This window comes from Aedes albopictus, chromosome 3, assembly GCF_035046485.1.
Source record: "Aedes albopictus strain Foshan chromosome 3, AalbF5, whole genome shotgun sequence".
In the NCBI taxonomy this organism is placed as follows: Eukaryota; Metazoa; Arthropoda; class Insecta; order Diptera; family Culicidae; genus Aedes; species Aedes albopictus.
This window is the reverse complement of record NC_085138.1, coordinates 320,362,999-320,651,356: the sequence shown is the minus strand read 5'-3', so window position 1 is coordinate 320,651,356 and position 288,358 is coordinate 320,362,999. Positions and strand designations below refer to the sequence as shown.

At 39.8% G+C, this 288,358-nt stretch overlaps 4 protein-coding genes and 2 non-coding genes across 9 annotated transcripts in view; 3 read left to right on the top strand and 3 right to left on the bottom strand.

Moving 5' to 3' along the window:
- The first annotated feature begins 59,425 nt into the window (after positions 1-59,425).
- LOC115262720 (protein stum) lies at positions 59,426-263,615 on the top strand. Its single transcript, XM_062842740.1, has 10 exons — positions 59,426-60,329; positions 114,055-114,633; positions 158,001-158,468; positions 158,527-161,157; positions 237,081-237,429; positions 262,084-262,322; positions 262,390-262,504; positions 262,566-262,664; positions 262,725-262,947; positions 263,014-263,615. Exons 2-10 carry the CDS (start codon positions 114,155-114,157, stop codon positions 263,157-263,159), a joined length of 4,749 nt encoding a protein of 1,582 aa, XP_062698724.1. The 5' UTR covers positions 59,426-60,329; positions 114,055-114,154; the 3' UTR covers positions 263,160-263,615.
- Positions 86,510-91,599, top strand: LOC109413625 (uncharacterized). 4 transcript variants are annotated; one of them, XM_019687333.3, is made up of 2 exons: positions 86,510-86,732; positions 86,835-91,599. In XM_019687333.3, exon 2 carries the CDS (start codon positions 86,846-86,848, stop codon positions 91,370-91,372), a length of 4,527 nt encoding a protein of 1,508 aa, XP_019542878.3. In that variant the 5' UTR covers positions 86,510-86,732; positions 86,835-86,845; the 3' UTR covers positions 91,373-91,599. The 4 variants fall into 4 exon arrangements, with proteins under 4 accessions (XP_019542878.3, XP_062698723.1, XP_062698722.1 ...); XM_062842739.1 differs by having other exon boundaries at positions 86,813-91,599; XM_062842738.1 differs by having other exon boundaries at positions 86,808-91,599.
- LOC109401298 (protein hook-like) lies at positions 224,472-225,837 on the bottom strand. Its single transcript, XM_019673796.3, has 3 exons — positions 225,503-225,837; positions 224,817-225,443; positions 224,472-224,748 (listed from the first exon to the last, which is right to left on the bottom strand). Exons 1-3 carry the CDS (start codon positions 225,707-225,709, stop codon positions 224,530-224,532), a joined length of 1,053 nt encoding a protein of 350 aa, XP_019529341.3. The 5' UTR covers positions 225,710-225,837; the 3' UTR covers positions 224,472-224,529.
- Positions 253,666-253,829, bottom strand: LOC115262844 (U1 spliceosomal RNA). The gene has a single exon (XR_003895480.1). It is a non-coding gene; the product is annotated as a U1 spliceosomal RNA (small nuclear RNA).
- Positions 254,638-254,801, top strand: LOC115262836 (U1 spliceosomal RNA). Its single transcript, XR_003895472.2, has one exon. It is a non-coding gene; the product is annotated as a U1 spliceosomal RNA (small nuclear RNA).
- Positions 263,616-279,000: 15,385 nt separating the features above from the next.
- LOC115262739 (integral membrane protein GPR180) overlaps positions 279,001-288,358 on the bottom strand; it is a 12,190-nt gene continuing 2,832 nt past the window's right edge. The window contains exons 3-8 of the mRNA XM_062842741.1: positions 282,395-282,821; positions 282,188-282,331; positions 282,052-282,122; positions 281,804-281,988; positions 281,634-281,738; positions 279,001-281,154 (exon numbers count right to left, since the gene is read on the bottom strand). Of these exons, the coding sequence (XP_062698725.1) occupies positions 280,883-281,154; positions 281,634-281,738; positions 281,804-281,988; positions 282,052-282,122; positions 282,188-282,331; positions 282,395-282,821 (1,204 nt within the window). The 3' untranslated portion in view covers positions 279,001-280,882. The remainder of the gene's footprint in view (positions 281,155-281,633; positions 281,739-281,803; positions 281,989-282,051; positions 282,123-282,187; positions 282,332-282,394; positions 282,822-288,358) is intronic.

The window sequence follows — 288,358 nt, the reverse complement described above, 5'->3', positions numbered from 1 at the left end:
GCAGTTCTCAGAAGTGTTCGATTTTGCTCCGTGAAAAAAGTGCTGGGCACCTTTAGAAATTCAAATTTTTGTTATGAAATACAGCATTACATACAATGTTACTTCGCCCCGTTTGCATGTGATGCCACCTCTGCCTCAGTGAAACCTGGTGTGTATCAGCGGAGAATTCGCAACGTTTGGAGGTCTTCATGCGTCAACATATGTCTATGGTAAACAATTCGAACATGTTGGATTATCCACGCTGAGCTCCATAAGTGACATTAGCAAGAGCCGGTAGCGACAGAAAGTAGAAGCAAATGTGGAGTTGCAACAAACAAAATTCGTTGCAGTTAAGCGTCCAACTTCTGGCTTGAGCATTTTTATGGTGCTCAAAAAATTGAAGGAGTGGCACGGTTGCTCGTCGAAGTAATAATTGTAACTTTAGGAAAATGAAGCTAATGTTTTTTGCTCATTCCCATTCCTATTTTTTTTTTAGAAATGCTACAATAGAAATCAACTTTTTTTTAAATTATAACAACACAACAATGAATCTTGAACGCCACTTTCGACCTCATTCCAGAGGAAAAAAGAATAATCCTTTTATGGAACCCCATGAAATTGAATTTCAAATTGATTACTTTTAGCACCGGTTGATTAGGTAAGCCTGCTGACACAGTTTTGCAAAGTAATCGCACATGCCGAAGTTTCCACTATTCTCCCTCTACCGTTGCCGTCGTCGTATTGTTATGTTTTGATTGCTCCCAGCCAGCCCAGGACAAGGAAAAATTCTAACCCTTACCACGCCGCTTCTCAGCCTTCTGGTAATAACACTTTTGTCGTCGTCGTCGTCGTCATCCGTCGCCGGCGTAGGCCAATAGAGATTCAATAAATAAAACTTGTGAATCTATTAACACACTTAGCTTCGCTCGGCTTCTCTGCTGTGTGGAAATATGGCGCTTATTGCCAACCTGGTCTCTCTAGTCTAATGCAAAAACTAGAATGCTGTAATTTAGTTTTCACCGTTCGACACGCCAACAGCCAGCGTGCCAGACATGTGCCCTGCCTGCCTGCTCTGGCTGGGTGGGGGTGGGCTCTCTGGAGTTGTTTGGTCGGAAGCGTGAATATACAGTAGTAACGGCGCAACACACGACTCAAAGAACCTCGAATGAGGTCTCGCATCGGGAGTGTGACTGACCGAAAAATTTCATTCTACGCTTCGTTTCCAGTGCAAAAAAAAAAACTCAGGAAAGGGGATTTTGTTAGGTGACCGCTTTGGAACGTCTTAGTGTGCGGAACGTTGAGTTCAGAAGAAGTGTAATATGGGCTATTCGCCTTAGTTACAATCACTAGCTGCAAGGATACAAATATAATATCCTCGATATATGTACGTGGACCAAATACAACGATTTTTAACGCTTTTCTCTAAAGCTCTTCTCAAGTAGCAATTCAAATTGTATCCGAGAATTAACCAATTTAATAGTGCCGTAAAAACTTTTGCTAAAAAAGATCGAGATCGAAATTTTGTTTTTTTTTTAAGTGTACGAGAGGAACATTGGAGTTAGTCATGTAAAAGTACAAGAAATCACAGAAGGTTTTAAAATATTGATGCTTCCAAAAGCCCACAACCTGACGTTTATGCGGATGATAGTTGTACATATTTAGAAATTCTAAACCTAGCATATAGCATGAATACTTGCTCAAATCATGGATGGGTTTGCATAGATGAGTTTGCGTCATTGCAGATGTCGCTAATACCTTAAATAACATAGACCCACTCATCTCTACACACTTGCCAAGCCTTTGTAAGCATTTTTATGGAGTCCTACTATCATCAACTTAGAAAGAGTATAAAAATGAATCAGCTTCCAATAGATGACAGGATGGTAACTACTTACTAGTTTTAGTCCTGAGGACCACCCATGGTGGTGCAGAGGGCCGAATTGGATCTCTATCCTGGGCATTTGCTAACCATCGCCTTGACCTGCGGCCAGGTCAAATTTCTGTGGACTTGCTTGATTTCGAGCCTGTGGGACTACCTCTGCTGCGATGTCCTGCTGGGTTCCAATCTAACGCTTGTTTGCAGATTTCGTTTCCGCCCCTTGCGTAGAGTGTGGTCGACCCACCTCCACTTTTGCTCCCGAATTTCTGCCGCTATCGGCTTTTGATGACATCGACGATGGCGTTCCACGTTGGAGATCCAACTGCACGAATTATATACCGCAGGCATCTATTGATGAAGACCTGCAGCCATTGAGTGTTCTCTACTGATACATACCAAGTTTCATTGGCGTACAGTCGCACAGATTTCACGTTCGAGTTGAAAATTCGGATTTTTGTGCGTTGCCTTCCATACATTTCTTAAACTCGCAAAAGAGGCCCTCGCCATCTTGATCACTGCACCTATATCCATCTTGGTGTCACCATCGACCGCCATTTGGCTGCCAAGATATTGGAAACTTTCAACATTCTCCACTGATTGCCCAGCGACTGTGAAGGTGGAAGGGTTGACCGTGTTTACATCCCACGATTTGGTCTTGTTGACGTTGATGGCGAGACCTGCCGCCGTGGAATGGTTTTCGGCAAGATTATCGAGCTAACTGTGCATATCGGAGCGCCACAGGATGGTAAGAATAGCGAACATTGCAAAGATGTATGATAAATTACAATTCAGTGTATAATTCAGTAATCGGAAAGATCTCACCAAGCTTGTTACCGGATAATACTCGGCAACGTTGGTTCTGAATTGTACATAGAATAAAATAAATTAAATTTTGGTAGGGAAGGATAGTTTTTCTTAATTCAGTTTTTTTTTTTAATAGGATGACTCCATACACAAAAACACCAACAAGCACAAGGCTTTTGTATTATAAAATTATAATTAAAACTACTAACAGATAGGTGTTCAAAACACTATCTACATCTATTATTGAAATTATTGTACAAAACTTACTAAGTTTACTACCTAATCATCATCATTCGCAACTCATCGGTATGTCGATATATGGACGACTTTTGTCTTTTGGTTTTGTCTAAAAGTTTGCGGAACAAAGTATGCGTCGCACACGCATATCGAAGGCGTGAGAGAGCTGCGAAGGCAACTCTCCACGAGGTCATGTTTAATCTGCCGCAACTTTAGCAATTATCAATGTATTTGGCTGAAAATCAAAATTCCAAATTGATAGAAATTATGTATTTTGAGTTCTGATAACTTATATGAAAACCCAATTTAATCCACCTATGGTGAACAGAACCCTTCTTACACTTATTATGTATAGTTATTTATGTAATAAGTGGCAAAAAGTTTATTTTTTCAGCACGAGTCGTACATTTATCCGACGAGGCTTGCCGAGTTGGATAAATACGAAGAGTGCTGAAAAAATCGAGTTTTGCAACGAGTTCCATACAAAATTTTATGCAATGATTTTTTCATTAAACTACTCATTTGAGTTGCATAATGATCATAATGCAACTCAAATGAGTTGCATTATAAACATTATGTAACTATTTTTTATTTTGCAACTTATTTCAGTTGCATAATGAACCAGTTCAGAAAAATCGGTTGTATAAAATATAAATTATGTTACTGAATTGCATAAAAGATATTGTTGTATTATTTGCATTTAATATATTTATTTTGTGTGATTGACCAAAAGTTCTAGAAAATATTGTGGATTTGGCATCTAGTGGATTGGTTTCCAAAATAGCATCATGGATTATAGACTAATGCCAGACACCTTCTAGAATCTTGTAGAGTAGAGTGGGGCAAAAGTTCGAGTGGGGCAAGAGTTTCTTTTGAAATTTTTGAGCTCAATTCAAATTATTTCTTTCGGGTGTCGAGGTTGTTCGAACCCTTTTTGAGGAAGAGTCTTTCACTCCAAAAATTATGAAAATTGATCAATATTTCGAGAAGTTATGACAAAATGTTGGTTTTTGATCAAAAAATTGTAACATGCGATGGCCCTTCCAACGCATGGAATGAAATTTTAATGAAATCGAATTCGATATTTTATTTTGGGGCGTAACTCGGTATATTTTGAAGATGCTCTAGCATGTATAACTTTTTGCAAAAAAGATTTGGAAATCGTATTTTACACATAGTGGGGCAAAAGTTCGAATTGTGGGGCAAAAGTTCGAGTCATGTGGCAACTTTAGGTATAAACCTTAAATCCTGCAAAATGTACATATTATCTCTAAGAGTGATGGAATTAGTGAGAAAATTCGATTAGAGATGAAAAAAAATTGTTTTATCTGAATTTGACGGAAAACTACTAATTTTTGGTGTAGTAAATTTAACCCTGATTTGGGTAAAATCCAAATCGAATTTTAAAGTGTATTCCAGTTCTAACATCAAATATTAAGTGTTTTCAGGTATTCCTATCACCAAAGTGTCAAAATAGTGTGCTACGGTTAGCGAAATTCGACAAACACTAGATTCGAACTTTTGCCCCAGTGGTGGGGCAAGAGTTCGAATAAAACACACACATACAAAAAGTGTTGTAACTCAAAATTGAAAAGACATTTGGCGTAACTTTGTTCAGCAAAATTTTAGCTCATGGATGGTAGAATAACCACACGGTATTTATTTATTTTTATCTGCTTCGATTTTTTGAAATAGGTTGAATTTTCAACTAAGGTCGAACTTTTGCCCCACCTTACTCTATGGAATGTTTAAAAAATAGCTGACATATTCTGGAATATTGTAGCTTTTGTTCCCTGTTAAAGATCTTGAATCGATTAACAAATAGATAAGAAAATCATCGAGATACACTTTATATAATATCTCTTAATCAGTTGAATAAATTAGCTCCGAAGTACTTGGTATTCATGGTTATGGTGTAAAAAGGACGAAAATGATATATCTACTATGCTAACCAGTTTTGGCATTAGCTAGTTATTTTGGCTGTCCGGTTCTTGCATTTTTTCCCACAATACATATATAAATATAAAGCTTTCATTTAACATGTTGTTAGTTTTCATAGAATTCCTGTTTATTTGTAATTTGTTATTTATAATTTTATTGAAAACAATAACCTGCTAGTATACATTTTATATGAGGTCAACATTATTTATTGAAAAATAAATTCCCACAGACTGGTCAAAAGCTCATGCAAGATAACAAGTGAATATAATAATAAAAAACCTGAATTAATCCACCTATGGTGAACAGAACCCTTCTTACACTTATTAAAATTATTGTTGTATGTATGGCCTATGGTTATGAATGTATGCTTCTGATTTTTGGTCATTCTAAAAAATATTGTAGATTTAGCAACAAGTTGATTGCTTTCCATTATGGAATCATCGACCATGGGCTCAACTACCAGAAATGCCAGCCAGAATATCCTAGAATCTTGTGTGGAATGTTTAAACAATAGCTTACATATTCTGGAATATTGTATCTCTTGTTAACTGCCAATCTAGTAATACATGGGTAAGCAAATCATCGAGATACACTTTGTCAAATATTCTTTATCAGTTGACTAAATAAGATCCAAAGTACTTGGTACCCATGGTTATGGCACAGAGAAACAGACGTCACACTCCGCTCGTTTCCCATCGATCACCTTTTGAACGGTTGATTCAAATTTTCGGCAATAGGTCGATTGATCACTCGCTGTTCTGGCGTCGTTTCTGCTTCTGTTTGACGTTTGCTCACTACTGCCACCTAGTGATTGCCCGGCCAAGCACAGTATGTTTAGCATTGGGCGGTTATGTTTTAATGGCGATGTTTTTCAATAAAACTTGTTCTAAGAGTTACGTCTGTTTCTATATGGTTATAGATCGAAACCAAGCGTCATTTATATAACCTCGGTAACTAAATGTCCAATCAAAATAAAATTCAATACAATTGTACGAGGATGTTGTAGCTTTCATTTGATGCTAAGAGAACCCGAATCGGTTGACAGATGGCTGAGAAATTTATTATGATACATTTTATCAAAAATCTCTCAATAGCGTAAATTTTATTACTCCTAAGTACTCCTCGAAAAATATCTCGGAAACAAAATGTCCAAACGGAATGAAAATCAATAGCATACTACTAGGATGCTGCACCTTTCATTTGCTAATGAGAGAACTCAAATCGATTGACACACGGCTGTTCAATTTATTATGAAGTATTTTTCAAAGACCTCTTAAAAAGTTAAGTTGTATTACTCCAACGTACTCCTCGAAAGATATCTCGGTTACAAAATGTCCAATCGGAATGAAATTCAAAAGCGTTCTTCTAGGATGCAGTAGCTTTCGTTGGGGCCTTAATAACCCAAATTGGTTGATAGACGGCTGAGAAATTTATGGTGATACACTTTGTCAAAAATCTTTAAAATAATTAAGTTGTACTACTCCCTAGCACTCCGTGATAAATTACACTCACCTCGTGGAGAGTCACTTTCACAGCTCTGTCACGACTTAGGTATGGGTTTGTGACCCCTACTCTATTCGACAAACTTTTAGACAAAACCACAAGCCAAAAGTCGTCCATACATCGTTTCTTGATTGCACGCTTCTGAGCTGAGAAAACAGCAAGTGAGTGTAACTCTTCGCAAGTGAGTGTTCCCATCCCTGATCGGGGGGTAGTGCGAGCCTGGGAGATCGTCCATTAGGCAGTTGCTACGGGACTTTTGAAGAGTGCACAACGACCGTCGCAGTGATCCCCACGCGGATCTCACAGTGATTACCAAACCAACCCCCCCCCCTTAGAAAAAAATACGAGAGAAATCCCAAGTTCAAGGTGACAACGGTAGTCGTATACCATCCGGGCAGTTTTCTGGGCCCGTTCCGCGAGTGAAAATTTTCCTGCTGCGTTGAATCACCACAGACGGCCAGCCAACGCTTGGGAACGATCCCATCCTATCCGGGACGAAAGATCCGGTTTTCACCGGCCACGTGATGACCCTTGAAACGGACCGTGATCAACCCCAACCGATCCGCAAAGGCTTTTCCGCCTGATCGTATCAGCGAACCTTCTCGGTGCAGCGACCGAGGATAGCCGAGCGACAAACTCCCAGGAATCACCCGTCGACCAAGCCCATGTAGGAGGTTCGCATGTTACTTTGGAGAAGGCTTTCTTATCAAGGCAAGTCGGTATCCTGATTATGGTAGGTACTCAATAGAGCCTACCAATCAGGACCGAAAGACTGTCATAGAGAGTTCTCAGTCAAGAATTGAGTTTCGTTTATTTAATGCCACTTCTTTTATAGGTTTTTACAACAAGTATGTTCTAGCTACGAGTAAGCGAGACGTCTGGAGAGGATTTTAGTAAATGTGCAAGTCTGTAATTTATTGAACCCTATTGGCGTCTTGTGCAATTTGAAATCCTTCGCATATGGGTGCGCTCGGGCACCACCCGCGGGGTGAACATTTGAAATAGCAACTACGCGATGTGTGGCATTTGTCACCAACAGCTACCACCGGCTGTGGAGTGTACGACCGAACGTTATTGAGGCCTAGACCCAGCGGGGCCCGGTAGGTACGCCTCCGTTCGTTGAGGATCTGACTGTTAGCACCAGAAGCCTATTACCGGTGACGAACGACCGTCCCCAGAAGTGCGACGACAACCCGCAAGAAGACCAGGCGACAACCATTGGCGTAACTAGGATTTTTTCCTGGAGGGGGCCCAGGGGGGGCCTGACTTGAGATGAATTTTAAGCGGGATGGGCGCCCGATAAGTGAATATGCAAATCAGTATTGTAGTTTTGAGTAATCAAAATGACTGTTTCAGATTTGTTTATAGTTTTAACTATGCTAACTAACTAACTCAACTGTAAACTATATGAGTACGAACAATTCCTCCAAGATTTTTTTTCATAGCTTAATTCAGTGATTACATCTTGGTTTCTTCCAGAAATTCAATCAAGAATTCATCTAGGGATTCCACTAGACATTTTTTCGGGGATTTGTCCTGGGATATCTATAGAGGTTCCTCCAGTAATTGTTCCAGTGCTTTTTTCGAAGTTTCCTTCAGGAATTTCTCCAGAGATCCTTTTAGGTATTTCTGCAGGTATTAAGAGATTTATACAGGGATATCTCCATATATGCCTTCCAAAATTCCACTAGAGATTGCTCCAATAATTACATCTGGAATGATTCGAAGTATTTCTGCAGGAATGTATTCCAGAAATTCTTTTAGAAAATTTTACTAAGAAATTCTTAAAAAAACACTCCAAAAATTGCTTGTAAAATTTGTACAAAAAACCTTTAGGGATCCTAGTTTTTTTATGTGTATTAACGAGATTTTTAGCCCTAGGCTAGTTCATCTCGGGGCCCACGCTTTATTTCCCTTCCGAAGGAAGAAGTCACATTTTGCGAGTTTGTCGGGAGTGGGATTCGATCCCTCGGCGTGATAGTCAAGTGTTCTAACCATTCCACCAGGTCCGCTCCACTAGGGATCCTAGTATTCCTTCAACAATTACTGCAGACATTGATTTCTTCATTTTTTTTATCCAGGAATATTCCTAAAAAAAATCTTCTAGGTATTCGCTAAGAAAGCTCTCCTGAGATTCCATAAAGAGTTTCTAATGGGGCTTGTTTCCGGGATTCCTCATCGGGTTTCTTCAGAAATTACTTCAAGAGTTCCTCCAGGGATTCACCGGAAATTTCTTCTGTTGTTCTTACAAAAACGAATTCCGTGATTATTTTAAACATTTCTAGAAGAACTCTTATTGGGATTTCATCAGAAACTCCCGCAGGAATTAATCCAGGATTTCAGGATTTCCTCAGGAATTTCAGCGGATTCTTCAGTATTTCCCCTGAGAATTCTTCAGAAAATCCTCCTGGAATTCCCTCAGAAATCGAACTTTGTATTTCATTAGGAATGAATCTTGAGATTCCTCCAGGAACTCCTTCGGAAATTCCTCCCGGATTTGTTTCAAGAATTATTCCAGGTATACCTCCTGGCATGCCTCTAGGATTTCATTCAGGCATTTCTCCAGAGACTTCTGCAAGAGTTCTACCAAGAATTTCTCAAGGTATTACCCCAGGTATTTCCTCAGGAATTACTCGAGAAATTTATTCATGTTTGGATCCAGGAATTCTTCCATGAATTCCTCCGAAAATTCTTCCAGGAATTTCTTCTCTAAGGTTTCCTTTACACATTCCTCCAGGATTTATTTCATGGATCCCTCCAGGAATACCACCGATGATTCCTGCAGTAATTCCTCCAGAAAATCCTCCTGGAACTCCACCAGAAATTCCTTTCTGAATTCCTCTAAAAATTTCTCCTTGAATTCCTTCAGAAATTTCTCCATGGATTCCTTCCAGAATTCCTCTAGAGATTCTTCCATGAATAGTTCCACGGATTTTCCTCAAGATTTCCTATAGGGATTTGTCCAGGAATTCCTCCTGAGGTTCTCCCAGAAATTGTTTCAGGGATTCCTCCAGTTTTTTTTGCAAGAATTCCCCCAGGAATTCTTCCAAGTAATTCTCTAGAAATTCCTCTAAGGATGCCTCCACGAATTCCTCAAGAGGTTACTTAAGTAGTACCCCAAGGATCCCTTCAGTAAGTCCTCCAGGAATTGATCCAGGAACTCCCATAGGAATCCCTTTAGAAATTACTACCGCAATTCCTTCAGGAATTCTTCCTGGAATTCCTCCAAAAATTCCTCTGGTAATTCCTCAAGAAATTTCTCTTAGGTTTTCTTCAGAAATTTCTCTTGGAGTTTCTTCAGAAATTTCTCTTGGAATTTCTTTAGAAATTCCTCCATTAACTGCTTCCAGAACTTCTCTCGAGATTCCTCCAGGAATTTATTCAAGAATTCTTCCAGAGATAGTTCCAAGGAATTTCCACAAAAATTGCTTTACAGATTAATCCAGGAATTCTTCCTGGGATTCCGCAAGGAATTTATCCAGAACTTCCTGCAGGAATTTGTCCAGAACTTTCCAGGCATTCCTCCTGAGGTTTCTCCAGAAATTGCTTCAGGGATTCCTCCAGGGATTTCTCAAAGAATTTTCCCAGGGATTCTTCCAAGAATTTCTCTAGAAATTTCTCTAAGGATTCCTCTAGGAATTTTTCGAGAGGTTTCTTTAGAAATTTCTCCAGGGAGTTTCTCCATGGACTCATCTCAGGATTTCTCCAGCAATTCATCTAGAGATTGCTTCGGGAGTTCTTCCAAAAACTCTAAACTCCACTAGATTGCCCCCAGAATTCTTTTGAAAACTCCACCAGGTACTCATCTAGAAATGTATCCAGAGATTACTCCAGGCATTAGTCCAGGAATTTCTCCAGGAATTTTTCAAGGCAATTCCCCAGGGTATCCTCCAGGGATTTCTTAAGGAATTTCTCGAGAGATTCCTCCAGGAATTGATACAGGCATTTCTCCAGGAATTTATCCAGGGGTTACTCCAAGCATTCCTCCAGAAGTTCCTCCAGAGATTTCTATACGGATTCCTCCAGGCATTAATCCAGGATTCCTTCAGAAATTATCTAGAATTTATCTAGAAAATCCTCCAGGGATTCATTTAGAAATAACCCCAAGAATTCCTCTAGGAGTTTATCCAAGAAATATTTCAATAGTTCTTCCTGGGATTCCTGAATGATTTCCTCCTGAGATATCTCTAGGAATTCCTTCAAATATTTTTTCAGGAATCCTCAAGGGATTCTTTTAAAAATTTCCCCATAAATTCTTTCTGGAATTTATTCAAGAATTATTCCAGGTATTCCTCCTGGGATTCTTCCAGAATTTCATCCAGGCATTTTTCCAGGGACTCCTCTAGGAGTTCTACCACGAATTTCACCAAAAATTACCCCAGGTATTTCTTCAGGAATTTTCATTTATTTAGTTAACATCAAATTCATGATAATACTGAATCAACAATTTGCCGCCATAATACTCGATTTGCAGCTGCAGCTCTCCAACGTCGGTCACGCCCAACACTCGCCAGATCACGCTCCACCTGGTCCGCCCATCGTGCTCTCTGCGCTCCACGCCTTCTTGTACCAACCGGATGGTTAGCAAACACCAACTTTGCAAGGTTGTTGTCCGGCATTCTTGCAACATGCCCTGCCCACCGTATCCTTCCGGCTTTGGCTACCTTCGGGATGCTGGATTCGCCATAAAGTGCAGCGAGCTCGTGGTTCATCCTTCTCCGCCACACACCGTTCTCCTGCACGCCGCCGAAGATCGTCCTTAGCACCACCTCGAAAGTATCCCCGTCTATCGTAACATTGCTGCCAAGGCTTGTCCTGTCTCGCTCAGTCCCACCTACCAGCATGTACTTTGTCTTAGCCGCATTCACCACCAGTCCGACCTTTGCTGCTTCACGTTTCAGGCGGGTGTACTGTTCTGCCACCGTTCCAAATGTCCTAGCAATAATATCCATGTCATCCGCAAAACATACAAATTGGCTGGATTTCGTGAAGATCGTACCCCGGCTGTTGAGCCCGGCTCGTCGCATAACACCTTCCAGGGCGATGTTGAATAGTAGGCAGGAAAGTCCATCACCTTGTCGTAGTCCCCGTCGAGATTCAAATGAACTGGATAGTTCACCCGAAATCCTTACGCTGTTCTGCACACCGTCCATCGTTGCTCTTATCAGTCTAGTCAGCTTCCCGGGAAAGCTGTTCTTGTCCATAATTTTCCATAGCTCTGTGCGGTCGATACTGTCGTATGCCGCTTTGAAGTCGATGAACAGGTGATGCGTTGGGACCTGGTATTCACGGCATTTCTGGAGGATTTGCCGTACGGTGAAGATCTGGTCCGTTGTCGACCGGCCGTCGATGAAACCGGCTTGGTAACTTCCCACGAACTCATTTACTTTAGGTGAAAGACGACGGGAGATGATCTGGGATAGCACTTTGTAGGCGGCATTCAAAATGATTATCGCTCGAAAGTTCTCAGGAATACTTTCGGTAATTTATTCAGGAATGGATCCAGGAATTCCTCCAGGATTTTCTTCGGAAATTCGTACAGCAATTCCTTCAGGAATTGTTCCGGGAATTCCTCCAGAAATCCTTCCAGGGTTTCCCCCAAGAATTAATCCAGGAATTTAGTCTCCGAGGTTTCCTCTACACATTCCTCCAGGAATTATTTCATGGATTTCTCCAGAAATTCCTCCGATAATTTCTCCAGTAATTCTTCCAGAAATTCCTTCTGAAATTGCTCCTGTAAGTCCTCCAGAAATTCCTCTGGAAATTTCTCCTGGAACTGCATTAGAAATTCCTCTCAGAATTCCTCTAGGAATTTCTCTAGGAATTTCTTTGGGAATTTCTCTATGAATATATTCAGAAATTTCTCCATAGATTCCTTCCAGAATTCCTCTAGAGATTCTTCCAGGAATTCATTGAACGATTCCTCAAAGAATTGATTAAAGGATTCCTCCTGGAATTAATCCATGAATAGTTCCATGGAATTTCCCCAAGATTTCCTATAAAGATTTGTCCAGAAGTTCCTCCTGAAATTCCACCTGAAACTTGTCCGGAAGTTCCTCCAGGAATCCCTCCTAAGGTTCCTCCAGAGTTTCAGAGATTTCTCCAGGGTTCTTTCCAAGAATATCTCCAGGGATTCTTTCAAGAATTTTTGTAGAAATTTCTCTAAGAAATTTTGCGGGAATTCCTTATGAGGTTTCTTCAGAAATACTCCAGGAATTCCTTCAGAAAGTCCTTCAGTAATTCATATAGGAATTCCTTCAGGAATTCCTCTGGGAATTCCTCAGAAATTACTACCGCAGTGTCTCCAGGGGCTCCTCAAGAAATTCCACCAAGATTTACCGTAGGTATTTCTTCAGAAATTCCTACAGGAATTTCTTCAGAAATTGATCCAGGAATCCCTCCAGGAATTCCTTCGGAAATTCCTACAGCATTCCTCCAGGAATTTCTGCAGGAAATCCTTTAGAGATTGCTTCCGATATTCTTTCAGGAGATTCTTCAGGAAATTCTATAGGAATTTTTCCAAGGGATTCCTCCGGAAATTCTTTCAGGTTTCCTCTAGGAATAAATCCATGAATTTCAACTCCAGGGATTCCTCTAGAAATCCGTCCAGGAGTTATTTCACGGGTTCTTCTAGAAATTCCACCAGGAATTCCTCCAAGAATATACCAGAAATTCCTGCAGGGATTCCTCTAGCTCTAAGGATTCTTCCGTGAGATTCCTCCAAGAATTCCTCCTGGAATTCCTCCAGAAATTCCTCTGGGAATTCTTCTAAAAGTTTATCTTGGAATTTCATCAGAAATTTCTCTAATGCTCCAGGCATTACTCCAGGAACTTCTCCAGGGATGCCTCCTTCAGAAATGTATCCATTAATTTTGGAGCCAATGGCTGAAAGTCTCTTTAAAAAAGACAAATCAATCAATCAATCCATAAACTTTTCCAGGGAATCCGCCAGGAATTTGTCCAAAAAATTTTCTAGGATTTCCTCCAGAAATCCATCTTGGAATTGCTGAGAAAATTTGCTTATGATTTCACAAAAAAAATGTGCCTATGATGCTTCGTTCTATGATTTTTCAAAGTAGGTGGTGTCTGTGGAAAATGTTTGATTTTCACTGGAGTTTTCCGGAAAATTAGGCAACCCTGATTTTTTTCAATTTAGTTTTTCAAATATATATGATCCCTACCTTATTTCATTAACCTTCAGAAACTTCATACCAATTTGTACGATAATAAAAAAAATCCCCTAATGCTCCAGGCATTAGTCCAGGAACTTTTCCAGAGATTCCGCATGGAATTTTTCCAGAAGGTTCTCCCGGATATCCTCCAGAAATACATCTAGGAACTCCTCCTGTGATTTCTTGAAGAATTCTTCTAAGGATTCCTCCAGAAATGCATCCAGAAATTCCTCCAAGGATTCATCTAAAAAAATTTCTAGTAATTTCTACAGGGATTTCTGATGCGGATTCTTCAGATTTTTTTTTGCTGAAATTCCTAGCATAATTGCTTTCCGGATTCCTCCAGGAATTCATCCAGGTATTCCTCCAGGTATATTTTCACAAATTACTCCAGGGATTCCTGCAGGTATTGCTTCGAGAATTCTTGTAATGATTTCTTCCGAAATTTCTCTCGGGATTTTTTTTTAATTATTCAGCGGTTAGTTAAAAAATTACAGTATTCCGTTCGTAATGTTTTTCAGGAATTCACCCCAGGGCTTTTTCAGGATTACTTGTAGATTTTTTGAATAATTTGAAGGATTTCAAGAGGAATTCCTCCAGCGATTTGTATTTAAATTCTTTTAGATAATTTTAGAGGGACATAGAAGCCAAAAAATCTCCAAGAAGTCATCCAGGAATTCTTTCACAATTATCTCATGAATACTAAGTCTTTTACAAGTCCAATCATGAATACCTTCAAACTTACGATTACATCTTGCAGCACCAGCTTTTAAATATATTAAAACTTCCTCAATGACCATTTGAATTTGTGCGTTGTTTGATAGACGCAAAAATACCCCTGGCCCACGAAATAAAAGAAATTAATAGTGTCCGACTAGAAATCACCTCCAGCATGGTTTTAATGATACACTCGCGTTTACGCTTCAGCTACGTATATCTATTCTCACTAGGAATTCACAAACTTTTGCTGGAATTCCATTGCAAATTCAACCAGAGTTTTTTTTTCCCACATGATACTTGATTTCCATAAAGAAGCACTTAACCATATTTTGCAGTAATGCTGCTAGAAAATTCAAAGATTCTTAAAGATACCCATCCAGGAATTCCTGGAAATTATCATTTAGATTTAATTTCTCAGCAATTTAAAAAAAGAAGATGTACAAAGTATTGCTTGTCTCCAATAACTGTCAATTTAAACACATATTATGCCAAATAAATTTCTATTACTGTACGTGCAGTTGAAACCCGGAATTTTCGACTAGCGAAGTTAGATTTTTCTCCAAATCCGTGCGTCGGACCTAACTTCGGAAGTGGTGCGCTGTATAGCAAACCTGGTCCGCTATACAGCGCACCACTTCCGAAGTTAGGTCCGACGCACGGATTTGGAGAAAAATCCAACTTCGCTAGTCGAAAACTCCGATTTTCAACTAAATTGAGAATATAGATCTATGTTTGTCACCACGACAGTGGTTTTCAGATTTTTTCTAATTTCCATATATAAAGTCATGAAAAATTTCTGGGGGGGGCCTGGCGGATTCTGGAGGGGGCCTGGCCCCCCTGGCCCCCCCTCTAGTTACGCCAATGGCGACAACGTATGGATGCGGCCAGGGACTCTCATTTATTTCATGCTGAGCCTTAGCTGTTTAGTTGGTCCACTGTCTGTTGTTGTCCGATATTGTCCGATGTTGTCCACTTTGAGTGTAATGAGTCATTCCCAAAGTTAGCACAGAGCCTCACTGAGCAAGCCAGCACTTACACTCAGTAGCAAAAAAAAAGCCGAGCTGAATTTTTCTCCCAAAATCCATCATGTTCAATCTGCTGTAACTTTGGTAATTATCAATATTTTTGGCTAAATTTTACCACGTCATCATCAATATATTGATAATGTATGGTCAAAATTTCAAATTACCAGAAATTAAGTATTTTGAGTTATGATAAATTATACATATGGCAAAAGCCATTTTTGGACATACTTTTATTAAAAATCCGTATTTCAGTGAAAAATTTAGGTAGCTTCATGATAATTTCACTGTAGCGTCATGAAATAATAGGAAATGTTGTGGTCAAAATTTGAAATGTTTTCATGCAGTGGTTTGAGCCACAGCAATCCTCAAAGTTGAAGTACCATACAATATGGATTGTTCATCAAAACTTAGATATATAAACATTAATGGAACGAAGGCTTTTTTTTTGAACCGGTGTTTCAGCACGGTCAATATGGAGTGAAAACACCCACATTGATACTTCAACTTAGACGATTTCTGTAGCCCAAACCACTGGATAAAAATCTTTCATGAAGCTACTTAAATTTTTCACTAAAATACGGATTTTTGAAAAAAAGTATGTCCAAAAATGGCTTTTTACCATTCTTACACCCATAATAGGGGTATAAATACCGCTAGAATCGAAAAACAGACTTTCGATCCAAGGACCGCAGGGCCGAGTCTCATATACCAACCAACTCAGCTCGACGAACTGAGCAAATGTGTGTATGTGTGTGTGCGTATGTTACAAAAAAAAGTCACGCGCGTTTCTCACCCGTCTGACATCCGATTTGGATTCTCTTAGCTCCAAATGATAGCTACAACATCCTAGTAGAACCCTATTGAATTTTATTACGATCGGACATTTGAACCGAGATATCTTTCGAAGAGTACTTGGAAGAAATGCAGGTTAGCTTTTTGACAGATTTTTGACCAAGTGTATCATAATAAATATCTCAGCCGTCTGTCAACCGATTTCGGTTCTCCTGGCACCAAATAAAAGCTACAACATTCTTGTAGAACTCTATACAATTTTATTAGGCCTTCTAAAAGGCCTTGAAATTTTATTTCGATTCGACATTTGATTACTGAGATATCTTTCGAAGAGTATTTCAATAAATTCCTTTTTACCCTTCTTACACCCATAAGTAGGGTATAAATACCGCTTGAAAAACCGACTTTCGATCCGAGGCCCGCAGGGCCGAGTCACATATACCAATCAACTCAGCTCGACGAATTGAGCAAATGTCTGTATGTGCGTGTGTGTGTGTGTATGTGTGTGTGTATGTATGTTACAAAAAATGTCACTCACGGTTCTCAGCCGTCTGTTGACCGATTTGAATTCTCTTGGAAGCAAATGAAAGCTACTACATCCTAGTAGAACGCTATTGAATTTTATTTTGATTGGACGTTCGGTTACCGAGATATCTTTCAAAGAGTGCTATGGAGTAGTACAGCTTAATTATTTTAGAGATTTTTGACAAAGTGTATCACCATAAATTTCTCAGCCGTCTATCAACCAATTTGGGTTATTAAGGCCCCAACGAAAGCTACTGCATCCTAGAAGAACGCTTTTGAATTTCATTCCGATTGGACATTTTGTAACCGAGATATCTTTCGAGGAGTACGTTGGAGTAATACAACTTAACTTTTTAAGAGGTCTTTGAAAAATACTTCATAATAAATTGAACAGCCGTGTGTCAATCGATTTGAGTTCTCTCATTAGCAAATGAAAGGTGCAGCATCCTAGTAGTATGCTATTGAATTTCATTCCGTTTGGACATTTTGTTTCCGAGATGTTTTTCGAGGAGTACTTAGGAGTAATAAAATTTACGCTATTGAGAGATTTTTGATAAAATGTATCATAATAAATTTCTCAGCCATCTGTCAACCGATTCGGGTTCTCTTAGCATCAAATGAAAGCTACAACATCCTCGTACAATTGTATTGAATTTTATTTTGATTGGACATTTAGTTACCGAGGTTATATAAATGACGCTTGGTTTCGATCTATAACCATATAGAAACAGACGTAACTCTTAGAACAAGTTTTATTGAAAAACATCGCCATTAAAACATAACCGCCCAATGCTAAACATACTGTGCTTGGCCGGGCAATCACTAGGTGGCAGTAGTGAGCAAACGTCAAACAGAAGCAGAAACGACGCCAGAACAGCGAGTGATCAATCGACCTACTGCCGAAAATTTGAATCAACCGTTCAAAAGGTGATCGATGGGAAACGAGCGGAGTGTGACGTCTGTTTCTCTGTGCCTTAACCATGGGTACCAAGTACTTTGGATCTTATTTAGTCAACTGATAAAGAATATTTGACAAAGTGTATCTCGATGATTTGCTTACCCATGTATTAATAGATTGGCAGTTAACAAGAGATACAATATTCCAGAATATGTAAGCTATTGTTTAAACATTCCACACAAGATTCTAGGATATTATGGCTGGCATTTCTGGTAGTTGAGCCCATGGTCGATGATTCCATTATGGAAAGCAATCAACTTGTTGCTAAATCTACAATATTTTTTTAGAATGACCAAAAATCAGAAGCATACATTCATAACCATAGGCCATACATACAACAATAATTTTAATAAGTGTAAGAAGGGTTCTGTTCACCATAGGTGGATTAATTCAGGTTTTTTATTATTATATTCACTTGTTATCTTGCATGAGCTTCTGACCAGTCTGTGGGAATTTATTTTTCAATAAATAATGTTGACCTCATATAAAGTGTATACTAGCAGGTTATTGTTTTCAATAAAATTATAAATAACAAATTACAAATAAACAGGAATTCTATCAAAACTAACAACATGTTAAATGAAAGCTTTGAATTTGTATATGTTTTGTGGGAAAAATGCAAGAACCGGACAGCCAAAATAACTAGCTAATGCCAAAACTGATTAGCATAGTAGATATATCATTTTCGTCCTTTTTACACCATAACCATGAATACCAAGTACTTCGGAGCTAATTTATTCAACTGATTAAGAGATATTAGACAAAGTGTATCTCGATGATTTTCTTATCCATTTGTTAATCGATTCAAGATCTTTAACAGGGAACAAAAGCTACAATATTCCAGAATATGTCAGCTATTTTTTAAACATTCCATACAAGATTCTAGAAGGTGTCTGGCATTAGTCTATAATCCATGATGCTATTTTGGAAACCAATCCACTAGATGCCAAATCCACAATATTTTCTAGAACTTTTGGTCAATCACACAAAATAAATATGTTAAATGCAAATAATACAACAATATCTTTTATGCAATTCAGTAACATAATTTATATTTTATACAACCGATTTTTCCGAACTGGTTCATTATGCAACTGAAATAAGTTGCAAAATAAAAAATAGTTACATAATGTTTATAATGCAACTCATTTGAGTTGCATTATGAACATTATGCAACTCAAATGAGTAGTTTAATGAAAAAATCATTGCATAAAATTTTGTATGGAACTCGTTGCAAAACTCGATTTTTTCAGCACTCTTCGTATTTATCCAACTCGGCAAGCCTCGTCGGATAAATATACGACTCGTGCTGAAAAATCATCTTTTTGCCACTTGTTACATAAATAACTATACATAATAAGTGTAAGAAGGGTTCTGTTCACCATAGGTGGATTAAATTGGGTTTTCATATAAGTTATCAGAACTCAAAATACATAATTTCTATCAATTTGGAATTTTAATTTTAGCCAAATACATTGATAATTGCTAAAGTTGCAGCAGATTAAACATGACGGATTTTGGGAAAGAAAATAGGCTCGGCGAACACTTTCAATGTTTACCCTCCGCGCCAAAAAAAAGATACTTTCATACAAGCAGCGTACACGCTCATTGATTACTTTCGGCGGCATGGGTCTGACTCGACCTATTACTCCCCTCAGCTTATAATTTCTCACCATCTTTAAATTGTACTTTTCCGGTACATATATTACTTTGGCAAATGCCCGGAGTAAAATGCAATAGCATGGTTAGAATTACAGGGGATAGACAAAATGATAGGGACAGGCAAAATTTTCACTTTTCAAAAAATGTTCAACTAGCTGTAACTTTTCGAAAAGTGCATCCAATATTCTCACATTTTTACTGTAAGTTCGTCAACTAGTTGTGTATTCGTGGTCCTTGGAAAAGATCGGGCAATTCTCCACAAAGTTAAAGATTGTTGAAAAAGGTATAATCATACGATAGCCAAATTTGAACTGTTGTATCTCCGGATTCAATGAATCGAATGCAATGAAATTTTGACAATTTAAGACTTATATAATGAACTCTGAAAAACGTTTGACTTAACTTGAAATTTTTAACAAGAGGAAAAGCTATAGCGATTTCATTCATTTCATTATTTTTTGGTAAATTGGTCAATTTTGAATATGTATCCCATTACTTTTTCAATTTATTGGCGGCTATGTTGTTACTTTCCTTCAAAACACATTTATTTATAAGTCAATTAGAGGGAAATTAAATGAACTATAATTTGCATCTTGAATTTTGAAACGATGTTGAAATTTTGGAAAACATGGTGTTATATTAGAAAAATAATCTCATCGTTATTGTTTTCTTCCTTGTTAAGTTACGTCAGATGTTTTTCGTAGCTCATTATATAAGTCATAGATGGTCAAAATTTCATTGCATTCGGTTCATTGAATCCGGAGATATAACAGCTCAAAGTTGGCTATCAGATAATTATACCTTTTTACTAGAATGTTATAACTTCGTGAAGAAAATCCCGATCTTTTCCAAATTTGTACCACTCATACACCACTACTTGTTTATCTTTCAGTGAAAATTTGAGAATATTTGATGCAATTTTCGAAAAGTTACAGCTAGTTGAACATTCCTTGAAATGTGAAAATTTTGCCTGTCCCGATCATTTTGTGTATCCCCTTTTTGTCTTTTGTCTATCCATCAGGTTAAAACTATTCAGTTTTTGTAGTCCACAAATGGTCCTTTTAAGTACATAATTTTAAGAACCGTGGTTGCGGTTCTACATTCTAATACAATATAACGTTCATCAACTGTGTCACTGTGCCAAAAAACGAAATCAAAAATTCATTGCTAATTACTTTAGCAGTCGACCTCATTACCACCGTGTACCTACCGCAGAAATTGAAGCTTTACAGTTGAACTAGATTTTATTCTCGCGTGTGCGTCGCATGTCACTAAGCGAACGATTTTACTAACAACCCACCTTCTTCGTCTAACCATTGGCACCTTTTGACCGGCAACGAATCAGTCTTGGAAAAAATAACACGTACTTTTTTTTCAACATACATCAACCTCTTGTAAGGAGAAGGATGTAGGTCAGAGATTGATAAAAGAAAGTTTGAAACCCAAACACTGCCTGCCTTGGGTGGTGATTCGAACGGGTGGATCTGAGAGAAGGTTGGTAGAAATGAAGCGCCCCGCCAAAGCAGAGCCAAACAAACGATTTTCTAGCATGACGCGTACAATTTTCACGTTATTATGCTTTTGCTTTCATTCAGGCATTTCCACCTACTTTTGTTCAACATTACTCATTCGTCACTTGAAGATTGGCATTTCTTTGTTCGTAACGGCAGATAAATGAGTGTAGCAATACATGCGGATGTGGGCAACAGTTAAACAGCAGATTGAGTTCACCAATATAATTCATAGAGTACCATCAGATCTTACAAATAGACAAGGGTTACTTCTCTTGGGATTTGTTGAAACCGTTCCCTTCAGTAATTCCTTCAGAGAATATTTCAAGAATTCTTTCAGAAATCACAAGGATTTATTTTCTTGGTGTTTCTCCAAGAATAACTCAAGAAATTCTTCTTTAATGGTTAACCCTGATGCAACCCCACAGGCGACAAGTTGGATTGCGGGAACTTTCGCGTGATCACACTACTGAGCGCTGCCTACAAGGTACTCTCTCAAATTTTATGCCGCCGTCCATCACCGATTGCAAGAGAGTTCGTGGGGCAATATCAGACTGGATACATGGGGGAACGCGCTACAACGGACCAGATGTTCGCCATCCGCCAGCTGTTGCAGAAATGCCGCGAATACAACGTGCCCACACATCACTTGTTCATCGATTTCAAATCGGCGAATGATACAATCGATCGAGAACAGCTATGGCAGATTATCCACGAATACGGATTCCTGGATAAACTGATACGATTGATCAGGGTGACGATGGATCGAGTGATGTGCGTAGTTCGAGTATCAGGGAAACTCTCGAGTCCCTTCGAATCTCGCAGAGGGTTACGGCAAGGTGATGGTCTTTCGTGCTTGCTGTTCAACATTGCTTTAGAGGGTGTAATTAGAAGAGCGGGGATAAACACGAGTGGAAAAATTTTCACGATGTCCGTTCAGTTGATTGGGTTCGCTGATGATATTGATATTATAGCTCATAAATTTGAGACGATGGTGGAAACGTACAGCCGACTAAAGAGTGAAAGCAGACAAATCGGATTAGTCCTTAAGGCGAAACTGGAAGCATTTTCTCATTTTTTTGGTTTTTGATTTTTCATTAAATAACGAAGCAATATTTTCAAAATCGGTTTTCGTGCACATGTAGAGTGTGGATCAAGGTATCCCTGATTTTTTTTGGTGGTGAAAATGTTTTCCGTTTTTGCAGAAACCATTTTTTTGTGAAATTTTGTTCAAAAACGGTTTCTGCCAAAACGAAAAACATTTTCACCACCAAAAAAATTAGGAGATACCTTGATCCATACTCTACACGTGCACGAAACCGATTTTGAAAATATTGCTTCGTTATTCAATAAAAAATCAAAAACCAATAAATGAGGAAATGGATCTAGTTTCGCCTTAATGTGTCGAAAACAAAGTACATGATGGCAAAGGGACTATAGGGAGGAATCACCGCGCCGACCACCCCGAATTTATATCGACGGTGATCGAGGCGGTTGAAGAATTCGTGTACTTGGGCTCACTGGTGACCGCCGACAACGACACCAGCAGAGAAATTCAGAGGCGTATTGTGGCAGGAAATCGTGCTTACTTTGGATTCCGCAGAACTCTACGATCGAATAAAGTTCGCCGTAACACGAAGTTAACTATCTACAAAACGCTGCTTAGACCGGTCGTTCTCTATGGGCACGAAACATGGACCCTACGTGCAGAGGACCAACGCACCCTTGGAGTTTTCGAACGGAAGGTGTTGCGTACCATCTACGGCGGAGTGCAGATGGAAGATGGGACTTGGAGAAGGCGAATGAACCACGAGCTACATCAGCTGCTGAGAGAACTAACCATCGCGCATACCGCGAAAATCGGGAGGCTACGGTGTGCGGGTCACGTCATCAGGATGTCGGATAGCAACCCGACTAAAGTGGTTCTCGAGAGTCATCCGACCGGTACAAGAAGACGTGGTGCGCAGCGAGCTAGGTGGGTCGACCAAGTGGAGGACGATCTGCGGACCCTACGCAAAGTGCGGAACTGGAGACAAACAGCCATGGACCGAGTGGAATGGAGGCAGCTACTATGTACAGCAGAGGCCACCCCGGCCTTAGCCTGACCGGTAAGGTAAGTAAAACTTATTAAAAAAATATGTTCTGTAAACACACAATGGTCGGCGTTAAGTCAGAGAGGACCATGTGTCATTTACCTAATTTCTAGAAAAACGAGTTTAAAGTTTGCAACTCTATAAGTTTTGAGTTTTTCAACAAATGTTCTTGAAATTTTGCCATAAATCCTAAAAACTACTCATCAAAGCATCGCTCTGTATTGATCACGAAAAAACGTAAAAAAAAACTTAAAACCGAGAAATTGCTAAGTAATTGATTGTACTTAGTCCACTCTGACTGAACGATTTTTGGAAAATCTACAACCAACTACCGTTCACACTCAAGTTTGTACATATTTGATGAAAAGATAATGCACAAGTAGGACAACAGTTAATAGGATTAATGAATAATGTAAGCAGGAAGTTTGAAATTTGATATTTCTGTTATTACACTGTAGATTACCATTTTCAATTTTTATGTTCAATCAGAGTGGACCAAGTACAACAGTTCCATATCACAAGAAAGGGTAGGCAATCAATGAGCTATTTAAGAATTATTAACTTGAACATTTAATAGCTAACAACTGTTGAATGTATTTTCATAGTTCGGTACGTTTTTGAAATATTGTAGTTACGCAGTTCATAATAATTTATTCCGAAGGCTGGCGTTTTTTGAAAATTCGTTCAGACAGTGTGAACCAAGTACACAATTCTAAAATAACCGGTAAAATCAATTTCTTCGTGAAACGGGTATTGGTACATTTCAATATGATGCCCAACAGCTACTCAACAAACATATTTTGATTTGGAAAAGATTACGAAGAAAAAGGTAATTTCAACTATTTTTCTTAGAGACACATGGTCCACTCTGTCTGCACGAGAATTGCCACAATTTGCTTCAACACGATGATCTGTAAAATATGATATTGACCATATTAAAATGGATTTTCACGTGCTTTCTTGATCAATAATCATCAGAAAATGCGTTAGGGAGTCATACGATTTGGAAACGTATTATATTTTGATGATAAACTGTTTTGATTATTGGATTTTAACCAATAATTATTTTTTTTATTCTCTTGACATCAAGCATTTGGTCCACTCTGACTGCACACTATTATCGATTTTCGCAGTTCAACCAAAAATAAATTGTGCTATAACTCTCGTTAACTGTATCATTGAGCAAATCGGGTGAATGTTCCAAGTAGCTAAAGTAATTCTTTACAAAATGCCTTAAAATCTAATTTTCATCAATTTTGTTACTTGGTCCCCTCTGACTTAACGCCGACCAAATATAAGCTATATTTGTTGTTTTAAAAATATGGCACAGGATTTTTGTTGAAAATGTTTAAATTATATCATTAAATGTTGTTAGAAAATTATATACACTTATATGTACTTAGGTTTTATGCTGGTTAAACATCAAAATGGGATAGAAAAAAAGTCAAAATAAACTGTTTGTGTAGAAATAAAGACGTATACATGCCTCTGAAGTGTATCTGTATAATACTTCTTCTTCTCCTTTATGGCTCTACGTCCCCACCGGGACTTGGCCTGCCTCGCTTTAACTTAGTGTTCTTTGAGCACTTCCACAGTTATTAATTGAAGGACTTCCTTTGCCTGCTATTGCATGAATTTGTATATTGTGAGGCAAGTACAATGATTTTCCCGACAGGAACGAAAATTGAACCCGCCGTCTCCGGATTGGCGATCCATTATTTATTTATTTATTTATTTGTAAGGTAATTCATCTGACAATAAATATTAGTCTTAATGAATCTTAAATACTATTTCTAAAACTATTCACATTCATTCCGAAGTCAAAATTAGGATATGCTTCATTAAAAACATTCATCATTGAGCGAATGGGCTCATTCACATCATAGTTATAAAAACGACGAGGAAGACGAAAGAAGTCGCTAGAACGAAGCGTATAGGCGGGCACATTTATATCCAACGACGCTAGAAGGTATAGAGCATCCATTTTACCGGCCAGGATTTTGAATACAAATACTGCCTTGGCAGTTTTCCTTCGATGCTCTAATGTCTCGATGTTTATCAGCCGACATCTTGCTTCATACGGTGGCAGATTAAAGGGATCATTCCAATGAAGATTGCGTAGGGCAAACCTTACGAACTTACGTTGAACAGCTTCCATACGGTCAATCATTGTGGCATGAAATGGGTCCCACACCACCGAAGAGGTTTCCAGTATGGGTCGTACTAGTGAAACGTACAAAGCCTTCAATGTATACGGGTCACGGAACTCTTTTGTGATTTTAGACACAAATCCTAGCTGGCGGCGAGCTCTCCGGAGAATTTCCTCATAGTGCATTTTGTACGTAATTTCGCTGTCTAGTATAACTCCGAGGTCACGTACAGATTCAACACGCAGGAGTGGTTCGTCATCCACGGCATATTCGTGCACAATTGGACTTTTTTTTGCGTTGGAAACTTATGACGGAGCACTTGGGGACACTGAGCGTCATGTTGTTCGCCCGGCATCAAACGACAAGCCGATCAAGCAGGTTTTGTAAACGAACACAGTCAGATAGTTCCTCAATTATCATGAAAATTTTCATATCGTCAGCGTACAAAATGCAGAAATTTTCACCGATTTCAAGGACGACGTCATTGAAAAAGAGAGAGAACAAAAGAGGGCCCAAATTGCTTCCTTGAGGGACACCAGAGCTGTTCGTAAACCATTCAGAGATAGATGAACCAATCTTCACCGTAAGTTTCCTGTTGCATAGATACGATCTAAGCCAATCAACGAGCTGAGCAGAAACCCCTAGCTTTTCCAGTTTAGCCAGAAGGATCGAATGACTGACGCGGTCGAAAGCAGCTTTCAAATCGGTGTACACGGCATCCAGTTGCTTACCACGCGCGATAGTGCATACACAGAGCGATGAAAATTCAACCAGGTTAGTCGTTACGCTGCGTCCAGGATAGAACCCATGTTGCTTTGGACTGATGTAGTTTTTTTACGCGAGACAGCAGGTAGGTGGATACTACAATTTCAAACAACTTCGAGCACGCGCACAAAGACGTAATCCCTCGATAATTCCTGATGTTGCTTTTCGTTCCCTTCTTATGGACTGGAAACATATATGAGGCCTTCCACAGAGTAGGAAAGCGACATTGTTGCATTGACAGATTGTACAAATGGCTCAGGGGGACTAACAGACTAGCGAAGCAAAGGACACAGGCAGGAATCCCATCAGGTCCAGCTTGGTATGACATCTTCAGCTTTGACAGCACTTTAGTCAAATCTTCAGCTGTAACCGTAGAAGTACCGGCATCAATAACATCAGCAGGAACGTACGAAAGTGCATCAGGAATATTACGATCGTTTTGCGATTCGTCGAAAACTGATTCGAAGGACTCTGCCATCAATGTGCATTTTTCTGCTGTGGTATTCGCCTTGCGTTCGTCTAGGTGCATAACAGAAGGCAGCCCAGAGTCCTTCCTCTTCGAGTTCACGAAACACCAAAACTGTTTAGGGTTGCGTTTCAGGTCACGTTCAGTTTTTCTTGCAAAACGCCGATAAAGCCGGTTGTTCAACTGCTTATAACGCTGGCTGTAGTATTTATATGATGCTTTGCTGAACGATGTTTTATTTCTACGATGTGCTCGACGTGCGGCGTTTCTTTCTCGTTTAGAAATGCGAAGCTCCCGACATGACCACGGTGGTTTCACTGGAGGACGTTGTAGTGGCACACAATCCGTGAAAACATGATGCAGGATCTGCTTAAACTTGTCTACGCTGTCATCAACGTCAGAGTAACGGCAAACCACAGACCAGTCGATTTCCATCAGCCGCTGGTTCAATATATCATAGTTGGCTTTTTTGAAATTGAATGCCGAGAGGTCGCATATGTCGTCCACATCAAAGGAATCAGTACAGCTGTGCACCGTCAGGATGTGCGGAGGATGAGCAGGATCAGCAGCAATCAGTGGATCAACAGCTTCATCAAGATCGCATTCTCCTACAAGCGGCTCACTAACGAGGACAAGATCGAGAGTGTTTCCAGCGTGGTTCTTTACATCATTAATCTGTTCGAGTCCATTCGAATTCATGCCATCCAGAAACGTAGTACAGGACCGAGATAGGCAAGCATTCGAGCAATCAACTGCACAAGCCGAACGGTTAGACCGTACCCACCGCAGACCGGGCAAGTTATAATCCCCAAAAATCACAATTTTATCGCCAGCTTCTATGCCTAAAGAAATCTCCTCCACGCAGGCAAAATGTCTGTTAACAACAGTATGGATGCTTGACAAGTCGGGAGGTAAATAAATTCCACCGACAATAAGCGAATGACTCAACTTAACAGTAAGGCTGTGACCATAGTGGGTAAGGTGAGATGTGATCGGATGCGATAAGTTATGAGATGAGAAGAGGGATGTTTGATAGGCCATAGTGCATGAGGTTTTCAATGAGGGTGCGCATGTTGTTTTCACATCCTTTTTCGCCTATTTCGTGCGCATCAACGACTCGCGTGATTTGATCGATGAAGTCGCTTGTATGTTGAAGCGCTTCTTTGGATGTGGGTAGTGAAATGATCGTTTCATCTACATATAAGAGGGGAAGATAAAATGCACCCGCTTTTTGTTTTGCGCGGGTCGTTTTTTTTTTGCTATAACTTAGTCAGTTTTGATCCTGTTGCAATAGCGAAAACCGACCAGTTCAAAAAAATCTGGTGTAACTGTACCAGATTGAGATTATTGAATTAATTATTTGAGAAAAGAATGTATAACATGTAATCATATCCGCGTGAGCGATGTCTTTATGTATGCACATATTTTTACTTTCCAAACTGGACTATCTGAGTGTTGATTTCAATTTGAATCAATATGAGACGGTTTCGGCATTAAATCATTACTTGATTGTGCTGACCTCGGCAAAAAGAAACAAAAATTCGGCAAGTATGTATTATTTAAGGCTGAAGGATTCGTCATTGATAAAATCGTCGTCATCAGAAATTCGAAAGCAGTTTTCTCACTCAAAACTTGAATGATTGCATTGAAAATGTATTCACTGTACTCCATTCTGCACCCGCAATACAGTGAATACATTTTCATTGCGAAAATTTCATCTTTGAACGAGAAAACTGCTTTCGAATTTTCAATGATGACGATTTTGTCAATGACGAATCCTTCAACCTTAAGGGTATAGGTTTTTTTATTACAAAATTTTCGGCGATATCTACGAGAAAAGATGTCTCTAATAAGTACATAATATTCATCATAAGGACTGTATCGTTAATTATGAGTACATCTTTGAGGCCCTGTATTAAAAAGACTAAGTCTTATTTTACAACTGCTGTGTGTTTATGTGTTGCTAGCGTTGTAAACAAAAGATAACCTTCATTTAAAGTTAAAGTTTTTCCTCAAGTGGAGCAACGCGAGTGTTTACGGATGAGAAGCGAAAATCGATTGTGATCAGGTACTGCTATGAAAAATGATTATCGCTAAGAAAATTAGCAAAAGTTGGAGGTGTTAGCGTTTTTTCTGTCCAAAATGCGATTCGGTATGCATAACACACTGATAAACTCACCCGGACGCGACAGAAAACCAGGTGCGTCCAAGTCAAATTTGGACAGCAAAATTTGCAAAATCTTCAAAAGAAAAAAGGGGGTATTCATCATAGGTTGCGTAAAAAAGTGTGGAACGACTATTGGTATGGTTCAGCGCGCCAAGGAGCGTAATTCTCTGAAGACTTACCCAAAACCGAAATGTCCAAAAACAGTCAAATTCTGGCGGATTATGTGAAAACTTGGGCTCGGAAACTGTACGACGATGTTTTGAGCAAAAATTACATATGCATAATCATGGATGATGAAACGTATGTCATATTGGACAACAAGGCACTTTCAGGGGCACAGTTTTTCACTGTGAAGCGTGGCACTGATGTTCCGAATTCGGAGAAATCGAAGAAAAACTGGGCCAACCCAAGCAAAACCATCGACGAAACGGTTGTCCAAAACCTTATGTTGACGGCGTAGGTCTCTGACCCACTTGAGCTCAACGAGTGAGAAGAGAATCTCATTTCCGCACCGCGACTTACGCGTGACCGGTCAATAGAGTTTGGATATGTTGTTGATGTTTACATCGGGGTATTGTATTCATTCAATACAAAAGGTTCGACGCAATCCAATGTCGAATTAGAAGTCAATTAATAAGTCATTTACGAGTATTTAATTAGATTTAGTGTTTAGAGAGTGCCGCTAATTTGCAATACCGTAAGTTATAATAATAGAAAAATCTTTGATGGTGGAATTGTCATCAAAACCTTTCTATCTAGGTTGCCGTAGACGATTGTCGGAAAGTGAGAGTAGCTCGAGGTTTGGTTTGGTTGAAACAGGGTGGACCAGGTGTAGCAAACTAAACTAATAGAGATTGATAAAAGGAAATAATTGAGAAATCATAATACGTTTTCTAGAGTCAGAGCTAGTGCAGAGTTAATTGATCAAATATTGTCGTGCGAGTTAGGAAAAACTATTTCTTGTGAGTGAATTGTATAATAATTGAATTACCAACTGTTTACTGAAGTCAAAATTATATTTCTAGTTTGAGCTGCACGTAAAATGTCTGCTACAAAAAAAATAGTTATTTTCTATTCCGAACCTTATGCAGAACACCAAGAAAAAGGTGCGAGAGCTGGCAAGATCCACGAAAAATTAAATATAATACGATACCATGGGCTTTTCTGATGGTCAATAAACAATGTAATTGAATTTAATTTACAAAACAAATAAAACATTTTCAGATACAGCAATTTTCAGACGTACTCATAATCAACGATACAGTCCTTATATTAGGTAAAAGAGTATCAATCGAAATTGATGTCACACTATTTTCGTTAAGGGATCTAGTTTTGCCTGACAAAGACAAAAGCAGAACTTTTCAATCAGAATCCTTTTAGCAATCAAGTTGAATACCATGAAACCTTAAACATTCTAACTTGCACATGAATAACATGCACTGGACAAACGACCATATCAAACATTGATCACTTGATTCAAATCCCGAAAAGAGAAAATAAAATGTTTTCTTTTTATATAATAACAAAATTATGCTGTAAAAAACTTACACGATTTTTATATGCAATGAAATATGTTATTTTACATAGTGATCGATGGACAATATGATAAATTTTTATTACGTCCGGTCCATCAAAATGCATGTCATGTGAAAAGGCATTGAGTTATGTTTAAAAACAACAACATATTAACGCATTTTATATTACCTACTAGCATTCCCAACACATTAAATCCGCACTGCTTTACATACACAACGAGCGAAATCATAAAATCCATACCCGACAAGCATTCTCTTGCGTTCTCTTGCGATCACATGCGTCGAAGCAGCTCCATCGCATCTCCGCACTCATCGCAACTCATCTACTATGTGCGGTTCATGCGTTCTGCATATAGTTTCCACAGAGTGTGCTTCGACGCTTATCCGATCTCTTATCTCTTTGCATCGCACCTCAGCCACTATGTGCTCAACGTAACCCAAACGTGCTCAAATGTACGATCGCTGACAGACACAGATGTTGAAGAGAGATGGTTAAGTACAGCGATCAACACACCTCCAGAACGCTTTTTCTGACTATTTAAAGGGTTACGATCGCACCGATAAACCGTGTACTTTTCGTCAAACAGCATCCGAGATTCGATGATGTCGTCAAGCCATGTTTCCGTCAGTATCACGATATCATACGACGATCCGTTTACGGCGCTGTAGAAGTCATCCAATTTTGTGCGTAATCCACGTACGTTTTGATAGTACATCGTAACGTCTTGAAGATTGAACAAGCCATGTCTGCGAACGGTTGAAGATTCAGGGATTGTATAGTTCATACCGGAATTAAACTTGCCTGCATTCGGGGTTTGGAAGACCCCTCCTCCGACCTCATGCACAGGACCGGGATGACTGCTGGTCGCTGGCGGGAATGGCTAGACTGTGACAAGGGGAATTGGGGCTTCCAAATGACTTGCAGGTGTGCATCCCAGTGACTGTTGAGTTACGGCAAGTGCTTCAGACGTTACTGGTTGATTTGAAATAGTTTGTCCAAAGCATGATGAAAGTCTGCAAGCGTTTAAGGGTTCAGGGAGCGTATTGTTCATATCGAAATAATACTTGCCTGCACTCGGGGTTTGGAAGACCCCTCCTCCATCCTCGTACACAGGACCGGGATGGCTGCTGGTCGCTGGCGGGAATGGCTCGACTGTGACAGGGGGATTTGGGGCTTCCATGTAACTTGCAGGCGTGCATCCCAGTAATGACATCGTTGCATAATGAGGCTTATAGACGTCCATGCTGGTAATTGAACAACAATCAGCGTACGAAGAAACTCTATTTTTTGAATACTTGCCTGAGCAAGCAAGCTGGAAGCCCCCACACCAATTCCGAACACAGGAACGGAACGACTTGGATGGCCGGAACAAACAGTAGAGGAAACAGGAGAACACTGGCGGAGCTCGACTGTGTCGGAGGGCTTGGGGTCTTCCATCATGCTTAGTGATGTGCGTTCCGTTATCGGCAAACTTCTTATTGTGGTGGTGATGCTACGCTGGAGGCTGAAAGGTGGACCATCGGTGTCCGAGTAGCGGAAGGGGTCCCATCGTCGATCCTTGGAATTTTTACAGGTCCCCAAAAATCCCGTTCAGATGACAGGTTTTCGAATTCTCGAAAATAGATTCCTTTCGGCCAGACAGATGGATCAAGTGCAGCATTTTTCAGCTTCATATCCACTCCAACTTTGAACGAGATGAATGCCATTTGCTGTAAGTCCGCTCCCTTTCGCACAAGTTTCCTTACTACAATGGAATCTTGAGTTTGTAGGCAATGCTTCACCAACTCCAAAATATCGTCTTCAGTCACGTGACGAGCGATTCTGGACAAATAAAGCCAGAACCTTTCGGGAGGCTTAGCAACCGTTTCCACAGTGCGACTGTCTTTCTCGATTGATTTAGTGCCTACAATAAGCTTCGCGTCAGGACGAGATGTTGGCGTGTCTTTGGCAGTAGTGCGAGTCCGCTTAATACTAGACCAAGCAGATCGAGTCATCACAGGCGTTTCAGTCCGTTGCATTTTACCAGCGATTGATTCGGTTAATTGTTTGGTCTTGTGGAGATCATTTTTCAGTTCAGCTAACGATTCCTCAATAGCCTCAGAGACACCGGTCACAATCTCATTGCAGGTTATAGTGACATTGTTTTTCAATGATTCCAGCTTGATAATGCAGTTGTCGCAAAACCATAATGCATTTTCTTGCTCGTTCATAAAGTCCATGTTTGACCGCTTAAGACCAACGCACTTGATATGCGTAGCTTGATCGCAAAAATAGCACTGCAAGTACTCTAACGATTTGATCGGTTTAGAGCACTGATAGCAATCGGTATCCATTTCCAATACGAATCGGTCGATAACGAACGATGAAATGTAGCTACTCGTTGATAGATTGCGCTGATCACGAAAAACAAATCGATGACGTCAGGTACGATGAAAAACAAAGCAACTTCAATCAGCACTTGATCACAGGTTATCGATGAACGAAACAAATCAATCTCAATTTATTACAACTACGTAGCACAACATCCACATGTAGGCAGTCGAATCGAACGGCGGAGTAACGGCGAAACGATATATTCACACCGACGGAGTTTGCATGCGAAGTTGAACGAATAAAAACACAATAAATGGGAAGCTATACAAAGCACGACGTGATACAACGAGAGGTTCTCAACTCAACTAGGCTAACTGGAGATCCAATAAGAATAAGAGTATTAAAGCTTTTAACAAAACAATTTTCAATAAACTTTCAGTATGCAATCTAAGAATTACTCCGTTACCACGCAACGCAACGCATATAATTCCAGCTTGGCACCCGGACGTCGATCAGCCGACCCTAACATAAAGAACAGATGCCGCTTCTATTATTGAATGCTGTGCAAACTGATTTGTATTGAAAAAAAAAAAAAAAAATATATCACTCAAACAAATTGCCCGTTTTATGAAATGAACCGTTCTTACTGCTTACCATGCGTCTCCATTTGAACACCACCACAGAATTGGTAACGCTCCACACTTCGCACTTGAAAGTAATCGAAAGAAACGCGGGATAGAAAACGTAACCAAAACAATTGCTTCATTTGCGTGCGAGTGAATAGGTAAGAGTGAGAGTGCCACACGCCAAAGGCGAGAAAGCACTTCTCACCTAATTCGCTTGATTGGTAGCAAATGCCTTCTTCCATACTTTAACCGGTCGTCGTTGGTTGGTTACCAATTGTATAAGCAAAGCATCCTTCTATTGGAGTGTATTAGTTTCGCCGGGAAAATGTGGAAGCGTGGTATGGTTGAGCTGAGAGGTGTTAACGATTGACTGGTAGACTGATTCGCAAAACACGCTTTCTAAAGGGGTGTTGGATGGCGTCAGGTCGGGACCAAGAGGTTTGCGTGGTACCGCTGTAACAAAACAACCCCACATACATTCATTGGGCGGCAAACGGTGTTCAGGTTAGAAGGTGTTCTCCATAGCCGGCATTGCCTGGAATGACGCTAAAGTTACATTTTTATTCTGTGCTTTAGACGTCGCTCGCGAACGAATGTCTGAAGTCATTTTGGAATGATGGAATGGGGAACGTTGTGTACAACGGTCCTTAGCAAGTTGCTTGACTTCGCTTGATGGGGTACTTGGGAGCTCCATCAATCTCCACCTGCTCGTCTACCTATAAGGCGAATGGTTTGCAAAGAAAGTGTGCCCCTTCTATACGAACCGAGCCGAACCGAATCGCAGAGCTAGCCAGCCATTCAGCTACCTCGCCACGTGTGTTTCAGGTGTTGCCAACCACCCTTTTGTGCCCATTCCGTTCAAGAACTGGATTCGCGTGTTACACACACCCTCGGTAGTGGACGTCTCGGTCCAGTCTTTTCTCCATTGCGATACACACAAGTCCTGTTTGGGCAGGTGTGTGTATGTATGGGTTGTGTATCCTTCTAAGGGGTTACCTGATGACGCCACGCTTTTCCTCGCGCGAGGTGCCTGCGACCAAGAAAATCGTTATAATCGTCGATTAGTACTTGTTTTGAACTCGGACCGCGAGGATTATTCGCCTTGGAAGACTCGGATCTCCGGAGAGCGTCGTCGTTGCCGTAGAAAGTGTTCTGTTTGCGTTGTTGGGTTGGTGGTTTGGGTTTTTCCAGTGGGTCCTCCGAGGTGAATTACTGCCGGGACATTACAACCGTGTGGAGCTCGTTTTGAAAATTAAAATTGACACATTTGTTGCCAGTTGGGAAAAGTGACGGAACGACGGATTGGGGCACAGTCAATCAACCACCGCCTACGAACCGGAAGTCAGCTGAAACTTACATAATTGAATAAGTGCTGCTGCTGCTGCTGTAGCTACTATACCGGGCCAGCAGCAGTGCCGTGCTGGGTAGTGCCTCGATGGTCTCGCACAGACCACAACTTTGTGGATATTGAAGTGGTGGTCCAGTGAAATGCACTTTTGCATGCAGACAGGAGGCGTCATCGCCGCTGTGCATTTCTCGTTTTACCAGAAGAGAACGCGAAATCCTTTTGTGGTGCCGTGCCGTGCCTAGCCGTACATCATAAATCTTACTATTGACAGTGCGCAGTGAGTTTCTGCTTGGTGTGTGGAGGAAGAAAGTGTGAAGTGTGGAGGAATTTGATGAACTGGTGCTGCAGATGAGTCTGAAATCAATAAGGGTTCGCGTGGGCTTGCTCCCTAATTAGGCTAATGGATTGATTTCGCGAAGCAATCAAGTGAGTGATGGCGTTGTGAATTCTAAGGCAATTTGTGAGAAAATTGATTGCTCAATGCATAAAGGATCAGCCACCCGAATACACCGAAGAAAGGTGTGTTAGAAAACGTAAGATAGGTGTGAAGTACACTTCCAGGGTGCAAACATTGGTTTGCGTAAAGAACAGATACTCAAAATGAACAGAGGGTTGCGGTACGTTGAAAGGTGAAGGTAAATATTTTTAGGAAAAAGTAATATCGTAATTATGCTGCAAATTGGTGTAAGCAATTAGAGTGCTAACTTGAACGATGTGGACAACTTTTTCGCATACTTATACTTTTAGACCCAGTGTGCGGATTTTCAAAATCAAAATGCTTAAATTTAGTTTATTTTGAAAGAATATTTTGGAGATATAGCTGCAAATGTACTGTACACCTGTTGTTTTTCACTCGATTCCGCATTTTGTTTCTATGATATATTTCAAGGAAATTTCACTAATCTCTCTGTTTAGTTTGTGGTTGATATATGGAAATGATTTATTTTTTTACAGTTGTAACATAGTTCTCCAGGTTATCCAAAACGTTCAGAAGTTTTGAACTTAATCTACTGAATACATGTAGTTTTTTTGAATTTTTGAATCACTTGAACTTCATACATTACATTCAAAGATTGATGGTAGTCACGACCAAGTGATGTTCTAAGCAACATCTAGAGCGTTTGGAGTTTGGAGACCTTTTTCTACAATCTATATGTATAAAAATGAATTTAAAGTTCTTTTGAGACAACAGAACTTACAAACGGGTGAACCGATTAGCATGACTGTTGTACGGTTCGATTCGTATTCATGGTTTTTATAGGCTATTGGTGTAATCGGCATCGAAGACACCATTGGTTACGTAGACGTATTTATCAACTTGTTGATTGTTACCAACTAAGAAAAATTTGTTCATTCCAATTCCAACTCTCCTCAAGAACAGTTATTAAATCGTTACTTCCTTCAACTTCGACCACTGTGTTTTTACTGCGTATCAAGAGGTTATGGGCGACTCACGGAAGGAAGCGGTTCACGGAATAATCCCGTTTTCCGGAACCGGATACGAAAATTGGGAGTCCCGTGTGGAGAGGTATTTGAAGTCCGTCGAGCTATTGGATGCGGTTACCAAGGACCCACCAGCTACTGCGGAGGACCAAGCCAAGTTTCAGAAGATGGACAACAAGGCGGCGAACGTGATTATATCCTTCATCCATGATGATCTTCTGGATCTGATCCGCGAGAAGACTACTGCGAAGCAAATCTGGACCGTTTTGGAGAATGTGTACGCTAAGAAGTCGGTGTCCTCGCAAACGTTTGTCCGGAAGCAGCTCGCAAGACTGAAGATGACGGAAGGTGCATCTATCAAGGACCATTTGAAGGTATTCGACGAGTTGGTGAGACAATTGAAGTCAGCCGGCGCGAAGCTAGAAGAAGCCGACATGGTCTCTCAACTATTTGTGACGCTGCCCGAATCCTACGATCCACTCGTGACGGCGTTGGAGAATCTTGGAGAAAAGGACCTTACCCTGGAAGTTGTACGTGAGCGATTGCTGGCCGAAGAGTTAAAGAAGTCTGACAGGATGGTTGATACGACGAAGGAGAAGCCTGCAGCCTTCGCTGGATTCAAGCAAAAGCCACGTAAGTTCATGGGAAAGTGCAGAAGGTGCCAGAAGAAGGGTCATATGGCAAAGGATTGCAAGGAGAAGCCAACGTAGTTGCTGAATCCGAAGGCGTTGCGTTCATGGTTGGTCGCCAGCAATCTGTGGATGCCAGACGTGACAAGGTGACATTCAAGCTGGATTCCGGGGCAAGCCATCATCTCGTAAATGACAAGGCGGTGTTCAAGTCACTGGAGAAGCTGGAGTAACCTGTCGTTATCGGTGTGGCAAAAGACGACCAGTCGATGATTGCGAGACACAGAGGGACGATTTGCGGAATCAACCGTCAAGGTGTAAGCACAGACAAACAGACGTAACACTTTGAACATTTTTCGATTCAAATCATAGTCACGGAAACATGTTCGCCCAATGCTAAAAGGACTATGTTTGGCCGACCACCAACCAGATGGCGGTAGTGAGCAAACGTCAAACTCGAACAAAAACTATGCAAGCGCCACGGTTGTGCAGTTGGCCAACTATCAAATTTTGAAGAAGATCGTTAAATCGATGTACGATGGAAATTATCAGAGTGTTACGTCTGTTTGTCTGTGGTGTAAGTATGACCATCTACGACGTGCTGTTCATCCCGGAGTTACGAGCAAACTTGCTGTCGGTGAAGCGTATGACCAAAGCGGGCGTAACGGTGAGCTTTGGACCAACAGTTGGAGAAATGAAGTTAAAGAATTCGGTGATTCCGTTGTGTCCGCTGAGAGGTGATTTCTATGAACTGGACGTGTTCTTCTCCAACTGTGGAATGGCCAATCTGTGCACTGATCAAGACGTCAACCTTTGGCATCGTCGCTTGGGCCATATTGGTGGCAGCAATTTGGAAGCACTAGTGAAGTTCGATATGGTAACAGGTATTTCAAGACTGAGTGGTAATTTAGATTTTTGCAATGCATGCGTGTTTGGGAAGCAGTGCCGTGAACCATTCAACGGCACCCGACCATGTACCACTCGTCCTTTGGAGAGAATACATTCTGATGTTTGCGGTCCGATCACCCCTGCTGCATGGAATGGTTCACGGTACTTCGTCTCGTTTGTCGATGATTTTACCCATTTTGCAGCCGTTTATCTTATCAAAAAGAATTCCGAAGTTTTTGACAAGTTTCGCTGCTATGAGGCGATGGCGACTGCTGCGATGGGCAATCCTATATCGAAGTTAACAGTTGATCAAGGCCGCAAGTACTGCTCCAACGATCAAAGACGATATTACGAAGAAAAGGTTATCCAAATCGAACCTACGGCAGCCTACACTCTTCAGCAAAACGGGGTGGCTGAGAGATTTAATCGGACGATCATCGAGAAGGTCAGTTAATAGAAGTCCGACACGTACTATTGCTGATCGCAAGACTCCTGCTGAACTTTGGATGAAGCTAAAACCAGATTTGGCCAAACTTCGGGTGTTCGGATGCAAGGCTTTCGCGTGGATACCATCGCAACAGAGGAAGAAGCTGGACCCGAAGAGCAGAGCGGCGGTCATGGTTGGATATGCACCAAACGGCTACCGCCTGTGGGACGTGGAAACCAAACAGCCGTTCATATCCCGGGACGTCAAGTTTCATGAAGGATCATTTCCGTTCGCTGAGAAGAAACAACCCGATTCTCCATTGATTGTTGTACCGTATGACCTTGAACTGGAAGTTGATGATGAAACCCAAATCGAACCGCTGAATGCACAACAGGCCGAGCAAGAGGGGGAAAACGTAGATCAAGCTGTCGGACCTGATGCGATGCTTCTGACTGATGACGAATCTGATGATGATGCTGAACCGCAGTCTTCAATACCGGCAGCGCTCCCTTCGCAACAAGAACATGGTTCAAACCTTGACATGGCAACCACGAGGCATAGCGAACGGGAGCGCAGGCTCCCCGGTAAGTTTAAAGATTTCTTGACTGGAAGGATTTTTTCTGCCGTTCAATATCCACCTACAGATGTTGATGGAACCCCAGATGATGTCGACGCAATTCCCGTGTGCTCAACCGATGTACCACAAACATACCGAGGCATATTTGGCCGTCCCGATGAAGAACATTGGCTTGCAGCTGTGAACGATGAACTCAACTCGCTGAAGCAAAACGATGTTTGGCACCTATTTATTTATTTATTTATTTATTTGGCATTCAAATGCATGTAACTTAAGATAATCATCTTTTTTAATGTTACAATGTGGTTCTTCATCTGGAATTCACGTATTTACTTAAAACTATAATTTGTTCGCTTTTGCTAATCATACCCAATTGCCGCAGATTCTGCAGAAGATCCTTCTTGAATTGTGATGTAGAATTAAGTTCTTTCAAATAAGTTGGTAAACTGTTCCAGCTTACAACACCCCTAACAAAAAAACGATTGGCTATAGTAACAAGAACTATGCTGCGGAACTCTGAAGCTTTTCGTCCGTGTTCCTCGTAGTGGCATGAGCTTTTCCAAGAGATAAGCAAGCGAAGAAGATTTGATTATTCTAAACAGAGTCACGCACGATCTGTATTTGTAAAAATTTACGAAGGAGCAACCTATTAAGTTTTTTTTTGTAAATGTGATACGTGAGCATACCGTGAAAGATTATACACATAACGGACACAAGCATTAAAAGCAACCCTGAGCCTATCGACTGATCCGGCCATTGCATTAGAGTAGACAAAATCACCATATATAAAATGAGGTAAAATCAAAGATTTAAAAAGTTTTAACTTAGTTCCCGAGTCATAATGCTAACTAAACTCAATCTTTTCAAAGACCCATAAACTTTGGAGCATTGGTTATTTATATGGGCATCCCACTCTAAATAATTTTTGAAAAGAAGTCCTAAATTTTTAGCATTATCAACAAATTCCACTACTTCACCATCTATTGAAATTAGAGGTGGTTGGGGAGGAACTTTGCGCTTAGAAATAAGCATCGCCTTTGTTTTTTTCTGAATTGATGGGAAGTAAATTTTCTTTAGACCATTTTATGACATTGCGCAGATCATGGTTTATCAAATTACCAATAGTAAACATATCACTGCTACCATCAGTACAAATATAAATTTGGACATCATCAGCAAAAAGATGTACCGAACAAAACTGTAGAACACTTGGCCAATCGTTTATAAAAAGGGAAAAAAGTACTGGTCCCAGGACCGATCTCTGTGGAACTCCAGAAATGGTTGATGTGAAATCAGACAGCTCATCGTTACAGGACACAGCACCTAGAAGAGTGTCCGGAAGGGATCAAACCAATCAAATCGAAATGGGTGTTTCGCATAAAGGAGGACGAAGACGGGAATCCGATCCGCTATAAGGCGCGTTTCGTGGCCAAGGGATTTCAACAGAAACCTGGACTGTACTATGGCGAGACGTACGCACCGGTGGCAAGAATGGCTACAATTCGGACTGTCCTGGCTGTAGCTGTTCAGCGTAAGATGCACATCCAGTAACTAGACGTCAAGACAGCGTTTCTATACGGTGATCTGGACAAAACGGTTTACCTGGCAGTTCCGGAAGGCGTTAAGGCAGCATCCAATCTTGTGTGTAAGCTGCGAAAATCGTTGTATGGATTGAAGCAAAGTCCCCGATGCTGGAACATTAAGCTGAACGCAACGCTTCTACAAAATGGATTTTCACGTTCAAAACATGATTATTGCCTCTATGTCAAGATCAACAGACACGGAAATGTCTACATCATTATTTACGTTGACGATGTCCTAATTTTTGGAGACCAAATGAGCGCAGTATTGGAAACGAAAAAGATGCTATCTCAGAAATTCCAAATGACGGATTGCGGAGATGTTAGCTGCTTCCTGGGTATGAAGATCCAATATAACAGGGAAGAAGGAAGACTGTGCCTGTCACGCGAAGCTGGCATCAATCGTATTTTGACCAAGTTCGGTTTGCAAGACTGTAATCCTGTTAAAACGCCTATGGAGAAAGGCTGCCAGCTACCAACTGCTGATGGAGTTCCAACAAACCAACCATATAGGGTGCTCCTTGGCAGCATCATGTATACCATGTTATGTGTTCGCCCCGACATCAGCTATTCCGTTGGATACCTTGGTAGATATCAGCAGAACCCTAGAAACTGTCATTGGCAAGCCCTGAAGAGAACAGCTCGTTACCTGAAAGGGTCGCAGAACTTGAAGCTACAATACACAAGAAAGAAAGACTCTCCCACCCTGCTAGGATATGCTGATGCAGATTGGGCCTCGGATGCAGTTGATAGGAAATCGGTGAGTGGCTTCATTTTTCAAGTCTTTGGAAACACAATATCATGGGCCAGTAGGAAGCAACAAACTGTAGCGTTATCATCCAGTGAAGCGGAATACGGCGCGTTGAGCCTGGCTGTCTCGGAAGGTATCTGGTTTAAAGGAATCCTTACAGACCTGGAAGTGATGTCACCACACGAATCGTTCACCATCTATGAAGACAACCACGGATGTATCTCAATGGCCAAAAATGCTGAATGCAAGCGAGCAAAACACATCGACGTCAAGCACCATTTCTTGCGGGACCATGTGATCAAAGGTACGGTGAAGATTGAACCAATCCCATCGAGTAGGCAGGTAGCTGATGTTTTCACAAAAGCACTCGACACTACTCATTTTCAAGAACTTCGGAAACTCCTTGGATTGACCGATTAAGAGGGGGTATTGGTGTAATCGGCATCGAAGACACCATTGGTTACGTAGACGTACTTAGCAACTTGTTGATTGTTACCAACTAAGGAAAATTTGTTCATTCCATTTCCAACTCTCCTCAAGAACAGTTATTAAATCGTTACTTCCTTCAACTTCGACCACTGTGTTTTTATTGCGTATCAAGATAGGCAGTATTTATAGGCAGTAAAAAATCATCGAAAGAAAATCAACTTAAAAGAAAAGCAATTGTAAAAATACTGAAATTGTTATGAGCGGAGAAGAAATTTAAAACGATTGCTATAAACCAATCTAGGTGCGGTGCAAAAATGATCCCACAACAGTTGTCAAACAATCACAAACAAAATGGCAGTACAAAGTCTCCACGACAGCTAATAATATATAAAATCACAGATAACAGACGTTTATGCTAACATATTAAATGTGTGTAAGGGGTGATACACAAATTATGTCACGCAAAAATCAACCATTTTAACCCCCCCTCCCCCCACCCCCGTATGTCACACTTTTTGTATGAGACCTTACAATATTTTGTATGGGTCGTCACGTTATGCAAACCCCCCCTCCCCCCTAAATGCATGACGTAATTTGTGCATTTCCAGGCCCGGATTCAAGGGGGGGCAAAGGGGGCAAGTGCCACGGGCCCCCCGATTAGGAGGAGGGGGGGGGGAGCAGCAATCTCGAAGCACTATCACCCTCATTCTTGTTTACGGACGTATCCGCTTTCGAACGTTTTTGGTTCGTTCGAATCCACAGCCCACTTGATTTTGCTGGCGTAAACGGGAATGCGAACGATTTACGTTCGAAATTGGATTCGATCGAAAACAAGAATGAGGATGTATATATGTTGTTACCAAAAAACCACAAAAAATGCACTTCAAAACCGATTATATTTTATACTGGATTCCCTCAAAATCTAGATTAGTTAACAATCTGAAATCGATATCCAAAATTGTCTAGTTTTGGAACACTGGAACTACTTTCAGATTAAATTTGAGTTTTATGTGGGATTTCTTTTTCTTAAATATAAGCTGCAATTCCAGAATAATAAAACTAGTTTTTCATTTTATTTAACGAAGCAAATAAATTTTGCTCTTTCGATTAAGCTATAACAATACATATTTTTTGCCGGGGCCCGTGGCGTAGTTGGTCACACGTTCGCTTCATATGCGGATGGTTATGGGTTTGATTCCCAGCCCCGGCACTTGCAGTTTTTCGTCAGTTGCTCTTCACCGACAGTGGCTGACACTGACCCTCTTCTGAGTCCCATGGCTCAAACGGACCCGGATACCTGGACATCGGCGAATTGCTACTCATAATGGACCCTCAATCGGACTGGAAAGGAACAACGGCCACCTATCATCCTTGTGCTCATTATTCTACCATGTAGAGTAGAAAAGTGAAAGCAGCAGAAAGGCCACCAGTTCGATAAAGTATAATAGAATACATCTAGGCTCTGTACAATACTGTAGGTACAGCTGTCAATTGAAATCGCTCACGTAGTGCCCTAGTGGACAAAAGAGCTGTAAATTAGGTTAAGTGATTAAGAATAAAAAAATACATATTTTATTTGCAAAACAATCCGATTATTCAAAATTGGAATGTATTTTCCAGAATGGCTATTTTGAGGAATCGGTTTTTATACATGATTGCTGCAAATTCATCTCAAGAGAGGTATTACGGAATTCGACAATTCGGTAAAACGAGGTGTTTTTTTTTTTTATTTTGGTACATACGAGTTTTTCTAAAATCCCTTAAAAGTTCTTATTGATAAATATTATTGGGATTCTTATGGGGATAACCCGAGCAGAAGCAACAGCATAATAAAATGTGTTATTTTGGAAAAATAACTGAGTAGCGGAAAGAGTTATTTGCATGTTATTTCCATAACATATCCTGTTATAAACTTGTCTGTCATAAGCGGCAAAATAACAAATATTATAACAAAAAAAATGTTCCTGGAAGACCTGTTTAATAACATGTTTTGTTAGTTCCAATATCAACTTAATAACAGCGAATTTTGAAAATATTTCAATAACAAATTTTGATATGAATACGTTATTGATAACAATCTGAAAACAAAATTTGTTTTTTTTTTTCTGTTGCGGATAGGAACTCTTCCAAAGTCCCATATGCATGCAATGGGATACGCAACAATAGGATCTATGGTTAAATATTTCATTCATAATTGGGACGCTATTGTTGTCGCAAGCGATTTCTTATCGAAAACAGAGACAAACAATAGTTCTCTTTTATTTTCCAAACAACTTACGATGAAAAACTACCGTCGTTTTGAAACCCTTTATTAGGTGGTTCATTGTTTATAAGATTAATTTACATAATTACCTCATTGATCGACACATTTATCCTAGTTAATCTAAGTGGGCTCGATGCAGTGAAATCAATAATCAATAAAATGTCTAAAAATAATCAATGGAGTTCTTGATGACTTTTTTTGACATTTTTGTCGAAAATGTGTTGTTCGTCGTTGAATTCCACCAGTTGATCCAAAATGTTTCATAAAATTTCTAACACTCTATTACAGTCTCTATTTTCGTATTCATACCTAACTGAAACTGAAAAAAAACATACTTTCAAAGTGCTTATAAAACAAAAGGCTGATAAGTTGGCACTGTAACGTAATGTCAGTAAGAAGAGGAACTGATGACAAAATAATATTTTCTCTTACAGTTCCTCACGGAATGCTGTGAACAACGAAAATCTCGAATGGTGTTGTTTTGATTGCAAAGCTAGTTATGTTGTAATATATTACAGCATTTTTTCAAATAAATGTTTGTAACTTTTCTTCTTTATTTAAATAATCTGTTGGAATTTTTAGGAATTGCGCAATATTCGGCCAGAATATTTCCAACAACTCTACTGCACTATAAAAATCAATATATGAAAAAAAAGTAATATTTGAATGAACCAAACAATTGTGTGACACAGTTCATATATCTTCAAAATGGGGGCCCACTTTAATGGGTTTGCCCCGGGCCTCCCAAAGCGTAAATCCGGCACTGTAGCATGGCCCCTAAACCCTTTCAACGGTCATTTCAATGAGGAAACCTAACTTGCAACCATTTAGAGATGGCGCAACGATCGCATTCATAGCGCTTGAGTGCAAATGACGAGCGCAAGCTGTCCCTGTCAGATTGCAATTTGTTGTATAGATGGAAGCAGTGACCATGGTATACGGTTTTTACACACGTTTTGAGTCACATTTTGTTCTATGATAAACATCTGTTATCTGTGATGAAACTAATGTATGCATGCTTATCAGAACTAATTGAATTACACTGTTCGACAAAAAAAAAACTTTTGCCGTGATCAGAGACCCCATTCATTCATTTATTTAGTTAACATCAAATTCATGATAATACTGAATCAACAATTTGCGCCATAATACTCGATTTGCAGCTGCAGCTCTCCAACGTCGGTCACGCCCAACACTCGCCAGATCACGCTCCACCTGGTCCGCCCATCGTGCTCTCTGCGCTCCACGCCTTCTTGTACCAACCGGATGGTTAGCAAACACCAACTTTGCAGGGTTGTTGTCCGGCATTCTTGCAACATGCCCTGCCCACCGTGTCCTTCCGGCTTTGGCTACCTTCTGGATGCTGGGTTCGCCATAAAGTGCAGCGAGCTCGTGGTTCATCCTTCTCCGCCACACACCGTTCTCCTGCACGCCGCCAAAGATCGTTCTTAGCACCCGTCGCTCGAAAACTCCGAGTGCTTGCATGTCCTCCTCGAGCATCGTCCACGTCTCATGCCCGTAGAGAACCACCGGTCTTATTAACGTCTTGTACATGGTACATTTGGTGCGGGGGTGAATCTTTTTTGACCGCAGTTTCTTCTGGAGCCCATAATAGGCACGACTTCCACTGATGATGCGCCTTCGTATTTCACGGCTCACGTTATTGTCAGCCGGTAGCAAGGAACCGAGGTAGACGAATTCTTCTACCACCTCGAAAGTATCCCCGTCTATCGTAACATTGCTGCCAAGGCTTGTCCTGTCTCGCTCAGTCCCACCTACCAGCATGTACTTTGTCTTAGCCACATTCACCACCAGTCCGACCTTTGCTGCTTCACGTTTCAGGCGGGTGTACTGTTCTGCCACCATTCCAAATGTCCTAGCAATAATATCCATGTCATCCGCAAAACATACAAATTGGCTGGATTTCGTGAAGATCGTACCCCGGCTGTTGAGCCCGGCTCGTCGCATAACACCTTCCAGAGCGATGTTGAATAGTAGGCAGGAAAGTCCATCACCTTGTCGTAGTCCCCGTCGAGATTCAAATGAACTGGATAGTTCACCCGAAATCCTTACGCTGTTCTGCACACCGTCCATCGTTGCTCTTATCAGTCTAGTCAGCTTCCCGGGAAAGCTGTTCTCGTCCATAATTTTCCATAGCTCTGTGCGGTCGATACTGTCGTATGCCGCTTTGAAGTCGATGAACAGGTGATGCGTTGGGACCTGGTATTCACGGCATTTCTGGAGGATTTGCCGTACGGTGAAGATCTGGTCTGTTGTCGACCGGCCGTCGATGAAACCGGCTTGGTAACTTCCCACGAACTCATTTACTTTAGGTGAAAGACGACGGAAGATGATCTGGGATAGCACTTTGTAGGCGGCATTCAAAATGGTGATCGCTCGAAAGTTCTCATACATTAACTTGTCGCCTTTCTTGTGGATGGGGCAGATTATCCCTTCCTTCCACTCCTCCGGTAGCTGTTCGGTTTCCCAGATCTTGACTACTAACTGGTGCAGACACCCGAGCAAAGGCGGATAACAAATTGATATCACTTTGATAATAAACTGTGTTATCGGTGTTATCATTTTGTTATTTTTGTTATCATCTTTTTCAATTGATGATAACCAGATGATAACAAATTTAGTTATCGATAATTTTGGTCTATCGCGATAACACAAAAATACTAAATGATAACAAAATATGTTATCTGTTTCCATACGCGTATTTCAAAGCTTTCCCAAAACTGAGAGTCTGATGAACCTCGAATCTAAAAATAGATTCCGCTTGCCACCTTCAATGCGACTGCAGTTAGAAAGCGTAGCCTTTTATTACTCTCACTCTCAATGAGTCTCGTTGGTATAGGGGCTATCGGCTGCGACCGACAATCACTCGATCAGGGTTCGAGACCCGCCTGGGCGCAATAGTTGGAAACATTGGTTGTAAATTATAAGAAACTTTTTTCAATAGGTGATGCTGTCGGTAAAGTAGATTTTTACTATTTTGGTCGATAAAATAGCACTGAATGATAACTAATTGATAACAAAACTAGTTATCAATCAGCTGTATTTTTTCATGTTGATAACTAAATTTAATGTTGCACTAAATATTGTATAACACAATTAGTTATCAACTTGAACTCAACGATAACTTAACTTCTTATCATTTTGGTATTCGAAAAGTAAATATGAGTTATCATTTTTGTTATGTTGGCTCTTAATTCAACCTAAATGATAACAAACTCAATTATCAAACGAATGATAACCAGGTAACAGAACTTGTTATCATTTTGTTATCCGCCTTTGCTCGGGCAGGTGGCCAACTTTTCCGGGCCCATCTTGATGAGTTCTGCTGCGATACCGTCCTTACCAGCCGCTTTGTTGTTTTTGAGCTGGTGGATGGCCTCCTTAACTTCCCTCAGCGTGGGAGTTGGTTCGTTCCCGTCCTCTGCTGCACCAACATAGTCATTTCCTCCGCTGCCTTGGTCCTCCGTGCCTACATTCTCTTCGCCATTCAGGTGCTCGTCGAAGTGCTGCTTCCACCTTTCGATCACCTCACGTTTGTCCGTCAGGAGGCTCCCGTCCTTATCCCTGCAGATTTCGGCTTGCGGCACGTAGCCTTTGCGGGATGCGTTGAGCTTCTGGTAGAACTTGCGTGTTTCCTGTGAACGGCACAGCAGTTCCATTTCCTCGCACTCCGCTTCTTCCAGGCGGCGCTTTTTCTCCCGGAAGAGACGGGTCTGCTGCTTCCGCTTCTGTCTGTATCGCTCCACATTCTGTCGGGTTCCATGCTGCAGCATTACCGCCCGCGCTGCATCCTTCTCCTCCAGAACCGCTCTGCACTCCTCGTCGAACCAATCGTTTCGTCGACTCCGTTCTACGTACCCGATAGTGCTCTCAGCTGCGTTGTTGATGGCTGCTTTGATTGTACTCCAGCAGTCCGGCAACGCTGCCTCGAGATTCTGCGCGTATGCGGTGGCGACATTCGGTTGCTTCAGTCTAGATCGTACCGGGGCGGCCGCCGGTAATGTACGTTGTTAATAACGGAGAGTTTTGGGCGCAGTTTAACCATCACCAGGTAGTGATCGGAGTCGATATTAGCGCCACGATAGGTCCTGACGTCGATAATATCGGAGAAGTGCCGTCCATCAATCAGAACGTGGTCGATTTGCGATTCCGTTTGTTGTGGTGATCTCCAGGTGTAACGATACGGGAGGCTGTGCTGGAAGAAGGTGCTACGAATGGCCATGTTCTTGGAGGCGGCGAAATCGATGAGGCGTAGGCCATTTTCGTTCGTCAGCTGGTGGGCGCTGAACTTTCCAATCGTCGGTCTGAATTCCTCCTCCTGGCCTACCTGAGCGTTTAGATCCCCTATGATGATCTTGACGTCGTGGTTTGGGTAGCGGTCGTACTCGCGTTCGAGCTGCGCGTAAAATGCGTCTTTGTCATCATCAGTGCTTCCGGAGTGAGGGCTGTGCACGTTTATTATGCTAATGTTGAAGAATCGGCCCTTGATCCTCAACCTGCACATTCTTTCGTCGATCGGCCACCAACCGATCACGCGCCTCTGCATGTCGCCCATCACTATAAAAGCTGTTCCCAGCTCACGTATGTTGCCGCAACTCTGGTAGATGGTATGATTACCTCTAAACGTTCGCACCATAGATCCTGTCCAACACACCTCCTGCAGCTTGTTGATTTTCCGGTGCTAGTCTTTTTTACGGCTGGCTCGCAGGGCCTGACACCAACCCACTAACCCAGGGATCTGGGCTTACCTTCCCGGAAGCTACGGGTTCTGCATTGGCATTTCCTCCAACTACAGTGCTAAATAGCTAGGCTCGAGCGCCAGTCTTCGCCGGGGGTGGTGTTTTTAATGGGCGCCCAGGAGATAATATTTTACCTGAGCTTCCACCCCCCAGAGACCCCATTAGTAGGGCATAAAAGTGCATGGAAAATCCGTTTCATTGATACATATCCGCGAAGGCTTTGCTCTGACTTATATAGTGAAAATCCTTTAAGTTTTTCTCAATCTATTCCCATAAAGCACGCCCATATTCATATCCATTTAAAAAAGCTTCTATTCATTAAAGCCGTGCAGCGTCAGTCTTTCGTATAGGTACTTCGAACGCCTCGAAGTAATGGATAGATTTCCTTCAGTCGGAGGAAACGTTTCTTTACAAGTTCTTCACTAGGTCACTAGATGTGACCTCCGTTTTCTAGTGTTAATGTAATTTTCTGTCTTTGAAGTCTCTGACTGAAGTAGATGAAAATTGTATTTTAAACATCTGCTTTAACTAAGTATGATTCTGGAAAGCTATACGAGAAATTTTAGGATTAGTTTACAAAGGATTCACAGGAAGAAAGTTAGATCCATTCATTGAGGTCAGCAATGAGTGTTTTAAAACAAAGCTTTTCCAAATTAACTTAATTTTCTAATTACAGTTTTCAAAAACTTTTTGTCGCTTAGGAAAATGAACAAAGTTCCTTTTTTTGTCTAGTTCATTTATTTATGGCTCAATCGCGTGTAACGCTTTACGGAGCCGAAATTCTTTCTTTGTATTCAGTTACATACAATTTTCTGACTTTCTTAGGTAATCAAGGTTAGTACTGGGAGGAGGCCAGGGTACTCGTGGCTGCTCGAGGTTAGCTGGTCACAAAATTTCAAGGAAAGGCATGGTGGGGATAAGGTTTCAGGGTTCTCTGTAGCACATCCGGGAGGTATATTGGCCATTGGTTTCGCCTCTGGTGTTGGCATGGGCTTGTCACGGGGTTTCGTCTGCCGGATGGCCAGGAACATATAACATAAAAAAGACAAACACAAAGAAAAAAAAACTGAAGCGAAAAAAAAACTCATAAATGGACCGCATATAGATTAGATCGCGGGTTCTCAACACATCTCTTACTGGAACAAAGGGTTGTCTACCTCGGGCCTCAAGGGCCGCTCTGGAGGCTGAAAAGTTCCTTATAACATTTGATATCAAATGTTACTTTCATAATCATTTTTAAATACCAATTAACTGAGAATTTGAATGCGACGGATTAGGATCACAATTTAGACAAAATACACTACGTCCACTTAATTCAAGGAAGAATTTTGATTTAAGCGAATTTCGAGTCGTGCCCAAATTTAGATATCCATATATCGCATATGGATGAGAATGCTTTTCAGTGATTTGGTGTGTACCTAAGTAACCGTTCCAGTCTGCTTGACCTGGTGGATATCAAGCAGTTCCATGTTCTTCAAAATTTAAATACACTCTTAAAAAAATGGAATTTACACGTAACGTAAACCATCAACGTACGTAAACATTTCATGACAGAATGACAAATTTGACTGAATTTTACATCCATCATGTAAGTTCGAGTTGTTTTCACAATCTGTCAACAAACCTATCTGACCAGATAGGTAGAAACAGTTTTACATTTATCATTTGTCTCACAACTCGGTGATACAGCCGAGAGGTGTAGTACGTGCCTCTCAATCAGCGGACCAGAGTTTGAAACCAGTTCATTAATTTACTTACATATGTTTTATCTCTCGCTTCGGCTCTAGCGATTGCTAGCTCGACTTTATTTATGATAGAAAACGTTAATTTGTGTTAAACGCTCCTTTTATGTGCATCCAAGAGAACTTAAATTTATATGATTTTTTCAAAGAGTGTACGTTGCGGAAAATATATTCAAATTCCAACGACCTCTTCATTGAAACAAATTTGGACTTAAGTAAATAAATTATATTATTTAGCCTTAGTGTCTCTGGATAGATAGTATTCAACACTATCAAACAACAAATATGCCGCTGGAACTAATAAAGCAATTTTACAATCGTAGAGGACATTATTGAGCTTGAAATTAAGATTAGAAATATTTTACTACATGACAAGTTCAATTAATTTCCTAAAAATGTCTTCAATGGCAATGCCCCAACATACACATTCTTTATTGCGAAACTAACTGAATGTAATGAAAACAACAGTTTTCATTTTTGGATTGCATTTTTTTAGGGTTGCATTGTTTTGAACAGTCCGTGCAGTTAAACCATATTTTCTGCGCAATGCCAGCTTCAATTCATTGTATTAAAATATGTTTGTTTTATTCAATAGAGATATCAATTTTAGCATCTTGGTATGACTAGGAGGTTCTTCGAAACTTATAGTGAATATAGACAACCCACGAAAACGCTGGATACGGTTTTTGCACTGATCGCAAAATATAAATGCATAGGATTTTTTTTAAACTTTTACACAAGCTTCCCACGTTAGTAATTTGGAGAATCGATCTGATTTTCTTCTCGAAATTTTACATTCAATTATTTAGACCATAAGTGTAGCATTTCGAAGTCAAATCAAGGTAAAATAGATATTTTGTTATGCATAGATAAGAATACGGGCTTGCTTTTTGTAATTGAATTAAGAGAAAACCTAAAGGATTTGTATTATATAAGTCATAGTTGATTCTTTCCAGATATGTATCAATGAAATGGAATGTCGTAATAGGCTGAAATTTTGACTAGTTATTTATGAAAGATGCTTCTTAGATCTGTGAAAATTTCAGCGGTGCCCAAAATTGTATTTCAAAGTTATTGTTCATCAAAAGTGTTTATGATGATTTCTAAAGCTCGTTTCGCACCTTCAAAAATGAATAAAATTCAAACTCATCTCAAAAAGTTTCGAAGGGTTCCCCAACAGATTCGAAAATGGAATTTTAATACATTTTCCATGCGCTTACTAATGGGGTTTCTGATCACGGCAAAAGTTTTTTTTTTTGTCGAACAGTGTTAGATCTAAAGGGTGGTACGGTCAAATTTTGGTCATACATTTTTTTTATAACTTTAGACTGCGTACACCAAAATAGCTGATTTTTGAACCAGTAATGGTACATTGTATGTAGCTTGTACCATAAAATTTTCATCGAAATCGGTTTAGTATTTGCGGAGATATTGTTGAATCCGGAGATCTGCAATTTTAAAGTTTTGTACAAAGAGCATTCAAAAATAAGAACAAATTTTACTGTTTTATTCATATAGCCAGAAAAAGTTAACCGATTTCAATGATTTTTTTTCTGTTTGTAAAGTATGCATGTCAAAATGTTGTGTAAAAATTTCATTCAATTTTATCTAGCCGTTACAAAGTTACATTTTATTAAGTGGCACCCGGTCAGTATTTTTCATATTAAAACTGCTACAATTTTGAAAGTATACATACAAAATGGCTCAAAATTGAACTAAGAACATATTTTTATAATAGTATTATGCTGTAAAATTTTCATTAGAATCGGAGCAGTAGGGAAGTGTAACCATCTCGGCAGGGGTCCTATTTTGGGCACTTTTCTGCTAAAACTCAGCCAATTCTGAACCAATTGACACAATTTTTGGGACGCGATGAAATACGTATAGTATCTAGCCGTGTACAAAATTTCAAGTCAATTGGTTTGGAATTGACTGAGTTATAGCGAAGAGTGCCCAAAATACCGGCCGCTGCCCAAGTGGTTCGCTACCCTGTTGGTAGTTCTATAATCAAAATTGTTCTTTACTGTCCAAAATGTGTACAACATTTAAAAAAGTTGGTTTTATCTATATCCCTTTCGTGACAAACCAGCACAATTGTGCTGTTGAGCGGTAACAGGTTAGCATATTTTTACATCTGTTTAGACTTTGTTTTAAGGACAAACGCCTTTTAATCCCGCTTCAACAGTGCATAAAAACTTCAGTCGCACGAATCTCAAGAAGCAAGCTCCAAACAATAGTGCATTTCATTATTCTGTTCTTGCTCACAGCTTAAAATAAGAAGCTCAGGTGTGCAGGTTTTGTTTACGAAAAGATTTGTGCGATCAAAATCGTGAGTAGGTGCCAAATTCAGCCATTGTGGCGGCCATTTTGAGATTCTAACAAGTTTGTCCTTAAGTGATGTAAACTGTTTCCATAATTCAGCCATTACTTATACTTGTATGTGTGAAAACAAGCTTTTGTTTCGTTGTCTGGGGGATTTACCACAAAAAGGTAAACACAAAGTGGAAAAAAAACCCGTAAAACATGAAATTTTTTTATCTGTCGCACATTTTCTATTTTCTTTTTATCTAGGCAGTCAAAGCTAGAAATCGAAAGATAAAGAGTAGTTCTTTCAAATGAGGAAAAGAAATTGTTGCTTTGTTGGGAAATCTAAGAGTTCTGGAGAGCCAAAGTTGAGCCATTTGTATGGAGATTTCACTTTTTTGCGCTCCGTTTTGGTGTACGCAGTCTAAAGTTATGAAAAAAAAAATGGTGTGACCAAATTTTTACCGCACCACCCTTTATATGTAAATCAGAGTATGAAAGGCTAACTGAACTCCATATCAATGACATTTCTTTAGGACATCCAAATAAATGAGGGCCTTTGTTTCTACACACTCGTAACAACCCAAGTAACCACAAGCATTTAATCATTGCACGCATTAGACTAAATATCAACGTTTGTAATGCGAAATGCAGTTCATAATTCCACACTTGTCATGCAATAATTCTCTAGATTGGCATTATCAATGTAATGATGCATTACATTTTTCTTTTAATTAGGATGCATTAAAAGGTGATGTACGATAATCCAATAATTCAACACTCTCTCTCTTCTTGGCGTAACGTCCTCATTGGGACAAAGCCTGCTTCTCAGCTTCCGTGTTCTATGAGCACTTCCACAGATATTAACTGAGAGCTTCCTCTGCCAATGACCATTTGCATGCGTATATCGTGTGGCAGGCACGAAGATACTCTATGCCCAAGGAAGTCAAGGAAATTTCCTTTACGAAAAGATCCTGGACCGACCGGGAATCGAACCCGTCACCCTCAGCATGGTCATGCTGAATACCCGTGCGTTTACCGCCTCGGCTATATGGGCCCCACAATAATTCAACACTGCAAAAACTTAATGAATGCAATGTATGAACTAGCAAAGATTGCTTTAACATAGCATAGCATAGCATAGCATAGCATAGCCGACCGTACACATCCTGGGGTGGCTGTCGATAGAGACGTTTATGCGCCAGAAAAGCTGCCTGGGACTTGACAAACCTTTCATTTAACGAACTCTCGACACCTGGCCAGGTCCTTACGATCAGCGGGGATGGGGAGGAAATGTTGATTAGATATCTACTCAGAATATGTCCAAGAACTTGGCCCACTTCATAGATATCTGGAGTTGGAAATTGGATAGGGTTTATTGGGGTGCTTTCCTTGGCGAAAAAGCGTATGAGAAATTGACATGGTTTAATCATTTACCTGGTTATCGCTGAAAAAGAAAACATAAGCATTAAGCAAGTCACACAGATTTCGTAGGTAGTACAGCCCTAGACCACAGCTATGAGGATTGTCGGATACCAAAACACAAAGATTGGAGACTTATCTCTGACTTCTCGACAAGACTGATGCAATCCTCCAACGTTCAGATACACCATCATTAAACTGATTCGAATTAGTTATCAGCCCAGTACATCCATTGCACGAACCCGAAGCGGGCGCAAAATGTAAATGGTCGATAATGATGTATTAAAAAATGGTCAGATCTCACCCATTTGCTGGAATTGGCATCACTGTCACGGATGGAACATAGAATACATCAGCACTTCAACTTTCCAGAGCCATCAAGACACTCCTAGTCGCACCGACACCCACAATCTATCTTTTTTGAAAGTTTCCCTCCTCGCACATACCATCATTCCCTACCGGTTCCGGACTTCCGTTAACGTTATCATCCGATTACACGACGACCTTTGCGAAATAAACACGCTACCCAAGCCAACAAGACCGACACAATTAGTTATAGAACTCAAAAAAAGAAATTCTCCAAACAAAAATTTTCACTATCCGTCGAATTGAATAAAAGTTTTCTTTAGCAAACTTTGCTGAAAGTTCAGCAAAAAATTTGCTGGACTCTTCAGCTCGGCAAAATTCAGCAAAATATTGCTGAAAGCGTTTAGTGTGTAGGAAGCGTAAACATTGTTGCAGAGATTTTATATTGTCGCGGGTTATGAATCCAGTTTAAAATTTGAAGTATTTTTTCTGATATCTCATCCATGGTTTTGAGTTGGCGTTTTCGGTGGAGTTGTTCATACGGATGTTAACCTCACATTAAAATGCGGTCTACGCATACCAAAATGACGGAATCCCATGAGATTCTCGAACAGAATCTCTGGGGATTCCAGGACAAAATCCCATGGGATCCTTCGGGAATCTACGACAGAAGAATCCCAGCGGATTCTCGGACAGAATCCCAGGAGATTCTCCGACATGAGACCAGGGAGTTCTTGGACAGAATCCCAAGCTTGTCGCACAGAATTACAAGGAATTAACCGACAGAATCAAAGCGGTTTTTCGGACAGAATCCCAAGGTATTCTCGAACAGAATCCCAGCGGATACTCGAAAATAACGACAAAGAATTCTCGGACACAACCCCAGGGAATCCCAGGGACAGAATCCAAATGGAATCCTAGGAGATTATCGTACAGAATTACAAGAGATTCTTGGACAGAATTCCAGGGGATTCTTGGACAGAATCCTAAGAGATTCTAGGACAGAATCCCAAAAATACTCAGACAAAATCCTAGGGGATTGAAAGACAGAATCCCAGGAAATTATGGAAAGAATTCCTGAAGATTTTTGGATAGACACTCAGGAGATTCTCGGACAGAATTCCTGAAGATTTTCGAACAGAATCCCAAAGGATTCTCGGACAGTATCCCAGGGGATTCTCGGGAAAAATCCCAGGGGATTCTTGGAAAAAATCACAAGGGATTCTCGGACAGAATCCTAGGGGATTGATGGACAGACTTCCAGGAAATCATGGACAGAATCCTTGAAAATTCTTGAAAAGACTCCCAGGAGATTCTCCGACAGAATCACAGGAGCTTCTTTAACAGAATCTAAGGAAGTTCTGTGACCGAATCTAAGCAGGTACTCTTACAGAATCCCTGGGGGGTGGTTTTGGACAGCATCCCAGAGGATTCTTAAACAGAATCCCAAGGGATTCTCGGACAGAATCCTAGAGGATTGATGGACAGAATTTCAGGTAATCAAGAACAGAATCCCTGAAGATTCTTGGAAAGATTCCCAGCAGATTCTCGGACAGAACCCCAGGAGATTCTTAGCATTAGCATTAGCATTAAGCGAGTCGCACAAATTCGTAGGTGGTACAGTCCTAGACCGCTGTTATGAGGGTTGCCTCCTTCCCGTCCGAACCAAAGCACAAAGATTTGGGACTAATCTCTGACTCTTAGACAAGACTGACGCAATCCTCCAATGGTCGAGCACTGTCCTGGCCACGTCCTTGCGACTGCTGAGGAATGGGAAAGGATGGTGAGTTTTGAACACCTATGAAAAATGTAGACAACTCTACGATCTCTCAGGCCTAGGTGTCACGGGAATTTGGGTGTTGTTAGTGGAAGGGTAAACTCCAAAGGATACGCTTGGTTAACGTTCAGGCACACCATTGTTAGACTGCTTCGAATCAGTTGTCTGGCCAATTCATCCTCGTCATCTTGTTGGCATTTGGTTGAATTACTAGATTCTTCGGTTGATAATCTGAAATATAAAATAATATTAACATCGTACGTCAAATAAGCTACATATTAGTGATACGCTCGCCACAGTTACATATTACAGTTACATACAAAGATTGCTTTAACAATACAATTATAAAAGCTTGACTCTAATGGTAAACAAATGAAATCAAAAAGAGTGAACAACTTTACGGTCAACTCTACGGTCTTCAACACTTCTGGTTCGACTCGCAAATCCCGACCAACTTTATCCTCGTTTGAAGCACCGATCGACGACTTTCTTCAGCAAAACCTTTTTAGAGATTACTCTTTTTTGTTGACTGATATCACATGCCAATATGATGGAATCCACAATTAGCATTAGCAGTGTCCGAAGGGTGTTTTATTTTTTTTATATTGATTAAATATCTGCTAAAATGCATTATGTTTTTTATCAGCGATTTATCGGAATGTAATTACAGGGATTCTATTACATATGGCATAGCCGTTTTGTTCTCTACTACAATAATTGAAACAGAAGAGCAGTTTCTTTTTAGTTAGTGAAATAACGGTTCAAGTCTCCAGTGCGTATGGAACACATCTAACGGTCTTCAACACTTCTGGTTCGACTCCCAACCTGGCAACAAAAAAATAATAATTAAAACATTCATGTGTGGGGTCATTAGTATCGTCGATAAAGAAACAGTACTATAAATAGATTTTTGTTTTGGTTTTCCGTGTTGCACGTATTAAGCATGTGCAAATGCAAATGTACAACATTGAAATGCCGAATTGCATTGAAAAGATCGTACTCTGTTCTATTGATGGTGAAAAAATTGTGAGTAAGGCTCCCTGGGGCAAGTGGGGCCTAAAAAGTGCTAGTTTGATTTTGTCATGCCAAAAAATCTAATCATAAATCATTTTATAATTCCAATGGTTTTAGAAGACATTGTTGGTATGTTTCTATTTTTTTTTTACATTCCATGAATTATGCATATAATGAAAAGTGCAGCAGGACTTCATTTACTCCGTTTTACGGGGCAAGTGGGACCTATTCGGAATGTTTGTACAAATGGCTTAATATAGCTGCTGTTTGTAAGGTAGCATAAATTATAAATATCATATTCGAATAACTATGTTCAGAGATTTGTGTTGGAAAAGTTTGCGGTATCGTGCATACATTACGTAACACATATAATAACGAATTTCAGAGAAAAATGTTGATTTAACTCTAGCTGGTCGTGCAAAACCAAATGATTTTTTTTATACAAAATCGCCATAAAGTTAAATGAATAAAGATTTCAAAACTTGCTTTTCATATTACATTAGTTGATGGATCTCACTAAAAGATTTTTCAAGATTTACAGATGTTATGTTTTCCCTTACATAATTTTACGATCATTAAATAAAGGGTTTTCTTAGTTGTGATATTTGAAAAGGTGGTTTTCCTATTTTTTCATACTGTATGACCAATTTATTAACACTCACAGAAACTCATTTTGCAGTGAAAAAAGAAAAAAAATAATAGAATTTACTTAAACGAAAATGTGGAAAATAGATGGTTTCGAAAAAATATGTTTTTCCCAAGACTTTACCATTTTAAACAATTACTTCATCATCAATATAGATAAGTATAATTCAACGATTGATTAACACCGATTTTTCTTCACTTCTGGGTAAATTTCTACTTAGGCTGAAGAAAGCGAGATCAAACTATGAAATTGTGTTTGTTCACTCTCATAGGTGTCACTTTCCCCAGATGATGAAATGATGAAATGCACTCCGGTAAGTGAGAGCAATTAACTAAAGATAATAAATGAAAACAAATTACAGCTTCTTCGCTTACAATAATTTGCAAGCACTCCAAATATTATCCTGAAACTGGAAAAGTTTGACTTTATTTGTTATTCTATGTTTAAACGACGAATGTACGTTAATCTCACTTAGTGAATTGAAAATAACATATGAACAACAATAACAGATATGGTCTCTTTATGGTGGCAACAATAATTAGTTTTGTATTCAAAGTATCTGTTGGTGTGGTACCTATGTTTTCTCCGAAGCAAGTTTGTCTTAAAAATAGATAATAATAAAAATAATAGCTGTAGGTCTCACTTGCCCGGAGTACCTTACCTTTTTTGTTTGAAGCTTTTTATTGAATTTTGAAAATACGGTTTTTATATAGAAAATCAGTTGTAACTCTTAAAATCGATGAGATACAAACTTGGCTTCTTCGACAATATTAAGAGTTTTTGGATGCTCTGAAAGTGCTCAGGACAAAGTACATATAATCCCTTTTTTTGAGATTGTATTGCGAATATTACAAGGGGCTGTTCATAAACCACGTAGACTTTTTGGGGGGAGGGGGGTGTTTCTAGCCAAAGTCTACGCTCCATACAAATTTTAAATTTTTTGTATGGACAAAAGTCTACGAGGGGGAGGGGGGAGGGGTCTGAGATGGCCAAATTTTGGTCTACGTGGTTTATGAACAGCCCCAATAGGCCGAATAATAATGGAAGCTTGAGTTAAGCAAAGTTTATGATCTGATTGAAGCAATAAATATGGTTGAAACAACCATAATATGCTTAAATCAACAATATTTATGCTTGATGATTTGACAGCTCAATTGATCTCATGGTAGATTGAAGCATGTTTATGTTTATCATGACCCTCAACATGAAGGTTGAACTATCTATATTGGATGGTTGGTTTAAGCATGTACAGAAATTTGTTTATACCTAATTGTTATTTTTATTTCTGAAAATTATAATATTGATAATATTTCAGTGCAATGCGTACTTATTGGAAATATTGATGTTTGAAGGTGAAATCAAGATTTACAAACTGGCACTGTTTTACGGCACCGGGAAGTTCAGGTAGGTCGCTCCCATTTGCTTATTTCAAAAAACGAACTAGTTAATTCATGCCGTTTTTTGATATCTTCAAACTCTCCGTGATTGCGTTGCAATCAGTGTTTAGGCTCCTGACTGCACTACCTGTACCGCCTGTACTGCAATATTAAAAGACCTTTTTTTTTTTTTAATAAGTTTTACCTCTATCAATCACGTATTTCGTACTTGCATATGCTCTGATTTATATCAACTTACGACAAAGCTGAACTTGTTGATGGCTCTAGGAATCGATTACGGAATAGATGTGGCGCAGCGGGACTTGTAATTCCGATCGAATAAACAACTCTTGGGTATGCCTCCGAGTTTGGTTCAAGTAATGACATATATGCTTGGTTTAAGAATTTGAATGTTGGTGTTCAATGAAGTTGATTCAAATGAAAATATGCTTGGTTCAAACATCAAATCAGCGTAAAACAACCATTTGTGCTAATTTTTCCAAGAATATCTTTGAAGCTTGGGAAAAATATAGACAAAGTTATAACAATCCGATAACATTTCTGTCCATATGTCTCAAATACAAATATTCCCATTTTTCCATAGTAGAGGACTCAATTTGCAATAACTATGCCGAAGACAGTATTCCGTTTCATTGGATTAGAGAATTTATATAGTTGTTTGTTTGTTGGGGTCACAAATGACCCCTCCAGCTCCAAAGGGTAAATTCTTCGACGCCGAGGGAATAGTCAGTTAAATTAGCTTAGAAACAAAGTAGAAATTTGTCAATTTCTACAAGAGTCGCTATAAAACGCTGGTTTGTCCGTGACACAAAATATTTAAATTTTAGAAAATCTAAAGTTTTTAAATATTGTGAAACTTGAATTTCAGCTGTTACCCAAAAACTATTCTTTATGCATTTTTGGAGTTCGATTCGGAAATTAGCACGTGATTTATGCATGAACAATTTTGGTCGTTATTAGAAGTTCATGACTGTCGTTTTATTTTGTAAACTAGTGTAATTAGACAGTCGTTATTTCATACGATCCGGGTCGCCTAGTAATATTAAAGTTATCCCATTTAACATCATTTTTTTTTTTTTACTAAAAGCTGTATCCTTATTGCAATGTAGGGTAATGAATAGTTTTGAATTTTATGGTAGAGTTAGAGCAGCAGGTGATCCGGTGGCTGATCCTACTACATATTTACATATATTTTACCCCGCATCAGTTTCCTCCACTAAGTTAAAAGCAAAATTCCAACCATTCTCACAGGTGCAGTTCCGAAAAAAACAACTGAATTACTAGTGAAACCAAGAGCCCATCCTTTCCCGAAGCATGCCGAAAGTGAATGCAACACGCCATCCTTGAGCAAGGTGCAGTGCTTGGTGGCGGTAGGCAGTGTCAGATCGCGCAACGAACCGGTGATAGTGCATTACATTAGATAGAAAATAAAATATTCTCCAACATTTCTCCACAAAACCTCACATTTAATCGGTGGTCGTCGGTGAGCTTGCGCCAAGGGGTGCCTCCGGACGGAACGGAAGTTATCAATCAATCCCGGACACTACTGGGCGCCACACTCCTCTGATGGTAGGAAGGAGTGCCACCACACGGGCGAGAAGCGAGACCTTGTTGGTGCCGGGACGCGAGAGAAGAGTTTAAAACGTAAATTAGTGCAACCGAAGTGCGCTCGCGAGTGATAACTTTTGTGCTGGTTTGTGGTTTGGGGGCATCGTGTGAGTGTGGGACGGAGCCTGTCTTTCCAAGGAATTCGTTTACCGTGTCTGGTGGTCGACGATGGATACCTAAAATAGACTTGCGAGGTAAGATAGATAGTTGTTATTTAAGCTAATACAGGTATTCTTCGATATAACGTACAAAAAAATTTTCTCCTTGTACGTTATATCGAAGTGTACGTTATATCGAAGCAGAGAAAAATTAAATATTTCTTATGCTAATGTTGATGTATTCGACGTGAAATTAACCCCAATTAATGATTTCAGTGAAATTCACAAAATCAATAATGATAAACATGAGTTTTCATGAAAAACTCATTTCGTTTTTTGTGCTTCGATATAACGTACATTTTGCTTCGATATAACGTACACTAAATTTTTCCCCAAATTGTGCTAATTTTAGCTAAAAAGGCTAATGCTGCAACAAAAATTGATTTGAGTGATTTCGTAGTTTGTCCGAAAGTTATTCCAGGGAAAAATAAAAAAATTCAATGTTGTACGTTATATCGAAGCAAAATGTACGTTATATCGAATTCGCTATATCGAGGGTACGCTATATCGAGGGTACGTTATATCGAAGAATACCTGTACCATAATAAACCTTTGAGGGGAAGACGCTCCATTAAGGGTGGGGTCTGTCAAGAATTATTTGTTGCTCCTTGAGCAGGGCATTTACTTTCAGGATTAATTGGGATTCGTTGCATCGGTTTATCGTGATGAACTATATAATTCTAGAATTGCGTGATATGCAATAAGTCGTTATTAATTTTGTTCTTATGCCTAGAAGACGGAAGTGTACCTAATGAAGAAGCAATGTAATATGTCCCCCTTCAAAAATACAGTTTATCTACGCGGTATCTATTTGCGTGCATTGAACTTTGGAGACCTTTTGGGCGAATGAATTTGTTTTGCATGAGATAAGACCTTATATGATCTACATATAGTAATGCGGGGTAAAAGTTCGCAATGGGTTTTTCTCTGCGCACGAGTCAAGAAACCAAGCAAACCTGAATGGATTCGACTCATTATCTGGTCAAATATTTGCCTATACAAATTGGAACGATTTCTGTTCTGGTTTGTGTTTCTATCTGTTTTCATGTAATTTTTGGACAATTGGGATTAATTTGTAGTGACATGTACAAGAAGAACCCCATAATGTCTTATTTAATGTCGGAGAATCGCTATGCCATAGTAATTCGAGAGGTGCACCTGAAAGAACAACTATCAGGTATCAGTAGGTCGGCTCTAGAGGCACGTTCTCCTCCATTCGGGAAATTTGTGCCATCGCCATGAACACGAGCCTATTCATCATTTACCTGACGGAGAAGGGAAGGAAAAAGGATAGGACATGGGAAAGGACAGGTAAGGGAATAGGATCGTCATACTCGCAAAAGCGTACTGTTGGCGTTGGCACCGGGGCGCAATCTTCCAATTGGCAGCACGATCGTGGTGTGGTGTTCCTCTTGCGGTGGGACTAGACCAAATACTTACTGAATCCAGCAGCACTCTTGTCCACAGCTATCGCGATGATGAATCGACGATGATCAGGATGACGAAACCCACAATCGTTTCACGGTACCGTTGCGAAGGGATACGGTATTACATTCCGTGCGTACCAACCAACAGACTAGACGGAACGCGTTACTTTCGAACACCGATACTACTCACTCAGGGTAGGAGGTTCAAGAAGGAGAATAGTTAAAATCGAACGTCCAAATCGTGTGTGATAGGATTTAGGCCTTTCTAGACTCATGCCAACGTTACTCGCATTCGGAACCTTGGCTTACCAGAGTGAGAAAAAGTTTGACCGATCCAATGATTTAGGCTTCCACGATTCTAAGTATCAACACTTTTGAAGGATTGAATTATCCAATCAAGTGATCAGAATAATTTAAGCTTCGCAAGTGCAAGTTCAGGATCAAAGGAATTTGAGTACCGTAATACGGGGTATCATTGATCAGCGGGGTAACATTGATCGGCTTGACCGACCTCATGAAATGTTCAAACAAGCATTTTATATTGAATCTGTTTCTACTATCGAATGGTATATCGTAATCTGCTATTATTTGGCTATTAAATGACATGTAATTCATGAAAATTGAATTACATAAACATTGAAATAAATGTATTTTTCCAAAACTTTGTTTCATAACACCATGAGATACATTGTCAAACATTCATGCTTGGCATGAATACTAGATACAATATGAGGTTCGAAATCACTGTATTACTTCAAAACTATATCCTGGAGTTGGATTAAATAAATGAAACTTCTATGAAAGTGCTCTTTTTCTATAAAATATACGATTTTTTAAAAGAAAGCATTAAATTTCTTAAGCAATTGCCTACCTTTAGGCGTTATTCGCAGTTTTGAGGATTTTAATCTTTAATTAACTTGAAAAGTACAAAACTTGTAAGAATTTGGACAACATATTCGAAATCAGCGTCCCCGAATTTAGTAAGTAAGGGTATTTTCAACACAAACGAACATTGATCACTGACATGATCAATGATACCCCAAATCAACAAAATAAAAAATTATATTAAAAAGCTTATTTAAACATGTTTTCAAGTTTCACAATACTTTTTCGAGTAGCTTAACACATACTTAGGGGGCCAGTACTTGTTTGAAAAATATAAAACATGCAACGTTTGCTTTAACAAGAGAATTATTCAAGAAAGATCGAAAATTCTGATCAATGTTACCCCGGATTACGGTAGCAAAATACTTATCCGGGAGGTATCCAGTGTGGAGTCCAAAAACAAAACTGACTGTCGTCTTTATTGATCTTCCTCTTTTATAGCCGCAGGGTCTACCAAAAATTTATTCCCGGCCGATGCACCACATGATCTTTCCTGAAAGGATGATGTAATAGCGGCTCTCGTTACGATCTACACATTTACACTTTCAGTACGTGTTTTAACATGAATATATGAGCGGCCAGATTTCTAGAATGATCTTTCGCGGGTACATGGTTTTTCGTGTTTTCACAGGAGAAATATTTTCTTCTCCGAAGAGAGAATTTTCCTGAATTTGAGCAATCTCTCTAGCTACATGATTTGATTGTATTTGTACAGAATTAGATCTACCATTCATATTTTGCACGATCCCGATGCTCAGTTGGCCTAATTTTCAAGATCAAGTTCAATGATGGATTTTGATTACATTTAGAATGCTGCCGATCTGCTAGGCTATTGGTATGGTTTCCATCGGGTGTCGTTTCAGATTGTTTATTTTATCATACTGCTCAAAGTCAGTCGAGTCCCTCAGCCGCATAGCTTTTGCTTCGTTATGCTGATAAACATTGCCGCTCTGCTCTACGTTTATAATCGCGGGCCCTATTATATTGTGGTAGGTCATGATTGTTCGAATTTGATTGGGGTTTTATGATGCGGCTCGCTTGGTTAGTTGTAGGAAATGGTTGGAAAGGAATTCGTTCCGAATTGTGTGGATTGAAATGTACTTCACGCTTCGCGTTCGTAACACGTACCACAATGGGTTCACATAGCGTCCTGAAAAGGACACTGTAATAACGCATAAGCGTGCCACAATTGGTTCGAACAGCGCCCTGAGAAGGGCACTGTGATAATGCATAAAGCGTAAAGAGAGCCTATAGCTCTTTACCACAGCGGGTCAAGAACAACAGAACGTCCTGAAGATTCAGGTTTCTGAAGTCAGTTTCACTTAATAAGTGTTTCCCGAGTACTTTTGTGGCTTTTCGGGCCCGTATGAAGTTGATCACCAATATTAGCTTCTTTTCCCGATCAGCCTAGATAGCTGTTTGGTATCGGTAGCGGTTAGTTCAACTGGCTAAGAATAGCACTACGGACCGCCTGTTCCAGTGGTAGGAATCCACTAATCAGGTGACCCCTGATTCATGGTGTTATGCGGCTTTACGCTTACCGTGCCTAGGAATGAATGGTTAGGTGGGTCTTATAAAAACCTAATCGCAAACGGAGCCTGTGGAGTACCAGGGCACCCTCCACAGTATTTGCCCTTACTGTGCTAACCGGAGCAATAGCGCGGTGGACCTTGTGTTTCTCCGAGACAATCAGCTGCCCTTCTTCAATCTCATACTTGAGGCTGAATAAGAGCGGAATTATGAAGATGTTATTAATTTGTTTAAATTTTCACCTATATGGTTTCGCATTATGCGTTTTACACAGTGTATTCTGCGCATCCTCGCCTTTGGCGCACTCAAATCGATACCGATCTGGCTTTATTGTTGCTGTTCTTTTTTGTGCTGTGATTGCTAAGAGTTTAACCCGCAAACACGCGGGACGATCTACTTTTGGCAGAAATGCAATATCTTCTTTGTTTTAAAACATTTTACCCCGGATTTTTTTTATAGTCAAGGGGAATAGTTGTGCTAAGAAATGCATGGTACCTCCCCCCTTTGCACCCTCCCCCTTTTGCGGGGAGGCGAAAATACGTGGCTTTTTTTTGTATTTTTCATAAATTCTACATGTTGCTGCTGAAATTTTATCGTTTTGCTAATCATCAATAGTTTTTACTGATCCTAGATATGCAATGTATTACTACCCATCATAGTCTGTTGAAGTTTTGATCCCAGAGCTATTCTAAGGCCTCCAAAGTACTCCGAAGTTTGTGACACAAATCTAACATTCTCAACCAAATTTTATACACAATGAAAGATTACAGAACATTGTCTACGGTACTCAAAAAGCCTCAAAGCACCCCTAGAAAATTCATGGGGTATGAATTGGGTGATCTAGGTCATCCAAACTACTCTGGAATTCATTTTCTTAAGATCTTGAACATCTACCATCGTTTGTGTTCACTCTGTCCAAGAAATTTAGTCACGTTGATGTCCATTGCACCTCACAATACTATGAGCAACTTGATATTGTGGTAGTTGGACATTCCGTGAAATACAAATGGCCTCCAATACACTTTGAAGTTTGGCTTACGATATCTACATACTGTCTCATGCTTTAGTTGTGAAAAATTTTCGTGGAATGTAGTCTGTAGTGCTGATGGAACCTCAGTGCACATCTATAATGCTTTTGGTACATTCATGGGGTATTCCCGGCTTTCCAAACTATTCTGGAATTAGGAACTTCAAGGTCTACAGGCTCTACTCTTGTTTTTCTTCACTCTATCGACATAATTCTTTCACGATTGTGTCTGTTGCACCTCATTATAATACGAGTATCTGTATTTGTTGGTGTTTGGGTGTCAAACTGGCATACAAATGAATCCAATGTGTTTTGAAGTATGGGTCGCAATATCTGTAAATCTTAGGATATTTTTATTGTAGTGAATGCTCGCGGAATATAATCTACGCTACTGTTAGAACCTCGGAGTGCAATTCTGATAACTTAGCAACAATCACTTGGTGATCTAGGTCATCCAAACTATTCTGGAATTCAGACCTTCAAGCTTTACACTCTTGCATCTCTTTACTTTATTCTTCCACGATTACCTCTGTTGTATCTCGTAATGTTTTGAGTATTTCTTTGTGTTGCTTGTGCGTCCACTGACATACAAATGATCTTCATGGTATTTGGAAGTGTCGGAAATTACCCAAGTATTCCTCTAGGCGTTCCTCGGAAATTCCTCCAGGAGTCCCTCAGAAATTCATCGTGATGTTCTCCGAGAACATCTGCGAGTTCCTAGGGAATACCTCAGGACTTCCCGTTAAATTTTTCAAGAGTTTCCCAGCAGTTTCTCTTAAGTTTTTTCAGGAGCTATGCTGGAATTCCTTCAGGAGTTCCTTAGGAATTACTTCAAGAACTTTCGGAGTTCCTCAGGAATCCCTCCAGAAATTTCCCGAGGATTCCACGGGAGTCCTCCAAAGATTTCTCCAGGCATTCCCTTGAAACTCTTCAAGGAAATTTTCTCAGGAGTTCATCCAAAAATTTCTCCTGCGATTCCTCCAGCGATTTCTCTACAAATTCTTCCAGGGACTCCTTAAGGGATGCCTTAAGGGTTTCCTTCAGGGTTTCCTTCAGGAATATCCCCAGGAATTCCTTCGCGAATTCCTCCATGGACTCATCAAGGAATTCAGTCAGGTATTCCTCCAGGAATTCCTCCAGAGCTCCTTCAGGAATTCATCAAAGATTTCCTCCAACAACTAATCCAGGGATTTCTTCAGGATTCGAGGGATTCTTCCAGAAGTTCTTCCAGGGATTCCTCCAGAGTTTTCTCCAGGAATTCTTCCAGGGAAATTCCTCCAGAGAATTTTTTCGGGTAATCTTCCCGGGTAATTTATCCAGAAGTTCCTCCAGGAATTTCTTCATATATAACTGCTAATTTATGTATGAATTCATCAAGGAATTCCTTCAGAAATTCTTCCACGGTGTCCTCCAGAAATTCCTCCAGGAGTTCCTCCAGGAATACCTCCAGGAATTCCACCAGCAATTGCAACAGGGGTTCTTCCCGGAATTCCTCACCGGGATTCCTCCTTAAATTATTTCAGGGATTCCATCAGTCATTCCTCCAGGGATTCCTCCAGGAATTCTTCCTGGATATACTCCAGGATATATTCCAGAAATTCCTTCAGCAAATATTCCAGGAGTTCTTTCAGGAATTACTCCAGGAATGACAACGAATTCCTTCTGGAATTACTACAGACCGGAAATCGTCTAGGAATTGTTCCGGGAAACACCCCAGGAATTCCTTCAAGAAATACTTTAGGAATTCCTCCAGGAATAACTGCATGAATTTCAACAGGAATTGCTGTAAGAATTACTACAGGAATTTCTCCAGAAATTCCTTCAATTACAGTTCTTACAGGAAATACCTCACGTGAATTCGGAATCACTCGCATGAATTACTCCATGAATTCTTACAGGAAATAATTCATGAAATCCTCCAGAAATTCCTCCAGAAAATTAAAATTGAAAAAAAAATTCTAAATTCCATCGCAGTTCAAGGAAATCCTTAAGAAATTCCTCTTAGAATTTCCCTGGGAAATTCTTTAAAAATTCCTTCACAAATTACTACATGAATTCTTGGAGAAAGTACTCCAGGAATTCTTCCAGGGTATTCTCCAGAAATTTCTTCAAGAAATTCTTGAAGAAATTCTTGGAAGTATTCTTGTAGGAATTGTTGGAGGAATTCCTGGAGAAATTTCTAGAGAGATTCTTGGAGGATTACCTGAAGGAATTCTTGGAGAAATTCCCGGGGATATTCCAGTACGCATTTCTGGAGGAGTTTCTGAAAGTATTTATTGAAAAACCCTGGAGGTTTTCCTAGAAAAAATTATAAAGGAACTCCTGGTCAAATTCCAGGACGGATTCTTGGAGGAATTTTGATATAAATATTGGAGCAGGTCTTGGAGAAATTCTTATTATTATTTTTATTGTTGGACTTCTTGAAAGAATTTCTGAAAAAAAAAAATCCTTGAAGGAATTCTCGGTGGAATCCCTGGAGTTGTCCCGCGAGTATTTTCTTGAGGAATTTCTGGAGGTATCCTAAACAATCTAGAAGGTATTTATAAAGAAATTTCTGGAGCATTTTTGAATGAATTTGTAAAGGAATTTCTTGACAAATCCCTGGAGGAATTTCTAGCGAAATTCCTGAGGGATTATTGGCAGATATCTTAGAGGGTTCTCTGGTAAAATTCTTGGGGAAGGTACAGTAGAAATTTTTGGAATTCCTGGAGGGATTCTTGGAAGAATTCTAGACAGATGCCTTGGAGGAATTTCTGGATGAATTCTGAAGAAATTTCCGGAGTAATTTCTGGGAGAATTGCTGGAGGAAACTCTGGAGGAACCAGTGGAGAAATTTCTGGAAGAATCCCTTGAATCCTGAAGAAATTTCTGGGTTAGCTGCTGGAGGAAATCTTGGAAGAACTTCTGAGAGAGCTCTGGAGGAATTCCTGGAGGAATACCTGAATGAATTCCTGGATGAATCCATGGAGGAATCAATGCAGGAATTTCTGGGGTTATTCCTGAAGGCATCCCTAGAAGAACTTCTAGAGAAACCGCTGTTGAATCCCTGGAGAAATTCTTAGGAAAATTCTTGGAGAAATCCCTTGAAAATTTCCTGGAGGTATTCCAGGAGAAATTTCTGGAGAAACTCTTGGGAAAACTTCCTTGATCAGTTTTTAGGGGATGCATGAAGAAATCCCGTGGAACCCTCTGGGAATTTCTGAAGGAATTCCCGAGGAACTCCTGCAGCATGTCTTCGAAAAGTTTTTGAAGTAATTCCTAAGGAACTCCTGAAGGAATTCCAGCTTAGCTCCTGAATAAATTTTCGAGAAACTGCTGGGAAACTCCTGAAAAATTTCACGGAAAGTCTCGAGACATTCCCTAGGAACTCGTAAAGCTGTTCTCGGAGAATATCACGATGAATTTCTGGGGGACTCCTGGAGGAATTTCCGAGGAACGCCTAGAGGAATTCTTGGGTAATTTCCGACACTTCCAAATACCATAAAGAACATTTGTATGTCAGTGGATGAACAAGTAACACAAATTCTCAACAAATTATGAGATACAACAGAGGTAATCGTGAAAGAAGTACATCGATAAAATAAAGATTTACAAGAGTAGAGCTTGTAGAGCTTGAAAGTCTTAATTTCAGAATAGTATGGATGACCTAGATCATCAAGTGAATGTTGCTTAGTTATCAGAATTGCACTCCGAGGTTCTAACAGTAGCGTAGATTATATTCCGCAAGCATTCGCTACAATAGAAATATCCTAAGATTACTTGTATTGCGACCCATACTTCAAAATACATTGGATCCATTTGTATGCCAGTGGACACCCAAATACCAACAAATACAGATACTCGTAATATAATGAGGTGCAACAGACACAATCGTGAGAGAATTATGACGATAGAGTGAAGAAAAACAAGAGTAGAGCCTGTAGACCTTGAAGTTCCTAATTCCAGAATAGTTTGAAAGCCTGGAATATCCCATGAATGTACCAAAAGCATTATAGATGTGCACTGAGGTTCCATCAGCACTATAGACTACATTCCATGAAAATTTTTCACAACTAAAGCATAAGACAGTATGTAGATATCGTAAGCCAAACTTCAAAGTGTATTGGAGGCCATTTGTATTTCACGGAATGTCCAACTACCACAATATCAAGTTGTTCATAGCATTGTGAGGTGTAATGAACATCAACGTGACTAAATTTCTTGGACAGAGTGAACACAAACGATGGTAGATGTTCAAGATCTTAAGAAAATGAATTCCAGAGTAGTTTGGATGACCTAGATCACCCAATTCATACCCCATGAATTTTCTAGGGGTGCTTTGAGGCTTTTTGAGTACCGTAGACAATGTTCTGTAATCTTTCATTGTGTATAAAATTTGGTTGAGAATGTTAGATTTGTGTCACAAACTTCGGAGTACTTTGGAGGCCTTAGAATAGCTCTGGGATCAAAACTTCAACAGACTATGATGGGTAGTAATACATTGCATATCTAGGATCAGTAAAAACTATTGATGATTAGCAAAACGATAAAATTTCAGCAGCAACATGTAGAATTTATGAAAAATACAAAAAAAAAACACGTATTTTCGCCTCCCCGCAAAAGGGGGGAGGGTGCAAAGGGGGGAGGTACCATGCATTTCTTAGCACAACTATTCCCCTTGACTATAAAAAAAATCCGGGGTAAAATGTTTTAAAACAAAGAAGATATTGCATTTCTGCCAAAAGTAGATCGTCCCGGGTGTTTTCGGGTTAATCTTGCATAGTTTGGGTAGTGGCTACGGTTAGGATAGTTCATATCAATCTTCAGCACAAAAGAACAGCAACGATCAATCTTTGTAGACTTATGCAAAATGGTACAGCCCAAGTGGCGTTAGTCCAAGAACCTTACTTTCGTAAGGGGAATTTCTATCTAGGAAATATTGTGAACCCGGTGTTTGCTACTTTCAGTAAACATGAAATGGCAAAGTCGCGTGTTATGCCTCGAGCCTGTGTGCTTGTCAACAACGCAGTAGTTTCTACACTCATTTCTGAACTAACCACCAGAGATGTATGTGCTATCACAACTGATGTACCTGTTGGAAACCTCAACAGGAAATACGTCTATTGTTCGGTTTATTTACCGCATGATGAACCATCCCCTACGGATGCTTCCCAACAAATCATCGCATACTGTACTTCAAAAGGCCTTACGCTAATTGTTGGCAGTGATGCTAATGCTCACCATATCATCTGGGGCAGCTTAGACATTAACTTAAGAGGCTCCAGTTTGATGGAGTACTTAAGTAGTACAGATCTTGCATTACTTCACATAGACAACCGCCCAACCTTCATGGTATCTGCTAGAGAGGAAGTGTTAGACATAACGCTTTGCTCTAGTAGAATTAGTCACGAGCTGACCAATTGGCATGTGTCATATAAAGAATCTTTATCTGACCATCGCTACATCTTTTTTGAACATGTGGATGTTACGCAACGTTTCAGGAACCCCCGGTCAACCAACTGGGATCTTTTTACTGATTTGGTTGCGGCCAAATTTCATGGATACTCACCATCCATTAACACTCCAAGTGATTTAGATGATGTCGTTGATACTACAACGGCCTTCATCATGGAAGCTTTTGATGAAGCTTGCCCTCTGCGGTCTATGAAGACCACAAGAGGAACTTCTTGGTGTGACTCTGATTTGGTGAAGCTCAGAAAACAATGTAGAAAGAGTTGGAACAGACGACGTTCGGCTGGTTCGGAGGCTTTCAGGTCGGCTCGCAAGGCCTACAGGAAAGCTCTCCGGTCTGCTGAACGATCCGGCTGGAAAAACCTTTGTACAAATGTTTCCAGCTTGAGTGAAGTCAGTCGGTTAAACAAAATCCTTGCGAAATCTAAGGATTTCCGGGTGAACGAACTTCGTTTGCCAAATGGCGATCTGACTTCCTCTGATGAGGAAGTTCTGGAATGCTTATTCAGCACACACTTCCCTGGATGTGTGGATATTACATCTTCGGATGATCCTGATGTCTTTTCTTGTAGTTATGATTCTTTAGCTTCGGCTCGGAGTATCGTAACTATAGAATCGATTGAGTGGGCTCTCAATAGCTTTGCTCCTTTTAAATCTCCTGGGGCAGATGGGATTTATCCTATTTTGCTTCAGAAGGGATTTGATTATTTCAAACTTGTTTTGAAAAAACTACTTGTTTGCAGTTTTGCTACAGGGTATATTCCCAAATCCTGGAGGGATATTACTGTATAGTTTATTCCGAAAGTGGGTCGTGCGTCGTATGAAGAAGCAAAGAGTTTCAGACCTATCAGTTTGACCTCTTTTCTTCTGAAATGCTTAGAACGCATTGTGGATCATCACATCCGTGATGTTCATCTGGCCAACGTGCCTCTTCATGTGAACCAACATGCCTACCAATCTGGTAAGTCCACTGTGACTCTTTTACACAAGGTTGTTTACGATATCGAGAAAGCATTCGCTCAAAAGCAGTCTTGTTTGGATCATTTCTTAGATATCGAGGGTGCCTTTGACAATGTGCCTTTCGATGCCATATTGGAAGCCGCACGGAGTCATGGTATATCTCCAATGATTTCCAGTTGGATTCATCAAATGCTCAAAAATCGATATCTTTTCTCGACATTGCGTCTAGCAGGGATTAGGAAGTTGAGCGTTTGTGGATGCTCCCAAAGGGGAGTATTATCACCACTTTTGTGGAATCTCGTAGCAGATACGCTATTGAGGCAACTCAATAACAGCGGTTTTCCTACTGTATCACCACCCTTTTCGACCTGATGCAAGGCGCCCTTCAGATAGTTGAGGGTTGGTATATGGCCTTTCGGCAAATCCGAGTAAAACATTCTTTTCACGGAAAAGCGAAACCGTAATGGCGGTCTACCTTTGCGTCTCTTGGATTCTGAAATAGATGTGACTAAACAGGTAAACTGCCGTAATTCTGCAAAGTGACGTAAGCGCCATGAAAAATGTCGATATTTTTTGGTATATTATATATAATATCTGGTGTAAAAATAACACTGTGGTATGCCTGCTGTATTAGAATGCAAGATCAAGTCGTAATCTATCATCTATGGAAAGAAACTTAGAGGATGAGCAAGAGTTTAATGCATAATGACCAAAAAATGGCCCAAAACTCTCAATGTCGCTTACGTCACTTTGCAGAATTACGGCAGTAAAGTACGTTGGAGTTATTCTTGGTTCCACGCTTTCCTGGACACCTCATATTGAGTTCAGAATCAAGAAAGCTTGTAAGGCCTTCGGGCAATGCCGGCGAACCTTGGGTACAACTTGGGGTCTTAAACCCCACACATTTACACAACTGTTGTTCGGCCAGTATTGGCCTATGGATGTCTTGTGTGGTGGCAAAAGGCTGAAATGAGAACGATCCAATCAAAGTTAGGCCATCTCCAAAGGATTGTTTAATGGCAATGTCTGGAGCGTTCTCTTCAACTCCCACGGCAGCGCTCGAAGTTTTCTTTGACGTTGCTCCACTACACATGTATCTCAAACAAGAGGCACTCTCTTGCACTTACCGTCTACGGGTACTCGGTCTTCTAGAGGAAACTCCTGTGAACCGCACATCAACACACACCTCGTTGTTTTCACTTTTGGTGAATTGGGACAAAATTGTCCTAGCTCCAAGTGATCTTACAATTGGTTGTAATTTCCCATATAGGACATTTTCCACGAAATTCCCAAATTGGGCGGATTGTGTTGTGCCGAGCGTTGAGCGTGACCGATGTTGTAGAGCTGCTGCTGCAAATCGAGATTTTTTTTAACGTTCACGGAGGCCGGGATTTTTTTTATTCTCCAACCACTTAACCTAATTTATAGCTCTTTTGCCCACTAGGGCACTGCGTGAGCGATTTCAATTGGCAGCTGCTCTTACACACATTGTACAGCGCCTAAATGTATTCTTTTCTAATTCTACTATAAAGGACTAGTTGCCTTTGCGCTTCTGTCACTTTTCTACCCTGTCCATGGTAGAAAGATGAGCACGAGGATGGTGATATGTGGCTGTTACATACATGCATACATTTATTTGTTCAACATCGCATTTAAGATAAGACATAATCATACGCCACAATACTCGGTTTGTGGCTTCCACTCTTCATCCTCGGTCGCGCCCAATGCTCGCCAGGTCACGCTCTTCCTGGTCCGCCCATCGTGCTCTCTGCACACCACGCCTTCTTCTGTCAACCGGATCAGTTGCAAACACCAGCTTTGCAGGGTTGTTGTCCGGCATTCTTGCAACATGCCCTGCCCACCGTATCCGTCCATCTTTGGCCACTTTCAGGATGTTGGGTTCACCGTAAAGTGCAGCGAGCTCGTGGTTCATCCTTCTCCGCCACACTCCGTTCTTCTGCACACCACCGAAGATCGTCCTTAGCACGCGTCGCTCGAAAACTCCGAGTGCTTGCAGGTCCTCCTCGAGCATGGTCCATGTCTCATGCCCGTAGAGGACCACCAGTCTTATTAGCGTTTTGTACATAGTGCATTTGGTACGTGGGTGAATCTTTTTCGACCGCAGTTTCTTCTGGGTATCCAAATCTTCGCTGATATCCAAATTTCCGGGTCCGTTAGAGCATAAGCTCAGAAGAGGGTCAGGTATCAGCTGCTCGGGAAAGAGCAACTGACGAAAAATTGCAAATGCCGGGGCCAGGATCGAACCCATGACCATCCACTTATGAAGTGAACGTGTAGCCACATGCCACGGGCCCCTTCAAATCGAGTATTATGGGGACAAATTGTTGTTTTAGGACTTTTAATTTTATATTGAACTCAATAAATGAGAAAAATGGGGCCTTTACTCGTTATTCCTGATTACTGGTCAATAAATTTGCAACCTCGCATTTACCGATTAACGCAATGGATTTCCAACGGTAAACAAAATCATAAGTAGATTTTGTCGCAAATTTTGATTTCCCACTAACCCGGTCGGGGACTACTTTCATCGCCTCGCTCGACCCCAGTCGCGGACGGACCGGACACCCATCAGAAGGCAATGTGTGCCATACCTGGATTTTGGGTTAACGAACCTGGTTCACCTTTCTGGTGGTGGTAGTGGTCGGTATTGATCGTTCATGCTGTGGACGACGACGATGTGGAAAACTCGCCACTAGCAGCGCGAGCAAGTCCCATAAAAAGTGACCTCGTTTCAGGCTTTCGCCTCAGTCAGGCCACATCTATAAGTCCTACCTACTTGCATGTATAGAGACTGACCACTCCGCGCCATGGTGGCGTTCTAGGTTTGCCGTTTTTGCGTCAGAACGGAAAGCTGGGGAAATTAGAGGAAAGCGTGGGAGCGCTGAGTGGAAACTTCGCGATACCGTCAACCTGGGGTACGTTGATCACTGTGTAGTATGCCATGTTCCCAAAAATTGTGCGTTTTTGATGTTTTTGATGTGTGATGTAGAAGTGTCATAGTGAAAGAATTTTTGAAAAATATTGGACCGCGCCTTCACAGTTCATGACCGAAGTTTGTATGGAGAACTTGGGGTGTTCAACTGATATGCGCATTAGAACGCACTGTGCATATATTTAGGCGTTAGACAATAACGAAACTAACCCAAATACCGAAAACGCCTAAAAATATGCACGGCACGTTCTAATGTTCCCATGTTCTCCATACAAACTTCGGTCATGAACTGTGAAGGCCCGGTCCAATATTTTTCAAAAATTCTTTCACTATGACACTTCTAGGGTCCCAAACTCCTGTTCTTTTTTTTTCTCATCCCTTAACACCAAATGTTGTAAAATTTTGTCGAGCACTGTTATTGACGTTCAGTCAAGTTTTTTGGTTGCTGTTCAAATTCACTACATAATATTACTCTATTTTACGGTATGTACTTTAAACGACATTGTGTATGGTGTGTGATATGTAGTTGAAAGAAGTTGTGATAAGAATGTTTACTGTTTTTTTACTTCCGATAAAATTTATGACAACATGTAATTTTTCATTGTTTTTTTTTTAATATTTGTTTGTACCATTTTCTTCTTCCACTTTCTTTTTTTGTCTTGTCTTGCCTAAAAGGTTCCACTGTTGGTAACAACCGTGCAACCGTGTCGTAGTGGCACCTAGAATCAGCTGGAAAATTTCCTTGACTCCTTCCAAGGGTGTTTGTGTTATGACCAGGCACACATCCTTGGACGGTCCACCAGTCGCGTGGGTTTCCTTCAACTTTTTGTTTTGTATCAGGGTGTGCTGTTGGAACAGCACCGATTCGAACTGTTTATTACCGGCTCAAACGGCACGTGCGATTTATTATTTTTGTTGACCGTAATAAGAAGTATGCCTCACAGTAGTGTGGGAGAGCTGCATCATTCCAAATTTGTTGAACTTCGGTATTGCGAAAATCGCATGGCCATCGATCTAGGGTATAGGACACCGCACTGTTTTGAATTTGTATGGGATTTTGACGTTTCTTGGCCTTGTTGTTTACAAGATTTCAGTAAGAGTGAAAGAGATGGAGAGGATTCCATGCAGTGCCCTATAGGACACCCAGAACATACACTCCCGATCAAAATTTTGGGGTCACCCCCTCGAAAACAAGTCATTTTTTTAGGCCCATATCTCCGCCAATTTGCGACCGATTTCAAAACCCTAGGTTTCATTCAGAAAGTCAAAGAAACTTAAATCGTGATTGAGGTGATACTTTTTAAAAATATTTGTACATAAACTTTACCCAAAGTCGCAAAATTTTCTAAAAAATAAATATACTTTTACGGCAGTGTCACTGGCAATACGGATAAAAAATTACCATTCATTGCATGGTAAATATTATTAACATATGACTTGTTTTATTGTTCACAATAAAACACATAGTAGATATATTGTTACTTTTTACAATAGAAATCAAGCCCATATAGTTCGTACAATAAATGAACATAAGCTTTATTAGTGACTAATTGATTCGATTGTTTTTCAATAGTTCTATAATAATTTAAAGTTACTATCAGTAAAAATTAATTTAAGTTGTTTTTATATAGTTGCAAAAGTGCCTGCAAAGTTCTCATGGACTTTTTATTAAAAAAGAGTTTATTTCTCAATTATACTTAAAACAATTCGTTACAAATAAATAACAATAAATATTATTGCTTGGATCATGTTTGTTTAATCAAATAAAAAATCAATTGAAATATTTTTTATAGTTTTCGTTTTAAATTTGAGTACAGTAGATGTTTCGGTTATTGAATGTTATTCGCTAAAACTTCAACGACTGACAGACGTCAAGCCGTGTTGGCAGAGGAAGCCCTCAATGAATAACTGAGGAAGTACTTATAGAAAAGTAGCTGAAAAGCAGGTTTTAGCCAAGTGAGGATGTTACGACAAGAAAAAGATGAACAATGATTTTTCTGATGTTTTCCAATAAATTAAAGGAATCTAGTAAATAGTAAACTACCATTGATAACAATACAAATATCGACACTGATTTTTCATTTGGGCCTAACTGACATTTTCGAGTTCTCTTCATCGATCCTCTCTTTGTGTTATCACAGAAAGTGTATTGAGTTTTCCAAAGATGTTTTGGTTGAAATGCGAAGAAGACGACTACATGTTGCTATAGGAACAAAAAGAATAATGATTTTGTTTGTTTAGATCAAGTTATTAGCGAAAGAGAGAGTCGACGAAGAGAAATCGATCAAATCAGTTAGGCCCTTATGAAAAATCATTGTCGATATAATTAGTTTAATGGGGTCAATTGAACCGATCTTAAAATAAACATGCAATAATATTTGTTGTTATGTAAACAGATTTCGCCTTTGAAAACCCAAAGAATTCCTATTTCTCGGTAACATTTTTCTCCAGCATTTACAGATACTAATGGCCACATGAATTGTGAACGATTTATGGTATGGATCATACGACCTGAGGTCTGACTTGTGATATTTGGCAGTTATTTGAAAAGATTGAAGATAGATCTTATCAACAGCTGCCAAGCAATACATACCAGACAGACATCAGAGTGTTTGATTCTTATCATAAAATGTGCATATCATTCTGGCGGCCGTTAGTGCTCGTAAATGCTGGATATAAATGTTAGCGGGAAATATAAATTCTATGGATTTTCAAAAGCGAAAACTGCTTACAAATAACAACAAATACTATTGTATTTTTATTGTAACAACGATTCATTTGACGCCATTCAATTAATTGCATTCGTATTGTAGGAACAATGAAAAAACATTAAGATATATTGTTTTCTTTTGAAAATTGCCCTAAAAATGTCTCATAAAAACACAATACATTCTATTGTTTTTCGCGAAAAAAGTGTATGAAAATTTTCTCAAAATTTTATGGTTAAGATATATAACGACCATCATTTTTTATTGTAAAAGTGTCATTTACCATTCGCCGAATATTATAGAACAATAGGGGGAAGGTGAGTGTGCCGTGTAAATTACAATACGTTTAATGGTGAATATTTTTCGAAAAAAATGGTGTTGTAACAATAAGATTTATTGTATTTTTATGATACTTTTTATCAGGGTAATGAGCACACTTTATTCGATACTGAAGTGGTTTATATTAAACACGATCCATGAGACTTCGTATCTATCTCGCTTACGGAGTAGTTTTGCTTTCGCTACCTCGGATATTGAGAGAGTGAGTTCTAGGTACATCTTCATTAAGGATGAAGATTGTCGTAGGGTGGGCCTGGTAACGTAATTGATTATAATAAATTGGACTGTTTTACACAGACATTTGCTCAGTTCGTCGAGCTGAGTTTATTGGTACATGAGACTCGGCCCTCCGGGCCTCGGATCGAAAGTCGGTTTTTCGAGCGATATTTATACCCTCTTATGGGTGTAAGAAGGGTAAAAAGTTATTAAAATAAATTAACGCTTGATGTCATCGATCAAAAGTTCGGGGTCTGCCTCTGTACAAGACCCTATCATGTATCAGTAGCAGGCTTGACAGAAACTCCCTCGCGAGAAAATGAGGAAGCGATTTCGGCGATTTTCTGAGGAGTGAAAATAAAACTCAGAAATCACAACGCAAATCCTCAACAGCACCGAGCGCGAGTTTGCCGCGCAGCGAGGAGTTTGCCCAACATTCATAATTGCTTGTTGTGTTTCTCACGTCCACTCACACTCAAAAAGCTCTCGCGAGTTCCACTCCCATACAAAGAAAGACTCTCGAGGCGAAAATCACACTCAAAAACCTGAAATAATCATCGGCTCTTTTTTTGTTCCCCTCTTCCTCGCTCAGTTTTTATTGCCTCTCTGTTTGGGGTTCGTTCGCTCCCTCACGACGAGGCAAAAGCAAAACACCGCTCTAGAGCATTTTGCAAAACTCTTTTGATTTCGAGGAGGATTATCAAGCCTGATCAGTAGGTCCACTACCTACTACGTGACACTTTTTTTTTTGTTTTTATTTATGTGTATTTTAACTTAGAGCTAATTCTACACTTCCTACGTGACACTATATTAACCTTCCTTTTGCATTAGATTTTAGAAATTTTATTTCGATTGGACATTTGGTTAGAGTAAGGTGGGGCAAAAGTTCGACCTTAGTTGAAAATTCAACTTTTTTCAAGAAATCGAAGCAGATAAAAATAAATGAATACCGTGCGGTGATTCTACCATCCGTGAGCTAAAAATTTGCTGAACAAAGTTACGCCATATGTCTTTGCAATTTTGAGTTACATCACTTTTTGTATGTGTGTGTCTAATTCGAACTCTTGCCCCACCACTGGGGCAAAAGTTCGTATCTAGTGTTTGTGGAATTCCACTAACCGTAGCACACTATTTCGACCCTTTGGTAATCTGAATACCAAAAACCAATTAATATTTGATGTTGGAACTGAAATACACTTTGAAGTTCGATCTGGATTTTATCCAAATCAGGGTTTAATTTACTACACCAAAAATTAGTAGTTTTCCGCCAAATTCAGATGAATCAACTTTTTTTTTCAACTTTGATCGAAATTTCTCACTAATTCCATCATTTTTAGAGATAATATATACATTTTGCAGAATTTTAGGTTTTTACCTAAAGTTCCCACATGACTCGAACTCTTGCCCCACAATTCGAACTTTTGCCCCACTATGTGTAAAATATGATATCCAAATCTTTTTTGCAAAAAGTTATACATGTTAAAGCATCTTCAAAATATACCTAGTTACGCCCCAAAATAAAATATCGAATTCGATTTCATTACAACTCCATTCCATGCGTTGGAAGGACCATCGCATATTGCAATTTTTTGATCAAAAACCAACATTTTGTCATAACTTTTCGAAATATTGATCAATTTTCATAATTTTTGGAGTGAAAGACTCTTTTTCAAAAAGGCTTCGAACAACCTTGACACCCGGAAGAAATAATTTGAATTGAGCTCAAAAACTTCAAAAGAAACTCTTGCCCCACTCGAACTTTTGCCCCACTTTACTCTACAGAGATATCTTTCCAAGAGTACTTGGGATTTATACAACTAAACTTTTTGAGATTTTTGACCAAGTGCATGATAATAAATATCTTAGCCGTCTGTCATCCGATTTCGGTTCTCCTGGCACCAAATGAAAGCTACAACATCCTAGTAGAACCCTATACAATTTTACTAGGATTGCACATTTGATTACCGAGATATCTTTCAAAGAGTACTTGGGAGTAATACTGGTTATCTTTTTGAGAGATTTTTGACCAAGTGTATCATAATAAATATCTCAACCGTCTGTCAACCTATTTGGGTTCTCTTAGCATCAAATGAAAGCTACAATATCCTTGTAAAAGGCCCTGAAATTTTATTTCGATTGGGCATGTGGTTACTGAGATATCTTTCGAAGAGTATTTCAATAAATTCCTTTTTACCCTTCTTACACCCAAAAGAAGGGTATAAATAACGCTCTAAAAACCGACTTTCGATCCGAGGCCCGCAGGGCCGAGTTGCATATACCAATCATCTCAGCTCGACGAACTGAGCAAATGTCTGTGTTTGTGTATGTATGTGTATGTGTGTGTTTGTGTGTATGTGTATGTGTGTGTGCGTATGTGTGTGCGTATGTGTGTGTGCGTATGTTACAAAAAAAGTCACGCACGTTTCTCAGACGTCTGACATCCGATTTGAATTCTCTTTGTTGCAAATGAAAGCTACAACATCCTAGTAGAACCCTATTGAATTTTATTACGATCCGACATTTGGTTACCAAGATATCTTTCGAAGAATACTTTGAAGTAATATAGGTTAGCTTTTTGAGAGATTTTTGACTTATTCATAAATATCTCAGCCATATTGATAAATATCTCAGCCGACTGTCAACCGATTTGGGTTCTCTTAGCACCAAATAAAAGCTACAACATCCTAGTAGAATGCTCTGAAATTTTATTTTGATTGGACATTTGATTATTGAGATATCTTTCGAAGAGTACTTAGGAGTTATACAATTAAACTTTTTGAGATTTTTAACAATATGTATCATATTAAATATCTCAGTCGTCTGTCAACCGATTTGGGTTCTCTTGGAACCAAATGAAAGCCACAACATCCTAGTAAGTTGCCCAGAAATTTTATTTCGATTGGACATTTGGTTACCGTGATATCTTTCAAAGAGTACTTAGGATTTATACAACTAAACTTTTTGAGATTTTTCCCCAAGTGTATCATAATAAATATCTCAGCCGTCTGTCAACCGATTTGGGTTCTTCTGGCACCAAATGAAAGCTACAAAATCTTAGTAGAACCCTATACAATTTTATTAGGATTGGACATTTGGTTACCGAGATATCTTTCAAAGAGTACTTGAGAGTAATACAGGCTAACTTTTTGAGAGATTTTTGACAAAGTGTATCATAATAAATATCTCAGCCATCTGTCAACCGATTTGGGTTCTCTTAGCACCAAATGAAAGCTACAATATCCTTGTAAAAGGTTCTGAAATTTTATTTCGATTGGACATTTGGTTACTGAGATATCTTTCGAAGAGTATTTCAATAAATTCCTTTTTTTATTGTTATATTCGCTTGTTATCCTGCATGAGATTTTGACCAGTCTAAGGTAAATTATTTTTCAATAAATAATGCTGATCTCATATAAAGTGTATCGGAGGCGAGTGACTTTTTGTTAAAATCTCTTTAATAAATAAATAATAATAATAATATATAGTGTATACTAGCAGGTTATTATTTTCAATAAAATTATAAATAACAAATTACAAATAAACAGGAATTCTTTGAAAACTAACAATATGTTAAATGAAAGAATTTATATATTGTGGGTAAGTGCAAGAACCGGACAGCCAAAATAACTTGCTAATGCCAAAACTGATTTACATAGTAGATATATCATTTTTGTCCTTTGTGCACCAAAACCATGAATACCAAGTAGGTACTTCGGAGCTAATTTATTCGACTGATTAAGAGATATTAGACAAAGTGTATCTCGCTGATTTTTTTATCCATTTGTTAATCGATTCAAGATCTTTTGGCAGTTAACAAAAGATACAATATTCCAGAATATGTAAGCTATTTTTTAAAACTTTCCATACAAGATTCTAGGAGGTGTCTGGCATTTCTGGTAGTTTAGTCCATGGTCTGATGCTATTTTGGAAACCAAACCACTAGATGCCAAATCCACAATATTTTGTAGAACTTTTGGTCAATCACGCAAAATAAATTTGTTAAATACGAATAATACAACAATATTTTTTATAAGTGTAAGAAGGGTTCTGTTCACCATAGGTGGATTAAATCGGGTTTTTATTATTATACTCGCTTGTTATTTTGCATGAGCTTTTGACCAGTCTAAGGGTTGTGGTTTGTTGCGGTAATCGTATTTTTTTATATGGGCTTATTTTTTGTACATTCGGGGATGAACCATTATTCTTTTTTTCTCGTTTCAGAGAGCGAGTAATGGCGCGTAAGCCTAGGCTTCAAAGCCAGGACACATGGATAAATGCCTGTGCCCAAGAGAAAAGACCCCAAGAAGTAACGGAGTGTGCGTTACCCTTCTTAGCTACACCACTCCCAACGATTTTAACCCTCTAATGCCCAAATTTTTGATTTAGATCTACACACCTCATCTCCAAATTTGATCTCGGTAAAAATGAATTACGAACTCAATCGGTAAAGGTTATTTTTACTGAAATGTCGTTAAAATTTGACAGTTCATTAAAAATAGGGTATCGCGCCACTTAGGCGGTGGCTTCTATATTCGTCTGTTTTCCACTATAACTCAGTCAATTTCAAATCAATTGATTTGAAATGTTGTACACGGGTAGATACTATACCTATCGCACCGCATTCCAAAATTTGAGTTAATTGGTTCAAATTGGACTGAGTTATAGCGGATAACAGACGAAAATAGAAGCCACCGCCCAAGTGGCGCGATTCCCTAACTTGTCAAAAATAACGAAATTCAGTAATTTACGTTCATGACCAAATCTCGGTAAACTTTTTTGCCACAGCAATCGGCAATCTAATCATTTTGCTGAATTTCGGTAAAGCGCATCTGTCAAAAATGAAAACGAAACGCGTTGCCGGGTGCCATCTTCGAAAAAGAGGTTGTTGAAGCGGATCACTGGCATCGATTGAATGATTTTCTCGTAAGTAAACCAATTGAATTCATTAACTTTATCAACAAAGAGATGTCTTTCTTAATTTTCTTTTCAGTTTGTTATTTTGGTGATGGAGCGCTGCAGGAGGAGTGCCGGATCCTCGCCTCCAAGGTGCCTTTTTGTTTGCTGCCGGACTTCACCAGCAGAAGCAAAAATGGTCCGTAGGTATTAAACAAACCGCTCGTAAATCCACTGGAGGAAAGGCTCCCCGTAAGCAGCTGGCCACACATGCCCACAAAAGTGCTCCCTCGACCGGCGGAGTGAAGAAGCTGCATCCTCGGCTGCATCGTTACCGGCCGGGAACGGTACCTCTGCGAGAAATCCGTCGTTATCAAAAGCCCACCGAGTTGCTGCTTACTCCGCAAGTTGCCGCTTCAGCGTAGGAGCGTGAAATTGCGCATGTTTTCATGACTGATATGTGTTTTCAAAGGGCCCATATAGCCGAGGCGGTAAACGCACGGGTATTCAGCATGACCATGCTGAGGGTGACGGGTTCGATTCCCGGTCGGTCCAGGATCTTTTCGTAAAGGAAATTTCCTTGACTTCCTTGGGCATAGAGTATCTTCGTGCCTGCCACACGATATACACATGCAAAATGGTCATTGGCAGAGGAAGCTCTCAGTTAATAACTGTGGAAGTGCTCATAGAACACTAAGCTGAGAAGCAGGCTTTGTCCCAGTGAGGACGTTACGCCAAGAAGAGAGAGAGAGATGTGTTTTCAAAGAGCCGCCGTTACTGCCCTGCAGGAAGCCTGATCGGATTGTTCGGGGACACCTTCTGCGATCCACGCCGAGCGCGTCACCATCATGTCAACGGACATCCAGCTGTCCCGGCGCATCCGTGGAGGAGGAGCAGGAAGTGACCCCGGGAGAAATGTAAAATTATGTTTTTAGCTACAGTTATAAAACCCAAATTGTCCTACTCAGGACCAGCGTGAATAATAGTTATTCATGTAACGAGTTGCAAAAAGTTGATTTTTTCAGAACGAGTCGTACATTTATTCAACGAGGCTTGCCGAGTTGGATAAATCAGGCCAAACATGTCTAAAGGTCCAATCTGCAGAAGAGAGGCTCTCTTTGGTTTCCCTCTCTTTCGTTAATATCTCAACTGTTTATTTGTATTTTGATTATCTCCTTGCATTGAGCGATGGTCAGAACAATCGTCTTTTGATTTGTACGTCAAAAATAGTTGAAAAGTGTACCATTACATTGCAATAATTGGAAGAGAAAGTGAACGAAGAGAGCCTCTCAAATGCAGATAGGACCTATTGAAATGTTTGGCCTGAAATACGAAGAGTGCTGAAAAAATCGAGTTTTGCAACGAGTTCCATACAAAATTTTATGCAATGATTTTTTCATAATGCAACTCATTTGAGTTGCATAATGTTCATAATGCAACTCAAATGAGTTGCATTATGAACATTATACAACTATTTTTCATTATGCAACTCATTTCAGTTGCATAATGAACCGGTACGAAAAAGTAGGCCATTATGATACCAAAATGAGTAGCATAAAATAAAAATTATGATACTGAATTGCATAAAATTGTTAACCTAATCATAATTTTCGTTTTATTTTACTTCTTATCAATAAGCATTAAAGAAAACAAACAATTACTGTATTGCCGAACCACTCGTCAAAGTTTGACAATTGATTTTTGTAAAGTTTGCAGACTAGTCGGCCATTTGAACTTTTACCGAGATTTTTACCGAGCTCTCAGCTGTTGTATTCTCGGCGATTTATTTTGCCGGTCTCGGCAAATTAAATTAAGTGTGCATATATCATTTTTCGTCATCTAAAATCGATTTACACATGTTCTGGAAGATAGTTCTTTTTAATTCTCAATTTCGTGAATTTCGGTTTTAGATTTTTTTTATTTCTTTTGAATATCCCCACAGTTTTATATTTTTCCTGGAAGCCTATTTGGGGTACGGATTGTTTAAGATGAAAACATTTTGAGATTTTATGATAAATGTTAAAATATTTTTATTTTTTTTCATAGAAAATTTTATTTTCCGTGTAATTTTAAGGAAAATAATTTTAGAGTGTATTCGATTCCCTTAAACTATAAAACTACACGGTAAAAACTCTGCACGCTCGATGTAAGGGAAATATCCTTTAACTATTCAAAGTCCTAATCAACATGATCAAAAATGCTTTTCCTTTGATATCGCAATGCTGTCAGTGTTGATTTGAGGACCAAAACAAACCCACCGGAGAAATAAACTGAAAATCCCTTCGATTTGCACTACTGTAAAAAGCAATACGATCCAACGTGAAAAGCTGTTGGTTTGGTAATGACTGTTTTGGGCATGAAAGTAAATATAGATGACAGGTGGTAGAAAGTGCTTCGCTTCGATTCACACCTCTCCAACAGATGTGAAGTAGTGTAGTGGTAAAATAGTTGATCGTGACTCTGAAGGTCCTGGTATCGAACCTGGCTGCGGCTGAACACTTTTTTTTAATTCTAGTTTTGAAATCAAAACATTGTCAACAACGAATTGATGTGAAGTTCCATTAAAATTGAAGAGGCTTTGGATGTTCTTTTTCGAATGATATTTAATTGATAACAAACTGATTAAACAGTAGTGCGAATTCAAGTGCCAATCAGTTCATATCACAGTGCAGATTTTTTACCGTGTAGGATAGAATGATTTGGGAAAAATTAAAAATATGTTATTTGTAGCGATTCAATACAAAATAAACAATGACTTCTAGAAGGTGACTAAAACATCAATTTTTCAATGATTAAAAAAATGTAAATACGCTTTAAAATACACCAAAAACTATTTTGAGATATACAAAACAGTTCTAAATTCACCCAAAATATAAAAATTTTGATTTTCCACGAAACAAAATTTTTGTTCAATTGGATAACCTGATTGCTCTATATTTTTGAATTATCTTCAAACCGATATTATTTATCTACCTTCTAAACATTGCCATTTTTTAACAACACAGATCGAAAAAAGAGTGTAAAATTCTGTGACATATGTATGATGCACATAATTGGAGCGTGGGATATCACAGAAGTTTACATGACATATCATGTAAAATTCACGAAATATCATGTAAACTTCCATTATATGTCATGTAACTCAGCATGACTCTAAGTTTTTACATGACACATAACATAAATTTACATGATATATCGTGTAAACCATCATAACATTAAGTTTACATTACTAAAATTAAGTTTACATGACGTGTAAATGTCATTATTTTTATCTGTGAATATGTAGTATCTATTTATTGGGTGACTTACTTTTTACATTGAAAATCCTTTATTTAGTACTGCATGTTGCTTACCAAATAGTTACGCGCGCAACGTATGCATGACGAAAAACTTAGAAATACTTTGAATCCGTAGAATATCCTAAATTTTTGTTCATAAAAGGCCTTTTATGTTACCGAAAATTAATGATGATGAGCTCCTATTTTTGTTGAAATGGAAAATAAAGTTGTTTTTCTTCCAACTATTGTCGTAATTGGTACTATAGCCATAATTGGTACACCTACCCTATACCGGTATACATCTAACGTACCGGAACAATCTTCAACGTAGATACAAACTTTCATTATAACGAATACAATTGCTATTCTATTCTCAATACCTACCAACGTTTGCCGCGCAGCTTGTTTGCAATTCAGTGCAGTACTAAGACTACAGAGTCACCACAAATGCATGCGCGCGAAGCACGTTGCTGCTGATGATTTGCACAAGTATTTGCGCGCGAATATCTCTACCCACTGTGCGTGGGGCGCAACCAGCGCGAAAAATCTCGCAGAGCGCAGTCGATCGTTGTGAGCGGAGCGAACTGGACGGATAACTTATCGTATAGGTACCTCTCCCCAGTCGTTAACGAAGTAGGGAATCCCCGATTTAAGAATTTTCGGTCGACTTGTTTTTATTTTCGGTTGTTTTGTGCTTGCGTTTCGTAGAAACAAAATAAAGCGGCATATCTGAGAGTGTGACTAACGTGCAATTTTAATTCAAACGTAATCGGTAAGAATGGCTGTGAAATCGGTGCACCTCAATCAGTGATGTCATCGAGCGATAATGCAAGTGCGCACTAGCTAGTTCAGGCGTGTTTATTCTTGTTTCCAGAGACGGAGACGATGGACGAAGTCGGGGCGTACAAGAAGTCCGGGAATCTGGGAGGAACACGCCGTGGGGATGCCTATCAAGTGCATGTTCTGATGATGCTGGGCGAGAGAGCGGTCTCCAACCAACAGCGATATGCGGACTTCAAACTGGCAACGGAAATGGAAGCCGCTGGAAAGTTCGACGATGCTGTACTGGTGTGGAAGAGTCCGGACGGTTCGAGAAGTTGGTTGTTTTTACAAGTGAAGCATAAAAAGCAGGACGCCGTGTTGACCGAGATGGATCTATTCCCGGATACGGATGATGTTAGAGCTAAGGGTGACTTCTCACTGCACAAGTACTTGATATCATTTTGGGAGAATATCCATTGCAGCGAGTTTGATGGCGGAAAGCAGTTTGTGGTGTTTACAAACTGTGGTGTGGCGGATAGTGTTCAGGACTGGCTTACGGATGGTGCGGATGAAGTAGAACCAATTTTAAAGTCTAAAACGAGTGGTGAGCGATTTCTAAAAGTGCAAGCCAAGGAAGAACACTATGAACAGATGCTGAACTATGCAAACAAGGATTTTCTCCTTTTATATGAGACATTGAGATCAACTATCATCGATGGGAAAAATGACTTTGGCTTGGATATTGTGTGCAAGTATCGCGCGGCCTTGAACAGTAAAATTTTAATCGTTGATGGTAAAAAAGTGAAGTTTGCTCCACGCTTCATTAAAAGGAACAAACTGGATCTGGTAGAACGAATTCTGCGAAACAAGCTTTTCCCAGAAGATGCTACTTTAGAACAGCTAACTTCTTACGGTGTATCCAATGAGCACCTACTGAAAATCCTCACATCGAAGTCGAAATGCTGCAACGCCTTACCACCAATGATTGTCCGTTCGGAAGTGCAGGATTTCTTTGACTCGACCATTTTCGCTGTCAAGCAACCACATAATGATACCATGAAGACGGTAATTCTCAATGAACTGCGATTACATCAAACTTCACCAACACAAAGATGTGGAGGGGGTGATTATTACGCCTTACTGGCCTACAGTTCGCTGCAGTACAAAATCCATTCCCGTCTCGATTCTCCAACTGGGATGTCTTTGTGTAGAGAGGATCTAGAGGGTGAACTGCAGAATGTACAGCGATCCATATCAAGTTCAAGGCTTTCCCTCCAAACGAATATTTTTCGCGGCGAGATGCTCAATTTGCGGATGGAACTCACGAGCCCAGAAATTTGCATTCCTAAATATCCAGCGGCGCTTGTCTCCAGCACTTGCGATGGCCTCTTAACTTGTCTGAAAATGTTTCAGATCTTACCGGAAGCCTCTTTGCGTTACTTTTTGCTCAAAGATCTTCAGCACCATTCGATTGTGGACGAACTCTGCGATGCCCTCAAAGAACCGAGTGCCAACTTCCATCTGCTGCTCAAAGATGACTGTCCAAAGTTTGAGTATGCCTCGGATATTCTCAACGCTCTTCCTTCTACTGGTTCGATCAAACTTCTTCTGATCACTGATTGCAAACAGTCTGCTGAGCGATTTTTCACCGACCGGGACTTCAATCTCTACGTAGATGACGATACTACATTCGGCCAGTTGACGGAGTCCAGCCAGAACATATTGAAGCGCAAAACGGTACTTTTTCAAGGAATTGAAGTGAACGTCGGAGAGCTAGCGGACGATGCAGTAGTTGCTGATGTGTTCAAGAACGAAACTCTCGAAAAATTGATCAAGGATAAATCTGTATCGATTGGACCGAACCTTCCGGATGTGGGTGTAAAATACTATATTTCGAGAACTATTACCAGTTCGGAATCTGAAGAGAGCGACACTTCCGGTTCAAATTCGAACGAAACCGTTGACGAAGACTCCAACGAGACGACTTGCTACAACGAGCATCAATTTCTTGAAGACCTCCCGGAAGTGCTTGGTGAACGTAAAGTGTTTGTCCTATCTTCAACTCCCGGAATGGGTAAAACAACGCTCTGGAAAAAGTTGGCTCTGATGGCAAAGTCTCGCTTCAGAACCAAGTGGGTTTTCTATCTAAAGTTGCAAGACTCCCCGTTGAGTACGGTAACTAGTGGAAAGATCAACGCCATCGATTTTCTCGCCAACCACTTCGAACTACCGCAATTAGACAGATTATTGCTGGAAGATTGTCTATCGGTAACAAAAATGGATTCCGTCTATATATTTGTCGACGGATTTGATGAGCTTCCACACAATGCCATGGGACCGGCGATCAAGCTTATAAGATATCTTCAACAAACCGTACAGATCTTCGTAAACACCCGCACTCGACTGCAGCTGGAATTGGAGGGGGCTTTCGACGTTAAGGCATTCTTCTTGAATCCCATCAGCAAGTCCGAGCAGACGGATCTCTTCAAGAACATTTGTGGTTTTGTCAACGGAGCGCGAGTAAAGACTCTACCATTGGTCAAGTTTGTTAACCGACTGATGGACAGAGTCCACAGCAAACCAATGCAGATTGCCAGCAACTTCGTCGGTGTCCCTCTGATGGTCAACATGTTGGCTGAAGTCTACAAACCAGATGTTGAGCGATATGGCGAAACCAAAGACCCCAGAATTTTAAATGAAATTGAAGTCGATGCTCTGGATATCATGGAGCTGTTTGAGAAGTTCATCTACAGCTCTTTCCGGCGACAAAACATCGAAAAGCAGAAACTCGAGGCAGACAATCGTCACACAGATCTTATGTTGAACCAGAACAACTATTTCTACGCGGGTTTTATAAAGCTTCACAACTTCCTGGGCCTTATGAGCCTAGTAACGAGTGAAAAAATGCACTTAGTAATCCGTGACAAACTTGAACTTCAGATCCTTCAACAACAGATTCCTCTTCTGGATTCTCCGATAGTAAGTAAAGTTCCAAACTTTATCCACGGATCGATTGCCGAGTTCTTCGCTGCGAAATGCTTGTTCAAATATTTGAGTCGAATGAGCGATGGCCATATAAAAGCAATTTTCGTGAAAAACGCCGATAAAAGAGTTGCCTCTAAGAAGCGTTACATAAAGGACACGTTCGACATCTACTTTCGAATGCTACGAGACTATCCTACAGTTCGTAAATTTTTCTTCCTTACAGCTCGTCAACAAAGCTTTAACCTCAAAAGGCTAGAACTGCTGCTCTGGTGTATGCGTCCCTACCCTCTGCTATGGGCTTGTGAGGAAAATTTTGAAGAACTCGCCATACACCTGATTGAGGAAGACCCCAATGTTGTACGCTCTACTAATCATAAATACAAGGAGACTGCTCTGCACTTTGCAGCGGCACAAGGCCACGTTCGGCTTTGTACCCTACTTATCGAAAATAAAGTAAACGTCGATGCCCAAAATATCCACAACCAAACGGCCCTGCACAAAGCTGCTTACAATGGATGTGATGAAGTGGTAGCTCTTTTGCTGACTAAAAAAGCAAACGTTTCTTCACTCGACAATCTACAACAGACTCCCCTCTTTAGGGCAGCCCTGGCAGGACACAGCAGTACCGTGCAACTACTCATGAAAAAATACACAAATTTGAACGAAATGAACAAACGAGGTTGGACAGCCCTTCACATTGCAGCCATTAATAACCATATCGACGTGGTTCGGGTGTTGCTGTCCAAAAAAGTCAAAGTTAAGTTAGGAAGAGCTAAGAAATTGACTGGATTCCTTCAAATGTTGCTGTCACGAGGACATCTTGACATGGTGAAGCTCTTGGTGATTTACGAAGTGGAAAGCCTCAAGCGCAACACCGACGTAAACCAAACTCTGTTTTGGGCCATACGACGCAACCATCTCGAGATCGTCCAGACAATTCACAGAGCAGGAGCACCAATCATCGTAATAGACGACCGATCCGAACTCTTCACCTACGAGTTAGCACTGAACGCAAAATCTTTCAAAATTGCCGAATTCATCCTATCTATTCAATCAACTGTAGTGCCGATATTTGCTCTACATATGGCCGCCGAAGCCGGGAGTATTGGATGTGTGTCAATTCTTCTCAACAGATTCGAAGCAGAAGTGAATGCTACAAATCAGAAGGGAGAGTCGCCTCTTCAATTGGCGCTGAAGAATGGCCACGCAGCTGTAGTACGAATGTTGCTGGAAAAATCTGCTAAAATCAGCAAATACATGCTGCTGTACGCCATTTGTGACAACAAAGAAGGTTCATTCGAATGCACCAAGGAACTTCTACTTCATGGAGCGGATCCAATGGTAATATATGTACCTACCGGGCGATCGGCCCTTCACCACGCGGTCATTGTCGATCACTACGAGTGCACAAAGCTACTCCTGCAAAAGGGGGCTTCCTGTGCCATCAAGGACAAACACGGTCGAACGCCGCTCCACTATATGGCACTGCATCGCTGCAGATATGCGTTGAAAGCCTTCCTGGAGGTGACGAATGGTTTTAGAGATTTGGAAAATGTTAGGGAACTGATTCATGTAAAGGATGACATCCTGGGGGAATCTGTTATCGATTCCGCGAGAGCTTGCTTTGTACCATTGTACATGGCATTGAAAGCTGTTGAGTGTTGAGCCTATTGAAGGCATTTTTGTTGGCGAGTACCTAATTGACCTAGCTAAATGAAACATCTCTTTCTTCAAACTTGTTCAGGATGATAGTATTACACAAAACATTGAATAAAATAACTATATATAATTAATATGTTTACATGTTTATAAAACCATTATATATCCAAACTGTTTCAACCACAAAAGAATGATATCTATATAAATAAAAATGAAAAAGTGTTTGTATGTCACATTTTGCCGTGAGAGCGGGTCTTTGGGTTTACGAAATTCCTTCACTGTATCCCCCTTCACTGAGCGAAAAATTCACTTAAAATCCATTGGAAATCTTAAGTAGATTTTTTCCATCTAACTAAACTTTTGAAACTTAAATGATTGGATAGTAAAAAATTTCCACTGGAGAATTCTAATAAAATTTAAGTGAAATTTTTCATTACCGAATTATATGAGATTTAAGTGAACTTTATGAATGTATTAGATTTTGAAAAATTCAATTCTAATCGGAAAGCATTCCAAAAATTTGGTTGTTCTCCGTAACCTTGCGAAAATGGAAACTTAAGGGAAAACAGAACATATTGCCATCATCACATTCATGCATGGTTCGTCAGTGATGGGTGAAAACTACACGCCTCTATTTTGCATACTTTCGACTGCAGTAAAATCCACTTAAAAACCATATACAATTTATAATACGATACAGTACGAAATTTCCAATAACTTTTCTTTGCAGTTTCACTATGTTTTCAAGCGGGTTTCACTTAGTTCATGTAAACTCACCGAAAAAAGCATTTTCGAACGGTTACTTGACTTTTTCCAGTGAAATTGAAATGTATTTTCCTCTCAGTGTTGATTTCCCTTACAGCAATTCGAGCATAATTTTTCAAATCGACGTATCTAACTTTTTCACTAATCTGAGTAAATTCATGGTCAATGTTGACGACCATTTCACTAAAATAGTTTTTTTTTATAAAAAGACTTTTTATAAGTATTTTCGTGCTTAACATCACCAGGGATATAGCACGCACTAGGTAAGAAACAAAACCTACTCATTCCATATCATTTTCACAACTAATATTGACAAAAATTCACATACACCGGGTTGGTTAGAGATACGTCATGCCAGATACGTCGCTTTTGTATGGTGCCAGTTTGGTGTATCTGCTACTTTGGATTTTGGCTAGATACGTCGTTTTCTCATATATCAAAACGGTGTATCTATCAGTAAAGTTGTAAACATCAAAATAGTTAGATACGTCGTTTAGAAAAATATGCTTAGTTAAACAAATTAAGCAATAAATCATCAAACATTGATGTGTATTCTTCAATTTACTTTTTGAATCATACATGCAGCTGAAAACCCGGATTTGTTTACATTTGCGAGTTACGTCGGATTGAAAAGTTATGCTTGAATTCAGTAACAAATTTTGTTGTTGTTTTGTGTAGCATTGATTATACGTCGTTTTCAAAATTTGTTACTGAATTGCTCTCTCATCCTCTTGTTTTTATGTGCGTGTTTCCACACGGAGAAAACAAAGTACCCAAATATGAGTTTATTTCACCCAACCTCGGGGTTGCGTGCGGGAACCCATATTTGAGTTCGTGGAAGCGATGTTGAAGTGGGTTTTTTATATTTGATCCCGTGCGGCAAAGTACCTACCGGCTAAGTTTTTTTCACCCAGCTGCTAGTTCAAAATACTTAAATTTGAGTTCAATGCTGTTTACTCAATTTTGGCTTCCCGCACCGAACTGTCAAAGTTGGGTTGGTTTGCTCTTCGCTCTCTGACAACAACAAAGAGAGTGGATGAGAGAGGAGACAAGAAAGAATCCAAAAGTGAGTTTAAAAAAACTCAAATTTATGTACTTGAGTTTCTCCGTGGCAGGTAAGAAGCCGGCTTTACTTCGCATGTGACAGTATCAAGCTCATTAGGGGCTGTCCATAAACCACGTGGTCATTTTTTTGGGACTTTCCAATCACCAACCAACCCCCCCCGCGTGGTCATTGATCCATACAAAAATTTTTATTAGTCCATACAAAATGGTCATTGGCCGAACCCCCCCATGACCACGTGGTTTATGGACAGCCCCTTAGCGGAGCCAGCTTTTTTTCGTACTCACTCTCCTAAACATACACGAGAAAGAGCAGGATCGAAGAGGAGGCAAATTGCCTCCCCTTCCATCTTTATCTTTCTCATGTATACAGTGGTAGACAGACATTCGTTTAGCCGAGGCATATATTTTCTATTTTTTTCGCAACTGTAATAGTTTTATGTTCTTTTTATATTTTTTGGAGGATCTTCTAGGTAATTTGCATTAATCAATGGGATAAAACAATATATTATTTATTATATGGCCGTAAAATACAAGAAAAATAGAAAATTTGCCTAGACATTCGTTTAGCCGAATTGTGCTTTTTTAAAATTCCATAAGAAAAACTATCATATTTCGATTCACTTCCAAAACAATCATTTTGTATGGTGGCCTGCATTATAGTTTGACTTGTAAATCATGAGTTTGATCGTTTTCAGAAGTGTTGCCATATTAATTTTACATGCATCTCTTATAAGTCTATATATGTAAATGAAAATGGAATGGTGTTTATATGTCACGAATAGGCTCGGGAACGAGTCGACAGATCGACATGATTCTTTCGAGTCGAGTCAAGCACAAGACACTGACGACGACCTTACAGTTGAGGTCGAAATACGTATCTGTCAAAGGATGCAAATTCTTAGTGGAATTCAAAGGAACAGTACTTAACCCGATTTTCTTTTTACTTATGATTCTTTCGCTGTTGCATTCCGACCGAAAAGGCAAGAAAAACAGGAAAATAAGAAATTCCATTTTGAGGGGCATTTCTTCATGGAACCGGATGTCAAAAAACAGAGTAGGCAGGCAGTACGACGTTAGCCAGGACTGCTAGTAAGTTATAATATTGAAAATGTTTTCAAATTGAGATTTGTTTTAGTTATTCGGAAGTGTTTTTAAAGATTCCAATAAAAGTATTACGACGAGTGCAGGTTGAAAATCTACGAAAAACAAAGCTTTTAACAGAAAAAATTGCCTCACATTTTGAGTAATGGCACCCAAAGTATTCAAATTTCTAGCATGAACTACTTGTTCTTTTCAAATGAATCATGTTAAAAATGCATGTGGTTCAAATCTTAGACTCATTTATAATATACTTCTTCAGATTGAATGAAATTAGCCTGTTAAAACACCAAGTGACTACACTTTCTTTCAGCTTTATAGAACAGCTCAAGCTAAAATATATTTCCGTAATTAGAAGAATTCAAACAATCTTGCAAGGTACTTACAATTTGGTGTAGGCTTAGTATTCTTAGGATTAATTTGAATAATGTAGATCGCACTGTATTTACTGGACGCTGTAATTGTAGAAGCTTTTTTAGTTAAAATACGGCCAAGGGTAATCCCAGTCTAACTCACAAGCTTGATATAATGCCCTTTCCAACAATTATGCGGCCCGAATATTCTAGAACTTAGCTTCCATACACTGCCTATAGGAACAATTCAAGGTTATTAAATCACCGATATTTATCTTTACTATTTAACGTTTCACCTTTAGCATAACATAATCCACAACGGCGTATGAAATAGAATTCAGTAGGAATAACAAATTGTAACTATAACTAAGGCTTTAGAATAATAAATTTAGGTTTAATCTGGCTCAAATAAACACTCGTAGATCACCACGTTGGAGTAGATTTCGATTACAGTTTTGTTGTCATCTCATTATCATCGTAGCATCGTTCTGTCACCGATATCCCCTTATCACGTAAGTTAGTGTGAGTGACCTTATCAGAGCCGGACTCAGTCAGCTGTACAGTGAGGCCAGGCGACGCAGCAACATAGCCAATGTTTTGACCAGGTCATGATTTTTGTATGAACATTTTCTTTAAAATAAGCAGGGTTCAAAAATTCCGACTCCTCTTGCAGTTCTTTCGCTTGGCAATCTTCTAATTCATTTAGTAATGCTAGTATTATACAGTTATACTTCAGAGGCATTAGTATACGTCTTTATTTCTACACAGAACTATTTATTTTAGCTTTTATCAATCCCATTTTGATGTTTAACCAACCGAAAACCTATATACTTTATTTTCCCACGACATTTTATGCAATAATTTAAACATTTTCAACAATAGTTCTGTGCCACATTTTAAAAACAACAAATCTAGCTTGCATTAGAGTGTTAAGGTACAGAAAGCATTTTCCTTAAATAAATTAATTTATCATCGTTTCTCCTTATTGGGACATTTTTTAGTAATATTTCTTCGAATTTCACAAATTAATGAATTATTAAGGTCAATTATCTTGCTAACACGTCATTAACTAAATACATTGGGGTATATCCTTGAAATACACTCACGAAATTACAAAAATTCTATTGAAAACCAATTTTTCATTCACCTCGGCTAAACGAATGTCTAGGCAAAAATGACATCTGAAGGGTTTTACCCTCGTTTTTGTTTGAGTGTGTGAGTGTGATGTATCACCTTCTCATAGGGTACTGCATGAAATTCTCTCCTTCTCTTTCACTCTTACAGAAATTTTGTAAACAACAAGGCCAAGAAACGTCAAAATCCCATACAAAATCAAAACAATGCAGTGCCCTATAAAACAGTACTAGATATAGAGATAAGTGACATTTCAACACACGAACACTAGCGCAAATTTTTCCTCACACAAAAGTGCACGCCGATTGAAAGGCTATTCAGATTGCATATGCAAATATTACCCAATCGAATTGGGTAAAATGGGTAAATAATGATAAAACTAACGCCCGGGGCAAGAGTGCAAATATTTTCCTCGCAGTTTCACAACTACATCTACAAAAAAGGCACGCATACATTTGAACGTGATTACCTCTATACTATAACTGCCATAAAAAAGTTTTATCATAAAATCTTTGGTATGAGTTTCCTGACACTTTTTTTGAAAGTTTTTGGGCCTCGGCTAAACGAATGTCTATCACTGTATTTAGGAGAGTGAGTTAGAAAAAAGAAAATGCTGGCTCCGCCAATGATCAAGCTCATAAAAGTGTACACTGTTTACCGAATTGAAGAATCACAAAATGCACTTTAAGTTAAAATACACATAAAAAAATGAAAAAAAAATGCACTAGAGTGGCCTACTCTCCTATAATATGAAGATTTACTGGAACATATTCTCTACATCGGCCACTAACATGATTTGCCTTAGGCGGCTCCGAAACATGATTGATCATAAGTCGCCCTGCACAATTGGTCCAAACAGTAGAGCGTCGTTTAGCAAAACTCCAGATGACGTCTTGAACGACGTATCGAATAGGGTAAACATTTACATCGTCACACGTGCCAATTCCCGCTACATCAGACGGAAAATAGTTAATCATTACAGGTATTCCAACTTACCTTTGTCAATGCCTCTTTAGATGAAAGCAAAAAGATGTAGATTATCGATAACCAGTTCCTATAACACTGGAAATCGAAAAATTACACTAAATTTCTCTTTATAATTTCACTCCACTTACGAGTTGACATTTTTTCTCATTTTGTATATAACGAAGGAAAACACATCAAAGCTGCAGCTAGCCGAAATTTTCTTCATCACCGTTCAACTTTCACTTCGTCAGATTCACTTATCGAACTGACATTTTAAGTCACACAACACAAAAGCACTATGGCAATGCAAAGCTGAATTTTATTGTGGCAGAATGCAGCAACTTCGGTCGAGTCATGAGTTTTGACCATCCTACGTGCCGTAATCTGGGGGCAAGTTGATCACTTTTCCTCTAATCTTTTGAATAAAACCAGGTGCAATGCATATGATTTTTAAAACATGCACTGAGTGGGCCTATCAAGTTATTCCTACAAGAAACTGCAACATTTTGTAAAAAAAAAAAGGTTCAAATGGCCAAATCGGAAAACTTCCAATCCGGGGTGAAGTTGATCATTTATCAACCAATGACATGGCATTCTAAGGGTCTGTTCCAATTGAAGAATTAAAATAAATTTTCAGTTAAACTTGACAGTTCGATAATTATTTCCTTAGGAAAACTGTCAAGTGTAAGTGTCGAACTGTCAAATTTAAGTAAAAATCAGTTTAAATTCGCCAATTGGAACAGACCCTAAAATTGGAAAATTTGTCACCGCTCCGCAGCAATGAGCACTGGTCCCCCGACCCATCTGCTCGACCCGTAGGAAAGAAACTGGTTCGAGAAAGCGGAACCAAAACGCTGACTTAAGGCGAAACTGGAAGCATTTCCTCACTTTTTGGTTTTTGATTATTTATTAAATAACGAAGCAATGTTTTCAAAATCGGTTTCCGTGCACATGTAGAGTATGGATCAAGGTATCTTCTGATTTTTTTTTTGTAGTGGAAAATGTTTTTCGTTTTTGCAGAAACCATTTTTGAATAAAATTTCACAAAAAGATGGTTTCTGCAAAAATGGAAAACATTTTCCGCCTCAAAAAAATTCAGAAGATACCTTATCCATACTCTACATGTGCACGAAAACCAATTTTTAAATTATTGCTTCGCTATTTAATAAAAAATCAAAAACCAAAAAAAAGAGAAAATGCTTCCATTTTCGCCTTAAGCGAGCCATTCCGAGCATAATAAAAGTTCTAATTTCACAAACTAAATGGAGTGGTCAGGTGGAGAGTACTTACATTTATTGCTGCTACTTATCCTCCCATTCTCTTACACTAGGGTTGTTATGTTGGGAGTGGTGTCTGTGTTCAGGTGTATCCCACGGCGCTTTTTTTCGGCGTCTTTTTTTTCCTTCTAAACCATAGGGGGAAAAATCTGCTCAATAAACACCCTAACAGGAAGGTTAGGGTAGTGTGGGGTTAAGGCCGTCTTCTATAACAGTAGTAAAAGCCAGGACTACTCCAAGAGGATTGACATATCCTTTTCTAACTGGAAAATCCGCATTTATCCGTTCCTAACCGTCGCTAACCGCTGCTAACTGAGCAGCAGTTAGACGCGGTTAACAACGGTTAGCAACAGATAAATGCGGATTTTACCGGTCAGCAAAGTAAATGTCATTCCCCCTGGACTACTGTCATCTCGACCCACTAAAACACATTCCTATGATCGCCAAACCCTTCGTCTCTCCGGAACCACCAAGAAGTCATTGCTTCAGAGAGCGGCTAGTGCACATCGCACCCTCATGGTTAGCTGCGTAGCCTGCAGCAACGAACATCGATGGCTCTCTTTGGTGAGTCCATCACGGTAGCATGCTGGCGCTTAGCCAGTTTCCCGAGTGGTCCTCCCCACTCCCTTTGTCCTCGGAAGGCGGGCAGGGTCAACCCCGCCCGCGCCCAACTGCTTTGCAGAGATCAAGAACTGATGCCCACGTGCAACCCGATCTGACCTGCTGAAGGGAAGGGTATCACTACCCTTCAGGCCCTATCAGCTGCACCAGAAGGTTGCTAACAGCAGGGTCTCCACCTGCCCCGACCCTTGCCAGGGACCACTTTCCAACCGCGGGCTCGGATCCAACCCAGTAGACCGACGCCAGGGGCAGCAGGGACGGAAGTCCTGGGGCCTGACGCACCCCCCCCCCCCCTCCCCGCATGCGAGTGAGCCGCGTAGTCGCCGGCTAAGAATAGGACTACTAACCCCAATTCAAGGTGTCAAGCGACCCGTGCTGAGGAATGAGTGATGGAAAAGGGGTCAAAAAGATGCTCGATGTTTAACGGAGACTGTGGGTAAATGAGCAAAAATTCAAAAATTCAAAATTTAGGTGGAAGTTGTGGTGAGATCAACCCCTTCGCAAGAAGCGGGTTGATGAGATCTCCGACAAGGAGAAGTGAGGAGATAGGCGCTGGGAGTTGGGTACACAGCTCAAGCGTGGGTGCTCCAGTCCACTTCCCGGCAAGCCAGCCAGTAGATGTTATGGACGGAGCGTGGTTGTTCCCGAGCAGAGGGGAATGTCAAATTAATAACTACGAAATCACAAAACCTGTTTTTATATCTTGTTTTGTTATTATTGAATTATCAAGGCATTACGTTTCCATAACATGTTCTGTTGGACAATCTTATTTTGTTATGACCAAGCAATTGGTATGCAGCCCTTAAATAACATTTCAATATTACATTCTGTTGTGGAACAAGTTTGGTTATTATTGTATTATTGAGAGTGCACAAATACTTTATGGTATTGCTATCTAAACTAAAACAAATTTTGAAACAAAACCTACGTCATTCTTCAACGTTATTTACAGCATTTGAGGGAAAGCAACTGCATATTCACTCATCAATTTGTCTTCCTCTTCCATTTATCATTACATCCAAACTGAGACAAAGTGCATACCCCATATCACTAACTAGTATTCCCTGGGAAAAAGTTTGCATAATGCACCAGAAAAACTGTTTAACGATTTTTTGAAAAGTGCGCAAAGTTAGGCCCTAGGTGCGCAAAGTATGGTACGCTTACGGTATCACATTTGATAAGAGGTGTGGTATATTACGTGACATGGAGGTGCTGTAATGTGTACAAAACAAAGTCCCTGCTGGGCGGCGCGAGGTTTTGCTAAATTTCTGAAATTGACTGAGTTGTAGCTGAAAAGTACCCAAAATACCAGCCACTGCCCAAGTGGCGCAGTACCCTGCATACATTTAAACGAGAACATAGCAGACGATATTGAAGGTTTTTAAGGTTTTCAAAGGGACGTTCCAGATTCCGCCTTTGACATGTGAATTTCAATGATAAAAATGTCAAACTTATGGAGTAAACTTGTTTGAACGAAGCTAATACAGACAGCTGAATCCAAACTTGTAAATGGTTTTGAATGGGATTTTTCAGAAATATTTTGTATTTCACATGTTTTCCCTGTCGTTCCAGAGGATGAAGTCGTATCTACCTATTTGAAAGATAGGTACATGAATAGTTGAAAATACACCTATTAGGGAAGAGAGAAACTGAAGTTCGCATTCTCACATGTTGGTCTAAATATATAGAATTCTCAGCCATCACGAAGTCATATATGATGTAGAATAGGATGCTAAAGTGGAGGCCATACCCGACTAGATGAACATAACAAGAATATATCATAATTATATCTTAATGTGATATAACTAACAAATTATGTTATAATTTTGTTATGACATGGACTGTTTCAAACTTTTTCAAACTAAATTATAACAAAATATATTATAATCTTTTGTAACTCTGTTATAACTTTGTTATTTTTGCAACTGAACAAAATAATCAGTTGCAAAAATAACATAATTATATCAGAATATGAAATAATTTTAATTTTTAGCTATATTACAAAAAATGAGAAATTTGATTATGTATATTTTTTTTTTTTTTTCATTGCTTGTAGAGCAAAAGGTCGATGGATAGCAGGTAAAAGATCAGAAAATGCTTATAAGGAAACAGCTTTATTCTATGTAATTGAAAAATTAAAAAAAAAAACATTCAATTGCTGTTGAGGGGCTGCAGTTTTGCTTGTTTTTCATTGCGTAGAATGCCGGAAGCGTATCCGGCTACCCTCAAAACTGAAAAGTACTCATATTTTTTCAACTTTGAACCGATTTAAGTGAACTTCGACTCGTTTGAATAAGAAATCTTTTTTTTTATTGATTGGTTAAGCGAATAGAACGATTGGGTTACGCGGTATTCCCAAAAGTCCAAATTTTCTGGAACATATCCTTATGCTATTGAGGGGCCCAGATGCAAAGAGATGTAAGTGACCGTTTTGTCGAGTTTGAGCTGAACATATCAAAAAATCTTCAGATTTCAAGCTCACAGGAACTTTATAAAGATTATTTTTATGATGATTAGAAAAAATACAGTAAATCAGAGAAAATTGGGTTGATATTGAAACTTCATACATTTTGAATGGGATGAAAAACTGGCGAAAAACTTCAAAGCTCATTTACTCGAAAGTGGGTTTTAACTTACACCCCTTTGCTTCTAAGCTCCTCTATTCTAATATCGGCGTTGTTGGAGTTAGCGTATTGAAAAGATCTCTCGTGAAACATGCTTCGTAATTACACTGTTGAAAACGCTTTGACATTCACGTGCAGCACAACAGAACATGTGCTCGATGAACAAATTGAGATTTGAATTATGGAAATGCTACGGTCAACCTTGGCTTGGTCAGCCAAAGCAAAATCAAGAAATTGACATTTATGCTTCGTAATGATTACTTTGAAGTCAATACTTTGGCCCTAGGCTGGGCATATATGCTATTGGTGATTTGATGGTGCATGAAGAAGAAGAAGAACGATGGTGTTTTGAAAAATCCTATCCCTACCACACAGGAGAAGATTTTAAAATGCCTCTATAAAATCTAAAACAAAATCTAATTAAAAACGGTTTGATGTACGGTGTAAGACCTTGGACGGACTACATATTAAACGTATAAATTTAAATTTATCATTTTTTTTTCTTGGTAAGGTACTTAATTTGTACCAATCACCAATTGGGTTTTTAAATTAAGAATAATATATTGATTTTTTGGTTTTATTCGAAAGAGCACCTTTTTTTAAGCCAGTATGATTTTTTCAGATTTTTTAAACTTTATTTTGATACCTGAATTCAATTACAAAAAGATTTTTTGAAATCACCTTTTGACAGCTGGGCAACTGCTTGACAGCTCCGTCCAGTACGAAATGCGACGAGGGGTGATTCGACAAATCGCTCCCATACAAACTTTAAATCGATTTTTAAATAGGTTCCCGAGCACCAAAGTTCATGAAAATTTGGATTTCGGCTCAGTTTGGCATGTAGATTGTGAATATGGAATTATCTCAACACCACGAGAGAAGCCAATTGCAGCTGGTCTATGGAAAATTCCACGTGTATGGCAATTCGGGTTTTTTTCTTAACTCACGATGACCAGATCGGTTCAGTCGGATTTGATCTTGATGGAAAAAATAAATCTGGATCAAATGAGATCAATATTGTCAAAATCGGAGAAAATTTATCGCAGATATAATAATTACATAGTTTACCTTCTTTATTTTATTGTCTGCTGTTTCATATTATGAAGTAAAAAATAAAGGCATTGCGACTTCTAGAAATTTCATCAGACTCTTCCGTATTTTTTATTTTATTCATTGCTATAATTTGAGTTTTGGGTAAATATAGCATCATAGCTATTGATATGTTTATCTTTGTATTAATTTCCTTCTTTCAATATCCCAGTCCCGTTACGGTGCCAAAATCCTTTCACTTTTCTACGATTCCCAATTCTTATAGGTTAAGTAAAATTTTAGCTTCAAAAAGCGATACATCTGCAAATGAGTTTTTTTTATCTCAAAATTGAGTAAACTTAGTTGAATTTATATGTCATTTTAACAGTACTGCTATTCTAACCTCTAATTATATCGCCAAAAAGTACCGTACAGACCATGTATTACGAAGTAATGAATATTAGTGAGAGTGGAGATAGCAAATATGGTACCTACTTAATAATTCTAATCAATAAAAATGTCAACTATACAGACAATTCTGCTCAATTGTTGATTGCATTTGTCTATTATAACTTTTTTTCTTTCGATCTATTATTATTCGATCATATATTGTTTGACATTATGTCATAAATATCTTTTTTCATTAATAAAAATAATCTAAAACAGAATAAAACTAAACAGCATCTGCAGAAGTAATCATATCGGCATATGATATAATTACCTTTTACCTTCGCTCACGTAGGTAAGTGTATAATCGCCGTTATCACAACGCGAACAAAACAAAAAATAAAAAGAATCATCCCCGTCTGGAAAGAATCTTTGTCGCCGCCAAAATGCACCCCATGACGAAGCTCAATCATAAATAGTCGTCTAGCAACTTTTTCGTCGTTCTCTTTGTTCCGAAACCGCCGACGACGGGCCATGCGAACGCCACCACTGTTATTAGTGTTACAGTGCACATGTCTGCGCACCGCGATAGCGCTGTTGGTAAGAGAGAGAGGTTCATTGTTTGATCTTGCATTCAAATCTCTGTCTATTTTTTTGTCCTGCGACTGGCAAACATGAAATGGGGGAATGGGGAAACTGGCAATACGTAGAACCAGTAAAGCTTCTATCGTCCCTCACTGCAAGTGCTGTGATAGCCTCATTGGTAAAGGCGACTGAAAATTTATGATAGCAGGATTGGAGGTTCAAATCCCGTCCATGTTTGTAAGTTTTATAATGAATTCGATTTTTTTGTGATCTATTATTTTCTAAAAATAGAATAACACACTTAAAATAATTACCCAAAAATGAGTAAACAAAGTTAGTTTTTACCCTAATTTTGCTTTCGGAATGTTATCAATAACTCTTTAATATCAAAATTTGTTATTGAAATATTTCCCAAATCCACTGTTATTAAGTTGTTATTGCCACTAACAAAACATGTTATTAAATTGATTTTTCAGGAACAAATTTTTGTTATGTGACTTGTTATTTTGCCGCTTATGACAGACAAGTTTATAACTCAATATGTTATGTTAATAACATGAAAATTACTAATTCCATTATGCAGTTATTTTGCCAAAATAACGCATTTTGTTATGCTGTTGTTATTCTCTTCTGCTCGGGTTGAGGGCCGTCAACCAAGAATCCAATGGACGGTCCGCAATAGAGGTGGCTGAGCAGCAGCTTGGCAAAATCATCGACTTTGCGTCCACTAAGTCGAACATAAGCAAGGACCTGAAAACGGCCTTGCTTCGACTTAGGGTGTCGATCGACGATGCCAAGCAGGAGCACGCGGCACTCGCGTTGCTGACTACTAAAGCAGCGGAGCCTGCAATTGAGAAAGTGCCGAAGTTTACCCAAACGGAGGCCTTCTCCTTCATAGGAAGTCCAAACAAGGTGCACGCAGAACTCGATGTACACAGCGCAACGAGTAACTTTCACGCAGCGACCGAAAAGACAAAAGAATTTTCACGCAGATTTGTGTAACACCGGATCAACACAAAAAATGTGCTGATCCGGTGTTACACAAATCTGCGTGAAAATTCTTTTGTCTTTTTGCTCGCTGCGTGAAAGTTACTCGTGCGCTGTGTTGTTTCATTTAAGGGTGTGGAAGCGACTGCTCGCGACAAGCGGAGCAAGCAATCGCAGAAGCGGGCGAGGCAGCCGTCAGGCGAGGAGCTGTCTGGCAGTGCCCGCAAGGCCAGGCGAATTATTACCCCGAAAGTCGGTAATAAGGCCGGAAGGTCGGACCCCAGCCATTGTTCCCGGAAAGCTGGGAAGGGTGGGCCTGAAAAGGCTGGTCCGTCCCCGAACGATGGGAACAAGGGGTTGCGACCGCTGGTGGGCTTTCAACAGCCACAGAGCAGGGCGATCCAAGGGGAAGACCCCCCTTGGACAAAGGTAGAGCCAGGGTTGGTAAACTCTGAGGAGAATTCAAAGAGTAGTGCATTTTTTCCACACAGCACCCACAGCTTGCTTGATCTGATTCGCTGTACCAATCATCGCTCTCACTTCATAATGCTCTTTTGTGAAATCTCACCCGCGAGAAAGTGTAGCACATTCTCTTTCACTTTTCCAGTAAAGAGCAAACAAGCAACAGTACGCATGAACAAAAAAAAAACAGCTTTCGGAAGTACTATATTACTGTGGTATACACTCTACTTTAAAATCGGTAGCCCTGGTTAGAACCCTTGTCAAACCCATAGTGACGGATAAAAGGGCCCTAAGCATCGATTCCATTCCGATCTGATCGAGGCTCATCCGAGTCACTCGAAATCACGGACTCACGGCATGGCATGGACCAGAACTTGGTTATGATTGTAATAAATTCGATGTCTTGGGGTCGACAAGGTCTTAGAACGGTACCAGCTCAGTGTATAGTGAAAGCTGTGTATCCCTTCCTAGTTTTCGGGCAGCTCCAGTTCATCACAGATTTGCATGAATGTATGCAAATAATTGAGATTGGAGTAATTTGGGGAACCCAAACCCGAGCTTAGGGAGCACGACTTTAATGAATTATTCCATTCAAACAGATCAAACAGGGCCTTGGCGAGTTCGTTCCAGGGCACGGTGGCACGGTATACACGAGTGTACGAGTGACGGAATTCTTCTAAACACGGTTGCTGCTCAACTGGGCCTAGCGCCTGGCCCCAACGCCAGCGCGGCCTGATGAAAACTTCTTCTTTGATAAAGCCCAGTAGAATCTCCGTACAGCACTGCTGGATATGATGTCCACAAGATCCCATAAAAATTAACATGCTAGAAATTCGTTCAAAGTGGGATTGAATTGTCAGTTACATTGACAGTTTGCTGTAGCAAATCAGATTTTCATCGCAAGTCTCGTATGCGAGCTTGTGTGGATGCCATGGCAACATGAATTCGTTCACACTTCCCACACAACCGAGTAAGAAGTTGTAGTGGGGATAAATAAACTACTCTTTTCGTGGGAAAATCTCGGTGCACTATGCTCTTTTTTACGGTTTCACTTTTTGGTAAAGAGATATTTTTCTCTTTGAAATCAAAGAGCGTCAAGGCATACTTATCTATGCCGCACTGAAATTTGCACTTTTCAAGGGTAAGAGCGAGAATTGACCAACCCTGCGGTAGAGCGGAAGAGGAAGAAGAAGGCGAATCCGCAGGTAGTAGTGCAGGACGCCAAGCCAAGGCGTAGGAGGGCGGTGTCAGGCGCGAGAAAGGCGACGCTATCGTCATCAAGACGGAACAGTCCAAGTACTCGGACGCCTTGAAGACGATGCGAAGCGACGCCAAGCTTGAGGGTCTTGGAGCCGACGTACGCAGTATTAGACGTACTCGTACGAGTGAGATGATCCTGGAGCTGAAGCGCCAGAAGGAGCACAAGGGCGCCGCCTATAAGAGGCTGGCAGAAGAGGTCCTTGGTGAGGGTGTGCAGGTGAGGGCTCTGACACATGAGGCGACTCTGAAGGTCAAGGACAATGACGAGATCACCGAAGTGGAAAAGCTCGTCACGGAATGTGCAGGTGGCCGCCGCAGCCGTTAAGCTACGGAGAGGGCCAGCAGGGACACAGATAGCTTTGGTTCAGCTACCTGTGGCGGATGTTAAGAAGTCCGTTAAAGTAGGGAGTATAAAGGTGGGCTGGTGTGTATGTCACCTGACATTCCACGAGCCACCAGAGGTTTGCTTCAGGTGTCTGGAACCAGGACACAAGTCGTGGGACTGTAAAGGCCCCGACAGGCGCAAACTGTGCAGGCGATGCGGCGCTGAAGGTCATAAGGGCCAAAGCTGCACGAGTCCGCCCATCTGCATGATCTGTACCGGGAAATCCTCGAACAACAGACATCCGATGGGTGGTCCAAGGTGCCCGGCCTTCAAGAAAGCCGCAGTAAACAACAAATCACAGTGCAGGTAACGCAGCTGAACCTGAACCACTGTGATGCGGCTCAGCAACTGCTTTGTCAGGCGGTTTCTGAGTGGGAGACGGATATCGCCATCATTTCGGACCCATACCGAGTACCCGCCGGCAACGGCAACTGGGTCTCGGATGGGACCAGGAAAATGGCGGCGATATGGACGACGGGTAAATACCCCGTTCAGGAGTTGGTGTCTACTACCTATGAGGGCTTCGTGGTCGCCAAAGTAAACGGGGTCTTCTTCTGTAGCTGTTATGCGCCTCCACGGTGGCCGATCGAGCGATTCACGCAAATGCTGGACCGCTTAACGACCGTGCTAACAGGGCGAAGGCCGGTGGTAATAGCGGGTGACTTTAATGCCTGGGCTGTGGAATGGGGAAGCCGTTTCACGAACCAGCGGGGTCAGATCCTGCTAGAAACACTGACCATCTTAGATGTCGACTTGGCTAACGTCGGTACCAAGAGTACCTATAGTCGAAACGGAGCGGAGTCAATTATTGACGTGACCTTCTGTAGTCCTGGCCTAACAAGTAGTTCGAACTGGAGAGTAGATGATGGCTACACTCACAGCGACCACCTGGCGGTTCGCTACAGTATCGACTACAACAACAGCAGACAGCGGATAGAAGAAGAGGCGGCTAGGCCAAGGCCGAGCCCTCGCAGGTGGAATACATCATACTTCGACGAAGAGGTATTTAGGGAGGCGCTCCGCCGTGAGCGAAACTTAATCGGTTTAGACGGTCCGGACGGAGTTCCAAACCTGGCCTTAAAAGTAGCTATTGCAGAGGCTCCCGAGATGTTCAGGTCTGCTATGCAGAAATGCCTGGACGAGGGAGTTTTCCCAGAAGCTTGGAAGAGGCAGAGCCTGGTACTATTGCCAAAGGCGGGGAAACCACCCGAATACCCGTCGGCATATAGACCAATATGCTTGATTGACACGGCGGGGAAGGTGCTCGAAAAGATCAATAGAATGTTGAGGTTCACTGAGGGCGTAAATGGTCTTTCGAGCAACCAGTATGGCTTCCGGAAGGGGAGGTCCACCGTAGACGCTATCTTGTCGGTTACAAAAACCACCGAGAAAGCACTCGAGCCTAAGGGTTTGCTTCTGCGCGGTAGTGACTCTGGATGTAAGGAATGCATTTAATAGCGCCAGCTGGTCTGCTATTGCCGATGCGCTCTTGCGTCTGGGGATACCGGAGTACTTGTACAAGATTCTCGGAAGCTACTTTCAGAATCGCGTACTAGTCTACGACACAGAGGCGGGTCGGAAGTGCTTTCACATAACCTCAGGAGTTCCGCAAGGTTCCATCCTGGGTCCGGTGTTATGGAATGTCATGTACGACGAGGTGTTGTCGACGACATTACGCTCGAAGTCTACGGTGAAACGATCAAGGAGGTAAAGTTGACTACCAACCACTCGATCAAGATTGTGGGGGCGTGGATGCGGTCCAGGAAACTGGAGCTGGCTCACCACAAGACAGAGGTGACGTTTGTTAACAACCTGAAGTCGGAGCAGCAGACGGAGATCAGTGTAGGAGAGTGCACTATCATGTCAAAGCGCTCCGTCAAACACTTGGGCGTGATGATCGATGACCTTCGGTAGCCACATCGATTATGCCTGTAAAAGAGCCTCCACAGCTATTGCGGCACTGTCCCGGATGATGTCCAATAGCATTGCGGTAAGCGCCAGTAAGCGCAAGCTTCTGGATAGTGTTGCTACGTCCATACTTAGGTATGGCGGCCCGGCGTGGGGCACCGCGCTAAGTACTGAATGCTACCGACGGAAGCTGGAAAGTACTTACAGGCTTATGTGTCTGAGGGTTGTGAGCGCGTACCGTACCGTGTCATACAACGCTCTCTTCGTCATTACTGGTATGGTGCCTATCAGCATTCTTATCAGTGAGGACATGGAGTGCTTCGAAATGCGCGGCACAAGAGGCATACACATGACTGTCAGGATGGCCTCTATGGTCAAATGGTAGCGCGCGTGGGACAGTTCCACCAAAGGAAGGTGGACCCATAGGTTGATACCGAGGGTAGATAGTTGAATTAATAGGCGCCATGGGGAAGTTACATTCCACCTGACACAGGTCCTTACAGGTCATGGTTGCTTCCGACAGTATCTACACCGTTTCGAGCATGCGGATTCTCCCGAATGCCCAGTGTGCAATGGTTTAGAGGAAACGGCGGAACACGTTTTGTTCGTGTGCCCGCGTTTTCGCAAAATGCGTAACCGCATGCTTGCCACATGCGGGGAGGACACAACTCCGGACAACTTGGTCCAGACGCTGTTTAGGGATGAGTTTGGCCGGAACGCCGTTTCAACGGCTATTACCCACATCGTCTGGGAGCTACAGAGGAGGTGGCGCGTGGACTTGGAGAATGGCTAGTCCAGATGCAGTACAAGAGGTGGTCCAGGGGTTCGGAGTCGGCGCTCGCAACCCTCAGGCACATAAGCCTGTAAGTACTTTCCAGCTTCCGTCGGTAGCATTTAGTACTTAGCGCACACCGGGCCGCCATACCTAAGTATGGACGTAGCAACACGGTTACTGGCGTACACCGCAGAACTATTGGACATCATCCGGGACAGTGCCGCAATAGCTGTGGAGGCTCTTTTACAGGCATAATCGACGTGGCTACCGAAGGTAGCCTAAGTGTTTGACGGAGCGCTTTGACACGATAGTGCACTCACCTACACTGATCTCTGCCTGCTGCTCCGATTTCCGGTTTTTAACAACCATTACCTCAGTCTTGTGGTGAGTCAGCTCCTGCTCCAGTTTCCTGGACCGCATCCACGCCTCCACAACCTTGATCGAGTGGTCGGTAGTCAACTTCACCTCCTCGATCGTTTCACCGTAGGCTTCGAGCGTAATGTCGTTGGCAAATCTGACAATCTCCACTCCCACTGGGTACTCTAACCTCAACACCTCGTCGTACATGACATTCCACAACACCGGACCCAGGATGGAACTATGCGGAACTCCTGGGGTTATGTGAAAGCACTTCCGATCCATTTCTTTGGCGTAAACTAGTACTTGATTCTGAAAGTAACTTACGAGATCCTTGTGCAGGTACCCCGGTATCCCCAGCCGCAAGAGCGCATTGGCAATAGCAGACCAGCTGGCGCTATTAAACGCATTCCTTACATCCAGAGTCACTACCGCACAGAAACGAATCCTCTTTCTCTTAGGCTCGAGTGCTTTCTCGGCGGTTTTTGTAGCCGACAAGATAGCGTCTACGGTGTGTAGTGAATACGAGGCGAATAGTAATGAGTAAAATCGAATCACCTTAACGTAGTTTACGTTGTGTGTGTATTGATGACATGTACTGAAATGAACTTAAGGGAAAAAAAGAAGCGAACGGATCGATATAAATTTTCCTTGAATTATATGACGAGTGTTACGACGTAGAATTAGAATTTTGATTTTGTTAATAATAATAGATAGTAGATTTCGAATACGACACGGTGGACCTCCCCTTCCGGAAGCCATACTGGTTACTCGAAAGGCCATTTTCGCCCTCGGTGAACCTTAACATCCCAAGTAACACACTTGTACAAAAGAGTCACGGCGGCGCAGGTTTTTGTTACGCAGAAGTCATTATGACTTAATTCTAACAAATAAATACTAACTTGCTAGAAGTAAGTCACAGTGACTTCTGCGCAACAAATACCTGCGCCGCCGTGACTCTTCCGTAACAAGAGTGTTACTTGGGATTCTATTGAGGATGATCTTTTCGAGCACCTTCCCCGCCGTGTCTATCAAGCATATTGATCTATCCTTTTGGTAAAACACTATTTTTCAGACAGCTTATATTTCAACTGTCTTATCTCAGAAACCAGTGAACCGAATTGAATGAAATTTTGAACGTTTATCAACAATACATTAATGCTTCACAAGTTATAAAAACAAATGTACTTTTTGAACGTTTAAAAAAGTTATCATGGATGAACACTTTTTGGATCTTTCTCGAAAAAATGTATTTTTTTACATAAATGTCATTAAATTTTAGTTTCAATATCCAAAGATTTTCTACTTTTGTTCTCAAGATATCTCTAGTTGTATTAAAGCCTATTTGGGTTGAAGGAAGAACACATTTAGTAATTTTTGTGTGATATTGTAAATTTCACTTATTTTCCTCTATATGGGTGAAAATGTCAAACCGGTATAACTTTATTCGTCGTGAGAAAATATAACATTTTATAATGTTGAATCAAGTATAAATATATTGTTGATAAACGGTAAAAATTTCATTCAATTCGGTTTACTGGTTCCGGAGATATGACAGTTCAAAAATTGGTAGTCTAAAAAATAATGTTTTACGAGAATAGTTCTAGCTTCACGAAAGATTAACCAATCGAGCCCAAATTTGTACAAATGATGCACATACCGCATGTTGAACTTTTTTGTGAGAGAAAAAGAGAGGCCTATCCTAAACATTTTGGCCATTTGTAAGGGTGAGCAGATCTTGCCTGTTTCACAGTTGGAAGATGCCTCTGATGAGATTATTGATAAAATGATCTTATCATATCATGCTAGCTGCTCAATCCGACGAGGTCATCCAACAGGGATGTCCTTTGTTGGAATGGGAAGCTGACAGAATTGAGGAGAAGATCTAAACGGTTGTTCAATAGAGCAAAACTTACATCTGACTGGGTTCAGTATAAACAAGCCCTAACAGAATATAACAGAGAATTGAGGCTAGCCAAACGGAAGGACTGGAGACGGTATGTGAAGCCATCAATAACGCTCCTACAGCTACAAGGCTTTATAAAGTCGAAAGACAATTGAAATGGTCTTGGAAGTCTAAAAGATGGCGGATTTACTGTTGATTCTTCTGAAACTTTGAAAATTATGATGAGAACTCACTTCCCAAGGTCGATTCCTTGTTCGGATGGAGAACAGGGCTCAGATAAGGCAAGACATGCATGATGGACCAATTCCTATCAAATCTTCACACCGTCGAGGGTCAAAAAAGCTAATAAATCAAGGTTTTGAGGTGATAGGATACGCAGATGATGGCCGTGTAAAATACGATACTACGATTTCAAATCGGCTTCAACATTCGCTGAATGTTACTCTCAAATGGTGTAGGAAAGAGGAATTAAGCGTAAACCCTTGTAAAACTGTTATCGTGCCTTTTACCAGAAGGAAGAAATTACATCTTACCTCCCAAACTACCAAGGGTCCAAAAAAAGTCGGAAGTCCAAATTTGACAAGGCATTTCTCGGCCGTTTTTCAACCGATTTCAAAACTTTTTTTGCGATGGAACCGGACAGGCTTCAAGATCATCGTCCATTTAAAAAAATATAAAATAGATGCGTCTACCCAAAGTTATTAAGCAAAAGGCACTTCCTAGTTTTTTTGAGAGCGCATTTTTTGCGCACATTGATCAATAAAACAAAATTGACATATGGTTTTTTCGACTCTAAATCATGCATACAGCTGGAGTGAACATGTTTATGCAAAATTAGTGATTTTTCAGTACACTGATATTTTACCTTACTCAAAAAACTGCTAAAATACCCTATTTTTCATATAAAATAAGCAATAAATCAAAATTCAAAGCGATGACATATAGTTTTTTTTAACTTAAATTGTTCGTAGGATTGTACTCGACATTTTTGATGAACAATGAAAATGTTCTAATTACACTCTTATTTTGTTTTACCCGGAAAACTTCGAAAATTCCATACTTTATACACAAAGTAGTCAACAAAACAAAATTTAAAACGATAACTTGTAGTTTTTTAGCCTTGAAATGTTCGTAGCAGTTTGGGGAACATACTTGAAGAATAATAGTGATGTTTCCATTACACTCAAATTTTGATTCACTCAAAAATCAACGAAAGTACCACATTTTTTACGCAAAGTGGTTAACAAAAATAATGGCTTACAATACAAAATAGTTTTTTGCTTTTAAATTATTCGCAAAAGCGTACTGGACGTTCTTGATGAGTAACAGTGACGTTTTCATGACACACTTAATTTATTTTACTCGAAAAGCTACAAAAATATCATAATTTTCATACAAAACAGTCAATAAAACAAATTTTAAAGCCATAACATGTAGTTGTATGGCCTTAAATTTTCCGTTACAATGTATTGGACCTGTTTTTGATAAAATGTTGATGTTCACATTACACTAATATTTTTTTTTATAAAAAAAAATGTACGAAAATACCACAAAAAAGCGAATAAGCCAAAGTTTAAAGCAATGATAGGTAGTTATTCAACTTTGAATTTATCGTAGTAGTTTAGTGGATTCATTTGAACAACTCTAGTGATGTTTTTATTACACACATATTTACTCATAATACTAGGAAAATACCACATTTTTCACGCAAAGTATTCAACAAATAAAAATATAAGACAATGCATTCTGGTTTTGTTTTGCCTTGAAATTTTTGTGAAATGATGAACAATAGTGTGGCTTAAAATACCACATGTCAAAAACTTCGAAGGGCCCCCTTCTTTTTTCGTTCTATATGACGCCACGATGCTCTGGTCAAATTTTTAGCCCAATCCGTTAACACTTGGGCGGTGCCAAACTCATTTGAAGTTTGTATGGAAATTTATATGGAAAAACATCGTTTTTTTTATTTTTTTTTCTCGTGAGGGGCATTATTTTTTCTTAAATCACATAACCGATTATAAAGAACTATAGCCTAACATTTGCCGCAAAACTTTGTCGAAGACCGCAAAGTCATCCGAAGCTTCTGAGAAAAGATATTATCTGTAGACCATCTGGTGGTGCTTAACATTTTACATGTAAATGAATAAAAATAGCAATAAAATCTCATCGAACGGACATGTTTTGTCTAGGCTATAGCTTTTTTAACATTATTTGGTTATGCTACACATAGTGAGCTCTCTTTATTTGATTTGTTAAACAAAATGAGAAATGTTGAACACTGTAGTCGAAATTACATGAAATTACAAGAATCATGCATTGCATACTTTTAGGCGTTTATCGGGTTATATTTCTGCCCCAATTTGAAAGTCCTTTTTCTATTCTCTTTGAGTGGTTATCATCTCTCTCACTTGTTTATATCTATACGGATCAGAATATAATGATAGCGTAGAATTTGTGCTGAAATAGAACTTGAGAAAATTATTAGATATTGAGGACCTACAATGAACATTTTTTTTTGGTGCTACACCATAGACTTCCATTTTTATCGTCAAATCATGTTTATTTTATTGGAACTCGACCGTTGATAACAAATTTATTTGAAGATTTAAATTGTGAAACACCTTGGGCGTTAACGGGTTAAACTTAAATTGAAAAGCCTAACATGTTTAGTACTCGTCGACTCGTCGTTACTTGTCATATATTTTTTAACAACGATATTTTTCTCTAACCATTACAATTTACAGATGGCTGACGACGTCAGGGATTAACAGTGCAGCAGACTAGCCCCCCCTCGGCAACGGGCGCCAACCGCCGCCGGTAGTACTTGTGCCTCAGCGCCATGCCATGGGTATGAACATGTTCAGCCGGAATGATGAGCGCTCAAACGCAACAGCCTCAGCTGGACCGTCGTCGTCGCGATCGCGGTTCGACTACTACTACAACACCACGTCATCACCGTCATCATCGGTGGAAAATCAAGCTTACTCCGACAACCAGACCAGCCTGTTTGGCGATCCGGTCCTACCGGCCTCTCGCCATGCGGATCTGCTCGAGGGAGGCGATCTGTACCAGAACCTCAAGAACAACATCGAGCTGTACCACTCGAAGTTGTACAACGAGCAGGAGAAACAACGGCAGGCCGAGCGCGACCGGATGTTCAATCAGTTCACCACTCAGCGGGGGTCGTCTTCGGCCACGACCAGCAGCAGTGGAGCGAAGGCCTCGCTCAGCAATATCAACGTGACCAACCATGGGGAGGATCCGGTGCGAAGGTTTCAACGAACACGGTCCGCCAACTTGGGACTGGATGCGATTGGAAACAGGTGAGCAATTGAACAAGTTCTTGCAGAATTTAAGAACACTCCCGATCAAAAGTTTGGAGTCACCCCCGCAAAAACATCTTATTTTTTCAAGCCCATGTCTAGCTCAATTTAAAAAAAACCTGGTTCTGATTCAAAAAAGTTAACCTAAAGTTGTAACATTTTCTAATGCAAACCTTAGGGAAGAGGGTGGAGCGGACCTGGTGTGATGGTTAGAACACTTGACTATCACGCCGAGGACCTGGGATGGAATCCCACTCCCGACAAACTCGCAAAATGTGAGTTCATCCTTCGGAAGGGAAGTAAAGCGTGGGTCCCGAGATGAACTAGCCAAGGGCTAAAAATCTCGTTAATACAGATAAAAAAAAACCTTAGGGGAGATCGGGTAACCAACCCCGGTGGGAACTTTGGTCGTAGGCTGACAGGGAAGGTGAGGGTGTTTTGCTTCGGCAAAGCTTAGCGTCTGTTCTCCAGGAGGAGCGGCTCACAACAGCATCTGATCCCCATGTTAGTAGTGGCTGATCAATGTCGGTGTGTCAGGGAAGGATTCAAAGCTCAACTGTGCACAATGGTCCTCCAGAAAATCGGGGGTCGGTGTCAGGCCCTAAGAGCCAGCCGTAAAAAGAAACATTGTAACGGAAAATCAGTAACAGGAATAATACGAACCGAGACCAATGGCAACGACCCCAGCGAACAAAAAGGACTTGCGATTGGAAACTCGGTACGTGGAACTGCCGATCTCTCAACTTCATTGGGAGCACCCACATACTCGCCGATCTACTGAAGGACCGCGGGGTCGGCATCGTAGCGCTGCAGCAGGTGTGTTGGACAGGATCCATGGTGCGAACATTTAGAGGTAATCAAACTATCTACCAGAGCTGCGGCAACACACGCGAGCTGGGAACAGCTTTCATCGTGATGGGTGATATGCAGAGGCGCGTGATCGGTTGATGGGTGATCGACGAAAGAATGTGCACGTTGAAGAGCAAGGGCCGGGGACGGACGTGAGGTGATCGAAAGGTGGAAGCAGCACTTCGATCAGCACCTGAATGGCGTGGAAAACGTAGGCACGGAAACCACGACAACGGAGGAAACGACGACGCCAGTGCAGCGGAGGAGGGAAATGAACCAACTCCCACGCTGAGGGAAGTTAAGGATGCCATTCACCAGCTCAAAACCAACAAAGCAGCTGGTAAGAATGCTATCGCAGCTTAACTCATCAAGATGGGCCCAGAAAAGTTGGCCACCTGTCTGCATCGACTGATAGTCAAGATCTGGGAAACCGAACAGCTACCGGAGGAGTGGAAGGAATTGGTAATCTGCCCCATTCACATGAAAGGCAACCATTTGGAATGTGAGAACTTTAGAGCGATCACTATTTTGAATGGTGCCTACAAAGTGCTATCCCAGATCATTTTCCGTCGTCTGTCACCTAAAACGAATGAGTTCGAGGGAAATTATCAAGCCGGCTTCATCGACGACCGGTCGACAATGGACCAGATCAGAAATGCCGTGAATACCAGGTCCCAACGCATCACCTGTTCATCGACTTCAAAGCGGCATACGACAGTATCGACCACGCAGAGCTCAGGAGAATCATGGACGAAAACGGCTTTCCTGGGAAGCTGACTAGGCTGATTAAAGCAACGATGGACGGTGTGCAAAACTGCGTAAGGGATTCGGGGGAACTATCCAGTTCATTCGAAATTCGACGGTGACTACGACAAGGCGATTGACTTTCCTGTCTACAATCAACATCGCCCTGGAAGGTGTTATGCGACGAGCCGGGCTCAACAGCCGGGGTACGTTCTTCATGAAATCCCTCCAATTTGTGTGCTTTGCGGGCGACATGGACATTATCGCCAGAACATTTGGAACGGTGGCAGAGCTGTTCACCCACCTGAAACGCGAAGCAGCACAGGTCGAACTGGTGCACTACGGGGAAAGTGGTGGCCAAAAATCGAAAAATTGACTTGCTTTGAATGACGTGTCTTATATACCATTTGAGAGCCAGATAGTTCAAACCAAGATTCCCAAAATTTCAGCCCTCTGTGATGGAAACTCATTGCGCCACAGATATCAGACTTAGAAAAATAGTGAAAATTGTAGAAAAAATGCATTTTAAACAAATGCAGTTTTCTCAGTGAAAAAACGGTTTAATTATGGATTTGAATCCACCGATGGAAATGTTATTGTCTGAAATTTAAAATGGGTGTGTTGTTGGGGTTACACGGTTAATTGAAATTAGTAAAAAATGAGTAATTATTGACAAAAACAACATTTATTGCCTAAGTTGGTCTATATCTAACAAGCAGGGTCGAGCAGTCTCAAGAGACCGCCTCCACAGTTTAGTATGGGGTCTATAGTATCTGCGGAACGCGAATCCAGCTGCGGATAGCTGCGGATGAGCGTCATTTTGGCCCAAGCCCGAAAAATTGATTTTTTTTGTTTTTTTTTAACTATGATTATTGATTATGCGAGCACATACAAAAAAAAATTGTACAAATTAAACATTGCTTCAAAGGTGGTACTATTAATTGTAAAATTAAGTCTTAAAAATGTTACACACTCAATTACTTTTATGTTAAAAATGGGTAAAAACTGACCGAAAATTATCGTTCCATATATAAACTGTATCAACCCATCTGGACTGAAATACTTCTTTTGTTGACGAAAATTTTGTTTATATTTTCAAAACACATTTAGCAACAGGGAAAGAAACACCACATCTTATATATTAATTTTACTAAAAACTACCTACTTGTACTTAAAAGACGAGGATAATATTTTCAATTCATAAGTTCGTTTTCAATATCAACGCTAGCAACGTGAATATAGCACAGTAGTTAATTCAACACAAACAAATCTGAAAATATTTTTTTTGTGATAATATGGAGCATAGGAGCATCGTCTTCTTCTTCTTCTTCTTAATTCTGTTTGCTCTTGGATTACCAAAGAGCGAAAAATGGCGCAGCGAACTAGCGCTATATTGCCAACGAGTTTTCGTTTATACTCCAATGGAGTTTACTTTCTGGCGAGCACGCCGCGAAACACGACCAAACGTGTCGGTCGCTGCAGTCGTACTGAGGAGCATCGTCATGGGCGAAACTCTGGATTTTTGTCAGGGGGTGCACTACAAACAAATATTCATTTGTTATTATTATTATTATTATTATTATTTATTTTTAACTAAAAATTTGGAAGAGGGAAAACCCCCTTTGAGTGATTTCCAAAATATTCATTTGTTCATTCATTCTTCATTCATCGCCTCATATTTCACAGCAATGCGTCAAAATTCTAGGGGGTGCCTGGCACTCCGGCACCCCCAGTAGTTTCGCCTATGAGCATCGTGTTACCACAGACAAACAGACATATCACTTGGGACAAAATGCGATAAAAATCATTATCACGAAAATATGATCGTCCAATGCTAATTGCGTTAAAAAGGGAAACGATGGAAACTGCGTAGAGTGAGACGTCTGTTTATCTGTGGTGTTACTTTAAATCTAAAAAAATCTCAAACAGTTAGTGCAACAAAAGTGTTTGACTATATCAAGGCAAAATATAATTTTGTTCTTGCTAAAGAAGAACGACTACAGTAGACGTTCGCTCAGTGCAAAAGCTTTAACTGCAATGCTTTTTAACTGCAAGTCCGCTAAGTGCAACAATTTTGCAGTTATCGCACCGCTATCCGTCATAATGAAATGTCAACAGCGATGCGATGTTTTTCTCATGCAGTTTTGCTGCAATGTGATGTTTTTCAAATGCATCTCTCTCTCTCTCTCTTCTTGGCGTAACGTCCTCATTAGGACAAAGCCTGCATCTCAGCTTAGTGTTCTATGAGCACTTCCACAGTTATTAACTGAGAGCTTCCTCTGCCAATGACCATTTTGCATGCGTATATCGTGTGGCAGGCACGAAGATACTCTATGCCCAAGGAAGTCAAGGAAATTTCCTTTACGAAAAGATCCTGGACCGACCGGGAATCGAACCCGTCACCCTCAGCATGGTCATGCTGAATACCCGTGCGTTTACCGCCTCGGCTATATGGGCTATATGCATATTGACTGCATTCTGCAGTAACTGACAATTCTATGACATCTGCCAGTTTTGCAGTTATCGAATTTCATTCGTTAAGTGAAACGCAAACATGTTGCAGTTATCGAACGTCTACTGTACCTCAAAAGTTGAAGTACGTAGCACAATATTTTTACAATGCATAACAAAAGGCTCACGCAAAAAAAGCTTTGAAAAATAAAATAACGATTGGTGCGACGCTTATTCGGAACTTGGAAACGATGTTATGTTTGGTGCACGGTGTGTTTATAGAGCAACTTTAAAACAAAAAAATAAGTAAGTCTGAAATTTTGCCAAATAATACGTTGGGCCATTTCCTTCAATTCCTTCAATCAACATTCATCGGGGGGTCTAGAACAAAATTTTTTTTGAAGGTTTTTCATGCAAAAACTGTTAAAAGCGCATATTGTAAATTATTGCATCTCCTACAAATAGTCACAACTTTTTTGTCTTTGAAGATAGAACCATAAAATTTTCAGGCGTTTCGAAGTAGTATGCTTAGATGACTGTGTAAAAATTTCAATCAAATATGTTGAATGGTTTTCAAATAATAGCCAAACTATCGAACGCATTCTAAAATACTAAGCTTAGTAGCAAAAGTCCAACAAAATATCTATATTTTTTATATAATAATACATGAAAAAAAAATAATTCTAAGCACCTTGAGTCATTATGATGGCGGTACTGTGAAAATTTGTTTTTCAAATGATGGACAGATACATAGTCAAATACATTAAAGGAAAACACACACACAGCCATTATGTAGCTTTTCACTAAAGTATTAATTATTTATTTCAAGAACGTGGTTTTGCGTATACATGTTCACAAGTATAAGTATGCCTCTATTACGAATCCTATAATAAACAAAATTATCATAATGGCTGAGCATGTCGGCCTTCACTAAAAAAATATTTGAATGTTATTTGATAAGCCAAGAAAAGCACTCGAGGATTGGGAAACATCTCTGTTTCGAGGAAAAAGTACAGAAAGAGAATTATTTTGGAATTAATGTTTACAAGCTCAAAATTAAATAGTATTTCACCTTAATCAAAGAATAAAAACAAGTTAACTCTGTTAAAGACCTCATAGTAACATTGAAGTTGTGGGTATGAGTCTACATTAAACCACTGTCTTGAATGACACAATATACGAGAACTGAATTCAAAATAGAATTCAGGTAGACAATATTCGATCTAGGGCAATTTTACGGTACTTAACATAGTTTCCGGATTATTTCACGATATTTGACGTAGCTGTTGGACCTAAACTTAAGTTTGTCTTTGAATTTAATAGCAATATGATGCTTATTGCTTATGCCACCATTTATTAACAAATAACTGATCATAAGTAATAGTTGAAAGAAAGGAGTACTTATTGAAAATGTTTCTACATTAAGCATGAAAATTAGGCTGTTCAGCATAAAGCCTAGGAAAAACAATTTGATAACAATGATTTAAATAGTCTTATCAAAATGCATATGATGTCTCAAAAATATGTTCTGTGTAATTTGAAACCTCCAAGCATGAGCAAGAGTGATTAATCATTGTTAGGGCGTCGTTTACTAGTAGAATATTTTCAACATAAAACTATATCTCGAAAAAATAACAAACAGTTTTTTTTGTAATCTAAATTATTGTGCCACGCTCCCCTAAAGCCTTTCGCTTGCAATTTGATACTTAGATAAGACCTTAATCATTAAAAAAAATGAAAAAAAATAAACATGTTTAAAACCACGTTCTTGAAATAAATAATTAATACTTTATTGAAAAGCTACATAATGGCTGTGTGTATTTGTTTTCCTTTCATGTATTTGACTATGTATCTGTTCATCATTTAAAAAAACAAGTTTCTACAGTACCGCTATAATAATGACTCAAGGTGCTTAGAATTAAATATTGCTCATGTATTACTATACAAAAAATATTTAAATTTGGTTGGACTTTTGCTACTAAGCTTAGTATTTTAGAATGCGTTTGATAGTTTTGCTATTATTTGAAAACCATTCAACATATTTCAATGAAATTTTCACACAGTCATCTACGCATATTACTTCGAAACGCCTGTAAATTGTATGGTTCTATCTTCAAAAACAAAAAAGTTGTGCTTCCACCTCCACCTCTCCTGTTTTATCTTATGCATGGCAATCTTATTCTAGTTTTGATTTGCATTTGAATTGCCTCAAAAATAAAAAAGAAACGTTTAAATTGTTCAGGAATAAGTAGTTCCTAACTGGGTTAAATACTAGTTACAGCTTCCAGATGTGATGAAAATACATAAATTTGACTAATGTTATGCAAATCTTACTAGAATACTTCCAAAAAATGCGGAAAAACCAAAAAAATATTTTTGGTCACCACTTTGTATGGAGCCGCCCCATAGTGTGGTGGTGAATGCCTCAAAAACAAAGTACATGCTGATAGTCGGAACCGAACACGACCGGATCCGTATGGGTAGTAATGTTACGATAGACGGGGATACCTTCGAGGTGGTGGAGGAATCCATCTTCCTCGAATCCTTACTGACAGCTGACAACAACGTGAGTCGTGAACTTCGAAGGCGCATCATCAATGGAAGTCGGGCCTACTACGGGTTCCTGAAGAAGCTTCGGTCTAAAAAGTGCACCGTGTACAAAACGCTAACGCTGGTCCTCTACGGACACGAGACATAGACCATGCTCGAGGAGGACCTGCAAGTTTTTAAACGTCGCGTGCTAAAGACGATCTTCGGCGGTGTACAGGAGAACGGTGTGCGGCGGCGAACGATGAACAACCGGCTCGCTGTGCTCTACGGCGAACCCACCACCCCCACAAGTTGGCCAAAGCCACAAGGATACGTTGGGCAGGGCATGTTGCAAGAATGTCAGATAACAATCCTGCAAAGTTGGTGTTTGTTACTGATCCGCCTTTTTGATCCGGTTGGCCCTTCTTGTGCCACTAAGCTCTTACACCGTGTTAACAGCAAACCAGCAGTTGTATAAGGATGTTAGTCTAAAGTTGTATTATTGAACAAATTAAGTTAGAATTATATTAGGTGCAATAACAGATTAGGTGAAATCGTTTAACAATCCCACAATTTTATCCAATTTCATTTGGAAGCATGAGCAACTTCAACTTTGCGTTAACAATTATGTAACTTCAAATTGACATTCTTAAACAACTTCAAATGTACTTGTTGCGACTCCATTCCCAAGAAACAATTTTATTGCTGATTGGTTTTCTTTTATTTTTTTATTCTTAATCACTTAACCTAATTTACAGCTCTATTGTCCACTGGGGCACTACGTGAGCAATTTCAATTGACAGCAGCACTTTTGTACAGCGCCTAGATTCTATTCTACTTTATCGAGCTGGTTGCCTTTCTGCTGCTTTCACTTTTTCTACTTTATACCTAGTAGAATGATGAGCACAAGGATGATGATGGCTGGCCGTTGTTCCTTTCCAGTCCGATTGGGGGTCCATTATGAGTAGCAGTTCGCCGATGTCCAGGTATCCGGGTCCGTTTGAGCCATGGGGCTCAGAAGAGGGTCAGTGTCAGTTGCTCTCGGGGGAAAAGCAACTGACGAAAAATTGCAAGTGCCGGGGCTGGGAATCAAACCCATGACCATCCGCATATGAAGCGAACGTGTGACCAACTACGCCACGGGCCCCGGCTCTTTGATTTTTATTAGGGTTTTATTACAGCAATAATTAATACTCACAGTTTTATGACTGCTTTTATGAAAACCATTGATAAAATGTTTTATAGTATACTTGAAGATATCCATAAAGACAGATTTTAAGAGTAAACAAAACTCTCCGATTTGTAAACCTTTTGGCAATCATTATTACCACAATAAAACTGTTAAAACTCTCAACAGATGGCGATCCGTTCGATTAGTAACGACATCTGTTGGTGGAAAAGCAGAACTACGACATTTCTAGGTTTATTGCGGTCATCATAAAAGTAAACTTGCTTTCGTTTTATTTTCGCTGATTATGGTTGTCGCCATATTGAAGAATTAGCTAACGTGAATGGAAAATAGTTCATTTTTGCTCAAATTAGCAATGAATTGATAGTTTGCCACCATTTCCATAACATGCTCATGCTCACATAAATAAACTCTCTCTGCTGAGTTTTCTTGTGATTCGAGATAGTTTTGCTAAATAAACAATTTGATTTATTTCATTCCAAGATGATAATATTCACTATTTTTGAAGCGCATTAATTTTATGATTCTGCCACCCCAATATTCACGGTAAAATTGAATGCGCATAAGCCTTCCAACACAATAACAACTAAAATATTACTTTGAAATGACCGCTTCTACTTACGAATGATGTATCGTCCTGAACTTTGCGTGCCATCGTAGAAGCTTCTCTGCATCTTGAGCTGTCATAATTTTTGTTGAAAAAAAAACAACAACAATTGAGAATGGGAAATTTTTCTACTAGGTTTTAAAACGGTTTTATTGCTACTCTTAATGCGGCTTGCAAAACCTCTCCGACAGTGGTCCACTTAGCCGGAAGATGCTCTTAAAGAGGTTATCAAGAGGTTTTGATGTATAAATCAGTTTTATTGTGAGTTTTATAAAATTGGTAATGAAGATCTCTTGTAGAGCCAAACAAAACTTAAAATGTTACTTGGGTTGTAATCTTAAATGCGAGATTATATATGGGGTCATATTTGTAAAAATGAAATTATACGGTAAGGCGATCTAGTGGATAATGAACATTAAGTGTTTTAGGAAATATTTCGCTAGGCGCATCGTTTAACTCAAATAAATAGAGATGCAGACAAGTTTTGTTACATTCACTTACCTGAATGTCCCACTTGCAGCTCCAAGGCAGCTCTATGCAAATACCAGCCCAGCCGTATCGCGGATCAACAGCTGCGCTATTCATGGAGCTGTTTCCCTCGTTTCCTGAACGACTTCTTCATTCAGCTTCTGCACAGCTTGACACCAACATAATTGATGAAATTCACGCAGAAATTAAACATCAATTTCACATTTTGCTTTCACTTTCATCACTACTCGGATCAAGACTCGGACACGACATGTTGTTATTTTATTGTTTGTTAAAACGAAATCATATAAAGGCTCAAACCAAGTTATATTTAAAATTAAATTATACGCCGAATGAATTCACTTAGAATTGTATGTATCAAAACAATATTATGCATTACAATCCTTTTTGAACGAATAAATGTCCATTAATAAGTTACAACAGAGTAACGTCAACCAATTTGTTGGCTGGGTTTGAGTGCACAATTTTATCACCCAATACTGATACTTGTAGCCATTCAGACCAGCCTTCTAATTATTTATAATTGCTTAAATTCCACGTCCTACAACAGTCAGTGATTGACACAGTGGTAGGGTATCTGATTAATGAGCTGCAGGTATGAAAATCGAGGCTTGAAAACTTTTTTTTTTAATTTGAACATGTGAAAATGAAATTGTATATATTGCCAAGCAAAGTTATAAAAAGAAATTATATTACATGCCAAATGAATTCGTCTGAAGTTGTATAACACAAAGTGGTATTCTCAAAATGTACGTATATGGCCTCCAAATTTGTGCGAATAGAGCATACTTGGTGCATCTTATATAATGTGTTTTGAACGGATAAGAGTTCACTTAGCACAGTTGTAGCAGAGTTATGTGAATCAATTTGTTGGCTGGGATATTGAAGATATGGGAAATGGAACTTCCTGCTAGTTAGTTGAATTTGTCCTTTATACTAGAAACGACTGAAGTGCGCGAATTACAGAGGAATAATACTTCTCAATTTCTTCTCGTACCAAACTTTGTACAGAATTCTCACATTTTAGGGGCCCCAACAAAAAACTTTTTGCTTGCTAAACATTAACAAAAACAAAGAAAAGCTTATTTACTCATGGCATTTGTACCTCCGAGGGGCCTCCACATCCGCCCTGGCCCCGAGCCCCCACAAACCTTAATCCGGGCCTGCTTATCAGGTATCAGTAGGTCGGCTCCAGAGGCACTCCTCCATTAGGGAAATTTGTGCCATCGCCATAAACACGAGCCTATTCATCATTTACCTGAGGGATGGGTTCACATGGCGTTCTGAAAAGGACACTGTAATAATAGGTAATAGGTTTCTGAAGTTAGTTTCACTTAATAAGTGTTTTCCGAGTACTCCGAAACGCAGTTGCGCAAAAACTGGACAGATACATATTAAATGATACGAAGTTTCATAATCGGATTCACAGCTATCACAGGCAAATGAATCAGCTTGCTGAATATTCGCCATGTGATAGCTGAGTCGGCAGTGGTCAGTCAATGCTTTGACCAGCATGCTGCAATTCTGCTTTGACAGATTTGTTAGATACTTTGCAACCCCTAGGGCTCAGTACAATACAATTTGGTTTGACGCCATGACTCCAAATTACTGAAGGCTCGACCTTCGAGAAGGGAGCCATCAGTGTAACATACGATGCCGTCTGAAACACTTCTCTACAGATATCCAGACTTCCACTATTCCCGGGAAGGAAATTTCATGGAAAATGTCCTGTATGGAAAATTACAAGCAATTGTAAGATCACTTTGAGCAAGGACAACGTTGTCCCAATTCACCAAAATTGGGAAACAACGAGATGTGTGTGGAACAAGGGTTAACAGGAGTTTCCTCTAGTAAACCGAGTACCCGTAGGCGGTAAGTGCAAGAAAGTGCTTCTTGTTTGAAATGAATGTGTAGTGGAGCAACGTCAAAGAGAACCTCGAGCGCTGCCGTGGTAGTTGAAGAGAACGCTCCAGACATCGCCATTAAGCACATCCTTTGAAGATGGCCTAATTTTGATTGGACCGTTCTCACTTCACCCTTTTGCCATTACACAAGACATCCATAGGCCAATATTGGACGAACAACAGTTGTGTAAATCCATTTGATATACATGGGTTTTAACCCCCAAGTTGTACCTAAGGTTCGTCGGCATTGCCCGAGGGCCATACAAGCTTTCTTGATTCTGAACTCAACATGAGGTGTCCAGAAAAGCTTGGAATCAAGAGTGACTCCAACGTACTTTACCTGTTTGTGTTCAGCCACTTTGATTTCAGAATCATAGAGACGTAAAGTTCGAACACCATTACGGTTTCGCTTTTCCGTGAACAGAACAATAGATGTTTTACTCGGATTAACCGAAAGGCCATATTGGCGACACCAACCCTCAACTACCTGAAGAGCGTTTTGCATCAGGTCGAAAAGGGTGCTGATGCACATACCGACTACCAATGTTAGGTAGTCGTCTGCAAAACCATAAGTAGGAAAACCGCTATTATTGAGTTGCCTCAATAGCGTATCTGCTACGAGATTCCACAAAAGTGGTGATAAGACTCCCCCTTGGGGCATCCACAAACACTCAATTTCCTAATCACCGCTTGAGACAATGTCGAGAAGAGATGTCGGTTTTTGAGCATTTGGTGAATCCAATTGGAAATCATTGGAGATATACCATGACTCCGAGCGGCTTCCAATATGGCATCGAAAGGCACGTTGTCAAAGGCACCCTCGATATCTAAGAAAACACCCAAGCAGCATTGCTTTGGAGCGAATGCCGTCTCGACATCGTAAACAACCTTGTGTAAAAGAGTCACAGTGGACTTTCCAGATTGGTAAGCATGTTGGTTCACATGAAGAGGCATATTAGCCAGATGAACATCACGGACGTGATGATCGACAATGCGTTCTAAGCATTTCAGAAGAAAAGTGGTCAAACTGATAGGTCTGAAACTCTTTGCTTCTTCATACGACGCACGACCCACTTTCGGAATAAACTTTATAGTAATATCCCGCCAGGATTTGGGGATATACCCAGTAGCAAAACTGCAAAGAAGTAGTTGTTTCTAAACATGTTTGAAATGATCAAATCCCTTCTGAAGCAAAATAGGATAAATCCCATCTGCCCACGAGATTTGAAGGAGCAAAGCTGTTAAGTGTCCATTCAATCGATTCTAAAGCTATAGATTTTTTTATGCACGTTACAGCACGTTGTTTTTTTTTGTGAGAGATAAAAAATTGCCAATCCCAAACATTTTGGCCACCTCCTGTACACCTGAAGAAGCCAATTCAAGCTGTTTGCGTGAACGAAATGACTGAAAATAGCCAAACAGTTTATATAAAGGGCACCCAAAAAGACAAAAAACCCATCGATGCAAAAATATTCTAGCCACCACCAGTTTTACCCTAAATTGTTTGACATTTTCCGAAAGGCCATCCTAGCGAAACGTATGTGTGGGCAGCCAGTTTTTCCGGCTTCTTCAGAGTGGCTAAAAGTAGCCCATTTTTCTCGTTTCCACTTAACCGTTTCGCTGATTACCCCCGGCATTCCTATAATCTAACAATAGCACCATCTGGCCTCGGAGAAAAAGTTTAACCCCAACCTAGGCAACATCAACGACAACTATTAAGTGGGCAAGTTAGGAATCGAGGCGAAATCAGCCGTTTACCCCCATGTTTGTCATTGGTTTTGCTATTGAGCGGTGTCCTCGTCGATGTCCGTGCCTCAAGCCAAAGATTCACAACCCAGAATTAACCAACCAAATCGAAACGAGGCTAACGTAATAATCACTAGCGAATGGTACCACGTCACACTATAGATAGTAGAGTAAACATAGATCCGCGGACATCGCCGACTAAAATGTTTCAAGCGTGTAAGTAGTAATTTTCAAAAGTGCGACGATTGAATATGACGTCATGCGTTCCATTGATGTTGTCCAAATCGTGACGTCATGCTCGTTTGGATACAGATTTTGACAGTTCGTTTGGATACAACGGATTCATCTTAGCGGATCTATGTTTACTCTACTATCTATACGTCACACTACTGACCACCGGATGATACAGTCATCGTCACCGTCATCGCCGTCATCATCATCAGTAGTAGTATCGTCATTTGCGTGGTCCGGTTCTCCCTGAACTTCGTCTCGAGCCAAGGAAACTTGCCGAGGGGCGTTGAGCGCGGTGTCCTCGAATCAGGCCAAACAACGGTCCTCACATAGGTAGCAAGGAGGTGCTCAATGTGTTGTTGGCCTAGTAGCAAAGCGAAGGAACTTGTTGCAGTGCATCGAACAATTGTTCGTACGGGAGAAAGTAGTTTTTCTTGTGCGCTGTGGGTCAGCTACTCGTACAATTTGTGGGAAATCCCGCAACCGTTTCCTTTGTTGCGCTAATATTTCGTAAATACAGGTGACTCTCCAACCACATACATACATACATGCATTTATTTGTTCAACATCACATTCAAGACAAAACATAATGAACAATAGTACGCCACAATACTCGGTTTGTGGCTGCCGCTCTCCATCCTCGGTCGCGCCCAATGTTCGCCAGGTCACGCTCCACCTGGTCCGCCCATCGTGCTCTCTGCGCTCCATGCCTTCTTGTGCCAACCAGATCAGTTGCAAACACCAGCTCTGCAGGGTTGTTGTCCGGCAATCTTACAACATGCCCTGCCCACCGTATCCTTCCGGCTTTGGCCACCTGATGGATGCTGGGTTCGCCGTAAAGTGCAGCGAGCTCGTGGTTCATCCTTCTCCGCCGCACACCTGCACACCGCGGAGATCGTCCTTAGCACGCGTCGCTCGAAAACTCCGAGTGCTTGCAGGTCCTCCTCGAGCATGGTCCATGTCTCGTGTCCGTAGAGGACCACCGGTCTTATTTGCGTTTTGTACATGGTACATTTGGTGCGTGGGTGAATCTTTTTTGACCGCAGTTTCTTCTGGAGCCCGTAGTAGGCCTGACTCCCGCTGATGATGCGCCTCCGAATTTCACGGCTCACGTAGTTGTCAGCCGTCAGTAAGGATCCGAGGTAGACGAATTCCAACACCATCTCGAAAGTATCACCGTATATCGTAACACTACTACCCAGACGAATCCGGTCGTGTTCGGTTCAGCCTACCAGTATGTACTTTGTTTTTGAGGCATTCACCACCAGTCCGACCTTTGCTACTTCGCGTTTCAGGCAGGTGTACAGCTCTGCCACCGTTCCAAATGTTCTGGCAATAATGTCCATGTCGTCCGCAAAGCACACAAATTGACCGGATTTCGTGAAGATCGTTCCCCGGCTGTTGAGCCCGGCTCGTCGCATCACACTTTCCAGAGCGACGTTGAAGAGTAGACATGAGAGTCCATCACCTTGTCTCAGTCTCCCGCGAGATTCGAATGAACTGGATAGTTCACCCGAAACCCTTACGCAGTTTTGCACACCGTCCATCGTTGCTTTAATCAGTCTAGTCAGCTTCCCAGGAAAGCCGTTTTCGTCCATGATTCTCCATAGCTCTGCGCGGTCGATACTGTCGTATGCCGCTTTGAAGTCAATGAACAGGTGATGCGTTGTGACCTGGTATTCACGGCATTTCTGGAGGATTTGCCGTACGGTAAAGATCTGGTCCGTTGTCGACCGGCCGTCGATGAAGCCGGCTTGATAACTTCCCACGAACTCGTTCGTTTTAGGTGGCAGACGACGGAAGATAGCACTTTGTAGGCAGCATTCAAAATAGTACTCGCGTTCAAACTGCGCGTAAAATGCGTCCTTGTCATCATCAGTGCTTCCGCAGTGTGGGCTGTGCACGTTTATTATGCTGATGTTGAAGAATCGGCCCTTGATCCTCAACCTGCACATTCTTTCGCCGATCGGCCACCAATCGGTCACGCACCTCTGCATGTCGCCCATCACTATAAAAGCTGTTCCCAGCTCGCGTGTGTTGCCGCAGCACTGGTAGATGGTATGATTACCTCGAAACGTTCGCACCATGGATCCTGTCCAACACATCTCCTGCAGCGCTACGATGCCGAACCCGCGGTCCTTTAGTAGATCGGCGAGTATGCGGGTGCTCCCAATGAAGTTGAGAGATCGGCAGTTCCACGTACCGAGTTTCCAATCGAAAGTCCTTTTTGTTCGCTGGGGTCGTTGCCGTTGGTCTTGGTTCGTATTATTCTGTTACTGATTTTCCGTTACAATGGTTTTTTACGGCTGGCTCGTAGGGCCTGACACCAACCCCCTACTTTCCGGAGGACCATAGTGCACAGTTGAGCTTAGAGTCCTTCTCTGGCACTCGGACGTAGATCAGCCGCCCCTAACATGGGGATCAGACGCTGTTGTTAGCCGCTCCTTCTGGAGAACAGACGCTCAGGTTTGTGAAATGTGAAAAACGGGTGCAAACAACCACTGATTGTTGTTTTTAGCTGTTCTATTTTCGTCAAACAAAACACCGAACATGGCATTCAAAATTAAGCGTACAGGCTGCTTTATCCGAATAATATCGTGGTGTGATAGATCGTTACTCGCGTGAGTGAGGGAAAAATTTGATGCCTGAATGGCAGGCAAAAAAACCGTTCAATTGATAACTGTTTAAGTTCTCAAAAAAACACTAAGTTTAAGTGGGTAGGCCAAGTTCCAGTGGGACATAGAACCACAAAGAATAAGAATAAGAAGTGCTAATTCTTCACTCTTTCCGGAATAAGTCTTCGATGTAATTCTCGATGGAATTCGTATAGAAGTTCCTGGAGGGCATCTTAGAGATTTTCTAAAGAAATCTTGGGAAAAGCCTTGTGATACATGGAGTAATGTCTGAAGCAATCTGAAGTTCCTATAGAAATCCTAGAAGAAAGTCCGAGAAGATTCAATGAAGGAATGCCTGCGGAAATCCTTACAAGGGAAGGTTACGATGGTGCCCCCCGGGGATTTCAACTGGACTATTTTTGTTGCATTCTACATGTGGAAATATGACTAAATCCAAAGCGTTTCTGGTGATGGGCCAGTTTTGTAGTCAGAAGGGGCCCTCAAAGGGGCAAATTTGGTCAAATATAACATTATTGAAAACACTTAAGACACATTCCACCGTAACGGGACACCACGAGGAACTAACTTCCGTGAACAAATGACGTCTGAAATCGAATATAATGATCATAACCATATGGTTTAACAGGTTTTATAACAAGCTTATTAGATGTACTGGGGTTTTGGTTCCAATTTACTTTATATAACATGTTACATTTCGTAACGGGACACCATCGCAGAAATCTTCTTTTTAAAATTTTCAAACTGAAATGCGTATATCAGCTCTGTTATGAGGTTTTAAATAATAGAGTCTTCTAGACATTTCTTCTTTGGATTGATGTGATCAAGATTGTCAAAGTGAGTTTTACTGAGAAATTTATAGTTTTGGAAAAATTCTTGGTTTAGTTTTGGGAGCGCAGCGTTACGCTCGCGTGAAAACAGTGTTTTGCAAATGGTGTCCCGTTACGGCCAAAGACATCTAGTTGTAAATCAAATGCATTGCTAGATAGAATGTTGGTTTCTTCGGCAATGTTTTTCAGACAGATGGTAGCTGTCCGGTAGGACACGAATAACCCTTCAAACCCGCTCTGGCCCTATGGTGGCCATCGGAATGGGCTCTGGGGAACCTGTTTCGAGGTTCATTTACCTTACACGTACCCGACAACTCATTTTCAAAATGCTGGTATTTCGTCAATTTTGATCCGATTTTTTTTAAGCCGCCCTCAATTGATCATAAATTGGTTCTAGTTTATTATATTAAAGTGGCCATGCAATATCCGGAACCATTCCGGCGATATTTCGGATTGGGGATCAGGGTGGTTGCTAAAATTGCTAAAAGTGATTATTTCGTGTGTTGTTGTGTTTGAACCATCGTTTTTCAGCGAAATTTTTGTTGTGAACAATGAAACACACTGCTATAACCAGATTTGTATAAGTTGGCCCATCCGGATCCTCGTAGCAGGTTCCGCGGGGCCTCATTGGAGACACTTCTGGTTTTCGACCTAAACATGCCGTGCGACATATCAATCTTCATGATTTCGAATGACTGAGCCAGAAACGATAGACTGAAGTATGTATTAACTAATATGGCCACCCCGGAACATATAGCACAGATTCCACGGGGGTGTCAGTGGGAACATTTCTGGTTTGCAACCAGAACATGCCGAGCGACGTATCAATCATCATGATTCGAAAGAATGGGATACACTAAAATACAATAACACACACGAAATAATTACTTTAAGCGATTTGACAAAACAGATCCCGAGCAGAAGAGAATAACAACAGCATAACAAAATGCGTTATTTTGGCAAAATAACTGCATAATATAATTAGTAATTCTTATGTTATTTACATAACATATTGAGTTATAAACTTGTCTGTCATAAGCGGCAAAATAACAAGTCACATAACAAAAAATTGTTCCGTGAAAACCAATTCAATAACATGTTTTGTTAGTGTCAATAACAACTTAATAACAGCGAATTTGGAAAATATTTCAATAACAAATTTTGATATTAAAGAGTTATTGATAACATTCCTAAAGCGAAATTAGTTATGATATAAAACAATCGCATATGCTGTTGAATAGGATGCTAAAGTGGAGGTGATATGCGTACACTTTACCCGTAGTTATATGGAAGCATGTACGCATATGGCCTCCATTTTAGCATCATATTCTCTATCATTTATGACTTCGTGTTGGCTGAGAATGCTATACATATTTAGCCCAACATGTGAGAAGGACGAAACAATCATTGGGAATTCTTCCCTCATAGGCGTATTTTCAACTATTCATTTAATCTTATACCACAAATAGGTAGATCCGACTTCATCCTCTGGAACGACAGGGAAAATATAAAATATTTCTGAAAAATCCCATTCAAAACCACCTACAATTTTGGATTCAGCTGTCTGTATTAGCTTCGTTCAAACAAGTTTACTCAATAAGTTTGACATTTTTATCATTGAAATTCTCATGTCAAAGGCGGAATCTGGAACGTCCCTTTCAAACCCCACCTTCAATATCGTCTGCTATGTTCTTGTTTTGATGTATGTAGGGTGCTGCGCTACTTGGGCAGTGGCTGATATTTTGGGAACTTTTCAGCTACAACTCAGTCAATTTCAAACCTCGCGGCGCCCAGCAGGGACTTCGTTTTGTACACATTACAGCACCTCCATGTCACGTAATATACCACACCTCTTATCAAATGTGTTGCCGTAAGCATAACTCGGGAAATACTGTAAATAACGTTGTTGAATGACGTAGGATTTATTTCAAAACTTGTTTTAGTTTTGATAGCAATAGCATAAAGTATTCGTACACTCTCAATAATACAATAATAATCAAACTTGTTCCACAACAAAATGTAATATTGAAATGTTATTTAATGGCTGTATACCAATAGCTTGGTCATAACAAAATAAGATTGTCCAACAAAACATGTTATGGAAACGTAATGCCTTGATAATATAATAATAACAAAACGAGATATAAAAACAGGTTTTGTAATTTCGTAGTTATTAATTTGATATTCCCCTCTGCTCGGGATCCCTTCCCCACCCTCTGACCCAAGTACAATCCGGAATATCTCGGGAATGCTTCCGGATTCTACATTGCCACTTGAGTGTAATCAATAAGCACCAATTTATGATCGATCGAGGACGACTTCAAAAAAAAATCGAATGAAAATTGACGAAATGCCAGCATTTTGAAAATGAGTTATCGGGGGTCGGGTACGTGAAGTTTAATTGTATCTCCAAAACTATGGTTGTGCGTCGTATCTATCTTCGCAGTTTTTCCACATTCTACATGACCCGAAAAATATTCAATAATATCTATAGTACATTCTTCCAACACAGTCTTTTCAAGCGTATGACCACAGACAAACAGACGTAACACTTTGAACATTTTTGGATTGAAATCATAGTCCCGGAAACATGTTCGCCCAATGCTAAAAGGACTGAGTTTGGCCAACCATCAACTAGGTGGCGGTAGTGGGCAAACGTCAAACTCGAACAAAAACGATGCGAGCGCCACGGGTGGCCAGTTGGCCAACTATCAAATTTTTAAATATACCGTTAAATCGGTGTACGATGGTAAATGTCAGAGTGTTACGTCTGTTTGTCTGTGGTATGACCATATGTCGCATGTTGCTTTAATCCTTTTTCTTTTATACTATGTCATTGTGGCGTGAGCACTAAATTGGTTTCCGAAAAAAACTTAATTGACTTCCGCTTTTTTTTTTGGAAGGGATGGGATTATGGGGACTTTCCATTGATATTTAGATAACGGCAACCAGTAACGATACAAACGAATTTCGAGAAAAAAGGTAGACAATCAAAATCACAAGAGGGAGGTCGCTAGACTTTCAATCAATGGTTACTAATTTGTGTAGTCACAAAAAGTAATGCAACGCCATTTTCGTGATATATTTTATATTTTTTTTATTTTCAATAAGAACATAAGCTTCGAAATATATTTGTCGTCATAAAAGTAAATTATACGGTGATTAATGGGGTAAAGAAGGAATGCCAACCTTCACATCGGGATCTTCAAGTATTGAACGCTGTGTGATTCTACAACCCTTTTGTGACGAACCAGCACAATTGTGCTGTTGAGCGGTAACAGGTTTGCATATTTTTTTTCATATGTTAAGACTTTGTTTTAAGTTATGTAGACTGTTTCCATAATTTAACCATTACTTCTGCTTGTATGTGTGTGAACAAACTTTTATTTACGTTGCCCGTGGGATTTACCACAACGAGATAATCAAATAGTGGCCAAACCATAAAATATGAAAAAATTTTATCAATCGTATATTTTTTTATTTCTGTTTTATCTAGGCAGTAGACATCGAAATAAAGAGTAGTTCTTTCAAATTAGGGAAAATAATTGTTGGGTTGTTCGAAAATCTTAGAATTCTGGAGAGCCAAAGTTGAGCCATTTCTATGGAGATTTCACTTTTTTGCGCTCCGTCACGAAAGGGACAAACCTTTTTATACATCGTGGTGGTAATTCATAGAACATGCTGAAAAGGTTATAGCATTTACAGAGTATTCTGTCACCGCAAAACTTAATAAAATATCACTTGTTATACTGATCCACCAGAATACCTGCCCTTGGTTTACGTAGTTTTCGTAGAGCTGAGAAGTGGGCTGTGTTCCAGTAGGGGCGTTACACCAAGAAGGATGATGAAAATATATACACCCAATAATATCATTTCATCATGGTTACAGATTTTTGGTTAAATATTTGATCAAACTAAACTTATTTATCCACTTATGAAGGTCTTTAAAATTGCCGTAACGGGACACCATGTCTACGTACCCATTGTAACACCTAAGATAACGCGTCGATCAAGGTAACCCATATGTTGGAAGAAAGGTCTCCACGAGTACTAAGAGAATCCTGAAAATCATTTTTCTAAAGTTCGTAATAAATTCGTTATTACAACAAATGTGCTATTTTCGTAACGGGACACCATTAAATTGCGGCTATTGCAAAAAGTGCTTCAAACATATCAAAACCTATTTTTTATGAAAAGTTTTCTTGGGGTGTATTAAATATACATTATTATGCTACATTAACGAAAAATAGGTATAATGTTTTCGAACTTTAACATGCAAGCAGGCGTATTTGAAAATTATCAATGAAAAATTTCATTTTTCTTACATAAAATGCTATTACTTCACCTAGCTATTTAAATACGTTACCAGTCAAATTTTAAGTAAAACAAATGGTTTTCCTAAGATTGAATCTACCCTTTTTCATATGCTGGAAAGCTTGGGGCACAACAATCACTTTGAAATTTCACACCCTTGGCGTAGAAGTACGTGGAATGTGTCTTAAATGTCACCAAAATGCAAATTTTAAAAGGTATTGTAGTAGGTACAGGCAGAATATGCATGAATAATTTACCATAGGCGTTGCCAGGATAAGAACCAGTTAATGTTATTTTAATTAAAGTTAATTGTCATGTGTATCATCATTCTCACCCTGGTAAATTAAATTTGTTACGAAATCCTTGGATGTTCTGCCTGTTTCTACTATAATACCTTTTGAAATTTGCATTTTGATGACGTTTGCGCTTTTACAAAAATGTTATATTTGGTCAAATATGCCCCTTCGACGGCCCCTCCTGAATATACCACCGGCTTACCACCCTAGGCTTAGGATTTAATTATATTTCCACATGTAGAATGCAACAAAAATAGTCCAGTTGAAATCCCCGGGGGACACTATCATCGTAACCTTCTCTTGTAAGGATCTCCGCAGGCATTCCTTCATTGAATCTTTTCGAAATTTCTCCTAGGATTTCTATAGGAACTTCAGATTCCTTAAGATTTTACTCCATGTATCACAAGGCTTTTCACAAGAGTTTCTCTAGAGATTTCTTTGGGAATTCTCTAAGATGCCCTTCAGGAACTTCTACGCGAATTCCATCGAGAATTACATCGAAGACTTATTCCGAATAGGGTGAAGAATTAGACGAGGGACACCATCGTTACCTTCCCTTGTTAGAAAAGTTCCTGAAAATATACTTGTAGAAGTCACCCGAGCAACAGAAGGAGTTTCTAAGGTAATTTTTGAAGGAATACCTGGAAGAAAACATGGGAAAATGTCTGAAGGAAACCTTGAAAGAGCCCTTGAAGGAATCATTGGAGATCTTTAGCAAACGTTGGATGAACGTATTTTTAAAGAATCCACGAGGATATTCCTGTTAGAATCATTGAAGGAACTCCTGAGCAGGGATGGGAACACTCACTAGCAAAGAGTTACACTCACTTGCTATTTTCTCAGCTCAGAAGCGTGCAATCAAAAAACTATGTATGGACGACTTTTGCTTTGTGGTTTTGTCTAAAACTTTGCCGAATATAATAGGGGTCGCACACGAATCCCAAAGTCGTGACAGAGCTGTGGAAGCGACTCTCCACGAGGTGAGTGTAATTTACATTCACCTCGTGGAGAGTTGCCTTCGCAGCTCCCTCACGATTTCGGTATGCGTGTGCGACCCCTACTCTATTCAGCAAACTTTTAGACAAAATCACCAGGCAAAAGTCGTTTATACATCGTTTTTTGATTGCACGCTTCTGAGCTGAGAAAACTGCAAGTGAGTGTAACTCTTTGTAAGTGAGTGTTCCCATCCTTGCTCCTGAGGAAAACATTGGGATAAATTCTGTAGATATCCTCCAAGAAATCCGTTCCTAAAGAAATCCTTCGAGGTATTACAAAATACTTAGAGGAATTCTCTGAGGAATCCTGATATAAATTTCTGATGGAATTCATGCATTTTTGCATTCTTGTTAGAATTCTAGGAGGAATTCCAGAATGTATTGGACAACTTTTGCTACTTCGGAAACTTTTTGTAGTTTTTTTCATTCTTCAATCACTTAACCTAATTTACAGCTCTTTTGTCCACTAGGGCACTACGCGAGCGATTCCAATTGGAAGCTGTACTTACACTTTGTATAACGCCTAAATGTATTCTATTCATATTCTACTATATCGAACTGGTTGCCGTTGCGCTGCTTTCACTTTCTACCCTATCATGGTAAAATGATGAGCACGAGGATGTTGATGTGCGGCTGTTGGTTGTTCCTTTTTCCAGTCCGATTGGGGGTCCATTATGGGTTGCCGTTCGCCGATGTCCAAGTAGGTATCCGGTTTCATTTGAGCCATGGGCTCAAAAGAGGGTCAGTGTCAGCTGCTCTTAGGGGGAAAGAGCAACTGACGAAAGTATAGGGGCTGGGATCGAACCCATGACAATCTGCTTATGAAGCAAACGTGTGACCGCCTGTGCCACGGGCCCCGGCACTTTTTGTAGTTATCCTTGGCAAAAATCTTAAAGGAATCTTTGGAGGCACATCCAGATTTTTTTAAATCCTGTGGTAATTCATTGAGAAATTTCTGAGCAAACCGTTGGAGTTTCTGGTGGAATTCCTGGAGATAATTATTATAAATAGTTATAAATTCACCAGAAGGAACCCATGAAGAGGAATTCTCGAAAGATTTGTTGGAAGAACTTGAATAGAGCGTCTTACAGTAAACCTCTGGAGGAATTCTGAGTGGCGGAAATTTTTATTGATTCCCTTAAAGGAATCTGTTGACGAATTCGTCGAAATAAATTTTGAACATATCCTAAAGGAATCAATAGAGAAATTCTTCGAAGAAATTCTGGAGGAACCTCTGAGTCATTTCGCGGAGGAATTTATGAAGGCATTCTGAAAAAAAAAAATCGTGACACACATCTTCGAGGAATTCCTGAAGGGTTCCTTGGAAGATTACCATTGGAAATTCCTGGAAGAATCACTGAAGAAACTGCCAAATAAATCTTTGAAGCTATAGGAATCGTCCAAGGCTTTCCTGGAGGAGTTATCATTGTACAAATCCCCTTACAACGTTGGAGAAAAACCCAAATAAAATACGTGGAAAAACATAAAACACTTACATGATAGGCTGTAAGTCATAGCTATGAGTCTACGCCGAATGAAGCATCCGCCTCTATTAATCTCGGTCATGGACCAATCACTTCCAGTCGCCCTGCACGTTTAGTGTCCTTAAGTCTTTTTCAACTGCAAAAAGCAAACGTGTTCACGGTCTTCCACGAAGCCGACGGTGCATTCCTGGTTCACTACTGAATATGGTTTGAGCTTGTGGTTTCTCCGGCATACGAGCTACGTGCTCAGCCCACCGCAGCCTGTCGTGTTTTATTCGCTTCTTTATATCCATATCTTTATATACTTGGTATAACTCGTAGCTAATGCGACGCCGCCAGATGCCGCTCTCCAGTATACCGCCCAGTATTGTTCGCAGAGTACATTTTTTAAATGTGATTTTCATATTGATTATGGAAAATCTCTGTACGGACAACAATTCGATACACTGTACGTACCTGCTACACGTACAACAGTTGTATAATTCCGCGGTTAGGATTAATGCTAGGCTGCTGTCTCCGGGTGGTGGCGGCACACCACACCGACGACCGGTAGGTACTGCAGGGGTGGGCGCTCTGATCCGAGCCGGTACATTATGGCCCATTTGCTCATTTGCATAAACCGAATGAAAATTGTGCCGTGTGGTTGCGTGAAAATCAGACCACCACCAGCCGAGCTTGAGCGGAGTTGTAGAACGGAGCAAAAAAACCGAAAGAAAAATGTTGCCTACTTTTGATGCTTTAATCACCACCGTTGTCGACCCCCTTTTCTTCCATTTGGTCAGTATAGTTGCGGTCAGAAGAATAGAGAACTAGGTATACGCTACTGGTTGGCTATACTGGCTGATGACGGGAAAGATCAACAGCGCCCCGCCGGAATGCCGTGAGACTGAGACCGATAGAAGGGTAGGCATTTCTGGCTGGGTTGGGCTGGACAAAGAAAACAGGAAGGCGCCTGAGAGATTTGCCTGTTTTTCCGATAGTGGCTGGTAGATTTAGATTTTCTGCTAACGAAAGTCGGTCAGTGTGGAAAAAGGGTTTGCCCGCGTAGCATAATCGATATTTTGGATATTTAAATAATTGACCAGATGTTCGGCGATATGTTTTTTTTTTCAATCTGTGTTATCGAAGTGTACGTACAATTAAGTCTCCTGTATGGAACTGCCACTCACTTTAAGCCTATCGGAGTTTCCAGCTGTAATAATGCAAGTTTATTAGGGACTTGATTCCTTAATTACTCAATTCCTCCAGCAATTCCTGCAGACATTCGTCCAGGAATTCCTCCAGGATTTTTTCCAGGAAATCACCCAGAAATTTCTCATTCAGAGATTTCTCCAGAAATTCCTCCGGGTATTCATCTAGACATCCCTCTAAAAATTCCTCCAGGCGTTCCTTCAGGAATTTCTTCAAGCATTCCTCCAAGAATCCCTTGAGAGATTCCTCCAGACATTGCTTTAAAGATTTCTCCGGGCATTCCTCCTGAAGTTCCTCCAAGAATTCTTTCAAGAATTCCTGTAGGCTTTTCTTCAGGAATTCCTTCAGTATTACATCCAGGCATTTCGCCAGCAATTCTTCTAGGCATTCTTCCAAAAATTCTTCCAGCAATTCCTCCTGGAATTTCTCCAGGAAATCCTCCAGAAATAACATCGTTATTTGTTCAACGTCTTTCTCAGGGATTTCTCCAGGAATTCCTCTAGAGATTTCACCAGAAGTGCATGCAGGAATTTCTCCAGGCATTCCTCTAGGGATTCCTTCCATGATTTCATTTGAGATTCCTCTAGGAATTCCTCCAGTCAATCTTCCAGGCATTCTTTAAAAAAAATCCTCCAGGCATTTCTCCAGAGTTTCCTCCAGGATATGCTTCAGAAATTCTTCCAGGAATTCTCTCATGACTTCCTTCAGAAATGCAAATTCCTTCAATAATTCCTCTAGGTATTCCCCCAGGGATTCCTTCAGCACTACTTCCAGACATTCTGCCTAGAATTCCTCTAGGCATTCTTACAAGAATTGTTCCAGAAATTCCTCCATGATTTTCTGCAAGGATTCCTCCGATCATTCCTTCAGGAAATCCTCCAGGCATTCCTTCAGGAATTTCTGCAGGTGTCCCTTCAAAGTTTCTTCCAGGAAATTTTTCGTAGATTCCTCCAGGAATAACCTTAGAAATTCCTTCAGAAATATATCCAACAATTCCTCCAGGGATTCCTCCAGAGATTCCACTAGAGATTACTTTGAGGTCTCTTCCAGGAATTCTTCCAGGAACTCCTCCAGGGATTTCTCCAGGGACTCCTTCAGAAACTCCTTCAAAGATTCCTCCAGGAATTTGTCCAGAAATTCCTCTAGGAATTCCTTTGTGAATGCCTCAATGTATTTCTTCAGAAGTTTCTCCAGGGATTCCTCTCAGAATTCCTTTGGGATTCCTCCAGGAATTCTGTCAGGGATTGCTCCAGGAATACATCCGGTCTGTAAATTCTCCAAAGATTCTTTCAGGAATTCATCCCGGTATTCATCAAGAAATTTCTCCAGAGATTCTGCCAGTAATTTGTTCAGAAATTTCTCCAGTAATTCCTCAAAAGATTCCTTCATACATTCCTTCAGTAATTTCCCCATAGATTCCTCCAGAAATTTCCCCAGGGATTCTTCCAGAAATTCCTTTGGGAACTCCGCCATGCATTCCTCCATGCCTCCAGGAATTCATCAAGGGATTCATCCAAAAATTCCTCCATGTATTTCTTCAGGAATTCCTCTAGCGATTTCTTCTTTTCAGAAGTTTATGAAGGAGTTTCTTCTGAAATATCGGAAATACTTTCACTATCTTTTGCAAGGATGCCTCCAAGAACTACTCCCCGATTTCTAGAGGAATTCCTCCAGCGGTTTGTATTGGAATTTAAGAGGGATACACATACTTTCCATAATAATAAATCCTTTGGGTGTTCATAGACGGATTTGTTCAGAAATGCTTTCATGAATTCCTCCAAGAATATCCAGAATATCAAGAATATGCAGCGTCTGCAAAGAAATTCCTACAGAAATTCTTCCTGCGATTCTCTTAAAAATAAATCCTGAGGTTTTTTTATCTCCAAGAAATCCTTCAAGAAGTAATCCATGAATTTCTTCAGAAACACCTCCAGATGTTCTTCTAGAACTTGTTCCAGGGATGTTTTGAGGTGTTCCTGCAGGGATTCTTCCAAAAATTTGTCAAGGGATTTCTTCAGAAGTTCCCCCGACAATGCTTCCAACGAATGTTTTAGAACTAATTCTAGGATTCCTTCGGAAATTTGTGTAGGGATTTGTCCAGAAATTTCTCCATAAATTTCCTCAAAAATATTCCAGTGATTCTTTCGGAAAACCCCGAGCAGTTTCTACAGGAGTTTATTCAGGGATTCCGTCAGGATTTCATACACCGATTCCTCCAGGGGCTTTCAGACATTTCTCCAGGGGATCCTCCAGGAATTCATCCTGGGAAGACCCTTTTGGAAAACTTCCAGTGATTCTCCCAAAATTTATCCAGGGAATGCACCAGGAATTCCTTCTTAAATTCCTCCATTTGTTTTTTAATACATTCAAGCGATTCGTCCAAGAATTCCGTCAGGTGAATTCCTAGAGCTTTTCCAGGGATTCCCTTTAGGAACTTTACAGAGATATCTCGTGGGCTGTAGGTACCCAAATTTGACGGTATTGGTTGGATGACAACTAAGAAGTGAATGAAGTGGCAGTTTTCTGCAGGACATTTTTGTTCTTTATTTTTACAATAGAGCATTCCGGCCTAAAACACGAAAAATAAATGCCATTTTTTGAGATGAGATTTTGTTCATGCGCTGGATTTCGAATCATTTACTTTTGCATCAACACATTCCCATTTTACCTCACCTAACTTGTAAAAAAAGCGTAAGAATTTTTTTCCTCATCGCTAACACTCTAGAACTTTGTAATGCCACCTTTTCACTTGAATCACTAGTTTAAAAACACTTCACTATTTCTTTACTTTTGCAAAAGAAAAATCGACACTGAAGAAGTCCTATCTGTCCGAAGATGAGCAAAGTGGTGGAACTAAAGGAACTTGATCGTCCTTTTCTAGTTTTTCTTTAAAAGTTTCATTATTTAGTTTTTCTATTGCGAAAGTGAAGTGATAGTGAATAGTAAAAGTGTTGTTCAAGCATTTTTTCTCTACAAAAAATATAACTCGAAAACGGATTGTTGGATTGAAATGATGCCTTCGAAGATGTTTGAGGATATTTGATGGACTCTTAGAACAAAAAATACACTGTAAGAGTAAGTTCATCGTGGATTTATGATAAATGTCATATAATTTCAAAAACGTTACTCTTCGATTTGATTGTTATTATTTTTCTGTAGAAAGCTTTCAATCTCATTTTTTTTTTTCAAGTAGCCCAGGATTGGACAATTTCTCAAAAAAATCAAAAAATTAAATAAAGGAAGATAAATGTATGGGACCTTGTGAAATGCTATTCAAGATTTTTTCACTGTTTACTTGTTAAAAACATTTAACAAGGTAATTTTTTTTTGAATTCCTTGTTAAGTATTTGGGCATAGTTTTTTTTTTCATTAGAAGCTAAACGTAGAAAAAAAAATTCGAAAAAAAATTACAGAAACTGCTTGCTATTGCTTGTTTTAAAAATCGATGAAAAATAATATTCGAGAAGAAAAAATAGTTAGAAGCATTTGACCATCCTGGGCTACTAGCAGAGCGTTAGCTTTCGATAAAAAAAAATAAAAAAATCGAATGGTAAGATTTTTGAAAAACTGGAAAAATAAGGCATCTTATATAGATTCGCAATGAATAATACTCTCAGTGTACTTTTTTCTAAAGAGTCCTTCAAATATCCTCAAACATCTTCGAAGACATCATTTCAATCCAACAAATCGTTTTTGAGTGATAATCTTTTGCAGAAGAAAACTAGGTTTTTTTCATACGCCCTCTTTCTAAAGTTAGCTGAAGAATATTACAAAACAACATTTCAGTTAGAAGCTCATACATGAGCATCGCGTCTACACGATTCGTGCGTTGAGCTTGAAATGCTCAAATGCTTTCATTATGTCTTGTCCCGACTTCAGTATACTGAGGAAGAGATGGGATAGAATGTAAAATTGCCTGAAGAGAAAAATCATAAAAAAAATATTAGGTTCCCTGTTCAATGTTCATGTTAATATTTATCCTTATTTTCGAGATTTTCAGCCCTAGGGTGGTTCAAGATACTAAACCGTTGAACCATGCCCAAAGTCGAACCCAGTCTACCTCATCATAGTTTGATGATTTTTTTACGTGTTCACCGACTCGCCTTGAACCCTTATTGTAGATAGGGGTTTAAGATATTACAAAGGAAATTGAGGAATTTCACCCTGAATGGCGGTATTTAAGTAATTATTCTGCCACTAGATGATTTACCCATTTAAATACAAACATGCTAAACACACTATTTTCTCGCTAATCTTAATATCAAACTTCCTCTGACCTCATCACCAGCGATGGCACGCCACGCCGCTGGTTACCCTAATCGCAGCTCATAATTTTCAGCATAACAATATTTCACTCAACATGTGTTTCCATCCGGTTGTTCCCCATTGAGGTCTCATTTTTGGTCTCCTCGTGTTCTGTTCGGTCAACCAACCATCATCGATTGGAGACGTCCAGTCAGTGACACGCGACTTGGTCATATACAGACCTAAAACAATGCGCCAATTTTGTCCTCATTTTTTTATGTAGCTGGTATATATTCTTCTAATCCACCTACTATTTCACCATTAATCACGCCTAATTCGTAACAGCTAGACACAATTTTAGATTGTTTTAATTATACTCATTAGCATAAATAGCGTATTTGGATGTAATTACTTTTCGATTTAAGAACGTAAAGTTTTATGGGGGAGGGGGGGTTTGAGAAATCTTACGCGCCATACAAAAATATTTGGGCTCCCATATAAAAAATAAGGGGAGAGGGGGGGGGGGGGGGGGGGGGGGGGGGGTTGGCGTTGTCGAACAATCGTGAAATTTCCCTTACGTTAAAAATGGACAGCCCCTAATAAGATTGCTATCAACATGTCTATCAATGATTTCAGCACGAATCGTATATGTATCCAACAAGGCTTGCCGAGTTGTATAAATACGACAAAATGGAAATTGGATCTAACAAATTACAGCAGCAGCATTAGCTTAATGCTTTTCTGTACCAATCAGAGAAATTAAAAACAAAATGGGATGCATGGGATGATGTTATGACATTTCACATAAAAAAGGAGGTAGTTCAACAATATGATTGATTGTACTAAGAAATGAACTTTTTTAGAACGAATAAAAGCACGATATTCATCAATTTGCCATTTCAATTTTGTTGACAAAGTTTTTCGAAGGTACGAGAAAGGCACCATCACCACTAGGTGGATTAATTTTGGTTTTTCAATAAATGCCCGTTTATTCTCTGTAGCTCTATCATAGTCAAATTCGAATGTGATCGTATCGTATCGTGTTTTTACAAATTGGAATCAATTTGGTAAATAAGAACAGAAACCTCAATACACCGATTAAAAGTATGCAGTGCTCTTGTAATTCAAAATACCTAGTTTAAAGTGTTTTGTTCAGGCCCCTGACACGGCATATATCAATGCATTGTTTTTTTTTCAAATATAAGAAAACAACAAAATCAACAAGAACTTACTACTCACTCAAAGTGCAAATTTTCGGTAATACCAATCCGTGTGGTCAATTATGAATTTCAAATAACTCAACGTACATATGTACAGATGGGTAAATTATTGGTTATCGGGTTGGGAAAAAAATCCACAGCTCAGGTGAGATTTGAACCCACGACCCTTATTCGCTAGACAAGTGCTTTACCAACTAAGCTACCGAGCCAATTAATGACCCGGCAACTTAGTTGTCATAAGATAATTCAAATCTCATCGATCTATATCATCTTTCCCTAAACCGCAAATATAACCATCTCTGTTGTACATATGTACTTGGAGCGAAAGCGATTTGTTCATTGTTTGAAACTGTTTGCCTATCGTACAGGCACCGCTTTCCCAACCACTTGTAGCGAAAGAACAATTGCTACCTGGAAGGCGATCAAACGCGTCGTTCGCATTCTGTATGATACGACGGATAACTACGTAGAGGTAGATGCTCGAAAATGACTCACTCAAAGTGCAAATTTTCGGTAATACCAATCCGTGTGGTCAATTATGAATTTCAAATAACTCAACGTACATATGTACAGTTTAGGGGAAGATGATATAGATCGATGAGATTTGAATTACCTTCTGACAACTAAGTTGCCGGGTCATTAATTGGCTCGGTAGCTTAGTTGGTAAATCACTTGTCTAGCGAATAAGGGTCTTGAGTTCAAATCTCACCTGAGCTGTGGATTTTTTCCCAATTTAACCAATAATTTACCCATCTATACATACGTATGTACGTTGAGTTATTTGAAATTCATAAGAACTTACTATCTGTTGCATATCCGAATGTTTACAATGACCGGCACAAAAAAAAATCCATCATATAGTGATTACAGTAACTAATATATTCTATTCTAGTGCTTGCACAGCCAGTGTTATCAAAATTTTTTTCTGATATTTTCTAGTCAGCATTGATATTTGTAGCATATCAGTGATGTGACACAAATATCAAAATGGCCAGGCCCACTGTGCAGACTAACGGATTTGAAGATAATTCAAAAAAGTAAGGCAATCAAGTTATCCACTTATGAATAAAATGATTGACATGACTTTTTTGAATTTTATGAAGGAAGAAACGGGAACAACCGTACCAACCGTTTTAGGGGAATGTCAAAATTCATTGAAATCATAAAATCGTTGGAAGTGGCGCAGCTAAGAGGGTTTTTTTTTCGTGTTGGGGACATAATGCCACTGCGACCACTAATTTGATCTATTGTGGCGTCAAGCTAAGAGGGTTTATGCACACTCCGTTATATTTGACGCTCTTTCTCCTGGGATGGGGCACAGGTGTTTTTCCTTATGTGCTGGCTTTAAAGTCTACTCGACGCCTATCACAGTGGTCCACAAACCAGATTTACGAGGAAAGATGCATTCAACGTCTTCAAATGAGTTTTCAGACAAATGTGGTCTTCTACAAAGTTGTCCCTAATAATAAGGCCCTCTTTAAAATGTGCATGAAAATTTGGGTGATCCATATTTTCAAAGAAATTGGTAACCAAACTTTTTTTATTTGCAAGAATAACTGTATACATTCTTCGGGAAAATTTTAGATCTATCAATTTTGAGCAACTTTGCTGAAGACACTTTTTATGTAGCTTTAAAATTGACCGATCTAGAGGTATTTTTCTGAATAAGCTTAGGGTGGTTCAAGAAAAACCGGTTTTCTGACGTTAAATTTTTCAGTTTCGATTTTTCATCAAAGTCGCCCAAGGAACACTTGTAGAGTATTCGTGCGATGAGATGGTCGTTATCTCTTTTGGTTCAAAAGTTACAGGCGTTTTTCTTAAAAAAATCATAGTTTTTTTTAAAAAGGGTTTATGATGGGTTGGGGCAAACATAAAAAATATCTTTTGCCTGCATTCAAAAGAAGAAATGCTGTAATGAAACAAATCAAAAAATTAGAGGGGTGTTATTTTTGTAACTTAAGTGAAAAATACTTGAAAAGTGCCAATTTTTTCTAGAAAACCATAAATATCTTTTGAACGGAATGACGTAGCAACATTCTCAGCGCACGTAAATGCGCGTTTTTTGAAGCTCTAAAAGTGATTCTTAGGCGACTTTGGCGAGAAATTTGAAACAAAAAAGATAAAGCAATAAAACGATTTGTTCTAGCGTCACCCTATGAAAACTATGGGAAAATGCTCCAAATTTAGTCAAAACAGTTTAAACGCTTTATCTTTTTTGTTTCAAATTGCTCATCAAAGTTGTCTAAGAACCATTTTTAGAGCTTTTAAAAACGCACATTTTCGTGCGCTGAGAATGTTGCTACGTCATTCCGTTCAAAAGATATTGACGATTTTCATAACACCGTTTAAAAAACACCGTTTTAAAAAACTATGATTTTTTAAGAAAAATGCCTGTAACTTTTGATCCAAAAGAGATAACGACCATCTCAGCGCACGAAACGACGTATCTTCAAATGCTCTACAAGTGTTTCTTGGGCGACTTTGATGAAAAATCGAAACTGAAAAATTTAACGCCAGTAAACCGGTTTTTCTTGAACCACCCTAAGCTTATTCAGAAAAATACCTCTAGATCGATCAATTTTAAAGCTACATAAAAAGTGTCTTCAGCAAACTTGCTCGAAATTGATAAATCTACAACTGTTCCGAAGAATGTATATAGCAATTCTTGCAAATAAAAAAAGTTTGGTTCCCAATTTCTTTGAAAATATGGACCACCCTAATTTTCATGTGTATTGAAAATAGGGCCTTATTATTAGGAACAACTTTGTAGAAGACCATATTAATCTAGAAAATCATTTGAAAGGCGCTGAATGCATCTTTCATCGTAAACCTGTTTCGTGGACCATTGTGGAATGTGAAAGAAGATGCAAAGTGGAAATCAGGAACCCTGTGGGCCGTAACCAGTGCTGAAAATTTCATTTCGTCATATCTAAATTCAACCACCTACAGCTCATTTTAGAGTTGAACCTGAGAATATGGTATATGAAAAATTTGTGCGGCTAGACCAGTTCTGCAAGAAAGTCACAGAAAAACCGCTATTTTTCGAATATTCAAGGTAAATGTCACGGACTACCTTTGAAAAATGCCAAATGATATTCACCGTGAATATTTTTTTGGCATTTTTTACAAGGTAGACCGTGACATTTACCTTCATAATTCGTAAAATAGCAAGTTTTCCGTGACTTTCTTGCAGAACTGGTTTAGCCGCACAAATTTTTCGTATACCATATTCTCAGGTTCAGCTTCTAAAATAAGCTGTAGGTGGTTGAATTTAGATATGTCGAAATGAATTTTTCAGCACTGGCCGTAACTATTCAGTTGGGAGTCGCCAAATTTTGCTCCATTGCTCCATTGGTGGTTATGACCCTCGGAACGCACAATCCGCACATCTTTGTTTCCACTTCTTCACACTTCCGGTTTTCGGAAATGGAACCAAATTTGGCATGTAGATGATTAAAAAGTAAGATATTTTTAATGTTAATCACAAAGCAATGGAATAAACCATACATCATTCCAGAGGCGCGACCTTTGCAATTATGTGCGAAGGACAAATACATGGAATCACAGCAAGTCTATCATTCTTAGGAACTTTTCTGAATCGGCTCTTGAGCTACCAAATTTAACAGATAAAATCCTTTTTTTATGCATTTCATTATTTATGTACCTTTTTTTATGCTCTGATCTGAGGGCCGTTAAGGTGGGCTTTACAAAGCTTTAAGGGCATTCAGGGCGTTACAGAGAGTCTTAGGGCCATTTTAGAGGGTCTCAGGGGTGTACCTGGGGGTCTTAGAAGCGTTTCTAAGGGTCTCAGGGGGTATCTGGAGGTCTCACGAGCGATCTTAGGGGTCTCATGGCCGTTAAAGGGGGGCCAAAAGTATTTCAGGGGGTACATGGAGGTCTCAAGAGCGTTTCAGGGGTAATCTGGTTGTCTTAGTGGCACTTTAAGGAGCCTCATGGGGTTTCAGAGATCCTCATGGGTTTTCTTAGGTTCTAGGTGTTCTCTGTGGCGCTTCAGGGGGTCCACAGGAGCGTCCCAGGAGGTCTTATAGGCGTTTATGGAAGCTTCAGGATGTACCTGGAGTTCTCAGGGTTTCTTGGGATCGCAAGGAGTACCATGAGATCTCAGGAGCGCATCAGGGTGTCCCAGGAAGTATCATAGGGTTTCTGAGACATTTGAAGAGGTCCCAGGTAGTTTCACGGGTGATTTCAGAGATCTCAGAGCCATTGCCGGAACTCTCAGGGGTATTTCCGGGGGTCCCAGGGAGTTTCAGAGGGGTTTCCGGGGGTCGCAGGGGCGTTCCAGGACGTCTCTTTAGGACGCTTTTAGTACGATCCTGAAACTCCTCCGAAACGCGCTGAAAGGTTCTTGATATGCTCCTGGAATCGTATCAAACGTTCATGAAACGTTCATGAAATCCTCTTAATCCCTTTAAAATACCCCTGAACGTCCTTAAAAAGCTCCTGAGACCCCTGAGACACCTGGAACCCTATGAAACACCTTGAAACGACTTCAAAATGCTCCTGAGATCATGCATTGAAACGCCCCTCAAATCTCCATAATCCCATTGAAATGCCCATGAAACCCTCATCCGCTTTTAAAAGTCTCACCATTAAATGATTCTTGAAACCTCAGTGAACCCTGAAATGCCTTGAAACGCCCCTAAAATCTCCATAGTCCCATTGAAACGTCCCGAAATCCTCCTCCGCTTTAAAAAGGCTTCAGAAACCCCCTGAAACTACCCATAAAATCTCTTGAAGCACCCCTGAAATGCTATTTAACGCTCCTGAAACCTATCGATACGCCCTTAATACGTTCCTGAAACCCTTCGAAACTCTATGAAATGCCTTGAAACGCTCCTGAAACCACATGTAACACTCTCTCTTTAAAGGCTTCTGAGACTCCACTGAATAGCCTCCATCACCCATTGAAAGTTCCTAAAATATTCTCAATATCATAGCCTCTGCCCAGCCAGCAATTTGGTTGCTATATCGAAAATACAACTGAAATAGTCACACATATATAGCACCAAAGAAATCGTATTCAATGTATGAAACAGGCATATACATACTAAAGTGGAGGCCATATCGAAACATATATACGATTACTGCGATTCCATCCAACATAATTTACGATTTCTCTAAAAATTTCTACGATTTCGCCGATTTTATCCGACTAAATATACGATTATGCATGATCTTATTACGATTGAGAGTACCAATATACGACACACGATTTTCAAATAAAAAAAAACAATTGGTGTTCAATGGGAATCGAACTTAGGTCCTTTGATTGAGAACTGCGCGCTATCTCTATTGGCTATATTGCCAAGTTGAAAATAGAGAGTTCAAATTGAATGGCATGAAACGAATAAAAATTAGCATGATACGGTGCGAGACTTGTGGTGGGAGCGTTGCTGTTGTGCTTCTTCTTCTTCTTCTTTTGTTGGGTTCGAGGGACTTTAACCCGAAGGTCATTCGTCCCTTCTTTGCTGTTGTGCATCGAGTGGCACCAAAAGTGGTGCCGTCCAAGAGGCTCGGAATTCACATCGTTATTGGAATCTATACATTACTTATTGTAAGTCATCTGTTAGTAAGAAAACCTATATATTTGGTTGAAATATTATTGCTACCATGGTTGGAATGTGTCAACAACAACAAAAATACAAATTTGTGATGAATACCATTTTTTTTCTTTTTCTCCATCATTCAAATATGTAAACAAAACCATTTACGATTTCCGAGATTAAGATTCGACTATTAAAAGTGCAGTAACAATCATATGCGACTGTAAAAATGAATATACGATTTCTACGATTTCATTCACTTCGTATACGACGCAAGTGTGACGCAAACGATCAATATACAACATTGTTATAGTTGTATACGATTTCACCGATTTTCATCATACCTTTAGATAGCAAGCTCGATTTAGCAGATTTATATGCAATGTAAAGCGACGATTTCCATGATTCGAAGAAATCATATATACGATGCTAGCGAACTTGCAGCTTGACACTAAGAATATATGTTTTTTTCACGATTCTATCCGATTCTGTGCGATCCTACCGATAGCATCTCGCACCTTTTATGATCGGAGACGACTATATGAAACAAAATCGCAATTGAAATTTAATTTGGCATGAAATGCGATTTTACGCAATCATTGTCAACAAATATACATATTATTATACAATTCTGATTCATTATATGAAAGTATACGATTTTTTCCACACAATGATTTACGATATGTGGTTTGCTGGGTGGTCCATAGGGCACGGCACTGTATTGATTTTGTTTGGAATTCGAAGCTTCTTAGCCTGGTTGTTTTCAAAATTTCTGTAAGAATGAAAGAGAAGGAGAGAATGTCATGCAGTGCCCTATTGGAACGCCAACGAAATTTGTCAGAAAGCCCTTGATATGCTCCTGAAATCTCCTGAAATAGCTCCCTGGAGTCCATTGGAACCTCCTTAATTGGGCTATCTGGGATCTTCCTGGAAACATTTTCAGCCATGCATATCTCAAATGTTCAGGAACAAGACTTGTTCTCGCGAACTAAGTTTCCTTCTTAATTCCCTGCTGACATAATGCATGCAAAAAATTCCCTCTCTTCTCCTTTTTCATATATGCCCCAGTCAATGGCATACTAAAAGGTTTTTTGTACTTATAAATCTTAAATTCTTTAATTTCTGTAACATTTTATGTCGCCAGAATTGTATTCATGAAAAAAATGTTAAATCGATTTGCGAATAACGAAATTGGAGCTCATATATACATTCACACACTAATACCTATATGTATCAATTGAACACCCCTAGTTCTCCTACAAACTTCGATCATAAACTGTGAAGCCACATTCCATTATTTTTCAAAAATTCCTTCACTACTCTACTTGGACCCCAAACTAAATTTTGATGACCAGTGTAATAAATTTCAGATTCGTTCGTTCTGTTATTGAGTATGGCTGTTTCTTGGAAGCACTGATAAAACACATTTGTTTTAAATTAACAAATTCTATTCATACCGTGTTCCAACTGGTCCATAACCATTGGCGTAACTAGAGGGGGGGCCAGGGGGGCCCTGGACTAATGCCTGGAGCATGAGGGGATTTTTTTTATTATCGTACAAATTGGTACGAAGGTTCTGAAGCTTAATGAAATTAAGGACTGTTCAATTTATAAAACGGACAACTTGCTTGTGCGATATCTTTTTTATTTTTCAATAAAATCATTATCAGTTTTTTGCATAACTTTCTACAGCTATTCTCAAATGTAGGAAAAATATAACATTGAGTAAAATCTTCTTTATTGTGTACCTGAAGCGGTTTTTGTAAAACATCAATAAAAACCCATTTCTCAATATTCGACATAACTTTCCACATACTTAACATGCATATTTTCATGAAGTTTTCAATGTATTGGAATCTTATACTATTCTACTAAAGGTAAAGCTCAATAGTTGGTCAGTAATAATGCGCGAAGTAGTCTCCAGCTTGATATAGTGGGTTGACTTATTTGCATAGAAATTATTAAAAAAAAATATTCATTTAAGTCCTGTGCTGCAATAGCATCACGGATTCGGCTATAAATTTGTCCAGAGTAGTAGAATATTGCTCTCTGAATGATACAGAAGAAAATTTACTAATAATTGCATTTTTCATCAAACATTTAATCCATAAAGATGGTCATATAAAAAAAATCTTACTTTTTGCTCCATTGATGCAGATTTTCGACTCTAGCGAATCTTGTTATTATTATTTTTTCAACAAAGTTGGTCCTATGTTATTGTACACCTCATTTATTAATAATCGGATGCAATGTTTTTATTTCCAACATCATTGTTATGCAAATTTTTGCATTAGGTTGCATTGTTATTTGGAAGAACCTTCAAAGAACGAAACAGTTTTGATTACTGTGTCTGTAATAGCGCAAGTAACTAAACCAGCAATGTTATAAAGAAGCAGTTTTCTGCATTTAAAACCACATTATTCCCACTTTCCACTGGATGCATAAAAAATTGATTATTCAATATTGTCATGCCCTTTTTGCTTTACAATTGAATTTTATTCAAAAAATCGAATCTTACTTGAGACTTTAATATCTCAACACTTGTTTTTCAGATTGAGTTTAAATTTTGCCAGAATGTTTGTTACTCATGCTGCTGCAGCATGGCACATACTTTTCTGGTATTAAAAACGATATATCATATGTGAACAGTAATTTTATACATATTTTATATTTTCAGCAATCGAAAAATTCACCTCATTTAACACCTGGTCGATTTTCTATAAAATAAAACTATTTTTATTCGATTTAAAAATGATTACTATAATGAAAGATGATGTACTGAACAACGAAGCAAGGGTGGTTAAATTTGAACAACGCGTCTTCTTTTTATAGCCTTGTAAAGTTGTCCGTTTCATAAATTGAACAGTCCTTAGGTAGGGATCATATATATTTGAAAAACTAAATTGAAAAAAAATCAGGGTCGCCTAATTTTCCGGCAAACTCCAGTGAAAAACAAACATTTTCCACAGACACCACCTACTTTGAAAAATCATAACTCAAGAACGAAGCATCATAGACACATTTTTTTTGTGAAATCATAAGCAAATTTTCACAGAAATTCCAAGATGGATTTCTGGAGGAAATCCTAGAACATTTTCTGGACAAATTCCTGGCGGATTCCCTGGAAAAGTTAATGGATAAATTTATGAAGGAGGCATCCCTGGAGAAGTTCGTGGAGTAATGCCTGGAGCATTAGAGAAATTTCTGATGAAATTCCAAGATAAATTTTTAGAAGAATTCCCAGAGGAATTTCTGGAGGAGTTCCAGGAGAAATTCTTGTAGGAATCTCACGGAAAAATCCTTAGACGAATCCCTGCAGGAATTTCTGGTATGTTCTTGGAGGAATTCCTGGTGGAATTTCTAGAAGAACCCGTGAAATAACTCCTGGACGAATTTCTAGAGGAATCCCTGGAGTTGAATTTCATGGATTAATTCCTAGAGGAAACCTGCAAGAATTTCCAGAGGAATCCCTTGGAAAAATTTCTTTAGAATTTCCTGAAGAATCTCCTGAAAGAATATCGGAAGCAATATCTGAAGAATTTCCTGCAGAATTTCCTGGAGGAACGCTGTAGTATTTTCCGAAGAAATTCCTGGAGGAATTCCTGGATCAATTTCTGAAGAAATTCCTGTAGGAATTTCTGAAGAAATATCTGCGGTAAATCTTGGTGGAATTTCTTGAGGAGCCCCTGGAGACATTGCGGTAGTAATTTCTCAGGAATTCCAAGAAGAATTCCTATATGAATTCCTGAAGGACTTTCTGAAGGAATTCCTGGGGTATGTCTGAAGAAACCTCATAAGGAATTCCCGCAAAAATTCTTAGAGAAATTTCTACAGAAATTCTTAAACGAATCCCTGGAGATATTCTTGGAAAGAACCCTGGAGAAATCCCTGAAACAAATTTCTGGAGTAACCTTGGGATTCCTGGAGGAACTTCCGGACAAGTTCCTGGTGGAATCTCAGGAGGAATTTCTGGACAAATCTCTATAGGAAATCTTGAGGAAATTCCATGGAACTATTCATGGATGAATTCCAGGCGGAATCTCTTAATCAATTCTTTGAGGAATCCTTCAACGAATTCCTGGAAGAATCTCTAGAGGAATTCTGGAAGGAATCCATGGAGAAATTTCTGAATATATACCTAGAGAAATTCCTAAAGAAATTCCTAGAGAAATTCCTAGAGGAATTATGAGAAGAATTTCTAATGGAGTTCCAGGAGAAATTTCCAGAGGAATTTCTGGAGGACTTACAGGAGCAACTTCAGAAGGAATTTCTGGAAGAATTACTGGAGAAATCGTCGGTGGAATTTTTGGAGGAATCCATGAAATAATTCCTGGAGGAATGTGTAGAGGAAACCGTGGAGAAGAAATTCCTGGATGAATTCTTGGGGGAAACCCTGGAAGAATTTCTGGAGGAATTCCTGGAACGATTCCTGAAGTAATTGCTGTACGAATTTCCGAAGAAATTCCTGGAGGAATTCCTGAAGAAATACCTGGGGTAATTTTTGGTGAAATTCGTGGTAGAACTCCTGGAGGAGTCGCTGGAGTAATGCCTGGATGAAATCCTGGAAGAATGCCAGGAGGAATACCTGAATTAATTCTTGAATAAATTCCAGAAAGAATTTCTGGGGAAATTTTGAAAAGAATAACTTGAGGATTTCTTGGAGGATTCCTGAAAAAATATTTGAAGGAATTCCTAGAGACGTGGTCACCGGTGTAATCACCGGCAAAATCGATTGCAGCTGTCTTCTTAGCAACTTCCACTTCCACGCTCCAGCCCGCCGCCTTCGTAATTCAAGATAGCTGTGGATTCCCATTCATCGTTCGGATTACGGATATCACAGCCCGTTTGAATCGTGTTGCAGGTTGTTTAATGATGTGTGTGACTCGTTTGATTTTAATAGAAGTAAATTAGTGTTTAAAAATAGAATTAAGTCTAGCTAATCATTCTGTGCGGCATTCAGCCGAAGATGTTGTCAAATGAATAAATAAAAATAAATAGATATCTCAGGAGGAAATCATTCAGGAATCCCAGAAAGAATTATTGGAATATTTCTTGGATAAACTCCGGGAGGAATTCTTGGGGTAATTTCTAAATGAATCCCTGGAGGATTTTCTAGACAAGTTCTTGGAGAAATTGCGGTAGTAATTTCTGAAGGAATCCTGGATTAATGCCTGGAGGAATCCCTATAGAAATCTCTGGAGGAACTTCTGGAGGAATGCCTGGAGGAACCCCTGGATAAATTCCTGGAGACATGCCTGTATCAATTCCTGGAGGAATCTCTCGAGAAATTCCCTAAGAAATCCCTGGAGGAAACCCTGAGGAATTTCCTTGAAAAATCCCTGGAGAAATTCCTGGACTAGATGAGTTCCTGGTGGAGTTTTCAGAAGAATTCTGGGAGCAATCTAGTGGAGTTTGGAGTTTTTAGAAGAACTCCCGAAGCAATCTCTAGATGAATTGTTGGAGAAATCCCGGGATGAGTCCATGGAGAAACTTCCAAGAGAAATTTCTAAAGAAAACTATTGAAAAATTCCTAGAGGAATCCTTAGAGAAATTTCTAGAGAAATTCTTGGAAGAATCCCTGGGAAAATTCTTGGAAAAATCCCTGGAGGAATCCCTGAAGCAATTTCTGGAGAAACCGCAGGAGGAATACCTGGAAAGTTCTCTGGACAAATTCCTGCAGAAATTTCTGGACAAATGCCTTGCGGAATCCCAGGAAGAAATCTGTAAAGGAATTTTTGGGGAAATTCCTTGGAACTATCCCTAGAAGAATTCTTGAATGAACTCCTGGAGGAATCTCGAGAAAAATTTTGGTAGCAATTAATGGAGGAATTTTATAAGAAATTCCAAAAGAAATTTCTGAACAAATTCCAAGAGAAATTAATGAAGAAACTCCAAGAGAAATTTCTGAAAAAATTCCAAGAGAAATTTCTAGAGGAATTCCCAGAGGAATTTTTGGAGGAATTCCAGGAGGAATTCCTGAAGGAATTGCGGTAGTAATTGCTGAACGAATTCCTATGGGAGTTCCTGGATAAATTCCTGGAGGACTTTCTGAAGGGATTCTTGGGGTAATTCTTAAGTAACCTCTTGAGGAATTCCTGGAGGCATCCTTAGAGGAATTTCTAGAGAATTACTTGGAAGAATCCCTGGGGGAATTCTTGCAAAAAAACCTGGAGGAATCCCTGAAACAATTTCTGGGAGAACCTCAGGAGGAACTCCTGGACAAATCTCTATTGGAAATCTTGGGGAAATTCCGTGGAACTATTCATGGAAGAACTCCAGGAGGAATCCCTAAATGAATATCTTGAGAATCCCTGAATGAATTCCTGGAAGAATCTCTAGAGGAATTCTGGAAGGAATCCATGGAGAAATTTCTGAAGGAATTCCTGGAGAAATTTTTAGAGGAATTCAGAAAGGAATTACTGCAGGAATCATCGGTGGAATTCCTGGAGGGATCCATGATATAAATCCTGGAGGAATGTGCAGAGGAAACCCTAGAGAAGAAATTCCTGTTTTAATTCTTGGGAGAAACCCTGGAAGAATTTTCGGAGGAATTCATGGAAGAATTCCTGGATCCAAACTTGAATAAATTCCTGGAGTAATTCCTGAGGAAATACCTGGGGTAATACCTGGAGAAATTCCTGGTAGAACTCTTGCAGAAGTCTCTGGAGAAAGGCTGAATGAAATCCTGCATGCCAGAAGGAATACCTAGTATAATTCTTGAAAAAAATCCTGGAGGAATTTCCGAAGGAGTTCCTGGAGGAATCTCAAGATTCATTCCTGATGAAATACAAAGTTCGATATCTGAGGGAATTCCAGGAGGATTTTCTGAAGAATTCTCAGGGGAAATACTGAAGAAACCGCTGAAATTCCTGAGGAAACCCTGAAATCCTGGATTAATTCCTGCGGGAGTTTCTGAAGGAATCCCCTTTATGAGTTCTTCTAGAAATGTTTAAAATAATCTCGGAATTCGTTTTTGTAAGAATAACAGAAGAAATTTCCGGTGAATCCCTGAAGGACCTCTTGAAGCAATTTCTGAAGAAACCCGATGAGGAATCCCGGAAGCAAGCCCCATGAGGAACTCTTAATGGAATCTCAGGAGAGCTTTCTTAGCGAATACCTGGAAGAATTTTTGTAGGAATATTCCTGGATAAAAAATGAAGAAATCAATGTCTACAGTAATTGTTGAAGGAAAACTAGGACCCCTAACAAATCCCGTACAAATTTTTCAAACAATTCTTGGAATATTTTTTAATAATCGCTAAGTAAAACTTTCTAAGATAATTTCAGGAATACTTTTCTGTAGAAATACTTCAAATCATTCCAAATGTAATTATTGATGCAATCTCTAGTGGAATTCTGAAAGGCATATATGGAGAAATTCCTGTAGAAATCTCTGAATACTTGCAGAAATACCTTAAAGGATCTCTGGTGAAATTCCTGAAGGAAACCTCGAAAAAAGCTCTGGAACAATTACTGGAGGAACCACTAAAGATATCCCAGGAAAAATCCTCGAAAAAATGTCTAGTGGAATCCCTAGATGAATTCTTGATTGAATTTCTGGAAGAAGCCATGATGGAATCACTGAAGCAAGCAATGGAAAAAAAAATCTTGGAAGAATTGTTCGTACTCATATAGTTTACGAAACTATGAACAAATCTAAAACAGTCATTTTGATTACTCAAAACTACAATACTGATTTACATATTCACATATCGGGCGCCCATCCCGCTTAAAATTCATCTCAAGTCAGGCCCCCCCTGGGCCCCCTCCAGGAAAAAATCCTAGTTACGCCAATGTCCATAAATAACGATAATCAAATCAGAATTAACTCGATTTCTCTATTATTTCCATTTTAGACCCACTCTTCAGGACATGGACCTTCTGAAGCACAACGATTGGATCAACTTTTCCGAGTATGAGTACAACGACAGCCTGATCCCGAAGACTTCGCAAGCGGTGGTCGATGTTCAACAGTTCGCCAACAACAACTTGAACCGCACGATCGAGAATGGTGTCTTCCAGAACCCACGGGCAGCAGCCCTGAAGGCCCGCCGTAACTCTATGAGTGACAATCTGTACGCCGCCCCATCCACCATCAGCGGGTACGAAGTAGTGGACAAGTTGAAACCATCCACGTTTACCATTCTGGGTCACGGCGGTGCGGACCCTCGGCTATACGATGGTTCCTCAATGTACCTGGGAGGGTCGGACATTGCCAACTCAGCGGACGCCATGAGCGAGTTTGAACGGATGGTCCGGTATCACAAGCTCGACGCAACCAAGCCTATTCTCACGGATAAAATCACAACCGGGTCCAATTTTAGGTTTGTATTGAAAACATAGTTCCATATTGATCTTACTTAATGAAACTTCTCTTTGTAGAGTTCCCGACGCACGCCAACACAAGAAGCCTGCATTTACAATCATCAACGAAAGCCTGCCCAAGTCGAACTCATTCGACACCTCAACGGGACCGTTCCTGCCCTACTCAGCCAAACAACAGCTGCCCACGACGCGTATTCTGTCCGCCAGCTCTGTTGGACACAGTGCCTTCCTCAATAGCCGCGGTCATCACTTGAGCATGGCAGCCGAAGATCCGTTTTTAGCGTACCAGCGTCGGTTCAGCAATGCTTCACAGGTTTCGCCTGCGCGATCGACAGGGAAACGGCGAAAATCCGTATCGAAGAAAAGCGCCGGAACCGGCAAAAAATCCAAAAGTAAAGCAGCCACCGTTAACGTTCCGAATCCCAACCGAAAGCAACGGGGAGTGCTCGGGATATTCAACCGAGGAACTCCGTCACCTACCAAACAACCAAACCATGCCAAAAGTGCCAAACTAGAAATTACCGGAGCATCCGATGACGGACAAACGTCAACCACGCCGACTGAAACGACCGACGTGACCGAAATTCCCGAACATCAGCTACGACATTTGAAGATGTTCTCCTATAAACCTTTTGCCCTAAGGCCGACACTGTCTCCCGTGGCCGATAAGAGTTCGATGGAAAACTCGCAAATCGACCTGAAGGACACTTCACCAGCCAAAGAGAAGGGTGGGTACCTCCGAACGCCCGTGTTCAACATCCGCGGGCTATTGTCCCCAGGAAGATTCAAGGGCAAGGGCGAATCGCCTACCAAAGAAAAGGGAGGCCTGGCGTCCGTTGGCGCAGCCATGAACGCAGCCATGGCTGCTGCAGCCGTAGGAGACATGAAACGTGCGGATAGCAAAGAACGACAGGAACCACCGAAGCGAAGGGGATTCAATCTAGCCCGAGCCATCATAGACTACGGCAAAAAGTCCGACCAGGAAGAGGAGAAAAAAGCTAAACCGGAACCTGCCCAAACAAAACCGGAAGTCAAACGAGACGGTCGTCGGAAAGATTCCGAAGGAAATCGAGTGAAAGACAAGAAGGATAGTCCAAAAAAGTCGACTCCGAAGAAGAAAGGCAAGGCGAAACCAACGGCGAAAAAGGGTGGCGCGAAAGACGACTATGATGACTATTACTACGAAGAAGATGAGAAACCTAAACGAGGAATGTTGCGAGGAGCGTTGAATCTTGCTTCGAGTTTGAGAGGGGGCAGTAAGAAAGGTACGACGAAGGAACCACCAGGGAAGGCCACTCGAGTAGCCAGTGCAAAACGAGGTGGGCAGAGAAGTGCAACGATGGGCGCAGGAAGTAGGGTAGCCGCCGGAGTCAAAAGTGGGAAAGCCAGCGAAAGGACGAGTCAGCGACCGGGAGAAAAGAGTGCAAAGGTGGTGCCGAAAGGTGGTGCGACTCCAAAGTCGGCGTCTGGGCCGAAAGGCAAAACACTGAGACGAAGCAGTTCGACTAGCGCGTTGAATGTAGATAGCGTTAAGAAATTGAATCGACTGTATGAGAAGAATGCAAAAGCGGGCGATCGTAATGGGAAGATGCTGAAGGGAGACAAAAAGTCCCGACAATCAACCGACAGTCTGCTGAAAAAGGCTGATAGTAGAGGAGAATTGAAACAAAAGACTGGAAACAAATCAGCAACAGAGAAGGAAATCGTCAAACGGGACTCGGAAAAGTCCTTAAAGAAAAGTGATAGCAACAAGTCAATATTGAAGTTGGGCAAAAAGAGTGATTCGAAGGGATCTCTCCATGGAAAACGATCCGATTCGAAGACCAGTCTTCATCAGACTGAAGCAATGGCATCGATGGCTGCAAGTTTGCCAGCGGCAGCCATGGATCATGCGTCGAACCACAAATCAGACGCAGAATCTTTGAAAGCTGCCTTAAGCACTTTAAATGACGCACCCGCTGATAGCGGAATGAGATCTGCCAAGGTTACGCCCACACCCAGCAAGAAGCTGCAAAGCAAGGGCTCCTTGCTTAGTTTACTAAGTTTAAGAAGCACAAGCCGTAAACCACACGACGTCGAAGCTGGAGTGGCAGATTCCGGTGGAAAAGATTCCCGCCCCGGTACGGCCCAAACTGGGGTGGGACGACTGAAATCGGCATCCGTGAGAAACATGTCTGCGAAACCAGGAACTCCTACCGGAGCCGACGGAGAGTTCGGGTCTCAAGGCAGCATCCGAGAGAAGCCGGGCAGTACCAAGCCTCAGCGGAGGGGTATGCTGAGCAAGAACAACAGCACCATCTCGATGAAAAGCGTCGTCCATGCGCGGTCGTTCATCAACATTCGGCCATCGTCGAAAACCGACGACATGAAGAAGATCGATTCGATGCCGCAGATGAGCAAGGTGCAGGAAGGTTCCCAAGAGCACGACGATGGCGACGAAGGGTTGACCATGGCAATGAGGGGTGGAGGTGGAACCATGACGACGACATCGGCAACGCATACGATGACAGTGGCTGGAGTGGGAGAGGGGGAGAAAGTTTCCAATGAGTACAACGAACAGCGCGCCAAAACGCATTCACCAGAAACGGGAGGAATGCAGGGTGGCGGTTCGAAGATGATGGGAAATGAATCAAGTGCCAACACCGACTCGATAATGATGCAGCGACATCAGGGCGAGGAGGATAACAGGTGAGTCACTTTGGATTGATTGTTGCTACAACCGCAAATATGTGACAGCTCGTCGCTTTCGGTAGAGTTGATGTCTTCTTGCGGGAAGGCGGGGCTTATCACTTACTGGCGAGAGCATCGACTGATAAAGGGATGCGATGGCATGAGTGTGATGATTTAGGGACTTCTACACTAGGTAGATCGGTAAGCGTAAGGGCTCCCCCAAACAGATAGCGATTTTTCAGGTGATCGCACATTGAAGCCGAGCAGCGCATTTTCAAAAGTAGAGTATTGGTTCCCTTATTAACCTTCCAGGACGCGCGCCATCAAGCAACCGAAACTGCACCGCGCTCGCGCTGTATGCGAAAAGCGAGGTTTTTTGGTAGTGTTGTACTTTTTACAACAGCGCGCGCGGAAGGGTTAAGGTTAAGGCTCAAGCATCTGTTATCATTTTTCGGAAAATAAAAAGCAGTTATCTCGCTGTAAATCAAAACATCGATCATGAAAATATATTCACTGCATTCTATTCCTCATGTGGAGTACAGTGAATATATTTTCACAGCAAAGAATTTTGTTTTGAACGAAAAAACTGATTTCAAACATTTGATGATGACGATGATTTCAATGACGAATTGTTTAACGTTAAGCATGTGGCTCCCATTTCTATCCTACGAAAAACAAAGGGAAGGTTTATTTATTACCTCCATCGTTTTTCGGGATTTCTAGACCCCCCTCCCCCTCTGTCACGCTATATCCCTATACCTTATACACGTACTGTCACACTTTCCTAGAACCCCCCCCCCTCTCCCAAATGTTGAACGTAATTTTTGAACGTTCCCAAAGGATTGAAGCTTGTTTGTTTTGTTTCCTAATTTTGCATATTTGTTCAAAATAAACATGCATGAAAACTAAAAGAAGAGCGATTCCAAGCGACAGCATCAAAATTAAGGAAATTTTTTAATTCATAATTTTCTATTGAAGTGAAACTTTGCACAGTTTTTCAGCTCCATCTAAATCGCCATTTTTCGATATCAAATTTTTATTTTGAATCACGACTAACTTTTTAAAAGGGTTTATGCGAAAATGGTTCAAAAATATTCAAAAATCTGCACAACCAAAATGGTTCGTTCGATTGCTATGAATTTTTCAGCAAAGTTAGATAACTAAATGGTGATTCCTAAGAAAATATACACTGTAAAAAAACATCTTTTTTAACTTTAAAAAATATCATTTTTGTCACAAAAACTCAAATATCTCAAAACCCTATCTTTTTACCAACGTAATTTTTTTAGGGAAGACGGTCCATTGTATTAGCAATCTACCATACAAATTTGGTGATGGTAAACTAATAAACAAAAAAGTTATAACATTTCAAACATTTCACAATTTTCACATTTGGTAAATATTTTTTTCTGTGTAAATTATTTCGGTCCGAAATCGCAGTTTGATGCTGATTTTATCGTTCAGCAAAGTTAGATAACTAAATGGTGATTCCTAAGAAAATATACACTGTGAAAAAAAAATCTTTTTTTAACATTAAAAAATATCATTTTTGTCACAAAAACTCAAATATCTCAAAACCCTATCTTTTTACCAACGTAATTTTTTAGGGAAAACGGCCCATTGTATTAGCAATCTACCATAAAAATTTGGTGATGATAAACTAATAAACAAAAAAGTTATGACAATTCAAACATTTCACAATTTTCACATTTCGTAATAACTTTTTTTAGTGTAAATTATTTCGGCCGGAAATCGCAGTTTGATGCTGATTTTATTGTTAATGGCATTGCGTGAGTAAAACAAGCTGTTTTTATTATGTATTATGTATATTATATGTACAGTAATGTTCCGATTTTATCACGCCCTCCACGCATTGGTCGTTTATTCATTAATTTGCTGTTACATTTGAGGACAAGTGTTTTCCCTCTTCTTCAAGATGAATGTTGAAAGCGTGTTTTGCAACGTTAAAAATATTGAAATGGGTATGGATGTTGAAGTATATTTCAAAGCATTTTTGAAAAGGGGCGTGATTAAATTGTTTAAATAGATGTCGCTCATGGTACGGTGGCATGACTCTCTGCACTTAGCACTTCTGGCAATTTCTCAGTTGTCGTTTTCGAAATTTTCAAACTTCCTACGCCCTGCTTTACCGATGGCTCGTTTGTCAAAGTCTAGACGGCAGGACGTGCAAATGCGTAAATTTGTATTCAATTTGGGCATAACCAGTCTCTTTTAGTTTATCTATGGTGCTTTCGGTGAGATTTCGTAACTCTTTTGAACATTTTTTTTTTCATCAAACGGTCTACAAGAGAGCGTTGAGTTGAAGACCTTTGAGAAAGCGACTGATCATGTTGTTCGTTAGATTATAATAAACAAAATCACTTATTAGTTTTAACTGACTAGTTTGGTGTTGTTTGCTTGCCTGAAGAAAAAATTTAATATAAAATTTTTAATATCCATAGCGGTAGTATTTTTTTGCTTTTTCGTGAGCATTGGTATGGTATGTATACACACAAACAAACGTAACACTGACGAAATTTTCATTGACCACGCCTTTAACGATCATTTTGAATCTTGGTTGTGGCTTCCATAACCAGAAGAGTGCCCATCGTTTTTCTTTGCGTTTGACGTTTCACACTAGCGCCTTCTGATGACGATATTGCACAACGCAGTGTTTCGTGAAACATTTCCACCAGGTGATGGTAGTGTGAACTGGGCGATGGATTTTCACGAAAATTGTTCTAGGCGTTTCGTCTGTTTGTCTGTGGTATGTACCTCTCATGTATTTGTTGTTGTTGAAGTTACTCGCATTCTTCCGATCATAAAGTCTGTTCTCTAAGAGGTATTTTTTTTTTGCAGATCAACTAGACGTATACGCGTATATATTAAACTTTTATTATGCAGCTTTCGTCTTAAAAATAAGTTTAATTCCATTTTTCTTATGATCAACAGCTTTTCAACACTATCAAGGGATTTTTTCACCAGTCACGTACAACAAAAAGTATGACACTCTCAATATTTTTGATCATAACACTGGATCGCGTCTAAGGGAGCATCCATTAAGTACGTCACGCTAAAATTGAGAATTTTCAACCCCCCCTCTCCCTTTCGTACGGGTTTTTCCTATACTTAATACATTGCTTGTCACACTTTCACAAACCCCCTCCCCCCTAGGACCGTGACGTACTTAATGGATGGCCCCTAAGTTTCAAATATAAACTAGTAATTATGAATAATCAAACAAAAATATCATGAAAACAACTTGTTTAGTTCAGGTGGTAGCCTTTACAATAAAATCAGCATCAAAAAATATTTTTTTTTTTGCTAGGTTTCTAGCTGCACTCTGAATAGAGTTGAAACCTCTACACTAGACCCGAAGATAGAAAAGAGTACGTAATCTTTCAGAAGCAGTTTGCCAGCCGTACGCGGAAAATGATATCCATTAAGACACTGTTGCCTACTGACTCAGAAAGTTACGGTAGAAGGTTGGAAAGTTTTCAATTGGTCAGTCAGTCAGGATTTGCCTATGTAGTGTTATGGTCACACGGTTTGTGTTTGTCTTCTTGTTTGATTTTGAGGTATGGTTCAATATGTTTTTTTTTCTCGTGAAGTCAGTTGTCGTATGTTTGTTTTTTCCATCGAATCAATCGAGCCCTGTATGTTAAAATATAGTCGATCCTGTGTCAAATTATTTTCTTAATTTCGCTAATCGTTTTCTACTTCTCTGTGTTCCTCTCTTGTGTCCTTAAATTGTGATCAGTTCAAAACCCACAGAAACATGTAACTGAACTTCTGATATTTTTCTGTTGGTGTCATAATACCATCTAAGAGTTGAACAAAAATACGCCAAGTTGGTCAGTTAATTGCAATAAAATTTCAAAATAATAAAGATTGCATGTCAACTATTATGTATTCATCCCCCTACAAATACTATGAAAACTATTTAAATTCGTTCAATTGTCCTACATAAACCATGTCATTTTCTCAAGCGTAGCCTAGAAATGTCAACCTAGTCATACACAAGTAACGTTGTTCAGTAAATAAAAAGCAGTCAGTTTTTGTCCAAAATGTCACGTCGAACGCATTGACGTCAACAATGCGTTTAAGTGTTCGCATGTTAGCTTCGAATCTATCAGCACAATTAAGTGCTGCAAATCTCCTTCCCACTATTAATTCTTCGGTCGATTTTAATTGCTTTATTTAAAGAAAATATGACCAACTAACATTGTAAAAATCCGAAAAAAGCGACTCTGACATTAATTAATTACTAATCCAAATCAACCGAGAAACGTGGGAAATAGAGCCCAAACAACATTTTGAAGTCAGTTGGCTGTAAAAGGTTCCAAAACCTGTCACAAATCCTATAATACTTTTATTAGGATTTGTAACGATCTTCAAAACCTTCTTATATCCAACCGACTTGGAACTATTGCTTGGGAATAGACTCTACTGAGCCCCGGCGGTTCCTCCGTGTTTATCGAGCATGTCTGATGCATATGATCAGCCATACTCCATCTGCAGCAGCCGGTTCGTGATGAACCGTTGGAGGCGCATTGAAGTGTTAAAAAAAGGTGATATGTTTCACTAAAGAACACTACATTACAATAACCAAAATGAAACTCCTTCACTTTAATACCGTCAACCCCTGCGAACTTGGCCAGGGAATAAAATCAGCATCAAAATATAACTCTCGAAATAATTTACACAGAAAAAAATTTTTTTTTTGTTACTAAATGTAAAAATTGTGAAATGTTTGAAATGTCATAACTTTTTTGTTTATCAGTTTACCATCACCAAAATTTTATGGTAGATAGCTGATATAATGGGTCATTTTCCCTAAAAAATTGACGTTGGTAAAAAGATAGGGTTTTGAGATATTTGAGTTTTTGTGACAAAGATCATATTTTTTTAAAGTAAAAAAAGAAATTTTTTACAGTGTATATTTTCTAAGGAATCATCATTTAGTTATCTAACTTTGCTGAAAAATTTATAACAATCGAACAATCCGTTTTTGCTGTACAGCTTTTAGAATATTTTTGAACTATTTTCGCATGCACCCTTTTGAAAAGTTAGTCGTGATTGAAAATGAAGGTTTGATATCGAAAAATGGCGATTTAGATGAAATTGAAAAACTGTGCAAAGTTTCAGATATTTTTGAAATGGTCGCTCAGGATCGACTGACATGACTCCGTGGAATTCCTCAGAACAGAATCAATCGGTGCCGTAATCGCTTGTTTTCGAATAGGATGAATATTGGAGCGTGAGATTATTGCCCGAATAAAAAATACAGTAGAAAAACCGAATGTTGTATTGTAACAGTACTATTTAGAACCATGTTGTTACAATAAACACCACTGTAAAAATAAAAAATACAAAAACAATAAGATGTAATGTAGACACCATACAGTGAATTGTAAATAAGATTATTACAATATACTATACGGGTTGTTAAGTATCGTAACAATATAAAAAAATATTTTTCTCCATATATATTTTTTTACAAAACCATACATTTTATTGTAAATGAATTGTTAGAAATACTGATACGTGGGCTTCAATATACCGTACATTGTATGGTACACGTATGGTTTCAAACAATAAAATGTACCATAAATATATTGTTTTTAATTGAATTTCACTACTGGTTATAAATTTAATCATGGTTTTGGAATGGTTCTCTTTTGTTATGTTGTATTGTTTTACATTAGATAAACCATATAATGTTATATTATCTCGTCATGTTCCTTCGTTAATGGCAGTTCTAGCCAAACTAACCTAAACTCGTCTAAGTCTGAGTAGCCTCTGATTGCATTAACAGTTGAAGCTTAAGCTCCCATGTCCCACCAGCCAGATAACTGGGTTTTGCAAACTAAGCATTATTTGTGGCAACACTTTGAGCGGCATGATGGAACTATGCCTAGCGCGCTAAGTGTTATTAGACCACTAATGTAGTTGCATGAAGTGGGTGACGAGGTACATAAGTATCATTACAGCGTGCTTAACCGTTATTGCAATATTGAGGCTCCAGTTTGACTGAACTATGAAATATGTACGTAACAAATCATGAGAAAACTGTCAAGTTCAATTCAATTATAAGTTAGGTTAAAAAGCGAAGACGAACTTATATCAGAAGTCGTTTCAGTGTCCAGTCCAGTCCTTATGTTAGAAATGGCTCTACGTCAAAGATAAATCGCATTTAATTCGGTTGTGGTACAAGGCAAGTTCACATGAGAGAAGATGAAAAAGAATAGTGTTGAACTCATCCACTGATTTACGGTAATCTGGCCTGCGTCTTTCCGGGTTGACCTACATTCTTATTCCTCTCATCGCACTCTACATACCTAGCCCGCCATATCTCTTGGATATGCAGTCCTTAGGACACCTGGTTTACCACTATTTAAACATTTTATTGACTTTAAATAGATGTTTCAACTTATTCACTTTTTTTCTTTCATTTCCTTTGCAACAAAAATGTCACGAACATGAACAAAACAAAGCACGGAAAAAATCATAAACTGAATAAATAATTAAAAATGCACGGAAAAAGATTGGACCTGATTACGAGTGTCACTCCACGGTAAAAACAAAAAAATGACACCGGTAATAAGGACGGTGAAAGTGATTCCCCTATGATTAACCCACAACTTTTTCACCGTGGATTCGCAATGTGCAACCGTGATCGATTTTCACCGTGAAGTGACACTCATAATAAGGGCCTGTTTCGGAATAATGAATGGTTCAAACGTAAGAAAAACAGTATAATATATTGTTACATAAAGATCGAATGTAAATGTATAGTAGCTACCAATGTGTACTGTACAGCTTTTAGCGAACCATTCCATTACAATACACTATATTGTAGCTGGTACACTGTATGGTACAGGAATGGTTTTAACCAAATACCCTATGATTAGTTTTTATCCGGGTGTTGGCACTCATACCTTACATATTGGTAACATCAATCAACGTTTCGCGTTGAAATTTCAATCGTTTGATTACTCAGTGGTGGTAATTAATCGATTTAATTTTCATCGTGATTGGACGATTTTCCTATTTGTTCTGTCCATAGCTTGCACTTTAAAGCTTCGGCTTCTATGAACCATCGCCTGAAAAACCGCTGTCGCTGACACAATTCGCGTTGGTTTGGGAGAGCCTCAAAGCATATCAGTTTATTTGAAATCCATTCGGTGTAGGATTCTTCCGAAAATAAATTCCAATTAGGGGCCGACCACAAATTACGTCACGCTCTTAGGGGGGTGGGGGAGTATGTTGCAGAACGTGACGACTCATACAAAAAAATATGAGGTCCAATACAAAAAGTGTGACATAGGGGGGAGGGGGGTTGGTTTTGAAAAAGGTCGATTTTTGTGTGACATAATTTGTGTATCACCCCTTGCTTATGGTCTAGATGTGAACATTGATATACTATGTGAACATCTACGTAAAATTCGGACATTTTTGTGAAGATATTTGTGGTATCCGGCTATTTGGCCTAATGTCGTTCGGTCGAATGCCATTTGACCGAATACCATCTGGCCGAATGGATCATTTGACTGAATGCCGTTTGGCCGAATTGAAATCAATAGAATTTAGAAAAACTTTTTGACATGGTAGTTGTCAATATGATCATCAGAAATTTTTCCTATTTTTAATCATAGGATTTTCTTTCTACCATTCCGAGATTAGTGGACGCTGAAACTGCCATTATTTTATCAGAGATTTATCCTTCTTTGAAACATAGGCTGTTCTTTCGAGTTACACTAATGTGGGGAACAGTGGCATTATTACTCGAGTTCATAATTCATTTTCGGCCAAATAGCGTTCGGCCAAACGGCATTCAACCAAATAACATTCGGCCAAATGACCCGGAAGCGATACATATAAGAGATCGTCTGATTTATGTAGGATGTACTTGAAGACGCTTCTGACGAAATACCTAGAAATGTTGTATATGAAGTTTTTTCAGCGTGTTTTGCGTAATTTGGGATTGCTATAGAGGAAGAGTAAGGTCGGGTCAAAATTAATAAATACCATGTGGTGGTTCTACCATCCATGAGCTTAATCATTACTGAACAAAGCTACACCAAATGTCTTTTCAATTTTGAGCTACAATATGTTTTGTAAGTGTGCGTCTAATTCAAACATTTGTCCCACAATGGGACAAAAGTGCGAATCTAGTGTTTGTCAAATTTCGCTAACCATGTAACAGTATCATGAATTAATTGAAATAGAAGTTGTACATATCACCAAAGATAAATAAATTGTACTATTGAATTACCGGAATCGGTATTTGAGTTTGAGTATCTGAGTAGCGTAGAATTGACTAAGTTCCCTTGCCGCAAACCACAAACTAAATGAGTTCCTGAGAGATCTCTGGCGCCTAATTAGAAACCGTTAGCCAAGCGACCATCCCAGGTAACATTTTTCAGTCAAATAGACTAGAAGAGCGTCTTAGAACCATCATTAAACCCAAATAAAAGATATGTGATGATCTACGGGCATCGACCTGTCCGAGCTCTATTCAGCTATGGTTGACCCGACCTGCCTTTGAATGTCTTCGAGTGGACAATGAATTGGAGGATCGGATCCACTTTGGGGAAAGGGGATGCTTTTTCCCGACGATTCTTGGTGTGCGTGAAGGAATTTTATAGTTTCTCGCGAAATTAACTTCGTTAATTTCACGTAATATCCGTAGGCGAATATTTTTAGAACTCGCGCTTCATCTGAGGACCTAAAGTCTTTGTTCGATCACTTCGTTGAGGTCCAAGGAAGAGTCGAGAATAGATCTAGCAGTAATTTGAATCGTGCTATGTTCAAGAAGGTGAACTAATTAAAGTGTGGAAGTACTTAAGAATTTGCTAATTTAGAAAACTAAAGTTTTTGACACTTCAGTAATAGGAATACCTGAAACCAATAACATTTGATACAGGAACTTAAAAGTTTGACCTAAAATTTACCCAAATCAAGGTTAAATTTACCCTCAAATGATAACGCTGTTGTATTTGTACAACACGTCGAAAAAATCTAACTTTTGTACTCAACGTGGTGCTGGCGGTAATGGTCAACTGTGCGAGTGCTGGAAGGTTAACTACGCCAAAAATTAAAAGTTTTTCGCCAAATTTAGAGAAATCGACAGCTTTATACAATTTCAATCAAATGATGGCAATAGTTTCTTCATTTTTAGAGATGATATGTACATTTTGCAGAATTTTAGGTTTTCATTCAAAGTTACGACATGATTCGAACACTTGCCCCAGAATTCGCTTTTTTACCCCACTATATGTAAAATATGATTTCTCAATCTTATTTTCCAAAATTTTTTTTGCACAGACTCCTAGCCTCGTAGCCGTGCGGTTAGGGTCACCAAGCTTATAATCGCACCATGCTATGGGGTGAGGGTTCGATTCCCGCTGCGGGCGTTGAAACTTTTCATGAGAATAGTTTCTTCCCTGTTTCCACTGGTGCATGCTCCGTTGTCCGTTGTCTAATGTTAAGTTCAAAACAGTCTGTGCAGCCGAAAGCTGAAGACGTTGTCCGTGTCTTTTTCTTTTTAACATTTCACTGCCATTGAAAGAACCACGTATTTAACCACACAGAACAGGTTTGTAGAAAGTATGAAATTTTCCAAAAGGTTACAACAAATAATCTGTTTTAAACGGTCGTCCATAAAAATGACCCTTATTTAAAAAAAAACAATTGTTCGAAAAGTTTTCTCAAAATAACGTTTGCTACATCTTTGCTGAAGACATAAACACACCACCACTTCTAGGTGGATGAATCATATTAGCGATACTTTCGAAAGAAAAGTTGTAGCATATCAAAAAACATTTTCAAAAAAAAATCACTATTATTATTATTATTATTATGGCTTTGAAAACTTTGTGGAATCTAGAGAAAATCAAATACAGGGAGTGGCCAAAATGTTTGGGATAGGCAACTTTTTTTTCTCTCACAAAAAAAGTTCAACAAGCTGTAGCTTTTCACAGAGTGCATAAAAAGTTCTCAAATTTTGACTGTTTGTCAACCTATTATATGTGTATCATTGGTACAAATTTGAGCTCGATTGGTTAATCTTCACCGTAGCTACAAAGGTACTCGTAGAACACTATTTTTAGACAAGCTTTTTTGAAACTGTCATATCTCCGAAACCAATGAACCGAATCGAATGAAATTTTTAACGTTTATCAACAATATATAAATGCTTCAAAAGTCTTCAACAAATTTGCACTTTTTCAACGTTGGAAAAAGTTATAATAAATTGACACTTTTGGAATCTTTTTCGAAAAAATGTTAAATTTTTATATCAATTTCATTACATTTTAGTTGTGACATCAAAAGATTTTCTACTTCGGGTTTCAAGATATCTTTAATAAGATATATTAGAGCTCATTTGAAATTAAGAAAGAATAAATTTAGTATTTTTTGTGTGGTGTTGTAAATTTGACTCATTTTCCTTTTTGTTTTCGATGCGTTCCCGGTCCATTTTCCCAATTACTTTTTCGTACGAACACGTCGGAGTATATCGATTTGTGTTTGTTTGTAGGTATAAAGTCTCCCCTATCGACGGTAGTACTACGGCGGAATGCGCTCCCAGACTTCTGTTTGGACACAATACCTATTAGCATGTTTCTTCGTTTAGGATTATGCTTTAGATTTAAGCTATGTTTCCACTTACCCCTTTTTAAGCCCTCAGTTGCATTATTGAAGTAGGCAGATATCAATTTTAGACGAAACTTTAGACCTAAGCATTACCCTAGTAAGGGGCTGTTCATAAACCACGTAGAATTTTTCGGGGGAGGGGGGGGGGGTTGGTGGTCTGGCCAAAGTGTACGCTCCATACAAATTTTCAAATTTTTGTATGAACAAAAGTCTACGAGGGGGGAGGGGGGGGGGGTCTGAGATGGCCAAATTTTGGTCTACGTGGTTTATGAACAGCCCCTAATTTAAGTACAAAACCAACGTTATTGAATGTTTGTACACTAGATTAACGTTCAATCTTACCAATTCAGTTAATAATACTGATTTAGAATAGTATTTAGGTAAACTAGATTTAAAATATAGCTTTTAAGGTAATTCAGTTTGCTGTTGACTTCTAGCTTCCTGTATCCGCAATAATCGGGACACAGAAGTACGGCAGTAACTCTGTACTGAATAAATAAAAATTGGCCAAAAGGTAACTGAGAACTCTATGACGTATGTTAATTATTTGTGCAAAATTTCATAAAAATCGATGCATTACTTTTAACTGTGGATGAGAAACAAACAGACGTGGTTTTTAAGATTTTGTACAATTACACAGCGTAACAAAAATTAACTTTTTGTCTGTTTCAAGAGCAAACTTATGTGTCTTCGAAGGATTTTGGGCCGCTGAATCCGAATCCGGGCTCAGATTTGCTCTAACACGTCACAATTTTTAGCTATATTTCAATTTATAGGGCAAAATATGCGATTTTGGGCTTTTTTTTACTGCATACCATTAAGCAAGGGAATATTTTTTTTAAGCAACCAAAAGGTTAATCGGTCAATTAACATCTAAATTAACAATCCATGCAAAACATTTCGTTTTACCAAATCTAATTTGATAGTTTTAAGCGATTTATGTTAGGTATAATATTTCCCATACAAGTCATCCTCCAAAAGTTGCATGCAAGTTTTCATACTAACATAAAATGCTTAAATCTACCAAATTTGATTAGGTAAAACGACATATTTTGCACGAGTCGTTAATTTAGATGTTAATTGACCAATTAACCTTTTGATTGCTTAAAAAAATATTTCCAAGCTTAATGGCTTGCAGTCAAAAAAGCCCAACATCGCATGTTTTGCCCAACAAATTGAGGTATAGCCTTGGGTATAGCTCAACATTGTGACGTGTTGGAGCAAATCTGAGCCCGGATTTGGAATCAGCGGCCCAAAATCCTTCGGAGACACATAAGTTTGCTCTTGAGACAAAAAAAATGTTGCGCTGTGTTATCACAAATTTTCAAAAGTTCTGTGAGGATTATTATGGAACTGCGTGAACAGATATGATACTTATAGAGACACTTTCTTGCAAAATTTCATCAACTTTTATCAATTGGATTGAAAGTTACTGGGGTTGATAGGGGATAGTGTTAGTGAAAATGTTTCATGTTTTTTATGTGCGATGTTTGCCTATTCATAACTTTTGAATGTCTCTACCTATTTTCATGAAATTTTCACAGAAGGTAGTTGATTATGTGTATATTAATTCTACAAAATTTGATGATTATTGGTGTAGTACTTTCAGCAATACAATCGAAACAATTAGGGGTTCTCACCAATTGTTGTCTGAAGGGCTAAAATCACGGTCAGCCCCAATATATGATTCGACTATTTTGAAATTTTGCCTATGCAAGTAAAGTAGATTGAGAGGTTTGTGTTCAACATTTCAGCCATTTCCTTTATCAAATTCAAAAGTTACAGCGCTGACAAGCTAAACCAGGGGCTGTACAAAATTTAATTGCTCGCGTTCTACTGTTTCATTGCTACAACAAAAGGTACTTTACCGATTCACATGAAATTTTGCAGGCGAAATGAACGCATATTAAGATATTATCAGGCAAAATTTGAGCAGTTTTAATTTATCTATTGTAGAGTTACAGCCGTATTTCTGTGTCCTGATTATTGCGGATACAGACTTTAATTCACTTATGTTCCAATCTGTCATCTCATAGCATATAAGTGTGAACTTCTATTTCGGGACAATCCCCCGCACGGCGACGGGTGTGATTGATAATGATCAACCTCATAGACTGGCGGCAAACTTCGACGAGGTACTTTCCGACGGGGCGTTATTAACAACTTCTTCTAGTTTGCCAATTTCTTGATTTTGCTTTGGCTGACCAAGCCATTCATTTCATAATTCAAATCTCAATTTGTTCATCGAGTACATGTTCTGTTGTGCACATGAATGTCAAAGTATTTTCAGCAGTGTATTTTTCTAGTTTATTTTACTAAAAAATATTATTTGGTAGGGCCAAAATCACTGTACATCCACTGTAAATCTGCAACCTTTCTGAAACACCTTCTAAAGGTCATGAAACACCCTGAAAATTATATGTAAGCTATCGGACTTCCAAGCCCGTGCCCAAAACAAAATTGCTTTAATTCGATCAATTTTAAATCTACATTCAATCTTTTTCAGCAAACTTGCTCAAACTTAAAAGATCAACAACTTTTCGGAGTAATACATATAGTTATTCCTGAAAAAAGTAGTCAGTTTCTCCAACAATAGGGCACTGCATGAAATTCTCCCCTTCTCTTTCACTCTTACAGAAATTTTGTAAACAACAAGGCCAAGAAATGTCAAAATCCCATACAAAATCAAAACAATGCAGTGCCCTATATATATCATCCATATTATTGAACACCATGAAAATTTACACATTTGAAAGAGGGACAAGGCAGTAGAAGACCATATTTGTCCATATAGTCCATATGGATGAGCAGAATTTATCTTTCAATGTAAATTTGGATCCTGGACAATTGTGCAGTACTATTTAGTTCTCCATTAGTTTTCCTACCTCCCTCTTAGTAACATTTTCAAATATAATGCTCACAATTATGTAAAAGATTATTTCTGATTTACATAAATTGGACACAGCAACGTAATCGCAGTAGGTAGCCCAAATTACCTTCCGCATCAAACAGGATTCCGGTATGTGGTCCTATAAACTTGACCGTGATTGGGCACCTCGCATTATCTTGACGAGAAAATTGCAGCGCAGTTCAGCAATAGCTGAAGCCGAGGAGATTAACTTTTACTGACTTCCGTTTCGTTTGCGGTCGGTCATGCTTTCGTGGCCATGACTTGAGCATAGTTGAGCTTTTCGCTATAGGTATTCTTCTTCTAAAGCAAAGTGATGTCCTGCAATTTATCATATTTTTTGCTTCCACTTGAGCTGTAAGAGGGAAAACATATTATACAACTCTACCTACACGTGACTTGCACTCAAAATTGTGCCGTGACGAGCGTCAATTAACTGTAACATAACAAAATAATTAAAATCAATATTTGGAGTGAAATTTCCCACATGTTCTGACTGCTGCATGGCTTTCCTGTAGGCGATCTATTGGCCCCTGGTAGAAACTTAAGCTTCGTCAGCTTTTTTGTCCAATCCACAGCGTTCTCGTATCGATCGTTTTCTCGCTCCCCATCCATATAATATAACATATCCTTTCTTTCTGTCGAGAAACAGAAATGACCAACAAATTTTATGCAGCAATCAGGACACCCCAGGAGGACTTTAAAAACCGTCGAAGCTTTCGCTGACTTGCATGTGGTAAAAAGCGAAACCCCACATTTGCTGCAACATATTGTTTATGCTCATTCGTACTTCCGCCGGGCGGGTGGGCAGGTAGCGAGTCTAGGGGCGACACCCTCCCTCTGTAAGGTACACCGAGGCCAATTCTGTGCATTGTGATATTGAGAGGTTTGCCAAAAACATTTGAAATCAATTTTCTTGACTGTCAATGTTCAGAGCTTATTTTTCACTAGAAAACTTGAACTTATTGATGAAATATAATTCTAACATGGTGGTTAAAGAAAAAAGGAACGAAAATGGTCGAAACCAAGCAACAAAGAAGAACTTAAAAGCAAAAACTACATAGAGCAGAAAAAAAGGGAAGAATATAGAAAAACCAAAAGAGGCTTTCCACGAAGCAGCACGAAAAAAATCCATTTTTTTTAATTTTGCATTTTTGATTTGCATAAAATTTTGCACAGCTGTTGTAATCAATATAAATAACTATTTTTTCATAATAAAACTTTTTATTGAGTCTCGACTAACTTTCAAATAGGGCCAATGAAAAAATGGAACACATGCAAATGAAAAAACATATCTCTGAAACTGCTTGTTTGATCGGAAAACTGTCTTCGGCAAAGTTGTAGATTAATAAATGGTGGCTCTCAGAAAAATACACATTGAAAAATTTATTTAGTTTTTCTTCTAAAAAAACTGAATTTGGTTACTAAAAATTAAATATCTCAAAAAGTTATTTTTTTTACCTTCGTGATATTTTGTGAGAATAAAGTTCATTCTGTTAGCTACCATCTGTAGAAATTTCATAATGGTAAAAAAATGTACAAAAAAGTTATGGCACTTTGAGCATTTTCGGTTGTGTGTTTTTTAGAGTGTATGACGAATTCACGCAAACTCGCCGTAGGGGTTTGGCAAAACTGTCTCAGAATCCGATGGAATTTCTTAGCTTTAAAGACGTATTTTAAAACAAGATTGCATACGTTGTTTTTTTTTATTTACCTAGACTAATATTTGAAAAAGTCTAAAGTATTTGACCGTTTTTTACTCAATATAACTTAAAAATGACATTACCTACAAAAAAGTTATGTATGGGTGACTTTTAGATAATCATGTGAACTTTCATAACACTGAAAAATGTCAATACGCTTTAAAAGTAAAAAAAAAATGCAAATAAGAAAAATTATTTCAATTTGCAAAACATGACATTTTTGTAATTATTGAAAATTTTGCCATATATCGCAAGATGCGCACTATGAAGAAAAGCATTTATGAGGTACCGTGATTTCGGGTGAAACTGATCAGTGGGGTGAAATTGATCGACGTGAGGGTCATGTTCATTTGTTAAAAATATTGCTTTAAACTTAAAACAATTTGTAGAAAATAACCATCATCCGGCTAAAGGATTATTGAATGATGAGTTACATGTTTTACAGTCAATTAGTCACATATTTCTGTATTAAATTCAATATTTTCCGTAATTACGTGTTTGGCGAACCTCAAATACCCTTTCAAACTTTTGTTACCGTGGCTGTATCGCACATGTAATGAATATTCGAATGGATGCTTTTAGCTGCCAAGTATTTGCTAAACACGATTTCATAATCAAAAATTTTATAAATATTCAAATTTATACATAAAATTGCACTTTTCGGAAGTAATCACTTTTTCAGTATGAAAAGTGCATACTTTAAGGCGTTTTCATGAAATTTATTAAATTTAAAACTAGAATAATTAAAAATTGAGAAAACTCGTTAAACTTTTGCGCAGCATTTCGCATTCTGGGGTTGTTAATTCAGGTGGAAAACATATTTTTGGCACATGCAAAGGTATTTCATTAACTGATCAATTTCATCCCGAAAGCAAAATTATTGATTTTTTATTTTAAATGATATTTACCTATTGCAATAAAATGATTTGTAGTAAAAGTTTCAATCTCGTTGACTGATGAGAATCGTGGTCGTACTTGTTTATTGCTTTGAGTTTGACTTTCTTTGGGTGATCGACTGTACGTTGGATGATATCTTTAATTGGCAATTCAGTCTAGTTTGGTCAATCAAAAAGAACTATATGTTTTCTTAACCCGAAGTTTCGGTCCTTATTGGACCTTTTTCAAGGATTCTGTAATGTTTGAGTTTGACCATATCGCTGCATTCGAAATCACGGTAGCATTAGTAGAACATTTTTGACAGCTCCTCCCCTCTTAAAGTATATTCTCCTATACCTAATAGAAGGCTCCTAGCAATATCATAAACTTCCCCTAAAATGCTACGTCTTTAATGGACGGTTCCTAACAACAAATACTTCATGTCATCATTTTGCGTGTTTCTCTTCGGTAGAAAACAAAAGATTTTATCCAGGGCGTTTTTTACAGATATTAAATTAAACATAGCTCTATATGTTTAAATCACAAGTCTATCTAATGCACTATTAAGTTGAAATTCGACTTCTGGTTGATGTTCTGAATTTCTGTGTAACAAATCTGGTGTTCTGGTTCAAAAGAGAATCCTAAATTATATTCTTTGTATTGGATAGATTTATAATTGAAACATGTAAAGCTATGTTCAATATCAATATGTGAAAATCCACGTATAAAAATACCCAAAAATTGGTTTGACTCAAAAAAAAAACATTTTGTGTTGGGTTAGATTTAGATAATAGCAATTTAATTACTTTGATCCATTTTGAATTCTATTCTTATTGGTTGGTGTGGGGTTTGGTTCTCCGAAATAGGATTAATTTAATTTCGCAAATGGGCATGTATTCCAAATTGACTTCAATTTATTTTTTTACTTTTTTTAGCGTGATCGTTTTTTCAATATTTCAATTTTTTACTTGAAAGTTTACACAAATTCCTTAAAGTCACACATACCACACTTTTTTGCAGGTCATGTTATTTTTAAGTTATTGGTATAAATAAAATAGTCAAAAACTTAAGCCCTTTTCAAATATTAGTGTAGATAAATTAAAAAAAAACAACAAAGTATGCAACGTTGCTTTAAAGTACATAGTCTTCATACCTACACAATTCCATTGAAATCTGAAAGGGTGCTGCCAACCCCAAAATCTAGTTTGCGGGAAATTCGTCATGCACTCTAAAAAAACACGCAACCAAAAATGTTCAAAGTGCCGTAACTTTTTGTACATTTTTTTACCACTATAAAAATTTTACAGATGATAGCTAACAGAATGAACTTTATTCTCACAAAAAAACACGAAGGTAAAAAAATAACTTTTTGAGATATTTAATTTTTAGTAACAAAATTCAGTTTTTTCAAAAGAAAAACTAAATAAATTTTTCAATGTGTATTTTTCTGAGAGCCGCCATATATTATTCTACAACTTTGCTGAAGACACCTTTCCGATCGAACAAGCCGTTTCCGTGTTATAATTTTGTATTTGCTTGTGTTCCATTTTTTCATAGGCCCTATTTGAAAGTTAGTCGAGACAAAATATGAACTTTTGAAATGAAAAAATGGTTTCTCACATGAAAAGGAATAGTATACAAAAATATCAAGTAAATTAAAAACATCGATTAAAATGGATTCGTGCTGGTCCGTGGAAAGCCTCAAAAGCGGAAACAATATAAATGTAAAACAGAAGACAATGTTGTGCTGGAAGGATTTGAAACCAACAAAAACTATGATATAGAAAATATCAGAAAACGACTATAGAAGGCTAAAATGAGAAAAATGTGGAAGGTAAGAAGGTACATTGACACATTGTCAATGTACCTTCTTAGTCATTCCGTTGACAAATGGAATGAACATAAATTTGATATAAGTACCAGAAGAAAGAAAGAGGAGAAGCAGAAATCTGAAACATCAACAACGTTTAAACAACAAACTGAGAAGAGTTAAAATGAAGACAACCAAGTATCGAAAAACGCAAAAGTTGAGTCGGCTAGAATACAGATAGCAAACAGATGAAACGACCAGATTAATAAAAAAACAGAGAAGCGGAATTAATCACAAGGTGGAAAAGATAAAAAACTAACAAAAGATGAAAACAATAAAAAAAAAACAACAAAGTTCAAAAAACGTAAAGAATCAAAAAGTGGACGGACTAAAAAAACGTGCACATGCAAAATATGCCATTAAACGTCCTTCATTTTGAGTAGGATTAAAATAGGAACGCTGTGCTGAAAATGGGAACAGTTTCCCTATATTCAAACCTTTCGCTATATTTTGCGTCTGTCTACCTTATGAAACTTGAGAACATTAAGTTAAATAAAAAATAATAGTTTCGAGGCGGGCATTGTATACGTATCCTCTCATGCAACTCTTATGCTTGTATGTACATTTTCTTCGGATTCGACGAACCGGAAGTTCCATTTCACTGCTGATAAGCAACTAGCTTAAATATTTGTGGTGGACAGTATTGGAACTGGAATAAATTTCACTAGTTTCTAAAGTTTGAAAATGAGCCAAAGTTATTAATGACTAGTTTGTTATAAGAAACCTTGAACACCAGTGAAGTAACCTAAGGGTATCAAAATTGACATCTTGGGCGATAAATAACCGGAATTCCATCGTCATCAATCATATTACAGAATATACCAATAACGACCGGTTTCCCTGACTCATCAAGCGTTATCATACGCGCAATTTTCCGCAACAATTATAGCAAAGTCATGCTCCATCCCTTCGAGGTTTTGGTGCTGAAGAGCCCCATTCAAATTACCTGGCGATTTTTCATCCTGGTTGCTCACAATTTCGCTATTATTTTCCCCTAATTTGCAGTCCTTTCAACGGCAACAGCAACAGCAACAATAAGCGCCCATTCGTGCCCGCATAAATTTACTACTTCTCCTGGGAGAAAAGTAGGGGAATGAGGTCTATTGTGAGAATACTTCGTGACCCAATTTCGACGTCAACTTCTTTCCATGCCCAAGAAAGTCAAGAAAATTTCCTTTTCAAAAAGTTCCTAGACCAACCGGGAATCGAACCCGTGACCATAGATTTAACTTCTATTGCCGTGACCTCCAGCATGCATGGTCTTGCTGGATACCCATGCCTTTGCAGCTTCCACGTTATATCCTAGTCGGTTTTCCAGATTCTGAAATGTTCAGGAAATCTTCCCTAATTTGTCATCAGACATTTTCCCAGAAATTGCTTCAGAAAACTTCAACCACTTTAGATTTTTTTTATCAAAAAAAAATCTCCCAAACGAATAGAGTAATTTTTAGCGACCTTTTTATTTTATTTTTTTCTATGGTTTGTTTTTCAAGTTTAGAAAAAAGGTCTTGCTTTCTACTTATAAAGTTCTTCGTAGATAACAATGTAATTCTTTCAGTGTTTTGTAGGATATTCCTGCAGAAATTATTGAGGAAATCTATCTGATTTCATAAAATTTTATCGTACATTGCATCATGTACTTATTTAAAAGTTGTAGAAGTTCATCAGGACCTTTATTACAGTTCTTTTTTCGTTTTTGCCTTTCTGCACAAAGCGTACTGGAAAGGCCATATGTTTACTCCAAAAATATGTTGATAGAATGTTCGGAAGGTCGAGCCACATATACCAATCAACTCAGCCCGACAAATTGAGGTGATGTCTATGTGTAACAAACTCATATCGCCATTTATCAGTAAACCTCAACCGATTTTAATGACCGACGTGGAATTTGGTTCCATTGTTTCCTATTGAAAATGGTTTGGATCGGTCAAGCCGTTCTAGAGTTATGGTCATTTGGGTGTTCCGGACTGGTGCTACCATGCATGCGACACATCAAACCACGGCATTTTCGATAACCTGATGAACGGTAAGCAGGAAAATCCTTCAGTCCATATCTGAACCGGTAGTGTTCCGGAACCGGTTCCGTGTGTCTCACCAAAAGTAAAAAAAAAACAAAAGTGAACCAAACTCCTATAAAGTCTGTGTGGGACAAGGAAAATTGCTGTACCTTATAAAATTGTGTGCTGTAGGAAATATGTTAGACAGAATCCATGGTGGGAAAGTTTAGAGGTAATCTTACCATCTACCAGAGTTGCGGCAGCACCAGCACACGTGAGCTTGGGACAGCTTTCATGGTGATGATATTAGTTCACATGAAGAAGCACGTTGGTCAGAGGAACATCACGGATGTGATGATCCATAATGCGTTCTACTTAAGCATTTCAAAAGAAAAGAGGTCAAACTGTTAGGTCTGAAACTCTTTGCTTCTTCATACGACGCACGACCCACTTTTGGAATGAACTTTACAGTAATATCCCGCCAAGATTTGGAAATGTACCCTGTAGAAAAACGGCAAACAAGTAATGATGATTAACCTGGGCATGTTAGGGGAATATATGTAAGTAAAAAGAAAATCGCGTTAAGTACTGTTCCTTTGAATTCCACTAAGAATTTGCATCCTTTGACAGATACGTATTTCGACCTCAAGTACAAGACACTGAAGACGACCTTACAGTTGAGGTCGAAATACGTATATGTCAAAGGATGCAAATTCTTAGTGGAATTCAAAGGACTTGACGCGATTTTCTTTTTTACTGGCAAACAAGTAGTTTTTTTTAACATATTTGAAATAATCAAATCCCTTCTGAAGCAAAATAGTATATTTATATCCTATCTGCTCCAGGAAATTTGAAAGCAGCAAAGCACGAGACTTTGCGAATGATTTTCCCCGAGCTGCAGCTGCCATAGTAGAAAACCATTACGTGGATGACTACCTCGACAGCTTCAGGATCTCACAGGAAGCAATAGAGGTAACGAATGAAGTAAAACTAGTTCACTCTCGAGGAGGCTTCGAACTACGAAACTTTTCATCCAACTCTGAGCAAGTCTTGCAAGGAATCGGAGAGACTTCGGACGGTATACCGAAAGAATTGGTACTCGTTCGAAGAGAAGTGGAATCGGTGCTCGGAATGAAATGGCTGCCTAAGGACGACATGTTTACGTACACGTTCACCATGCGAGAAGATCTCCAACTAGTACTAGCAGATGGGTTCATTCCAACCAAAAGAGAGGTCTTAAAAGTGGTCATGAGCCTGTTCAACCCACTAGGCTTGATCGCGTTCTACCTTGTACACGGAAAAGTCTTGATTCAAGATATTTGGGCTTCGGGCTGCTCCTGGGACGAGGCGATTGTAAACTACCTCTACGTGCGTTGGCGACAATGGACTAACTTGTTTCCCGAGCTGCCAAGCCTCAAAATACCACGAACCGCTTCCGGAAAATCTGGACGAATTAGAGTTGCACGTGTTTGTGGATGCAAGCTCTTCGGCGTACTCGTGCTCTGTATACTTCAGACTGCCTGCCGAGAACTTATTTCAAATTGCTCTGGTTAGTTCCAAAACGAAAGTTGCGCCAATTAAAACGCTGTCGATTCTTCGACTAGAATTGAAGGCCGCCGTTCTTGGAGTACATCTATCGGAGACTGTTCAGAACTACCACAGGCTTCCGATCGCACGAAGGATTTTCTGGAGCGATTCATCAACAGTGTTTGCTTGGATTCGCAGTGATCATCGTTGCGGTTCGCATTGGAGAAATTCTTTCCGCAAGCCAGGTTTCGAGGACCACCTTTCCTACAAAAACCGGAAGAGCATTGGCCGGAGTTACCACAGCCCTTCACTACAAAAGAAGAATTGCGACCGAATCACATCCATTGGACTTCACGCCTGCAGTAGATGTGACCCGATTCAGCCAATGGACAAAGCTACAAAGAACGATGTTTACCGGTTCATAGCAAATATTCAGAAGAAGTTGAAGAAGCAGGATCCGCAAAACGGGCCCTTTTTACAAGATGAGCTGAAACTCGCTGAGAGTTGTCTGTGGAAAATCGCACAAGAAGATGCGTTTTTCGAAGAAATAAAGGTCCTCGGAACAACACAAGGATCTCCAGAGGCACGCCATGAAACCGTAAAGAATAGAAGTCCGCTGTACAAAACTTGCCCATATCTTGACGAGCAAGGTATCCTACGAATGCGGGGCCGCATAGCAGCCTGCCCCTTCGCATCATTTGAAACAAAGTTCCCATGCATACTACCAAGGAATCACCACATTACGCATCTAATCGTTGATTGGTTCCATCGTCTGTATCGTCACGCTAATCGCGAAACTGTAGTGAACGAGCTAAAGCAACGTTTCGAGATAGCAAAACTCCTAACTGTGGTGGAGAAGGTAGAGAAACAGTATCTGCAATGTCGAATAAGGAAAGCATCGGTTGGTACACCCTTGATGGCCCCATTACCACGTACGAGACTGGAGGCGTATGTCAAACCATTCACTTCGGTGGGTCTCGATTATTTCGGTCCAGTCCTCGTAAAAGTCGGAAGAAGCCAGGTAAAGCGTTGGGTAGCGCTTTTTACCTGTCTGTCCATCAGGGCAGTTCATTTGGAAGTCGTTCATGCACTCACTACGGAGTCCTGCATTATGGCCGTCCGCAGATTTGTAGCTCGTCGAGGACCGCCGGCGGAAGTATACAGCGGCAATGGGACTTGCTTCCATGGAGCAAACAAAGAGTTGCAGTTGCAAATGCAGAATACAAACGAAGCAATGGCGCTAGCATTCACCAGCGCTCAAATACACTGGATTTTCAACCCCCCCAGCGCCCCTCACATGGGCGTCGTATGGGAACGACTAGTCCGTTCAATCAAGTCGGCCATTGGCGTTCTTCTTGAATCTCCCAGCAAGCCGGACGATGAGACGCTTCTGACCATTCTATTCGAGGCTGAATGTATGGTCAACTCAAGGCCTCTAACATACGTTCCTTTAGAGTCATCTGATGATGAGGCCTTAACGCCAAACCATTTCTTGTTTGGTAGCTCAAATGGGGTGAAGGTATCCCGAGTAGAAGTAAAAATCATAACAATATCATCATTTGATATTCCTCAGTGAAGTACTCAAGATCATCATTAGCTGTTAGTTTGTTTGACATAAGAGATAAAAGATCAAAAATAAGATCAAAAGTTAGTATGGGGAAGAACATAATAATATCTCATTTTGATGTTATAAGATCAGACTAATATCTGGGGAGATCTGGGTTGTAGCACATCTAACCAATATCATAAAATGGTCTGACAGATGAATTATAGTAAAAAAAAAGAAAAATGGCCGCTACCTGAATCGAACCTATGACCTTATGATTTATGAGCAGAGACATTACCACTGCACTACGACTCATAGGGTCTGGGACCATTTGGGCAGGAGCACCTATTTTGGGCACTTGCTGCTATAACTCAGTCAATTTTTAACCGATTGACTTGATTCTTGAGACACAAACAGCTAGGCACAGTATCTAGCCATGTACAAAAATTCAAGCCAATCGGTTTGAAATTGACTGAGTTGTAGCAGCAAGTGCCCAAAATAGGTGCTCCTGCCCAAATGGTCCCAGACCCTATCTGAATATAGGAGGTAACAAGAGCATCAAGTTCTACGTTTCCAAGGTGTTTGCGAGTGATGGTAGTTGTGTTGGTTTGGTCCCGCCATGTTGTAGATGAGTGTGGGCAAGAACTAATTATGATCTTGCATAGTAGTTTTCAGATCTTACAATTTTCGGATGTTATAGATGAATGTGTGAAAGAACTGATTTTGATCTTGACCAGTAATTTTCAGATCTTTCGATTTCTGGATGTTGCAGATGGAAATGTGAAAAGCTAATTTTGATCTTGAGCAGTATTTTTCAGATTTCTCAACGATAAATGTTCTATTGCAGAATATTAATACAGTTTCCATCCAAAATTTGCAAACTGACGCGATGGTATAGAAAATAAAAATGAATTAAGGCTCAATTAGGAATTGCATATTTTCCTAAACTAAAAGAGCACTTTTCTCTAAATGATTTCACATTTTATGCTCTTTCTCTGAATTGTCAACAAAGCTAGTGATCCAAACTTTAAAAACGACATGTGTAGAAACAAACATGTTTAGTTTATTTTGCGCCTAGAACAGGACGAATTTCCACCAATAGGACGCAATCAGTCAAGTACTAGATTGTAGAAATGAGCTGAATTTTTGTATGATGAGAAGGTAAATTCTCAATCTCTGCAACGAAATGACGCAAAAAGCCTGGCTGTTATGATTCCTTGCCTAATCTAATGGTGTTTGAGCAAAACTTTAGGTAACTGTGTTATTGTTTTCTCCATTCTTGCAACAAAGTTTTCCAATGTTTTATTCCAACAGCACCAAATAAGGCAAAGAATCATAATACCCAAGCCTCCTGCATAATTTCGTTGTAGAAACGGAGCATTTACCTTCTTGCCATAAAAAATCAGCTAAAAATCTAGTATGTTCTTCACTGAACGTGCGCTATTGTGAACTGTCGCCCAGAAAAGCTTTGGAAACATTTGGAAGATCGTAGTCGTCACGACTATCGTCTCTTCTTATACCCGAGGCAGAATCACTACGCAATTCGTTGGTTGAAACTCAAAAAGCTTGTCGTCTGCAGCGGTATGTTTAGTTGAATCTAGAATCAAACGGTCCGTTTTTCGAAATAGACGTATTTTGCTTAGCGGGCCGATAAAGTTCCCAAATTGTCCGGTGATTCATTTATTGGATTCGTACCACAAATGCAAGCTCGACATCGAGGTCCAGCTCATGTTGTCATAGGACTCAATTGGAAAGCCTCTGCTGGTTTACTCACCCGCTGGTTTAAACCCGCTTATTGAAAATGAAGGCCACTTCTACTTCCTTTTTGTCTCAGTGCTCGTTTGTAAAATTTGTGGTGTTCCTACATAAGGAAACATCTATTTATTATGTAACGCTAAATTCGATATTTTTGAACTCGGTGGTTGGTTCATTAGGATCTGGCGGAATCCATAATGTGCTTTTGTATGATAACTCCAACTTTTTTGTATGGGTCGTAACGCTAGGCTGTATTCCCTATTCCCCTGGAGCGTTACGGAATTTGTTGAACCCCTATCCTGAAGCGTTACGTTATTTGGGGACGGCGCATAATGAAAGTTGCAAACTTAAAATAGTTTTTATGCGAAATGATGGGAAATTTCGATATTAAATAAATTTTATACAGCGGGTTGCACTAGGCTTTCCAAAGATCAAATTAAGTACTAATTTTGAAATCATATCACGATGAGATATTGAGCAGATATTTGGCAACTTTTTGAATATCTCAACAATATCAAATTAAGATATGACATCAAAATTTGATCGTTTTAAGATATGATTATGATATTCACGTCTACCCGGGTACTTCCTACCGAACCTGTCGATGTCCGTAGGACGCTACGAAGCAGCTGGAAACTAGCTCAGCACATGATGGACCAACTTTGGCGGCGTTGGATAAAGGAATTCCTCCCAGTGATTACACGACGGTGCAAATGGTTTACGGATTGTGAAGATATAAAAGTTGGAGACCTTGTTCTAATCGTCGGAGAGTCAACTAGAAACCATTGGATACGTGGAAAGGTGGAAGAGGTGTTTGTTGGCAAAGACAACAGGGTTCGCCAAGCCTTGGTACGTACGCCAACCGGCATGCTACGTAGGCCAGCAGTGAAACTAGCCGTGCTGGACATCTTGGAGTCATGTAAACCTGGATCGATCGCCGATACGGATGTAGACAGAGGAAACGCAGAGCATCGCCAGGATTTACGGGAGGGGGTTATTATTATTATTATTATTTATTTTAAACCAAAAATTTTGAAAGAGGGAAAAGCCCCTTTGAGTGATATCAAGGAGCAAAGCTATTTTGTGCCTACTCAATCGATTATATAGTTACAATACTCCGAGCCGAAACCAGGGAATCATAACTATAATTATTATTATTATTATTATTACTTTTTAATAGAGATTTTCAGCCCTAGTCTGGTTTATCTCTTGATAACTATAAGAAAATATATCAGGTTTATCCAAAGATGTAATATCCACACACCCTGGAAGTGTATACTGAATAAGCATTCCAGAACTTCCACATCAGAGGCTTCCAAAAATGTTGGTAGTTGCCGAACAGCTGGACGAAACAACATCAGTAAGGACCTGAAACAGGGCCTGCTGAAGCTCCGCAAATCACTGGCTCTGGCCAAGAAGGAGTATGATCTCCTGGTCGAATAGCGAAGTGCGGCAGACGCGAACAAGGAGGAACGGTCCACCTAAACGGACACCTTCCTTTTTGCGGGCAATAATGTGACGATGCAGCACAAAACCATGCAGCTCGCCGGAGCCGTAGCGGAGAGGTCGAACCACCCTACGGCTCGAGCTGCATGGATGAAGCCTGCTGAAGAGATGCGGCCGAAGAAGCGCCCGGCAGAGGCGGGCGTAAAGCCGAAGAGGAAGAAGGGGGCCGAAAATCGCCTCCCACCGCTGGACGCAGATGTAAAAAGCATTCGACGCACCAGGACGGGAGAGTGTAGTGGTGCTAGTGCTGAAGAAGGAGGCGGCCAAGAAAGGCACCTCCTACAAAGCACAAGAAGTACTAGGAGAAAAAAATGCAGATAAGAGCCCTAGCGGCAGAGGCAACTCTCCAGTGCAAAAACCAGGACGAGATACATATATGTACCAAGTGCATCGATCCAAATGCGAAAGGGCCCGACTGGAACGTAGATTGCCACTCTCAAGCTCCCCGTAGGAGAGGCGAACAAGGCGATTGCAGTCGGAAAGATCAAGTTAGCTTGATCAGTGTGCCCGCTCAGCATATATGAGCCACCAGCGGCGTGCTTCAAGTGCCTTGAGAAAGGGCATAAGTCGTGGGCGTGCAAAGGCCCCGACTGGAGCAAACTCTGCAGGATGCGCGGAGCAGAAGGCCATATCACCGGCGGGGTTCGAAACTCGGCACCAAAATGCCTTATTTGCACGTTGAACAAGGGCCACACGACGGGGGGAGGGGGATGCAAAGAGCTCGTACCGATGAGGGTAGAGTGGGAAGAGGTGAGGCCTACAGGTCGGCTAAACTGGCACTGAACAAAGAGATTAAGAGTCATGGACAAAACGAAAGGAGCGTCTACGCCACCGGAACGCTCACCCGTGATGCTCGTGGATCGTGGAAACGTTGTTCCCGCGCCACGATGTAAGACCATGGGCTGCTGTCCCCCTGGCCGAACCAACCAAGGAGAGGTAGCCCCAGTGACGAACGATGAGCATCGTAATAGCGAAGTCACTCAAGTTGAACAAGGCTCCGGGTCCGGACGGTATCCCGACAGTAGCACACAAGGCGGCCATCAAGGCATGCCCTGATATGTTCAGAATGACTTTGCAGATGTACCTGAACAGAGGCGAATTTCCGGAGAATGGGAAAAGGCAATGATTGGTTCTATTGCCCAAACACGGGAAGTCACCCGGCGACCCGTTGGCATACAGACCTATCCACCTCCTGAACACCTCCGGGACACTATTGGAACGAATCATTCTGTCGAGGCTGATGGTCTATAGCGAGAAACCAGATGACTCTGGGCTCTCGGATAACCAGTTTGGCTTCCAGAAAGGTCGATCGACGGTGGACGCTATTAAGGCCGTAACCGAAACGGCCGAGATAGCGTTCCAGAGAAAGCTAGGGAGTTCGCTACTGCGCGGTCGTCACGTTGGATGTGAAGAATGCTTTCAACAGCATCAATTCGGCTGCCATTGAATGCGCCATTCACCTCCTAAGTAGGAGTCGCGGATAGCTTATGCCAGATATTGGAGAGCTACTTCCAGAATAGGGTGCTACTCTATGACACTGAGGAGGGCGAAAAGAGGTACAACATCATTACCACAAGGGTCAATCTTGGGCTCGATACTATGGAACGCGGCTTACCATGGCGTATTGAGGCTCACACTTCCGCCAGGCGTAAAGCTGGTCGGCTTTGCCGATGACATTATCCTCACGATATACGGTGAGTCGATGAAGGACGAGGAACTGGCAGCGGCACATGCAATTGGCATAATAGAGGTCTGTATGAGGTCTCGACAGCTGGCACTCGCACACTACAGACAGAGGTGGTGGTGGTGAACAACCACAAGTCCAAACAATATGCGGTGATCACCACAGGCGGGTGCGCGATCAACTCCAAGCGCTCACTGAAGCAACTCGGAGTCATAATAGATGACAAGCTGAACTTTGGCAGCCACGTGGAATACGCTTGCAGGAAAGCACGGAGATTATGACACTATCGAAGATAATGTCAAATAGCTCGGCAATAGTCTCGAGTAAGCGTAGACTTCTCGCGACAGTAGCGATCTCCATAGGGGCTGTTCATAAATCACGTAGACCAAAATTTGGCCATCTCAGACCCCCCTCCCCCCTCGTAGACTTATGTCTATACAAATTTTCGAAATTTGTATGGAGCGTAGACTTTGGCCAGAAACACCCCCCCCCCCCTCCCCCAAAAAGTCTACGTGGTTTATGAACGGCCCCATACTACGGTATGTCGCCGCTGCATGGTCGAGCGCGCTAGTGGTTAACCGAAACGTGGAGCGGCTCGAGAGTATCCACAGGTTGATGTGCCTTAGGGTCGTCAGCGCATACCGTGCGGTGTAAAAGGACGCGTTATGTGTGCTAGTGGGTATGATGCCCATAGCACTTGTGGTGATGGTGATGGAAGATGGGGAGTGCTTCGTGCGAAAGTAAGGTTTATGGACTAAAGCCACTTTCCCCCTCTTGCTCCCCAGAGGCCTTCTCCATTGCCCTACGATTGATGCCGATGATATCAACAACATCATCCGGAAAGCAGAGGAGCATGTGCGCCCATGTGATGCGATAAAAAAATCTGACAAAAAATCGTGGGCTGACAAAATCGGGAAAATACACTGTAATGATTGTATGTTGTCAACTATCCCCTACATATAAGGTACCCAGTATAGGCACTTTCACATGCGACCTCCTTTCTGTGAACGAAGTCCTTCGGTGGTACGTCCACCTTCCTACACCTTTCCACCCTTTAGCCATCCCATACCCGACCAACCAACTCGCCTACAGAACTAAACACCATTCCCACGACAAACGGCAAACCGCCCCGTGAGGACACCGGCGGCGACCACTCATCGTTTGACCATCTTCGGTGCTGGCTGCAAACCCGCCGAACGCTGGCCGTTTCGGTGAAGTTTGCAGAGTTGCGGCACGCGCGTGTCCCCGAAAAAGTGTCACGAATCGATTTTCGTGTTCCTTCAATCCGTGCGAGCACTACTGTCCAGAGAGCTTTTCCAGCAGTTCCTTCCGTTGACCGCATTTCTGCAAACACGTTATCCGTTCTCGAACGCGCGCGCGATTCATTTGTTTCTTCGTGTCGTATTGTGTGCGGGTCCAGCTTGGAGTTGTTCGTCAGCGGCGGCGGGTGGTTGCAGCCTTCGCGGGACCACCCTCTCGTGTCGAAGTGCTTTCCTGTTGTTGTAGCGCGGTCCATGCTGGTGGCGAAATGGCGTGTGTGCGTTTTTCGTGAATACGGATAGTTGAAATAAAAGAATTACGTGCAGTGGTTTGTAAAAGTTGAACAAGTATCCTTCCAGTGGAAAAACGGTCAAGTGAAAAATTCTCCGTGTTCGTGTACTGAGGGCCCGACCACAACCATATACCATGGACTTGGTTGACTGGTTTCTGATGGAAATTTTTCATACTCACCTCACCAGATAAGGTTGACCGCAATTCCGATGGTCTGCAATGCACAGTGGGAGATTGACTTGAAAATGGTGGTATAGGAGTTTAAACTTTTTTTTTATACTGGAGAGTGAATAATAATGTTGAACCAAAGAAGAGAGATAGCTGAAGTTCGCTGAAAGTTTCTTTTACCTTTGTATGTTTGAATTTCAGCCTATACATCATTGTGTAGAATACCATCCTCTCGAGCATTTTTTTTTTTCTTGCAAAAAATAGATCAAACCCTAAGCCGTAGGGAAACCCATCATTTTTCTTTCAAGTTGTAACCAATCTCTGTTGACAATTTCATCCCGAATCTGCAAAGTATGTATGCCGAGGAGCCTCATGACAAATAGCCGAGTGATAAATGGCTGATAAGAGATATGAAGAGATGGAAGAATCAACTTATGTAGATTTCATCCATTTGTTACCATAGGCGTAGCATTTCTCCAACTACCCTAGAGAGTTAGTTGACCCTTGGTACTCCTAGGCTACTCTATCAGCCAGAACTTCACCGAAGACCACATTTGAATCGGACGTCTCATTAATTAGTTATCGATTTATATTCAACTGGAGCAACTTTAACAGCGATCCTCCATCCTCTCAGCAGGCAACATTGCTGCATATCTCGAGAATTCCTCCAGGAGTTCTTCGGAAATTCCTCAAGGAGCTATTTGGAAATTCCTCCACGAGTTTTTTGGGAAATTCTCTAGGAGTTCATCGGGGATTCCTCTAGGAGCTCTTTAGGAATTCCACCAGGAGATTCTCGGGAACTCCTCCAGAAGAAGAAGGAGTTTCTCGAAAATTCATACAGTAGATCCATGGAGATCCTCCAGGAAGTCTTCGGCTATTCTTACAGAAGTTTCTTGGGAATTCCTGTCGGAGTTCCTCGGGAATTTTTTCGGTAGTTTTTGTGAATTCTTCCAGAATCTCATCGAGAAACCCTTCATGAATTCTTTGAAAAGTTTGTCGGGAAAACCTCCTGTAGATCCTCGGGAATTTCTCCAGGCAATCTTCGGGAATTCCTACAGAATTCCTTCTGAAGATCCTTGGGAGTTCCTCCAAGAGTTTCTCGGGATTTCCTCTATAAGATTGGCAAGAGTTCCATTCAGAAGTTTCCCGAGATTTTTTCAGGAGCTCCTCGGCATTTTTTCCAGAAGCTCGGCAATTCCTCCAGGGGTTCCACGAGAACTCCTTCAGATGATCATCGAAAAATCCTCCAGGAGTTTCTCGGAAGTTCCCTCAGGAGATCCATGGAGATCTTTCAGGAAATCGACGAGAATTTCTCCAAAAGATGCTCAAAAATTCCTCCAGGAGTTCCTTTAGAATTCATCCAAAGATCTTCAAAAATTCCTTCAAAAGATCCACGGAATTTCTATAGGGGATCCTCGGTAAATCCCGGAGTTCTTCGGTAGTTCTTGCATGAGTTCCAGGGGAATTCCTCCAGAAGTTCATCGAGAATTCCTTCAGGAATCCCCTAAAAAGTTTCTCGGGAAAACCTCCTGGTATTCCTAGGGAATTCCTCTTGGGATTCCTCGAGAATTTTCCGAGGAGTTACATGTTTCTCGGAAATTCCTCCAAGAATTCTTCGAGCAGATTCTCGAGGATCTTTTCCGGTAGTTTTTCGGAAATTCCTCTTGGTCCCCAGAAAACCTACTCCAGGAGTTTCCTGGGAATTCCCGACGATTTGCTGGAGGTATTCATAGGTATATTCAAATGAATTTCTGATAAACTCCTGATACTTTTCCCGAGTATCTTCTGAAAGAATTCTCGAGGAAAATCTATTGGGATTCTCGATGAACTTGTGGAGGAATTTCCAAGGGGTTCCTAAAGAAATTCCTAAAAAAAAACTCCTTTGAGAATTATCAGGAAACTCCTGGAGGAATTTCCGAAACTCCTAGAGGCATACTCGAGAATCCCTTGAAGAATTTTCGAGCTACTCCTAGAGGAATCTCCAAAAAAAACTCCTGGAAAAAAGTCCGATGAATTACAGGAAGAACTTCTTAAAGAATTCCGAGGAATACATGGAGCAATTTTCCAAGGAATTTTCTAGCAACTCCTATGGGAATTCTAGTGGATCTCATAGAAGAATTCTCAAGGAATTCCTGGGAAACTCCGTAAAAGTAATTGGCAAACTCCTGGAGGAATTCTGGAGAAAATTCCGAAGAATTCATATAGAATTTCCCGAAGAACTCATGGAAGAGTTCTCGAGGAACTCCTGGAGGATCTCCTGAGGAGCTCTTAGAAGAATTTCCAAGGAACAACTAAAGGAATTCTCGAAGAACTTCTGAAGTAATTTCGGAGGAACTCCCGGAGAAATTCCCTTGGAACTCCAGATTGAATCCCAGAGGAACTCCTAGATGAATTCCCGAGAAACTCCTAGTGGAATTCCTGAGGAATTTCTGGTGGAATTCCTGAGGAGTTTCTGGTGGAATTCCTGAGGAATTTATGGTAGAATTCCTGAGGAATTTATGATAGAATTCCTGAGGAACTTCTGGGAGAATTTTCGAGGAACTCCTGGAGGAAAGAAATACCCGAGGAACTTCTAGAGGCATTCCCAAGGAGCTCCACAGGAATTCCCGAGGAACTCCTTGAAGGAATTCGCGAGGAACTTCTGGAGGAATTCCTAAGGAACTCGTGGAGAGATTCTCGATGTACTATGAAAGAATTCCGGAGTAACTGCTGGAGGAATCCCAAAAACTCCAGTAGAAAGTCCCAAGGAATACATGAAGGAATTTTCTGGGAACTCCTGGAGAGATTTCCAAGGAATTTATGTTGGATTTCTAGAGAAACTCCTGGAAGAATTTTTGAGGAAATCCTGGAGGAGTTGCCGAGGAACTCCTAAAAGAATTCTCGTGGAATTTCTGAAGGAATTTCCAAGGAACTCTCAGAGAAATTCCCTTGGAACTCTAGAATGAATTCCCGAGGAGCTCCTGGAGGAATTCCCGAGGAAGTACTAGATAAATTCCCGAGAATCCTGATGGAATTCCTGAGAAACTTCTGGGAGAATTTCCGAGGAACTCTTGGACGATTAACTCCCTTAAAGGAATTCCCGAGGATCTTGTAAAGGAATTCCCAAGGAGCTCCAGAGGATTTCCTGAGCAACTCCTGGAAGAATTTTCGATGAACTGCTGGAGTAGATACCGAAGAACTCCTGGAGGAATTACCGAGGAACTCCTGGAGGGATTCCCAAGGAACTCCTAAAATAATTCTCGAGGAACAGCTAAAGAAATTCTAGAGGAACTTCTGAAGGAATTCCCGAGAAACTCCCGGAGTTTTCTCAAGGAACTCATGGAAGAATTCCCGAGCAACTTCTGGAGGAATTCCCGAGGAACTGCTGGAGGAGTTCTTGAGGAACTCCTGAAGAAATTCCCGAGGAACACCTAATTCCCGTAGAACTCCAGGATGAATTCCCATGAAACTCCAGTAGGAAATTTCGAGGGGCTCTCCTGAAGAAAACATCGGCAAACTTCTGGAGGAATTCCCGAGCCACTAAAAGAATTCCTGAGGTACTCCAGGTGGAATATCTGAGGAACACCTGGAATAATTCCTGAGAAACTTTTGAAGGTATTCCTGAGGAAATCCTGAAGAAATTCCTGTGGAATTTCTAGAGAGATTCTCAAGGGACTACTAGAGAAATCTTAACAGGCTTGGCAAATCTTCGGACAAGTCTGCGGAAAATTCTGGATGAAGCTCTGTTTAAAATTCAAACGAAGTTCTGGGGGGATTTTCCGAAAAAAAAACATTGGTAATATTCTAGAAGCAACCCCTGTTTTTGGAAATTTTTGAAAAATTAGAGAATACTCAGTTGAATTCCCAGATGAACTTCGTTGCAGAAAATTTTATTTTCTATAAACAATTACTGATGAAAAATTATTTCAATAGTTCAGCATACTTCCTAAAATTTCCATAAAATAGTGGTCATCTAATTTGAATCGTATTCTAACTAAGAATTGCGTCAACATTTCCGCCAATATGAAGACCGAAAAATTAGGAATTAATAAGTTTGAATAAGGTTTGAAAAGATTAAAATTTTATCTACAAAAATTGAAAAGCATTTCATCTGAAATTGTTCCAAGATTTAAATTATTGGTTTAGATTAACAACAAAAACAAATATTATTTTTCAGCTTTCAAAAGTCTTCACAATATTTGAAATGTCTTCCATATGTCTTCACAAAAATAAATGTCTTCACAGAACTTCAAATGTCTTCAAATTGAAGACATGTCTTCACATCTGGCATCCCTGCTCGCGAGTGTGGATCGTTTTACCTATTCAAATGATCTTAAGTTAGGAATTTTCTCATCTACAGTGGATCGACAAAATGATCGGGACAGGCAAAATTTTCACTTTTCAAAAAATGTTCAACTAGCTGTAAGTTTTCGAAAAGTGCATTAAATATTCTCAAATTTTTACTGTAAGTTCATCAACTAGTTGATGAACTTACAGTAACAATTTGAGAATATTTGATGCACTTTTCGAAAAGTTACAGCTAGTTGAACATTTTTTGAAAAGTGAAAATTTTGCCTGTCCCGATCATTTTGTCTATCCCCTGTAGAACTGTAATATAGGGTATTGGTTCCCTTATTAAGCATGTGGCTCCCATTTTCCTCCCACGTCTGTTTGTTTTGTTTCTTATTATTGTATTTTTTGTTGGAAGCGAGCACGCATGAAAAAAAGAACGGAACCAATCAGTGCTGTAATCACTTGTTTTCAAATAGGATGAATATGGGAGCGTGAGATTACTTGTATTTGAGACTTTTTTGAAATTCTAGAACATCCTGAACACAATGAAGTTTTGAAAAACGAAATAATTGACATTCCATTTGCTCTAAAAGCTTAATTTGGATATGTGTTACGTTCATATGTAGATATGCATTTAACCTTCGTCAAGATTGTCAAAAGGTGTTTTATATTCTGGGATGTTCTAGGTGTTCCAAACTGTCCTATAGTCAAGTCCTTCAAATCTACAAGAGTAATTTTATGTGTTATCGCCATAAATGATAGCATTGCACAATATACTGCGATCCGCGAAGCTCTTGAATTCCAGGTCAGTCAAACTAACTTGGAGTTCAGAACTTCAGGTCTACACACTGAGATTATTTTTTCGCCGAATAAAAACCATAGCTTTAGGTCTACACTTGTGATAACAGCTTTTGCCACTACGTTAAGTAGTGTTACATAAACGGCTATATTAACAAAAGTGTTTCGAGGAACAATAAGCGTTTTTATATATTTTCGGGATATTATGGATCATCCTTACAGTTATGGAACTTAGTTGATAAAAACAATCACTGTAACTTGAGCTGATTTCGTTTTAAATAGTAATGTTACACAACTAAATAGGATCTATGGACCTCTTAAATTATATCTATTATATCTTATTAATATCAATGAGGAAAGTCGAACATTGACTATTTTTTAATCATTTAATCAGTAATGTGTAGAGCATAGTTTTTGTTCAGCTAACTTTACCATTGTTTAGCAACAATTCAGCAAGCTTGCTTGTTTGCGACTTGCAATTGTTAGTTAGGTGATTAGATGATTAAAAAAGTAGTCAATGTTCAACTTTCCTCATCGATATTAACAATTAAAAAAATTGGAAGAAGTGTAATCAGTTTTGTACCTTTTAATTTCGCCCTAATTGCTTATCCTTTGACAGATACACGTATTTCGACTACCACTTGTAATCTTCCTCAGTGTCAGTTATCCATAGTGGATAACTGTCACTGAGAAAGATTACAAACGATAGTCGAAATTCTGGAAAGGAGCAAATTGGAACACACTATGGTACAAATTTCCCAGATGGAGGAGAACGTGCATGATTCCTGAAATTGGTACACTGCAACTGGAATAAACCAGTCAAAAAGATTCATTGTTTCAAGCATGAAAAACACGAACGCACTGCGGAAACTTCTTTTTCATCTTCTTCGTGGCGTAACGTCCTAACTGGGACAAAGCCTGCTACTCACCTCAACTCAACAGTGCACAGTGGAAAAAATAGGTATAAAACGCGAATAAATTCAATATCTCTGCTCGGAGTGGATGGATTCGAATGAATTTTTGACACAAACTGTAAAATCTCTACAGTTTCAGATAAGGAGGGTGTCATTCGCCGCACGATGGTGGAAATCAGTGTATTTAGCTCGTTTTACCCCACTCTCTCTCTATCACACACCTTTTTTAGAAAATCCTCATCTATTCCCGACTGGTGCGCAATATAAATTACTTATTTAACTCGTATTTGTGTAAAAACTTCCTTACTATCGGCAATTCAACATAGGGTTGGTGGTTCTGCTCTTATCGATTGCGTCCCACTCCCGGCGGAGATATAGGGTAAAAGGGTATAATATGCCCCACCGGGGCAAAACGCCCCCCTTCATTTTCTAGCGATTCAAGCGCTATATGCATGCGGGATCGATTGGAAATCTTAAATATTGATGAATTATTGCCATCAAGCTGGTCCGTTAGTTGATTGGTATAGAAAAGCAATAAAAATATCAAAAAGTCGGAAATCGAGGCTTTTGGCGTAATATTTTACCTCTTGCAAGCTGGTTTCATTGTAAACGAAGCTAGTTCTGTTCGATTATTTTATTTTGCAACTTTTATGCAGTTAAACACTTGTTAAAAGGCCCTCCTAGGATAAGCATGTGGTAGAATTATCCCCTGGTACAGTTTTATCATGGGGCTGAACGTTTTTCTTTTGATGGGGCGTATTGCCCCGTTTGTTTTGATAAGGTAACCCTAATAAACCAACACCATACACGGACCGTAATACAGACGGTTCAACAATACCGCATATTGTTCGAATTGTATGCCGAATGGGTGGTTAAGCACATCTTATTGTTATCGTTTATGCGGGAAAGTTTGGAACGTTTTCGGAAAACGTTTCAAAGCTTCCATAACCGCCCCTCCAGAGGTAAAGTTCTCATGCAACACTTCACTGACTTTAGAAACAACGATTTACAGTGGACAATAGATGAAATAAGACGCCAATTTGAGATATATTGCCATTTCTGCTTAGGGGGGGGGGGGGCATATTATACCTGTTTACCCTATGTGAAATTTCAAAAAAAAAATAGGTGATATCGGGGTTATTTGAAGATATTTCAATTTTTAAGGCCGTGCGGTGAGCCAAATCAGCTCCATTCGATACTACGGAAGTTTTTACACAAACACGACTTAAATAAACCATATATTTTGCACTTCGGAAATTTTCGAAAAAGGTGAAAAAGAGAGAGAGTGAGGTAAAACGAGCTAAACACATTGACTTCCAGCATCGTGCGGCGAATGACACACTCCTTATCTGGAACTATAGAGAATTTTACGGTTAGTGTCAAAAATTCATTCAAATCCATTCACTCCGAGCAGAGGTATTGAATTTATTCGCGTTTTATACCTATTTTTCCCATTGTACAGTGTTTTGTTTCTTTGTATACCGTAGGCAGGCCCAAGTAAATTTTCTCTGACTGGGTTTGTTTACCACTATAATTTATATGTTTAGTTCAGTGAATCAAAATTCAACCATCGCGCAACAATAATGACAATGTCGCAACCTGTATTTGTTGCGACAAAACAACCCATGCGCCATAAGTTTGTCCCAACTTAGAAATAATGGGCTTATCGTACACCACGATTTTAGAGATTTTTAAGCCTTGCATTGCGATTTTCGAACGGTAACTTCGAGTCGGTAAACACTGCAACTCTGGTGAAGCTCTATCATCAAACAGTTTCGACTTCGGGTTAGTAATAATTGATTATTCACGAGTTGAAAAGTACACAACAAATTCAGCTTCCGTTTTGTCTGCAACAAAAAATTTCGAGATCATGTCATTATCTGTCACATGTAGGGATAAAGACTAATCGTCGCACCTTCTTTGTTGCTTGTTTTGTGCCTCTTTTGTCTGACAATTCTCTTCACTGGTTTAGTTAGATTGACAATCTAACTAAGCATACCAAGTAAATTTTATTTAACGAAAAGCTCCTGGACCGACCGGGGAATCAAACCCATCGCCCACATGCCGGTCATGCTGAATACCCACACCTTTACAGCTGTGGCTATATGAGCCCTCTGTTGAAAGTTAGCAAGCGCGAATGAAGTGTCGCATCGAATCGTGCCGGTGGTGTCTTCTGCGCACTTATCCTAGGTGCGCAGAAGACACCGACACGATTTGATGCGAAATCGCAGTTTTATCCACGCACTTATGCTAACTACGAAAGGGGTCCAGTGGGGTGGAAAATGCGCAATAACGTCACGCTACTAATTTCCATTTTGAAGTCATACAAGTAATCCAAATATTAAAAAAATGAGGTTTGCGGTCGTATTTATGAGTTACAGTGGAAAATCTGACCAGAAATACGTCAAAACTTTATAACGTCACGGTAGAATGTGGATTTATTAACCGGCCACCACCCATCTCGACACTTCCTAGTGAAGATAAAGAAGAAGCACTCTGAAGGTTCTGAAGAATGTCGGTTCTGTGGGTTCAAACTGAATCCTCAGAGCATCTACTTTGTGAATGCTGTCTTCTCTTCAATAAGAGGAAACGTTATTCCGGGCGTTGCATTATACACTCTCGAGATATCAGGTGGAATATAAAGTACAAGAAGGTAGTAGCATTTATTATGGATGCTATTCTGAACTGGGGCCTAAAAACATCATTCCGAACAATACAGGCCTAAAAACATCTTCCAGTCCTAAACATTGGTGGGTGTAGAAATGAATTGCGCACAACAAATGGGTCTACCATTTAAGTATTTTGATGTTTTCTGCATTTTGAGTTTCATTCTTAACCCTTTGGAGACGGAGGGGTCATATATGACCCCAACATAGAAATGGCTGTATAAATTCACCTGTTCGATAAAACAGAATACTGTCTTCGGCAAAGTTGGTGCAAATTGAGTCCTCCATTAGAGAAAAATGGGACTATTTGTATTTGGGACTTCATTGATAATCAAGAACATCCTGAACACCATGAAAATTGGAAAAACGAAACAATTGACATACCAGTTGTTCTAAAAGCTGAACTTAGATGTGGGCTACGTTTATATGTATTAATTTAGCCTTCATCAAGAATATCAAAAGGTTTTTTTATATGTTCTGGGATGTTCTAGGTGTTCTAAACTGTCCTATAGTGAAGTCCTTTATATCTACAAGAATAATGTTGTGTAGTTTCATCACAAATAATAGCATTACATAACCTACTGGGATCCGTGAAGCTCTTGACATCTGCAATGTCAACTATAGACACTACAGGGATACTCCAGGTCAGCCAAACTACCTTGGAGTTCAGGACTTCAAGTCTACACTCGTAAACGTATTCATATCATTAATACTGATTAACGCTGCATAATCAACCGCAGTTACTGGAGCAATCTGAAGTCTACTTTTTATTATAATCCTTTGGGACATTCAGGGTCGTCCAAACTGTTCTATAATGAAGTCCTTCATATCTACAAGAATAATGTTGTGTAGTTTCACCACAAATAATAGCATTGCATAACCTACTGAGATCCGTGAAGCTCTTGACATCTGTAATGTCATTTATAGACACTACAGGGATACTCCAGGTCAGCCAAACTACTTTGGAGTTCAGGACTTCAGGTCTACACTCGTAACAGTATCCACATCTGTTATACTGAGTAACGCTGCATAATCAACCGCGGTTACTGGTGCAATCTGAAGTCTGGGCTTCGTGGCCGTGCGGCTAGAGGCGTCAGTCATCTAGACGTTTCGTAAGCCTCGGAGTGTGGGTTCGATTCCCGCTCCAGTCGGGGAAACTTTTCGTCAAACGGAAAGTTCTCCACTGGGCCACTGGGTGTTATGTGTGTTGTCCGTTGTCATATGTTAGTGCTTGTTCAGTCTGTACAACCTCTGGTTGAAGACGGTGTAGTGTCTCTCTTTTTTTTTTACTAGCCTATTATAATCCTTTGGGACATTCAGAGTCGTCCAAACTCTTCTATAATGAAGCCCTTCAAATCTACAAGAATACCTTTATGTGTTTTCGCCGTAAATAACAGTATTGCATAATCTGCTGGGATCCGCGAAGCTCTTGAAATCTCAAATGTCATTTAGAGACACTACAGAGATATTCCAGGTCAGCCAAACTACCTTGAAGTTCAGAACTTCAGGTCTATACTCACAACAACAGCCTTATCTGCTATACTGAGTAACGTTGCATATTTAGCCGTGGTTACTAGGCCAATCTGAAGTAGGGTCTTGTACCATTTGGGCAGGTGTACTTATTTTGGGCACTTGCCGCTATAACTAAGTCAATTTCAAACCGATTGATTTGAAATTTTGTATAGAGTTAGGCACGTACAGTATCAAGTACAGTATCTAACTCTTTCAAATCAATCGGTTTGAAATTGACTTAGTAATAGCGGCAAGTGCCCAAAATAGGTACACCTGCCCAAATGGTACAATACCCTATACTTTTTTTATTATAAACCTTTGGTACATTCAGGTTCGTCCAAATTGATCTATAATGAAGTCCTTCAAATCTACAAAATAAAACTTTTTGCAACTCCGCACTATAATGTCTATGTTTATATTTGCTTCTTTGGTATCGTAACGGCCAACTTTTCTTTACTAAATCAAAGTGTTGCATTATGGTTCATAATGCAACTCATTTCGGTTGCATTATGAATCATAATGAGATTGTTTCATTGGAAACCAGAGTTTCCACGGTAAGAGCTTGAAATATTGTGACAATTGTGACGGTTATAGCACGGCTTGCTTGATTCAAATTGCGAAGGCTGGAACACGTGGGCGCTTTCATTCAGCCATGGGGAAGCACGATGATTCTGTTTAAATTAATTATATTGTACCGTATTTTTTGACTTTGCATAAAATGTTGTATGACACTCGTTGCAAAACTCGATTTTTACAGCACTCGTCATATTTATCCAACTCGGCAAGCCTCGTTGGATAAATATATGACTCGTGCTGTAAAAATCTTCATTTTGCAACTCGTTGCAGAAATGACCATTGTGCTTTCACAATAAAATAATAGCATAGCATAATGTGCTGAGATCCGTGAAGCTCTTGAAATCTCAAATGTCATTTAGAGACACTATGGGAATGTTCCAGGTCAGCCAAGCTATCTTTGGCTTCAGAACTTCAGGTCTACACTCATAACATCAGCTACACGTTTCATAACACAGCGTAACAAAAATTAACCTTTGGTCTGTCTCAAGAGCAAACTTATGTGTCTCTGAAGGATTTTGGGCCGCTGAATCCGAATCCGGGCTCAGATTTGCTCCAACACGTCACAATTTTGAGCTATACCTCAATTTATAGGGCAGAATGTGGGATTTTGGACTTTTTTGACTGCAAGCCATTAAGCATGGAATAGTTATTTATGCAACAAGTTGCAAAATGATGATTTTTTCAGCACGAGTCGTACATTTATCCAACGAGGCTTGCCGAGTTGGATAAATACGACGAGTGCTGAAAAAATCGAGTTTTGCAACGAGTTGCATACAAAGTTTTTTGTAATTGCAAAAAAACACCTATTCAGTATAATTGTTGGTATAATCTTGCTACAGGTATATGTATTAAGACGAACCACGTGGCAGCATTCATGCGCGTCAGCGTGGTGCTTTTGTTTGATCAGGTAGGCTATGATAGGGTAGGTGTCAGAAATTTGCAAACTCCCGTCGTCGTCATACCGCAATCGTACCATGGGCAAGAGCAAAAGTAGCTTCAGCTGCTGCTTCTACGCCTGATCTGCAGTCTTAATCTGAATCTGGATAGTCCTGATTCGGATTCACGCTTATCAGAGGATGTTGAAGTAGCAGCTGTGTCTACGGTAGCATCGAAAGTTTTCGAAAACTGGGTTCTGGCAAAGATGCCGAAAAGTGTTACTTTTCAGCACTCTTAAGAGTGCCGAAAAGTAGTACTTTTCGGCACTTTTGTTTTAGTGAAGAAAAGTAGGCCATTTTAACGTTACAACCGCGAGTGAAAAGTAGGGGAAAACGCAACGCAATTACAAAAATATTTTTTTAAGCAATCAAAAGGTTAACTGGTCAATTAACATCTAAATGAACGACTCATGCAAAATATTTCGTTTTACCAAATCAAATTTGATAGTTTTAAGTGATTTATGTTAGGTACGATATTTTCCAAACAAGTCACCCTCCAAAAGTTGCATGCAAGTTTTCATACCAACATAAAATGCTTAAATCTATTAAAATTGATTTGGTAAATCGAAATATTTTGCATGAGTCGTTAATTTAGATGTTAATAATTAACAATTATTGACCAGTTAACCTTTTGATTGCTTAAAAAAATATTTCCATGCTTAATGGCTTGCAGTCAAAAAAGCCCAAAATCGCATAATTTGCCCAATAAATTGAGGTATAGCTCAAAATTGTGACGTGTTGGAGCAAATCTGAGCCCGGATTCTGATTCTGTGGACCAAAATCCTTCGGAGACACATAAGTTTGCTCTTGGGACAAAAAAATGTTGCACTGTGTAATCAATCGCGGTGACTGGACCAACCTGAAGTCTAATACAGGTATACCTCGATTTAGTGGACAATTCAATTTTTGAACTGTCTATAAAATCGAATTTTACATAAAATCGAAGCACAATTTTTTATTTTTTTTTATTTAAATTTTATACCAAATTGTACCAAAACATATAAAAATTGCATGAAATTTGAGTTTTCGATAAAAGGCTCGGAGTTTTTGGTATATATTTGTAATTTTCGCAAAATAACGAATAAACCACTATCTCACTTTTTTGTTACTATCGAAATCTTCTGTCATCAAAACTATGTATGGTTGATTAAAAAGCCAATATTTTCAGCAATTGACGTACACAATAACGTTATTTGCATAAATGTCCCAAAACATTTAAAAAGTTCAGAAATTTATTCAGGCATTCCTTGTAAATGTCTCCGAGAATTTATTTACCCTGGATTTTCTGTACGAATTGCTTCATAAGGGATCCCATCTGGAATTCCTCAAGGGGTTCCTTCGAAAATAAAGAGGCTCGTGACAAGCACTTGATAGAGCGTGGTTACTGGTTGTGCTGTGTTTGCCGAACGATCTTTCTGTATAAGCAGTGTAGGTTTGTGCCGCTATCTGCTCGGTCGCCTTTTGTTGCAATTCTGAGATGTAAATAAAACTTTCCACATCAAATCATTATGTTGCAGAATATTTCAGAAAATCTTCGATGTGTTCTTCCAGAAGAGACACCAAGAATTATTTAACGAAATTTGGCAAGAACTGCTTCACCAATTCCTCCGTGATTTTTCACAAATCATTTCAGAGGTTTTTTCAAAGTAATTCACCCAGCGATTACTTCAGAAATTCCTCAAGTTATTTATTCATAAATTTCCCTAGGCATTCGTTTGGAAAATCCTTTGAAGGTTTCTTTAGAAAATCTACCAAAAGTTTCTTCAGAAATTCTTCTAAAGCGTCTTTTTTTGTTTGCGGAAACTTGTCCGAGGATTCGCCCAAAACATCCTTCACGGATTCTTTTAAAAAACCTTCCATGGATTCAGTCGTTAATTTTCTTCAGAGTTTTGTTTAGAAATTCCTTTTATTCTATACATTTCACAATGAATTGTTTCAAAGCACTTTTCATCATTTACTTCTGAAATTCCTCATTTTTTTCTCCAAAAAAATATCCTTGAATATGAGTAGAAATTCTTCTAGGGATTCTTACAAAAATGCGTTCAGAGATTCCTTCAGAAATTCCACTGGGGATCTCTCCAGAAGTTTCAGCAAAAGTTGTGTATGATTTTTTTGTAGAAATTTCTCCAGGGATTTCTTCAGAAAATCCTTCAGAGATTTACCTATTTTTCGAGACTCTTTAAGATTTTTTTCCCGAGAAATCCTACCAAAATTCCTTTAACCATTTTCTCAAATGATCCTCCAAAGATTTATTCCAAAACATTCTCCGGGGTTTGCTTTAGAAATTGCTCCAGAGATTTTTTTAATCTAAATTTCTGTCCGAAAAACGTTCTGGGATTTCTCTAGGAATTCCTCCAGGAACTCTTCAAAAAAATGTGAGGTCCATTCGGGAATTTTCTGCAAGGAGCCCTATAGAAACTACTCAGGGGGTTCCTTCACAATTTTCTCGAAAGGTTCTCTCGGAAAATTTCCAGTGGCTTTTATAATGAATTCGACAAATTTCTCCAAGAATTACTTTGAAAAAACTTCTACAGATTTTTCGATAATTCTTTCATGAACCATTTGCTGAAATCCATCCTACGATTAATTTAAAAAAAAATCGTTCACAAGTTCCTAAAAAAATCTTCCAGGATTTTTTTAAAGAAATTCAGTTAGAATTTTTTGCACAATATCTTCTAGGCATTCCTTTCGGCTTTAGAATGTCATTTAGAAATTTCTCCAAGAACTCCTAAAAAAAACTTGCACGGACAGTTTCCAGAAATGTTGCATGGATTCGAAAAATCTTGCATAGATTGTTCCTGAAATTCATCAACGAATTTCTTCAGATTTTTTAATAAAGATTACTCCAGATTTTTTTCAAAGCATTCGTCTAGAATACCTTCCATGAACTTTCTCAAAAATACTCCATAAACTTTTGTTTAGAATTTGATTCATGGATATATTGAGTATCAGAAGCTCAAAACTCCTTCAAATTTTTCTCAGATGCTTCCTAAAAAACTATCTCCAAAGTGGAGATAGTGCGGACCTGGTGTGATGGTTAGAATACGTGACTATCACGCCGAGGACCTGGGATCGAATCCCACTCCCGACAAACTCACAGAATGTGAGTTCTCCTTTCGATGAGTTCTCCTAAGATTGCTTTAGGAATTCTACATTATGAGAATATTAAGGAAATTCCCAAAATTTCTTAATGTTCCTTTAGATATTCTTTCAAGACATTTCTCATCCGGAAATTGCTCCGAGGGTTTCTTAAGAATGTCTTAGGAAATCCTCTAAGGATTACTTCAGAAATGTTTCTACAGATTTCGCAGACTTCTTCAGAGGATTGCTTTGAAAAGGAAGACATTCATGCAGAGATTCCTGCAGAAATTGATAAAGAGATTTCATCAGAAATTCCGCCGGGTATTGCTCTATGTATTTTCTCAGAAATTCCTCCTGGATTTCCACCAAGCGTACCTCTAAGAATATCTCTATGGATTTCTCCATGAGTACATTAAAAAATTGTTAAGGATTTCCATTTGGGATTTTTTCCAGGATTTTTTTTTTCAAAAATATCTTAAGAGGTTTTGTCATTAGGAGTTTAAAGATACTCCTTCCAGAATTTCTTCAGAAAATTCTTCTATGGATTCTGAAAATATTCCTTCTTTATAAGGAATTCCTTCAAGAATTTATTTATAATTTTCTTTAGATTTTTTTTTTAATTTCTCCTTAAATTTCTTCTGCGATACTTTCGGAAATATCTTTAGAGACTTCTTCAATATTGCTAGAATTACTTCAGAAATTTCGGCAGGGATTTCTTTAGAAGTTCTTCCATGAATTCTTTCACAAGATATTCCAGCAGTTCCTTCAGGAATTACTCAAGCGGTTCCTTCAAAGATTCCTCCAGGAATTCATCCTTATGGATGTACCAGTGAAGGGACGCTGAAATCGGGAAACCTTGACTTATTAGCACTGATTCTACCATGAGCAGCACTAGAAATAATTTATCACATATCTTGTAATCTTCCGAAGTATTACAATGACCTTTTTATGGAGTTTGCTAAAAATTTTGGAATTCAATCAGCAGGCACCAAACTAGACGAAGAATCATAATACCCACGCTTTTTTGTACCATTTCCTTACAGATACGGAGAATTAACCTTCTCCCATACACATAGCTCATTACTACAAATCTAGTACTGTCACGTTTGAAGTGCTCCGCGTGTCAGACTAAAAACCCCTGCATTTTAAGTCATCATGATACAAACTGCAAGTTTCAAACTGATTGAATATTAAAAATTTGACCATTAAAAAAATTGTACATAAAATCGAGGTAAAATGTACATAAAATCGAAGTACATAAAATCGAGGGTCTATATAATCGAGGGTCCACTAAATCGAGGTATACCTGTATATATTATTACTAGCTGTCCCGGCAAACTTTGTCTTGCCGTCTTGTGGAGGTTTGACAACTGTTGAGCTCAAAATAGCACCGCACTCTAGATTGGTTTCATTTTAGATCGTGTTGATTTTCTTCCCAGTTCATGAAAAATCAGTAATATATCAATTTTCTTACTTTTCTAGTTGATTTTCGTAACTTTTTATACATATAAACACAGCCATCACGTATACGAATCAAACCATGCAAGTGCCATCCTGATTGGTTCATCCGTTCGTGAGTTTTGTTGCCTCAAAGGGACTTCTAACTCATTTATATATATATATAGATAGATGAACCTTTGGGACATTGAGCGACGTCCAAATTATTCTGAAGTTCAGTTCTTAATAATAACAGTAGTTATTCTCACAATGAACTAAAAACTGTAATCTGTAATCAACCTAGCATATTATGAGTCATATAAAGATAGTTTTGAGACAACACTACTCCGGAGACCAATGCTTCAGATCTACACTTCTGATAATAGCTTTTGGCACTACGTTTAGAAGTTTTACATAATCCACTGTACTTACCAAAGTAGTAAGAGGAACAATAAGCGTTGTTATATGTTTTTGGGATATTATGGACTTCCTCACTGTTATGAAGCTTAGTAGATAAAAACAACCACTGTAACTTTCAGAAGACTTACTGGACAATCGTAGTTTTTAATTGAAGAAGTTACCTTTACACACGTAGACTTTAGGATCTGAACACAAGAACAGTTTGGATGACCTAGAATATCCCGATTGATCTGATACTGTCTATTGAACTTTCCGAAGACTTACTGGACATGATAGATTACAAATCGTAGCTTTGTATAATGGAAGAAGTTAGCGTTACAGCCGTAGACTTTAGGATCAAAACTCAAGAACAGTTTGGTTGACCTAGGATATCCCGATTGATCTGATACTGTCTATTGAACTTTCAGAAGACTTACTGAACATGATAGATTACAAATCGAAGCTTTGTATAATAAAAGAAGTCACCGTTACACCCGTAGACTTTAGGATCAAAACTCAAGAACAGTTTGGATGACCAAGGATATCTAGACTGATCCGATACTGTCTATTGAACATTCAGAAGACTTACTGGACATGATAGATTACAAATCGTAGCTTTGTTAAATGATAGAAGTCACCGTTACACCCGTAGACTTAAGGATCTAAACTCAAGAACAGTTTGGATGACCTAGGATATCCTGATTGATCTGATACTGTCTATTGAACTTTCCGAAGACTTACTGGACATGATAGATTACAAATCGTAGCTTTGTATAATGAAAGAAGTTAGCGTTAAAGCCGTAGACTTTAGGATCAAAACTCAAGAACAGTTTGGATGACCTAGGATATCCCGATTGATCTTATACTGTCTATTAACCTTTCAGAAGACTAACTGGACATGATAGATTACAAATCGTAGCTTTGTATAATGATAGAAGTTACCGTTACACCCGTAGATTTAGGATCTAAACTCAAGAACAGTTTGGATGGCCTAGGACATCCCGACTGATCTGATATTGTCTATTAGTCTTTCACAAGACTTACTGGGCATGATAGATTACAAATCGTAGCTTTGTATAATGGTAGAAGTTACCGTTACACCCGTAGACTTTAGGATCTAAACTCAAGAACAGTTTGGATGGCCTAGGACATTTAGACTGATCTGATATTGTCTATTAGTCTTTCACAAGACTTACTGGACATGATAGATTACAAATCGTAGCTTTGTATAATGGTAGAAGTTACCGTTACACCCGTAGACTTCAGGATCTAAACTCAAGAACAGTTTGGATGACCTAGGATCTAGAAAAAAATATTCTGCTCAATATTCTATCGTTCTTGCTATTGATCATCAAAACTACAGAAAAAACGTGGAAAAAACTCCGTAATAACGCTTGGAAAAAATCCGGCTTCAAAGGGTTAAGAAATCTCAGCATTAAGTTTTTCAGCCAGGATTGGCAAATACCATGAAATGTCATGGAACAAATGTCATGACATTTTTTATACACATGAGAAAAAACTTTTGATAATGCTAGTTAGTTATTTACGGAATAATAATGATGTCATCGCACAACATTTCTTATCAGGGGCAGTTAAATTGGCTAAATGAAATTTTTTAACATTTTACAACCCTGGTTTCAGCCTTTCGTAACTAATACCTTTGCCACGACTTCTGCTCAGTAGAGCTGGATTAGAAAAAGTAACGGTCGTTAATATCTATTAAATTGAATCATTAGGTTGAAAACTGTGGTGGATTGTTTTGACACCGGGTCGGGATGGTGATCAAAGTTTATGTTTGACCTCCTGAAGATATCGATCCAATCGACGTAATTGAACATGAACATCTAGAACAATAGCATCTCATCATTTTGGACTTTCTGAGGAAGAATGTATAATTCCAACCTTTTATTATGCAAGCTCCCACTGTGCATCTGCACCGTCCTCCCAGTCATTAGTCGCGAATAAAAATCTCCAGCAACGGGTAGAGCTTAGGTGGAGGAAAAACCCGACCACAAAATCGCCATAACGGCAAATCACGGCAAGTCGACCAAAGAGGCTTGGCATTTGGTTGCTTTCTCCTCGAAACGAAATGCCTTGCGCCGCCTTTACAACTGCCTTCCCGTCATCATACGGCACATAAAAGTTAAAGTTGTGAGTTAGTGTTTTAAAAAATAAAAGAATCGACGACGGGTCCCCACGAGGACTCGGTTTCCGAATGCGAATAACAAGCTGTTCACCTCCGGCATATCGCGCACGTCGACGTCGTCGTTCCAACAGCAACAACCCACGACACGGACTACCTACATAGTACTTCGTAAAGGCCGACCAACACAACACTCCAGTAAGGACGCCGCGAAACGGACCGCAGCCACGCCATGAACGGCTTCAGCGACGGCAGGACCGTCTACAGCATTTCGTTACACGACAGCCAGAGCGAGTTAATTCAGGTGTGGAACAGGTAAAATCTCACTGGCCGGATTTAGCACCACTCAAAATTAGCGATTAGTTGGTTAATTCCCCTTTCGGGTGACGGCCCTGTGTCCTAGGAGTTGTTTTAATTTCCTATATATACCTTCGGTGAACTCAACTGGTAGTTGCCTTTATTGGGTACTAGTGCGTGGGTGTTTGAGGGAGTGCATGCCCAAGTGGCGTCAGACATTCGCTAGAAATATAAATCGTATCAGTGGGGGGTGGTCTTTTCTTGTTCTACACATATAAGGGTCCGAGTAATTTTCGACGAACGAAAACTCGCAAGGTAAGTTAGTGCGGATACAAGATTAGAGTAAGTAATACCACTTTTGCGAGGCAGTCAAAACGTTTCATAAAGCCAAACTTTTCAAACACTCGCAAAATCTTAGAGCTGTCAAAAAGAGATCTAAGTACTTTTACTGGCCTGCTAACAGGCCATTGTCCGAGCCGTTATCATATGAAGCTAATCGGAAAGCTTCAGAATGATATATGTCGTTTTTGCGACATTGATACAGAAGACTCGGAACATTTGTTATGCCGTTGTCCGGCAATTGCTGTTAAAAGAATTAGGTTCTTCGACAAGGGGCTAATAGAACCCCTTGATGTCTGGAGAACAAATCCCAATACGGTTGTACAGTTTATCCGAGCTGTGTCACCATGTTGGGATCAAACGCACAGTCAAGGTTTGATTATTGCTAACAGTAGTAATACGTCAACTTGATATAGCTAAAACAAACTGGGGCATATGTCACAATAGATCTAATAACTGGTCGTAGTGACTTAGATACCCAACAAGGAATAAAATAATAATAATAATAATAAGTAAAAGTTCGTTATCGTAAAATCGTTATCGCGTTGATCACGGATAGTAGTAGTGAATGTCGCATAATGAAACAGCCGCGAATAAAACAATCAAGTGATGTGTAGTGATCATTAGCATTTTTAATGCTCCGGAAACGCTGCTGCGTGACGAACCCAGGTGACCCTGGAAATTGAACGAAACAAACAGTGACAGTGCAGTGTAGTGAACCAAAGACTAATTGTACAATATGAAGTACATACAGTGTCGGACAAAACAATAAGAGCACCAGCCATTTTTCATACAAAATGGCCAAGTTTTACGATGTGATGCTCGGTTTCAAGTGAACCGATTAGGCTGAAATTATGACAGTCGCAATGGAGCTACGTGAATTTTGATTTGTATTCAATTGGGTTAGTTCTGTTCACTACATCAAAAGTTACAGATATACGAAACGACAAAATAATAGGACTAGTAATAGGACCACTTTCAGATTACCAAAGGATATATGAGAGTATCTGATGCTTAATGATAGATAAACTACCTACAGGCCAGGCTATAGCCCAGGAGGGTAAACTGGCACAACTAGTCAATGAGGCATGCCGTGAGATCCTAGGACTGAGCAAAGTCCGTTGGCCGAACTTTGGAGAACACAGATTGGCGTCAGGTCAAAGTCTGCTATACTCTAGCCTACGAGGTGAACACGCTTCTCGCCACCATGGAGTTGATTTCCTGCTCAAGGCTCACGCCCTAGAGAGGATAATTGTAGCCAGATTCATAACACGGGATCGAAACCTTACAATGACCCAATGTTACGCGCCAACCGATGCTACCGAATTGCAAGATAAAGAGAACTTCTAGAATCAACTGAATGCTGTCGTGGACATGATTCCGAAAGGTGATATCAAGATCCGCATGGTCGCCTTCAACGCGAAGGTTAGTTCCGACAACTCGGACTATGAGCACGTCAGGAGAAATGAGCGAAGAGCTGTTTGCAGAGTTTTGTGGCAACAACGACATGGTGATTGGGGGATCACTCTTTCCTCATCAACCAGTGCACAAAGTAACATGGGTTTTCCGTGATGGCGTCAAGAAAAATCAAATCGACCACATCTGCGTCAGCCGGAATGAGAGACGGAGCTTTCTTGATATGCGGAACAAACGTAGCGCCGACATTGCGTCCAACCATCATCTCCTAAGGAGAAAATCGGACGCCGGTTCAACACACGCCAACTGGAAGACGCTGCGGTGAAAAGGTCCTTCGTCGAGGAGCTAGCGAACCGTGTCCAGAAGGTGGAAGCGTAGAAGATCAATGGAGCGCAATCAAGAACGTTTTCATCGCCGCCAGCGAGAATAATTTGGGTGAGCTATGCACACAGAGAAAGCAGTGGATCACAGATGATACCTGGAGGAAGATAGAGGAGCGAAGGAACACCAAATCCGCGATAAAGCGAGCGAAAACACGAGGATCCAAAGCCGTAGCCCGTCAGCGTTATTCGGCTCTCGAGAAGGAAGTAAAACGCTCAGGTAGACGGGACAAAAGAGCGTGGGCGGACTCCCTTTTTCAAGTGTCGGTCACGCCATCAACACCTCAGCATGATCTGCCAAGGGTTCGACGCATTACCCGTGTCAACACCGAAGCTCCATCAGTGCGTGCAGGAGATTGAAACAGCCATCCGTAGCATGAAATCGAACAGGGCCCCAGGGGCCGATCGCATATCAGCTGAGATGCTCAAAGCTGACCCCGTAGTATCCGCACAACTACTGACTGCATCAAATATTCTGCAACATATGGGAAACCACGACATTTCCAGCCGATGCAAGGCGTCTTAGTAAAGATACCCAAAAAGGGTGACCTGACTGTATGCGATAATTGGCGGAGCATCTTATTACTGTATATCATTCTCCAAGTCCTCTGCAAAGTGATCCCTAACCGTATACAAGATAAGATTGACGCAACTCTCCGACGGCAGCAAGCAGGAATCTGTATCGGACGATCCTGTGTGGACCATATTGTCACGCTCCGTATCATCCTGGAGCAAATCAATGAGTTCCATGAGTCTCTCTACCTGGTGTTCATTGATTACGAAATGCTTTCGACCGTCTCAATCACGGAAACATGTGGGAAGCCCTCAGGCGCAAGGGTCTCCCTGAGAAAATCATCGGCCTCATTGAAGCACAGTACACAGTACACAGTACACAGTACGTAATCGAAGAGATCCTGGTAGGTGTGATTAACCGTGAATCAAATCGTGGATTGCTGTGGCAGCCCATTACTATGGAGCACCTAAATGACTTCGAATTGGCTAATGACGTTGCTCTCCTAGCTCAACAGTGCTCTGATATGCACGCTCAATGATCTTACCAATCGCTCCTCAGCGGCAGGTCTTACCATCAACGTCAACAAGAGCAAATCGTTGGATGTAAACACGGTAAACCCTTCCAGCTTTACGGTATCTGGGCAATCAGTGGAGAATGTTGAAAGCTTCCAATATCTTGGTAGCCAAATGGCGGCCCATGGCGGCACCAAGATCGACATGGATCAAGAAGGCGATGAGGGCTGCCTTTGCGAGTTTAAGAAATATATGGAAAAACAACCAGATCAGTCGACGCACCAAAATCCGAATGTTTAACTCGAACGTGGAATCTGTGCTGATATACGCCAGTGAAACCTGGTGTGTATCAGTGGAGAACACCCAACGGCTGCAGGTGTTCATCAATAGATGCCAACGTGGAGCTCCATCGTCGATGTCATCAAAAGCCGATTGCGACAGAAATTCGGGAGCGAAAGTGGAGCTGGGTCGGCCACACTCTACGCAGGGGCGGAAACGAAATCTGCAGGCAAGCTTTAGATTTGAACCCAGTAGAACATCGCAGCAGAGGCAGACCCAGAGGCTCATGGCGGCGCAGCCTCAACAACGAAATCAAGCAAGTCGACAGAAATTTGACCTGGTCACAAGTTAAGGCGATGGCTGGCAATCGCCCAGGATGGAAATCTTTCAATTCGGTCCTCTGCACCACCGTTGGTGCCCAGGACTGAAAATAAGTAAGTAGTTGGCAGCAGCGTACCTTCGAACTCTCGAATAGCTCTGTACCGACGATACTGTCGTACCAACATTCTGATTTATCGACCGTATTCTACACGCAACCTGAGATTGGCAGATTCTAATACAATTGGGTATGTAACATATACAAATATTGTATTAGGGCCTTGCAAATACAAAAATTGGTAGGTGGCAGTATACCAAAAATTGTATTGGCTTCCTAGAATCTGGAAAAGGAAAATTTCGCATGTGTGCGTGTGCTCTGTCGCACTGGTTTCTCATTATTTGTTCTATTTTTAGACTGATCATGGCAGCAGCGGCGGCATCAAAAACCAATACATGTTTAAAAAGAAATACGGGCGGCGGCGGGAATCGAACCGAGACACTATCATGGTGATACACAGTATCCTGCGCTCTAACCAGCACGGCTATAACTGCACATGAATAGACAAGAGGCTGAAAGCCATCATTATCAACACAAACGTGGCTTGGTGATGGAAGTGATACAGCCGCCACACTGCACAATGGGCCCAGAGCCGTATTTGCGAAGACAAAACTGTTTAAGCTTCAGCTTTAAGTTTTTAGACACATATTGTGATTTAGAATAGTTATTTATGTAACGAGTTGCAAAATGATGATTTTTACAGCACGAGTCGTACATTTATCCAACGAGGCTTGCCGAGTTGGATAAATATGACGAGTGCTGTAAAAATCGAGTTTTGCAACGAGTTGCATACAACATTTGTTGCAATGAGAAGAAATAATCACTGTAATATGATCATTTCCATCAGTATCATCATGCTTCCTGGTGGTTGAAGGGGATCACCCACGTGTTCCACCAAGCTAAACGCAGAACTTGAATCAAGCAAGCTGTGCTATTACCGTCACATTTTTTCAAGTTCTTGACGTGACAACACAGGTTATTGCCCAAACAATTGCATTATGATTCATAATGCAACCCAAATGAGTTGCATTATGAATCATAATGCAACTGCTTTTCATAGTAAGGAAAAGTAGGCCGTAGTGACACTAAAACGGCAAGTATAAAATGCAATATTATAGTGCCAAGTTGCAAAAAGTTTATTTTCAATTGTTGACCCTATTCCCTATTATTGTTATGTTAGGGTGGTTCGTCTGGTTAAACTGATTCAAAAATCTGCTTTCTAATAATTTTATTTGCGATGCCATGATGGATGGTGATGAATTGTTTAATTAGAAAATCCACCAATAACACAAGTTTACAAAATAAAACGAAAGTCGTTAACTTCTGCCAACGACCAACATTTTCGAAGCACAATTTAGTGCTGATTTCGAAACCGACCTTCAAAAAATTTTAAGAAGAACAGTTTTTGAGTTTTAGGTCAATATCGAGTTTTGCAACTTTTCAAAATATGTAATTTACTAAAATTCAAATATATTGAGTTTTGTTCAACAAATTTTAAATCTTTATCCATAAATTAAAAGCTGAATACAATACCATTCGATCATCTGAATACAGGTTTTGCGTCAGATTAATGAAATTAGACATATTGGCGAGTTTTAGGGACGATCTTCTTAAATTTTAGCAAAATACCCAAAATTTTTTGAAGAAACGTATTTTTTTAAATAAGAAAAAAACAACTTAAAAATTGTTTCTCAACGTTTATTTGACATATAATATGTAGGCGAGCTACAGTAAAAATTTCAGCTCAATCGGAGCATTGATTACGGAGAATGAGATGTTTGAAGTGAGCGACTTTGCTTAAAAATAGAACAAAAATCGATTTCAAATCATCAACCTTGTATGGAAAGTCGAAAAAATTTCCGCTCTACTGTAATTTTTTTCATTCACGTTTTCGAACTCAGGGCATGATTCTACCCCAAAAATGATCATCAGCTTACCGAGTTCAAAAATGCTGTAAACTAGTGTAAACGGCAAATTCTAAATTTCATATATCTCAGGACTCTCACCACTAAGAAAGTTGGTGTCTTCGACAACGTTGTTAAGTGAGTCAAGGGCTTACAGTTAATGGTCCACTAGGCGGCGCTAGTTACACATTTGCAAAATCATTCAAATGATTGATATTTTTTCGTGAAGTAATCAACCAGCTGTAAGTTTGATTTCTTTGAACGTGTCTAAGTCAAGTCTAAGGTTTTTCAAAGAGCTATGTATTAGTCATAATTGGCTTCTTTAGTGGTGTTGAGATAACTCCATATTCTGAATCTGCATGCCAAACTGAGCCAAAATCCAAATTTTCATCAATTTTGGTGCCCGGGAACCTATTTAAAAATCAATTTGAAATTTGTATGGGAGCGATTTGTCGAATCACCCCTCGTCGCATTTTGTACTGAGTGGAGCTGTCAAGCAGTTGCCCAGCTGTCAAAAGGTGATTTCAAAAAATCTCTTTGAAATTCATTTCAGATACCAGAATAAAGTTCTAAAAATCTGAAAAAAATCATAGCGGCTCAGAAAAAGATGCTCTTTTGTTTAAAATTAAAAAATCATTAAATTTTTCTTAATTTAAAAACCCAATTGTGCAATGTCGCATTTCATTCGGTTCACTTGATCCAGAGATGTAGCAATTAAACGAAGAACACTCAAATATGAACTACTAGTTGCTCCAAATTTATGTAAAGTTATCCAATCGAGCCCAAATTTGTACCGTTTATAGCTTACTAGTTGTGCAACTGGCAGGAAAAAATTGAGAATATTTGGTGCATTTTTGAAAAAGTTACAGCTTGCTAAATATTGAAATAATAAATAAAAGTTGCATGCTTCAATTAATTCGTAACTAGCGCCGCCTTCTGACAGAACCTTGAACCAATCAGCTAATCAACTGAGCGGCCGTAACCAACCTAACAACATCGCCGAAGACATCAACTTTCTAAGTGATCTGAGTCCTGAGATATATGGAATATAATATTTGTTTGCTCACTAGCGCTGCCTTGTGGTAGAATTTTGAATCAAACGGCTCATCATTTGTTAGCTCTTGACCAGCCAAATAATATTGCCGAAGACACCAACTCTCTAAGTAACCAGGATGATGAGATACAGGGGATAGACAAAATGATCGGGACAGGCAAAATTTTCCCTTCTCGAAAAAATTTCAAATAGCTGTAACTTTTCGAAAAGTGCATCAAATATTCTCAAATTTTTACTGTTTTTTGTGTATCAGTGTACAAAATTTGAAAAAGATCGAACTATTCTGCACAAAGTTATAAAGATTCTAAAAAAAGCTATAATTATCCGATAGCCATCTTTGAGCTGTTATATCTCTGAATTCAATGAACCGAATGTTATTAAATTTTGACCATTTATGACTTATATAATGAGCATTGAAAAACTTTTGACATAACTTAAAATTCTTAACACGGAAGAAAATTATAACAATTAGATTATTTTTCTAATAAAACACAAAATTTTCTTAAATTTCAACATCGTTTCAAAATTCAAGATATTAATTAAAGTTTATTTAAATTCCCTCTGATTGTCTTGCATATTAAAAATAGACCAATTTACTAAAAAATCGTAAAGTTAATGAAATCGCTATAACTTTTTCTCTCGTTAATAATTTCAAGTTAAGTCAAACGTTTTTCAGAGCTCATTATATAAGTCATAAATGGACAAAATTTCATTGCATTCGGTTCATTGAAACCAGAGATATAACAGCTCAAAGTCAGGCTATCGGATAGTTCTACCTTTTTCTAAAATGCTTATAACTTCGTACAGAATAGCCCGATCTTTTCCAAATTTTGTCCACTGATACACAAATAGTTGATCAACTTACAGTGAAAATTTGAGAATATTTGATGCGCTTTTCGAAAAGTTACAGCTATTTGAAATTTTTTTAAGAAGGGAAAATTTTGCCTGTCCCGATCATTTTGTCTATCCCCTGTATTTGGTATAAACATTTCATCAGTATTACGTCTGTTTGTCTCTGGTATGACAGATATCACAGACAGCAAAACGTAGCACTGGCGAAATTTCCATACCGTACATCTTAGCACCATGATTACTTAAATATCCGGTATACTTGGCAAAGTTGTTAGGCCAGCCAAGGTTTTACTCTGGTGATGGGCCGTTTGATTCAAAATTCCACCACTAGGTAGCCCTGACGATAAATTAATTATTATATTCCATATATCTCAGAACTCTGATTACTTAGAAAGTTGGTTGCTTCGGCAATGTTGTTTGGTTTATTAAGGCGTTTCAGTTGATTAGCTGATTGGTTCAGGATTCTGTCAGTAGACGGCGTTAGTTGCAAATTAGTAGAAGCATGTATCTTTTAATTATTATCTCGAATATATTCAGCAACCTGTAACTTTCTATAATGTGTAGAGAATATTCTCAAATTTTATCTGCTAGTTGCACAACTAATTAGTTATAAATGGTACAAATTTGAGCTCGATTGGATAGTTTTACATGAAGTTGGAGCGACTCTAGTAAAATGTTTCATATTTGAGTGTTCTTCGTTTAACTGATATATCTCATGATTAAGTGAACCGAATGAAATGAAATATTGCACATTTATGACTAATATATAGCTCTTTGAAAAACCTTTGACTTGACTTAAATATGTTCAAAGAAAACTAAATTACAGCTTTTTGATTGCTTTACGAAAAAAAACATTCATTTCCATAATTTTGCAAATGTGTAACTTGCGCTTCCGTGTGGCAAAATTTCGAAACAAGTGGACCATTAACTGTAAGCCCTTGACCTACCACACAACATTGTCAAAGACACCAACTTTGTAAGTGACCAGAATTCTGAGATATATTAAATTTAAAATCTGCTTGACCTCTAGCACCGCCTAGTGGTATATACAAAAGCATGCTAAGTTTTAAAAATTGCCTAAAACATTTTTAGCAAGTTGTATCCTTTTATAAAGTCCACCAAAACTATTCAAATTTTGATTACTTGTTCCTCAACGAGTTTGATTTAATTGGTGCAAATTTGGGCTTGATTGATTATTCAACTTTACACGAAATTAGAGCCCTTCTATCTATATCTAGTTTTTGACTTCCGTTTATCAAATTACTGTACCTTAGGACTAAGCGAACCGAATTAAATAAAATTTTGAAAGTTTGTAACTAATGTATTGGTCTTCATGTATCGTTGGACTCGACTAAAATATGACCAAAGGCAAAAAAGTTGCAATTTATTGAAAACTTTTCGAAAAGTTCTAATGATTCGAATGTTTTATCCAAGGGCTGAAAGTCTCTTGAATAAAGACAAATTAATCAAATCAATCGAATATTTTATTTTTGTAAATTTGCTATAACTTCGTAAAACATTCTGATATTGTATAGAGAATAATTAATCAGCAGATTTTTGGATAAGCCACACTTGATTGACCGTAATCATTTCACAATATTGAAAAAAAAAGAAATGACAGAACTTGGCAGAAACATTTTTGTCTTCGTAAGTACGACTCTGGACCCATTGTGCACTGAAAAGCCCGCATCCAGCAGGTTGCTGATGTTTGCAAGTGGAAAATTCCATGTAGACAATAGGACGCGAAGCTCAGCAGCGAAGCGAAAGTTATTTTTAGACGCAACCCAATTCAACTTCTCGGGTTTGAATGGAGGTGTTTGTGTGTAGTGGTATGGAAGCTATGGAACCGTGTAGCGCATCTTAATACAACGAATGGATTATGATTTATCACATTTTCTGTACGTTTTTAATACATAAATTGGTAGAAAAGGCATATCTCAATTTTTGGTAGCTTTTCTTGTTTTGCGTGTATTTATAACTTAATTATTTTATGGCTTAATCGGTCTTTTTCTACTCAGAGTGTAAGGGAGTAAGGGAGTAGAGATCAGACGGCTTGGTGGTCTAGTGGCTACCGCTTCTGATTCGTATGCAGAAGGTCAAGGGTTCAGTCCCTGGCCCGTCCCTTTCATCCTACTTTGTATCTTTCTATCCCCTTTCTCTCTCTTTCTTCTCTACATATATACAACTCATGTATATTCATATGTTCATAGCCATCGCTAGAACCAGAAACGAATTGCAAAAATTCGTTTCCCTTCCTTCCAACTTCCACAGCACAGTGTATATAACGCCTGCAAGTTATGCAACCAAAGCGAACTGTGCCGCTTGACCTTCATAGTAATCACCACACAATCTTATCACCTTACGAACACTTAAATATCCCCTATCCATGGATCGCATCACCGACTCAACGGTGACTCCCAGATCTCCCATCCTTTCCGTCTAACAAATACCTCAGTCCGTGCCAGTGAATCAAAATTCAACCATCGCGCAACAATAACGACAATATCGCAACCTAAATTTGTTGCGACATAGGTATGTCCTAACTTGAACAGAATAGGACAAAGATCGTACACCACGAGTTTAGAGATTTTTAAGGCTTGCATTGTGATTTTCGAACGGTAACTTCGAGTCGGTAAACACTGCTACGCTGCTGAAGATGTATCATCAAAAATGTTCGATTTTGGGTTGGTAATAATTGATTATTCACGAGTTGAAAAGTACGCAACAATTTCAGCTTCCGTTTTGTCTGCAACAAAAATCTTCGAGATCATGTCATTATCTGTTACCAGTTGGGATAAAGAATAATCGCTGCGCCTTCTTTGTTGCTTGTTTTGTGTCTCTTTTGTCTGACAATTCTCTTCACTGGTCCGTGCTGGTTGTGGGGATGCAGAGGTGCTCTCGGTCTTTAGTAGCAACAACCAGCACACTCTAACATTCCTTTCCCTTCCCAACTGACTATAAGGACGTGGCCGGCACCGTTATTGATCAAAAATGCATGAGCTGCTTAAATTACACTTTGAGAATAAGTGGAGTGTCCCACTGCCGTTCTACGCCCGATTGTCCCATGTTATATGGGAATCCCAAATAACATGGGACAATTATGCGTAGAATGGCAGCCCAGCCCTCATTCATTTGGATCTCAGGGCGATTGGTACCAGCTCAGATCAACCACGGAGGAGCAACCATTGACATGTATAGTCAGATTTAATCGTTTGATCGTTTGATCTGCAGAGTGTAAGGGAGTAGATAATCAAATGATAGTATGATAGTATTCGCTAGGTTGCGAATAAGTGTGAAAATGTATAGAAAATGAAATTAGGCAAATAGGCCATGTATTGAACGAATACATCGAATGCATGAAATTTCTACCATACTAAGACTGGCAAAAGTTTCAGGCTGCCGACTGCCTATGTATTGTTCTATTTTCATCAGGATACCCCTATGAACGGAAGTGTGAATTCCACAAAAGCTACCGATCGATAGAACTTAAACCTTCAGTACACGCTTTGCCAAGTGTGCAAATTTTTCTGCACGCATAACCCAGAAGGCCAACAGCGGTCGCAACATTGACAAAACATCGGTAATGTCAAGCGTTTGCTTTGATGTTGGTTGATGCGTGCGGAAAAGTTTGCACACTTGGCAAAGCGTGTACTGAAGGTTTAACTTCTATCGATCGGTGTACTGAAGGCTTTACGATGACAACAGAACAATACATAGGTGTACAGCTAAGCTTAGAGGTATCAGGTATCAGTAGGTCGGCTTCAGAGGCACGTTCTCCACCATTTGGGAAATTTGTGCCATCGCCATTCATCATTTACCTGACGGAGAAGGGAATAAAAAAGGACAGGACAGGTGAAAGGACAAGTAAGGGAATAGGATCGTCATACACGCATAGGCGTACCACAATGGGTTCAAACAGCGCCCTGGAAAGGGCACTGTGATAACGCATAAAGCAGTTTCACTTAATAAGCGTTTGCCGAGTACCGTAATTCGGGCTCAAATTGATCACTTTAAAACAACTTTTGCGGATAACATCAGCGACAATTCAAATATTGCCAAAAGAATGTCTGTAAAATCAGTACCCAGTGGATCTCCACGTGACAGAATTATGTTCAACAAATTTAAACATTAAGTTAAATAACTCCAAATATCAAAAAATTGGAAATGCCACTGTGGGGCGAAATTGATCAGTATACAATTAAGCATCGGTTGGAAAGGAAAATATCCTTCTCCGCTTAATTTTGCTCTTGTAAAACCGAATAACGCGTTTAAAATCTTACAACTAGTGGATTTAATACTTTGAATTCAAAATTAAATTTTGAAATTTCTCCTTAAACGCCTAAAGGTAGGCAATTTCATTTGAAATAAGTGATTTCTGTCACAATAAATTACTATTTCAACATAAAATAAACTTTTCTTTTTACTATTTCATGTTCTTATTAGCTACATAACTTTCCAACCAAGGCTCCACAAAAATGTTAAAACAGAGAATTTACTGGAAGTCCTATTAGCAATCGATTGTTTAGTAGCCATGGTTTCAGCTAAATCAGTAATGCATTGCAAATTCCTAAAAAAAATAAAGCAAAACTAACTTTTTTCTTAAAAAATAAAATTCTACACTCATCTCTAGACATCTACGAACCAGATGACGTAAAAAGGTTATGATCATTACGACGCTTAAGAGTTCCCAGTATTGAATTACAATGTAGTACCCGAATGATCAATTTCACCCCGCTGATCCATTTGACTCCGGTTTACGGTACTCGGAGACGCAATTGCTTAGAGTACCGCAACGAAGACGCAATTACTCAGGCATCGATCATCCGAACCCTAACATTTGGATTACACGCTGTTGTGATCAACTCCTCCTGGAGAACAGACGATGATTTTTTTTTTAATTTGTGAATTTCCCACCGGGGTTGGTTACCCGAATGTTACTCGCAATACAGCCAGTACCACCGCAAGGTAGGGTTATGAGTTGCTAGACAGAGTCTAGTGATCTCGAAGGGATCTGAATTACGCAAATATCCTACCTTTACCGTGCCAGACGGATATTGGCATCCATTAAGCCACTGTTACAAACTGACTTAGAAAGTTTTCAAGTACTCACACTGAGTACAATGATACATATTGCCTATTTTACTGGCATTTTACCAGATTAGCTGGTATGTCTGAAACATACTGGAAAAACTTGTAATTAGAAGGCACGAAATGTTGCTAATTGGCAAATTTCATCCCACAATTTGCCAATTAGCAACATTTCGTGCCTTCTAATTACAAGTTTTTCCAGTACTCACACTGAACTTGGTTGGAAATTTGCATTGAAGTTCCATCAAGGAAACATCTTTAGCAGCTTGAAAGCGGTTTGAGATGCTCCTAGGGATCGGAACTTTGAAGCTCCTAGAATTTCAATGCAGTAGCTTGATGTTCAAATGAAGCCTTAATTATCAGCTAAGAAAATTTAGAAGAAACATTGAATGGTAGGGTTTTGTACCATTTGGGCAGGTGTACCTATTTTGGGCACTTGCCGTTATAACCGATTGATTTCAGATTTTGTATAGAGTTAGATACTGAACGTGCCTTACTCTATACAAAAATTCAAATCAATCCGTTTGAAATTGACTTAGTTATAGCGGCAAGTGCCCAAAATAGGTACAACTGCCCAAATGGTACAAGACCCTATGTCAATTTAAATTTAAGACTTTCTTCACAACTGGGACAAACCTTGCTTCTCAGCTTATTGTTCCATTGGCACTACCCACAGTTATAAAATGGGAGCTTCCTCTGACAATGACTAGAATAGTGGACGTATTTTGACCCGGGCAGGTATTTTGGTCCACCTTGGGAGTTTTATAACATTTATCATATAATCTCTACAAAATCTTGGCAAACCCGGGTCAAAACACGTCCACTACCCTATGACAGTCACGAAGATACCCTAGGCCAAATGAATTCAAAGATATTTCTGTTAAAAAAGATTTTGGACCAACCGGCAATCACGATCAGAAGCTTCTTAGAACGTTATCCCGTTATTATGTGATTTTTCAAGTTCAATAGGACAGATCGGTGAAGTACTAGAATTGTAGTAATGAGCTGAATTTTAGTATGGTGAGAAGGTCAATCCTCCGTTTCTGCAATGAAATGGTGCAAACAGCGTGGGTATTATGATTCCTTGACTAATTTGATGCTGTTTGAGCAAAACTTTGGGCAACAGTGTTGTTGTTTTCTCCATTTCTTGCAACATAAACAACAAACTTATCCAAAGTTTTGCTCAAACAGCATCAAATTAGACTAGGAATCATAATACCCACGCTGTTTGCACCATTTCATTGCAGAAACGGAGGATTGACCTTCTCACCATACTAAAATTCAGCTCATTACTACAAATCTAGTACTACACCGAACGTGCCCCATAGGAGGCAATCAGTGAAGTACTAGATTGAAAGTAGTGAGCTGGATTTTTGTATGGTGAGATAATCAATTCTCCGTTTCTGCAATGAAATGGTGCAAACAGCGTGGGTTATATGATTTCTTGCCTAATTTGATGCTGTTTGACCAAAAGTTTGGTTAACTGTGTTGTTGTATGTATTATTTATTTCTTACAACTTCAACAACACAGTTACCCAAACTTTTGCTCAAACAGCATCAAATTAGGCAAGAAATCATATGACCCACGCTGTTTGCACCATTTCATTGCAGAAACGGAGAATTGATTATCTCACCATACAAAAATCCAGCTCACTACTTTCAATCTAGTACTTCACTGATTGCTTCCTATTGACTTAAAGATGCTGCTTTGAACCCAGAGCAAATCTCCACTAAGCTTTTTGGCTCATAAATTACCCTCTCATCTGGTTTCTGGGTATGTTGCACATTTTGTTCTTATCAAAAAGTTGTTTTTGTAATAAGTCTATGTATGAGTTGCCTCGTTTTACAAAAGTTGACTGTATTTCCATTCACTGAATAGTTCCCATTCGATTAATGTTAAAAGCACTCCTCAAAACTATCATTCCTACCAGGCCCTTCTTGCATCGTTGACCGTCTCGAAACCCTCCGAAGACTCTGCCGCTGAGCGGGTCTCTGTCCCGCGGGTGCAGTTGAAGGCCGTCTTGTGCCAGACTCCATCTTTTCCAACCGTCTATTGCATAACGCTATATATTCTTCTTTTCTGTTCAGTTCCATCACTTGGCAGTCACGTTCACACTATTGAAACATTTGGGATGCAGATAATCTTCTGCGTATTTCAAAGAATTGCAATTTAATTTACTTACCAACAAGTCATCTATTTTGTTCTGCAAGCAGCCTCGCTTGCTCTCTTCTTCGGTCAACCGATTTTTCATCTCCCAATATTTGCAATCCCTCAATTTCAGCAGCTGAACTTGTTCCATCAGCGCTCGCTTCTCTACCTTCAACTGCTCGTAATGCTGCTTGTAGAGCCGGAGCTCAGCTTTCATCTTCTCGCACGTCATCGGAATAGAATCGCCGCACGCGCCTTCATCGAAACTCGACTTCGGTTTGCTCTTCTCCCCGCAGAACTCTTCCAGCTTCTTCTTCATACACTTGTTCTCTTTTTCCAAGCAATCGTACTTGTCGGCTTTCTCCTTCAGCGCCAAGATCATGTCTCGTAAATCGATCATCTCCTGGTCCATCTGATCTGGATCGAACAGAGCCGATCGCTGCTGAACCAGGATCAGTTCTTCCTTCTCCTGTTCACACGCTTCGGCCATCTGCTGAACCGACATCAGCTGTTCGCCGAGATCGTTGCGTTCTAGTTCGATTCGCTGTACTTTGGATTTGATGTGCTTCAGTTCTAGCATGATACTCATTACGTAGTCGACCAGCTCTCCGGTTGATAAATGTTGCAGATACGCCCTTGTCAACTGATAGTCGCCACTAGGCTGAAAGGTTCATTATTTATGAGAGACTCCAAAGGTCCAGTAACAAAACCTGATCTTACCCGAGGCAGTTTTCTCTGATAGCGTGATTTACGGGCAACGTCTATCAAGAATTTGGATGTGATGGCCGGGTCCAAAGACCATGCCCTAACGTCGGTGCACGACTCGTAAGATTTCAACTGGCAGTCGCTACGTTTTCCGTCCGGTAATGGGGGCTCTTCGTTGCGATACGGAGCATTTAGAAACGCTCTCTGAGTGGAAAACGCCATTTGAAATTGGACTCACAAAACAATTTTGTTGATTTCGGTACAAAAATACTAAAATGATTACGAAAGTCAAACAGATGATTTACAGATGTTTGGTTGCTTTGATCCCTCATACCAACGTGATGTTGGTGATGTTACGGCGATGACATAGTACCGCATCAAAGTGAGAGTGAAAGTGCGTGTCCATAGGATTTTCGTGAATTTGCTATTGATGATATTCTTCCTTGCGGCTTCGCACACGCACACTCCCACTCTCACGCGTAACTATAACGGCACCCTTAGAAGGTGTAATAAGGACGTGTAGAACGATTTGCACGAAGTCCGTTTAGCTGATTGGTTTCGCTGATGATATATATATTAAATCTTAACAATTTGAGACGATGGTGGAAACGTATCGGATTAGCCATTAATGTGTCGAAGACAAAGTACATGATGGCATAGAAGTCCAGGGAGGAGTTACCGCGCCCACCACCTCGAATTTCTAACGACGGTGATGAAATCGAGGGGGTTGAAGAATTCGTGTACTTGGGCTCACTGGTGATCGCCGACAAAGACACCAACAGAGAAATTCTTGGATGAATTCCTGAGAAATTCTTGGAGGAATTCCTGAGGACATCCCTGGGGAATTTCTGGAGGAAACCCTGAAGGTATTCCCATGGGAATCCCAGGCGGGATCCCTGAGGAATTTCTCAAAGTATACGTGGAAGAATTCTTGGCTGAATTGTTGGAGAAATCCCTAAAGAAATTTTTGAAGAATTCTTGAAGATAAATTCTAGAGAAATTCCGGGAGGAATCATTTGAGAATTTTCTGGAGGAATTCCTGGAGGGATCCCTGGAGGATTTTTTTTTAATCTCTGGAGGAGTCTTTAGAGCAATTTCTGGAGAAATCTGTGGAGCAATTCTTGGAAGAACTTCTGGGCAAATTCCTACCGGATGCCTTTGAGGAATTTGAAAAAGAGACCCTGGAATTCCTGGTGAAATCGTTAGAGGATTCTTGGAGGAATCCCAGGAGGAAGTTCCTGGAGGAATCTCTGGAGAATGTCCTGGAGCACCTGGACAGAACTACTGGAGAAATCTCTAGAGAAATTCTGGGAGGAGTTACTGAAGGAACTATGGAAGGAATTCCTAGAGGAACTTTTGAAGGCATTATTGAAGGAATTTGGAAGAATTTCTGCTGGAATTCCTAAGTAATCTTCGGAAGAGTTCCTGAATCCCTACGGGTATACCTGAAGAAATTCGTAAAGAAATCCCTGGGAGTTTCCCTGAAGTAAGTCTTGGAACAATTTTTGGAAGAATCCTTGGAGGGATCTTTGGAAAAATGTCTAGAGGCATCCCCGGAGGAGAAATTCCTGGAAGAATTTGTGAAGAATGCCCTGGAGGATTTCGTGGAGAAACTTCTAGAGGAATTACTGAACGAATTCCCGGAGGAATTTCTGAGCGAATCACTGGAGGAATTTCTTTAAAAAAATTCTGGCGATATTCCTGGAGAAGTTACTGTAGAAATTCTGGGAGGAATTCCTGGGGAAATTCTGGGAAGAATTCCTGGGGAAATTCTGGGAATAATTCCTGGAGAAATTCTATGAAGAATTCCTGGAAGTCTCCCTGGAGAAATTCCAGGATGAAATCCTGGATGAATGCCTAGAGGAATTCCTGGAGGAATGGCTTGAGAAATCTTTTTTGGAATTCCTGGAGGAATGTCTGGAAGTATGCCTGCAGAAACTCTTGTAGGAATTCCAGTAGGTTTTTCTGTAGGAATTCCCGGAAGAATCCGTGGAGTAATTCTAGGAGGAACATCTGAAAGAGATCTTGAAGAAACCCTTGAAATAATTCCTGGAACGATTTCTGGATAAATTCCTGGGGAAATTTCTGAAGGAATTCCTGGCTGCAGGAATTTCTGGAGGAATTCCTGGTAGAATTCCTTGATCAATTCCCGGAGAGATTTTTTAAGAAATCCCTGGAGGAAATTTGTGGGTAGTTCCTGAATGAAATCCTGCAGGAATGCCTGGAGAAATACCGGGAGGAATATCTGAAGGAATGTCTGTAAGAATGTCTGGAGGAATTCCTGTAGAAATTCCAGTAGGCAATTCTGTAGAGATTTTCTAGAGGAATCCCAGAAGCAACCTTTTGAGGAATCTCTGGAAAAGATCATTGAGGAATCTCTGGAGGGATTCTTGGAATAATGTGTGGTTAAATTCCGGGAAAAAAAAATGGAGGAGTTTCTGAAGAAATTCCTGGAGAATTTCTTGGAGGGTTTCCTTGAGAAATTCCTGGAAAAATAGCTGTAGGAATATCTGGGGGAATTCCTGGAAGAGTTCGTTGATCAATTTCCGGAGGGGTTTCTCAAGGAATCCCGGGAGGAATTTCTTGGGAAATTCCTGGATTAATTCTTAATGGAATCCCTGCAGGGGTAGTCATTGGAGCAATGTTTGGAGAAATTCCTGGAGAAATTTCTAGAGGTATCTGTAGCGTAATTCCTAAAGGATTTCATGAGGGAATACCTGAAGGAATTCCTGGAAGAATTTCTGGAGCAATTTCTGGAGGTATTCCTGGGGACGTGCTTGTTGGAATTCCTGGAGAAATTCGTGGGGGAATCTCTACAAGTATTCCTGGAGCAATCCCTGCATAAATTCTCGGAGGCATCGCTAGAATATTGCTTGGAGGAATCTCTGGAGGAATTCCTTGAAGAACCACTGGAGCAATTCCAGGGCGAATCCCTGGAGAATTTCTAGAGGAATCATTAGAGGAATTGCTGGAGGAATACCTGAATGAATTTTTAGAGGAATGCCTGCAAGAATTCCTTCTATTCAGGCCTTTTTTTAACCCATATCGATGGCGATGGTAGTCATCAGTCCAGTGTGGTGCATCTCCATGTCGGACCAGCAACCATGGGTTCTGATTCGAAGTGGTCGGCAGGATTGCCGGCATATCCAACATCTGCCCAGACAGACCTCAAGTTCTGCATCCGACGAGGGATACTCTACAGACTGACACACACCCCCACATTAGGTTTAAGTAGAAACCTGTTAATTGTATGCTTTTATTTTGCCATGGAATAACTCGATTTCATACTTCAATGGTCCCAAATACTTGAACCTGGTAGATTATCTTGATTGGTTCTTGAGTTTTGGAATCAATACTCTCCCATTTATTTTCTACCGTATTTGTCCCTGTCTCATGCGATCCCCCTCTTCGTAGGGAGGTGACGAAGTTTCTAGAAGAATCCTTGAAGAAATTTTTAAAATAATCCCTGAAGTTGTTCCTGGAAGAATCACAGAAAGAGTTCTCGAATGAATCTCTGGAGAAATTCTTGAAGAAATACTTGGAGGAATTCCTGAACGAAATCCTTTAAGAATCTCGGAAGCAATCTTCAGAGGAACGCGAGTTTTCTTGACCAAGAATTTCTCTTGAAATCCCTAGAAACAAACTGAAGGAATCCATGTCTGCAGTAATTTCAGGACGAATTATTGATTCCTTTGCATGTACTCATGAAATGGACTCCGATTTATCTAGGTAGTCAAAGCTAGAAATCGAAAGCTAAATAGTAGTTCTTCCAAATGAGGAACAACAATTATTAGGGTTTTGAACTACTTGGCCACTCGCGTCAATTCCCGGCACCTCACTTCCATGGGTAATCGTCTCCCGCAACTTTTTCGCAACGGGATCCACAGTCAATGAGCTACACTTTGACTCTGAAGCCGCATAAGTGCTCAAAACAAATATTACTCGCAGACGGGTGCACTTCGGCAGCACAAAGATGGGTGCCGAAGTGATTTCTCATTTGATTTTGCTGGAAGTTCGGCACTGGTGCCGAGAATTGGTGCTGGGCTAGGTGCAGTAAACTCGTTTAAAATCAACTTTCAGACTGAAAATCTTCACAACAATCACTGTTAACAGCCAGTTCACGCAATAAGGTATCTGATTCAGACGGATGAAGTGGACGAAAACGGTCGTTTCGTGGCGAAATTAGGTGATACACAATTTTGTTTACATGTTGCGCCGGGAATAGAAGAAACCCCAGAAGAAATACCTGCAGAAAAACCTAAAAGCATCTCTGGTGAAATCCCTAGAGGAGTTCTTGAAGAAACCTCTGAATAAATTCGCGACGGAATCACTGCAGAAGAAGGTATAAAAATTTCTGAAGGGATCGTGTAAGGAATTCCAGAAGCATATTGGAACAAGCCCTTGAAACAAACACTATCGGAACTCCGCAAGGCGTCCATAGAAGAATTCACGAAGGAAATATTCCTGGAGAAGTTCCTGAAGAAATACCTCAAGGAATTTGTGAAGGTGCCCCTGGTGGAATTCATAAATAGTCCTAGGTGTTTTGCACTTAGCATGACGTTTGTTTGAATTGAATACTAGTGAAAATTTGTGAATTTTGAGCTACTACACTATGTTCTTCTAGAAAGCCCTTCTCTTTACCAACTGGTTCCTACAAATTCGGAAAATTTGTTTTTATATTCCTTGAATAAAAATCACAAAATTTAGACATTTAATCAAGCTATTAGGTGTTTATTTCTTTAGATTTTTTTTCTGGAGCTGTGAATCAATGATAATCTTGAGATGGCTCGCCTACGCTCTTTTGTCCCGTCTACAAGAGCGTTTCACTTTCTTCTCGAGAACCGAATAGCGCTGACGGGCTACGACTTTGGCTCCTCGTGTTTTTGCTTGCTCTATCGCGGCTTTGGCGTTCCTTCGCTCTTCTATCTTCCTCCAGGTATTATGTGTGATCCACTGCTTTCTCCGGATGCGTAGCTCACCCAAATTATTCTCGCCAGTGACGATGAAGGCGTTCTTGATGGCGCACCATTAATCTTCTATGCTTCCATCTTCTGGAATATCCGCAACACGGTTCTCTCGCTCCTCGACGATGGACCTCTTCACCGCAGCTTCTTCCAGTCGGCGTGTGTTGAACCGGCGCCCGATTTTCTCCTCCGGTCGATGGATCCCCGCAATGCGGAGCCGGATCTCGCCGATTAATAGATGATGGTCGGATGCAATGACGGTTGCTCCGCACATCAATGTGGTCAATTTGATTTACCGTGATGTCATCACGGCAAACCCATGTCACTTTGTCCACTTGTCGATGGGGAAAGATCAATCCTCCAATCACCATGTTACACAAAGCTCTGCAAGCAGCTCTCCGTTTTCACTCATTTCTCCGAGACCATGGCGTCCCATGACGTGCTCATAGTTCGAGTTGACAAAACCAACCTTCACGTTGAAGTCGCCCATGAAGATCTTGATATCACCTTTCGGAATCTTGTCCACGACAGCATTCAGTTTACTGAAAAAGTTCTCTTTGTCTTGCAATTCGGCAGCATCGGTTGGCGCGTAACATTGGATCATGGTAAGGTTTCGAACCCGTGTTCTGAATCTGGCTACAATTATCCTCTCATTAATAGGTTCCCACTTCATGAGCGCTGCGTGGGCGTGAGTGCTGAGCAGGAAACCAACTCCACGGTGGCGAGGAGCGTATTCACCTCGTAGGGCGTAGGCCATATACCAAAGTATATACTATAGTATAGCAGAATTTGGCCCGACGCCAATCTGTGTTTTCCAGAGTTCGGCCAACGCGTTCGCTCAGTCCTAGGATCTCAAGCTTCATACTGCATGCCTCATTAGTTTGTTGTGCCAGTTTACCCTGCTGGGCTTGGGTTAATACATTTCAAGTTCTAATTCTTATCCGTTGTTTCGCGCTACAAGTCGTTGGCGTTGAATCCGTTCGTAATCTTACATTTTCGATTTCTGTAACGATTTTTGGGTTTCGGGAACAGTAGATTGTTACCTGAAAATGTAATGTAAGAATCTGACAAACACATTTGAACTGAGCAGTAAAAATAGGTACGATGTCATTAACCATGCCTAAATGCCACTAAAGTTGTATACTTTCACATGGCGAATAAGAAATATTTGAGAAGAGCCGGGTACATAACTTTAAAACAAGACGGCAACCCACCCAAGTGCATTGCAATTGGTCCTACCACCTCAAGTATCAATTGTACGTATGTACATGGAAAGAAACTTTCTTCTGCCTTGAGGGAACTGCATGCAAAAATGTCATTAAATAACGCGGAAATAAATCGCCAACGGTTACGAGTTCATTTCCTTTGTCCTGTTCTGTTACGCCATATATCGTCCCCCGTATATGCAACTTTTGTTGTCTTAAACATTGAACTAGGTATACACTATTCAAACCCGTACGGAAATCCAACGAATTTATCACGCACCTTGTAACGGGAAGAGAAAGGACACCAAGCCACAGTGACGTAGACAAATTGTTAACAGCTGCTGAAGGACACTTTCCCGCACTATGGGCCAGAAATCAAAATTTCGCGACAAAATTCAAAAAAAATGTTTTTTTTTCTTCTTTAGATCAATAAATTTTCATATGTGACTGTTTGGGCAATGTTTGATTGCATACCGACTGATTTTTTTTTAATTTATAACAAAATTGTATCGTTTTTTGTATGGAGAAACTTCTTATAAGCGAAAATTATCGATTTTAACCAATATTAAGAAAAATGTAATTTGTGGTGAAAAGTTTGTCCCAACAAATATAACACCTACATTTCGTAACTGCAAATTTAGTACATTCCTCGCGCTTGGTATCATACGGGCGTATCTACAATAATCGATTTTCTCTTTAGTTAATAACTTAGCCTGCAAATCATTTTCGGTTCTATTAATTGTTTTAGATGCTATTTCTTGCTGTCCTCCACCGAAACATACCGAGAGATCATTCGAATATTGGTCGTATTTTACGGAATAATTCAAAGAGAAAATCGATGAAGAGAAAACGATCATTGTAGATACGCCCATGTGATACTAAACGCGAGATTTTGCATTTTCGATGCACAAATTGCGATGTCTTTAAGTTTAAATTAAAATATTACAATATTTACTCAAATATTACGGTTTATTTGCAATTTGTTCAAAAAGTAGTACTATACGACATGCAACCGATCTAGGAAGCTAGTTGAGACGCTTCTTTTTCGGAAGCTGCCGGACTTTTTTGCGGGAATTTGTGGGAAACCAAGATATAATGATTTTAGTGCATGGATTAATTCTACAATGTTTTACCCTGTGCTTCAATAACCATCCACACTAAGATAGACTTTTGCCATTACGACGCAATCTTTTTATGGCTTGCGAAACAATACACATAGCAACAAACTACTATTATTCTGTAAGGATTGTTTCAGGTAAGACTGTGATTGTAGGCGTGTAAATCAATACATCACACTTACTCAAAGTGCAAAGTTTCGATACTTCAATTGGTGTGGCCAACTATGATTTTTAATAAGCTTTATTCATGTATAAATGGATAAGTTTTTGGTGAAAAATTCGCTGCTCAGGTGTTTCAGATGTCCAGCATTTGGCCGAATGCCGCATGGCCGAATTATGTTCAAAATAATTCAGAGACTCCTTTTCACATTATAGTTTTTTTTTTAATTTTTATTTCTGTGTATACACATTCTAGCTGCCAATATGTTCATCATAATTTTTTCCTTCTTCCTTCCTCCAATCAATCACTATTATTTCTAGTTTAACAATTCAGGGATTAGTTGGCGTTGCAACTGTCAATATTTTATCAGAGATTTTTCCTCCTTTTAATCATAGGCGAATATTTTGAGTTATACTGACGTGGAGAACAGTGCCACGATCTTTTTTTCTTCAGCCAAACGGAGTTCAGCCAAATGACGTTCGGCCAAATTACTCGGAGCCAGTATTTTAACAATAAACAAATTGTGTTCGCTTTTCGTACATATGTACAAGTGGGATGGATATATTTGCGATTAGGGGAAAGTTTTGATTTGCCTTATAATATTCCCAAGTAACACAGAAAACATCTTTCAAAATCGAAATTTCAAAAAATGTTTTATAAATGTAATATAAGTGCATCAGACGACTGCTTGTGCTATTCTCAAGTTATATTTATGTTGGCAGAATACAAACATCGTAAATATTTTTTTTTTTCACGTATCGCCTAAGCCATGTCGAACAAATGTTCATTTTGCAAAAATGTAACATTAATAGAACATCAAACGTACAAGTGAATGATGACAACATTCTCTGATAACGTTTCCATAACTCAAAATTTAATTACATTGCATTAAAACTTCTTACTTGTCATTTGTCTTACAGAATTTGTGGCACCGGATTTATTCAAGGACGAACCAAACACAATTTATCCCTGGATCAACATTCGCAATAACCGGTGCACTGAGCGCTTTACTTTATTGCTAAGACCAAACAGCCGGAGCCCTACATTATTGCCTTCCTGGTTGCATTACAACTAGATTTATTTACCTTTAAATTGTGCTGACCGGCATGCATTATATGTAGGTCACTGCTTGTTTACCAACATTATACTGCCGTCTAAACCAATTTCCCGGACATTCCAACAGTTGATGGAGGTAAATCGTAGCTCCTAATCAATTCCCGGTGAAAAATTCTGCCTCACATAATGACATACAATTGTCATAATCAACAACACCACCTAAATTTATTAAAATTCATACCAGTGAACTCTTCGCGTATTGTTCCGGATACGTTACCACATAACTTATTCAATAAATATCATAAAAAACCGAAATTCTCCGGCGATTCTCTGGACTGCACACCAAGCGCAGCTAATCAAAACAAATAATTTGACGTTTAGACAGAATCGGCTCCGCCGAAAGAACTTGATGTTATAATTTAGTTTTTTTGGCGTTACTTTCATGTTGTAAAATAAAAAATATAACTTATGTGTAAGTAAGTTGGAAAGATGTTTTTTGAACGTATTGTATAAGTAATTCTGATAAGGAAATTGTAGAAATGATTGCTTTCTAGAAAAACTGGTAAGGTTACAGTACCGAATAAAACTTTTAATACAATAATAAAAAATATGACATTGACAATATTATTTCTTGTACATCGTTGTAATCATTCTGAAAAAAAATAAAATTTCAGTTCAGATGAAATGTTCCTAAACTGCAATTTTTTTCCCCATGAAGAAGAATTATTAAAGAGCGATCGATTCAATTATATCTATGCTTAAATTTCAGTTTTCTTGATATTTTCTAACGGCGCTGTAAAATTCACAATGCATCTGCCATATTGCTTTTACATATGGATTAAGAAAAAAACATTCAAGGGAGACAATTTTTGGTAGATTATGATGCAATATTTATTCACCTCTGAGGCGCTTGAAATACGAGTAAGCAAAAACCAAAGTTTCACCAAAAATCTCGAACCGCAGGTACATCATGTCTATCCTTGTGCCTACCATGTCACTCAGAAAGGACCATCTCATAATTTTTATATCGAGAAGTTTACAATTCACTTCATGCCTAGGAAATCCATTTTTATGTTATACCGGCCGAGTGTGATTATAAACACATTATTTTTATTTATTTATTTTGTTTTGACAGTTCTCCAGTTCGCGTAATGGGCCTCTCACTCGTGTGTTATAATTGTAAATTATGTAATGTTTATCCTTCTTATATAACTCAATTCCAACCAATGCTTATACTGTGTATTATTTGTGTTTTCTATGAGTTATACCAATTTGAAATTGCTTAATTACAACCAATGATTTGGATCACATTATAAAAGTATTTTGCAAGTTGTTATGGTTGTTTAATAACTTGATTAGAGCTAATGGACAGTCATGTCTAAAATTATTAGCACTACAAGTGTATTATAATACATCTTATACAACCTGCAAGATGTTTTATAAGCCGCCATTTTTTGCGCTGTTTTGAGTTTATAGGTGTACATTTTTGTATCAAAATTACAAGAAAAATACAACCAGTTATGTATGAAAACTGATTTTTAAACTCTTATATAACAAGCTGTGTTACTTGGGATTTAAAATGCCGTGTCATTGATTGGCTCTGTAGCTAAGTCGGTAAAGCACTAGTGTAGCATATAAGGGTCGTGAGTTAAAGTCTCACTTGAGCTGTGAATTCGTTCCTTATTTCACACACTAATAATGTATTCATCTGTACATACACTACCCGTCATAAGTACGGACTCACAAAAAGTATTGCAACAATATTGCATCACCCTGACTCACCTCGGTATCTCCAAAACCTGAGGATTTACAAAGATGCTGTCTTCAGCAAAGTTATTCAGGAGCCCAAAATCAACAACTTTTCTGAAGGCGGCATTTTTGTAGGTGATCTGGTTTTAAAGATATCGAGGTGAGTCAGGGTGATGCAATATTGTTGCAATACTTTTTGTGAGTCCGTCCTTATGACGGGTAGTGTATGTATGTACGTTGAGTTAATTTAAAATTCTAATTGATCACACCGGTTGATATACCGAAACTTTGCACGTTGAGTAAGTCTGTGGTATTGATTTAAAAGTTTATAATTACATTTATATCTGAAACAAACCCTTCCAGAATGAAAGTCGTTTGTTGCTATGTATATTGTTTCGTAAGCCATAAAGACATTGCGTCGTAATGTCAAGAGTGGATTATTAGTGAAGCACAGCGTGACATATCGTAAAATTAAAGCAAGCACCAAAACTACTCTAACTTGCTTTCCCGCAAATTCCCGCAAAAAAGTCCAGTAGCATTCGAAAAATAAGAGTCTAAACTAGCATCCTAGACCGGTTGCATGTCGAATACGGTCGAATACTCCTACTTTTTGAACACATTGGAAAATAAACCGTAAAATTTGAGTAAATACTGTAAAATTTATTTTTTAAACTTAAAAGAAACGCAATTTGTGCACCAAATATACAAAATATACTAAATTTACTTTTAGGAAATGTATGCGTTATATTTTTTGGCACATTTTTCACCACAAATCACATTTTTCTTAATATTGGTTAAAATCGAGATTTTTCGCTTATAAGAAGATTCTCCATACAAAAAACGATACCATTTTGTTACAAATCGAAAAAAACAGTCGGTATGCAATCAAACATAGCCCAAACAATCATACAAATATGGATATTGATTGATTTTAGAAAAACAACTTTTTTGAATTTTGTCGCGAAATTTTAATTTCTGGCCCATAGTGCCCCGGTCGGAAGATGGCGTGACAACAATTCCATTGCGAAACTTTGCGAAACAATGTTTGCTACTACTTCGAGGAGGATAATTGAAAGATCACCGGCGATAACTCACATGTCATCATGCGCCATCCGTTGTTCTGCAGCTGTCTGCAGTTCCAAACGAACACGTGTATGAGGTATAGCGTAATGGAAACGCATGGTAATTCAATAAATTGCCTTTTCACGCGATAGCAATATCCGAAAACGGGGGTGGGTCAATCCAGTCTAAACTTTTCAAATTTTTGCTAATGACCGAACATTGATTTTCAATTTTCTTTCCCCCTTTTCTCTTTCTTCCCACGCACACCCGCCCCATCAGTGACGAATTTAACGAGACTGGAAAATCGAAATGTTGTACCTGCTGTGGGCCGTGCTGGACCAAGACGTGCCTTCCGTTTAAGCGCTGCTTCAGCTGTAGTTCCTGCTGTGGCCGGTGCCGTGGCAAAAGAGGCGGTGGTGGCGCCAGCAATCCCCGTCCGAAGCCGAAAGCGGAAGCCAAGCCAAGCGGTCCGTCCTGTTGGCAACGGTTGAACTGCTGCCGCAGCTGTCGACGGTCGAAAACGTCCCCGGCGGAAGCGCAGCCCCCGGCGGGCACACCGAAGAAATCCTGCTGGCAGTCGCTCAGCTGCTGTGCCAGCTGCCGGCGGAACAAATCTCGAGAACTGGTGGTGAGTATTACACGATGAACAATACTTAAGATGTTAGTACACAGCGTCAAATATTTGTCCAAAAAGAAACCAATGCTCAAACATCTTGTTTGACTCGATCGAATTTTCATTAGTGTCAAACTGATGTTGTTTCTTGAGTTCTTTCTTTGTTAAATATTTATTTGACCCTGTGTACTGCAGGCCTTAGCGGTATAACTTTTTGGGCCCTCAATTTTTCCAAGCGTTATTCTTCCGTGAATCGCATATCAGTCCCACGTTTGCTGGATTTCCTATGCAAATGGGACAGATATGCGATTCACGGCAGTATTATACGGTAACCAATATAATTTGAACCTTAAAATATGTTGGACCCCCTATATTTTGGACTCTCTGTGTCGTAGGTATTACCAAGATACAGATTTAATGTAGACGTGATGAACCATTTTTATAATCATTCGCCAGATTAGGTTGCTCTGCATGGGCAGCAGTCATTTACTCACAGAAAATAACATAATTTGTCATGAAACTATTTTTTGTCAATCTCCTTGTCTGTGCGAATGTCGCAACATGTTTACGAAAAGAGAATGTTTTGCTGAGAAAACTTGCAGATCTAAACAAAAACATTTAACATTATAGCGAATAAAATCCATAAATTTCTTCTAATGAGCCTTTGTCAATCAAGTGATTGGAATGTGATATAGCATATTTCCAGTGTCTTTAAAAACAGTTGCAATGGGGTTTTACCATCGGATGTCTTACACTACTCGTCATAAGTATAGACTCAGGAAAAGTATTGCAACAATATTGCATCATCGCCCTGACCCTTTTATAGACGCTTTAACCACGTCTTACTTTATTAAAAACCATAAATTCTACAAAAGTTTAGCTACATCTAGTCGTTTTACAAAATTTATATTTTTTTCTTCTTGTTTTTTGAATCATTTTTCAAGATACTTTTCAAATGTCCTGATATTTGATACTTTTTTCGAATATTTTTCAGAGTATGGCATTTCAATTCAATAATATGTGCTCTATGGTTAGTATTTCAGAACATTTCCAACATCGAGGAGCGTCCTGATATGGCGATAACAAAAAACTATGCGTTAGTTTACTATGTCCTATCCTAATTCTAGTTATAATCTTCTGTTCGTATTGATTGACTCTATCCGTCCATTTTTTCACATTATTTTTAATCTTGTTCAATTGCGTGCCTGGATTTGAAGAAGTCCACTCCAACTGCCAAGTTTCCCATGTTTTCTTTTCAAGGAATTCGTTTGCATCATGTCTCGTTAATTTATTGTACACTAAATCCGTGGATCTACCCTTGTTGGCCAGTGAATCTGCCACCTCGTTTCCGGAGATTCCAGAATGTCCTGGAACCCAAACAAAACTGATAGTTTTTCCATGACAAGCATACTCGCAGGCTTGAATCCATGGGTTTCTGGAAGACCCTGTCTCAAGAGCACTGAGGGTGCTAGCACTATCTGAGAATATTACTGTCATCCTTATTTTTAATGCTTCGGATTGCTGTGCACATGGATGTTTTCGATCACCTGGCAATCGTTTGACTCATTTGTCCATAACTCAGTCCAGAAACCTAATATTGAATTGTGGTGTTCGACAAAGTTGTAGATTAGTGTTTTTCCTACAATTATCACCAAGGACTTTCATATATACGGCGCTAGAGCGCTAGTACCACCTACTCATACTAAACGATCGAAAAATCCGATCGTTTAGTATGAGTAGCTGGTACTAACAATTTTACGCCGTAAATTTTAGAGTTAGAATATGGCGTTCTTGGTGATAATTGTAGGAAAAACACTAATCTACAACTTTGTCGAACACAACATTCCAATATAGGGCTTCCAATCTGAGTTGTGAACACATGAGTCAAACGATTGCCAAGTGATCGAAAACATCCTTGGCCTGTGCAGACAGCCATTATCTCAGCGGAATAAACCGAACATTCATCATTTGTTCTACCACAAATTTTAACATTTTCTGAAAATACTCCATATCCCGTACGTCCTTTGTCCTTTGATCCATCAGTAAAAGTCTTGGAATAATCAGTATATTTTTCACTGATCAATGCTCTATAAAACTGCTTTACTTTTCTTGGACTGTCTCCAGCTCGAATATTGCGTTAAAACGACCAATCCACATTCAGAGTTTTTCGATTCCAATGTGGTGGTCCCATTCTCCAAATACGAGTGATTTCCGGCAAGTCTAAATCTGCAATCAGTGAAAACCCTTTTTTTGCTCGGCAGATGATGGGCAAATCGGAAGAAGTTCTCACCATTTCTAGCAAACGTATAGCTGTTTTAGCTTCCCTCAAATTAGAAAGTGAATCAAACGGTAATTGACCTGCTTCACACATTACTGCTTTGATTGGGCTTGTTGGAAAAGCGCCGGATGCGATTCTTATTGCTTTATTGTAAATGGGACTTAAAATTGGCAAAACCTTTTCCTTACTCCTTGCGGCTATTGGATACCCGTATAGCAGACGGGGTACCACCAAACCCTGCACAAGTTTGATTAGTAGCTCACTATTCCCACGTCGGCATCGTAGCGCTGCAGGAGGTGTGTTGGACAGTATCCATGGTGCGAACGTTTAGAGGTAATCATACCATCTACCAGAGCTGCGGCAACACACGCGAGCTGGGAACAGCTTTCATCGTGATGGGTGATATGCAGAGGCGCGTGATCGGTTGGTGGCCGATCGACGAAAGAATGTGCACGTTGAAGAGCAAGGGCCGATTCTTCAACTTCAGCATAATAAACTTGCACAGCCCACACTCCGGAAGTACTGATGATGACAAGGACGCATTCTACGCGCAGCTCGAACGCGAGTACGATCGCTGCCCAAGCCACGACGTCAAGATCATCATAGGTGATTTGAACGCTCAGGTATGCCAGGAGGAGGAATTCAGACCGACGATTAGTAAGTTCAGCGCCCACCAGCAGAGGAACGAAAACGGCCTACGACTCATTGATTTCGCCGCCTCCAAAAATATGGCCATACCACAGACAAACAGACGTAACACTTGCGAAATTTCCATCGACCACGCTTTTAACGATCATTTTAAATTTTCATAGTTGTGGCTTTCACAACCAGAGGCGCGCGTATCGTTTTTCTATGCGTTTGACGTTCCACACTAGCGCCTTCTGTTGACGATATGGCACAACACAGTGATTCGTGCAACTTTTCCACCAGGTGATGGTAGTGTGAACTGCCTATGATCGCATAACTGTCCCATATGAATAGGAAACCCAGCAAATATGGGACTGATATGCGATCATAGGCAGTGAACTGGTCGATGGATTTCCATGAAAATCGTTCAAGGTGTTACGTCTGTTTGTCTATGGCCATACGTAGCACCTTTTTCCAACACAGCCTCCCTTATCGTTACACCTGGAGATCACCACAGCAGACGGAATCTCAAATCGACCACGTTCTGATTGACGGACGGCACTTCTCCGACATTATCGACGTCAGAACCTATCGTGGCGCCAACATCGACTCCGACCACTATCTGGTGATGGTCAAACTGCGCCCAAAACTCTCCGTCATCAACAATGTACGATACCTGCGACCGCCACGGCCTAGAGCGACTGAAGCAATCGGATGTCGCCTCAGCATACGCGCAGAATCTCGAGGCCGCGTTGCCAGACGAGGGCGAGCTCGATGAGGGCCCTCTAGAGGACTGCTGGAGTACAGTGAAAGCAGCCATCAACGATGCAGCCGAGAGCACCATCGGGTACGTGGAAAGGAATCGACGGAACGAATGGTTCGACGAAGAGTGCAGAACGGTTTTGGAGGAGAAGAATGCAGCGAGGGCGGGAATGCTGCAGCAAGGGACTCGACAGAACGTGGAACGTTATAAACAGAAGCGGAAACAGCAGACCCGCCTCTTTCGGGAGAAAAAGCGCCGCCTGGAAGAAGCGGAGTGTGAAGAAATGGAACTGCTGTGCCGTTCCCAAGAAACACGGAAGTTCTATCAGAAGCTCAACGCATCCCGCAACGGCTTCGTGCCGCGAGCCGAAATATGCAGGGATAAAGACGGAGGCCTCTTGACGGACGGACGTGAAGTGATCGAAAGGTGGAAGCAGCACTTCGATCAGAATCTGAACGGCGTGGAGAACGTAGGCACGGGAGCCCACGGCAACGGAGGAAACGACGACGCCAGTGCAGCGGAGGACGGAAATGAACCAACTCCCACGCTGAGGGAAGTTAAGGATGCCATTCATCAGCTCAAAACCAACAAAGCAGCTGGTAAGGATGGTATCGCAGCCGAACTCATCAAGATGGGCCCAGAAAAGTTGGCCACCTGTCTGCAGTGGCGTAGCAAGGGGGGGCGGAGGGTGCGGTCCGCACCGGGCCCCTGAATTCAGGGGGCCTCCAAATCAGGACAGGTCTAGTGTTATGAACCATCCCTGATTTGGAGGTCCCCTGAATTCGGGGCCCCAGTTTGAATAAAGTTCTGTGATTAGAGAAAGATTTCTATAAGTATAAGCTCAACACTTGCCGATCTGCTGATAGTTATATAGGGGCCTCTTTGTTATTATCAAGAGATTTTGGAATGGGGAACACATATGGCTATTTTGAAGTTCTATTAATTCAAAATGTACACACTTTATTCGTGTAGTTTTGTTAGTTTTGTTTATATTAGTTTGATGACTACTCTTTGCACCTGCAGGAGCCCCAAAATACAATAAAAAATGTGCTCGAGATCAAAATTGAATTTTACGACATTCAATACCGAAATGGAAGTAGAATTCATGAGCATTATGAAAACATCCATGACATCCTAACCACAGAACCAAACATAGCTGTTGATTTAGCTTAAGATAGCAGCTGAAATTCAGGGGCCCATTTATCAAAATTAAGAATATCTTTTTCTATTTATCAGGCAGTTACTCCAAAGACTTCTACAAAAATTCCTCTAAGATTTACTTCAGAACATTTTTTAGGGATTGCTTAAAAAAAATTTCTAAGCATTGGTGTACGAATACTTACAATGATTCCTAAAGGACTCCTCCTAACATTTTTTCAGGATTTTTTTCATAAAATTATCAAGAAATCCTTCAGGAATTCCTTTGAGATTTTTTTATGTAGGAATTTCTTCAAGCAGTCGTTCAGAAATACCTCTTTGGAAACGGTCATAAAGCCATTCAAGGATTATGTCATGAAGCCCTTCTAGAAATCTTTTAGATGGACCATAAGAAATCTCTCCAAGAATGATTTTAGAGACTTCTTCGAGAAGGAATCTTGCAGGAGTTCCTCACGGAAAATATCATTGAGATCATGATTGGAGCCATACCTGAATGGATTCTTGGAAGATTTTCTAAAGAAATTTGAATGAATTCCCGAAGGAATCCTTGTAGAAATGTCTGTAGCATTTTTTGTAGAAATGAAAAAAAAATCCTTGAAAAACCGCCTGAATGAATTCCAAGATGTGTAAGGAAAGAATCATTGGGTTGATATTGGAGGTATATTTGATGATGTTCTGGAAGGGTTTTTGTGCAATTTCTCATCGTAATAGGCTGTTTTACCTCATGCAAATGTGATAGGAAAAGGCCTACTTTCCCACACCAAATTAACAGTGCTGTAATGGTTCATTACAGCACTGATTTGCGTTGCGTAATGAACCATTACAGCACTGTTTTCAGTTTTGATCAACTTCTCGATGCTTTCTGGATGCAGTTTTGAAAAATTGTGACAGCTGCACAGTATAACCTGCTATGATCAGATTTTCTTAAACATGGCTATGAGCATCAGTATGCAGTTCGATGAAAAATTTTATTCAAGTGGTAATTTATGAACTTGCAAAAAACGTTGTACGCAACTCGGTGCAGAACTCGATTTTTACAGCACTCGTCGTGATTATCCAACTCGGCAAGCCTCGTTGGATAAATGTACGACAAAAATCGTCATTCTGCACCTTGTTGGGTAATAGTAGTTTACGCAACAAGGTGCAGAATGAAGATTTTTACAGCACGAGTTGTACACTTATCCAACGACGCTTTCCGAGTTGAATAAGTACGACGAGTGCTATAAAAATCGAGTTCTGCACCGAGATGCGTACAACGTTTTTTGCAATTTCATAAATTACCACTTGAGGATAGTTTTTAACAAAACTTTTACATCAAACTGCACACTGATGTTCATAGCCATGTTTAAGAAAGCCTGAACATAGCAGGTTATACTGTGCAGTTGTCACAATTTTTCAAAACTGCGTCCAGAAAGCATCAAAAAGTTGATCAAAACTGAAAACAGTGCTGTAATGGTTCATTACGCAACGCAAATCAGTACTGTAATGAACGTTGTACGCAATGAACCGTTACAGCACTGATAATTTAGTGTGGGAAAGTAGGCCTCACGGTGTCAAAATTTCGATTATTATCGAACATTCATGTACCTCGGATTTTTCTTCGAAAATGATTAGGTTTTGGGCTATATTGTCATAATCGGACTACTAGAAAATATTTCATCGGTGAAAATTTTTCCATACATTTTGTATGGGACGTTTTTTGGACTAAAATAGTAGTTATTGATTTTTAGTATGGAAAATAGCCAAAAACTCACCTAACTCAAATTTTCCCCGAAAGAATATTTTCAAATTTTGCATATATACATTATAGCCAACATTCTAACATTCTATGAAGAAAAATCCAAGGTACATGAAAGTTCGATAATAATCAAAATTTTGACACCTTAGGCCTTTTCCTGTCAGATTTGTGTGAGGTAAAACAGCCTATTACGATGAGAAATTGCAAAAACTACTATTACCGAATAAGTGAAAAATTACAAATTCTTTGGAGCAAATAAATAAAAACAATCTTCAAAATAATTCCTACATATTTCCTTGGAAGAATTTCTGCAGGGGGCCTTGGGTGAATTTCTGCAAGATCCCCTGAGGAAATTTGTGCAAGAATACTTTGGGGATGAATATGTTCATCCTTGTAGGGTTATCTGAAGAAAAACTGAAAAATCCATAAACTAATCTTTATTCGTAACTTGAAAAAAAAAATCCTTGGGGAAAAGATTAAATCTTTACTGGAATTTCTTAGATTCTTGACCGAATTGTGAAAGAGGACTTGAAAACAATGCCTAAGTAATCTTTGGATGATTTCCAACAGCAATTATTAGAGAAATTTCTGAGGAAATCCCTGCAGGTATGACTAAAGAAATGCTTGAAGAAATCCTTGGAAGGGCTTCAAAATCATATGAGGCAGTGCAAAATGAACCCTTGAAGAAGTTTCTAAAAAAAATCTTGAAGGAATTCCTAAAGTATTCCTCTTTATAAAATGCTGAAGAAAACATGTGGGGTAGCTCCAAGGGAATCGTTTGTGGATATACTCTTTATGGAGTTCTTGGGATTACATAATACTGAAGAAGTTTCTTCAGAAATGAAGGAGGAATTTCCTAAGGAATCGCTGTAGCAACTTTCGCAGGAAATCTTGGAGGAATTTGGAAAGAAGTCCTTGAAGTATTTTCCAGATGAATTGTAAAAGATATCCCAGAAAGAGTTCTTGGAGCTCCGCACATGAAAAAAAAAATGCTTGATGAAATCGTTAGAAACTTTCCTTAGAAGTTTCGTGAAGGAAATTCGGACGAAGCTGGTGTTATCGCTAAAGAAATTCTTTAGGGTATCAATAGAAAAATATCAAATAAAAACCTTGGAAGAATTCCTAAATGATTCATTGAGGAATTCCAGTAGAATTTCTTGGAGCAATTAGAATTTCCATTTTTTTTTTAATTTTTTTTCAGTAACTAATTTGGAAACCCGTGTACAAATTCATCAAGGATTATCTTTAAACATTAATTTGGAAATCCATTCGGCAATTGCTCTGAAAATTTCCTTTGGTGACACTTTTGATTTATTGTTAGGCAATTCCTTTGGAAACTTATTCAACTAATTCTCGGCAATGCTACAAAAATGGCTTCTGATTTTTATTTCTACGAACTTCTTCAGATTTTTATTTCAACGGAAATTTCGTTGGGAATTCCGTCTGCAACTTTTTACTGATTTTTTTTTGACAATGCGTTTGAGAAAGCCTCTGGTAATTACTTTCGGAACAACTTCAACACTTTTCTGGAATCTTCTGTGCCAATCCCTACGGGAATTGATTGGGTAATTTACATGGCATTTTTTTTGGTAATTTATTTGGCAAGTTTTCTCTGAGTTACCTGAAAAAAAAATCGAATATCTTTTGACGGAGTTTTTTTTTTGGCAAATTATTGGGAAATGCTTTGATTGGTTTTAATCCGAAAATTCCTATAAAATTATTATTGGGGTTTTCTTTGCAAATATTTTTGAAAACAATTTCGGCACTTCCTTCGAAATCTTCGATAACTCTTTTGGAAATTTCTCAGCAATAATACTCGAAGTTGAATTAGATTATTATTTTTGAAAATTTCTTCAACATCACTTTTTGAAACTCTTTGGGCAACTGCTTTGGAAATTTATCACGGGATTTCAGAAATTTCTTTGAAAGTTACACCAGCAGTCCCTATGCAAATATACCTGACAATTACATTTGTAATTCTTTCAATAGTTCAATGTTGAAATTTATTCGATAGGTACTTTGAAAATTAATAAGTCAATTCATTTGTAAATTTAAGTGACAACTTTTAAAAGCTTGTTTGTAAAAAAAAATCCAAGAATTTACAACGGAACGACCGAGAAAAATCTCAAGAGAATTACTTAAAAAAAATCCAAAAAATTAAGATGATTACCAGAAGAGATCACAAACAATTTCCTAAAAATGTATGAAGAAATTCCATTAGAATTTCTTGAGGGAATTTCTGTTAGAATTGAAAGAATTCTTATATTTTTTAATTTGAGTTTCTTAAGTATTCATTGGAGGAATTTATGAATCCTTGAATAGGCTTATTAACCCTTCAGCGCGTGCGCTGTTGTAAAAAGTACAACACTACCAAAAAACCTCGCTTTTCGTATATAGCGCGATCGCGGTGCAGTTTCGGTTGCATGATGGCACCCGTCCTGGAAGGTTAAAGGAATTTCTAAAAAAAATCTAGCAAAACATTCAATGTCTCCTCTGGAGCATTTCATTGGAAAAATACTCGTATGAATTCTTGAAGCGATTCCTGAAAAATTCCCGATGAGCATCCTCTATGAAATCTTAGCCTTGCATTAATTACTTAAAGGCTGCTCCTAGGTATTCTTAAAGAACATTTGCAGAAAGTGGTAAAATAGTCTTAGGAGGAATCCTTTGAGAGACTTCTGGAGAAGTTATTTGTTTTGACACGATTGGGTATCTGTTCTTTTACTATTTAAGCATATACGCTCCCATTTTCATACCACTCAAAACAAAGGAATGGAGCGCTTTTTGTTCTGCTTCTTATTTTTGTATATCTGTTAGAAGTGAGCACGGATAATATAAAAAATAACGTAATAATTCTGGAGGAATCAATCACAAATTCTGGAGAAATTCCTGACTGAGATGCGTGATGGAAACTTAGAATTATTTTTCTTTGGAAGAATTTCTAAGGAGTCTTGAAACCTTTAGAGAAACTTCTTGAAGAATACTTTTGGAAAAAGGAATCTTTGGTGGGATTTCTGAAGTAATCCTAGGGAATAATTCTTTAGAAATCTTAAAAAGGACGCCAAGAAAAGTTATGAATGGTTGAGGAAATAACAAGTTTAATTATTGTAGAAATATCTGAAAAAGTTATTTGAGGGAATAATTGAGAAATGCTTGAAGAATTTATGGAGAAATATTTGACTTTCGTGGAGAATCACCAAAGGAATATTTAGAGGATTCCCTGGAAGAAACGGAAGAATTTTTAAGGAAATTCTAGAAGGGATTCTCATCCTCTGAGGGGATCGCGATGTAATTTCTTGGAAGAATATCTGGTACTGAATGAATCATTGGTGGTTTTTTGTAGTATTTTTCTTGGAATTTTTCAAGAATTCTTTAGATGATCTTCTAGATAAATCCTCAGAGATATAATTGATAGATTCCTGAACTAATATGTCTATACTCGATGAAGCCTTTGCAAGAATCTTTTGAATTACTCTGTAGTACTTTTGAAAACATTGCTGAATGTCTGAGGTGAACCAGCCAAGGGCCTGAAAGCCTCATTAATAAAGCTAATAATAATATCATTCCTGAAGGAGCGCTTTTAGAGGAATACTGAATGACATCCTTACATTAGCAACTTTTTTCTTGAAGACAAATTATTCTCCAAGAAAGATTTCCCAAAGAAAAAGGTAAAGCAATCTTTGAAAGTGTTTATAAAGGATTATTTTGTGCAATTTCTAAATAATTTGTTAAAAACTTTTTTAGCGGAGTGGATCTGGTGTGATAGTTAGAACACTTGACTATCACGCCGAGGACCTGGGATCGAATCCCACTCCCGACAAACTCGCAAATTGTGAGTTCTTCCTTCGGAAGGGAAGTAAATCGTGGGTCCCGAAATGAACTAGCCTAGGGCTAAAAACCTCGTTAATACAGATAAAAAAAAACTTTTTCGGCATAATTCTTATAAAAAAATCTTTCGCTTCCGAAAAAAATCATAAAGGAATACAGAAAATAAGATAAGATAGATAATGTTTAACCTTCCGTTGGCCATCACTGCCAGCATCACTAGAATGCTTAGTACAAAAAGCGAGATTTTTTCAACGTTTTGTACAAAATGCAACAGTGCGATCATTCGACAGTTAAATGCAAAGATTTATGTAATTTTCTGGGGGGCCTACCAATTTGCTTCCGCACCGGGCCCCAAATCCCTAGCTACGCCACTGCCTGTCTGCATCGGCTTATAGTCAGGATCTGGGAAAGCGAACAGCTACCGGAGGAGTGGAAGGAAGGGGTAATCTGCCCCATTCACAAGAAAGGCGACCATTTGGAATGTGAGAACTTCAGGGCGATCACTATTTTGAATGCTGCCTATAAAGTGCTATCCCAGATCATCTTTCGTCGACTGTCACCTAAAACAAATGAGTTCGTGGGAAGTTATCAAGCCGGCTTCATCGACGGCCGGTCGACAACGGACCAGATCTTTACCGTACGGCAAATCCTCCAGAAATGCCGTGAATACCAGGTCCCAACGCATCACCTGTTCATCGACTTCAAAGCGGCATACGACAGTATCGACCGCGCAGAGCTATGGAGAATCATGGACGAAAACGGCTTTCCTGGGAAGCTGACTAGACTGATTAAAGCAACGATGGACGGTGTGCAAAACTGCGTAAGGGTTTCGGGTGAACTATCTAGTTCATTCGAATCTCGCCGGGGACTGCGACAAGGTGATGGCCTCTCATGCCTACTCTTCAACATCGCTCTGGAAGTTGTGATGCGACGAGCCGGGCTCAACAGCCGGGGAACGATTTTCACAAAATCCGAACAATTTGTGTGCTTTGCGGACGACATGGACATTATTGCCAGAACATTTGGAACGGTGGCAGAGCTGTACACCTGCCTGAAACGCGAAGCAGCAAATGTCGGACTGGTGAGGAATGCCTCAAAAACAAAGTACATGCTGGTAGGCGGAACCGAAAACGACCGGATCCACCTGGGTAGTAATGTTACGATAGACGGGGATACTTTCGAGGTGCACCATGTACAAAACGCTAATAAGACCGGTAATACTCTACGGGCACGAGACATGAACCATGCTCGAGCAGGACCTGCAAGCACTCGGAGTTTTCGAGCGACGCATGCTAAGGACGATCTTCGGCGGTGTGCAGGAGAACGGTGTGTGGCGGAGAAGGATGAACCACGAGCTCGCTGCACTTTACGGCGAACCCAGCATCCAGAAGGTGGCCAAAGCCGGAAGGATACGGTGGACAGGGCATGTTGCAAGAATGCCGGACAACAACCCTGCAAAGCTGGTGTTTGCAACTGATCCGGTTGGCACAAGAAGGCGTGGAGCGCAGAGAGCACGATGGGCGGACCAGGTGGAGCGTGACTTGGCGAGCATCGGGCGCGACCGAGGATGGAGAGCGGCAGCCACGAACCGTGTATTGTGGCGTACTATTGTTGATTATGTCTTGTCTTAAATGTAATGTTGAACAAATAAATGTATGTATGTATGTAGTCCCACGTCGCAAACATTTTCTGTATGTTCATTAAGAAATCAATAGAATGTCATCCGCATACACATATATACTCAACGGGTTGGTATTGAACTCGAAGAAAACACAAGCAATTATTTTCTGTAATCAACGTACAAGAATAACGTGTGCTCCTAAAATAAAAGTGGGCAGTGACAAAATTGAATACTCAGTTACTGTGAAAAATCTTGGATTAATTATGGATAGCAAAATGAGCTGGAAAGACCAAGTGAACGCTGTATGTAATAAAGTGTACAAAGCTCTTCACTCTCTCGTTGCTGTAAGAAGTAGCATTCCACAGCATATACGTCTGCTTATGGCAAGATCCCTTATAGTTCCGATTTTTGATTATGGGGATGTCTTATATTCACTAGTCTCTAAAATGAATTTAAGAAAACTTCAGCGAGCTTTCAACACAGTAACAAGATATGTTTTTAACCTAAGCAAATATGATCATATATCCGGGTACGCAAATGCTATACTAGTTGTAAATTTCACTAGTCATCTAAAACTTCGGGTTTGTACACAAACCTTTAAAATTCTAAATGACCCTCCAGTCTACCTAAAAAATTTCTTTTCATATGCATCGTGCAATCAGTGCCTGGAACAGAGATGGAAACACTCTCATCGTTAATCAACTCGCGAGTGTAAAAGCAACAAACGGTTTACTCACGGTGCCGAGAGTAAGCCGTGTGTGAGTTTATTCGCACCCGCTTGCTTCACGAGTATGAAGCAAAACAAAAACAAAAACACTCATGAATTTTTATTCGCGAAGAACAAGTGGAGATGCGGGAATTGCATTTTGGAGCGATTTTAATATCAAAACAAGTAATTATGCATCAGATAATAGTGTTTTGTGCTTTATTGTTCCTGAAAAGTTAATCTGTCGGCCGTGTAAATTCGTTTTTTCACAAAATTGAAAAATGTTCAGAGCTGCTTCGCGAATCAATCACGAGTGCGACCAGCTTCGTTAGCTCGCGAGTGAAGGAAGTGCGAATATATTCTGGCTTCTGTTGTTCACGAGTAGGATAGCTTTGCGTTTGTGTCTACTCAGCTGCATTCCTCACTGTTTTCCATCACTGCGTGTAGGTGTGAGAGAAACTATAATTCATTTAAAAACAGTGTTAGTTCATATTTCAATTAATAGTAAAGTACATCGGCATTTATTTATAATCAATAATAGCATATACTTTGAAAACCATTAAGAGGTCACTTGTGCTGTTATACTCTATTATAATAAATAAATAAAATATATCCTAACATTTTTTGGTACAACCTTGAAAATATGAATACCCTATAGGGTTCATGCTAACCAGGAATAGTGAAACGGATATGACAGAGCCTTGGGGAATTCCCCGCGATGTGCTGCGAGTATTTGATTCTGCGTTACCAACTTTAACCTTGAATGTTCTATCATTTAAAAAATCTACCAAATATCTGAACATTCGTCTTCCCACACAGATCGAAAAAAGAGTGTAAAATTCTATGACTTATGATGCACGTAATTGGAGCGTGGGATATCACAGAAGTTTACATGACATATCATGTAAAGTTCGTGAAATATCATGTAAACTTCCATTATATGTCATGTAATTCAGCATGACTGTGATTGTTTACATGACATGTAACACAAATTTACATGATATATCATGTAAACCATGATAACACTAAGTTTACATAACTAAAATGAAGTTTACGTGACGTGTAAATCTCATTATTTTTATCTGTGCAGCTTTAACTTTTTAAAACTATCGATAACTGCTTTTCTATCTACCGTGTCAAAAGCTTTAGAAATATCAATTGACAGAAACTCACAATGCTTTCCTTCCTTTAGTGGATTATCAATTAACCCTTCCAATTCTGCAAAGTATACATCAGTCCCTAGACCTCCACGGAAGGCAAATTGATTAGGGTGTAAACACCGTCTGTCTTCAAGATAATACACTAACCTTCTATTAACAAGCCTCTCAAGCAAGGATGGGAACACTCACTTGCAAAGAGTTACACTCACTTGCTGTTTTCTCAGCTCAGAAGCGTGCAATCAAGAAACGATGTATGGACGACTTTTGCTTTGTGGTTTTGTCTAGAACTTTGCCGAATAGAGTAGAGGTCGCACACGCATACCGAAGTCGTGAAGGACCTGCGAAGGCAACTCTCCACGAGGTGAATGAAAGTTACACTCACCTGTTCTGTTACACTTTTTTTTAATTTCGAAAACTTTCAAAGTTAATAATCATTCAAGAAAGAATAAAGGACATTTTGAGATGTTCTGGAACATCAAATTACATAAAATTTCGAGAACTTTCTGGAGATTAATAAACGTTCAAGAGAGAAGCATTCTGGAGAGAGATTCTGGAATGTTTTCGAGAATTTTACAGAAATAGCTGAGCATTCTGGAAATCTCTATAACTCTCCTTTCTACTATATAAATGCATACGACCAGTAGATTCGGCAGTATTTTATGAACCGACAGACGTTTATGTGAAAAAGTGTTGCAGTGAAGAAGTGTGACTGGAACCTTAAAAACAATCTTTTCCTAGCTAACGTGGCTGGCCTAGAGTCCCTATAATTAGAGTCTGGCGGACTGTCACTTTCGACCGGAGCCAATCGAGCATGACGTCATAGTGTCCTCACCGATAAATGCTACACCGTGACGTCATGCTCGATTGGCTCCGATCGAAAGTGACAGTCCGCCAGACTCTAATTATACAGACTCTAGGCTGGCCACGTCGGGTCAGCTAGTCGTCTGATGGAGTGGTGTTTGAAACTGCTAAGTAATGGTCAGCCAAAATCTCCGCAATTTTGTTTGGATGATCAGTAACTATACACTCAGCGAAGTAAATTACCGAAATTCATTAAAATATCTTATGAAATTTAGCCATAACTGTAAAGTATGGATGCCATGAGAATACCTTATGAAAATTGAACATGCTTATTATGACCTAATTACATAAGATAAACTTACGAAAAGAGCAGAACAATCACAAAATGATGCAGACTGGAATCGATCCATGAACGTCGACATCATTGAGCTCGTGCCCAACCCACGCGGCTATCGACGCTTGAGAATATCGTGTTGCTAAATGTGTATAAAAGCCAAACTGTGAGACGATTCCGCGTCATAGACCCACCTTATGAAAATTGTTCTAGCCGTTATGAATTGTTTAAAGGTCATTTCATAAGTTAGACCTTATGATAATCTTAGGTTTATTTGCCTGAGTGTACCATTCGATTTAATGTGGAACTTTGGAATCTTATACCGACCTTGCAAGGCACCCACCTTGCGCCAGATATCAGATTGTGACGAATCAGATTTAAGCAAGGTGCGACCATTCATTTGCAAAGATTTACATTCATTTGCTATTATCTCAGTTCAGAAGCATGCTATCGAAAAACAATGTATGGATGAATTTAACCTTGTAGTTTTATCTGAAAGTTTGCCGAATAACATTGGGGTCGCAAACGTATACCAGAGTCGTGAGCGAGCTGTGAAGGCAACTCTCCACGCGGTGAATGTAAATTACATTCACGCTGGTTCGCTTTTGTCATTGCGCAAACTGCTTGAACAGTGACGTCCGGGCGTATTTTGGTGAGATACAGCTAGAACTTTTTTTCCATCACTTGATTGCAGATAGGACATAGGAAACGCCTATGGTAAATTAAATTTACTACGAAATCATGTATTGATACATATTCTGCATGTATCTACTACAATACATTTTAAAATTTGTATTTTGATGATGTTTGAGCATTTTCAATAACGTTATATTTTGCCTAATTTGCCCCTTTGAGTGCCCCTCCTGACTACACCACTGGCCCATCACCCGAAAGACTTTGGATTTATTTCCACATGTAGAATGCAACAAAAATAGTCCGGTTGAAATCCCCGGGGGACACCATCGTAACCTTTTCTTGTTAGAATTCTGTATAAAAATATTACAGATTTTTGGAAATGATACAGATTATACAGATTTTTTAGAAACTTACAGATTTTCCGCGAAATATAAGATTTTTGGCAAAACATGGTGATACAGATTGTACAGATTTTTTAAAGGTAAAATACAGATTTAAATGTGGCAACACTTTGTCGCTGCTCTTCAAGACGATCAAACGGTTTGTGGTTGATCAGCAGTTCTTCATGTCAGAAGATGGATCGCAATTTTATGATTAGGGATCGGGATGTGCGCGCACGCACGTCCCGGCTACCAAAAATTACACACACGAGTTATCCACATGAGGGATAATCGCAGGGGTCAACCCAACCGAAGTGCAATGGAAGGGCCTCACCCTGGGGGAACCGCCTTCGTGATCACGGTAACCCCTGTGCCAGGTAAGTATGCTTTGACGAGCGCTCGCCCGTCCACGACAGTGTCAGCCGAAGCGCTACGCTAGCGATGGCCCATCGTAGCGATTGGCTATGCTAGCTTTGGGTAAGTTTTCTTCTCTTCTCGTTAGTGAAATGCTTCACTTCACACAGCGTGAAATTCCAATAAGATTTTTATTCTTTTATAAAATTTTGCCATTCAACACCATACAATTCCTGTTGGGAGAAGCCAGAATTTATTAGCAAGACTCAACGTGTGCGATTCTGTATACATTCTGTATACCATTACGTTTTATTATATCTAGTCATATATCAAAGAAGCATCTTGTTTCCATTTTCGAGATGCAGAGGTTAGATTTTTATACAACTCATTCTGTAGATCTAAGTAAGAAAACAAAGGATTTTTCGATTTCTAAGTAAGACCAACTCAGTCATTGAGTAGAAATTTTTCTCGGTGTATATATTTAATAAATCTAAATTCCAATAGCATAAAAGCTCTGCAGTGAATCACAACAAGAATTCCAACTGAATGAAATATACCACACTGGATAAAGCACTACGCGTAAGCACAGCAAAAGCTTACTCATCGTTTTACCACACCATTATACACCACACAACCGCCGCATGCTTGCTTCATCGAAATGTCTCTCGCACTCGCTCTCCTTCTTTTTGTTCCAAAATCTGAGAAGAAGACAAGAAAAAGTTCCTACTCAACTTATTCTTCTCTTCACTAGTTCACTTTCATGTTTCACTACCCACGAACCATCACTAGCGTAGCGCGTCCGCTGACACTGTCGTGGATGGGCGAGCGCTCAGCTAAGCATACTTACCTGGCATAGGGGTTACCGTGATCACGAAGGCGGTTCCCCCAGGGTGAGACCCTTCCATTGCACTTCGGTTGGGTTGACCCCTGCGATTATCCCTCATGTGGATAACTCGTTTGCGCAATTTTTGGTAGCCGGGACGTGCGTGCGCGCACATCCCGATCCCTAATCTATTTAAAAACCAAGTCTTCTACTAATATAGTGTACATCTATGCACTGAAAATAATCGACACGCCTCATCCATGTTCTTTTACACGTTAATGTATCGTTCAAAACAGCACGCTATATTAACGTGTATTTCCTTTGAATCAGATGTTGAATAGTTGAGGTTTTGAACCACTGTCTTTTACACATGATTTTATCGTGTTTGAAAGTATGTTTATGTATCGATAATGGAAATGGTTCGCCTATAACTTAATGTACATCACCGAACTCGCTCGCGGTAAGTATGTCTTAGCATACTTCATTTTTTGGTGAACAGGGACCCACAGCTGGGTGCCTGATACTAATATTCTAAGAAATTTGACGTTCATAATGCCGTGTTTTACACATGATTTCGAAAAGTAGGTTTATGACTGGTTTGACACGTTAAATTCAGATGTTTCCCAAGTGGTGAAAATTCATGTGTGAAACATATGGCTCGAACGTGTAGAATATTTTCAGTGTGGGAAATAACATAAAATGGGATAGCGAAGCCTGTCTTTTGTCTCGTTAATGAAAGACGGTCTGTTCGGTTGAACGTACAGTATCGGACAATAAAAATGCACCAAAGCCGTTTTCCCATACAAAATAGAGTGATCATTTGAAGCACCAGCAGTGTTGGCAGCAAAAATGATTTTCAGTAGTTGCGCGGAGATATTGTGCATCCCAGCTTAATCACTCAGATGCTGATGATCTCAACCAGCCGTCGTTTATCGCGAAAAGATTGCGCCCCGTTTGATTTGTATGCGGCGGCTGATTATCCATGACAGCTCCCACCCGGCGGCTGCAAAAACAGTTTTAGCCAAGGTGCACACCGTGTGTAAATCATACGTGCGCGGTCTGGCGCGATCTGATGCTGCGCGTTTCGAACGCAACTTGTTGAGAATCTAAGATAAGCGCGACAATATCTAACTTTGAAAATTAATAACTTTTTTCAGAGTCGCTCTAGCACCTTACTCTCTTCGGCAAAGTTGATCAGCACCCCCTAGGCTATACTTCAACATCATTTGTTACATAGTTCAAGACAAATTTAAGCATAACATTATGAAAACGCAAAAATGTAGGTATTCCCATATAAAACTCCATACAAATTTCAAACGCAATGCGGAATGTGGGGACGCAACCGATCGCGCCCAAATTTTGCACAGCTGTTTGGGACGTTGAAAGGCATCGAAAAAACTTTGTTCCGGAAAAATGACCATGTTGACCCGGTCTAATAAGTATCATTACAGTGTGATTAATCGTTATTGCAATATTGAGGCTCCAGTTTGACTAAAGCTTGAAATACACGGGGAAATACATAACAACTCATGAGAAAACTGTCAAGTTCGATTCAAGTATAAGTTAGGTTAAAAAGCGAACCCACAGACGAACCTATATTAGAATTTCTTTAAGTATTCAGTCTAGTCCATATGATAAAGATGGCTTTACGTCAAAGATAAAGTTCGTCAATCGTATTCCTCTCATCGCACTCTACATACCTAGCCCGCCATATCTCTTGGATCTGCAGTTCTTAAGACATCTGGTTTACTACTTATTTAAACATTTTATTGACTTTAAATTGATGTTTCAACTTATTCACTTTTTTCCTTTCCTTTCCTTTGCATCAAAAAAAGTCACAAACATCAACAAAACAAAGCCCGGAAAAAATCTAAAACTGAATAAATAATTAAAAATGCACGGAAAAATAATGTTTCGGAAAAGTAAATGGTTCAAACGTAAGAAAAACAGTATAATATATTGTTACATAAAAATCGAATGTAAATGTATAGTAGCTACAATGTGCGAAGCTTTTAGTGAACCATTTCATTACAACCCGGGTAGAGCGAAATGGCAAATGAAGGGCAAAATTTACCATTAAAATAGAATGTTTGAATGGCAAAATTTGCTATTAGTTTGTTTGAAATAAGAGTTAAAATAACAAAAATAAAAACTAAATTTCTATGACATAACAACTAAAGAATAACTGATTTTGCCATTGTAATAACAAAATAATAGCAAAAACAATGTCAAGATAATAACATATTTTAATATGATGGTAAAATATGTTATTGTTCTGATATTGTGGCAGGATAGTGTGATAGTAACGTTTGCTTTTATTATGTTATTATACTATTTAATAATAACTCGTCAATTACAAGTTTTACAATGATAGCATACTTTGTTATTCATGTGTCATTCTGAGCTTTTCATAAAAAACTAAAGAATTGCAAATTTAGATATGATGACAAAATATGTTATTCTTTAGTTATTGGTTTGTTATTCACCTCTACCCGGGAATATACATTATTGTAGCTGGTACACTGTATGGTGCAGGTATGGTTTTCACCAAACACCCTATGGTTAGTTTTTATCCGGGTATACAGACCTATTATTTGCGCTAAGTTATTGATAGGGTTACCAACCGTACTTGGCGCGCCAACAGGACTCATGAACAAACGGGTAATGAATGCTCACGTACTTCGTCCTAGGATTGTAGGGTCCATTCCTTGCAATGCTTATTGCAGAATGATTATCGAAGTAGATGGAAATCGCTGGAACTTCCGTGAACTCCGATCGCAGGTTCCTCCACCACATAGCTTCTTGAAATGCCTGCGAGAGCGACATGTATTTCGCCTCGCACGACGAAAGAAGTACTGTTGGCTGCTTCTTGACGCTCCAGGATATCGCCGCCCCTTGCATGGTTAACAGGTAGCCAGACGTGGATCTTCAATCATCAGGGTTTCCTCCTCAATCCTCCACTTTCGTCCTTCGTGTGTACCAGCTTTTTCTTAGACGTCCCTTTCACATATCGGATGATACGCTTGACTGCATCCCAGTGCTGTCTACCAGGGTTGGCAGAAAATTGGCTTACGGCGTTTACTGCATACGTAATGTCTGCGCGTGGTACTTTCCGCATCTCCATTGCCTCTGAAACTGGTTTACTTACCTTACCGATCAGGCTAAGGCCGGGGTGGCCTCTGCTGTACATAGTAGCCGTCTCCATTCCACTCGGTCCATGGCTATTTGTCTCCAGTTCCGCACTCTGCGTAGGGTCCGCAGATCGTCCTCCACTTGGTCGACCCACCTAGCTCGCTGCGCTCCACGTCTTCTTGTACCTGTCGGATGACTCTCGAGATCCATTTTAGTCGGGTTGCTATCCGACATCCTGATGACGTGACCCGTCCACCGTAGCCTCCCGATTTTCGCGGTATGGACGATGGTTGGTTTTCTCAGCAGCTGATGCAGCTCGTGGTTCATTCGCCTTCTTCAAGTCCCGTCTTCCATCTGCACTCCGCCGTAGATGGTACACAACACCTTCCGTTCGAAAACTCCAAGGGCGCGTTGGTCCTCTGCACGTAGGGTCCATGTTTCGTGCCCATAGAGGACGACCGGTCTAATCAGCGTTTTGTAGATAGTTAACTTCGTGTTACGGCGAGCTTTATTCGATCGTAGATTTCTGGGGAGTCCAAAGTAAGCACGATTTCCTGCCACAATGCGCCTCTGAATTTCTCTGCTGGTGTCGTTGTCGGCGGTCACCAGTGAGCCCAAGTACACGAATTCTTCAACCGACTCGATTTCATCACCGTCGATATAAAGTCGGGGTGGCGGGCGCGGAGATTCCTCCCTGGCGCCCTTTGTCATCATGTACTTTGTCTTCGACACATTAATGACTAATCCGATTCGTCTGGCTTCACTCTTTAGTCCGATGTACGTTTCCGCCATCGTCTCAAATTTACGAGCAATAATATCAATATCATCAGCGAAACCAAGCAGCTGAACGGACTTCGTGAAAATCGTCCCACTCGTGTTTATCCCCGCTCTCCTTATTACACATTCTAACGCAACAAACAGAATCTTGTCTCCATCGATGATCCAATACAAACAAGTGTCTACCAACGATCGTTGCAGTCCAAATCCTCGTAACACGGCGTCCAGTTTCTCGTTCCATACGCGGCTTAACTATTTGAGTTTACTTTCTAGGTTTAATCTTTATCATAATTGAATTTTATTGGCTTTTCTCGGTGAACTTAATAAGCATATTAAGTTCACCGAGAAAAGCCAATAAAATTCAATTATGATTAACTATTTGAGGCCGTACAGCTCTCTGGGGAGCCTGCACACCTTCCCATTCATCTGATCGAATCCTTCCGGTTGAATCATGTCCAATCGTCATCACCAAGTTCGCTCTGCAAGAAAGTTGCAGTTACCTACCACGTCCATCTGGTCCACATCGAGGTCAAACTTCACCGCCAACGCCATGAGATAACGAAACGTCGCGTATATCGGAGCACCGGAGAATACACCTCTTCGTAGTCATCGCCGGGTTTCTGCGAGCAGCCTTTGACCACCACACCAGTCTTGCCTTGTACCGCTGTATGCTTCCATCGGAACCTCGCTTGTTACGAATTGCCCTACGTCATTCGGGAAGCTCGATCAACGTCCATGTTCGATTCTTGCCCAACGAAGAGATTTCTTCCTTCATCGCTTGGATCCACAGGTCCCGATCAGGTCGCCGCATGACCTCGTCATAGGTTTGGGGGTTGTCCTCCATAGCACCACCGACAATCGATGTAAGAGATAGCTGGGAGGAAAGAATATACCAGAAAAGGAACCGTAACTAATGTAATCACTATACTTGCCTGGACACGTCCTTTCCGGCTGGGCCAGTCAGTAAAGTCCACCTTCCTCACCTCCAGAAACTACCAGTTGGACATCCTCGTCTAGAACTGCGCACTTATCTGCCAAGAAAACAACGGTGTGGACTCGTTTGCACATGGTACCGATATAACAGGTTCGTTGCCAAGTCTGGGATCTTCAACACACCGTGGACATTAATCAAGCCATATTCACTACGCAGGCCAACGGCACCGCTTGCCACATCTTTCATGCTAGCGTTGTTGTCTGTTCCTACGTTGTGCTCCAGAATCTTCTCATCGGTGAATCCTTTATTTGCTCGCACCATGTGGCACGTTGCTCCCGAGTCGAAATAACACGCGTCGTTTTCAATGTCTCCGAAGATGCTGCACAAGCCCTTTCGATTTAGACTTGACGCGCTCCGTGCATTTGGCAGCGAAATGCCCTTGTTTTCCGCAATTGAAACACGCCTTCCCTGTTTTCGACTTCTTCACTGACCTTTTTGACTTACCCGGATACGTGCTTCGCTCCGTCCCGCGTGTGTAAAAAGCTCCGTCATCGCTACATGTCTTCAGACCTTTTTCCATTTTGACATCTTGTAGGATCTTCGCTTTGACCGCATCCGACGTTAGTTCTAATTCAGAAGCCTCCAAGCCCTTGATCATGAGCTCGTAATATTCCGGCAATCTCATCAGCAACAGCGCCACCAGCCAGGAGTCATCCACCTTGAATCCAATCGTCGATAGCTTGTGGCTGGTACACATCAACTCATTGACGTAGTCTTAAACGCTTGAACAGTTCACGAGCCAGATCGAAGTGAGTTTGCGTAGGAGTCCAATCTTCCGGGTCAAGCCAGAGGCTTGAAAAACTTCGACCAGCTTCTTCCAAGCTTCAGCTGCATCGGTTGCATTCTGAATCAGACTACATAGTTATAGCTTTCCAAGCTGAGGAAAATTGTCACCAGCGCTCGCATCTTGAGATCGGCTGCAACGATTTTTCCTTCAGCAGGTCCACGGCGGCACTCCAGCTGGCTTCACGTATCAGTACCATCCGTATCGCGAAGGCTAACTGGTCATCCGTGGCGCTCGCATCGTTTTTGTTCGAGTTTAATGTTTTCGCACTACCGCCACCTAGTTGATGGTTGGCATACTCAGTCGTTTTAACATTGGGCGAACATGTAGATCGTGACTATGATTTGAATCAAAAAATGTTAAAAAAATAAAAATGAATCTTAAGTGTTACGTCTGTTTGTTTGTGGTTTGATTTTGATCCAACCAATCGAGCATTTAGCGTTGCGCATGTCAGCCTTATTAGAGCCGATGCACACGGGCGGCGCGTCAACGCAGCGTGCACGCAAGTGCGTCCTGAGTTACACACAATCAAATGGGAGGATGCACACGAGAACGCAACGCTACCGCACCGCAACCGCGCCGCACCGTGTGCGTCACGCAATGTCAACGCATGCCCCACAGGACCGCTGCGGCGACGCGCGTTGATTCACGCTGCGTGCACGCGCCGCCCGTGTGCATCGGCTCTTAGTTTCGCCGGAAAACCATGTTATGACATTATCTGCCAAAACTCATTTATTTTCTCTGAATCGTACCTTGCTTCAAAATCAACGAACAGATGGTGAGTCTGCAAGTTATAATCCCGAAATTTGCCTAAAATCATCCGCATGCTGAACATTTGATCCGGACAAGTAACATTGAGGAAGATTACAAGTGGTAGTCGAAATACGCGTATCTGTCAAAGGATAAGCAATTAGGGCGGAATTAAAAGGTACGAAACTGATTACACTCATTCGAAGAGGGTATTCTGTTTAGAGGGTTCGAAAAGTCGGTACAAGATTTGATCCGGCGTTGATCGGACCTCACGAAAACCATCCTGGCATTCTCCGACAAAGGACTCCTCAAGAGCTCTCAGTCTGTTGAACAAGGCACACAACAGTATTTAATACGCCTAAGTTAAAAGGGTCTTCTTCTTCTTCTTCTTGGCGTAACGTCCTCACTGGGACAAAGCCTGCTTCTCAGCTTAGTGTTCTATGAGCACTTCCACAGTTATTAACTGAGAGCTTCCTCTGCCAATGACCATTTTGCATGTGTATATCGTGTGGCAGGCACGAAGATACTCTATGCCCAAGGAAGTCAAGGAAATTTCCTTTACGAAAAGATCCTGGACCGACCGGGAATCGAACCCGTCACCCTCAGCATGGTCATGCTGAATACCCGTGCGTTTACCGCCTCGGCTATATGGGCCCCAAAAGGGTAATCCATCTGTAATTGGCACACACTAGTCTATGCTCGCTCTTGTAGATTGGGCATATGAGGCCATCCAAACAATTGGTGGGCATTTCTGCATCCTCTCAGATTCACAATAACCTGGTACATTGATTGATGTCGTGCTTCAGAAGTTCGACCGGAATCTCGTCCTTTCCAGCAGCCTTGCCGTTTTTGTGTCACAAAGTGAAGTAGATTCAAGGTTATAAACGCCATTATAAAGCAAGAATAACACCAACTTGGTTTTATGACGGTTCTCAAAACCTCTTGAAGGCAATTTGGTCATCAAAGTGTTGCTTGAGTAATGAAATTCCCTAACAATCATTCCTTATTCACCCTTTCATCCACAGCCCCGGTCATCGATCGACAGCGAACCGGAAGAGAAGACCTCCCGATGCCGGTCCTGCTGGAGCCGACTGCTGTGCTGTAGCCGATTTCGGAAGAACGGAGGAAGCAAAGCGGTACAACGCCACAAGATGCAGTCCGAACCGGCCGAGATGGAAACGGTCAAGTGTTGCTTCTGCTGCAAGCGCACGCGACCGAAGAAGGAGGAGAAGCCCAAGAAACCGAAGCCGAAGGTCAAGTCGAGGTAATGGGTTAAGGTCTAGTGGTGAGGGACCTTGAATGGTTGATATAGGTGTTCTATTCATTTACAGTTTCAATTGTCTGAGTTGTTGCATCATGTGCTGTCCGAAGAAGGGCGACAATGGCAGTCGGAGAACGAGTAACTTCAGCAAGAAGCAGAGTATAGCTCCGACGATACCACCAGAGGTATGGGTCCATAACTCGCATTAGTAATTGTTTGAAGGCATGACTTTGGTTGTTATTTCAGGATCTCCGGCCGAAAATTGACATGTCTCTGGTGGAGCACTCCTCCATGATGCGAGGCGCTATTCCTGTACTTCCAATTTGTTTGGCTTACTTTTGTTTGGTAAGGACTAAATATCTCAAGACCACGTTGAAGAACTAATCTCCATTATCAATTCCTCAGATACTCAACGTTGTGATACCCGGCTCGGGGACCATCCTGTCCGGAGCGCTGTGCCTGTGCATTGGAAAGCCACGGTTTTCTCAGCATGACTCGATCAAGGGTCGCATTGGATCGTTCATCATCAACTGTATAGTGGGCGTGTCGCAGTGCTTCACCATCATCTTCTGCGTCGTCGGCTGGGGTTGGGCCATCTGGTGGGGAACCATCATGGTACGGTTGGCAAGTGAGTAACCAAAGATCCTCCATATATCTAGAATCATAATTAAACCTCAACTTCACAATCTTTCAGAACAACACCAGAAGATTCTGGAGATGGAGGCCGCCCAGGCGGAAGGTGAAGAGCAAACGACCCTCTCCCAGCAGACGGGAGCTTCCAATCCGCCCGTGGCAATGGTTTCACAAAATCACCGCCGAGACGTCGAAACGGGTCGATAAAACCACTCAGCTTAGCCGTGAACCCCAACTACCTATAAAAAGTGTAATTCCTAATCCTCACACCGCAATCGAACCACACCAAACACACCGACACACACACACATCCACTTTTACTAAAACTTGCACGAAACACCACCTTACTACCGTCTTCGACGAGTCTATCCCGGAAAAGGAAGTTGGTCGCATCCAGCTCCACAAGTGGACGTCGATCCTATTCGAGCAACATTTTTGTAATATATTTTTGGACGGCGGAACCGGAAGACGAAACCTGTGTATCGACGATTTGTCCAGAAGCAGAGCTTCGGCAGTCGATTTTTTATGTATAACTTTCTACTGTTGAAAGCTTGTGTAAAGCTGCGTTTCCAGAATGAGACGAACGAAACTTAAAAGAATGAACAAACCATAGAGTTTGTTAGAGAGAATGGGAAAAATAAAGTTATGTCTTTTCACATTTTACACTAGGAAATAAATCGTTTTAGTCCGAAACACCATTCATGTATTACAACCGATTCTTTTTTTTTGCACGGGTGGTTTTTCTACCATAACTCAGTCAATTTTGAACGACGGATAGTACTGACGGAGTCTCTTTGTGTACAAATTTTTATGTGAATTTCTTGAAAATTTACGGAGGTATGGATAAAAATCGACCCGTGCAAAAAATAAAAAGATTCGGATGTACTTCAATGCACATCAGATAATAGTAGGCTTCAGAGGCATGTTCTTCTCCATTTGGGAAATTCGTGCCATCGCCATGAGCATTAGCGTGGTTCAAAAAATCGTTTTTGCTCCACACCGCTTATTCGATTCCTAACCAGATTATATGCCTTCTCACAAAACTTGAGCTCATTTGGTTGAAAATTGAGACTGCACAAGCCCGTCAAAGTTTGTATGGGAATTACTATGGGAAAACGATGTTTTTCATTCAATCAACCGTAGAATTTCCCCAAGTGCCCTAGTGGGTTAGTCGACCCTTGGTAATCCTAGGCTACTCTATCAGCTACAACTTTGCCGAAGACCGCATTCAAATCGGACGCCTCATTAATTAGTTACCGATTTTTATCCAGAATCGAAATCTTTACTCATGATGGTTTAACTATTCGGTGGGCATCACTGCATTCTGCAGTGGAACATAGTAGCCATGATTTCAGTGTGCTATCTTTGGCGCCATATGCAGCAATGTTGCCTGCAGGGAAGCTGGAGGATGCTACGGTTGATTGAATGAAAAACATCGTTTTCCCATAGTAATTCCCATACAAACTTTAGCGGGCTTGTGCAGTTTCAATTTTTAACCAAATGAGCTCATATTTTGTGAGAGGGCATATAATCTAGTTAGGAATAGAATAAGCGGTGTGGAGCAAAACCGATTTTTTGAACCACGCTAATGAGCATGAGCCTATTCATCTTCTACCTGAGGGAGAGGAAAAGGATTAAAGGGTGGGATGAGGAATAGGATCCTTATCCTAGAAGAGAACACTAACGCATAAGCGTAACCGGTCATACTAAGATCTGTGTGTCTTCTGCTGTACGTAGGAGTTTCCTCCATTCGACTCGGTCTATGGCTGTACGTCTCCAGCCCCGCTCTCTGTGGATGGTCCGCAAATCGTCCTTCACTTGATCGACCCACCTAGCACGATACGCGAACAAATGATGTGTGGGCACGTTGTATTCACGGCATTTCTGCAACAACTGGCGGATGGCAAACATGTGGTCTGTTGTAACACGTTCACCCATGAATCCAGTCTGATATTGCTCCACGTACTCTCTTGCAATCGATGATAGATGGCGGCATAACATTTGAAAGAGTATCTTGTAGGCAGCGCGCAGTAGTGTGATCGAGCGGTAGGTCCCACAATCCAACTTGTCGCCCTTTTTGTAGATGGGACACACGATACCTTCCATCCATTCCTCCGATAGTACTTCCTCCTCTCAAATCTTGGTAATGAACCAGTGTAGTGCTCTCATCAGTGCTTCTCCACTGTATTCTAGAAGTTCGCTTGGTAGTTGATCCGCGGCTTTGTTGTTTTCAACCGCCCAACCTCCTGCTTAATATCTTGGAGGTTAGGGGCTGGAAGTCTTTCGTCCTGCGCACGTGCTCCTAGATCTGTTACCACGCTACCTTCGGTGCTTGCAACGTCGCCATGGAGGTGCTCATCGTAATGCTGTCGCAATCTCGTGCTCGCTCGCACAAAGCCTCTACGCGAGCGGTTCAGCTTCTGGTGGAACTTCCGTGTTTTGTACAGTGCGGTACATATCTTCCATCGCTTCGCGACCTTGTTTTTCATATTCTTGGGATTGGGATTGGTTCTCTCTTCGAGTTACAGTTTAGATCATTCAGGAGCCCGCCCAACCAAATCACTTCATCGACAGCGGCGCTGAGGGCCACGTATTCCGCTTCACTCGACGAAGTAGATACAGTTACCTGTTTTCTGCTTGCACACGATACGGTTGATCCAAACACCTTGGAGACAAAGCCTGTTACAGACTTTCGGTCCTCTTGATCGGACGCCCAATTCGCATCCACAAATCCGGTTAGTGGTGACGAGGACTCATTACGCTAGTAGAGCAAGCCAAATTTGGTAGTACCCTACAGGTATCTTACAACGCGCTTCAGGGCCTGCCAATGATGGTCCACCGGGTCCCACTGGTAACGGCCAAAGTAGCTCACAGGGAAGCTGAGGACAGGTCGAACACATCACTGGTACACCACGCTTCCTACCTGCTCTCTGTGAGGCTCTTGAGTTCTATGTCCGGATTGGCTCAATTGCAGTCCGTTTTCGTCGCATTGTAGTCCGTCATTTTGAATTTATTCAGAATCTTCTGAGTGCTGTTCTCCTGAGAAAGCTTCAGAATCCCTCTTCTGCGGTCGTAGTCCATCTGCAGGCCCAGGAAGAATCTCGCCTCGCCACAGTCCGACATTTCAAACTCACGAGATAGTTGTTGCTTCAGCTTTTCAATGGTTCGGATGTTTCTTCCAACGATCAGCAGATCATATCATATCATTCACATACAACACCAAGTAGACTTCATCATCCTTGTTGGTGGAAGTATACAGACAATAATCTCTTCTCGACCTTGAAAATCCGAGTATCAGCAACACCGCGTTGAATTTTTCATTCTAGCACCGTGGAGATTGCTTGAGTCCGTAAATGGACTTCAGCAGCTTGCACACGGTCCCTGGTGCTGATCTGACTCCATCCGGTACCTCCATGTATAGCTCTTCTTTTAGTTGCCATGGAGAAAGACCGTCTTCACATCCATTTGATGTACATGGACACAATACCGTACAGCCACCGCGAGGACCACACGTACTGTTGCTAAACGAGCCACATGAGCGAACGTTTCTTCGCAATCGACGCCAGGACTTTGCAGGAAACCTTTTACGACTAGCCTTGCTTTGTGCCGCACCGCTTGGCCATGCTCGTTCTCCTTCAACCGGAACACCCATTTTGATTTCAGGGGCTTGACACCTTCGGGCTGTGTAACCAGTTGCTACACGTGATTGGATTCCATCGATTACAGCTCGTCGTTCACAGCATTCATCCAACGGTCACGATCATCGTACATCGGAGTATCGGAGAATTTTTGCGGTACATCTGGGAAAGGTAAAGAGCCAACAACAGTTGCTTCAAAACCAGTTAAATAATCCAGTAACTTACCCGGAAACTTGCGCTCCCGTTCGTTGCGTCTCGTGGACGATTCATCTGAATTTCTGTCCGGTTCTTGATGCGAAGGGAGCGCAGTGGGTAGTTCGTCATCGGATTCGCTATCTTCTGCTTCGGTTAGATTGATTTCGGCGTCATTCTCCAGGACAAGACCAGGATGTTCGTTCTCCTCAACGGCGACGGGATTGTTCTCGCCTTCCCACCCCCCCCCCCCCCCTCTTGAACGGACGATGACAAGATCATCGAAAAAATTTCTTCTGATTCCCCGTCGTCCGATGCATACGGGTAACTTGCTTGATCAAATTTCACATCCCGCGCGATGACAACTTTCCGCGCATTTCAATCCCATATAGGAGATATCCATTTTCGGCATATCCGATCATCACCAGTTTTCGACTCTTTGCATCTAGCTTCTTGTGTAGCTGGTTCGGTATCCAAGCGATTGCTTTACAGCCGAAGACTTTCAACTTCTCCAGGTTTGGCTTCCGATCCGTCCATCTTTCCACATGGGTGAGGTTCTTCGGGAGTGCAGCTGTAGGGCTTCTATTAAGTAAAAACGTACCGTTCAGAAAAGCTTCTCCCCACATTGTTTTGGGTATTTTTTAATCATTGAGCATGGTCCGGACTTTCTCCACCAGAGTTCGGTTGAACCGCTCAGCCACCCCGTTTTACTGGGGGGAGTACGCCACCGCCACTATTTGGATACCTTTTGCCTTATAAAACTTCATCTGGTTCCCGGAGCAGTATTCACGTCCTTGATCGACGGTCAACTCCGATATCGATGTCCCGAACATGGCCATCACCATCGCCTCATATTCTTGAATTTTTCAAAAACTTGCGGCTTTTTCTTCAGAAGGAATACCATCGCAAAGTGTGAATAGTCGTCGACGAAGCTGACAAAATAGCGACAGCCATCCCAAGACGCAGGCTCTATCGGTCCACGGACATCTGAATGGATTCTTCCGAGGGGTCTCGTTGCTCGTGCTCGCGTTCCATCAAATGGTTCTCGACACATCTTACCTTGAACACAGGCGTCACAAAACTTGAGCTTCTCGCTCGGGTTTGAAGTTCAGTCCCTTGGCCAAATCTTCTTGCATCATCGTCTTCATTCCGTTTTCACACAAATGATCTAGTCGCCGGTGCCACAGATTTGTTACATCCGAACTGCACAGGTTCGCTATTTTCTCCGGGACTTCAATCTCAAGCTCGTACAGATTTCCTTGTAGATAGGCTGTCGCAATAGGTTTTCCATTGAGCATCATCGTTGCCAACTTGCTGTTGAACACGACTTCAATACCTGCCTAATGTGCCTATGTCCCCTTTTTCCGCAGGCGTGGCACTTCCCGTTGAATCGGTTACCGTTCTTCTGGTTTTCTCCAACGAACGCCGCCGGTTTGTTCCCTACGGTTCAGCTTCGCTCGTTCCGCTTGGATTCTTCATCGATCAGACGGGTTTTCATCACTTCGTAGGTGAGTTCGTTCTCCGATAGATTCTCGAGCGCCGTCACCGACTCCGGAAGTGTTAGCGCCAGAGACGAGCAAACATCGCTCTCTTCAAGCTTCGATCCGGTCATTCGCAACTAACGGATTAAATCTTCGAACTGCAGCAAATGCAGCACCGAGGCGCGGTCCTTGAGGTGCAATTTTTCTATTTGCTTCCTAATTAGGGTTTGCCTACCTGCTGACTTCTTCGCGAAAGTATCCTCGAGACTTATCCACATTGCCTTCGCCGTGCCTTTGTCTCGAATGCAGACTAGGTACTCTTCCACTACGAAGCCCACCAATATCGCTTTGGCCTTCCAATCCATTTCGTGGAACTTGGCCGCTTCAGCAGCTACGGTCGGTGCATCCTTCACGATAGCGTCCCATACGTTCGCCGACTCCAAATAAGTTTGGAAACGGAGCTGCCAGACGTCGTAGCCTCTTCCGGCAAGCTGTTGGATTCCGTGCACCGCAGCTTCCTTACGTTAATCACCCATAACTTGTTGATGTCGCAGAGGTTTGGAGACAAAGAACAAGGCGGGGTTGAATAGGAACAATAACGTTTATTAAAGAACAAGTCTTAGCAAATTGGTGGTTCGATTAGGAATGAGACAGTTTTGTAACAACCCTAGATGCTATGTACACCGTGTCCAATAAGTTCTCATACAAAATCAAATTCAATTCATTTCACATCTGTAAGTAGGATTTTCAAAGTAAATTTATTTATTGAAAGGCCAACTAACACACACCAAATACAGCCTATGTTTTGGAACTAATTGTCCTTTATCCTTCTCTGCTGATCGCTTATGTGTCGTAAATCCATTTCAGCTGGTACGCACGCCAATTCATTGGTATTTCGTCGTATTTTAACGAGTAATGGTTTTAAGTTGAAACAAATTAGGTTCCTGTCCTCTACATTGCTAGTAGCAACTATGACCAGAAGAGAAAAAATATGAGATCCTGTCTTGGTAAAGTACGAAGCCGTTTTATTTTGTCCAAAATAAAACGGAAATTAAACAGAAATGTCCATTTACCTATTTTAATGAGATTTTTTGTGTTCAAGAAGCATGCGTGCATCTTATCTGCTTGATTCACATCATTCTCACTTTTAAAACATGCTTGTATTCTATTGTGGTAAATTTTGTCCAAAATTTAGGTTTTATGATGTTTATCTCTGATATAACGGATATTTTCGTGAAAATCGGCCCAAGTTGACCTTACTTGCCAATATCTTACCATATCATCACTAAAACTGTATTTTTTAAGCCTTAGTGTATCCATTTGGTACATAACTTGAGATACAAACTCAAAATTTGTCCTTATGGGCTCTTTTTGGCTACCGTAAAATGAAAAACTTTTCGAACATTTTTCATGCGTGCCGGAGAAATCGAATTTCAAAAAACGGAAGTGTACTGCAAGGCTTATAAAAACAAATAGAAAATAAAGTTATTCTAAACCGTATGCTTTATTTAATCAATATTATGTAGCCTTTCAATACATGTATTCACTTTGAAAATATGAAACACATATGTGAAATAAAATAATATTTTCTAAATTTGTATTTTGTATGAGAACTTATTGGACACGGTGTATAGCTTCACTCTTGGCTTCACTCCATGTTATGGTTGTCAGGGGCGTAGCGGGGTTGCTACATGGGGTGCACGATTGCTTCGGTTTTCAACAGACATGTTTTACGTATCTCACTTTTCACAGGCTACGATGCCAGTTTCTTTTCCCTAACACGTGACTGTTTGAAACCTAACCTCTTTATGTACTGCTGTGACGCGGTATTTCCGGACTCCGCCGAACTTATAGGTTCAATGGCAAATCAATAATGGCTTTATTAAGTCCAGACATATTGTGGCTAGAAATAGAATTTTACAAATTGCCAAGGTAATCAAAAGCAGATTGTTCGAAGAATCGAGTCCATTTCTATGTCCATGAACTACGTAGACTCTTATGGGGGTAGGGGAGGTTCTGGCCAAAGTTTATGCTCCATACAAATATCGAAAATTTTGTATGGACAAAAGTCTACGAAGGGGGGTTTGAGATGGCCAAAAATGAGTCTACGTAGTTAATGGACAGCGCCTAGTCCGGCTGTGATAACCACTTACGTCGACCATCGAAACCCGCAGCGTTAAAGATCTGTATTTAGATTTATCTTCTCCGTCTCATTTTGGGCAAATAGTTATTCATATACACAATCGAATGACTATCGTTAAAACATCTCCTTCCATTTTCTTTTCTAACCGTAATAGATATTTTGTTCGTATAAAAAACGTCTGTTTTCTCCGGGAACGAATCCCCTGCGCTCCTTCCTGTCGCCTTTCATCTATCATCACGCTTCCAATAATATTATCCATCAGTGTTTTATATCAATATCTAAGGAAACAATCAGCCAGTAAAGTTATGCGGGTAGGTAGGTATCCGAGACCCCCATATCGCGTATTTACAGGTTTTCCGGTTTGCATTGACATCGTGTTTCTTAAAAATACCCTAAATTATATATCACAACGCTAATCTATCCCGTGTTTCGTCGGTTTCATAAAAAATACTTCTTCCTGTTAGTATCGCTTTTCCGTTAATCTTGCATTTTGTTTTATCGCGTAATCCTTATGAGTCGTTTTAAAAATATCATTTCTGTGTTTTTTTCCCATTCTTATACCATCTAAGATTCGGCAAAAATAGTGGCTTTTCGTGTCTGTTTGTAATTCTTTCAGCGATCCTGAAAAAGCGATTTAGGCTGTTGGCTAAAATTGTTTGCTTCTGGAAAAAGGTACTTGAATTGCGTATTTTGTGTGTTTTGCGCTTACAAAACTGTAGTGGTTGTTTGGCTTTAGTCTTTAGAATATTTTTTGCATGCGGTTCTAATACGTGGTCTGTTTGAAGTAGCAGTATCATTGAGAAAATTCCGATGTTGATCAGGAAAAAAGTGAATGCGATTGCTAAAGTCCTAACTGGTACTAGAAGACTGCAAGTATCTACATATAGTTATAAAACACAGCTTCAGGGATTTGTGTAGAAATCGAGTTAAGCAAATCGCTATGTCTTCAATTAATGTTACGTCATTTCGAATGACCAACTCAGAAGTTGACCTCGGGCAACAAAATCCTAACACAGTTTGCTTAACTCGATTTTCAAAACAATCCCTTAAAATGCGAGTTGCAGTACTGGAATACTTGTTTTTGGTTTGAGTTTGTAGCAACGAAAATTGTAAGAATTACTGATCATCTTCTATGCAAATTTGATAGTTGGAATATGGATCTATCCATGGGAAAGTTTCTGGTTGAATACTCTTGGAAATGTCTGACAAGTTTCTAATATTAACTTTCGACACAGTTTTTATAGTTTTTTTTTTAGATCCCAAGTAACAATACAATTGCTGATTGGTTTTGTTTGATTTTAAATACAGGGGATGGCCAAAATGTTTGGGATAGGCAACTTTTTTTTCTCTCACAAAAAAGTTCAGCATGCTATAACTTTTCATAGAGCGCATCAAAAAATCTCAAATTTTGACTGTTTGTCAACCTATTATATGTGCATCATTGGTACAAATTTGGGCTTGATTGATTAATATTTCGCAAAGTTAGAACCGTTCGGGTAAAACACCTTTTTTTAGACAACGCATTTTTGAGCTGTCATATCTCGGAAACCAGTAAACCGAATTGAATGAAATTTTGAACGTACACTAACAATATGTAAATGCTTCACAAACTATTAAAACATAGATACTTTTTAAACGTTGAAAAAAGTTATCATGGATTGACACTTTTTGGACTTTTCTCGAAAAAATGTAATTTTTTTACATTAATGTGAATAAATTTTAGTGTTGATATCCAAAGATTTTCCACTTCTGTTCTCAAATTATCTCTAATTAGATATATTAGAGCCTATTTAGATTGAAGGAAAAACACATTTAATAACTTTTGTGTGGTATTGTTAATTTTACTTATTTTCCTCTGTATGGGTAAAAATTCCAATCCGATATAACATAATTCGCCGTGAGAAAATATTACATTTTATAACGTCGTATTGAGTATCAATATATTGTTGATAAACGTTAAAAAATTCATTCAATTTGGTTCACTGGTTTCCGAGTTATGACAGCTCAAAAATGAGTTGTCTAAAAAATAGTGTTTTACGCGAACGGTTCTAACTTCGCGAAAAATTAATCAATCGAGCCCAAATTTGTACCAATGATACACACATAATAGATTGACAAACAGTCAAAATTTGAGATTTTTTGATGCACTCTATGAAAAGTTACAGCATGTTGAATTTTTTTGTGGGAGAAAAAAAGTTGCCTATCCCAAACATTTTGGCCATCCCCTGTACGATTTTATTACAGCAATAGCCAAAACTCACAATTGTATGACTACTTTTATTAAAACCATTGATGAAAAGTTTTATAGCGTCATTAAAACTGTGTATCATTAAACCTGAATTTAAGCGTAAACGATACTCTTCATTATGGGAAATATATTCAAGAACGATTAAGGGGGTTTCGGGGAACCTTCTGAGATCCCTTGAAATACCTCTAAAAACTTCCTAAATTCTTCTGAGATCCCCAAAAACCCTCTAAAACCCTCTCAACATTCCTGAAATTCCCTCAAATGCGCTCAATGTGAAATTTTTAATTGGATTGAGTGTGTTGGTATTCCCAAGTAACATTTTAAGTTTTATTCTGCTCTATAAGAGATTTTCGTAACCATTTTTTAAAACTTCCAATAAAACTGAGTTATACATCAAAACCTCTTGATAATCTCTTACAGTGTGTGTAGCGGACGTGGTGTGCTTGTTAAATCACGTGACTATCACGTCGAGAACCTGGAACTGAACCCCACTCGCGGCAAACTCACAAAATGTAAATTCTTCCTTCGGAAGAGAATTAAAGCGTGGGTCCCGAGATGAACTAGCCTCGGGTTAGATATCTCATTAATAAAGATATAAAAAAAAAACTCTTTAGAAGCATATTCCGGCTAAATGGACCACTCTCGGAGAGGTTTTGCAAACCTTTTCAAGGAGTCTCAGGATGGTTTCGTGGGGTTCTCAAGAGGAATGAGAGAGCTTTTAAGAGAGTTGCTAGAAGTTTCAGAGGGATTTTGGGGGATTTTAGGGAGTCTCAGGAGATCTCAAGGGGTCTTGAAATCAGTTAGGGAATCTCAAGGGGACTCAGGGGGTCTTAGGTGCATCATAGGGGGCTTCAGGGGATTTTGAGGCGTTTCTAAAGATTTTAGTAGCCACAGGAGTTTTCAGAGGGTATTATGGAGTGACAAGGACGGTTCAAGGAGTCCCATGTGGATTCAGGGACATTTTGGAATTTCAGAGGATCGCAGGAGGATTTAGGATAGTGTAAAGGGTTTCAGGGGTGTTCTAGCGTTCAAGGTAGACCCTTAAGGACAGACTTGTTAGAATCCCAAAATGGTCATCACAATGGCCAACTTTGGCTCCTACTCACGATTTCGATCGCAGATTTGTGCGTCTGAATTTCTGATTCACTGTTGAAGCGAGATTTCAATAAGTTTGTCCTTAATCTTAAAGATGCGTTCCAATAAGATTTTTTGATTGATCTTTATTAACGAGATTTTCAGCCAAGGGCTGGTTCATCTCGGATCCAATAAGATGAAAACCCTATGAAACAAATCTACACGCAGAAAAATGAGGCTTGTTTAAAACAATAAAACGTTTGGTTGATTTTCAAACTGAACATTTACTTATTCCAAAGTTATATTTCTTTGTTCTTACTTAGAGTTTATCGATCAAAACAACCAATTCCCATCATTCCATATAACGATAAAATCTGCATTTGTTTCAACAAAATGGGGACCATAAACATGGCCCGGAAGCACTCACACATATTCGAAATTCTTACCCCAACATCGCCACAACGAAGAAAGTGTAGCAAATCCATCACTCCAACTTCCAAGTGCAGTTTTGGACGTGATGGATAACGCGCAGGTACTCAAGACTGCATAAAAAAAGTTGGTCGGTTTTGATTTTTTGCCTCTTTTTGTTCGTTCTCGCTTCCATCAGCTTGTCGAGTGTCTAAAAATAGATTTCCGAGCTGCCGCAGGAGCTGCCGTCACCAACACAATCGCTTCCCGGCTTTGTTAGTGGCAAAAGTGCAGTCGTTTAAAACAATCAACAGATTTTATGTTGAAACTACCAAATCTCTGTTTGTTCTAACAAACTGTCAAAAATTTTGGCAAATGAAAATATTTTTATTATCAAACAATGGAACAGTTCAGTTCAAACTAGAAATCAGTTTGTCGCTATAATAAACTGAAAAATCAGTGACAAGCAGGGCGCGGAGGCTGAAACTTGCCGCATTTCGTCGTTCCCGCGTTTTCGTATTTTTCTTTGTGTTTTTTGTTCGCACTTTGTGTAAACGATCGACATTGCCCGCATCGTGGTGCTCGTGTTCGTCGTTATTCCGAGTTCGGAAATGCTAGTATCCAAGAGATTGTTTTTCAGTGCGTCGGGTATTCTCGCTTATGTATTTTTTTCGGATTCTTCGATGGACGATCGGAGAATCAACGAGCGGTGTGAACGAGTGCACATTTAAGGGGCCGTCCATATACCACGTGGACAGAAAAACCTGGATTTTTGACCCCCTCCCCCCTCCCCGTGGACAAGCGTGGACATTTCGCTAACCCCCTCCCCCCTCCCCTAGTGTCCACGTGGACAGTAAAAAAAATCTGAATAAAAACATATTTTTTTTTGTTCAAAATTGTTCAGAATTTAAAAGATAATCGAAAAAAACAGTTTAAAAAATTATCAACCAGTACCTTTTTGGTAAACAACTGTTGCATTGCCATTAATACTTCTTAAAAACTGTCAAAAATCTCAAATTTTGGAATTGCTATAAGTCCATTGGGGATTTGTGAAAAATCAGATATAACGTTATTCAATCGGCATTAAAACACCTGTCAGAATCTGAAATTACAAATGAGGTTTCAATTTTTTATTATTAGGTAGAATTGCAAATGTTTCTATACGCAATCAGGTGACTTTCGGAAAAACATTTTCAGAATTTTGGCAATGAAATATTCTTATTGCTTTGATCTTGCGAAATAGCTGTTTAAAAATATAAAAAAGTGTTAAATTGCATATATAAACAACATTTTTGCTGACATATAAACAAAATTATTGCTGACTGCACCCCAAATTGGACTGACACAATAGTGTGCACATACTTGCAAAGTGTGATTGCAGTACAGGGACACGTCAGATCGAGTTGATGTCTTCGGTGCACTTATTCCTTATAAATGGAGGAATAAGTGCACCGAAGACGTCGAGACGATCCGAGGCAAATGTGCACTTTTATCACACTTTTTAGGCGTACCAAAAAAAATGTGATAGTCCAATTTGGGATGTAGTCTGTAATATAAGGACTTCGTTAGATCACAAAAATTATTAGAGTTGAATTGTAAGAATTGCAAGAAAAGACATCAAAAAACGCTTGTAAAGTTTCAATAGCATTTAACAGAAACTACTAAATATCATTAGTGCATATAGAATTTCATGATGACTAAAAACCTAAAATCACAAATATTTAATACTACGGTAACTTCTGATGAAAACTGGTTTGAAATGTTTTATAAATTATTTTAATAAATCAGATTTTTTATGGAAGTTGTACAATGAAATTGTCCACGTGGACATTTTGTAAACCCCTACCCCCCTCCTCGTGGACATGCGTGGAATTTCTATGAACCCCCTCTCCCAAAGCCAAACATAGACAACCAGCTGGTCAGGATTACCCGGTGAGTTCGTTCCTTATTACTTTTTATATTTGAACATGACATATATGGGGATTTCGGAGGGGTAGCCTAAGGAAGTTAAATGAACTGGTTTCCGGGCAAATGTTCGTGGGGTGGCCAGACTTTGTCACGAGATAACAACTATCATGTTGTTTTCCGAAGGTCTCCAGTGAATTTAGCTTACCCTGCTACAACAAACCATCAGGTAGATCATTCCGTTCCGGTATGACTCTGCAGCCATAGGTAATCCTTGCGCTGATGGTGGGTACACAATCATCATCATCATCATAATAAACTGAAAAATCGGTTGATTTGAACTAGAATTTATTTGTGTTTACTGATTATTTGTCTGCGTGTAAAATCCCTGAAATCACCTGAAACCTTTCTGGAGTGTCTCTGATGCGCATTCATTGAAATTTTAATTTAAGCCCTGTCTTATGGAGTTCCTCTAAAAGACCTCTAAATTGTTCTTCTTTCAGGCTCACCTGAAATCCATGGATGCCCCTTGGCGCCTTCTACAGCACCCAGGGGTAAAACCTTTTCTCGAAAACTTAGTTCCCTCATTTACAGTACTGACTGAAATTAATGACAAAATGCCCTTTTTTATGACATGTTTTAATTTATGCACCCCCAGTTTACGAGCATGAGCACCCCCAGTTTACGGCATAAAAAGAGGTGCCAGTGTACTCATGAAAATTCCGGGGAAGAGATCCCAAAAGCAACACTCAAAAGAATCCCCGCACAAATATCGGTAGGGATTCTAGGAAGACCATTGGGAATCATACTGGAAAAATCTAAGAGAAGTCTCTGGACGATCACAGCAAGAATCTTCGAAAACAGCAAAGAAAAAATCCTGGAAAACCCGCAGAAAGATATCGTGGGAAGAACTCCAATAACTTCTGTAGAAATGCCAAAAGGAAGAAGTCTTTGAAGTAAATCCAGGTTAAGATCTGAAAATGCACAAACATCCCAAAAACAACACTGGGTGGAATCTTATAAGACAAATTCCGGGAGAAACTCCAAATGAAATATCAAGTCACGAGAAATTCCGCGAGAACTCTTTAGAAATAAAATTGCAGGAGGAACTCCGGGAGAAATCCCGTGAGAGATCCTAGGAGCAATTCCGCAAAAACCTCTGAAAGAAATGCCTGGATGAGGTGCTGCAGAAAACCCATGGAAAACTTTTGAAAAAATCCTGAGATGAATTTTAGTGGAACTCATGAATAACTCCTGTAGAAATTGTTGAAGAAATCGTTCGAATATCTCTGGGAGCAATGCCGGAAGGAACTATTGAGAATATCCGGAACACCGGAGAGAATTGCGGAAAATAATTCAAGAGTAATCCCGGAAGAAACTCTAGAAGAAATCCCACGACAAACACCTGAGAAATATCCTGGGAGTAACTCATCCGGGGATCCTGAAATAACCCTTGGAAAAATCCCATCCTCGAAATCTATTACAAGTTTTATTTTTGTGTTAAATGTGCTATTTTAACTTGTAAATATTCCCCTAGTACTAATGCACATTTATAGGGCTCTGGCAGAATAGAGGCCCGCAATCCTATTTCGATTGCAAACATTCAGGCCATTTCGGGCCGTGATTAAGTACTAGAGATATAAACCTTTCCCTGACACAAACTTCAAGTTATGGAACCCTAGTGATGAAACCCGAATCGGGATGCCCCCTTAGGATTAGAAATTCCTATACAAAACTAAAGCTATGAAAGCAACTAATGCTGCGAACAAAAGGCAACCTTCCAGAGAAAATACGATTACAGGATTGACTGATGGACCAACAACATTTATGAAACCTCGTCATCCTGTCATCGGAAATTGTTATCCAATAGGGTAACAGGGCAAAATTTATGTTCTGTGTTGTATATGTCCACATGTGATGACCTATTTTATTACGCATTTGTAGTGCTTCACTACAAGATGTTATATTTTAATATGCATTTGTAGTGCTTCATTATTTTTTCGTAACAAATCCTGGAAAGAAGTCCTACAAAATATTGGTGAGAAACTTCAGGCGAAATAACTCGGAATTCAGGAAAAATGCTGGTAAGGGTCTAAAAGAACCTCCGATAGGAATTTAATGTGCTAAAAAAAATGTCGCGAAATGGAAGGAATTTTGGAAGACATTTTGAGAGATATAACTTAAAGAGTTCTAGAAAGAATCCATGATGTAATTTCTGGAGAAAAATTAACTTCCAGATTCATCCGCGTTCAACTAAAATTTGCAATCTCTTCTCTGAATCGTTGGCTTGCCGGAAATGTCTGCTTGATTTGGGAGCTCTGCTGTTGTTTATCTAGTAAGAATATCCAGATATTTTTGAATTCAGCTTGCTTTCATCATCCGGATGAATATGCAACTTCCAAGTGGAACCACAAGTTTCCAGCAAAAATCTTCAGCACTACGCGCACATCTAGATTCGGAATTCTTCCATGATTTCGGCTATTCTTTCCGGAATTGCTCCGTGTGATTTTTCCAGGATTCCTGTGTTTCGATCGATTTCGCCTGAAGTTACAAGGGGCACACGATCCTAGAGTTTCTCCCGAAGGTTCTCTTAAGTTATTTTCCGCGATTCTTTTCAGAGTTCCTCCCAGAAATTTCTCAAGAGTTCATCCCGGGATATCTTCCAGAGATTTTCGGACGATTTCTTACATAATTTCTACAGGAGTTATTCGTGGATTTCTCCTAAAGTTTTTCCCAAGGTTTTCGTTGGTTTTCCTGGGAGAGTGTTCATTGCCACAAGTGTTTTTGTCCTTACTCGAAGTCAAGTCCATCAACAAAAAAAAACAGTATTATGAGTTTCTGGACGAGTTCCTTCAAAATTATATACTTCTCGGTCATATACCTCTTTAAGATCATCAATAGTCTTCCACAAAGAATCCAGAAAGAATATTTCTAAGCATCTCCACGGTAACTCCCGTAGGGCATGGTACACAAATTACGTAACGCGAAAATCGGTCATTTCAGACCCCCTCCCTCCCCCTTGTAACGCTTTTTGTATGAAAACCTAATAATTTTTGTATGGATCGTAACGCGACGCTAGACTCCCCCCTCCCCCTATAGCGTTACGTAATAAGTGTACGATGCCTAGGAAGTCAAACTAACATTTTCACAGAACTATTTCAAGAAAGAATTTATAGAGAGATACATGATGAAGTTACTTGAAACAGGAAGATAGGATATTTGTCGAAAGAATCCACAAAAAACGTTGAGATGGTTTTTTTTTAGGAAAAACATCAATAGGAAATTCTGCACTATTTTATACATAGAACATTTTTATAAAGAAATTCAATGAGAAATTTTGTAAAATCTTCTTTGTAATAATCCTTTCAGTGAAACCATTGGGAGCCATCCAGAGAAAATCTCTGAAGCAACTCTCAAGGAATTCAAGAGTAATTTGTTAATTTGTTAATATGGAAAACTTCAATGAACTTCCTAGTACACTTTCAAGAAAAAATATTTCAAATAATTGCGATTTTGCTTATAACGTAGCATGTAAACTTTATGCAGAAATTTCGTGGATAAATCATGTACGAAATCAATCATTAGCTTTTTATTGCACAATTTTCTTCCACAAGTACATAGTTTCTTTCCAGCTCTGGAAGAATCATTCGAAGTTATTCCAGAAGGAATTACTGGAGATGCCACTTAGAAATCTCTGTATCTTGAACTTGTAGATTATAAGAATATTTTGATATGTTAAAAACAGCTAAAAAGCAATCAAAGTTGGATTAAATCCTTCTTCAAAAAATTTCACCACAAATCTTCTCATTGCTACAAAACCAAAACCGCAGTACGATCTAACTAAAAGCTATGCTCGTCTTCCACATCAACTCCTATACTTAACCTACGTAACACTGCACTTTTCTAGTCTTTCCAATTTTCTAGTAATTGCTATAATTTTCCATTCTATATCACACGCCGTTGTTGCCCGTCTAGTTTCATTCGGGGTATGTCCTACTTCTACACACTACTGGAAGGTGCCACCGACTTAGAAACTTTCTACCATGAAGTGGGAGAGCACTGGTTGAATCCTTGCTAACTGCTTTTATCCTGATTTAAAAATGTTACATAGGAATACAATAATCAATAGTAACATAGGTGTGAAATATAGGAATCAAACTTACATTATATACAACACGAAAATTAAAGAAACGAACGATGAAGTACAAGTCTGTGAATTACTAAAATTATGGCAGATTATTATGTGTTACTAAACAGGTAACCTAGAATCAAACTTATTTGATTTTGAAAAAAGTATTTATTGTATTCCTATGATTATTTTTGGAGTTCTAATTCGTAGAAATTCTAACGAGGTGTCTATCTAGTTGTGTCTATCTACTCAAATCGTATGCCTACTTCTACAAGCCGGAATCAACGTTTTACTAGAAGCGAACTACCAATCAATGTAGCGATTTTTATTATCTCTCCTTTATGGCACATGAGCTGTTTTGTTTCAAGTGGCTTTCTGGGGAATAATTTTGCTACTATTTCTTCTTTAGATTCATGTTAGACTTCCGTTCAAAGATTCTCGAATATCATGTTAGAAAAATTTCACACCGTTTTTCTGTTTTATAAAATTGTCTCGTTTTTTTTACCTACTATGTACAAAATGCGTTTGCAATCCCAATCGTTTAGTTATAATAGTACTTTGCTCTAAAAAATCCCAATATAACTTCAAGAGAGTTACCTGTTTAAAAACTCATACTTACACAACAAGTGCTGCAGTCGTTGAATTGCTTCTACTCACTAGAATAAGAATTATAGCCTCACCTAGACGAGGACGTCGTCCCACCGTCGCCTACTTACAGATGGTTTCGACTTCGTCCGTTCAGTATCAGCGGCTTGCTACCGCCGCTACTCACGATCGTCGGTGGCGCCTCGATGCCACCGTTGTGGTTGTGGCTGCTGTGGTTTCCCGCACTCAGCAAATCGTCCGTGCTGAGCACCAGGGTTTCGATTTCGTCGTCATCGTCATTGTCCACGTAGTCATCGTCGCAGTTCACCCGCAGGACCGAATCGGAGTCCCGGTGGACGATGTGCGGTGCTTCGTTGAATTCGTCCAGCTCGTCCATGCCTAACAGTAGAACAGATAGATTTTCGAGAAAAAAAAGTCATTATTGCAAATGCGATAAATCAGCTAGTGTTGGCTAATCAGATTTGTTGTTTATGCAAAATAGATGGAAATTTGCACGGTGAAGGTGCACACGGAAGGGGGGGAAAGGAGGGGATGTGCTTCTGCAAACCTGATCGTCTGTTCTCTAGGAAAAGTATCCTAGAAGGGTGGCAAAAGCTGGAAGGATACGATGGGCAGGGCTTGTTGTGAGAATACCGGACAACATCCCTACTAAGCTGATGTTTCCAAGAGATCCGGATGGTACAAGAAGACTTGGAGGGCAGCTTGCAAGGTAGCCGGACCAGGTGCAGAACGATCTTGCAAATGTGGGACGCGGACGAGGATGGAGGACTGCAGCTACGAACCGTGTGTTGATTCAATTTTATCATAATACGTAATGACGTAATACTAAATGACTATTCATATTCATGCATACGAACCTGCATAGTTGGACCCCGTCAACAGCAAATACTGTCCGGCTCGATTTGGCCATAACAAGCCCATCATCACGCAATACGCAAGACAGTCGGCCGAATTTGTAATTCCTAAAAAATAAGACATGTTTTAAGACATATTTGAGAATAAGATCAACATTGCACGCTCCACTCACCTAATAGCAACTTATACCGCCACAGTGGGTTCACATTGACCGCAATGATCGCCACGATGGGCAAATAGATGAACCACACCAAACTGGAAGCACCGAAGTGCAGCAGAAAGTCCAGCTTCTGCGTCGAGTGTTCGTACTTCATCGTGATTCGCAGTTCCCACAGGAACCACAACATCATGGTGGACCTAGAACCGAGGGAAAATGGTGAGTCGGTTCCGAAACATTTAGGATTTGGTTATAGTAATTACCTGCACGCTAGAACCAACCACCCAGGCCACGTCTGGTACTCATCGATATCGGATATGATATCGACCTCGGTCTAAAGAACAAGAAACTTACGTCAGTTGTATAGTTTAGCAGTTGAATATCATCGAGTGAGCTTACCCTGTTCCAAATATACAGCAGCACGTGTATTGCACAGTAAGGAATCCAAATAACCATCAGAAGAATCCAACTGCTGACGGAGATTTGCAGCCGCGTAACTGCCCAGCCCTTGGCCAGTAGCAACAATATCAGCATGAATGAAGTCTGAAATTATCAAATTCCTGTCTAGCTTAAAAACGTAAACACCCCTCACCCCACCTCACTTACCCTACTAAAGATATCGAAGATATCTCCGGTGATGGCCAGATTCTCGTTCCCTACGCCATTCATGGCGTATCGTACGGTGTGCGTCAACAGTAGGCAAACACTAATAAATTCCAGCAGCAAACTGATGGTGAACAGTCGCGTCACCGGATGCTTCTGCAGTCGGACCGCGTAGATCTGGAGCGGTACCATCACCAGGTAGATCACGAAGAAGATCAGATACATCTCCAGGGTGTTCTGCTGATCGAACGAGAAGTGGAACAACAGCGGGTTGAAGAACGACGCGCTCTGCCGGTTGGGATTCCCGTTCACCAGCTGGATGTCATACTCCAGCTCCGGTGGGTGGCTGTGGAACTTCCGGTAGTCGTAATGGTGCCACTGACACGTGGTTTGGTTCTGGTAGCAGGCAACCATCGAGATGTACCAAAATCTGGAATGTAATTGTGCCACGTCAGTGTAGTGTATAGAGGCTAATTTGTACTGTAAAATTTATAGAATGTGAGCAATGTTGATTTTAGGACCTGGGATCGAATCCCGCTCCCGACAAACTCACAAAAATGTGAAGCAAAAAGAAATGCGTGGGTCCCGAGATGAACTAAAAAAAACACGGACACGTTTAATGCTTCCAGTGAGCTATTCGCCCTTTGGAGGAAGCACGACACTAGACAACGGACTAGCATGCAACGTCCAGTGGGAAACAGCCGAAAACATTTCCTGACAGCTGCGGCGGGAATCGAATCCGCGCTCCTTGGCACGATGCGACTAAATGCTTGGTGACACTAGCAACGGCAACGAAGCCACACTGCGGACTAGCGGGTTAAAAATCTCGTTAATACAGATAAAGAAAAAAATTTCAGGTGGCTCCAGTTTCCCGGAACAGTCGTGACCAATATTCCCAAAAACCTTCCGAATTACCATTTAAAATACATGTTCTACAAAATCATATGTTTGATACGTCACAAGCTAAATTCCATTACTGCGGAACGGCCACGGCTTCAGGTTCCCGAAATATCCGGAGTGGTGGCCAATATGGTCAAACACTTTTGAATTCTCCTCAAACATAGGGTATGTGTGCCATCAGTAATCTCAGGCTCCCATATTCATCCTATTCGAAAACAAGCGATTACGGTACCGATTGATTTCGTTCTTTTTAGTTTCATGCGTGCTCACTCCTAACAAAAAATACAAAAATAAGAAACAAAGCAAACAGCGCCTCAATCCTTTATTTTTTGTACGATGAAAATGGGAACCACATACTTAAGGGAAACTACATATTTTGCAAAATCATGAAGAATGAACAAAGACATGCTTGTTTTTTACAATTTTGCGAGAAAAAATGTCAAGTGTAAGGAATGTGCGAAGAGTGTCCTCTGAATGCACCTTGAAAGAAGCCCGGTACACCCGGAACCAGAACCAGGTAATCCCAATTAACTCAAACAATGCGTTTGTAATAATAAAAAGATAATTGTACACATTTGCAAACATATCGCATGTGTTTCTTACAGGTAAGCAATGTAAAAAAGAAAGTTGATCCATTTTTATCTGATTTGACTCATATAACCCAATAAATAATTCAGACGCCAAGGATCAAAATACTATTTTAATATTTTTCCATGTAGCTAGAGATGTAGCGAGATTCTCATTCCAAATTTCGTAACAATCGGTTGAAAATAGAGTTAACGATGATTTTTTATTCAAATTTCTAACTAGGACAGAGATGGTTTAAAAATCAAGTGAAATATGCGAAGAAAACCAAAGAAATGTGAGACCATCATTGTCGATTGCTGCCGAAATCAAGACTTTTTTGCTTGATCATCCTAGGTGCAACCAGTGAAGATTATCACGGCGCATCTGTCTATGATTCCTCCAAAAATTCCTTCTAAGATTTCATCAGGATTTCAATCTAAGATTCCTCAGGTTGTTCATTGTTTTTTTTCCAGGACTTTATTAAGGATTTTTAAATTAGCCTAGGGTTAAAAATCTCGTTAATACAGACAAAAAAAAGGATTTTTAACTATAGATTTCTCGGACATCTCTCCTGGATTCCTCCAAAACTTCTTTCTGGGATTCCTTTAGATATTCCTTTAGGAATTCACTCAGATTTTCATTCCGACATTTCTCCAGCAGTACCTTCTGATGTTTCTCCAGGAATTCATTCTTATATTCGTCCAGAAGGTCCTAAAGTGCTTCCTTCAGAAGTTCCTTCTAAAATGCATCCAGGAATATCTTCAGAGATTCCTGCTTTTGAAAATTCCTTCATTTGAGATTACTTCCGTAGTTCTTTCTAGTAATCCCACAGGTGTCTACTGAGTTCAATCAGGAACATTTTTTGGGATCCCTCGGGGAATTCCTTCTAGGATCCCACCGGGAACTCCTTTCGATATGCCTCCAGCAATTCATTCCGAGATTCCTCCAAGAATTATATCTAAGATTCCCCCAGAATTTCTTCTTGGGAATCCTCCAGAAATTTATCCAGGATGACTCCAGGAGTTCTTCCTGGGATTCGTCATGTAGTGCCTTAATAGATTCTTCCGGAATAGAGTATCCATTTCCCAGCCTTTTTCCTTATCCCGGTATTGGGGATTTAGTTGAAATTGAGAAAAAAAAACCAATAAATCACCATTATACAGTAATCGTCCATCCATTAAAAATGTGGAGGGTGACTACCCCATCAGTCACTAAAAAAACAACTTTGTTAGCTTAAGGCATCCGAGAAAATATAGTGACTTTAAACTAGATATCAATGTGCTGTTGGTGGGCCATCTATACTCATAATTGATACATTTTGGTACATTTTTGATTAGTTACAAAATATGAATTCTGAGAAACTTCAAAGTTTCAAAAATAAGTTTTTGATTTTTTTATATCTACATTTCTCGGATACTTTTTCAAAACGACGTATAATACACGCAAATCCTATGTTGATACGTCGTTTTGAATAAGTATCCGAGATTTGTTGATTTTATGTGTAGCAATTGACCTACTTCAAAGAACAGAATGAACGTTTAAAATAATCAATAAGTATGTATTGCCTAATCGTGATTTACATATAATGGATAGTATTGTCCAAATGTTGTGCCTTTGGGTGAGACAAATAAGCTGTGAAAGATTCAGCTCAATCGGCTGGCGCAAACAAACTTAGCTGCCTATGATTTCGCGTGCATGTTTCGGACGACAAACAAACATGTGCTGCAATGCAACAACCGAGAGTAAATGAGGGTTCAGATCCTCATCCTCCTTCCGTTGGCTAAAACCGTAACTAAATTAAGTTTTCCGGTGGTATGATCTTCTACAAACTTGTTTCTTAGAGTTCCAACTGCCATCTATTACATTATAAGCCAAATCGAACGTGATAAACAGGAGTGCTGAACCAGGGACTGGAGGTCATCCAATTTCCCATGTATTTGGACTGAAAACTCCATACAAACTTGAAATCGTTTGCGCTGGTTCATTTTTACCGATTAAACTGAATTTTTCACATGTAATACTTCTAACCGAATGGCACAATTCTAGGGGGTGCCCCGTGGATTTTGACTACTTTTTTTTTTTTTTTCCATACAAATGTGGGCCAGTCTAGTATAGTATAAGGCAATCTAGCGTTCATCACCCTTCTCTCTCAAGCAGTCACAGAGGATAGCAATTTTTTGTTTAATATTTTCATAGGGAAACGTTTCCGTATGAAAACAAACCTATCCTGCCTATGATTGCATAATTGTCCCATATGAATAGGAAACCCAGCAAAGATGGGACTGATATGCGATCATGGGCAGTATCCTCCTCGGGAGCGAAACAGAGAAAGGTGATCAAACGTCAGATAGCCTTATGATGATGCAGTATCAACTAACAATATTATATGGTTTTCTCCTAACTTGATTTTCAAAGTTATGAGCATTCATGTTTATGAAAGGGTAGGTTCTGACTTATGGAATTTAACCAGCTTTACCTAATGCTTTTCAAAATATACATATGGTTTGATAATACAACACATGCTCACAAAAAGTTAATGCTTATCTAGTGAAGAAAACATTTCTTTTACTTGATTATTATAGACGATTTCGTGGTCTTGTGGTGGCATAATAGAAGTCGTCGAGCAAATGGTTTATTAACAAAAACTCAATCTTCTTTTTACAGGCTCCTTTCGAGAATTTTTCTTGAAATTTTACGATAATAATGCGTAAAAAAAACATCCATCCCAGAATACCCGGGAACTCCGGGAAATCAAACATTAAATCCCGGGACTTGGGAAATCCCGAAATTGCTCTACTCCCGGGAATTTTTGTCCCGCGACGTCCTGGGATGGACACACTATTCCGGAAGCTTGTTCAGGATTTGGTCTGAATTTCCATCTGTGATTCTTTCAGGAGTTCCGGAATTACTCCAGAAACTCTATACGAAATTTCTTCCAGGATTTCTCTGGGAATTCCTTTTAGTATTCCACCAGAAGTTGCTTATGAAACTTCTCTAGAAGTTATTTCAGGGATTCCTTTTCGAGTTTTTTTTTCTGTGATTTCTCCGGTTCCTTTTGAAATGTCTTCAGAACTTTTTTTTTCTGGGAAGGGATTATTGCAGATAACTCTAAAGGAACTCCTGTAGGACTTCTCTACAAAACTGCTGTTCGATGAATTCCTCACAAACGTGCTTTAGGAATGTTATAAGGAAGACACGATCTCGGAGATCCCGGAAGGCGGAGGATTATCGGAAAAAGTTCCTAGAGAAGCCCCAGAAAAAGTTCTTAAAGAAATCCGGCAGGAAGTGCTTGGAGGAACCACGGAATGATTTTCTGAATGAATCACAGAAAGAATTCTTGGAGAAATCTTAGAAGAAACTCCTGGAGACATTGAATATCTGCATGATTCTTGAAGGAATCCCAGAAAAAAGGCCTGAAGAAATTCCGGAAGTGTAGTTTCAAAAGAAAATCCTAGATGAATTGCAGAAGGAGCTATGGGAGGACCCTATGGAGGTGTCCTAGAAAAAAAGTTTCAAGAGGAACTCTCGAAGAAATTTCTGGATGAATGCCATAAAGAATTCCTGGGAAAATCTTAGAATAAACCCCTTGAGGAACCCCAGAGGAAATCCTGGATGTACCTATCTCGAACGGAACTCCTGCATGAATCACTGGAGGTTTGGTATATAAATTCAAAATGGCGGCCGAAATCAATATGACCGACCAAAATTTTTATAACTCCAAAAAGTACCTTTATCTATTCTCTTTTCGAAAAACATTTTGTTTTGATTAAGTGGTTTCGAGCTATACCGTAAAACGGGGTGATTGGAAAAAAGAGGGCGAATAGAAACAAATAACTTATTGTAAAAAATATGGCAATTATGTTTTAAAAGTCATCAAAACTTATTCTCAGTAGCTAGTTGGATGCTACCAGTGTTTCAATAATAAACCTTTTTTGGGATGATAATTACGTTAATTTTTTTTGTAAAAAATTCCAAGAGCAAAGTATCGTTTTATAGGCAAAAAAACTTTTGCCATTAAATTTGCGTTTTATCGATTTGGTATGTATTCACAGACTAAAGTATTTTTCGACATTCGACAATTTTTTCTTCACTTGGTAAATTATTATAATCTAGTCTTAATGTTTCATTTGAATTAAAAATTATTTCCGGTTTTTTTTTTGTTTTTATTTTTGTGTTTTTTAACTAATGCTAATTCTACACTTAGTTATTTCTGTCTTGAAATTGAAAAAAATATCGAAAATTGTTTAAAGCTGTTTAGAAACAAGCAACCTTTTTTCAAATAAGTTAACTAAATAAAAATTGGGTTTGAATCCTAATTACAGAAATCAAAGAAAGAGGTAGGACCGAAAGTTAAGACCCTTATGCGAGGTATGCACTTCAAGCGGAATCGCTCAAGTAATTTTCGTTCAGTGCATTATTTTTCTGTGACCGGAATGGTCAAGAAATTTAACACAGCAAGCCCCATTTGATTTGACGTTTCGTTTCAGCTCCGTACTAGGA

Coding starts and splice junctions, on each gene's coding strand:
- LOC109401298 (XM_019673796.3), bottom strand. CDS start 225,709: ATGGCGTTTTCCACTCAGAGAGCGTTTCTAAATGCTCCGTATCGCAAC. Junction 225,444..225,502: donor ATCAGAGAAAACTGCCTCGG/GTAAGATCAGGT, acceptor TGAACCTTTCAG/CCTAGTGGCGACTATCAGTT. Junction 224,749..224,816: donor ACAAAATAGATGACTTGTTG/GTAAGTAAATTA, acceptor ATGTTTCAATAG/TGTGAACGTGACTGCCAAGT.
- LOC109413625 (XM_019687333.3), top strand. CDS start 86,846: ATGGACGAAGTCGGGGCGTACAAGAAGTCCGGGAATCTGGGAGGAACA.
- LOC115262720 (XM_062842740.1), top strand. CDS start 114,155: ATGGGTATGAACATGTTCAGCCGGAATGATGAGCGCTCAAACGCAACA. Junction 158,469..158,526: donor ACAACCGGGTCCAATTTTAG/GTTTGTATTGAA, acceptor TTCTCTTTGTAG/AGTTCCCGACGCACGCCAAC. Junction 237,430..262,083: donor ACAAATCTCGAGAACTGGTG/GTGAGTATTACA, acceptor TTTCATCCACAG/CCCCGGTCATCGATCGACAG.